This window comes from Dicentrarchus labrax, unplaced genomic scaffold (assembly GCF_905237075.1).
Source record: "Dicentrarchus labrax unplaced genomic scaffold, dlabrax2021, whole genome shotgun sequence".
NCBI lineage: Eukaryota > Metazoa > Chordata > Actinopteri > Moronidae > Dicentrarchus > Dicentrarchus labrax.
The window spans coordinates 10,855,073-11,141,170 of NW_026136710.1; the positions used below are offsets into that span (position 1 = coordinate 10,855,073).

Sequence of the window (286,098 nt, forward strand, 5' to 3'; positions counted from 1 at the left end):
ACTTCCATGTCTAATTGCTCCCTAAACAATCCATAGAACATTCCCATCATGTCCCTCCTTGCACATGTTAACTGTCCACAAACAGCCCGTCCGCCCTCCGGCTCCCGTCCAGAGATGGTCCTCTCCACCCCCTCCAGAGCCCCTCCAGCTTTGTCACTGCACATCTTTGCACTCAGCAGGGACTCCTGCCACAGTGGACCCTGCCTGGCCCCATACCAGCTCCTGCATTGATGCAGTGCAGCTGTTTCCAAATCCAGCCCTTGATTTTGATCCTCTTCCTTTTTTTTAACATGCCGTCCCCGAGGACACTTCTGACCTGGTGGTCCTTTGTGGCTGTCTAATAATTTAGTTGTTCCCGGATCATCTGCAGACGGAGGTTCAGAGGCACAATTATTATTAATAAAGGCCATTTTTGGACACCTTTTGTCCTTCAGGGTTTATTTTATGCTGCAGCAGAATTTGAACCCTCATCCTCATAAACAGGCATTTAGAGTAGAATATAGTACTAATTAATTTAAATGTACAGGAGGAAGAGAGAAAATATGAAGCTCAGTGTTGTACAGATTGTAAAGCTCTATGAGCAACAACTCTGCTCTCAACAAAATAATACACAATAGATTTTCCACTTCTTTGTTCATTTGCACACATGATATTCAAACTCAGATTCTTTTAAATGGTTATACTGCAGTTTCTGTAGTGGCGGAAAGTACATTTACTCAACTACTGTACTTGTAATTTACGTGAGTATATTTCCTCCTACTTAATACTTTCAGACTATTACAAATCTGAAGCAAATGTACTTTTTGCTCTACTACATTTTTTCTTGATTTTCATTCATCTTATACTTACAAAATATATAATCACCTTATAAAATATGATGCATTGTTATAGATTAAACCGCAGGAAGCAGATAAAATGAGTTAAATTCTTAACTACACTAAATTACTACCAGTAACAATAAACCAATAATATAACATAATGGAATCCACAATAAGTACTTTTACTTGTGACACTTTTTATTTGATAATACCATAAATAAAATTTTAAATGGAGAACTTCTACTTGTAATGGAGTATATTGTATATTATCCTTCTTTTACTTCAGAAACATCTGTTCTTGCACCAATGAGGTCCATTCACTCCTGAATAACTCTTTATAGCAGTGAATGTTTCCTTGGTTGATCCTTATTGATCTGTTGTTATTGTCTGTCCACAAAAGTACTGTTTTTGTTTCAGTAGCAATACCACAGTGTAGAAGAGACATTCATTCACATATTTACTTAAATTTACATATATATTTATATATATGTAAACATAAAAGTACAAAAGTATTAGCATCAAAATATACTTACTAAGTATTGGATTATACTTTATAATTATTGTTGCATTAATATGTACATCACTTTAATGTTGCTGCTGGTAAAGCTGGAGCTCTTTCCGTAATCTCTAACATCACATCATAATTTAGTAGTTTATTATATTTTATATGAATAATTTGGAATTGACAAAGTAACTAAAGCTGTCAGATAAATACAGTGAAGTAAACATAGAATTACTCAAGTATAAGTAACCCAAAAGGCACAAGTAATTGAATAAAATCAATTGATATTATTGAATAATGAAGTACTTAGTTATTCAACTATAATCTATCCAAACTATAATGACTCTAAAGCATACAGAGTGTGTCGTTTTTGTATCAAATTGGGTCATAATGTTTTAATTATTGCTGCATTGTCAGAGGACTTGAAATAGAGGATGAATCCACTTTTCCAAAATTGGGGCTGAACCATTTAAAAACAGTTTTTCTTGCTGTGTAAATCCAACACACCCTTCCAGCTCCTCCACAGCAAGCAGGTGTCCTGACTCACCCCCTGTCCTGTCCAACAGGGGCGGGAGGGGGAGGGTGGGGGTAAGAGCTCTTTTACGGGGGGGGAGACTGCACCTCTCTCACCTTTGCAACTCATGAGCCGATCTTCAGTATCCTCCACACTGTGGCAGCTACCTTAATCTGTTTTTAATGACCCTGCGGAGGATCCCCGGAGACTCTCCAGTCCTTTTCTCCCAGCTGGTTGGACGGCAGTATGCGCGCGCGCGCGCGCGCGTGTGGGTGTGTGTGTGTGGGTGAGTGTGGGTGTGTGTGTGCAGCAGGCCTGAAATCTGAGACATTCAGCGTGTGTTTTAAAGGGAATTATTTTTTTTAGCAAGGTAACTCTTTTATTGGGATAAATTCTTATTTCTAAGGCCCAAACTACCCTCGGCCTACATCAAGAAAAACTTTTAATATTCTTATTCTGTTTTATAACTTTCTGTTATTTTACTATTAAAGTTTAAATGTTCACATGTATTATTTTAAGTCTATTTTCTCCGCTTTTTTCCTTCAGGCTATTGGTTTCTCTTTTGATAAGCGTAAACTCTGCTATTTATCCCCAAACAAACGCTTTTCTTTGATAGGTTTCCCACCAGCTCTTTGAAATAAAACAATTACCGCATTCTTTGTGCAATAATTGTCAATCATCCACATTAAATTGATAAGCTTTAAATGGACAGAATAATAGCTTAAATTGTTTTACAATGGAACAGCTAAGCAGGATGATTTGCTATTGCTGACATGCCCGCGGCTTTACCAGCTCCACATAATGCCATAGGTTAATGCATAAATAAGCAAATCAAATCCATGCGTTACCCCAATTCAATTCATTTAATTCCTCTTTAATAAAGAAGCGGCCCCACCCCCCTGTCCCCGCCATTTACCTCGGATTTGTGCGATGAATGCTATAAATGTAAATCAATCTAGATGAGAAAGAATCCCATTGAAAGAGCAGAGAAATTTCATCTGGGAAAAGGAGACAAATGTAGGAGGGGCCCGCTCATAAAAAGCAGCTGTTTCACAGTAATCTTTTTTCGTGCCCTGTCACTCACCTTGCCTTTTCACTATCTCTGCAGCTCAAAAAAAAAAAAAAAAAAACTCTGCATCTATTGTATTTAGTTGCCATATCTTCTTTTCCCATTACATTGCCATATTCGTCCAAGGAGAGAGAGAGAGAGAGAGAGAGAGAGAGAGAGAGAGAGAGAGAGAGAGAGAGAGAGCACAACTTGCCCATTTTTTTCGGACAATCCCCTTGTAGTTGTTGGAGTGAAAAGAGGAGTGCATGGATGTCAAATTGCCCTCAAAACACCATGAAAGATTGATTTGCAGCACTTTTCAGGGCCCTGACATTACTTGGAGGGGAGCTGAATAGGAAACCTGTGAGCCGGGGATGGAATAAAGATGTCCTCTCTGCTGGAAAAGAAGGAAAACTGCCCATTTAGCCCCAGTCCATCAAGCCCGAAAAATAGGCAAGAGAGGAAAAAACACAGAGGACTGTGACTATAGAGAAGAAAAGGCTCGTATATACTCATCTAAACGTTGTCACAATACCGAGGGGGCTCCAGAACAGCCATGAATATTAAACCGCTTACCTCAACAAGGGCTTGAAAAAGTGAACCACGTCAAAGCAGCTTTGCATTTTTTGCATGCGAACAATGCTGTAAAAAAAGAAAAAAAAGAAAAAGCCACGTCGAGCTTGTTTCCATTCTTGTTATTCCCGCGCTAAACTGCGCACAAAAAAATTAATATTACCACCGCATGAATACGAAATGCCTGAGAAAAAAATCAGCGAGCAACTCCCAGACTCAATGACCCAATTCTGTGAAAAGTCCATTAAAACTGCACAAATGTTCTTTTTAATTCCCCCTTTTTTCATCTTGTTGCGTTATTTTTATTTACGCATAATTTCAAAGAGTAGGCTATTGTTTTTAAGTATTTTTCTATTCATAGGAGTGCAGCTTATAAATTATTTGCGCTACAATCAATTTTTTTTGCGCCCCTTCAGACTTTTTACGCACTTTGAACACTCCATTCTGCAGCTTTTCGATCTTAAAAAAAAACATTTTAGAAATGCATTCAGCCCTGGTCAAAATGCGTGTGCAGCTTTGCGCATAAATGTTGCATGATTTTTAATGTTCAACTTTGAGTGCAGATAATTACTAAAATAAAGTTTAAGCCACTCTTCTCTCTTCTCTCTCTCTCTCTCTCTCTCTCTCTCTCTCTCTCTCTGTGTGTGTGTGTGTTTTTAATGGCTCTGCTGGCCGGTGGCGGTGCAGCAGGCAAGTCCACGCGGTGAGGGGTGTGTCATTAATAAGTAATTAGACAGGGGGTCACACCAGCCACTTATATAAAGAGACCCTCGCAGCCGGGCAGGGGCAGCTTTTACCCACAGACACTCCGGAGCAGAAGGACGCAGGACTGAGGAGCAGCTCTCGGTGTCCACTTGTTCTCCGCTTGCTCTTATCAATTCAAGGTTTCCTCTCCTATTTTTTGTGTGTGTGTGTGTGTGTGTGTGTTGGAGTCTTGCAAACATGGGCTCTGTGCTACCCGCCGACACTCTGGCTCTCAAGTCTGGATTTAAGTGTCCGAGCCGCTCGCTGTCGGACGTGATCACCTCGGACATCCTGCACAGCTTCTTGTACGGCAGGTGGAGGAACGTGCTGGGCGAACACCTGGCGGAGGAGCGGCAGAGCGGCAGCAGCCCCAAGACCGCCTTCACCGCCGAAGTGCTGGCTCAGTCTTTCGCTGGAGGTAGGCTGACATGCTGCTTTACCACGGGACTATTTTGTTGCATTATTAGTCCTGTTTTTTTTTTTTTATCATATCGGTGTGCATGTTTGCACCTTATAAATTGCAGGTTTTGTAGGATTTTTTTGTGATTTAAGGCGTTTTTTGGGGGGTGGATTTATGGAAATAAAAATAATTATTCGATTAGTTTTGATAAAATATATTTTTTTTCCTATATGGGATGTTCTTATTAGATTGTATGCAGTTTCCTACAAATGTGTATCACAGAAATCCAAGATGCAAATGCAAATTTGCCACTGACAGCTAACTTTGGGCATTTTTTCCCAATAATATCATCACATAATTTCCACAAGATCTTGCCACCCCTTCAAAAAAACCAAAAATAACTTTTACTGTCCCACTCAAACATTTTCCACAAAGTTTCTCTGCCTAACTTGTTGCTGTTTTCTGCATTTTCCCTCATTTTGCTGCTTTTATTTCGACCCATTTAACGCATTAACCCTTTCAGAGCTTTGAGACCTCGCGTTTAGAGGCTTGTTAGGCGTGTAACTGCCGCTGATTGAAAGACGCAGGGCATTAAATTCATTTGGTTAACTTTGTGCTTGACCTGGGAAAGTTTCCACTTAAACCTCGAGGAGAGAAAGGTTTCCTTTCTTTGAGATGTCCCGGGTTTTTATCCCGCATTCATCAATCTCCGGACAGTCTCTTTTCCTCTCTTGGCAGCTATGGGGCTCCGGAGCTTTTCTCTTTCTCTCTCCTTAAAAGATTTGCTGTTCCTCGCATAATGCACCGTGAAGGCTAAATCTAATGCTATTCATTGCATGTCAACCATCTAATCGCCTTTCCATTTTTTTGTTGCAGAAATTCCTGAGTCTTTTAAACAAGTCCTCGTCTCATTCAGCGCAAATTTATTGCTACAAAGTTCTTAAAAGGATAATGAATTTGGAATTAGCCGTTTCTTTTCCAGTAAACTTTAATGAATATCACATCTGAAGCATGACCAATTGCTGGACCCCGGGCAATAGAGGACCATTTAACCCCTATTCGGCCGGGCTTTTTTAGCAGCCTCAAATAAGAAAAAAAAAAAATCTTTGATTTTGACATTAAAGAAGCGCAAGAGGTTTTTTTTTTCTTCTTCTTCTTTTTTTTTCTCCTTTTTGATGCGGATGAAAATGCTTTCCGAAGGGGTTTCTCTGCACAACAAAAACTTTCAATTCAACCAGATAATCGAATTAAACGGAGGATAAGGTGTAGCTTAATATTTCGTGACTAAAATAAGATCCAGTCCATTTGCTGCTTTCAGGACTTTTCCAGCAATCCGGTTTCATGAGGCGCGCTGGCAACAACTCTTTGACCACAACATTTCTGCTTTATCAGCATTTCTTTGTGCATAGTTTTGCTCCTGGACATTGTTAGAAAAATCTATTTTAAGACACTGACACTCATCTATATGTTGCGCAGGCTGTTTTAACCCTATAAAGCCATCTATAGCCTATATTGTTTTAATTCCCACTTTGCATGCTCACGTTTTTTCCTTTATATTTGCAGAGGTGCAGAAGCTGTCCAGCCTGGTGCTGCCCAGTGAAGTGATCATCGCCCAAAGCTCAATCCCTGGAGAAGGTCTGGGCATCTTCTCAAAGACTTGGATCAAAGCAGGAACCGAGATGGGCCCTTTCACAGGGAGAGTCCTGTCCCCTGAACACGTGGACCTGCTCAAGAATAACAACCTCATGTGGGAGGTGAGCTGAGACTTCATTCATTCATTCATTCAGTCAGTCAGCAGGGAAGGCCAGTGAGATCCTGCTCAGACTTTACCCCTGAGTCGGTGTTTTATAACTTCATTCCTGTGTTCTAATATTGGCTGTTTTGTGCGCTCAGGTTTTCAATGAAGACGGCACTGTGCGCTACTTCATCGATGCCAGCCAGGAGGATCAGCGCAGCTGGATGACTTACATAAAGTGCGCCCGGAACGAACAGGAGCAAAACCTGGAGGTGGTGCAGATCGGCAGCAGCATCTTCTACAAGGCGGTGGAGGTGAGAATTTACTGAAGCAGCTAGTAAAAACAGTACTTTAGGCCAGAATACATCCACTGGACATTCAGTGGCTTTATGGGATTTTATTGACGACCATCAAGAATGTAAATCTCCTTTAGAACAGCGCCACCTGCTGGACGAAGGGGATCATAAATATGTGATTTCTAATTTATCTAACCTGATGGTCAGGTTGCGCCTGACAAAGAAAACTGAAATCACATATCGATTGGCTGACCTTTACCCTTTTTCCTTCCTTCCTTCCTCAGACCATCCCGCCGGACCAGGAGCTTCTAGTCTGGTATGGAAACACTCACAACACATTCCTGGGAATCCCTGGAGTTCCAGGAATAGATGAAGAACAGCAGAAGAAAAGCAGGAGTGGTGAGTCATTTTACGGATCAATATCAGGGCTGTTAATACAAAAATAAACCTCTGAGACCCATCTGAGACTGAAACTTCAACTGTCAAGGCTTTAAACTAATCTCCCTCCTCTTTGTTTCAGATGACACCCACCCCTGTGAAGGCCCTCCCTCTTGCTCCCCCCCTTCCTCCATCTCAGCCGGTCGCATGCGGTGCGTAATCTGCCACCGCGGCTTCAACTCCCGCAGCAACCTGCGCTCCCACATGCGCATCCACACTCTGGACAAGCCCTTCGTCTGCCGCTTCTGCAACCGCCGCTTCAGCCAGTCGTCCACGCTCCGGAACCACGTCCGCCTGCACACCGGCGAGCGGCCCTACAAGTGTCACGTCTGTCAGAGCGCCTACTCGCAGCTGGCGGGCCTAAGGGCGCACCAGAAGAGCGCACGGCACAAACCGGTGGTGCACGCCTCTGACGTGCCATCCCAAGTGTCCCCTCCCCCACCACAGATGACGGCCATCCCTCACCAGCACCAGATGCCCATGGTGCACCACATCCCCACCATGGTGTTATGATGGCAGAAACACTGAGGGACAGTAAGGCATGGACAACGTTGCACTTTAGATTATAGCTCTATAGAAGGGAGATCCTGATGAGACAGGCCCTCATTAAGGAAATAAATGAGTTGATGTGATTGTAAAACATCGAACAAAGACATTTAAATGTGTTGCCTTATTTGTATCGCGTGTTTTCCTTGGTCATCATGTGATCAGAATTCCAGCAGAAATATGTTTTAATGATTGTCTGTGTTTTGGAAAGTTGAAACATCCTGAAAAACAACTCAAGACTTTACAAATAATTTGTCATTAACGCTTCTCTGTGTAAACAGGTGTCACACATCACTGCAAATGTGAGCCTTTTTTTAATACATTTCTTTAACTTTTGCATCACATCCTCACCAGCTCAGGTGAACAAGTTCTTTCAAACAGCAGTTTATACAGTTAGTAGAAGCTAAGGGATGTGGCCCCCGGTGTACATTGTTTGAGCTGCATCGTTCCACACTGTAAACTGAAATTGTCACTTTAACCTTGCACAGACTGTATACTACTACACTATTGTGTAATTGTAAAATTGTATTGTATGCTACTGTACATGTGAATGTAAATACATTTGTGCTTTCTTCTATTCTAAATAAATATGATATGATATTACGTATGATGGTAATTATTGTAAGAACACCTGTTGCTCCTTTAAAGGCTCCCAGATGGTGCACTTTAAAACACTGAGCATACACAGTATTTTCCTGTTCTTATGTGGTTGAGTGACTGGTCGTTTCTATATATGAGTTGACCGATCATTGTCAATTTCAGAGGTCTGCCTTTGTTTAGAGTGCATGCATTATAACCTTCTCTTAAAAGAGAGTGAAATCCAGAGAACAGACTGAGATTGACAGCCTCTCTGACTCCAAGCTGATTCAATCTGATCATCTAGTACTCCAAACAAAGACAGAGACCTGAGGATTTTCTCTTAAATAAATGTTGGTAACCTGCTTAAGAGTCCATCACTCAAACACTTTACTGAGAAACACACAATTTGCTAAACAGTTGAAGGCTTGTTTTTTATTGGTCATATCCGATCATCACCTCTTTTAGTGAAATCCAGAAAGAAAGCTATATTGATGACATTTTAACTCCATACATAAAACTTGCATCCACTATCCCAGTACACATTAAGCAAGTGGCAGACAGAGTAAAACCATTGGATAAAACACAGGTAAGTGGGGTCTAGTCTAAGTATTTTCACAGATCAACAATAATGATGAAATGAATGAAGATTTTGTGCATGTTTTCAACCAAACATTTTGAAAATCATTCAAGATTCATTGTTTTTATTGGTCATATCAGTAAAGTGTCAGTTTTGAGAAATAGAGAGAACGTATTATTGATAATGCTTTACCACAATCCAAATTTCTAGACTGCCTATCCACTTATCATACAGGCTGGAGACCCAGTATACAATTACACGTTTGGCAAGTGGTGGGGTAAAGGGACGGGGCAGGTAAGCAGCACATCAGTGGTCTGGTGCCTCACAACAGGTACGGTTTGAACCTGCCAGTCTTAAATTTGTTCGCCCTTGTATCTGTGATTTCCTCTGGTTGCTCTGGTTTCCTCTCACCGACTGAATGTGTTTTGGAAAGGTGCAGTAAATGTATTGAAAACTTTAAAATATTGTAGGTGTGAATGTGTTTTTCTGTCTATAGCTCTGCGATAGGCAGGAAATAATATAAGAAGTAATTAGTCCTACAGGAAGTTGGCTTGCTCAGTTCTTAAAGACTCAATTTTATGTATTAAGACATAGAAATAGTCAGCTTGGAACAATAATGTGTGTCAGATATGTTTTTATCAGCAAAAGATTTTCACATTAAAATTCTTTAAAAAAGGCATGTACTGTACTTCTACCTAATTAAAAAGTCCAGAATCTATGAATATACATTTATTTATTTATAAAGTTTTCCTGCCGAACACGAGTTGTCTCCTACTTCACTGTAAAGTTCTCAGTGTATGTGCACTGGTGGCTTCAAGTTTCTACATCACACTTGTATCAGATCATGCTCTTAGGCCCCACCCCTTAAAATCCGATTTTAATGAGCACAGAGAAACTTTCCACATTCAGTAGATGAATGTAAAAACATCCTTCCAGTGTCAAACTCTGCACATACATCATTCTGCACAGTGAAGCTCAAACATCCAACTGTAGGAACAAGAAAAACTGATTTTTAAGAAGAGGGGACTTTAGTCTTTTTGCTTTTCTTCAATGTTGTTATTTGCCGTATTAAAACTTGTTGTCATTATGTGGTGTTTTTGTTAGTTTATGTTTTAACTGCCGGATAGACCAAAGTTTTCCACTTTTGTGGACAATAAAGTTGTATTGATTTGCATTCTGTTCCATCTAACTGTTTAATGCACATAAAAATAGCTATTAATAGTTAATACATTTCACATAAAACCTGACAAGCACTTTATTTGCATTATGCTGTGACTGGCTGACCATAATGTGTACTCTGCTTATGACAAGTTCCTAATGATGAAATTATTAATTTAAATATCTTACAACTACTTTATCTCATCTCAGTGATAAATAAACATAAAAGTTTTCTGTCTTTCTTCAGTCACAGTAATTATCTCCTGCAGTTGTGTTTCCTTCCACATGGTGACGCCACACACTCAGGAAAAGAGAGTCTCACAAGAGAAACGCAAGCGGGAGAAACAGTGCAAGGACACATTACTGACACAGACAGTGACATGATTAACAACCATTTATTTAATTCATTGGATTAATTTGCAGTGCTGACCACATTGCATGTCTACCATATAAATAGTAGATGTAAGCCACCCCAGCACTTGTCAGCTGTCAGACATTATCCAACTCCCCAAGGAGTTTTCAGACAAGTCATCATTATAACAAGTACAGAGCAACTACAGATCAACATGCTGCAAGTGAATAAGCTTCAGAGATAAACAAGGTGGTGGGGGAAATGTGGGCATCTCTTCTGTTCACTTAGAGAGGGTTTTGATTAGGTGTTGTTTCATCATTAGAGATGGTCCACACCTTCTGCCCTGCACAGCGAGGAAGAAAAAGACAGTTTACCCATCAGAACTACAACATCATAATTTACCATTTCACCTAAATCAATCAGCACCTTTACACTGGTAGGGTCATCCTGTTACTGTCTTGTCCCTGTTTGAGGAGCCACAGCAGGAAACTATCCACACAGCAGCATTGCGCAGAGCTGAAGGAAAATAAGGTGAAACACAGAAGTATTTGTCTTTTATCTGTTTGTAGTATCAGCCGAGTGTTTCCCATTGAGATAATGTTGAGGCAGGTAACCTGATCCCACCCCTATCAGGTTTAACACGCTCCACTCCACACACAGTCCTACTGTACTTTGCATCTTCATGGCTTAATTCTTTACTTCTTTCAAATTTGTTTCTCAACACAGTGAAAAGAATAAGGCTCTATATGGGAACGTCATTAGTCACAATATCATCACTTTAGTGACTAGGAAATTTGCTTTGAAATTGTCTTTGTGTGTTGTAATAAATTTGCCTCAGAAAGTTTTAATACTTACCAGAGAATAGTAGTCACAGCATGGTTCCACTTCAATGTTTTCTTTACAGGTTTACCTGGAAGTCCAGCTCATGTGTTCCCATGGGGTCAGTGTAATGATGTCCACATGAGCCAATGACACAGCGCTTCTCAGTTATAGCTGACTCCACTGACTGACGCTCACTCTGATGTCACTGAGCTGAGAGCCACCACACACATACAGGAAGGTATTATATTACTGTTAGATGTGTTTTTCATTCATTTTTGTATTGCATATTTACCTCAAACTGTGAACAGAATGAGATATTGCCATTGTTAAGATGAGAACAAATTTTTTCATTCAGTGTATACAGACTTAAAAAAGTACATAAAAAAATGAATCATCATATATCCATCATGAGCAATCAAGGTGGAAAGGTGTATATTTATCACAAAATTTTAGACATATAGTAATACAATGATTTCATTATTTTTTTTAATAAACATATTAAAATCTGCTATTTTAACCAGCTCAACATAAAGCTGAGAGCTGAAATGTGGGTGTGACAACTAACTGAAACAATAGTCTTAACATTGTTTTTGATAATTTAACAAATAAGTAAAGATTTTGAAGCTTTTGGTTACCAAAAATGTCTTTTCAATTATCAGCATCATCATTAAAACTGAAATTGAAACATAGCACATGTACAGTTATACATAATTTAAAATACTTTGCTTACCATATTTCACTTTATTGCATATACTGTATATATTTTTTTACCTATACAATTTGTTCTATTGTATTTATTTATTGTTTCTCTACATTTGCACCACATTCCCCTGTGCTGCTGTGCCAAATCTTATAGTGTGTATAAAAAAGAAATAAAGAAAAACAACTTAACAAACCATGTCAGTAAATCAAGCTTCCCTTCAATTATATGAAACTAAACACTGAATTATGTTTTATATGTGGGCATAAATGAGTGGCGTCTCTCAGTGCTTCAATAAAACATGATATAACTTTGACAATGTTGTTTTTAAATATAAAAAACATCTAAAATAAAAAAAGATAATTATATAAATACACAAAATAATCTCCAAAAAAAAAAAAAAAAAAAAAGCAATTTAGAAACTAACTTGCTTTCAAACAATGAGAAAGGATCTTCCGGATCGATTGGTTTGGTCTTGCCGGAGCGATGACGCTGTTATCTGTTAGTTAGCCTTTGGAGGATTGTTGTCATTTTTCTGTGGCTAGCCGTCAGCGCTAGCTAGCCGCTTGGTTTTCTCTCCAACACACTTTGATCCAGCAGGTGGGTCACAGTTTATGTCACCGACTTTGTACTGAGCCAAGCTGATTAACTCGAAAGCGTTAGTTTTACCGTTGTCAGAAATAAAATGTTGTGTCGGATGGAGCTTAGAGTTGAAAACAAATGTCAGCTAGCAGCTAGCTGGTTTGTTAACAAATGAGCTAGCTTAAGATTAGCTTGAGAGACATAACGTTATGGGGCTGGCGTAGCTTTAAAGCAAGCTCCCAGCGGGTTTCTGTTGAAGTGCCGTAGTTCAGTGTGAGGGCTGGACAGGCTGCTATCACTGTAAACAAAGTAACTCGAGAGTTTTACCCACAGCGACATACATTTCCATGTTAGGTCATCTTCACACGACGCGTTGGTTCTGCGAATAAAAGCCACATACCTTTACTCTGGAGTCAGATCCGGGTCCGGGTTAATGTTTGTAAGGTTTAGTTCACATGAAACCTTTAATGCTGTACGTTTGTGTTTGCCCTGTTATTGAGAAAGTGCCACGCTAACATGGCTCTGTTCCAGCAGCGACTGTGTTTATGTACAAATATTATAAATCCCTGCTGCACTCTGCTCTGGTCTTTGACAGGGACATGATTATTCATTAAGTCCAGTGTCCATAATGATAGCCCAGTGCTGTCTGTGCATTATAACACACACACACACACACACACACACACACACACACACCAGGGTAACAGCTCTCAGCTGTCAGGCTCAAATTAGTCCCAGTAATGGTTGGGCCTCCAGTTATTTATGGGTGCACAATAGTAGGACTGATTTCAGGGACTTTTCTTCTCAGTTATAGTGCATCTTCTTAGCTTGAATGTGACCTCTATGTGCTGGAGATGAAACAAGTTGTGGATTAATCAATTAGTTGTGATGATCTGCTGCTTTTTTTTTTTTTTTGTCATATATGAGAGTAAACATATATGAGAGTAAACTGTAAACAGTATGTTAGGGGTTTGGACTACTGGTTGCACAATAAAAGACTTTTGAAGGGAAATTGTGTATTTTTCAATATTCTTTGACAGTTTATAGGGAAAAAAAACAGCTTATCAATTAACAGAGACAATAATCTGCAAATAATAAAAATAGATAATGAAAATAATTGTTTGCTGCAGCCCTAGTATGTACCCTAGCATCTTAAAATTGGTTTGTCATCCTCATCATCCGTTGCCTGAAATACTTATTAAATATTTAATTTGTGTATTTTATTAGTATAAAAAAATACTCAATTTCAGTTTAAACCAGTTTATTTCAAGCTACTTTTTGCAAAATCAGTATCAAAGTCAAGTTATAAGCAAAGTATTAATGTGGTCTCTATGTCCACCTCTGTATTTGACTAGAGCTGAAACAATTAGTTCTCACATTACCTAGTTACAGCTGTGTACTTAAGGATTTACTGCTTTCTATGTCTAATCTTAGCAGTAAAGTAAATATATTTGGACTGTTAGTTGGACAAAACAAGACACATCTGAAAACAGCAACTTGGGCTGTAGGAAAACATAATCACAATTGTCTTACATTTTATAGACCAACAGATGAATTGAGAAACTAATTATGAGAGTAATTGATATTGAAAATAATCATACATAATATCTTTAATGCAGTGGTAAAAAATGTCTTGATCCATTACTAAATGGCTGCATGTCCATTTGTCAGTCTCTACAAACTCTGTGTGTGTATGTGTGTGTTTGTTCGATACACAGGATGTTATGGAGTGTGGCGCATTTCTGCCAGACAGCCTGGTGTTGGAGATCTTCCTGCGTCTGCCCCATGATGCCGTGCTGAGTGCTGGTCTGACCTGCAGGCAATGGCTGGCTGTCTCCAGAGATGAGTTCCTTTGGAGGGAGCTGTTCTACAGCTACTACCGCATACCACGCTCTGTACCCCGACACCCAGGTAAAAAAACATATAATCGTGTGTTCAACAGAAGAATTCAGTATCCTGTTAAACACACTGATAGCTTTGGGTATAGACATTTAGACCAGTTGGAGCTTTAAATAACCCGTGTTTACCTTTGTGCAGTGGCTGTGTCGTGGTACAGGGAGTTCAAGCGTCTGTTTGACTGTATCCCCTGTGTGGAGGTTCAGACGCTGAAAGAGCACAGTGACCAAGTCCTCCACCTGGCCTTCTCTCACAGGGGTCACCGGTTCTCCTCCTGCTCCAAAGACTGCACTGTTAAGGTAGGGATTAAAAGATTATCGCGGTTACTTTCATCCTGGATCTTATTTTCTTACTTTCTGCCAACATAACTGTGGGGCTTTTCTTTTCTCTGGTTTACTGGTAGCTCTAAACACTGCAGGGCCAAAGAAAGCTCCTATAATAATAATAATAAAAAACAGATTAAAACATCTCCTCTCAACACAGTGCAACTCATGCTGTATTCACATGTTGTGTTAAGTGATTTATTTGGAAACTCTCACATGGTATGATATGAGATAGACTAGATGATAAGTACTTTTAGGGTTTTCATTACAATGTTAAATCTTATTTCAGTCATATTTTTGGTTTTAAATGTTGGCACTTGGTTTGATTCTACACTGTGAACAACACGTGAAGCAGGTGATAAAATGTTAACCCTAATCAATAATTGGCCAAAAGTATTGCTGGATTTAAAGTAACCATATTTTCTATCTAGTCACATCCTTTACATCTGTTCTTCTTACGTGGATAACCAGATTAGAACTCTCATGATTTTTTTGGTTCCTCAAAGTTGATTAAAAACCCGTAACTGCTATCAGAGCATCAAGTCCCTAAGCCCAACTTGTCAAATGTGCAGGCTTATTGACAGCTGGATCATAATCAGTACATTTTATGATGAACCCTACATTTTCAGAACTAATATTCAGATGCAAATGGCTGCTTTGTTAGATTTATAATGAAATAATGTTGATATAATTATGTGATCTTTAGATGAGATTATGATCTATTGGTGTAATTTTTATATTGAAGACTTAATGTATACATGATAAAATATACAACAAAAAAAGGAATGAACGGCTGGAAATTGATTGAAATGACCAAATATCTTGTCCTGGTATTGTATTTTAGCCCTTCACTTGGATTACATAAACCTGGGTGTGTATTTGGTATGATACACTTCAAAGCTGGTTTACCAGATGCAAAGCAGAACGGAAACATGCTCCCTTTTCATTTCTGCTCATGTCAGTTAAGAGCTGTTCACAACACTTCCATTTTCTATTTTTGGAAATGCTGAAGATGATCACATCTACAAGCATACAGCCTATTAATGATCAAATTACATTTGTTGTTGTGGTTGATAATTGTTAATTTTATGTGCAACAAACCCTTGTACTTTCTACCTCTAATGAATTTTCTGTAAAATAAATGAATGCTACTTCATTTGAACTGTTATTTATGCTCTGCTGAGGCAGCAGTGGAAAAATCGACTGTAGTGAGAACAGCCACAAAAGCGAACTAACAAGTAAATGTCCCACAAACGCTGACCACCATTGTGAGCAAGTCCTCTTCTATGATGTCAAGAAAAAGTCCTGGAAAAGGATTTCTTAAAAAGAGTGGGGACCCTGACAATTAATGTGGCCTTTTTAAGAGAATTTATTGATGTTTCATTTTCATGGCAGGCTTATGATTATCACTAAAAAGTATTTTGCACTTTCGTCGGGGAGAACAAAGTGGGTCAAAATAACACCAGTAACACACATAAAATTAGACTTCTATAATTTGTTGCACCAGTGCATTTTATTGTTCAGCAGTCATCCTTCTTATTAGACACTCACTTCTTTACAAACCTGTGTTGTGGTTTGTTGTGTGCAGCTATGGGACACGGAACGGCAAGATGGTAATATCTCGCTGGTGCACAGCACCAGCATGCGGCAGTTTAACTGGGGCTACACCCAGTTCTCCCAGTTCAACGCCGACGACACCCTGCTGCTCGTGTCTGGTGTCTACCTGGGCCCACACCACTCATCGTCTGGGGAAATCGCTGTCATCAGTATGGGTAGGAAACAAACAACAACAAAAAAGTGCAGTTGTGCATCATCATTTCCTGTTGTTTCTTGAAGATTAGTTGTTTTTAGTTTTCACAATTATTTCTTGTGGACATCTTTCCTCCCACAAACTAAGGTGTGTGTGAGCGACAAATAACAGTTAATATGCATGACATGTATAAGAAATAACATGTACAGATAGCATCTGTGATTATGCAATAAATTACAGTCATCATCTATGTTAAAGGTCCAGTGTGTAACATTTGGCAGAAATGGAATATAATATTCAAAAGTATGTTTTCATGATTTTAAAATCACATGAAAGTAAAAATCATTATGTTTTCGTTACCTTAGAATGAGACGTTTTTATCTACAGATATCTCCTAGGAATGTCCCGATACGATCTCAATGATCGGTATCTGCACCGATCAAGGCATTTTTTAACCGATCTAACTGCTCTATATCGAGCTTTATTGACCTTATCGGATCTTTTGTTTTACGACAGCTGTCACACAGATGTTAACTCGTCAACTCTCTCTGCCGTGTCCACTCTGAGCTCTGTGTCAGTGTGAGACCACAGGTAGCCCCGCCTGCTGTGGAGTTTCACGGTGGGCAGGGCTACGTCTGCTCGGAGCACAGACAGCAGTAAAGATTATTTAATGTAATCTGCGCAGAAGATGTACAGACGATGTAAATAAACACTCAACAGAATACAGAGAGTTCATTCAGGTAAGATTAAAGAGTGGGTTTGTTATTTTTTACTTTCTTGTTTAAAAAAAACAACAACTAAGGAACAGCTTTTATGCAGGCATTTTTTTCTTAAGGCAATGCAGAGCAATTCAGTTGTCAAGCATATATATTGGATTGATTTTAATAACTTTACTGTACTTGAAGTGTGCACCGAGCAGTGTATTATCTGATAGATATGGTTTGAGCTTTTGCATTTTTCTTGCATTTTGTAGCCTCGCACTTGGAAAGGGGTGGGTGGAACGAGTGAGTTGCATTCTGCAACTTCACCGCTAGTCGCCACTGAATCCTACACACTGCACCTTAAAATCCACATCTCTGTGTCACATAAAATGAGGAAAACAAACTCATTGTCAGTTGCCAGTTTATTACGTTCTATACACCTACATATTAAAATGAATGCAGTCTAATACAACAGTTCTGCAGTACATCCTAAAGTTTGTGTGTGTTTCTTCATTAATGTGTGTTTCCAACTCTCCCATTCTCCCCATGTCTTAACACACAAAAAAGAAAATTACTCGCTGTTGTCACGTGTGAGGAATAAGCCATATGATGTGTTTGGCTGCTGGCTGAACGAGACCCACTTGATCTCTGGGAACCTGCACTGGATAGGCAACTTGACGTCCTGCTCTGTGCTGTGGCTCAATAAAGCCTTCCAGGTGAGACCAAGGGCATGGCAGTCAATATCTTTCTTTTCCAAATGCAGTTGTGCCATGGGATTATAGTAACTGTACATCATCTGGAACATCTTTAAAATATTTTCATATTAAAATACTTTAAATACTATTTTTTTTAAAATACATATGCTCCAAAATATCTTCCCTCCTCACCCTTGTCATTTCTCCGACAGGATGTTGAATCAGAGAACGTCAACGTAGTCAAGCGCCTTTTCAAGATCCAGAACATCAATGCCAGCACCATCCGCACAGTGATGGTGGCCCACTGCCGTCGTCATGACAACCCGGACCTGCTGCTGGACTACGAGGCTCAGTCTCAGGCTCGAAGGCAGAAAGGGCAGCAGCAACAGCAGCACCAGCCCCTCCTCTTTGACCTGGGAAGCTCCGACAGTGAGGAAGAAGATGAGGCAGAGGAGGATGAGGAGAGTCAGAGGGAAGCGAGGTGTCACGGCCTCCCCACTGGCCGCCTTCCTCAGCCCACCATCTCAGGGCTGGAGCAAGTTATACAGGTGAGCTAGGTGTAAAGCTCAGGTATTTTTAACATTTAAAAAAAATAATGTTCTTCATCATTCTTTTTGCTTTTCTTCCTTCCTGTTAGAGTTGTAAAAACGTAGGGTCCCGGGAGCTGGAGATTGAGACCCAGGTGGCTCAGATGATGGGCAGAACCTACACAAAGGCCCCTGACTCCAGCCTAATTGAGCCCTCTGACCCTGGTGAGGGAGAGGACAAAACTTACTTACTCTTCACCACCGGCAGCCTTACATACTCCCCTCACCAGATAGGTAGGATTGCTTGCAAAACATGCAAACATCTCCGAGAAATATAAGAAAAGATTACACACAGTGCTGTCAGACATCTCCTCTCATGTAGTAGATTTTGTCTCCTTACAGGTATTAAGCGGATCAAACCCGACCAGATGACTACTTGTGGTCCAGTTCTCGGGGAAGAGCGGAGTTCAGAGGAATTTTTCGATTCCCTGGACCATGTCATTGATATACATGGGCACATCATTGGTATGGGCCTTTCTCCAGACCACAGGTAAGTAAATGTAGAAAATAAGCTCAAATATACAAATATATATATGCCCTATCCACATACTATTGTGCACTTGTGATCACTTTCTATTTTCATTGTCATTTCAGGACCCAAAATAGATCTTGACACACTACCTTAGTAAAAAAAACTGCATATATCTGTCAGTGTGCCAGTGTAACACATGTATTGACTTTTCATGACTCCTTTCCATTGATTGATCAGGTACCTTTATGTGAATAGCCGGGCTTGGCCCGCCGGGTGTGTGATCTCCGACCCCATGTCCCCTCCTCCCATTGCCGAGGAGATAGACCTGCATGTGATCGACCTGAAGAGTTTGAGGGAAGAGAGAAGGAGCCTGCGCGCTCACCGAGCCTTCACGCCTAACGACGAGTGCTTCTTTATCTTCCTTGATGTCAGCAGGGACTTTGTTGCCAGGTGGGTGACCGGAGACCGTCTGCTTTTCCAAGAATAGATGCAGCTTTCACACTTGCAGCCTTTACCTTCACCTATAATTTGCATGCATTTTGTCATTAAGTGGTCGTGTTGGAATAGGGAAGTGATACTACAATGGTGTGAAATTTGTGGTCACATAGTTTTAAAATAATGTTAACCTGTAGCTTGTGTGAATGACAGAAGCTGCTATTCTTACCGGAGCAGCTTGGGTAATTTATTTACTCAGTGTTACTGAAAGCACCTACACTTACTAGAATCACACTTACAAGATGTAGGGGATACACTTGGAGATTTGAGGTTTCATTTAGGAGCAAAACAATAACAAGATGATAGAAATGACATGTTCGTTTCAGAAAGAGAGAGTAATGATGCACCTCGCAAAGAGAAAAACAATGGTTCAGGATAGGAACTTTTTACTAACTGAGACATACATTTCTGAATAATTTCCACCACCGCCTGGATTGCTTTTATTTTAGAGTATTTGCCTTGTGGGTGTTATTGATTACCCCGTGAGATAGCGGTTAATAGTCTTGGGGGATTTCCAAAGCCGTTAGTGACAATAACACAAATAACTGCTTCTTGACAGCATAATAATAAGTCATTTATTGAGTAAGAATTTAGAGAAACTGTAACCTTTGTAAGGACTTTGTAAGGGAAATGATCATTCGTATTAAAGTGCATTTTTGTTTGAAAGAGTGCAATACATAAAAGGGAAATGCGTTTTTCTAGAGATTATTAAAGTCGGAATAAACCAAAAGTTATATGGAAATAAGGCAACGTTTTGAAGAATGTTTTACCTCTGTTTTGAGTTATTTATGGTGCATTTTCTGCTGCCAGTTTTGTCATAATTTTATTTTATAATGTCAGTTTCAATACCATGTAATCATGGTAAGCAATAATGTTTCCATATCTGAATATGGAAAAAACATTATCTTTATCAGCACTTATGTGCAGCTTAGCAATCACATTGTTAAGCTTTCATTCAAGTACTATATTGCTTTTGTGTTACAGGATAGGGTCACAGTTTTTTTAAACGATACTCCATGTGTACATTTAAAGGGTTATGGTTGCAGTAATCTTTCCTCCTGTCCATACTGAGATCCATATCCTGTGTGATTTAAATGTAAGTGATGGTAGACTAAATCCAAAGTCCTCGTTCTGTGCACCTTTGTTTTTCAAAGTTCAGTCAAAGCAAGGGAGGTTTTATCAGTCTGACTTTGTCAAATCAAATATACACAGAAAGTCTCTTACATTGATTGTCAGTATGGAAGACTACAGCGACCAGTAACTCTATAAATGTGAGTGTTGTTTTAAGACAGACTCGACCTATCCTTTAATATTTAAATACCACCGATTGTAAAGGAAGTTTTGCACATTGGTGTTGTCTATTAGTCTCTTATTATGAAACCACTTCAAAGCAGGTAAAGTTGAGAGCTGAAAGGAAAGAGTCTATTAATCAGTTAGTCAATTGAAAGGCAGAGAAGATTAATTGGCAACAATGTGATAACTTATTATTTTTCAAAATGTTTCTTTTCTGGAGAGATGCTTTTTCTGCACTTCCAGGATCACAAACTTGAAGATTTGCAGTTTTTCTGACTTATTATCTTGATATCTTTGGGTTTGGGAATGTTGGTCAGTAGAAATTAGCGATTTGAAAACGTCAGCTTCTGGGAACCTGTGATGGGCATTTGTCACTGTTTCTATTACTGGATTATTATAAATGTGTTATTAATGTAGAAAATAGCAGATTGATCGATGATTCTTTTGTTGCAGTCGTAGAAATAACAGACCAGAGCGAATGCTTTGACAACAGTGTAGGAATATTTTGACTGACCTATCTCTCCACTCCACTCCCATAGTGGAGCAGAAGACAAACACGGCTACATCTGGGACCGTCATTATAACATCTGTCTGGCACGTCTGGCACACGAAGACGTGGTGAACTCGGTAGCGTTTAGCCCCGCTGACCAGGAGCTGCTGCTGTCTGCCAGCGATGACTCTACCATTAAGGTGTGGCGCTCGCCGCGCATGGTCCGCCTGGCGCAGACCCCCACCCGGCCGCCGAGGCCCCGCAGCCTCCTGTCGTCCTGGCTGAGCCGCAGCAAGAACTCAACATCTCCTAGCAGCATCAATGGAAAACCATGAGTCAGGTTGGGAAACACTAGCAGTGGGAGGGAGCGGGGGAGAGGAAGTTTGATCTTTTTCCTCTGTGGTGTGAATATATATATACACTCCATGTATATGTACAGTGTGGTTACAGTCAGTGGTTTTGCTTGAGCTCACGGTGTTGTGACACACAGCAGCGCTTGGCGTCTTACAGTGTAATTGGGGACGGGTCATGATGTGACTCAGGGTTAGACACAAGAGGGCGATGTTGCACCAGCAAAAGTACAGAAATCACCACTGACTCTGTTGAGAGGAGTGATATGAAGTGTTCTCACAGATAGAGATAGTGTAGACCTGACACCTAAATGCACAAGACAGGCATCCAAACATGTCCACCAAGAAGATGGTTTTTGTCTGTTTTTTCTCTGTAACGTTTGAGTCTGAATGGGTCAGACACAGGACTCCTGGACCTGAGGTGTAAATCTGTGTAAATGTTCTGCAGAGATGGGACCCATGATCGCAGTGCTCATGTCCTGGTCTTCGGAGGCAAAGTGCTGTAACTGAAGAATTATTTCAGAAAATGTCTTACTAATGGATATGTCCAATTGATGTCTTGAGTGTAAACACATCATAAACCCTGTTTTCGGAGATTTATAAAACCATTCAAAACCAAAAGGGAAGATGACCTTTAGCTGCATTTACTGCAGTCTGCCTTGGTTTTTAATTACCCGTCCATCCCCCATCCCATTGCTTTTGTGCCCCGGAAATGATCGATTTCCTATCGAACGTAGCATTATTGAGTAATTTAATATAGAAGAGTTGTTGAAGAACAGTTGGCGTGAAGCATGACTGTGAGCAAAAAAAATATTGTTGTTTGTGTTAGTTAATTGTTATTTGGACCTATATTATGTAGACATGTATTTAAACACCTTTATTCATTTGTAGCACAAAGCTGCTCCCTTTCATTTTGTCAAAAGACTCGCGTCAGGATGAATCTCAGAAATGTATTTCTTCTGGAGTCTTTTTTAAAATAAAAAAAAATATATACATTATTTTCTCATCATTAAATGTGACAGAAGGTTTGTTTAGTCTTCAAGCAGAACTTTTGATGTCTAAAATTACTGCATATGAACAACATAGAGCCGTCTGGAATACAACTATAACTGTACACAGCTACCCTTTGGCCATTTTAATTCACAGTTAGCAAATTGTTCCTGTCTGTCAAAACAGAATCACCATCCTCCAAAATGTGTCCTGAGACGCAATCTTTCTTATTAAACTGTGCACATTAGATGCACTGTTGAACAACCAATGTTACATTACATATTTATATCCGTTATATCCACTTCAAGACAAATATTGCAGGTTTTGGTTAATGTAAGGAGGTTGAGGAGGTAATCATTTTTTAATATGGCCCAAGTTGTTGAGTTCACTAACTTAAAAATGAAATAAAAATAATATTCATTAAATACATTTGGTAAATTGTTTTTTATTAAATTTGTAATTCTGTTGAAAGAACAGATTGTCTTAGAATAGAACAGCCAACAATGCAACAATACAGTACAAAGTGCACAATGAGCTCGGAAGTGCAGCAAACTTCCTGCCGCCTATATTCAAATGCCCAATAAACACACGTGTGTTTTTGCATCCACAGTCTTTAAGTGTTTGTGTGTGCAGTGGTTAGCCCCTTACTTTCTTTACTAGTTTTATCGTTCAAGAGCCGGTCTAAAAAAAACAAAACAAAACAAAACAAAAAGTAACACATAACAAATGAACCCTGACACTACATTTCAGTTGCAGTTTAACGAGTGAGGTTTAGGTACTTTACCTGGTAGATGTTTGTGTTTCCCTGCTGTAGATGAGACGGATTCTACACATTAATCAGGATTATGGGGTTTTCGTGTTACCTGAACTGTCTGGTTGCGTTTGTCATATTTTCTTGAAACGTGTGTCAATTAGTCAGTTCGCCAGCTGAGTCTTGCCACCAGTTGAACAGTATTTTCCCTGTTTTGGAATATGTGTAATAAGTCATGAACTTTCTCCGTGGTTCCCTTTGACAGTCTTCTTAACTGTAGCTCCCTGTTCCCTGTCCTCTAATGTTATTTTCATACTTCCCTGAAATAAAAAGCATGCCCTGAAAGGCCAGAAGTCTGCAAAAGTGTCAAGATTAATATTCTGTTCTACTAACAAGTGTCGTCCACAACCTTTGCCCAAAAACAAGAGCACTGGGCAGAGCTTTCTAACCATGCTAACGGCTCTGTGAGGCTGCAATGAGACAAGGCGGTACTTAAGAAGCTAAATGCTAACACCAGCATGTTAACATGCTTAAAATGACGATGCTAACATGTTGATGTTTAACAGGCAGAGTTCACCATGTTCATTAACTTAGTTTAGCATTTGGTAATTGGCACAGAGGTATACAGTGGAGGATCATGGGAATAGTATTACTGTAGTTTTGCATTATGATTCAATCCCTTCAGGAAGTTGTAATGTTGCAACAATTTATATTCACATATTCAACCTGTCCCTGTGAATTCTGCATGAACCTACAACTTTGTCCAGTCAGCGCAACTTTTTGCGAATTTGACCAAATCGTAGTTTCCCACGCAAAACAGTGAGCCGCTGTACTGACTGCCTTGTTTCTGGTTGAGAATATGCAGACGTGTGCGGTGTGAATGTCTCATGTTTTCCCTCAGAAACCTGAGCGTTATTTTTGTAAAGTTACTTGGAACACTCATAACACTTTTAGCTAGTTTAGCAATTTTCGCTTTCTCTCACAATTTTATTGCAAAGAAGAAATTTCAGCATGCATCGTAATTTTCAGAAAAAGGTGCCGTGGAAATCAGGCGAAATCCAGGACGGACTAATTATTTTCATTATCACTATCATCTGCGAGTGATTAGTCCTTGATGAATGATTTCTTGATAAATTGTTTGGATTATAAAGTATCCGAAGATAGTGAGAAATACTCATTTCCAGACATTTCCAGTTTACTGTCACACAAAACAGACAACGTATTCCTCACAAATGAGAAGCTCTAACGAGGGAACGAGGGCATTATTGCTTTAAAAAAAAAAATTACTCAACTGATTTCCAAATAGCTGCTCATGAGTTTTCTGTCTATAGACTGATTGACTAGTTGTTGGACAAGTATTGAACAAATTGAAAGTTTGACCTGATGATGGCGCTAGAGCGAATAGAAAATAAAAAGCTTTAAAAGAACTAGTAAGTGGACCTGGAAGTTTTTTGGGATGTTTTTTCATCAGACCTCACACACACTCATTGTTAATTTGATCAAAACCCACAGGCCACATAAGAGAATGGGCTTTTATGATAAATTTTGCCCTTAAAAAAAAAATAACCTCAGTGTTCAGACAGAAACTAACAGGGTTTTTCCATCTGTCTGCTTGAGGCGTGCTGTGCAAAACTGAGCCGTGAAGACATTTCCCATATGCAGGATGGTTGTGGGTAGCACAAAGAATAATGCGGCAACACATCTTAACGGCCACACTTCCATGCTGAGTCATCAAAAAAGTGGAGGGTTTTATTTACTTGAAAATATTGTGTCTGCGGTGATAATGCGGTGATTAAAGTCAACAATGTTACTCCTGTTCATTTAAAGGCCCGGTGAGTCTATCGGCAGAAATGGAATGTAATATTCATAGCTAAGTTTTCTTTAATGTGTCATCTGAAAATACACCTCATTTCTGTTCCCTTATGATGAGCCATGTTGACCCGCCTTGTTTCTACAATAGCCCAGAACAGACCAACTAAACACTGGCTCTAAATAGGGCTCTTTGTGGCCACCGTAGTTTTGCATTTGGTTGAGTCATTTCACGAGAAAACAAATAAAAATGTCAACCTCATGGTGGTGCTAGAGGAGGTCACTTAGGCTTCATCATCTTGGGACCATGAATGTCAACATCAATGGCGCCCAGTAGTTGTGAAATAAATCAGTCTGGACTAAAGTGGTGGACAGACAGACTGATACATCAGCTGGGGACCAATACTTTAGTTTATGATGATATCTGAACAACTAATGACAGTTTTGTGCTAATTAACAAATGTTACCATGATGACACGTTAAACTAAGATGATGATCGTGGTAAATATTATACCTGCTAAACATGGTAGCAGGTTGATGTTAGCATTTAGCTGAAAGCATAGCTCCTAACATGCCTGTAGACTCTTATTAGTCTTGTTTTGACTTTGACCTGACACTGTAGTGACATCTTAACACCCATCATGCATTTCAAAGGTCCTTTGTATCGGTCCTGAAAAGGTTATTTTTGAGTTCGACTGAGCTATGATCATGTAATTTGATCTTAACTCTTGGCATGTAGTCGAGGGAAATACAAGCGATCGTTAGTTGGATCTGGATGTTTGAACCTGATATACGATATATTGCGTCACTCAGTCCCACGGGGTCTGTGTGTGAGGGGGTTATAAAGCAACTAAGAAGGAAACTGACATGCACTCTCGTTTCAGTCTCAGTAATGTGCACCTTCCCTGACACTCTTAGAAAAGCCAGAGACAACTGTGTCCACTGGATGAGTCAAATACCAAAAGCACTGCATTAAACATTTCCCATAATGCAACCGACAGCGTCTTTTTATTAGATGCACCCTGCCTGGTAACTGCCCCCATACTTAAACTTAATAAAACTCCAGAACAACACGTAATTGTTTTCATAGGCTGAGTAGTTGCCCTTCGTAACAAAACTGACCTACGTGGAGTTCCCCTTTTATAGATTTTTAAATATAATGTTTTGGGAAATGACTCCAGCCAACACAGGCGGTAGAAACATAAAACAGAGGAAAAGTACATCATGTCCACCACAACCTGTCAACAGAAAACAGAACACACCAGTAACCAGGTTAGCCAACAGCCTGATAGGCAGCTTCGTGGCAATGGTTTAGCATGTGGTTGTTATTTTTGTCTGCAGATTGCAGATGGTGTAAACAGTCCCAGTTGCTACAGGTGGTTGATAAACTGATACGTCCCACTGTACCAGAAAGCACCAGAGAACCACATAAGATCGCCTACAGTGGCCCACAGGGGAAAGTTGTCTCATTCACATGCAACTTTTTGAGAACATCACAAGATAAATATCAGCACGGTGAACTCCAATAGATACTGCAACTCTCTGTAATTTATGACGTAAGCACAATTGTTATTGCTGATCCTCACTTGATGATGTCAACATATAGGGTAGATATGGTAATGGTTGTTTATAATAAAGCCCATCTATACTAAGGGTGCATCTTTAATCAAATTATTATCGAGGTACGGCTAAGTACAATATCCAAATCACAGAACCTGCAATTATTTCATAAAGGTAAAATGTGTGACAAAACAGCATCATAATAAAGTACTGTAGTGCTGCAGAGACAACAAGCAAATCTTGTTCTCTGAATGTATGCATTTGGTCCAGAACCCAATAAATGTCAGATCAGGATTTTAATCATTTTCTTTCAGTGAAACTGGAAATTGTGACGCTAAAACGCTCATTCCCACTACTCGTAAATCCTATTGCAATGTCTATCAAATTAAACAATAATATTTAAATGTTTTGTCGCCGTATTGTGCAGCCCTAGTGTGTACTATGACCGTAATCTAAGTTTTGCTTCATCTACAGGTAGAGTAGTGGATATAGTTTCTCTGTGTAGGGCTGAATCTAAGGATTATTGTCATTATTCCGATATTTTCTTGTTTAATCAATTGTTTGGCCCAAGGTGAAGTATGCAATTCTTTATTATAATGACAATGCACAAAAGTTACTCCAGAATACTTTTCATCAAAAACTCAAAGTTGGCTTTTACATTTTAATGTTGTACCTCATTCAGGTATATATATTTACTATAAACAAAGTAAACAAAGATTGTACAAACAATGTCACAATTGTCTCAATAGTTTTTTTATTTCTACATTTCAAAGATAATAAATCTTCAACGAAGGGTGATTATGATAGAAGTACTTCATACATGTATAATCAAAAACTACACCAAAGTATTATTAGTATAAAGGATATAACTATTACTGGTAATAATGTATACTGAAAGATGGATATAATAAATAGGGAATATTAGTTATGAAGATTATATGTTAAGTGGGAGGTATAAATGTATAAGTTTTTGTTTTGCAATATTAAACTGCTATACTTTCTATTAATTAAACTCCAGTCTTGTATTGGTGGTCAATGTAAGGCCTTTTTTTTTTAAGCGCATTCCCTAGGTTACTCAGTAAGTTCGAGCTAATAGGTCAACACTCATTTAGCAAACAAATACTCATATAGACAAACGTACGTGCTGGGTTACACTACGACACTAGAGGTGACGATTGATGATAAAAGGTTGCATGCTATATCTACTTTTAACATTAAAGTACTGTTGTTAATTCATCTTTAATTAGAGTGAACATATTTGTACTATACTGAGACTGATGTGAAGAACCACACAATGCAAAGCTGACTATGGAGTATTATTATTATTATTATAGTATATATACACAGTATATATATATATATCTATATTTGATATAAATATTAGTTATTTATAAGATTTAATTTGAATGCCAGGAGTGCCACATTATGATAATTGAGACCCGCTTTTATCATTAAAGAGATATTTCATTGTTGTAACTAAAACTCTCTTATTGTTTTAAGCACGTCTCCCTAACGCCTGCTGTATATATTTTTGTATATGTGGTTGAAGTACTGCTTAAAGTCTTTAATATACAAGACATTAACAAAATAACAGAAATGGCTAAACTTATATGAAGCATACGACATGGCAGTGTCTCCTTCCATTGGCTCTTATAAGTCACATTGATTTATTCACTAAAGATGGATGTCCATAACCATTATAGATCCACCGCCATGATTGTTATTTTACACGCCCTTGTATATCCGTCATAATGTGACACTCCCAAGAAAATCTTGTTGACATTCTTAACGTATAGTGTAGATATATTATAATATATTTAACAATATAGTTGTATATATATATATATATATAATTATTAATTCTTATTATTCCTATTATTGTTGTGTATATTCTTTGCTATTGTTGTAGTTTGTTGATGCTTTGGTGTAACTTCCACAGTCCACACCCTATAAGCCTGTGAGATCTACAATGGCTTTGATGAAAATTGTATCATCTCTGAGATAAGGGCTCTTGCCGGCCAGTTTAGCCAGCGGACAGAAGAGCGGGCAGCCACTGGCGATGTTCATCTCACTGATCGGCCGCTGAAAGGAGGTGGAGGTGACATCAGGGCGGAAAGCATCGATAATGTGCTCCCTGTTGTTCTGATCCAAGAGCATTAGAGTCACCTGGAGAAAGAGGTGGAGAAGAGGAGAGTTGGTTTTGTGCCATTTATTGTGGTGACGGTGGATTAAAATGGGTGGAAAAGATGGTTTATGAGTCTTCCTACCTTCTGACTGAATGGCCATTTGAGCAGTGCGTCGCACTTGCCCCTCATGACAACAAAGAAGAGCGACAGGTGTGTTCCTCGCCCCGTCCCATCGCCGTTCAAATAGAGCCTCAGACACATTTTGTATCCGTATTTGCTGGAGTAAAATGCTGCGAGGGAGAAACAGAAGAACCCAGAATGTAAAACAAGAGCCAAAAAAACAATGTCATGTGAGAATGGGAGTGACAAAAAGACTCCCTGAAGGAAAACAAGGGTGTATTGAAGTGGAATTTCCCTTGACTACACGCCAAATAACCTTTCAGGACAGACACAAAGCAGCTTTGAAATGCATGATGGGTGGTGAATATGTCTTTCATCTCACCTGGAGAGAACATTGCAGGTGTTCGACCAGCCACGGCATCCTGCCTGCGGCGTGAGAAGTCGGAGATTTTCCAGACAAATATCCCGTCGTAGGTGCACAATTGCAGTTCTCGCACCAGCTGTTCGGTTTCAGACAGCTGCAAGTCTCTCATCGTGACTGTTCGCTCTAGCTGACGCACTTTGTTGGAGAGGTTTTCGATTTTTTCCTGGTCTAAACGATGTTGATGCGAGAAAGCCTCCATCGTGACTGAACTGCGCTCCACCTCTCGGTTCAGGACGCACACAATGTTTTCTAAAGCATTTACCTGTCAAAGAAAATAAGAAGCAATGAACAGATTTAGATTCTCATTCAAAACCTATGAATGTTAGTGGTTAACAAAGAGAATATAATCCATTTGAGACTCACCTTTTTTTCCAAGTCCACAGACTGCACGGAGGCTGCAGCTCCGGCGCCCACAGGGACTCCCTCCTCAGGAGCCCTGTACAGGCCCAGACCAGAGTCCTCCTGCCACTCTCCGGGACCAGAAGCGTCAGCGCGTGTCTGAACCATGGACAGCACCATGGGCAGCAGCAGACGCAAGTGCTCCATGGTGCTGCTGTGCTCATGGTCGCTGAGCTTCCCGTTCTCTATCTGAGAAACACAATAGAACTTATTTAGCTGCTATTGTAAGTCGGACCAAACTGAAAACCTTCAAGTGATGAACTGAGCTGTAGTGCTTGGTGGATTAAGTTTTGAGGGTTGTAAAGTTGGGTCTTTCTGTTTCGGTGAGGATACGTTTATAATAATAATCATAAATTTTTTTGTAGTCTGAAAGAGCCAAAACAATAGAATATTTTTCATTTATTCACAAAAAAATCTACCAATTGTTGGATTTTTATGTTAACAGATAACATAAACAATCTGGTTTGGAATCTTAACAACTGCATTAATATTAACAAATAGAACATTAATTATTCAAAACTATAAAAGCAACAATTTAAAAATTAATTACTAATCTAAACTGCTTCATCGGGACCTTGTGGAAACACTGTATTTATACTGTCAATGGTGGAAACATATGAAAACAACCACTCAACTCAACTGTCATCAGATTTTGATTTGAATGTTGCTCAACCCTGATTGGTACTGGGACGTATGTGACATCACTGTTTTTAAATGAGCCCCGCCCATTTTATACCAATCAGAAGAGCTCAGACAAAAACAGCCCAGAGAGAAATCTCTAATGTGAAGAAAGTAATGTGTTCATGTACGACCCCAGTGATCATGGTAAGAAGCTAATTGATCAAATACGTTTTCAGTGCCTATAAATTATTTTGACCAAGATATGGACGGAGTGGGACATTTAACAGTTAAAAAAAATAACCTTGTCATTGCTCTCTGGTGAAATTATTATGTAATGGCAACCCAGTGTTAAATTATTAATTTAAATATCTAAATTACTACTACTATTATTTCTGCACAGCTAATTCTTAATATTTCATACATTACCTGTACGCTGATAGGATCAATCTGTGATAAGCTAAAACTGTCTGATAATATCAGCCACGCTGATGTACTGGTCGGCTTTGACTGTGAAGACATTTTTCTTTCTTATCGAGAGTTAAAAGAAAAGATTGACATCATTCACATGCCGGTAGGCTAAATATAAAGCTAACAGCAGCATGGCATTTAACTTAACTTAGTATAAAGGCTGAAACAGCTAGCCTAGCTCTCTCCAAAGGTAAAAAAAATATAAAGCTCACTAGATAACGTATTATATCTTGCTTGGGAGGTGTTACATGCCACACTATTTTTAGTTCTATTTTCACAGGTTGTAGTATAAAGATTTTGTTACCTACTACAGCCAGTTGTTTATCCTTGACTCCTGTCTCTATGCCAAGCTAACTGTCTCCTGACTGCATATTTGAAATACACTGAAAACAACACATCTTCCAACATAGTTTCAACAAGTTCGATTTCGGTACATACCACCGATTTACAGCCCACTTCACTGAATGGACAGGCACTCTTTGACTTGGCACAGGACCTGCTGTGGTCATTGAACTGAAAGTAGAAAGGACAAAAAAAGAAAATAAAGAATTAGTGGACCAGCTCCAAAAGATTGTATCAACTTAAACAGAAAAGTGAAGTACTGGAAAGTTTTCTAACAGTGGTCAGAACTCAGACTTCTAGTTTAATGATACATTTATAGTAACTTGTATGTTCTGTGGTTTGTGTTTTGTATGATCTTCTGCATGCATTCCGGGGAATTCAGGGTAAGGTGTTGCATATTTGCTTAGGCTGTAAATGCTATATTCAGTGAATATTCTATGCTTAGGTAGAACTTAAGATAGTCCCTTTTATAGTTTTATTTTAAGTCACAGTAAAACACCTAAGAGCCTTTATTCGGAGAGGAAAAGCAAAAAATCACAGAGATTAATATGGAAAATTTAAAGGGTAAATTGAGGAACAGCTCAAACCTTTTCTCTTGGGATCTTCTTCTTCCCACAGTCCTTGCATTGTAAGGGAAACTTCAGACAGATCTCATCATGGGCCTAAAATACACCACAAAAGGAGTATGAGAATAAGGGCCCATTTATGCAGACACAACCAGCAACTGCTTTACACTGCTTCTATATCTCACCTTGATGTCTTTAAAGTTGAAGGTCATTTTGCAGTATTTACAGTTCAGGGTTCTTGCTTCACATTCTCTCTCATTATGTCTGTCCTTCTCCGTGCGAAGGATCGAGGTATGGCAGGCCTCGCACTGTATCCTTTCGAACTCACAGCGACCTTCATGCTGAGCCTAAAAAAAAAAAAAAAAGGGAGGACAGATGTTTTATGATTGCTGCATTCATCCATTTAGAGCAGGTGTGTCTGGTATTCATTGTTAGGATATAAGCAAAGAAAGACAGTTGCGTTTTATGGCATTAGAGCCTATTTGCATGCATAGGATGTCATTTAAATGGTAGATGATAAAAAAGGGGTCATATAAAATCTTATGACTTTTATAGAAATGTCACACCCTTGTTAATTATTTCTCAAAACAAAAGTTGTAACTGCCAGACACACCTGTGAATGTCTGCGGGCTGTACTGACAACGTGGAAAAACAAGCTGTTCTTTTACACAACCATTCATCTGCTTTATCTCCGTTGCATAAAAAAAGCAGGTGACAACAAAGTTATTTAATTACAAAAGTGACATTAAGTAGTTTTGATTATGTAACTATATAATTATTGATGCAATTTTTCCCCCAGTAACAAGTTAGGGTAAATTACACAAAAACACAAATAGCAGACTATAGAAGTGAGATAAAAAAAATAGGAAGTTAGTGGTCGCAGAGAAAAAAAAACAACAGAAGTAAAATAAATACAGAAATAAATAAAGTGGAAGTACAAAAATACATTACTGAAAAAAAAAAGTATAGCAGCTGTAAAGATAAAGTAACACCCCACCTTCCCCCCATAATAAAAATACTAATATCTTTTTAAAAAAGAACCGGGAAACAATTTGGGCGGAGTCAATTGCGAGGTGGAGTTTTTCAACCTGGAAGTTATTTACTTTCACAATGACTACCAACAGCACGCATGGATCCACAGAACAGGATTAGCAGGTAGGTTAGCCTGTTTTTCGCTTTGACTGCTCACTCTTACACGCTACGCCAGCAGATCACAAACCGAATAACCAAGCTAAATATGAATCATTTTTCCAGACAAATCCCTGCCCTTACCACACCGTCCAAGACCTATTCGTAAGACCTATTTTTGGGTGTGAATGGCTAGCTAACGACTAGCGCGGATCTTCCTACACAACAATGACTAAGCCGGCAACCCACAGAACGGGTGGGATGTCGCACAGCATAGTAATCATTTCTCGAATGCTGAAATAAAACTATAGCAAAGTTTGAGCCCAAAAGCAAGCATGTGATTCTTCTTCAGAAGAAGTTTTATGAGCAAGCTAACCAGACGGAACCACATTTGCAAAACATGCAAAATAATCTCCAGCATCAGCCTTGTGTGCTCATTTTCCTGCCATCACGTCAGTTTCACATATCCTGGTATGAGGTGACGGTTAAGTAAAACCACAAACAGACAAGAAACACAACAAACATCCTTTGCACAGACTTATAATCAGGAAATCTCTTTACTAAACAACCTTGCCCCAACACGTAGATATTTACAGTAGAAACAGAACTAGTAGACAGACAACGCTCAGGCAAACATAAGAACAGCTTTTGTGATTCTGATGGGGCTTTAATGTTACTATAAAAATCACAGTTTGTCTGAAGAGCTTGGTTCATTGTCTAAATCCATTCCTGTTTCTGCATGTCTGCATGAAAATTCACCAGTTCCCTTGTGAACTAGTAAAAGTAAATCTAGAAAAAAAGTCAGTTTCATTACCGTGTAATGGTCAACTAACCATAATCAGCAGTCATGCTAATCTCAAGTTAAAAGCCCTTTTATATCCCGGTACTTTCCCACTGAGTTGTTGTTGCTAACACAGGGACTTTCCAAGGCAGCATGTTAGGTTTCACTTCCTGTTCCCCACTGCGCATGCAACAACCACATTCATAATGTGAGCACTAAGGCCTGAAGAGAAAAACAAGTATGGATTGTAGAATATGTACACTATGTACTGATGGTTTAGAAAGATTGAAAAAAAATACCATACTTACAGTACTGTTTTAGGTGTGGTAAACTGACATGTGGTTAATATATGGCAGAATGGGACACACACACACTCAAGTACAAAAGCAGTGAACACACACACACATACACACCCACGAACTGAACTTTATACTTTACCTCATACTCTTTTATGGATCCTGTCCAATTACAGCCCTGGTTCAAACACCTGGCAGGCAGACTCGCTATTTCTCGACCTGCAGCATTGTCTGGAAATGCCTGGTCAAAGAGCAAAGAACACAGTTCAGTGAGCTCATAAAGCCACAAATTATAATAGCAAACAGACATAAAAGGGTTGTAGTGTATGTCTGTAGTGGAGGAAACCAGTCAGACTGTAGTCATATATTACTCTTTGAAACAGAGTGGGGGTGAAGAATGGTATACAGATAGGGAGGATGTGTCATAAAATAACAATGTTGGCTGGAAACAAAATACTTCATAACTTACCTCATTACTATTTAGAATGGAAATGGGTTCCTCATATATCTCTTCTTGGCGGCAGGCTTCACATGGTTTTGGGCCAGAACTAACAAACAAAACAGGTTTGTGAAAAAAAAAAACAAAAAACAAAAAACAAAACCCTGCTGGTTGGCAGTAAAAGTCAGCAACAATTTCCTGCTGATCCATTACTACCAACAACTGCTGACCAGTATGGACTGCAGCTCAGGTAGATGAATCAGTAATCAATACAACAGCAGCAGAAAAAAAAAAGCTTGTAGCTCTATGTGAATGCTGAAATGTGTAACCTCGATAAGGTGTGTGAAATTCACGAGGAAATGTATTAGCTTTTGCAAAGGTTGAGGGCAAATATATGAATAACACACATGCACACAAACAAAGAGAACATGTGAATCTATCACTATGACATGATGAAATTGTATAGACAGCAGGGTTTTTTTTAAAACAGGTCACATGTAATGACCTTTTCAAAACACTAATTTCACTTGTGGATTGTGTAAAGGTTAAAGTTTACTACATGTGAAACTGCATTTCACATGTAACGAAATCCACATGACACAGGCACTTGGTGGTTTTCAGACCAGGTGAAAGTGAAATGTGAAAAATACACACAAGTGCTCTTTGGTGTTTGTTGGTGGAAGATTAGCAAAATGAGACTCCATTACATACATGTTATATAGAGTTAGTTTAATATATTTTGAAGTATAATTCCCTCTACTGTGCCCTTATGATTAATGATACTGCCAAAGTATCACTAGACATAAGGTGACACACCAATGTATTCGTAATGCATTCACACTGCATTCATGAACAACCAGTGAGTCAGTGAAAAAGAAGTGGAAAAGAAAACAATGGACACCTTTAGAATGAGTCAGCATGGTCAGATCCTTGTCAGTCACTGACCCCATTAGATTCCAGTCATGTGAGGGATGAGTTTGCATAAAGTAATTGATCTTGAGTGCATAAAAAAATTCCCAGAGGCGAGCAAGAGATAAGAACACAGGATGTGCTGAAGCATGTCCGACAAGAGGGTAAGCATTAGGGGGTGAAGGGGTTTGCATTTCACACGGTTGTTGGTGGTCTGAGGACCTCCAGTCTACCTGGTGAGCTGCTTGAAGCAGTGTACACAGAAGCGGTGGCCGCACTGAGCCTGGACAGGCTTCCTCAGGACCAGGAGACACTGCTGACATTTGTATTTATTCTCCATGGGCACTGACAGTACACTGAGGGGGATCCCTGGTAAAGAGTTTGCACAGTCCAACGAAATTCGGGCCATTCTTCTCCATCAATCTGGTGCTATATCCTGTGAATGAACACCAAAGAAAACAGCTCTCAACCAAACAAGAAGTTTGAACAAACTTTCACAATACTTGTGCAACAGGAAAAAGCCAGTATACCAGTGCCAAGGTTTTGTTTTTCCCATGTCATATATAATAACAAATAATTAGGTACTGAACATTTCTGACATACCGGTACATCAGAGTGTAACTCTACTGTCAATGTCAGCACATGTGTTCTGTACTTAAGCCTTTGAGCAAATAATTGTACAGTGAGTATAAGGCTGATTCATCATTATGAAACTGTGAGTCTGCCAGTTTAACCATGTTAAGTTTGACTGTAAAATATAAAATGTGTTTTATATTTTATAGCCAAATGTTGCAGGCATCTTCCAGTAAAATACAATGGTTGGTCGTAATACCTAGTTTGTATGATATTCAAAAATATGTAAATTCGTCAAGGCTACATTGGAACCTGTGAACGACTTGCTTTCCCAAAACCTTGCCTTAGATATGAAACTGATATGAGATACATGTGAAGTGTTTCTAGCTGTTATCGGCAATATCTTGTACCAAGGAAAAAAGAAATATCTATGAGAAAGATACTCATCTGTCAGGTAACTGACAAACTGGTGACAGAATTATTATTACTTGCTCAGATAAACATGGTTAGTTCTAACCGGTTAGAGCAGAAGTTCTGCAGAGAAAAAATTGCTCATGTTAAGACAGCTTTCGCAATATCTGTTATTTCACAGAAAACTGAAGATGGTTTTAAGTCTCATCTACACTTCCAAAATACTGGGGGTCCAGAAAAGGTTTAATTTTAACACAATGCACAATGGATCAAATTTGGTTGTGGTCACAATATCTTTAATAAAATCCTTTCTGTGGCATCCGAAAAGCAACTTTAAGCAACTGTGTTTACGAGAATATTCCTTCCTTTGTTGCCATCTAGTGGAAGTATCACGAAGGGTACTGAAGACGGTGAGCTGTCACTGATCATTTCACACATTCAGTGCAGTCAGTACAGGTATATGGAGTGGCTGTTGTCTTTATCATGCAATTAAAAGGGTTGGGAGAGCAAATCTATCAATAATGCAATGAAAAGGGTTTTCTTTTGCAAACCCAAAGCTTTTGAGTGCTATTGAGCTGAATCTTGTGGGCACCTGAGCGGGAACAACACAGAAAGATGCCAAACACATCTCTATTGGTTTTCTCTTCTATTTAGGTTTTCCTTTCAGTTAGACAATGTTACCTAAGTACACTTAATGCTAAGTTCTAGGAGGAACTCCTGCATCTTTTACGGTAGAAAAGCAGTGTTGCACTGACCCCTACAGGTCTGCAATGGTAGCAGTAAATGCAATAGTGGATTTAATCTGTAATGAGCACATGATTTATCGTTGAAAAGTCCCTTATGGGAAAATAAGTGGGATTGTTTTTGCTATATGAGATGTCATGCTGTCATCTTATACTAACATATTCCAACACGCCCAGAGCAAATACTTCTTTAGTGAATGTGCACACTCCTGGCTGGGTTTAGTTTTACACACAGCTGCAGAAAGTTGTATAATATGTATGTGCATGCAAGTATAGTATGTCAACACATAGTTCATGCATCAGAGGGAATTCTGCAAAGAATATGAGCAGATTGCAACTTTGCATGTCGTGACATGAGTATATCACATATGAAATCTTCCCTGCTTGTCTGCAATAGGCTTACGGTTTCATAATAATATGAGGTTTATCTGGTTTAAACTCTACACAGTACACAAGCCCAATAGCTTTGAGCAGTTTCTCCACCTATTCATTTGCTTGAGACAAAGCAGATCTTTGATCAGTGTCAATCAAAATGCCACTGGCAAAAACACACACGTTTCATCTCAGCCTTTTCCTAAAAATGGGGAAAACCTAACAAAGCTACCCCTGTTTACACTACGTGGAGATGCAGTAAATATTTTCTACCCACATTGCAGGGTTTAGTTACAAAACACTATTTATCCTGTACAAGCTGACTGGGGGAAATTTATGGAAATCTTCTATGTAAAAAAAGCCAGCTATGCAAATGTTAGCAGCCTTTGTGATAAGGCTGAGATGGGCTTACTCATTGTGCTTTTACTGGTCATGAGAGTCAACTTTTTGTTGACATGGCTTAAAAATCTAAATCGTCTTTTTGATGAACTCAGGTTAAGCTACGTCTCAGACGCAGGAAATCTTTTGTAAGATCTCTGTAGAGAAGTGAGATTAAAAGTGGCAGATACATGAAACTAGCAAACTGTTACTGTGCCTTGCAAGCTCATCTCAGTAACCATATGAACACTGAAACCCACTAAACAGGACACACTCTAACCTCTAGTATTCATTATGATCTATACAAAATGACTTATATAAATCTCATGATCAGAAGATTAATATCTAGAGCACCTGAGCACTAGTTCTCATGCTCATCATGAGACTTCTACTGTCACAAGTGACAACATATGACCAGCAATGCATTGGCAAGCTACAAACAATATCATCTTCCAAGTAACATTAATACTTCAAGGAATTTTTTCAATTTGATTCAATAAACATTTAAAAGCTGTTGTGCTAACATAAGGTTGTTAGCTAGATCTATGACATTAGAATTTTAACTCTGTGTAAAACATAATATTTTAACAAATTCTTATCCATTACTGACATTTTGTTAGCCTTTCTAAGAAGACAAAGTAATGTTAATTTTTGTATGAGTTTGTCAAAAGATATTGCTTAATCTTCCCTACCACATGGAGAGTGGAACAGCACGTTCTACATAAATGATTAGTAATCACTCAGTTGTCTTGTTTCACCAGAGATTACTTCATATCAACTTCAGAAGAAACCCCATTTAAGGCAAGAAATATTTCACATTACATTTCTTAGAAAAACCTCACTGCTGCTTATCAGCGGGACGTCACAGCATCACTCCCTGTCATAATTCTCAGAAAGTCTGCAACACATTTAAACTGCACACTTAAATGTGTTCACTGTTACGAAAGGTGCAGTGGTATACCCATTATGATCTTTCACAATCACTGAGTAATAAAACAGGTATAATATGATTCAATAAGCTGGGACAGGTAAGCACTGGTAAAACACTGTTGAATGACATGAAAGACACCCTTTCAGCGAACAACGAACCAAGCCTTAACTAAGTGCAAGCACACACCGAGGCTGGTGTTTAGCTTGTGTGTCCATAGAAACCTTCAGAGGGTGGCAAATAAAAATCCAGTGAAAACAATCATTAAAGCAGACAATCTCATGTAGAAACCATATGCTGGTTTCACTTTGTGAGACACTATACTCCACCACCATCCTGAAAAGACCAATAAGCAGACCTAAATCTTTGTACAGTGTGGCTGAAAATGTCAGAAACATGAGCACAAAGAACATGCAAGCAGCCATGCACTAACTACACTTTAACTAAGCTGTGATAAAACATTTACTTCTTGAATTGTGTCCAGTTACAGCTGTCTAAAGTTAGTGTAAACAATCGTGTCTGTGGAAGAACTATCACCAACACCAATAGCTGCTCTCTGAATTAAAACTTAACAACTAAAGCACAAACAAACCCCTTTAGTATCCCCTTTTTTTTTGTCTCAAACAACTGTCCCTGACTGCCTTTTTTAAAGCTGACAGGGCGCCCAATAGCTCGCCCTATCCGTTCGCCATGTTCTTGGTCCGTGTATCTCTTTTTTGCTCCAAACAAGCGGTTTCTAGACTCTGAACCCACCCTGCGACCTGTACTGAAACTACAACATAATCTTCACTCACCTACCTTGAAAACCCTCCTGCTCGAGTTATAAGGCGTACGTATTTCATACCAGAGTATTTCATACCCCGGTATAGTTATATCCCGGTAGTTACACCCACTCACACACACACTCACACACACACACGTCAGCAAGTGAGGCTATATTACACACCACAGGCAACTCCATGACTCAGAGGCAGTGTGGCTATCTTATGGTCAATTAGTCTGTGAATAACTTCTGTAGTTTTTAATAACTAACTTTGCAGTTTGAGTTATAGGCTAAAACATGATTTAATGGCGTAACCAAACACTTTACTTCTTGATAAGATACACAACTTTAGGCAAGCTAACTAAAAAAAAGGCTAAAGTAAAGGCAGTGTTTGACTAACTGACAACTACGTTTTGTTTTTATTTTTAAACTAACGTTAAGTCGGTTAGCTAACTATCAAGCTGGTCACTTGACAAGCAGAAGCACCAGCTCAGCTAACTAACCTTGGCGTCTGGAGTGTGTCTCTGTCGGACAGAAAACGAAACCGTTTTGTTGTCCGCACTAGCCTGAGAAGGACAGCTCAACCTTTAGCTGTTTACAATCTGCACTACCACACTACATTCGTTCATTCGTTATAGGGCAGCTGGCGAGAACGGAGCCATCTCTCTACTACACAGTGCATTCGGCTTGACCAAACACCGCCCGTCCGCCGGGGTAGAAAGGTAGCGAAGCTGGTCCGCGCATGCGTGTACGCGTCCACAATGTCGCTGTGTGCGGTTAAAGGTTTCCAACGGTTAAGACAGCGTCAGTGCGTATTGATCTCCAAAGGTATGAGTTTCCATAGGTGTCTTCTACTGCGTTATCTGGAAAAGCGAGAATACACCCACTGCTTTTTCTTTTTGGGGGGATATCTTTTTTAATGTCAAAGTCTCATTTAGTTAGCGTACACACACTGCCTCTGCTGTGGCTAACGTTAGCTGACTGAGCTACAATCAGATACACACCGCTAACGTCAATCTAACAATGGTTGTCTTGTCTGGTGGAAGATTTACCGGTATGTCAGGATATTAATGTCAAGTGTGTCAACTGAACGAGTAGGTGGATGTCATTGTGAATGTCCTTTTTAAAAGAAGTTGTTGACATAATATGAATGACTAAATTGAGCTTTAGTCATTTTTTAAGAGAGGCAATTGCAGGTTTCACCAATAAACTCCTGATCTTATTAATATAGAAAATAACAGCAGACATATTTCCTTTTTTTTTGTTTGTTTGTTTGTTTTCCAGAAAGCTGAAACTGCCATGACTTCATAAAGTGATTAATGCTCTGTGGGCTTTATGCAAATGATGTGATCGACAGCCACAATCTACCCACAGCAGGTTATTGCTCTGCTCATATGGTAGAATAACTTTCCCCAACTGACAGACAGATAACCTTTACACAAAAAGTTTGGGGAAGTGTGTGCTGTTCTTTATCAGTGAATTGCAGCTCATAATCACTTCCCTGAAAGAGAAAAAGCAAATGCTAGGGGGGGGGGGGGGGTTTATTAGGGGCTACTAATTATTGACAAGTTGCAACATAGTGTATAGTGAAAGTGAAACAATTCTGTAGTATGATCCCCAGGAGTAAATGCTTTCCTAATAACATCACTGACTAGTTGTTATTGTCGTGTGAGAGCAATTAAACAGCTGCATTATTAGACCATCTTGGTACAGTTATATAAGAAGTTCCCAATGTTGCTCCACCTTTGTCTCAGCAGTGTGTGTCCACCAGCTGCACAGTAGCCCCGGGTTTACAGACAGCTGCTATGATGGGCTGTATCCTGGACATATCCAAACCACCCCCATCCAGAAAGCCCTGTTGGCCGTCGGGTCAGGTGTGGCTGCACTACAAAATCCCTACAGACATGGTGAGACTCACACGTCAGCATGGAGCTCAGGCTGCATCACTGTTATTGTTTGTGCTGCTCTTTCTTTCCCTTTTCATTTCTTTCTTTTTCTTTTTGTTAAATAAATTAAATATGTCTTCTTATGGGGCGTCTGCTAGCTGCATACCATACAACTGCACCGCCCTTGTTTGACTCCAGGAAGTCAGACTACATTTCCTGCCTGTAATTAAATACGGCAAAATGCCAAAAAAGTCAAATGTGAGGACAGCTCTCCTGACAGGGTTGCAGGAGAAACCCCCTAATGTTCCAAACTTTGGAAATTCATTAAAATTTAATCGTAATTGTTTAACTGCTTCAAGGAGAATCTTTCATACATTGCAGCCCAGTGGAAATTGAACCATCACCCAAAAAAATACCAATCTAAAGGTTTACTTAGTAGTTTCTTTCTGAGCTTTTAGCCTTATTTGCAGATGGAGTTAGCTGATGAAGGCCATAAAATGTGGTTTAAATCTAAAAAGAAATGTAAGTAAGTAAGTCAATCTTGTGGGCGGCAGTTCCTCAGTCCACAGGGACTTGGCTTGGGAACCAGAGGGTGGCCGGCTCCCAAGTCCAGCACGGACATGGAGTGTGGACGGGTAGCTGGAGTGGTGCCAGTTCTCGTCCTGGGCACAGCACTGCAAAGCACTGAACCCCTAACTGCTCCCATCATGTCTATAAGCCCTGTGTGTGTGTGTGTGTGTGTGTGTGTGTGTGTGTGTGTGTGTGTGTGTGTGTGTGTGTGTGTGTGTGTGTGTGTGTGTGTGTATATATTTCAGGTCTGTGTGTAAAAAAAAAAAAAAAGATTGTGGATTAATAAAGTAAATCCTTTTTCTTCTTGATAAGAATATTTGGTCAAACTGATATTCCCATGGTGAGGAATGAACCTTCAGGCTCGATACAATGAAATTGCTTTACAACTGTTTCAGACCTGGATAGGTTACTCTGTTATTTGGTTTGTACATTGATTTGCTGTGGGATTTAATTATGTCAGACCTCTCTAGCAATGAATTCCAACTGAATAATAAAACATTTCCTTTATGACTACATTACGAGACAGAAACTTTGTGGTCTTATTGCAGTTTTTAGCAATAATCCATCTTTTATATGTATTTTTATTACATTGTATTTTGTTTTTATGAATAAACCAGCACAAGATGTGTTTTGTCTGTATCAACACGACAAGAACATGTCATCCTGTTTATCATTTTTCAGTCGAATGATACTGTGGGGGACTGTACCTGTGGTTCTTTTCTCTAGTACTATTAAAGTGCAGTTTCAGTACTAGTTTTAGTAGTAGATAAAGCTTGTATTCTCTGGAGACCTTTGTTACCGTATACGCTTAAAAAGTCTTAGAAACAGAAAATGAGAACAAATACGATGAAACTTTCAGGGAGGAAGAGAGCCCCAGCATCTGTCATGTGACTTTTAGTTTAGGGACAGCAGGTGTCTTTAAATGATGGCTCCTAATAACACAATGACAATACAGTGACGTCATTGAATTGAACTTTGTAATTTCTCCACATGCTGCTAATGCAGGTTTTCTGTTAAGGAATTCTTGTTTCCAAACCCAAACCGAGATAACTGATGAGATCACCAAACCATGACATTTTCAGACATTTTCTCAGACTTGAAAAATTTCCCTCAGAGCCACATAAGAGATTGAACAGCTGTTTTCCCAGGCCGAGAAGAATTCCCTGTGATGATTAAATCAGTGGTTTCCAACCTTTTTTCTTAAGGGAGCCCTTTTTATATCATTGCGTAAACTGACGACCCCTGATTGTCATATTTTATGGATATTTAATATTATATCTTATTCATAACAGTACAGAACAACTGATAAACTATACTTCTAACCCAAATAGAGAACCCAGTAACTGCAGGAAGTTTGTGTAAAACAAGCAATTTTGTTTCAGAGATCCATCAGAGATAAGTTTTCCTGATACTTTTAGGGAACTTATTATCCAATTCTCTGTCTGTATTGTGTATTTTGAATTTATACACACTTAACAGGCATATTTTTTGACAAATTTAGTGCCTTCTTCTCCCTGACATTTGGCCATTGTTGAATTAGCTCTTTGGATGTTTTAACTGTGTACTTTTCTAATGCAGAACAAGGTTGTATAGCTGAGAGTGAAGGCTCTGTGAATATATCTTGAGTTCATCTTCAAAGTTTAGATCCAAATTAATAATCTAAACTTTAAAACTAACAACAAGTAAAATGTTGATGATTTAGGTATACCGTGTATATTTTTTTAAGTTTTCTTGCATCCATTAACATCAAGAAGGCCTTGTGACCCCTTGTGAAGTTTTAGCGACCCCTAGTGGTGGTCCTGGCCCCCAGGTTGGGAACCAGAGAACTAAACTGACCCTTATGAGTTCCCCTTTAAATCGAGTATCTAAGTACATTTAAGCTACATTACACATAAGACGACCTGCACAAAGTCATAAAATATATAAGTATGAGAATCTTAAAGTTGAAATGTACGTTATTTTGAGGCAATTAATAATTAGTTTGTAGGTTTATCAGCATCAGATTGGAAAATATCTTTATTGTGTGCACATTTAATTACATTAAACTCTACCTACAGACATGGTTGCGGTGCTCGGCGAGACGACAGGACACCTAGCGTTGATAAATCTTAGGGACAGGATGAAAAATGATCCTGAAGGCTACACTATCCTAACGTGAGTCACAGTGACACGATTCAGTAACTTGTATTCGAATGTAGGCGCTTTTAAATAGCACTTTCTCAACTGTGGAAGAAGATTTGGTCTTACTTGTTATTTACTGGTTATTGCAGAGAAAGGCCCAGAATCCGTCTGTCTACGCTTGATCTGAGCAGGATGGCGTCACTGCCCGATGGCTCTTTTGGGAGAGAATACCTCCGTTTTCTGGAGGACAATGTGAGTGATCACTGATGTGTTGTAAATCTCCTTTCAAAGAAACATACTTACAGGCTTGGTTTCCAGATTTCATCAGACACAAATACCCAGAGTGCTCTCCTTTTTACGTTTTCTCTTTCATCTTGAGTCATGCTTTCCCTTTCCTTATCTGTCAGCATGTGACCCCTGACTCAAGGGCAGACGTGAAGTTTGTCGACAATGAGGAGCTAGCTTACGTCATGCAGAGATACAGAGAGGTCCACGATTTGCTGCACACGTTGCTGGGCATGCCGACCAACATGCTGGGTGAGTCATGGTCAGTCATTGTCAGTCATTACCCTTCAGACCAATGTCTTGCACAAATCTGGAATCTACAAAGTCAAATAATTTATTGCAGCTCGATAGCCAAGCAGCCATTCCTGTGAACCCAATAACTCAGGAACACCTCAATGGAATTTCTGCAAATATGGCACAAACGTCCATTTGGACTCAAAAATTATTTAGATTTTGGTGGTCAAACGTCAAGGTCACTGTCACTTCACAAAACACCTTTTTGGCTATCACACCATATTTCCCATTGGGTTGGACAATGAATTGGTGACTCAAAGGTGACCACAAAATGTCCTTGACAAACACTATTTAGTCAAAGCTCAAGAATATATAAATCAATCAATAATGACCATTTATATTCACTGGAATCATACATATGTATCAGCAATATAATGATTACTTCCATTAAGCCAAACAAATACACTTTATACTTTTTTTTATTCAATTCCTTCCAAGTATTCACCACTTGTGGATGTCAACTGCAACTTGATTGGTTGGTGGAGGCATACAACTATGGGGCGGTGATTCTGGCTTATAGTACAATCAGTAGTTCATGATGTGGCTAAGCAAGAATTACTGTGTGCATGGCAGACAAATGAAGCTGAAGGGAACACCTGCAGCAGAAACGTTTGACTGCTGACCGAACAATGAAATTCTCACCAGAACTTAATTGTGTCGCTTCCATGTTTTCCTTTCCGGTCGTCTTTACACATTTCCTACTTTTCAGAGCCTTTTCCACCACATTGTTGAGCTACGCTATCTGTTTTGCTGACAACATAACCAGTGCAGTGATTAATAAAAACTCGACAAAACCTTTTGAGACTGAAACCTTGTGAGAAAGAGGAAAGAATCGTGTTTTGCAATGAGGATTTCACAACAGACGTTTGTCTCGACACACGACTGTTGAGAGACTTCTGGTTTTCCCTCTTTTTTTCATCTTGTCCCTTGAGTTTTCCCACCTTCAGTAATGCCTCTGTCCCTTCCTGCTGCTTTCAGGTGAGGTGGCAGTGAAGTGGTTTGAAGCTGCTCAGACTGGGCTCCCCATGTGTGCTCTTGGAGCTGTGTTGGGACCACTTCGGCTGAATTCGAGGTACAACACCACAAGTGTTTTTACCACAGTAACCTACTGGACCACCAAGACACTTAGCATTATCTATAGTTTATCATAGTATAATCGGAAGTAGTAAAAAAAGTATTTGCTTAATCGCCTAATCATTTCAGTTCTACCTTGTGGTCTTTAAAGTCCTGAATTTCACCTTTTTGGCTACAAGTTTCCACATTAAATCTGTACGTAACAAATTAACATTAAAAAGCATTAGCCCTGCAAACAAACCAACCAAATTTTGTATCAGGAAGAAATTATTAACGGACTGCACATTGCACATTCATTAGGCTTTTATCCAGCTCTATTGTGTGGTACCACAGCGAGATAAGAGGAAACAGTTCAACAACTATATATCATTGTTACGGTCATAATGCCTGTAGCCCATTTCTGTAAATTATTAATCCTTCCTTATTCAGTAACTTGACAAAACTTCCCTGTGATTGTTTGAGGAAGTGGGCTGTGGCACGTTCATAAGAAATAAAAATAGTTGTTGTTCATTGTTGTATCACGCTCAAATGTTTCCTTCCTTCTGTCACCTTCTCCTAGCCGTTTACAGTCACTGTTCACTTCCTTGGGTCCTTGGGCTCTGCAGAATGGTCGGCGGTCCCGCTGCATCCTCAGCATCTTCTACGAGAGACGATGGGAGCAGAACCTCGAAGACCTCCGACAAGAGCTCAACATAGAGCCGCCTCCTGTCATACTCAGTGCTGCCAACAAGAGGAGCACCTGAGAAAGACGGAAGAAAGAGATGAATGATTCAGGAATCACAGGACAAAAGACTTTTAATAGCAGACCACCCAGAAATATAGTGTCATACTGTGGAGTTTCTGTATGAGAAGGATGTTATTGATGACTAGGGAATGGGGAATTTTCACACTTGGCAAACTCTGACTTGTCCATTCTTACATCCTGAATGTATTGTTCTTCATGTTTAGTCAGCCTTTCCTCTGAAATGTGAAATTAAGTCATTTCAACAGATGAAGTGTTCAAGAAACGATGCTAAGAGACAGCAGGTAGCCAGTTCAAGAGGTAATGTCACGGACATCATGGACAAAAATAAATTTAAAAAACGGAAATTATATCCGTTATTAAATACTTGCCTATACACCAACGCGACATTTATTCAGTTGTTCAATTGGTATTCTTGTGACTCATTTTCTTCTTTAATACATCTGTGAAATTATTGAGAAATGATACAGCTGCAGGTGCACGATACTAACACCTATGGGTGGGAAAGGAGCAGGTGTTAAAAAAAAAAAAAACAGTGCAGCTGCTGCAGTTATTTTTGACTCACTGTTTTATCACCTACTATATGAATGGATAAATATATGGCTCCTTTATAGAGTAATAACGACGTCAACAGGAAGTCAAACTGTGTGCACTGCTCGGCAGGTGTACGAGATTAACACATCCGGTATCAGAGGAACATGTGCAGGTCACTCCACACTTCTAAGTATGGGCTTTCAGTGTTAGTTCCTTAATACTACTCTGAAAATTAAACATAAGCGTCTGTGTCTCCCACTGATTTTTAAAGCTGAAATGTTCAATTCACATCCATTCATTCAGCAAGAAGCATAAATGTGCTCAGCTTTAAGTTTTGGTCTGATTGTAGTCAGTACCTGTAGCTGTCCGAGGTCCTGGAGTAAAATGTTGCCTTTCATACTTTACTGATCTGACATGAATCATCAAAACCGCAGTTTCATGACTCATGATGTTTGTAAAGCTGGCTGTGTAAAGTCTTCATTTGACTTTGCTGCCATCTAGTGGTCATTAGAATTAGAGGCGTTCACATACACACAAGTTTTAAAGGGGGCAGATTACTCGATAATAGAGACACAAGTCCTTTGAGAGATATAAATTACAGAACTAGTGGTTTTGTAGACTCAGACATCAAATTTAAAAGTTAAACTAACATTTATGCCCTTTCCAAAAGGTTCTTTCCAATGAAAATAGGAAGCAGCAATTAACTTGCAGAGTCACAAAACTGAGCAAGATTGATTATTGTTAGTCCCTACAGGACAACTGGTATTAAAGTGAGTTGACTTGAATTGCCAAGTGCACACAAAACGAAACCTTGCTGTGGCGTAAAAAGGACAAACTCTATCGCTTGTCCTTGGTCTTCCTAGTATGCACATAAATCATAGGAAACTGTTTACCGTCGGTGCAAGGAAATGGTGCAGCGCATTTCCTGTAAGGCCCCCCACGATCTCTGGTTGGTATAGAGGATAATCATGAAGCATATTCTGCTAGACTTGTCTGATACACCAATACAGATCATTTTACCCAAATATGGAAACCCTGTCTTGAATAATTAAATGTGAATATATCTGCCATTTAGACTAGAGCTTTTATATGGAGTAGGCTCTGTGAGATGCTCAGGCCCAACTACAGTATGTTAGTGGTTGTGATACTGTGATAACTGACTCAAATGTGCCTGCAGATAGCAATGTGTTTTGAGGTTTTCTATGCCTTTTTTTCCCCCTCTTTTTCGTCATTGACTATGTTGAGCTGTTCAGTGTTGTGTTTTAAATTATTGTTATCCTTTTCTGTTCCTCCTTTGTTATATGGAAAAAAAATAAAACAAATTTGGGACAAAAGGGACAAACTCAGGGCTTTTCAGCTCTGACAACATATTATAACAAAGGAAATTACAAAATGAAACCTTGTGTATTCATGGAAATATCTATTGTGGAGACAGAGAATACAATAAGTGGTTTACTGAGCAAAATTATTTGTAGTGAGTTTGTTTGCCACACATTTAAAACAGTCCTGGATCAACCACTATAATTAACATTGTCTATGAAGACTCTTGCAGAGGCCTCATTACAGGGATGAAACTGATGATTAAAACAATCATATTAAAAACAGACAACAGCAAATTTCATTTTTTTAAACAATCGTCAGTCAGGAAATACTGTGTAATATGATCAACAGATGAAGAAATATCAGACAGATCTATTAAATTATTAAAAACAGTAAAAAAAAGAATCAGCAGCTACTAATAGACAAGCAAATAGAATAAATACAAAGTGAGGCCTGTCATAATTGCACAGATGGAGGATCTTTAGCTGCTGATTTATATTTACATTAGAGAAAGTCGTCTCCTTCTGGCATTTCTTCACATGTTTAAGGTAATTTAGTTTTTTGGGCAGTGTGGGTGTTGTGTCAGTGCAGTATGGTGATACTGCGGTCAGTCACAGCACAGGCCAGCAACAGCGGGACGCTGAAGGGATGTGTGAAAGAGTACAGCAAGGCACTGGAGTCTGGCTCGTAAAACAGCAGCGTCTGAGTCGGCCAGTCCAGCAGCAGGCCGATCCTCTGGGGTCTTCTCACGACCTGCAGGGGAACCTTCTTCCCAGCGTGGAAGAAGGAGTAGTCCCCGTCGTAGTGAGACAGCACCCAAGACTGACTGTTGTAGCCCAGCCGGGCCTCGTTCCCAGAGCCTTTGCGCTCCAGAGAGGTGTAGCAGACCCCGACCTTGAAGGCAGCACTCTGGCCGACATCCACCATCCAGCTGTGGGTGCCGGAGGACACAGACACTGAACCCAGCGCGTTGGGCCAACAGTCGAATCGTGCTGGGTCGTAGCGTGGGGATTGGCGAGCTTTTTTGTTTACGAAGGTCAAAGTGCAGAAGTCGTCAGACAGGGAGAGGAGAGGGCTCACTGTGCGCTCGTCAAACTTTAAATAAGATGATCTATGAGCTGTGGGAAGAGGACAAAGATGGGTTGAATGTCACAAACTGATGCATTTCTAGAAACATGTTACATTTAATTACTGTAATTCAACCCTTTGTTTACTGTAATGTCACAGTTTTTGCAACACACAATATCCAAGTGAGGATTGGCCACTGAGCTGGTCCCTTCCTGCCACCCTAATTACATTATGACATTTGTCCACCTTAAAACACATTTACGCTGGTACAATTTTGAGATATTTATACTTCTTTTGATGTGTGCAGTGTAGTTTTGTTTCAGTTACTTTTTACTCCACTATAATCATGCAACAGCTATGTAGTAGTTAATTTTCTGATCACTATTTTCCATAAAAAAAGCTTAAAAATACAGTCTTAGCTTATAATTATCATATATATTCACTTGAAATAGCTCAAATTAGATCCAGCTCAACCAGCTAAAATATTACGACTCTGCTTATATGAATCAGTACAATACTGTAAGACTGAAAGGAACCATTCTGCATAATGAGGACTTTAACTTTTAATAGTTAAATACTTAAATTTTATTTATATATTAAATGTATTTTACTTCAGTAATGAACTGGATGGAGGCCACAAAAAGACAGATTCAGTTTTCTCGTTGAAATGTTCACTTGAAAAGTTTCTCAAGGTGTTTCTGTTTAGGAGAGCTAGCAAAGATACACACATTCTTTCAAGTAGTAGTATAGATAATTCAACTTACTCAAGTTAAAGTGAAAGTTCAGCCTTTGAAATGTACTCAACATATAAAAGTATTCTGTTGGTTTCTCTTAAGGAAATTTCTACCTGCATGTTCTGTGCAAAGCAAATTAAAACTTCAAATAGGGCTGAGTCTCCCTGTCTGGTCCGTTTCATCATGTTACATCTGTCATGTGTGATACACATTTGATGTTGGGAAGATGCAAAAAATGGGGGGGGGGAATCAATAATTCCCCTCAAATGCATTAAAGCTAAAGTGATCGGCCTGTTTTGAACGTTTATGTAGTAAAAAGTACAGATATTTGTGTAGAAATGTAGGGTTTAAAAGCAAAAAGTTAAGATACCTGAAAAAAGGACTTAAGTAAAGTACTAAGTAAGGTGTACTTTGTTCCTTCCCACATCTGCTGTTGGGAGCATATATTAGCTATTGTTATCACATACACAACAAGTATTCATCCCGTACAAAATAAGCTCTCCTTCAGACTCCCCCTGTCTATCCAAGTAAAAGGCTTACAACTGCTAATCACCATCATCAGTGTATGTAAGATTGAATTAAAACATCTACTAACCGTTCGGACCCAGCAGTACTGCAGTGGCCCACAGACCTCTGAGCAGCTTGCTGTCACTGCAACCTGGGTTCAGGTTGAGCTGGTCTGTGTCACAGGGCTCCCCGACCCCCTCTGCTTCCTCAATCCTGACACAAACACACACACACGAACCGCAAGAGGAGAAGAGATATTACACATCTGGTACTTCCTGAGCGAGAAAGAATATATTCACAAGCATGTCATGTGATAGACGATTACCTTTCAGCTATCTCCTGGACACTAGTCTGAAAGACGAGAGAGGAAGAAAGTGTATTTTAGTCATTTATGACCGTTATCTCGATACTATTATTTGAGTTCCTCTATTCTTTATAGCTCTTCCCACAACGTTCTCAGTCATCCCTAAACTCTCCCTTCCTGACAAATATCTCCCAGTCTCTCACCGCCAGCTGTGTGTCTGGAGTGTGCGTCAGTGTGTGCACTAGGCCGGAGCGTGTTTGCGACAGACTCGCCAAAGCCTGGCTCCAGTGGGCTCTCTGGGTGAGGAGACACTGCTCCACCCGCTCCTCCTCTCTCTGCACCCCCTCCAAGAGACGCTGCTCCTCCTCCTCCAGGGCTTCACGCACTGCGCTGACCTGAGCCAGGACCTGCTCCCTCGCCCTGCTCGCCGCTGTCTGCACCAAGAAAAGAGGAGAGACGGGTGGTGTTTGGAAGAGAAACTACATGGTTTTGAATCCAGTTGCCTAATCAATGTGTATCATTCATCACATTTCGAAAGCCGATACACTTATGTTATGTTTCCAAATTTATAAAAGTCAGTTTATGATCAGATATGCTTAATATTGTTCACTAGAAGCTCTAGAGAAATATTCACAGGCTGGCAAAAGAGTGGCACGGAGACTTTAAGTGGTAGTGGAGACATTTGCCATTAGAAATATTTAAATGTGTCATTACAAATCAATAAATAGTTTTATTTCCAACTCTTCGGACATTTTTCATTGAATTTAGTCTAAAATGTGGACATAACAGGCCAATAAATGATATGTATTAATTTCCATTTTTGAACACGTTATTTTTTTAATTAATCTAAATTAATGTGTTAAATCTGACAGCATGGCAGCTGGGTAACAGCAACGTTTAAAAAAGGCACTATTTTAATCTCTAGAAAGCTTCTCCAACAGGCAACTCTTTTGTTGGACTACAGATTAAATACTTCACTAATTTTGATATAAAAAGTAGGGATTATTTTCAATTTTTCAAAGAACCGCTGAGTCTGCAAAATGTCAGAACATGTAAACAAAATTACCATTACAAGTTGCCAGAGCTCATGCTGACATCTTCAGATTAGAAGTAGTCAATATATGACTGGTAATACAGCGGTAGCTATCTCATTTATACGTCTGGGTGTGGGCAAATCTTCGAGCTTCATGTCAATTCAGGACTTTAAAGGTTTGCATCAGTGTGTTTATTTTTTCTGGATTTGACAAAACCTTCCATCTTCCTTGTTTGACTGTGTTATCAATTTATCCCAACATACCGTACTGCACATACTGTGATAAGGACTGTATCCATATTACCCATTCCTTCTTAAAATTGCTTGTTTTGTCAGCCAATGGATGTTCAATTTACGATCAGAAAAACAGGTAAATCATCATATTTGAGAAGCCTATACCAGTGAATGATTAGCATTTCTGTTTTAAAATTTACTTATGCAATCGTCAGGATTGTAGACTATTAACTAATTGATTAATTGACTATTGTCCTTTTTAACATATACATTTTGACAGTAATAACGGCAATAAAAGCACAGGTGTAAATAATAAAATGGCTGAAATAGCTGCTTGTTTCAGGGTCCTGGTATTGTTCACGCTGTCTCACTGCCACAGCTTACTGGGACAAGAACAAAGCTTTTGTTAATGTTATTAGTAGTTAGTTTTAGCACTAATAAAAAAAACAAAAGCTGATTTCTGAATGGTGGCGAAGTCACAGCAAGGCATTTGACCACATCTCACATAAGTTTTATCCTCAATCAACTCCTGCACTTCATTTATTTCCATTAGAACCTGTGATTTCCTTCTACCCTCTAGAAAATAAGACACAATGACTCTTAAAGCAGCCATGACCAATATTTTTATAATAAAATAAAATATAAAAACATCAAATGGGTTGCTGATAGTGTTGAGAATTATCACTCCTAGCAAGTTTAAACTCATTGTTTAACAGTCTGACTCGCACTTACTCTTTTGGTTCACTCTCATGACTCTTATAATGTCATTTTTGGCCACAGAAGACAGCTGTTTTCAATGTAACACTACCTGCTCAGCACAAAATTGCAGACAAACCAGTTAGAGAGCAGCTCGTAATAGATGAGCATTTAGCAGCTAAAGAGCCAGAAATTTCCCAAAGGAGTTGGTAGAGACCATTTTACAATGATGATTGATTTTAAAAATTCATCAAGTGTTCAAATGAATGCTAATGTTGTTCTGTAACTGCTGGACGTGTAAATAAGCAACTGTTTACCAACAACTTCATTATATAAATTTAAAAGCTGATGATCAGTATCAATGTTGCATTCACAACTTCTGCCTCAAAGTGGTGAATAAAAATTGCATTTTCTTAAAGGTTGAGTGCGTAGAATCTACTGGTATCTAGCGGTGTGGTTGCAGATTACAACTCCCTCACCTCACCCTCCCACTCCAAGCCTGTAGGAGAAACTACAGTGCGCTGCGAAACTCTTCTTTCAAAATAAATCTAACATTAGGGAACATGTCTGTCAAATAGCGCCACTGCCCAAGTTTCTGTTTCTCATAAACTACAAAACAAACACTTGATGGTGAGTCCCCGTAAAAACAGAGAGGATGTTAATCACATTTTAAACAATTAACTTCCCACACCTGATCGTAAACAAACAAATACATTGGTAGAGAAACACATATTGGTTTAGTGATGTGATTCTTGATTAGATAAGGTATCTACAGTTTGTCTTTCCTGTATCTGTTGTTTACTTGAGGTTTGATTTGCTCGTAGTAACCTGTTACCTAGAAAACTACACATGCATGACCATAACTCTGACCACTTTAGACACCCACTGTGTTCAGGGAGGTTAATAGATACGGGTCCACTGAAAGAGACAACCTTTGCTTTGTCGCATGGTGGTGATAAATGCACTGAATCAGCAAAAACGAACTCTATTTCATGGTGTACTTTACTAGTTTCTTTCTTATTCATGCATTTTCAACAGCAAAATACTGCATTAAAGTTTTGTTTTGAATAAAAAGATCTTAAATCACTTAGCTGTCATTAATTGATAGAGGTGAAGTGAACGTAAAGACGCAATCAGCTAAGAAAGCAAAAATTTACTGATATTCCATGCATTTTAAGTATGTTAGCATGTAAGTGTGTAAGTATCTGTATGAATTAACATAATAAATTGGGCAATATGAATTGTTTTTTTAACCATACACCATTTCTTTTCCTCTCCTTGTTTATGTAACATTAACTGTTTCAAAGAATTGCTGAGGCGATTAGTCCATAATTAGTCAATTAAGTTATCTATCAGGCAAAAAATGCCAAACATTCACTGGTTCCAGCTTCTCAAATGTACAGATTTTCCGCTTTTCTCCATTTTATATCATTGAGTAAGGCGTCTCTTCGGGATCTAGTGAATTGTGACGACCTTTTTCCTTCTATGTTCTGAATATAATTGAAGAAACAGTTGATAGATTAATTGTTTAATCAATGAGAATAAAACATATTATTTGGGCTGCACAATATGGTAAAAACATATTGCAATATGATTCACTAAATCATGACAATGTGAAATTTGTTATGGTCTGTATCAAACCAACATGTTTTCTTAAATCTGGAGAACAGATTTGTTGTCCAGGGCTTTATATAATGCTGTTTTATCACACATTTTACCCTTGTATATTGCCCTTATTATACTTATTATTTACTACTTATTATAGGGGTCAGTATCCACATACAAGTGTTTGCAAAGCACATGTGACTCTTTCAAGCCAATATCAGATCGTACTTGTAGGCTCCACTGAGTGTATTAGTATTAAAGCTGGTCCTGCCTCTGTGTCATTATTAGAGTGTGGTTGAGTGGGTGGGGATCAGTGGCATTTCTCACCTGAAGCTTGTGTTCTTTGGCTGTCAGTGTCTGGTCGATAAACCTCTCAATCCTCAGTGCCTGCAGCTGTATTTTCTCACACACATCCACCAGTTGGTTCTGGTGACAAGACACAGACACACAGACACACAGAAAACACACACACACACACACACACACACACACACACTGCGGTTTTTAGAATAAGCCCATCAAAACACCTGAACATCATCAGCTGGAGACGTAACAAGAAAATCCTGTCTTTTCAAATACCATGCAGAGGAATCAGCGAGAAAAAAAAAAACACTTGCAAAATGTGACACACCCAAGAAAGAATGATGAAGTACACATATTACACTGTCAAATACATTACCACATTTTTCACACATTATCAGCTCAACAAAGTAACCAGTTGAAATAGGAAAAAATCTAAATTTATTAAACTAAACTTTCTTAAAATAAACTTTTCAAGTAGTCCAATAGTGAAATATAGAAAATAAAGAAGTTTGAAGGCAATCTCTTTCACATAAAGTGAAACCTACCTACCCTGCATGAATCCTCAGAAAAGAAAACATTATATCTATCTTAAAAACAATCACTAACATACCACAGCTCAGTCAACACATTAACAAAAACAAAAAAGTAGTAAACAGCTGTTGCATATGAATACAGCTGTATGAACACCTCCACACACTCACCCGGACTGCGGTTACTCTGGTGGCCAGAGGGGTCACAGTGTGTCCGTGGCAGGGGCCAACGGTGGCGCAGTGGGAGCAGATGAGCTTCTGCTCGGTGCCACAGAACCAGTCCAGCTTCGACTCATGCTCCACGCAGAGCTCACACTCTCCAGAGAAGATCCCGGACTCTGTGTCGGTGGTCGCAGCGGGGGAGGTCGACGGCTGCTGCTGCTGCTTCCCCCCGCCGCTCAGCGCGGTGAAAATAGGCTGCTCACAATCCATCGGCCCGGTTTCCACCGCGTTTAAAGCGTCCTCCGGGTCAGCCGATGGAGACGAACATGTTAACTCACACGTTATGAAGTCCTCGCTCATGGCACAGTGAGGCAACAGGTGCACCCGGCAGAGCAGGAGTCGCACTTACGGTACAGTGCTGTAATACAGGTGTAACAGGTGAGCGGAACACGGAAGTAACACGGACATCAGAGGTCAGAGCTGAGAGGGGAAAAAAAAAAGGTTTCTGCTCTGCTAGTTTTCAGTTGTTTGATTTGGGCGTCAGCTGATAACCACCTTTCAAGTTTTAAATCACGTTGTAATCAAATTTGTAACAGTATAAAGTAAAAAGTTGCTTATTATAAAGCCTAATGTATAAGCTTGCTTTAATTTCCTCTTTTAGGTCGCTTAAAACTTCTCAAATTTCCAGCTGTGAGCTACAGAGAAACCTAACCACAGGTAGAAAGTAACTTCAGATAGACTAAGGTAGCCTATAAATGTGGTGATTTGCTTTTCTTTAAACTACCAAACCAGGCAGCGGCTGTAACTTCATGGTTAGGTATAACAATAACATGTTGCATACACGTGAATGCGTCAAGAACTTAAAGGTACAATCCGACTTTAAATTAAAGGACAACAAATAAAATAAAAAAATCACAGGATTTTAACCTGCTTTCCAATATGATGTATTTCAGGACAAATACAAAATCAATTGTTTGTATTGTTTAAGGTTTGCTTACATCTATGGTGTTTGTAAATAAAGTGATACATCACTATTTTGATTAATAATCAAATAAATGCAGGTTTTTTTTTTCATCTATAACTCCTCAGTTACAAATGTAGAGTCTAATTTATATGGTCAAAGAAGACTGACTGGGCTTTTACTGTGACATAAGGCGATGTGGTTTAAGACATTAATAAGAATGTTTTTCCAATATCACCTGTATGCAAAACCAGATTAAAAATAATCAAATTGATCTTATTGCGATTAAATGTGCTCCTTTGTTATACTTCACATCAGACAAAACTCTTCACCTGTCAACTACAACTTTAATTCCTAATTTTGTTAGTTCATGAGTACATTTTTCTGAATGAGAACTTCGCCTGCAGACTTCTTATTTTCTCATTTAGTATTTTTATTATAGCAGTCAAAAACATTATCTGTAGGTATTTTAATTGCGCATGTTACCTATGTTTACCAGACACAACTGTTAGGAAACTGTGGAAGAGTAATCATATTTTCCAGGGTGGATAGGTGTGATAGACACACAGTTTCATCATATGAGTGTACCCAGGGATCAGCAGCCACACCTCAAAAACAGATCGGTTTAGCAACTGAGCAACACCCACAGTCTGGAAAAGCTTTTTATTCCAGAAAGAATAACTTCCAGGAAGACCAAATATACATAATGAAAGATGGTCAGCCCTTATAAATGGCCAGGTCCATTCATATAAAATGTCTGTGCAGTGAGATTTCTCCTCTTTCACAGTCTGTCATGTGATTGGTGAGAAACTTGAAAAAGAAAATAATTTGCTAATATGTTCTTTAATCCTTCTGCTGACTTAATATATGTTATTGGAAGATACTTTCCATTTATGTGCCAGTGTGACACATTGTTTTAACTGTGAATTTTTGTATTTTTTAGTATACTTGTGCCCTTTTCTACTCATCTGTTTAACTTTCACCATGTAGATTCCAATATTACGAGTTCCCTGTTAACTTGGTGAAGTATCCTGAAGAGGAAATTTGGGCAAACTTTTTAAAACAAAGACAAATGAAAAGGCTTCACTTAAGTTCAAATAAAATACTTTTCTTTAAAACTATAGGTACATTTGGGAGGAAACAGATGAAATTTCAAGCAATTCAATCTAGCACAATGCAGCTCCAGCTCCTCCCACCTCCGTGTCTGTGAGTAACTGGATAGGAGTGATTGACAGAAGAGAGTCATGCCGGCTGAGAAAAGGTTGGTTTCCACACATTTCACTTTGAAATGAGAACAGCAGAGGCACAGGGCTGCCATTGTTTTCAACATAAGAAGCTTTTTTGTCATGGGTAAAAGTCGTAAAACAAAAGACATACAGAATGGAAGAAGGGATTTCAGTATGTTTGTTGTGGAAGAAAGAGCCGGATACATAAATACATGGTGTAAAGCGTGGAAAACAACAATAAACACAAATATTAAATAATAATTAATAATTAAGCTTTATTAAAACAATGATGACACTCCTCTTTCTCTCTTTATGAGTTTTCAAAAAATTAATTCCATAAAGTCTGATGTCACTTTAAGAATAGTTTTTTTTTTTTACCCGACAACAACACATTCATAATCTTATAGTAATCTTAAAAACTCATCAAAAACATAATGGAAACTCTGTAACTGTCTTACATTAACTCACTATTTTTAAATTGAAGATTTCTCAAGTATATACCTTTTTTCTAAAATTAAAATGAATAAAAAAAAAACTAAATTTCCCCATTTGTTTCTGTAATACAAGTCCTGTTCTCCAGAGGGTGCTCACTCACTGGACTGATGAGTTGGGATTGGAGAGTGAAGGTGCTGGTGAACACTTAACAGCACAGTGTCAGGTGGTTCAAGCTGAAACTGTATTATGCCCTTCAGATTATTTAGGTTGGTGAATGCACATGATATGCTTCATTCTTAATGAATCATCCTTAATGACTCCATATTCCAAAATTTTACTCCCACTCTGCATTTCACCCACTGCTCCAGTTGGGATGCAACAGTTGTGTTTCTTCCTTCTGGGGATGTATTTACCCATCAATATTTACAAGTTTCCTTTCATCAAAAAGTGTGTTACTTTTACAAATTATAGGCCTTGTAGTAAGCTAAGTAGAACAATAACTCACCTTTTAGCCCCAGTTTTCTACCATATGAGAACCACAGTGTGTGGGGAAGAAATCTGTTCAACAAAATAATTATTACTGTCTTTACAAAAGTCAAAGTGATAAAAAATAAAGTTTTGTTGATTTTTTTAAATGATTATTGCTTTCTTTGAATTTCTGCAGTAGCCGAACTGCAGCATCATCATGCTGATGTACAGTTTATACTTAACATACTCAATGGTCCTGTATCAAGCAAATGTTGTACACTATGATGTCAAACACCACTTAAATAGTTATCTGGATATAACTCCAGTTCCATGAGTATGTGCGCACCCCTCTGATGGGCTTAATCATTGGGCCTCTGCACCTGTAGGGGGCAGTATCCTCCTCCCCCTATAAAACCCCAGTGCATGTGTTGCTCATCTCCCTTTGAAACTCAGCAACAACTGGACCAGCTGGGCTTGTGGTTAGAGGGTTATTCATCCAGGTAGTAGTTACCTGGATGTATCTTTCTGTTTCATACATGCTCCATCCTCTTAACAGGCTGCGCTATTGGTTAAAACCTAGGTGAACGCCGTACGAATGAGATGTACTCTCTGTTGGGCCCGACTGAAAAGGGCCTAGCCCTGCCAAAAGAAACAGAACAAAAGAAAAGAAAAGAAACATCAGCAGTCTGCCAGCTGAGTACTGGCCACCTGAACATCTACAAGACTCTAGTCTGCTCAAGACGAGCACCAAGCATTGAAGGGGAAACAAAGTCAGCAGTCTTGTCCCTGAGATATGACAGCACAAAGGTGGAGATGGAGGATGAGGTGGCTGCCACACATATGTCCTCCACTGAGACACCTCTGAAAAGTGCATTGCCTCATAGCCCCTGCTGACTGCCTTACAGATCCAGTGAGCAAGCCGCTGCATAGACAGAGGTTCTCCTGGGGACCGACCACCAGATGAAGAACCAGGACTTCCTGAGAACCACCAAGTGCTACACATATCAGGGAAGTGCACGCAGGGGACACAAGGTGTGCACACGCTGTTGGTGTAGAGAGGAGGGAGGAAAGCCTTCATCTGAACAACCGTTGTCTTGAAGGAAGAGGTGGTTAACGACTGAAAAGACAGATTTAAACGCAGTTCCACCCTGTTGTCACTGATAACCGTTAACCGTAACCATTCTGAAACAGGTCCTGCAGGAAATCCAGGATGCACCAGTGCCTGCCAAAGAGATGAGTAGGCCGTGGAGGTGGATGGGGCATTTCAATTGTTAAACAACAACTGCATCTGGGAGGCTGAGTCTGTTCAGTCTCACCTCCATGACCATGAAGCGGTGTCCCAGGATAGGACGGAAGATCGAGTGTCGGCCACAGACCTCAGTCCTGCCACCACTAGTCGGACCAGGTCCGGGTACCACCTGGCACCATGACTCTCCGATGCCATAGCTATTACAAACAGGTGCTGCAAGGTCTTCCAGCTAACTAAGTTAAGGTTCTTTGCAGAGCGATGGTCATCCTCCTTGTCAACATCGACCAACGTCTTGGGCCCAGTCCTTCCTTCCAAAGCAGGCTAACTTGGAGGGAGCTAAATGACTTGGTGAAGCGCAGCCTGCTACCGCGGGAGTTTAAGGCACACGAGTCAAACTGATGCCTCTGACCCAGAGCAAACAGGAATCGTTGTAGTCCACCAGCAGCTTGGGAGAGGGTCAGGAGGAACACAGCTTTGAGGAAGATACGCCAGCCAAAACTTTTTCTGCAACACCCACTGGTGAATTTTACCGTAGGATCTGTTCTTAAAGGGACTGAGTGACAAAGGGCGACAAGCAACATGCACTGAGGTTTTAATATGGAGAGCATGCTACTCACCCATTGGGCGATGAGTGCATAACCTCCAGAGGGTAAACCAACTGAGGAGCCTGATAGAGGGCGGAGCATGTACGAAATAGACGAATAAAAGGCATGGATGTGAAGGGAACTGATTATTGGACTCATAAATGGCACCCGCTCACATGGCGCATAGTGCATGTGCATATGTGTATACATAACACAAAAGAGTTTCCTGGCTTCAGGGGTTTGCTTCCGTGTTGTGCACACAGGTGCTTTAGTGTTTCCCCTGCTGGTCCCGCAATGATGCCACACACATAAAAATAACTTCAGGGCTTTGGAAAAGTTTTAAAAATATAAAAATCCTAATTATTAGAAAGAGTAACTATTGACATAGTTTGCAGTTCTAGGTGTCTTGGTGTCTCTGTTATGATGCTGGTCTATAATAACAGACAATAAATAAAAAAAATAAAATAAAACCTTTTATATATATACAGCACTTTTCAGAACAAAGTTACACAATGCTTTACATTGTGAGAATGCCAGGGGAGGAATTCGTTGCTATAGGGACAAATTAGAAGATCCAGCTCTTAATACATCCACGGTAAAAGGTGATCCCACCCAGCCATCAAACATTTCGCGCGAAAATGGCTGGAAGTGGTCACGAGAGTGTAATGACGTAATAATTTAAACAGGCGGCCCTTAGAAATACTCGCTTCCTATTGGACAGCGTGATCGAACGCCCGGCATTAAAAAAAGTAACGTCGCGTTTGATTGGACGGTTCTGTTCGGTGGCTCGTCCTGCCCCGCCCCCTAGCAGCTCGCTCGGCTTTCCTGCGCCAGCAGCGGTGTGTCACCGAGGTTGGGCTGCTGCCGGAGAGACCCGGAGTCAGGGCAAACACCCAACCAGTGAACCCAAACTGGCATCGCGGCGGGGCTGAGGGGCTGCCCCTGCGAGTTTTAAACCTGAAACACCGCTTAGGTTGGACCCTACGCCTCTCTCTGTCACCGCCGCCCGCCCTCCTGATGTCGGATTTCAAGCTGGGGATCGTGCGGCTCGGCCGTGTGGCCGGGAAGGTGAGCTGGATCCCAGGGCTGCCATGTGCGGCCGGGGAAGGGCCCGCGGGGACCACAAAAAGGCGATGGAAAAATAGGTTTCGCGGTGATGAGTCGGTGCTAGTCAGCCGCTTTAATGGTTATCAAGCCTCCGTGAGTAGCTCAGCTTTGCCGATTTTAGCCGCATTTGAACGGATTAGAGAAGCCGGCCGTGCCGAGCCAGACGGGTTTTCTGTGCCTCCGCCGCCACCACACAGTCTCGCTGTGAAGCTAAAGCTAACTAGCATGTAGCAGGTTACATTAGCTGTTGGCTAACGTCAAACGATGGAATAGCGCCAGAAAGGTAAACACAGGGGCGGGGGGGGGCTTTATTTTGACCTTACCGGTATCGGGTAGTGTAGAAACGGAGAAGACGGCTGTGTTTTTTTAGCCTTTTCGACCCCGGTTGATGGGATTTTATTTTTTTAACAGTCGGTGTTAACGGTTAGCAGTGCCACGCTAGCGTTAGCTGTGTTATTTGGATTACACGGTGAAGTGTCTGCTAATGAGGAAGCCATTGCCATGCTCCATCAACTCATTCTTTTGTGCAACGTGACAAAGCACCGACAGCTGTGGGCAAAATAAATAAATAAACTTGCATCGTTTTAGTTTGTTTGTTTGTTTTAAGTTACATAAGTAACGTTACCTCTCCACATAGATGTGACGGTAAAAAAAAACAACCTCTGGCTCAAGAAATGCCCCTGGCTGCTCTCCTCACAAGACACTCTGCTGCCCACCTGCTGAGTGACAGCCATATCACTAATTTACATGATGTCACTCCTGTTAAGAGCCACACAATAGTCTGCTGGCAGTCAGTGTCACATTGCATGTTTAGACCTTTTGGTATGTGGACTCACCACCCATGCTGTGTTGTACCATGCTCAGTGTAGCGTGGGGACTGTGTTGGTATCTTATCACGTGGATTTTTAAAAGTCCCATCTACTAACAGAGAGAGAGAGAGAGAGAGAGAGCTCAGGTGGCTCATAAATGTCTGTTGCACATGTCAGAAATAAATTTGAGGTGAAGTAATGCTGGTGCTCGGTTGTAAATGTTGGTGTTGAGCTCATTTTCCTTTGGATCTTTGGATGGTGGGAATAGTGTTGCCCTAAATGTGACATCCCTCTGTTTATGTCCGTGTTGTAGCTGTCATGTGCATAAATTCAAATGCCCAAATACAGGTTTAAACACTCCTTCAGCCACTTATTATTTACGACTGTTGTCCTCCCCTTTTTAATAAACCAGAACACATACACTAAAGCCACATTTGAATCTGGTTAGGGGGATGGGGGTTAGTACATTGATAAACAACAGGAGGTTGTCCAGCATTAGACAAACTTCCTCTGCTGGGAAAAAATGCCATTTTCCAACCACTGGGATTATCACATTATTTTATAAGTTCTCACTGATTTGATCATCTACTTGTAATATCTAAATATTTGAGTAGAACGTTTCAAACTACTAAAACAACTTGTGAATTCCCTGAATGTGGTACTTTTAAATACATGTAATCACTTATGAGCTTATAGGTCCCCGCTCTCACACAGTTTTCCCCCCCTTTGGATTCCTTGTAAATGTTCCTAAGATTGTTTGTTTTAGTGAGCAGGCCATGAAATGCTGCTGCTCCTGTACGAGTTACTTTGTTAACAATCTTCCTCCATTTTGTCATTTTAGACAAAATACACACTGATCGATGAGCAGGACATACCACTTGTGGAAAACTATGCGTTTGAGGTATGCTACGAGGACCCAACTACAGACAAATTATGTTTATGACGAGTGTTCCTGTTACTACTTTTCTCATAGTGCCAGTGTTAAACGGTGACATTATCCATTTTCAGGCGCGCATGGAGGTAGACGCAGATGGCAATGGAGCTAAGATCTTTGCCTACGCTTTCGACATTGGCAAAGGCCGCTGGGCGGGAAGGCCGTTACACGAGCTGCTCTGGTAAGTAATTTGTTTGTTGTATTAGCCGTAGAATAAAGACTTTATTACTGTCAGAGCATCTGGGGTCAAGACCCTGTGTTGGCGAGTGTTCATATTGAGACAGCGTCCTTGATGAGGTCCGCTGATCGCAATCAACCTAAAGTTCTGAATAGGACCCCTGGATACAAATGAGTATGGTTTCAACTGTCTGATCAATAAAATGTTTAAGCTGCGAGATGAATGCTGTAGAGGCCACTTTGCAGTAGTCGGGAATCTAGGGAAATGCATCAGATCTATCTTTCTTGGTACTTCTGTAGCTCAAGAAACAAGATTTTGTATTATCACCAGTGCAGGCTGGTCTGTAGTGAAGACTTCACAGCAGTTTGGTGTCATAAAGAGCTGTGTCAGGTTAGTCGACCAGTAGTGTATCACAAGTTTTAGGATTGCTTGTTGTTGATCTTTCACATAATAATATAGCATCCTATGTTTATCAGCGTGTATGTTGAGCCTGTATATCTATACAGGCAGAATTCTTTGTGTAAATATTTTATTTGTACTGGAGAAAGTATAAAGACGTGCTTGCAGCCTATAGATCTCAAGACTGAAATAAACAAGGAAGTAGTCAACAGAGGCCCTTCAGTCTTGTTTGCACATCTACAACAGTAAATATGACCCTCATCTTGATGAGCTGTTTTGGATTTTTCTTTTTAACCGGTACCTGATTTATAATCTGGATACATGTCTTGACCCAGGGAGAAGCACAGAGGAGGCATTGCCCCCAGTTTTCAAGTCATCCACATCAACTCTGTGACCGTGGACAACCGGCTAGACAACCTGCGACTGGTGCCAGTGGGCTGGAGCCCCAAGCCAGAGGAGATTTCCAGCAAACAGAGGTAGGACTACAGCTGTACTGGTGTTAAAGGCTGAATTATAATCCCGTTGCTTTGTAGAAACAGCAACGCAACAGCTGGATTTTCTGTCTGTATGCAAAGCCAGTCTGATTCATTGAGGCCCTAGTTTGATTTTCGGGTTTCGGATTTAGGGTTTTGTATCACATTGTGCTCGGCTTAGTTAGCTGACCCTTTAACACTATTGAGAGATAAAAGTTAAGAACTGCCTTCTTGTTTCTTAAAGAAGTAGTTGTTCAATATGTAATGTTTCTTAGAGCTTATATTTAAGTATTTGTTGTTTAACACGTCTCACATTTCTTCCCATCTTCTCCTACTTGTCTAGAGAGCAGTCTCTGTACTGGTTGGCCATCCAGCAGGTCCCAGCCGACCCTGTGGAGGAGCAGTATCTGGAGCTGAGCCGCACACGCTACTACAACGCTAACGGGGAGCTGGTAGAGGAAGAGGAGTGCTCCTGCACCTACTACGAGTGTCATTATCCTCCCTGTTCACTCATTGAGAGGAGGGTATGTATTCTAACTGGCATTCTTATTAAATTTGCATGATTTTGAATGATTTTCATCAGTTCAATGTGTAGTGAAATCAGTCCTTTCATTTATTTAATAAGTGGGAAAACTTGTAAGCCCTTTTCCCCTCTCCATGAACTCATTCACATGCGTCCAGCAAAATTGCCACCAAGGATCGCAGCAGCACAGCATTAGCCAGACCAGGCCCAGAGCCAAAGGTGATCTTGTTCCTCGTCTTTCCACAGCTCCGGGAGTTCAACATCTGCGGTCGCTGCCAGGTGGCGCGCTACTGTGGCTCCCAGTGCCAGCAGAGGGACTGGCCTGCCCACAAGAAGCAGTGTCGCGAGCGCAAGCGGGTGCTGGCCCTCGAGTCGGAGCCTGAACGATGATCTGCCCTCATCCTCGCCTGGGAGAGGAGGAGGGAGAACGGGGGGAGGGGACAGGGTTATTAGACTTGTGGGAAGGGGAGCGGGGCTGAAGTGCAAAATGGGGGTGGGGTGGGGGGGGATTTCTGACAGGAGACTAACGACAGAGGACAATGTTGGTTGCTTGATTAGCTGATGGATTCAGGGGGGTCAGACGATGTAGGGGAAGGAGAATAAAGCAAAAAGACATCTGCCACTTCCCAGAACTGGTAATTCTCCATAGCTTGCTTTTCATGTGGATGACGGGGAAAGGTATTATTTGTTTTTTGTTTTTTTTTCTTTTCATTTTCTCGAGGAGGGAGACCCTCGAGCTCTACCTGCTGCTATGGTTTTGTATGTGAGGGGGGAAAAAGTTGTCTTGTTGATGAACTGGACAAGCTTCTTTGGACCACAATACGGACAGTTGTCGTCATCCACTTTTGTTCCTCCACCCAGCCGCTGGGTGTGGTGACGTCTGTGCAAAACGGGGGACCCAGGGGCTGCAGTACCCGTCGTTTCAGCTGGTACAATGGGACATGGACCTTTTCACTGTATCGCTCCCTTTCTGACCTCTCTGGTGCACCTGGCTGCTGTCTTCATGGTCATCGACACCTTAAGCCGCCACCTCCCTGTCTGTCGTAGCCCCCGCCCCCCACGCAGCCAACCACGACACACATCAGATAGATTTCACTGATTGACACACACTACCAGTATTGTGTGTGTGTGTGTGGTGTATGTATGTATGTATGTATGTATGTATGTATGTATGTATGTATGTATGTATGTATGTATGTATGTATGTATGTATGTATGTATGTATGTATGTATGTATGTATGTATGTATGTATGTATGTATGTATGTTTATGTGTTGCCAATATGTACTGAAGGACATTGACATGGGTTATGGGCAGGGTTAATGTATGTCTTCTCTTCTTAAAGGGGCCATATTACACAGTTTTAAATTTCATATTTAATCATAAATTGGTGGGTTAAAATATTTTCACTGTTCAATAATAAAGTAGCTGCCAAATAAAGGCTTTAATTTTTTTTTTTCTTGACCCATGGGTTATTTTATATTGCTATTCATTTCATCAGACTTGTTTTTGTTGTTTAAGAAAAGGTACAACGTTTTCATCACCTGAAATAACTGGATATAATCTTTTCTTTTTTTTTTTTTTTTTTTTTTTTTTTAACTAAACCTGTTCAATATTCTCCAGTCCTTTTTTTTTTTTTTGTAAAGCCGGTTCTTTTGACGATCCCCACAAAAACAAAGGTTGTTACATTGATCACAGAATAAAGAATCTGCTTTCTTGTGATCACATAATCTTTATTTCATGTTCTCAAGACACACAAGTATCTGTCAGACCTTTCTGATGATGACAAGGAAACAAAAATGTGAGAAATGAACCAAAGTCTGTGGCCTGTAGTTTGGCACTCCTGTATCAACTGGTTTGAATCCCTCCAGTCAGTTGTAGTTTGCTGGTTTTTAACAGACACCTGTCGTTTCAACTGTATTTTTGCATCTGCAGGGTTATGGTATGTGTGTGTGTGTTTAGGCTCGGGGAGGGGAGGGTGGGTCGGGGTTAGTGCTCAGTTTCTTGTGTGAGAGTTTGCTCTAAGGGTTATTTTTTTGAAGAAATTCTATCAATGGAGCTATATTTATTTAAAACATTTGATTGTGAAACATGTTTTTGTCCTGGTGATATTTGAAGGCAAACGTTATAAAAAAAAAAAAAAGTGGACGATATGGGACCTTTGTATGTCGCATCTTTCTGGGGCAGTGAGGGGGACTGAACATTTCAACCACGTTACTTGCTTCTTTTTTTTTTTTCTCCTTTTCCCCATCCTGAACGAATGAGTCCTCCTCGGTGTTGCTGCCCTTCCAGATTTTCCACGAAACACTGCACACCATCATTGTCACTAAAATCTTCCATGTGAGAGATGTCTGGGAGTGTAAAACTTGAATTCCCTCCCCCCTCCCCCCCTTTTACACACCTTTTGGTAAATTTTATTATGGAGATCGGTTTTATGAACTGAACCATTTCCTGTTTTTTTGTTTTCGAAGACACGACAGTCCAAGTGAAATTGTTCCGTGTCAACTTTATCCTTAATCGCCTGCCTTCCTCGTATTACCTACAATGCACACCTGCTTATTGTGTCCTCTTGTGTCTTAGGTGAGGAGTCCAGACACTTAGTATGCATGTAATTCACAGACAGTACATGCGACTTGTTGATTGTTTATTTTGTATGTGTGTGTGAACAGGTTTTCAACACTGCACTAAAATTTGGCTCCCATGTTAGCGTATATGTCACAGACAGGTTGAAGGGAGGGGTGTGATTTGGATTTGGAGTGTACAGATTGTCTGAAATCTTTTTGTTTTGTAAGAATATAAACATTAATCACCTAGAAATAAAGAGCTACAATATGTGAATGGAAGTACAGTTGGGGATAACTGACAGTTGCTTTTCCAATGTAAAATGATAATAAATAAAATGAACCTCATTTGTTGGAGTTGGTTTGTGCAGTATGTGTTATCAAAAAACTTCAAGCTATGTTGGTTTCAATTCATGGATGCTTTTGTGTGTGAATGGGTGAATGAAAGCCAGTGTGGCCGCTGCACATTTATTTATTTGGTAACACTTAACTTTATCCTGTCTGTGTAGTATCTGTATCACTATATAAACATTTAATACATGCTTTATAACAGTATAATCTAGTTGTAAGCAGCTATAAGGACGTTTTAAGTGTACAGTGTCAAAGATTATAGCTTCTCTTATGTAGACATTTTATACTACAACTGTATTTTTTTTTTTTTTAATTATATGTTTATACACCATCCTCCACTTCTGGGTGACCACAAGAGGAGTTATATTTGTTAACAAATACTCTGACAAACTTATATCTACATTATAGTGTGTTATAAACCATTTATTACATTTTTACATACCATATAAGCTTAATAGGGGAGGTTAAAGTAAAGTGTTACCAGTTATTCCCCTGGCCCCAGACCTTTCAAATACATGTATGTTATAAAAATAGAAATAAAGATTTACCCAGTGAGTCCAAACCTTGCCCCTGAATGTAAAGTCTATTGCTGAAATGATTAGTAAATAATTTAGTCGATCAGTAGAGAATCAGTGAACAATTTTCATTCATCAGTTAAATCATTTATCAAGGAAACATTTGCTGGGGCAAGCTTCTCCAATCTGAAGATATTAAGTTTTATATAATTGTGAATTAAACATCTGAATTTTGGTTGCCATTTTGCACAATTATCTGCCATTTTATCAAGTAAACAATTGTTTAAAAACAAAAAGATAAATACACAACAAAAATAATCCCTAATAGCCCTCGTTATGTCCCCCTATTTGTGTGTGTGGAGTGGTTTTACACCCCTTGTTTCCTTGCATAGAGTAGGTTTGGACTGAGAGACGCAGTCAAAGAGGTCCATCATGTGATATCTGCTGTAGGAACATTGATATTTGATCTCCCACTTAGACACACATTCAACAGACTGCTCAGCCACATCATTTCCTCCATCACTGCCCCCGTCTGATTTGATGGTGAGCTGCATGTCATTCCCAAAGATGTGAATCTTCGCTGCTCTCAAAGCTGGTCTCAATGGCCAGTCCCCCATCGTGGTTCCTGGTGGAAATCTTACCAAAGTCAGGAGGGCTGGAATATTAGTGTAAACAATTTATGCTGGAAAAAAAGTTTGGACTCTTCTACGAAACATATTTTTGACCAATGAGGTTAAAGAAGTCTCATTGATGTTACCTAGTTAGGTCTTTATTGATTTCAGCAGTGTGAGGAAATGTGTACATACCTGTTAACTGAACTGATTTATCTTGGATGATATTATCTGTTTCTATGAGATCCTTTTTAAGCATCAACATTATATATGAAAAACAAAATGTTCTAATCAATCTCATTATACTTTTTGCAAAGTAAAACCTCACTTTAATGTATTCAAGAAAGAAATGGACCTATATATTAAGACAATAACCCTAAACTTAATAATTATAAAATGTGTCAACATGGTCATCATTTTAAAACATACTAAGCCTTTCTTTAACTTCTGTCTCTGTTCTTTCTTCTTTCTCCCATGTAACAAACAGATGTCCAGCTGCTCTGCCGTAGCTGTCTGGTAACTTAAGCCTCTGTGTTGTTACTTGTGTCTCAGCAGTAGTTGGATTCTCTCCATCTGCCCTCGTCTTCTTCTCCTTCCCGCTCTTCTCCAGCCTTCAGCAGAACCCCTCGCCTCATTGAGCTTTCTCTGGTGTCAAAGTTCAGCAGAGGGGTTGACCGAGGTCGGAGGTCAGCAGGCTGTGCTGTTGAGGCAGGCCTGAGGTCACACATGGCATGTAACAGACACAAAGACAGGTTAATGTGATGGCTTAATTTAAAGCTGCAGTATGTAAGGTTTATAAAAATAACTTATATTATAGTCATATTTCCTGAAACCTTTACTATATCCTGACAGTAGTACATGAGACAGATCATCTGTGGAAAAATCAGGTTCCTCTGGCTCGTCCTGGTGCTCATAATGGCAACAAGAATCTAATGTGGCTGAGTGAAAACAACCAATCAGAGCAAAGAAAGATAGTTGATTGTTGAGTTTCATTCCCAGGCTGTCAAATACCAAGGCGATGTGGCTTGAAGCTTAGTTGATTGTTCAATCGCCTATCTTTCTTCAAAACTGTCCACACACTATTAAATCTTCTACTTTCGTCTGAGACTTGGATTTGAAGTCCATAGTTAGCCTAACTAGTTGTATTTTAGTTGACCAAATATTGAAACACTTTTTTATTCGGTTGTATTTTAGTTGACGAAATATTGAAACACTTTTTTATTCGGTTGTATTTTAGTTGACGAAATATTGAAACACTTATTTATTTGGTGTGTTATGTGTACACATCTTTACAACTGGAGAATTTTTTTTTCCACAGATTATCTGTCTCATGTACAACTGTCAGGACATGCAAAGCATTTCACATGACATAATTAGCCAATACATTTTTAGATAGCAGAATGTACTGGTTTGTCATATGCTGTGGACACAGAGTATGGAGTAAATATATATATGGTTACCATAGACTGTATAATTAAAAAAGCAGCTATCGAATAATTTTAGTTTTTGCATGTTTGATGTTCAAAAGTTGACTTGTGTCCAGATATAGTGAAAGTTTCTGCAAATATGACAAAAAATTATTTTTATAAAAGTAGTAGCGGTATAAAATCTGTCTTTTTATCCTTTAATGTATGATGTTTTGTGTTATGCGCCGGTGCGAGAAGCTGCAGTACCACCTCCTCTCCAACAGGTGTCGCCAGTATTTTAAACAAACAGCTGTTCCTCTCTTCTTCTATGTGTCTGGGTTTGCCGTGCGGAAGTTGTATAACAGCAGCCTTATGTATACACTCTCAGCATGAGCTAATGGTATATTCAATCTAAGACTTTACTCTTACAGCTTCACAACAGCCAACAAAATGGTGAATATCGGTCTCACCAAAGTGGACGATGCGCTGGCAGCAAAACATCCGGTTAGCTTTTGTTTATTTGTTTGTTTCTTCTCATCTGTGCACTGATCTCTGTGGAGGACACTGACAGTCAAATGAACTATCTGCTGCACACACTGAAAACCTCTGGGATGTCCTGGGAAATTGCATATAAATGTTTTAGAAGGGTGAATCGTGAAGTGAAAGCTGTTCTCTCTTTCAGGGTTTAGGGAGTTATGCTGCCTGTCAGTCTCACGCCTTCATGAAGGGAACTGGGACCTTTATTCTTGGTAAGTGATGTGTGAGTCACTACAAACCACAGTGTGTTGTCATCTTTGTTGACAACATATAGGATTGGACTATTGAGTTAAATTCCTACTTGTCTATAGAAAAACACTAAGAAGTAAGAGGGCCAACATAAATACAGATACAACATTACTTTGACTGTTGTACTCCACAGGAGGGAGCTATATTCTGCAAATGTTTCTTGTATCAGTACAGCAGGATGTTCTGCACACTGATCTGAGCACACACAGAGTGAGGACGGTTGTATAATCGGTTCCTGTAATAATATAAACTTAATATACATTCATTGTAAATTATTTCAGAAAGTACTGCCACTGAAAATGACAGTGACAATAAAGTCAGACCAAGACGGATAAAGACAGTTGACAGATTGATGTATTGCATGATCTTAACAGGTATTTATATATATATATATATATATATATTCAGTATACTGACATTTGAAGAAGAAGATTAAGAAATAGAAATGTTTACTTTTCTCTATGTTGTTCTTAACACAGTAATTGTTGGTGCACACTGTCAGTGCTGTTATAATCCTCATTTTCACTGCAGGATTTTTTTTTTTTAAACTGAAAACTGAAACTTATGCAGGCTCTGAATCGATTCAAAACCATTTCTCCCAGAAAAAAACTCAAAATTAGTTTCCTTTGATATAGTTATACCTTAGAAGAAGTGTATACATCACATGCAGGTGCAAGGTTATTGAAAATCAGCAGATGAAAAGAGAATTGAAACTCTCTGAAAGATCAAACCTGAACATCTCTGCCCAGCCTCTCTTTTTATAAATGGCAACAAGAAAACCAGTTGCTCAAAAAAGTGTAGGCGAAAGAGGACAATTGTATATTTGAATGTTTGAATGTTCATCATGACTGCAAGATGTGTCATTGAGATGTTGATTTTACAGGCGCTGCCGGTTTATTTGCCCTTCAGATGGGTCTCCAGAGGAAGCTTCCTTATCCTCTCCAGTGGAACCTATTAATTTCAATAGGTGAGAAATGAAACGTGAGCTTTAAATGAGCAATAAAACACAAAACATCAGCAATTATTTTGCTCTGTAGCCACCCATATTTCCTCTAACATTGCCTCTCTCTTCTCTCTCAGTGGCGTCATCAATGGGAAGTTATGCAGTGACTCGCTGGGAAACACAGAAATGCTCAGACCTTTGGTTGCTGCTAGAAACAGGCAAAGTCCCGGACAGATCGCCACCGCAAGGTCAGTGCAGCGTGTGCGTGAAGACCTGCTCACGATCCCTCACTTTCTCACAAATTATGAAACGTAGATGTGTTTGTCCGGTTAGATCAGTAGGAGAAGACACAGTGTTTTATGGAAGTAAATACATATTTGTCAGTCATGATGAACCAAATGAAGACAGTTTGCAGACTTTTATGCTGTATGTTTACCTGTCTCTGTGTTTGTCTTTCAGTGCCTAAACTAGAGGAATCAAAAGGACCTGAGAAGACAAAATATGGAGACGTGATGGAATGAACATAGTAACAAATGTGTGTATCTACTGTATATAAATACACATTTTCTGAAAAAAATACCATGGTGGAGATATTCAGAAGTGTACTGGGTGTGAGATTGTACATACTGTATTCATTTTTACATCCCAGTGTCTTTTTTTTCTCAGAATTTGTGGAGCTTTTGAATTTCATAACAGCATTACCGTGTGGATAAACAGATGAGTTTCCCGAATCAGAGGTCAGGAATTAGTTTTGGTTCTTTAGGAGGAATCCCATGTTAAGCTTGTGATCCGGTATTATTATTTGGATGCATTTGTTTGACATGCAACAGAATTAACACTGCATTGCAACAACCAGCCACTAGTTGTCACCTTATACCTCCTGGGATTTGTAGAGCTGTATCTTGTAGTCACTGGTGGCTCAACCAAACCAGTAAATTACCAGTTTTACTGTTTTCAAGCGTATGATCTAAAATACACATTGGTGATTTTAATCATATATGCCTTGGACTACAGAAGACAACTCATGGTGGAACGATTCATCCTTTTCTATTAATAAATACTCAACTACTTAATAAAATGCCCAGGGCAGCAGTATAATCCACATGAAATCGTTCACGGTTGCTGGCTGCTTTAAGCCACTGCATGTTCATTCATCCGTCCTCAGTTCAGTGATGCTGTAATTAACCCTGCCACATATCTGGATGACTAACTATTAATCCGGATTGGATTTATATCAATTTGGCATCTGTGCTTAAAAAAATCAATTCCATGAGGTTAGGTGAAATTAGGAAGATGAAAATAAATACAGAAGTCATTGCAAATTCAGTGTTTGCCACTTGATTTAGGCAAACATGAATAAGAACTGAGAAACTGGAGAGAGAAAAGATTTAATATCTTCCTCCATCCTGCTTATAGATGAAGGATTTTACTGATTATCTTGCTCTATTGAGCTGTAAAATCATTCTCAAACCCACTCTTTGTTGTATATTTTTTATTATTAAAAGTAAACAATTGTTAAGAAGTATATAATACAATAAATACTTTTTAAAAAGGCCATCGTACAGTACTGTATATGTAGCTCTTCTTCCTAACAAGTTTGAGTGCAGTTATTGTTGCTTTGGACAAAAGTGTGTAATTATGCTGATATATAGAGTAGAAAAACATAACGCTGATCCCTCCACCCATCATCCACAGACACAAAGACGCCCACATGTTTGTGTTTTTAAAATACGGAGAGGGGGATATAGGACAATGTACCATGAAAGAGAAGTGGCACTGTGCAGCTGTCAGAGTGGATCTGATGCCCACCTCAAACAAAAAAACATACTAAATTCAGATATTTAAAAAAAAGTAAAAATTGCAGAAATATCTCAAAATCATTGTTATATCATCACCATTTCCCAGATTAAAATGAGGTTCGTCACTGTTTTAAAGGACCAGTGTGTGGGATTTAGTGGCATGTAGTGCAGACTCCAACTTCCTCGCTTCACCCTCCCCCTTATTATATTCCGTTTCTGTCAATAGATCCTCCTAAATGTTACACACTGGACCTTTAAAAGGACATAACATACATGACATGTCCAATAATACACTGGATGCCTTCTCTGGCTACATTGTTTTTTTACTAAGCAAGGATAAACACACAATTGAAAATACAATGATAGATTGTATTGTTCTGGTAACTAAATCACACAAAAAAAGAAACATAAAGACTCTGAGGTGGAAAAGTAATGATAAAAAAAAAAAAAGTCTGAACTGCTAAAAACTGAAACACTAGGTCCATACTCTACACTTCTATATACAGTATAATGATGAAGCCTAGTTACATTATGGTAAATCCTCAATTGTATACACAAACCGTAGATAAATAATACTATAAACCGATTTAATACTAATATGTGGCACATAGGGGAATTCTGCTGATCCTGGTTAGGCAAGTACCCAGATTCCAAGGTACTAGCCTGTTGAATTGAAACCTGCCATTCCCACATCATGTCGCCTCCACACAGACAGATGTTATCAACTGTATGTGATTTAATTTTGTTAAGTAGAAGCCAAGTTCCTTTAAAATCCCTGTGCAGACCCTGAAGAACTGAAGACACTCAAATCTGCCGGTGGTGCCCATGCAAAAGTGCTGAAAACGGCTCTAAATGGATGTAAATGTTTCAATTTAAAGGTTGGAATAAATGTAAATCTCTAATACCATTTAGGCTCAGTTGATGCAGAATCATTTGTGTTGGTAAACAAGTCCACTTAAGAAAAATGTGATAATGTTCAACAATTCACACTGTGACTATTTGCATAGCTGAACAAGTTTGTACAATAAGGTGTTAGCAACATAAATTCTGCACCACACAGTGCAGGCCATTGAAACAATAGAGTCTTTCAAGCAGGCTTTAACACCTCGAGTGAATGAAGCGACCAAAGTCCAGGCTCCTTAATTCATGGAGAACAAACCGAAAGAAAGTCCATAAGTAATTCTGAGAGCTGAAAACAGAAGCTCACACAAGCGCAGTGGGAAACATTTTTACAGTGTTTGTAAAAAAGAAAAAAATGTCAGGATCTTAGCGATCCTCATAGTAAAAGCAATCTGAACAAGGGAAGATTTTGGCTTTGGATTAATCTGAATCCACCCCCACTCTTGTTTCCCTCTCGCTCTTGTCCTCCCACTGTAATTCAAATCGGATTTAACACCTCCAAGATTTGTCTTGAATTCTCTTTCACTGTCTCTCTCCATCTCAAAAATAAAGGCTTCGTGAATTGAATAAGCTCTCAAATCCTTTTGTCACATGCACACTGATGCTGCTGAAGGAAAATGACTTAGAGAAAGAGAGCAAATAGGAGATAATGAGGGAATAGACCGTGTGTGTGTGTCTGTGTGTGCGTGTGTGTGCGCGTGTGTGCGCGTGCGTGTGCGTGTGTGTAAGTGTGTCACATGAGAGGACTGACTGGCTAGGGGAGTTGAGGATCAGTATATGACCAATAACTAAAACAAACAGCGTTGTGGATTGGCCTTTTGGCATGCTTGGCAACCACTGGCATGGGTTGTAACGTGTTTGTGTGAGTGTGTGAGCTGTTTTTTGTGGCAGCAGTGGCAGCAGTGGCATGTGCGTGACAACATGAGAAAGGAGAGACGAGGAGAGCAGGAGTGAGGGCTCATTTGTCTGACCCTGTGAGTCGAGTGATCTCAGTGAGCTGAGCTGCGACTGGACAGTGTGTGTGTGTCTTCCTCCTCTTTCCTTCACTTTCTGTATTTCTTTGGTTATATAACAATCTAGCCTGAAATGCAAGTCCAAAAAACAAACACAGTTTACATGATTTCTTATCAGCCCTTACAGTGGAAAAAAGCAAACCACTCCTGATCTAAATCTCCGAAACACTATTATTGGGTAATTGGACATTGATCTAGGGGGCCCTTCTCTCTGGCCTAAAGCTATAATCAATTCCCACAAATGAATGTGTTAACAAGAACAACTGGTGTGTCACTGACTGTCACGTTTGTTTTTAGGGGATCTATTGATTGTGTGTCCTCTCTTTCGGCCTCTGTTCTCATAAAGAAAAATGTGCAGTGCATTTGGAAAACATAATGGGGAAAATATGTGAGTCAATATCTGGTCTGACAGGAAAAATAACTGCATGCATCAGGCTGTCAGTAAATTACAGGGAGTGCTTTGTGTGACAGTGTGACAGTATCTTCAACATTAATCGCTAAGCTTTTGTACGAGTCCGAGCAGGTCGGAGATAAACATTGGGTCTGTGCAGGGACTGAGAGTCTCTGACTCATCGCTAAAGAATAAGTGTCTCTGAAAGTGCCAGAAATTGTGAAAGTTGGATTCAAGTTGTGTGCAGGGATTCAAGCCTGACTGAGAGAAAACCTTGACATACATCACATTACGTAATATCAAGGCTGATGAATGATGAAAGGGGTCTTTTGAGGGAGGAAGAAACTCAGTTAACACCCTGTTGTGATAGGATTATTTGCTGTGATTGTTGTTACTTGATAGTAGCCTTGGGTGTTAGGGCTGTTGTGTAAAGTGTAAATACAACAATAATTGTTTTAATCTTTAATTTTAATTCGGTACAAATCAGCATAAAATCAAGATTATTCATCTTAAATTTGAAGAGATTGGGCTATAAGATGTTCAAAGAAGAGCATAAAATATTGCACAGGATGCACAATTGTCCAATAAATGTAATTGTGTGTCCATAAAAACTGTATAGGCTACTCATTGTACCTGACGTAGCAATGAATAGCTAAATCAAGCAGATACACAATACAAGAAGTGGAAACAATAACATAATAACTCTTCAACAAATTCTACATTTATGGACCATCTTGTTCTATCTTTTTTTGCCAGTACTATGTACTATATTGTAATAAACATGGTTTATAAGAGTCTAAATAATAAAGCTTTTACTACAGACACATTATAGACGGTGTTACTTTATGTGTGTCTTTTATTACCCCTGTGTATGGGTTAAGTTGAATCATTAATTCAGTTTTATTCAGACAAAGGGGTTAAATTTGCATTTTGAGTTGCATAAACAAACATAAATGGATGAATGTTTACTCATTATAATCACATATAGACTAAAAAGGTTATTTATTAAATTATATGTCAAACAAAAGTATTCTGTGTGTGTGTGTGTGTGTGTGTGTGTGTGTGTGTGTGTGTGTGTGTGGCTGTAAAGTGATAGTTTACTCAGCTCTTTCTGATTATGTGGAGGGGAGGTGGGTGTAATATCCAGGCTTTATGAATAACGTCTCAGCATTAGTAATAACAAAAGCACAACTCAAACTGGAGCCCACCTCAGGCTCGCACCAATGAGCGCCGAGCTCGTGCACACCGCGGCCAATGGCTGGTCCCGGGACGCTCGCGCACAGCCGTTTGAAGGGCGGTCCTCGCCAAAAATAAAAAAAAGGAAAGTATGGGACCAGAGCGGCGGAGTTTCGGTGGGAAGGTAGACACTGAAAACGGTCAAATATCGGGAATATTTCAGGATAAAAAGCTTTATAAGGACGTGTGTTTTGCTGTTCAGTAAGCGGTTGTTGCTGGGTATTATTCTGTATGCTCCGCTGTGTGTTTATTCAAAGTTTTAGCCAACTTTTGTGTTGGTGTGTTTTTTTGATTGATTAGTCGGTGGAGATTATCGGTAACATTCATGGCTTTGATAGCGACCGACCAGAGCTGCAAACTGAACGGGACGTCGGCGATTTACGGCAGAGTTGGGCCGAGGAAAGACGTGTTTCAGGGCAAAGCGGAGGGCTTTAAAACGCCCAGAATGCAGCCGAAAGAGACGGAGTATTCAACAGATGGCCTCCCGAAAGCCTTCCTCCACAGCCTGAGGACCCTGTTTGACATTTTGGATGATGGTGGACGGGGTTATGTCCACATCTCGGAGATAGAGAGCCGCTGGCAGGGCGCAGACACCCGGGACCTTCCCGGCGGAGTGCTGAGCTGCCTCAGGAGGGTCACCCCACCGCATGGCTGCCTCACCTTTGAGCGGTTCGTTGCGGGGCTCCGGTACTCCATGCTCAACCCGGAGAACAGCTCCCACTTCAGGGCCCAGGCTGCCGTTCACCCGCAGCAGGCAGCGAAGCAGCCCCACAAACCCGCCCCGCTGTCCACATGCAGCGTGGGGACACGGGTTGAGAACAAGGTGCGTCCGCTGGGGCCGAGCAACGTGACCAACACCCAGCAGCACCGGGCTACCTCTCTGCAGAGCCGGGCCAGGCCGGAGGATGGGACCGGGTACCCCGTGTGTGGACCGGCTCCGTACGGCGCGGGCTTCGAGAGGTCCGGGCGGAGTTTGGAGCGGAACGCCGCTGCACCGGGAGGCGGGTGTTACCGGGCCGAGCAGAGCCATGCCACCAAACCAACACAGCCCCAGCAGAGCCGGGTCAGGTCCATTGAGTCGCTTGCTCTGGAGTCCCCGCAGCTCCACGGACCAAGTAAGTGGTGCCATGAAAAGCCACATGTGAATTACATCTGTGCGTGCGAGTGTGGGATGGGGACATTGAGTTCATGGTGGATTATCAATTAAAACCCTCTCTGTTCAAAATCCAGATTTAACAGCAACACAAACAAAAACCAGATATTAGCTCTGATCTGATCTGAGGTCAGCTGTCAAACAGTTCATGCTTGTCATTGTTGTATCTGAACCTCACTGCTTCCAGCACATTTATTGATCTGTAATTAAACTAGGGCTGTATTTTTCCTATTAATGTTTCAATAGAAAATATCACTGCAGGACACAAATGAGAAAGGTCTGCACTCTGAGAATTAAACTATGTATTGTAGACCTTTCTCTATTGTGCTCTGTAAAATGTCAGGAAATAGTGAAAGAAACACCCATCATGTTTTCCCATAGCCCAAGAAAATTGCGCGTTTTGTCTGACCAACAGTCCGAAAGTCAAATATATTAAATTTACAGTGATATGAAACATAAAACAGCCCATCTGAGAAGCTTGAACCAGTGATTGTTTTATCATTTTAAAGAATTAAGATTAATTATTTGCTGTTGCATCTGCATTTCGATGCATGCCACATTAAGAATTTATAATTCAGTCTCTCTTTTTGTTTGTGCCTTAGTTTCAATTTGCTGCTCTTGCTGCTGACTTAAAACAAAGACAAAGAAAAGATTATCTAGACACTAAAAAGATGTGCACGAGGAAGAATAAGAAGTGGAGCTTCTGCATCCCTGAAAACTACCAGAACACTTGAGACTGAATTCTCTTGAGCCAGCCATTTGATTGCATGCATAACTGAGTTGATATGTCCACTCATATTCTAATTAAATTGGATGCAGTGATCCATGTAGTACACACACACAAGTGCAAAAATGTCTGCAGAGTGCAGGTTGTCATCCAGAGAGATCCTTACAAAGGTAACTTTACAAAGTGACTTTTTGCCCGAATCTCAATGGGGGTTAACAACAGTTATCATTGGGTTTTGATAACACTCTTCTCAGGTGTCCGTAATATGTCACAGCTTAAACAGGCCCTGTTCAAGAGCCTCTGCTACAATGGTGGGTGTCTGGCTGAATAATTGCCGCTATTAACCCCAGGTCAGTTCAGAGGTCGTGTCAGAAATTCCTGCAGAAATGTATCTATCTTGAGAGGTTTGCCTCGTGGAGGGAACACTCTCGTAGCCCCTCTGACAGGGCAGTGGTATGCATGTTCACTTCTTCAGTTTTTTTTTCCTGCTGAGCTGCATGTAGGCTGCCTGCTCATTATCTTGTTCATACATACAGGCTCTCACTCCCATACAAAATCATTCTTGTTCGTCTTCCTCTCACAATCATGCGAGAGTTCGCTCACATGCTCTCTTGCTCACTCTCACTCTCACTCTCACACACATTCAACTAATAGTCTGTCCGAGTTTGCCTGATCTCTGGACAGCCAGGCCTGTCTGGAGCTATAAGAGTGACACTCTCTTTGTCGAGCCCTCAGGGCTTTCGCTGCTTGCACCACTCAGCACTTAGTGCAGAATTTTATTTATTCTTTATTCTTATTTATTATTCTGATTGATAGATAGATAGATAGATAGATAGATAGATAGATGGATGCACTATATGGCCAAATGTTCACATAGTTCTGTGTACTTTCGTCAGTTTTTTGTTAGCTCAAATGAAAGGAGATCATAATGCAACAATAAAACCACATCACTAAATACCCACACAATGCCCTTGTGCACATAGTGAAGTGGTTTTCTGGGTTTGGTGTGGAAGAACTTGACTGGCTTGCACCTCAACCCATCTAACACCTCAGATGCCCTTCCCTAGAGGAAGCATGTTAATGGTGATAGTTTTTGAATGAGACATGTGTAACTTACTTTGTTCAGGCGTCCACATACTTTTGGCCACATAACATAGACAGCCCGCCAGTGACTATGCTGTAATCTCTCACATGCAGCCAAACCTTGTTGGATTAGGCCAGATTACAGTGAACAGGCCAGGGCTCACTGAATCACGGCAGTGGTGAAATCCTCCCCGTCACCCTGGACATCACCACAAAGTCCAACCACTCACTCTCTCTCTCTCTCTCTCTCTCTCTCTCTCTCTCTCTCTCTCTCTCTCTCTCTCTCCCTCTCTCTCTCTCTCACTGTTACTTTCTCTTGGTTTTGTGAACGCAGTAGTGATGTGCAATTAAGTCTAAACAAATCTGATACTTGTAAAATGCCTCATCTCAAAGGGAGATACCTCAGATAAATACCACTGAGATGCTTCGCCAAGCCTCCACTTGATCAGACCTGCATGTCTTTCAGCTGTTAAAGAAAAGAAACTAAACTCCAAAGGAGAGTAGAGACTTACATCTTTATATTTGTTATCTTTGGAATAATTGTCAACTGTTAAAATTGAGTTTCAATGTTTGTTCTTGAGCTCAGACAGTGCAGCTGACATAACAATCTTACTGTAAGGGCTATTTAGTAGCTACTTTGGAGCTTTCAATCATATCACATTTTCTTTATTGACCCACTTTCTCTGCAGTGTTTACAACCCACTGTGTTTTTGTCTTATATCACACATTTCCTATTACACTGTTATTCACTGTTCATCCACATATAAAAATCCACACAGTGATTGAAAGTGATTCAAGGAGGTTGTCCTGTGTTAAGATTTCTAGAGACTATATCTGTACAGTCAGTGTGTTTTCACTCAGATGCTTCACTGAACTCATCTTCAGTCAAGTGATCAAACAAGCGACTACGATTGGTTGCACAAAGTGTTTTATAAAACATTTTTGTTTCGCAGATTTATAATCCAAATGTTTCAGCTACATTATCACTCTGTGTTGAGGTCAGTGTGCACCACGTAGTAGAAGTCATTCTGCCTTGTTGATACATTTGCAGCGTGCAGCTCCCTCCTGTGGTATACACTGGCAACCCAAATTCATTATCGGGTCAAATTAATGTTTCTCTGTAGTCTTCTTCATTACTGCCTGTCTACAGATGTGGGTTTTTTTTTTGCACAGTGAAATTTAATCTCACATTTTCAAGATCAGAATTAGAATTCATGTCGACCATGAATGCAAATTTGGCACGTGGCCTTTTTAAGATAATCAGAATAAGAATCAGAATAGGTTTATTGCCAAGTACATTTTTACACATACGAGGAAATATCTTGGTGCATTGGTGCATAAAATATACAAATCACACAAAAATCACACAAGAATGGAGTACTTTTAAAATATAGATAAATAAAGATAAGAAAGATAAGAAAACGGGAGTGCATTAATGTAATGCATATATACAGGGTGGGTATAACAGTCAGTGTCAATGGGGGTTCCGGGCCTTGTTAATGAGACCAGCTGCAGACAGAAAGAAACTGTTATTGTGGTGTGAGGTTTTGGTCCTGATGGGCCGCAGCCTCCTGAAGGAAGTTTTTCAAAGAGTTTGTGCAATGCAACTGTCTGACTGTTTCCCTCTGAATAAGAGAAAATACATAATTCTTTGCACATTTGTGATATAATTATTGTGAAAAAATACTCTTTAAGACTTTATTTTCCACTACTGCTGCTTAGCTATTAGTTGTACATAGTGGTCAGAAATATGTTTTATTCCACAACAAATATTTGAGCATTTCTAATTGCCTAATATTTTCAATAAAGGATTACAAAGTGTTTTTTTCCCCTTATAGTACAACAACCAGCAAAACTGCAGTAATAACAGAGTGCATTCCAGACTACAGTGTTGTGTTGAAATTGATTCAATCTGTCTGTTTCACATTTGTCTAGGTGTTGTGAAATCAGGTTTACCAAGATCTCAGAGCGAATCAGCAACAGGATTTACTGGCGGCTCCAGGCGACACGGGCGAAGTCGGGATGAGCAGAGGCGGCACACCATATCCAACGGTGTGGATTATGGAATGGTTGGTGCACACACGCACACACACACACGCACACGCACACGCACACGCACACACACACACACACACACACACACACACACACACACACAATCTCTACAAAGTGTCTTAAAGGTTTTTTTATGAAGGGGCCACAGTCTTGAGTCAAGTTTCAGTGAGAAACACTTCTGGATATCCGTGATGATACAGTTTTTCATCAATAACCGGTTAATCCACAAACCAGGTTATGGGTCAACATTAGTGACGCATCGGCCTGCTGACAGCTGTACCCTCCATTTCAATCCCGCTTCTTTTTAAAATATCACTTCATTTGAGAACCTCTGATCTTAACAGGTGAAACCACAGTCCCTGCAAACTTATTTGTTTACTTAATATCACCAGTTGACATATAAATAAATATATAAACCTTATATGTTGGAATAACCCAGTAAAGCTCAGAGTCATGTGTGGCTTATTTTAATATAAAATACATTACAGTCATATTTCAACAGTATGGCAGCAATCAATGTACTGTAGTAATCATTTCTTTTCCTCTGTATTAGAATGAACTCTTCAGTCAAACAAGGCTGGTGGTGGTTGTTCTGATGTTTTTTGAGTGATTGTTTGAGTTGAAAGAATATTCTGGATTTTGTTTTTAATTCTAGTAGTTAAAACCCTCAACCAACCAACCGAACTGTTCAGGACCATGTGACACAGTCAGGTTAAAAGTATGCAGAGATCGATAGAAAATTAATCAGAAACAATTTTGATATTCGATTAATAGTTGAATCATTCATCAAAAGTGCCTGGTTCCAGCTTCTCAAATGAAGTGTCACCTTTGGCTTTGTGAAATTATTGTTATTACAGCCTTAAAGAAGTGTTTTCGGTAAACTTTTCACACAATATCAAAACTGACAAAATGTGACAACCACTGAATGATGGTGTAATAACCACATATGCAAGTAATTAAGGAAGCTGGTGGAGGGGAGATTTTGAATAGTCTAATGACATTCCCCAGTGTCTGGAAAGTAATACATTTTAAATAATTCGGTTTAATTTTAGTTGTGTGTGAGTTGGGTAAAAGAGGATCAGTAGTGAAAAACCTTCAGAACTCAAACTTTGATGATCTCCTGGTTATAACAAAGATTGATACATGTCAAAAAATATTTTATTTACATGGAAAAGTAAATAGTTGAGGCATGAAAATTCCAGAAAATGTAAACAGAAAAAGGTTTTGTAGTACAGGCTCTTCTCCATTTTGCTTTCCATTGGCCCCCACATTCTCCTCCCATCCCTCTGCCCACTGCCTCCCCCTCACTCTGCCCCTCCCACCCTCCAGTCCAGAGCTCATGCCTCCCTTCACTGTCCGTCTCTCCCCCTGCCTCAACATTCCTCTCTCTAGCTCGCCTCCTCTCCCTCTTTCTCTCCCTGTTTGTGTCGCCGTCTTCGTCTCTTTTTCCCCTTTGGCCTCTGTGTCTGGAGACGCTTACTGACCGACTCCCCTCCTTCTCCCTCCCTCCCTCCCTGCCCCTCTCCTCCTCCCCCTCCCCTGCAACCCACCCACCCACCCAGGCCGACTTGGCCCGCTGTTGCCCTGATGGTAGTGAGCCGGGTCGGGCCCAGGGGCCTGGTAGAAATAGAGGACTCGTTCGGCCGACCCGGCCCAGCCTGGACGGCTGTGTGGGCTGCCTACACTACCGTCTTCATCCCCCTCAGCAGTAGCCTCTACAGCAGCAAGGCCCTGCACTTTTTCCTCTGGGTGAGTAGGACTAGAGGGAGAGAAGGAAAGGGAGAGATGGTTGCAGAGGAAATGAAAGCTTGTCTTTGAGATGGTTTTTTTATGAGTGGATTTCAGGATTTGAAGATTTGCGTCACGTTGTTTGGATATTTCAGTGTGACAGCTGAGACAAATATAGGAGATTAAAAGTTGTGATCAAGTTCAGCAAGTTTATTTGCGCTAGTTTTGGGGACTTTGGGGCGTCTTTGTTGGCACTAACCTGCGGTCGTATTGTCGAACTTTAGGGGTTTTAACTAATGAGATGAGTCGATTAATTGTTCTGTAGATTACCAGAATTTAACGACAGCAATGTTTCAAGTCGTTTATAAAGTAAAATTGATGAATATTTGCTGGTTACAGTTTCTAAAATTTGATGATTTACTACTTTTTCCTATTTTATATCATTGTACTTTGAATATCTTTGGGTTTGTTTGACAAAAACAGCCATTTAAAGACATTTTTCAGTGTTTTGTAACATTTGATTAACTAAATGATTGATTGATTAATTGAAAACATAACTGACAGATCAATAATTAAAATAAACCCTTTCTTCTTTTAGGTAATGTTGGTTAGTTCTAAGCTGTTGTAGAGTTTAAGGCTATGGGTAGTGCTGAAAGGAGTCCATTAGTTGATTGACATTTCACTGATCAAGCAGTGACTTGAAATGTTAATCTAGTTCTTTTAAATGTGTTGATTTGTTGCTTTTTGCTTTTCTTCAGTATAAAGCTAAATTAAATATATGTGGTTTGACACTGTTGGTTGGACAAAACGAGCCATTTAAAGACCTTGGACATTTTGGCATTTCTCATCGTTTTCAGACATTTTATTAATCAGCTAATCAGAAAAAGAGTTGACAAATAAATCTATAAATAGATTGGTATACTGCCTCTGAGCTGCTGTTGTATTGTAGAGCTTCAAGGTTCAGACCACACTGTATCACGGTGCTTTGTAGACACAGTTTGAAAGGCCGTTATGTTGTTCTTTGTGTTTTTAGCTCAACAGCTTGTGCAACGGGTGTCATGTTATTGTATGTGCGTTGTTGTGTGTATTGATGCCTGCTCATTCAGCCAGCGCACAAACATACATGCACAGACTTTTCCATAACCTTTCAGCCATTTGCTGCTCTGCTCCCCCTCTGTGTGTATTTCCTCTTTTTTGCTCCCTTTTTTTTCTTTTTTAAACAGTGGGTCTTCCTGCCTGTGGACCACCACACATTCATGACACTGGGTCATGCTTCATTCTAGACACGGATCCTCTGACCCCCTCCTATTCCCCTAAACCCCCCTTCCTGTGTTCCTCTGTGTGTACTCTCCCTTCAGCCTCTTTGGGAAAGAGCCCAAATATGTTAAACAGGGTTTGATATTAGACACTTAAATCCTTTTATAGTTTATTTTTCCAACATGTATCCCTGCATTCGAGCTGTGGCTGTGTTTTAAACAGCGCTGATGAGCGATGATCACAGGAATGTACTGAGCTACACAGGGGATGGAGGGATGGAGCGATGTGTGGATAGAAAGATGACACACCAGGTGGCTGAATGCCAGCAATGAGGCCTGGACTGTGGCTGTGTGCCGCATGGACAGCCTGGTCAGCACAACTCAATGCAGCCTTACTGGGGTGCACGCACACACACACATTCACACACACACACACACACACACACACACACACACATATACATCTCTCCCTCTTTCTCTTTCACTCACACTCGCACCCACCGGGGCAGCCATAGTTGAAGTGGGTCTGCTGTTTACCCCATTCTTAGGTTGCTGTGCGGTTGCCATGGCGCTGGTCTGGTTGCTCCTCTAAACATTGTTCAGGATGGGAGAGAGAGTCCGGCACAATTGGTATGGCGCCATTGTCTCCGCCAGCACAAAAGAGTTTGCTGCAGATGCCCTTGTGAAAAGATGGGAGTTTGTCTACCATGCAGGCTGCCGGTATCCTGAAATCAATCATTAGATTTAATCTTGGCAGCGATCTGAATGCTCTCTTAGTGATGGCATGGGACATATGAAAATTAAATGTTTTTTTTTCAATGGTGTCTCTATATGTGAGATCTGTGCAGAAAGTGGCTTCAGGCGGAGTTTGTTTTTGTCTGTTTTTAATCACATTTTCCTTTTCACCCCTTTCCTGTCCCAACTTTTCACTCTCCAACAACACACTCTCCTTATATAACTTTCTCTTACACAGTTGAAGCAAATGAAAGAGCTGGAGCAGGAGAAGGACTCGCTGCTGGCGGGTCTGGAGGTGGTGGAGCGGGCCCGCGACTGGTACCAGGGCCAAATCCATAATGTCACAGAAAGACAGCGGCAGGTCGGCCAGAGCTCCCACTGCACGGTCGGTTCAAACACTGGTCTTTTCAAAAGCACACATAAAAAGTATTGGCGATGCAACCTCTTGTATTTGACTGATACAACATCTATGAACTATACATCTGTTGGGAGAGATTTTACAGTTTTATCTAAACATAAACCATAAGTATCAGATTTTGTTGTCAGTCTGTCATTTGTTCATGTTCAGCAGACCAACAGGGTAAAATGCTTTGTGGTATAGGAAGAGACGGACACAGTACAGTCAGTAATCTATCATTGTTTTGTTTCCACTATGAACTGGCAGCTGAAGAATATTTTCTCAAGTGTTGAAAAAATAATCAGATAGTGTTGTTCCTCAGAGTATTCGTCAATGTTTTAGCTTGATTTGAACTAAAACTTGCCTTGTTTGACTTGTCCTTGAAATATTATTTTAACAAGTATGGAGTTGCTTGAGTTCCCCTCTTCCCAATGCCTGTCCAACTCTTTCATTGCTTTTTATTATAAAAGAGAATTAGTTCTTAAGCTGGGAAATTAACTTAACAAAAACTAATTAACAAATCTACCAGGTACTGAGATAAAAATGTGCATTACAGCCACTCAGTAGTAAATCATTGTTTTGTGTGTACTAATTTCCCACCCTGAGTTCTCAATTGACTAATCTGGTCAAATAAAGATCAAATAAATAAATAAAATGCCTTCAGAGCAGCGTGTCATTCTGAGAAAGGCATTCTGGGAAAGTTAGTAAACTGCCAACTTGAGAACCAGATGAGGCAGATTAATGGGAACTTGACAGTCCGTCCAGGAAGCTGTGACGTTGCAGTCGCAACACCTAATGTAAATTCAACCAATCTCCTTGAACTCTCCGTGACCTTGCGATTATGTCTAATCACAAATTTCACCTTCACCAATCGTAGCAGTCCCCTGTGCAAAACGTATAGCCATATGTCACCAGACTACCTCTTTATTCTGTCTGGAACAAGTTGCCCTAAACGTTTTATTGATTATCAGAAAAAAACAGAACAATTTTTGCAGTTTTCACTTTCACTTTTGCAACATGCATTACAACCTTTTTTTAGAAAAGTCCTCGAGGGACTGACTTGGGTACTCCCGACAAAGTAAAGTACCAGTCAGTGTTTTATCTTCCTAACCTTTTCTCTTATTTATTAGGTTATGTTAACCTCCTCGGACTACAGCTTGTCCTTTGTTAGGTTCCACCTTGTCATGACATTTCTCAGACTACTACTTTTTTCACTACTATCTTGAATTTTGTACTAATTGTCTTTTATGTTCTCTCCTCTCAGGATTTCTTCACAGAAGCCAGTCAGAGTCGCATGAATGTTCTAATACCCAAATTGCAAGAAGTCAACCGCTGCCTTAATGATCTTATATCCTCCAGTGGGATGGTGAGTTTGTAAAGGCAATCTAAATATAATGTAAATATAAATGAGTGGCTAGCATTCAACTAGTCTGGTCTTGCTGTTAAGACCACATTGAGCATATGGATGGATATATGCATAAAGTTTTATAGATGTTTGGTGCACTACACTATTAGGATCTATCGTGGTTGTTGTGATTCACTGAAGCACAAAACTAGAACTGCACAGTGTTTATGTGATTGTTTTAAGTGATTCTCATGATTGCCACTTTTATCAGATGACCTATTTATAATTTTATTTTAGCTAATTAAGGAAAATTTGGTTATATGTGATGATTTCTAGGCATCATAGCGGCATTGACACTTGGCCACTCACTTTGGTCCAGACTGAAATACTGCACCAGTTATTGGATGCAATGCCATTTTATGGTCCCCAGAGAATGAATCCTAATGACTTTGGGGATTTCCTGACTTTTTCCCTGGAGCCAACATGAGTTCCACATATGTGGTCTTGACTGAAATAGATCAACAACTAGAAGATTAATTGCCATGAAATTCTGTGCGCACATTCATGTCCCCCTCAGGATGAATTATAAAAACGTTTTTAATGTAGCGCCATTATCAGGTCAAAAATGTAATTTGTCCAAACCTTTGGTTTATAAAATACAGTGTCTTCATTCTCATTAGCCTCAGCTGTATGTTGTGTTTAGTGCAAGTGTGAATCTATCCTGAAGTCACCCATTGGTTTGTGGAGTATCGCTTTGTAGCCACAGGTTCGTAATAATGGCTCCCATGCCATCAGCAATGACCTGCTGCAAGTTGAGCTGCACTTATTGGATGTGCTTAGTTTTGACATGTCCGTAACAGGAAACAATGCTGGCTTGCCTTGTCACAGACATTGTCGTATTACAGATAAACAGTACACTAAAACATGTTTTTGAAATTATTTTAGACGAGAAATAGGCAACGCAGTGACAGAATATTGAGCTTCTAAATTGAGCTGGACAAACTCACTGAGAATGACTTGGTAGCCACACCTTTAAGTATACCCTGCTTTATCATCTATTTGACTATAAATGGCAAATTAAATAATTTACTATATGCTGGATGGAAAAAGACTTGAACTTGACCATAAACTCATTAGACAACTGTTCACTGAGCTAATAAATCAAGTGAGAAGAAGGATCATTTCTCCATAACACTCAATACCATTAGACTTCTTTTTTGCAACCCATGGAGCTGCCCCCTGCTGGCCATTGGAGAGATTGCAGGTTTAAGACATTTACGCTTTGGCTTCGCTTCACAGACCCGGATTCTCTGTCCACGATATATACTGTCAATGGTTACGTGCTAATTAGCAAATGCTATTATACTAACGTGGTAAACTAAGATGTAGAACATAGTAAACATTCATGCTCAACATCAGCGTTATTCTTATTTGCATTTAGCTCAAGGCACAGCTGTGCCAAAGTATAGCCTCAGAGCTGCTAACATGGCTGTAGACTGAGATTACTCAGCCATAAACAAAACAGTTGTTGTTGGGAAATATTTGCGACCCAAAGCTGAAAATAGCAAATATGAAATCCCTGTCTGAACCTGAAAAATATAGGCTGGGTATGTTAGACATGTAAATTATGACATGTAACGACAAAGCAGCTCTATTCATATTATGTCACAGTTTAACACTGGTTCCTCTTTGTTTCCCAGCAGTCGTTTCCTTCCAGCTCTGCTCAGACAGCAGCGCTCGCAGCTAACCCCCAGCCTCCGGGTCCAGCTCCTCCACAAGCCATCCAGAGACTGAAGGACCAGAACCGACTTCTCACACAGGTTAACATAGTCTACATACTGCCAATAGATACAAGTCATTAATACAAGTCATCAGTACTGATGTTCTCTTTTCCCTTTTTCTCCCTCATTAAGGAGGTGACAGAGAGGAGCGAGCGGATCGCCCAGCTGGAGCAAGAAAAGTCGGCCTTGATAAAACAGCTTTTTGAGGCTCGAGCCCGCAGTGCCCAAGACACCAGCACCATGGATTCCACCTTCATCTGAGAACAATTACACTCCACGCAACACCGTAACATCACCATGTTTCAGCTAGGAATCATCATGCCGCTGGTCTGGAGCAAAACTTTTATAAGACTGAACCCGACTGTTGTTTACCCGCACCTGTAGCAGTGACGCACCTTTAGTTATGGCACGCCAACTCCCTCGACTGCAGCGGCACGTGACCCCTCCACTCCAAACCAATTCATGCACTACCTAGATGTGAACACTCCGAGGAATACCTGACCCAAATGACTTAACCTGAGAGTCCAAAGACTCTTTTACTTTATGCCTTCACATTTCCAGAGTGAACACTCAAACTGGATAAGACTGGAACACTTTCAAGAAACCAGTCGGGTCTCATGAGATCCCATCACTCCATTGCTCGCATGATTACAGCATATGCAAGATCTCCCACTCCCACTCCCAAAAGACTTCTGTTTTTTACTTCTGCTGCTCGACTGCACAGGCAATGGAAAAAAACATAAACTTAATGGTCCTAAAAGGTATTGGACAATAGGGGGGATGGTTTCTGTTGGAATAAAATGCCATATTCTCACAATTTAATACGAAAACAAAAATCATCAGCTGCATCTGCTTGCTGTGACCTATCAGTTACATTTTTTGTTTAAATCTTTTAAGTTTGGTACTTTTATCTAAATAATAATAAGATACACTTTGCCCATGTCTTTCCTTCCTTTTAATGTAAATTGATAATGTTTACCTGACATTTGGCTTTCTGGGTTTTAGAGTGTTTAATATCAAACACAGAGGGAAAGGAATTACTGCAAAGAGCTGTTTTTATAGTATGTTTAATGTTAAGACCTGTCATGAATTTTGAGATGTTTTTTGTTTTTTGGTAAAGATTAAAAAAAGAGATGGGAGGAAAGCCTAACAAGCCATCGAGATGCAGAGGCAGAGATGGGTGAGAGAAGTTTGGAAGTTTGCACGTAGAAGAGAGCTGAGGAGGATAAACACGGTAGAGGGCGAATGGGTCGGAGACTGAGCTCCTCGATTGGGAGATCTGATGTCATGTCAGAAACAAAAAGGAAAAAAAAAATCACTTTGGCTATCTAGTGCTACATCCCCTGTATGTCTTTACAGTGGATTATTTGCATGGGTCATGTTTTCAATTTAAAAGTATTTATCTTCTGAAGAGATTTCTGTTTGAAACTTGGAGATTAAACGTTAGCGCAGATGTAAAAAAAACAAACAAAATGTTTTCCTTGTATGAGTCTTTACCAGGTTGGCTTTAGACTAAAACTGTAAAAACATTCAGCCATCCACAAGTTTACAAGATAAATATTTAGTTAGTGGGTGGCGGTAGAAGAAAAAAAAAACGTAGTTTTATAATGGATCTGTATGGTACTGCTGGGAAGACTGCACTTAACATATTGTTGATGTCTGTTTCCCATTTGTTTGATTGTATTGTTTCTTGCTGCTCGAACTGCATTATGTGTGAGTGAAACTCTTTTCCTTCTGCTTCCTATCAAGAGTTCTCAAACTTCTGATAAAATGTAAAATATTAAATACCACCAAACAAACGCTAGATGAGGTTCTGTGGTTCTTTTCAGTGTGTTTTTCTCATTACTTTAAGTCTCTATCAAACCGATGTGGTTGATGATATGTCTGTTCTGAAAATGGAAGAAGATCATAACCTTATCTAAGAAACTCATGCTTCTCTGTGGTTTAACTTCTCCTTTTCTGCTTCCACATTTTAATGTGAATAAATGAAGTAGTGTTCCTTTGGCTGTTTAACAGGAAACAAACTCAACTTTTAGACGAAGAATCAGTGGCTTTTTTCCGGATGGTCTGACTAGGAAATGTCCCTAGATAGTGAAAATGATCTGATGTAATTCATGCACCACATTTGCACTTCACCCTCAGATGTGATTAGCTCTGCTTTGTTTTTAATGAGGAGTATAACTGGAAAATTGGACAGTTGGTGCAGTGAATCATGGATGGATGCAGCTGATAATTCCAGCTCTACTGCATGTTGGTCACCAGTTTTTTCATTGCATACGCAATATATTTGCAAATTGACATTTTTAAAGCCCCCCTTTCACTCATAAATGTGGTTCACTCGGATGTTTGAGCTTCACCGTGCAGGATAGTAGAAGTATGTACAGAGTTTAACACACCAAGGCTGTTGTCACGTTCAGCTGCTGAAGGGGGAAAGTTCCTCTGTGCTCACCTAAAATCTGAGTTTAACATGTGAATGTACGAGCAGGAAGCCAATCACGGTTCAATATGCAACTTAACACGTGTGATGTGGGTACTTGAAACCTCCAGGTCACATTCACTGAGAGTGGACAGGAGACAACCTGCTACTTTGACAGAATGTGTTCATGTAGGACTGCAAAGATCACAGTATTCAAAACAGTATTTTTATACAATGTAAAATGTTTCTGGTGGGGATCTTAACTGCAGCTGGTTTCGCTGTAACCTCATAATCAAAATTAGATTTGCAAACATCTCTTTCAAATCCTTCCTGCTATGAAAATATATGGTTATTATTTACACACAAACAGTGCTTAAACTCAAATTTGTGTACCTCTTATTTGAAACTGTGCATAGTAGACTGGTGCTTTATGCAGGAACAAGAACTAAACTAAACAAACAGAATAACTATTTGAGTCTCTTCTACTGTTTGTGGCAGGGAAATACAAGCAAATACATATACGGTATGTGCACGATATTGGCTCATGAAATGAACACGATATTGGCTCATGGGTATATCCCATGAGCCAATATCGTGTTCATTTCATACAATCAGTGATGTGAAGTCACAACTTCAAGAAGCTCCAATGATCTCTGAAATGAGTCCTGTGCGGACAAAAGCAGCTGTGTGCTGTCATGTGTGTGTTTCTGCTCCAATGCAGAATTTAGCAAAAACCTGTGAGAATCTTCTACCTTACAGGAGGGAGACACATCTCCTGTAAACCTGACACCAATACAAACAAGTTCAGAGACCGACAGACGAGATAAACAAACCTGGGTCGAGTTTCAACAGAGCTGTTCAAACAGGCACAGACACAGAACAACACAATGTAACACCACTGTATCGCCTGCACATTAATGAAGAAGTGATGGATGGTAAAACAGTCAACAGGCCTTTATTGTAACATGTTTATAGAGTATGATATATTGACTATGTTAGCATTGCAATTAGCATCTAATAAAATTGGAGTAAAAGGCCAAAGACCCTGTAATGGTGAATTGTGGTGTGATCTGTCGTTAGTTGAGATACAGGTCCCTGTTTAGCATGTTGGGTGCAGTACAGACCCACCAACGGACTTCACACCTTGAACCATGTCAGCCTCACGTAACATATTACACATCGTTACACTGAATTGAATCAGAAGTGATTTTCTGGACTGTTGCATCAGTTGTTTACTGCCGATTTTCCGTCAGGCACCATTGGTTTGTTGCATCATTGCCGATCGGTGTGAATGGATGATGGCTTGCCACAACACGTCCTTTACACAAATCTGTACTATATTTCAGTGCTTTTCCCCCCAACGCCAGCTCTCTTTCACACTTTTTCATGTCATTCAAATTATCTTTCTCATCTTCGTTTTATGATTATTTGTTAACTTTAGGTGTGATGGATGTACGGGAGGCCAAACAAGACATTGTGGCATCCAGAGGGAGATCCTCAGCTTCCACACCCTCATCTCGACACTGTGATTGGACGATCAGACAGGAGCAGGATCCCTGTAGTGTTGGGTCATCTTCCAAAAGATGTTTTCCATTCATTTTGAGGTGAGGGCTCAGCATTTGCTCACAGTGGGACAGACGTACACAGGAGTCACAAGGATTAGGTGGAGACTGGGGGGACACCAGTCACTCTTAAGAAGGTGCTGCAGAATCCTATTAAGCAGGTGAGTGTCATTTTGGCATGAAATTAAACTTTAAACAGAAACACTGCAGTTTTTACATAAATGTCTTTTGTCTTAGGTCTTCAATCTTGCAGGCATGTCTTTTATAGTGGCAATTATCCGCCACTGCAGACCTTATTAGATAATATGTTCTGCAGGAGGCGAGAGTCAGTTAGAATATTTACATGTTACCCTTAGATACGGAGCTAGTGGGACATTCCTCTTGTTGACATGGTGAAAATATATAGGAACACATGCAAACAAGTCTGCCCTTTCATGAAGCTACTTTCAATATACTGCCATATCACTGTGTGACCCATGTGGCTCTGCATGAGACTGAGAAAAGGAACTGGGTTGCGGCCTCATCAGTGTCAGTGTGACAGTGATGCAGAGACAGAGGGGATCAGTTCATTAGATGATTAAGTATCAATTTAAGGTAAGAAGTTTCAGTTACTATATAAAACTGCATAGAAAAAATTTGCATCCTGTATTACATAATGATTTATACTGTAATATGTGGTAGTCAAGCACTGTGTAAGTGAAATGGTTTTTTTCTTAATATTAAAACCCACAAAAAATAAGGCTGTTGATGCAGACTGTAATATAGGATAATTACACAATATGATTGCCTTTTCTCTTTTTGATTCAGTGATTTATCTGTTAAAATACGCATTTCTTTACTTTATTACTTTTTGCAAGTGAGCATGCCTCAGACGTTTTACTGTTTGGTGGTCTACAGTATCATTAAAAACGTTTTACATTGGGTATTTAGGAGTTAGTTAGAGTTTAGTAAGTCACAGTTGACACTTAAATGTCCACTGCTTAACTGTGAATCATCTAAAAAGGTCCAGAGATTTTATATGTAACACTTCCTGAGCAATGTTGCATGTGACAGAATTGAGCGACAGGTGCTTTTTAGGAAGTATTTCATCTGAATTTGGGATGGGTAATATGAACAGTGATATGTAAATATTTAGTGATCGACAGCAGACAGGCAAATTTTATCATGAACATGATCGTTCCACTCAGGTTGAATGGTCAAGTTTAGAAACTGTGTTACTGTTTTGTTTTATTTAATTAAATGTCAATATTATATCAATACACTGATAGAAATACATCTCTTAGACATGTTTTAAACATATATCCTGCTAAAAATTTATTTTTAGGCTCTGATCGTATCACAACTTGAGTCAGCTCAAGATATAGATAGAACATAAGTCATACCTCATTTCCTCCAATTTCCTGGCACTTTATCAACTCTCTAATGAAGGCAAAAGATCCCCCCCAAAATGTCAAACTTGTGCTTTTTACATGTCGTTTCTTGCAAGCATTTTTCCACCGAGCAAACTAATTCCTGATCATGTTTTGTATATTATGAATACATCAAAGGTTTAAATACATCAGCCTGAAATCTCTTTACCTGTGGACAATGTCACAACAAGTGCATCAGTAAACCCTCCACAACGCAACCATCATTTTTTCAAAGTTAACACTGCTTATTAACTTTTATATCTATTTATTTTAATCTTCGTCTCACAGCTTTATTTTAATCTTTGTCTCATAGCTTCTTCTTCAGTTTCACTTCTGTTTTATTCTGTCTATTGCCTCTAATAACTGATCCTGATCTTTCCTGTTTGTCTGACAGATCTTCGTTCCTCGCCTTCCTCGCATCCTCTGACGACCTCCTTCTCTGATACGGCCGTCATGGAGGTTTTATACATGAACTCCTCCGTGCTCTCTGTCTCTCACAGACCCCTCAACGACACCAGTGGCCTGAAGACGGTGTACGAGGATTGCAAAGACATGCCTGCAGTTCTCATTTGGTACCTGGGCCTGCAGTTCATTAACATGTTCCTGGGCATCCCAGCCAACTTCATGGTGCTGTGGCTCATCCATACCAACAAGGGTGACTCTTCCACCTCAGATATCTTCATCCTTCATCTGGCGATTTTAGACATACTCTTCTGTCTCATCCCTCCCCTTGAGCTGGCCAACATAGTCTTCCTCAACAACAGCAGCATCTGGTATGTCCTCCGCTTTTTCTACGGCATGAAAGACTCCTCGCCTCTCCTCCTCTCCTGCATCTGCTTAGACCGCTACATGGCCGTGGTCCACCCCATCACCTTCACCAAGTTCAAGGACCGTCAACACCGAGCGGTCCTGGCCTTCGTAGTCTGGCTGATCACTCTGGCCTACGCTGCTGCTAAATGCGTAGGCAACATTGTCAACTTTGAGAAGGTCTTCACAGGGATGATCCTCGCAGCTTTCGCCTTCATGGTGTTCTGCAACATTGCGATCCTGTGGGTGCTGAGGCAGTCCGGGCCCGGCAGAGACGAGATGCATCCTGTGAAGAAGAGAGCCTTCAAGATGGTCCTCATTATCCTGGCCATCATAGTGTTCAACTACTTCCCACCTGTCGCACTGTTCCCCTTCCAGGACTACTTCTCTTCTAACGTGTTTAAATGCTATATTCACTATGTCGCATTTGGCCTGATGGACTTCAGCAGCAGCATTCAACCGATGCTCTATCTGTCCAAAGAAAAGATGGCATGCAACCTCAACTGCTGCCAGAGCGGCGCGACCCGGATCCAATAGGGATACGTGTGTTCCAAAGGTTTTCACATGAATGTACTGTTGTTGTGAAATATAGGAGAATATATTATGTTCTTGCTTGATCTGATGTTCAAATCGATTATTAAAACGATTTATTGTGCACTGGTTCCCAACCTGGGGTTAGGGTCCCCCAAGGATGACTCTGAAGATGAACTTTCTTGCCTGTTCTGAGGCAGACCTGAAAGAATGAATAGCTTATTGTTTAGATTTATAGATTTTTTTTAAAATCCCTATGCAGAAAGAATTTCTTTTAAGGCGTTTGACATTTTGGGAAATTGGGTTATTTATTTCTGGCAGTTAGATAGAAAACTGATATTTGCCTTTTAAAGGTCCAGATTTAGTGGCATCAAGCAGTGTAGTTGCAGATCGCAACTTCCTTCCTTCATCCTCCGAAGAAAGGAGAAACTTTGCAAAATGTGTGAAAAATGCATAATAAATAATAATATAAAACGCTACAAAACATATAAAAGATATAAAAGGTAACAAAAAAACAATCATTCTTATTTTCAGGTGATTATACAAACATACCTATGAATATTATATTCTAATTCTGCCAATAAATCCTCCTAAATGTTACACACTGGACCTTTAAATATAAACATACTGCATGCAGGAAGTTAGCTTAGCTTAGCACAAAGACTGGAAACAGCTACTCTGGATCTGTTAAATGGAAACAAAATCTGTCTGCCAGCGTCTCTAAAGCTCGCTGAGAGTGGTATTGGTATTGTCATCCAACTCAATGCCAGAAAACAAACAAGCCAATTTCCCCAAACTATTCCTTTAAAGGGTCGGTTCACCAATATTACAAAAACAAACCCACATACCTCCAGTGGTATGCCGCCATGCAAATAGCTTGGGTTGTATACGTTTGTCATGGTATAGAGATACAAGAGATGACATGATTAATCAATTAAACATTAGCTGACCCATGAAAAAATGTATTATTAACATTGTTTATTCTGATTCTGATTAAGCATTAAATAAATTTACCAGGTTCCAGCCTTTTAAGTGTGAGGATACTTTTGTTTTTCAATCATAACAACATCAGCATCATAACTTGAAGAAGACACGTTGGGCTCTGGGTATATGATCATGAAAATAATTATTTGGTATCTAAGAGATAACAAATTCAGAGTGACAAGGACGTTTTAATTTGTTACATGTAATTGTTCAGTGTTTTGAACACCACAAAATTTCCATTCACCTCCATTGTATTATGGAAATCTCAGTTATTTCTATACCGTTTTGTATTTGCTTTTCTGGTTGCACTAAATATATATAAAAAAAGAACTCACAGAACGTATTTGCACTTTGTACTTTAGTGAACATAAACCATAAAGTTTTTCATTTGAAATAAAATATACACATTGTGACGCTCCCCTCATCATTGCTGGTATTCCGAGTAGTTGTGTTTTAACATACAACATTTACTTTTCATTATACATCACAACATGAAGCGTGAATGAGACCTTTCAGTTAACTTTTCTCTTTAATTTAGACACAGATCACACAAAAGTAAGTCACAATAAATTTCTACAAGCAAACACTTTACATACATAGATTGCTGTGCAGGCATATCAACCATTTGCCACAACAAACAGTAGCCCTATCATCATTAACATGACATTTTACCCCTCTGAGTTTCCTGGTAGAACAGTGAACAACCTAAAACAAATCCTCTAGAAACTCGACATTCTTTGAGATCAGCAAAACGAGTATTAGTTTGCTATTGAAAGCTGGTCAAGTGATACTGAGTATTTGCAGTAATATTATTTTCGGTAACATTATTACATAAATACATTCTTGTCAGTTCAATAGCTCAGACTGCTGACTGTATAGTTAAAGCTATATACAGCAATATATTAAGGAGCTTCACCTTAAATCAGCACACTTTTCTAAACCTCCAGCTACTACAAAGTGTATAAATGTGTGTAGAAGCGTTTTAATTCTAAAACAATTATATTATTTTCTACTGACCCCCGTGGGGAACTTACAGTGTTTCTCTTCTCTGACACACACCGCATTCAATATTTCTTCTTTTCCTTTAAAGCATTTCAAAAAACATACCACAGACACTGTGGTAACATACAGCAAGGTCAAAAGAACGGTGGTTCTTTTTTTATTTTCTGACTGTAACTCTTTACACTTTGTCGTGAGAGAGGCGTCTTTAGGAGGAATATTAAGAGTTTATCAGCCAAAATTAAATTTCCCACCATATGGTTTTGTTAAATATTTGGACCTACTAAAAATCACAGCAAAGATCAGACAACAGTGTATTGCACTGTACCACAAACATCACATACAGTTTTGAGTGTGAAACTTCATTCGGGATCTTGGGAACAATAATTTGACAAAATAATCTGAACTCGCGGTCCACCTGCTGGCCACAGCACGCAGGCCAAAAACAGTCCTGCGTGAAACTAATTAAAGGCTCATCTGAGCTAAAAACACTGCTCAACACTTTTATAATACTCTCTGACATGTGTTTCAAAGTGCTGAAAAGGCTAGTAAGCTGACCTTGATTAAAGATTATTGTGTAAAAATCACACACAGCATAATTCTCAGTTTTTATATTAATAATCTCCAATAATTTGTTATTTTCTAATTTCTCTCAGTGTCTGAAAGTGACTCAGGAGCTGAAGGCTGGGCTGGGTTGGTCTCAGCCTCGCTGGTGCTTCCCTCGCTCTGAGCCTTCTGCTCCTTGGCTGCGTGCATCTTCAGATGCTTTTTAAGGGAGGACTGGTCAGTGTAGGTCTTTCCACACTGGCTGCAGAGGAAGACCTTCTCTTTGGTGTGGACCAGTTCGTGTCTCTTTAGGTGACCTGACCTGCTGAAGCTCTTGCTGCAGTACGAGCAGCTGTATTCCTTCTCCCCCGTGTGAGTCCTCTGGTGCAGTTTAAGGCTGCTGGCCACCGTGAACTTCTTGCCACACTCATTGCAGCTGTAAGGTCTCTCTCCTGTGTGCATCCGCATGTGTATGGTGAGGTGGCCCGCCTGGCTGAAGGTCTTCTTACACAGTTCACAGCTGTAGGGCCTCTCTCCAGTGTGAATCCTGTAATGTGTTTTGAGGTCGCCCAAGCCGTTGAACCTTTTCCCACACTGCGCGCAGCAGTACGGCTTCTCACCAGTGTGGATCCTCTCGTGTATACGCAGGTTGCCCGCGTTGCTGAAAGTCTTGCCGCACTCCTGGCAGCTGTAAGGCCGCTCCCCGGTGTGAGTCCGCAAGTGGACTTTGAGTTGGTTGTGCTCGTTGAAGCGCTTTCCGCAGTGCGAGCAGGAATACGGCTTTTCACCAGTGTGGACGCGTTTGTGTATCCTGAGCTGACTGGGATGGGCGTACGTTTTGCTGCAGATGTTGCAGCTGTAGGGTCTCTCTCCCGTATGGGTGCGCTTGTGAGATTTGAGGAGATCGGCCCGGCCAAAGCGCTTACCGCAGTAGCTGCAGCTGTGGGCCTTCTCGCCGCTGTGAGTCTTGATGTGGACGTTGAGCGAGGTCGCTCGACTAAATGTTTTGGGGCAGGAGGGACAGCGCAAAAAGTTGTCGCGAACCTCCAAAAACTCTTGTGCGGGAACAGCAGGCGTATCGTTTTCCTCGTGCGTCACTACTTCAACCGGTCTGTTCGCTCCCTCGGGATCTATTTCAGATTCGGGGTAATACCTCAACGCCTGCTTCAACTCGTCCCCGTACTGCAACACGCCATTCTGCTCCTCCTCCTCTGTCTTAATGAACTGTCCATCCTGCATATAACTGTCGGAAACAATGGTGACTTTAACTTCACTGTTGCTGCCTCTGGAGTCGTGTTCGAGGCCTGCAGATGGCGGCAGAGGTTCATATGCATCGTGACTGTCTAAACTGACCTCGGCGCCCTCGCTTTTTATTGGCCTCATTGTCAGATTGAGAAGGGATGAAGGCTGGGAGAGGTCAATAGCACCGCTTTCATCCAGGCCGGGCTCTGTTTTCACAGATATCAAGCTCTGGGTGGAGACACCTGCCTCTGCTGTGTTCACACATGGTCTTTCTACCATGTGATCAGTCTGCAGTAAAAAGGTGGCGGAGGATAGGCTCTCCCTCATCTTGTCTTTCTGCTTCCTCCTGAAGCTCTTCTTGTCACTGCTGCATATGGACATCTTGAACGTGCCCTGGGTGGTGGTGATGGGACGATTGTTCCATTCTGCAGTCGAACACTTTTCAGTGGCGTCTTGTTCACGAATATCTGTAAAAGTTATTTATATGTTATTTAGAGTCATACACATCTAACTTGCTGCTGAAATGTTTGATTAGCTGACAGTAATACTGCCAACAACTGGATGACAATGTGGGAGCAACAAAACAGCCTGAACAAACTCAACCGAGTGTCGGCACATTACAATTTAAAGCTGCATAAGTCAGATTTTTGGGCACTTCTTATTCTTATTATTCTCATTACACATCCAGCCGACACGGAGCAACATAAGCTTTCATTTGGAGCTGTGTTTCTGGTTACCTGAGAAATCCAAGCCCAATATTCACTCTCCATCTAGTAGCTAAATGCTCCATTATGTTCAGCAGCTTGTTGCTCACTTTGTCTGTTTGGTGTGTGACAGGATGTGGGTTTATCAGGGCTTTTATTTTCCAGAAATAGCTGCCTGTTAACAGCTGGAAATGAGGTGGAACTGAGAGGAATTGCGGGCCAGAAAAACAAAAAACAAAACAATGAACTGAAAGCAGGGTTGGGTGAAAATGTGTGATAATTCTTTGCCGCTACAACCGCACCTTTGTCATTTGGTGCATTTTAAACAAGAGAGCTTCACAGATTATTTATGGAAATATGTAAAAAAAATAAAAAATGTAAATAAAATAGTGTAAGTGATGATCATGATATATGTTAATGGGTTACATATTTACACCCTCATGTACCCAGAGGTTTACTGTGTGTTGTCATTAGTGTGGGGAGGATGTTGTGATAGTAACAGTGTTATTACTGCTGCATTACACACTGATCCCTTATTCTCCACCTCATAAACCTTTTGCACAGCCCCGTTCTGAAAGTACTGAACGTCTGCTTCTCATGCTACCTTTGTTATTTGTGTTGAGGTGAATACACACTAAACACAGCACAGGCACAATCTGCTGACAGTGCAGGCAATGCATGAACAAAAGGTCAGTAGCTGCATGAAGCTGCACGGAGACAAGCACAGACAGACATTATTAACCGAGCGCAGACAACCATACCTCTGGGACCAGACTCTGTGCTCTTCTGTGCAAACAGCAGCCGCTTCAGGCCCTCGTTTTCAGACTCGATCCTCTGTATTGTGCCCTGGTACTCGGACAGGGTCCGGTCCACTGAGTCCAGGATGTCGCTCACTGTCGCTTTAAAGATCTCGTTCAGAGACGACTCCAGGAAGATTTTCAGATCACTCGACTTGGCCATGTTTGACCCGGGGGCGACTGCAGGCTGCAGGCGACTCTCCAGATGGTTTGTACACGGTTGAAAAGTAACTGGAGGAGAGAGAGAGAGAAAAGTGGGTGTGTGTGCGGCTCTGCTGCCGTGTGCGGAACAAACAAAGCAGAGACAGTCGCAGGAGAGTGACGGTGAGGAGACGCTGGGCTGGGGGTCAGTAGCGCCCCCTGCTGGTCCGGAGCGGAACCGTCGGATTTAACCGGGGCCCGAGCAGACGTTACTGTGATAAACACATAATAACCACGGTGATAAATGTTGTGTTTAAATAACAACAAGAAACAGTTGTACTATAGTTGGCACTTCCAGGTCACTACTACTAATACTACTACTAAAACCAGCCTGTACAGACACTAGCAACTAACGTTAACTCACTACAGCTGCAAGGATGCTCTCATAAATGCTAGGTAATGCTACAGTTTTAATACCAGCGGTAATCACAATGCTAATCATGCTAATGGGGTTTGTTTATACTGTTTATACTAATTACTGAGGGGGGAAGCTAATGAGCCTTATATGTTAATAATGCTAATCATGTAAAAACAGTACATAATATTATTAACGTTAATTTAACTTTAGGTTAGTTAACTAGTTAAACTAGCTGGGCTTCACTATGCTATAACCTAGCTCATGTTTTCTGCAGCAAAGCTAACAAAAGTGGTAATTATAATTTTAATGAAATATTAAGTGGCGAAAAATAATAATGTTGATCTTGCTAAATGCTACTGCATCTAATGTGTGTAAATAGTGATGCTACTCGTGTCAATGAAGATTGCAAACGCTATCAGTAATGCTAAAACTATTTTTTATTTTTTTTTAAAAAAGTGGGTAAAGTTAAAGAAAAACAATAATGCACAATTTAAAAATAGAAGGGAGTCTATAAAAAGATACATGCAGTCGGTTTACTCCTGTTCTTATAGGTAAGCCTTTAAAAAAAAAAGGCTGTCATGTCTGTGTTAAACAGGCTTTTCTACCCACATCCAGACACCAAGCCAGTAAACCAATAGCAAGAGACACAGCTAATTCCAGTGTGGGTAATGACTTGTGCATATTGAATCTGGATACCAGCTGGTTTTACCACATCATTCCTGTGTTAGTTACAGGAACGAGCTGAGCCACTCCCCTCACCTGACCTAGTATGTGTTTGCCTGCGTGCCTTCAGGCCAGTGGGCGTGGGTTGAGGCCTCTCAGGTGTCTATGCGCTCTTGAGTCATCTGCCAATCACAATGTGCGTTTTCTTCCTCTTTGTTGCCACTTAGCAGCTTTCTCCTTCCATCCGTCCTCTAAATTCTTCCCTTTTTTTCTCCCCGCAGCCATATCTGCTGGGAGACGAAAACAGGACGGAGGGATATGGAGGTCTCATCTTGAGCTATCTAAGAATGGACAGGAAGCACAAAGAAGAAGGAGGACCCAGTCCAGACTAGAATTTGTGACTTGCATGCATCTTTATGCAACACCACAGACTAAAACTCAGCTCGGCTTAAAGAGAGCGGATGTGAGGCTTGTTTGTTGTGCGCGGTAGGTTCAGACCTAATCAACTGAGGGTTATTTGTATGCTTGTGTGCATGTGTGTGGGTGAATATGCCTGTGAAGACCCAGCTCTCTGACAGCGGTATAACCCCAGTATAACACAGTGGTGTGTCTTTCCCTCACACAAGACTTGACTTAAACCCTCACAAGCTGCCTGATCATATGATGTTGCTTTAAAGAGCCTGGAGGTGGTAAGTCATGCTTCACAGTAGAAATGATTCTTCTTAATGAGATTTTTTTTATTTTTATTTATTTTTTAATAGCTCTTTGAGGTTGGTTTAAATTTATATCTGTGCCATGTTCACTGGTGGTAATGAATGACATACTAGCCATTGTTTTTTCTATTTATATAGATTCTAGTATTATACACACACATATTCATGAGTCGCAACTTTCAATTTCCCCAGTATGGCTGTGTTCCTCTTTTTATTTTACCTTCTCTATTGTTTTTTACTTTTTTAATATTTGTACTTCTCCTTTGGTATTGTGTTAACCATCCTCTCAAGCCTCCATGCACTGTAAGCAACCCTACTTGTTAGAAACACCAGCAGACTGGAGTTGCTCTACGTTTGGCTGAAAGTATCCTGCTTTATTCTTTTTCTCTCTTTGGTGAGGGTGAGAACGTGTTTCTTTCTGTCGTCTGAGAAGTTCTCTTACAGTTTTTATTGTCAACAATGCTGTCAAAAATAACAAAACACACACATAAGATTAACTGTGTTATCATGTTGAACACACAATAGAGTAGAGCAGCGAGAGATTGTAATCAGTACTGTCAGTTTATTAAACTGTCAGATTCTCACTGACAGTATGAACTTCAAGAGACTCAGTGCTGCTTTTAAAATATTTAGGTTTTGTTATTTTCACATTTTGTTGTTTTGAACACAGAGTGATTCATTTACAGACGATCCTCCTTGATTCTCGTACATTACTGTAGCACTTGTTGCACCCTGACAGGAACTAGAAGTGAGCACCCACACAGGAAATGTGTTCAAGGTCTGTCCCGGATGTTGGTTGCATGACGTGAATAGAATAATGAAGATATACAGTGAAGTATAGTTTTAAAAAAAGGGTGGCAGAGAGGGAGAAATAAATAAAAGTGAAGGGAAGGAAATAGGAAGGAAAGAATAAGATATATTGTGTTAAAATTATTCATCCCCAGTAAAACCACAACATGCAACTCAAATTTGGACTCTGACGGTTTTATCCTTTGCCCAGCGTCACAGTGCAACGTGGTGATAAATGATAAATGCAGAAACACAGTTAGACTGTTAAATAAAGTGCCCACCAGAAAGACCCCTGAACCCCACCCTCTGCTTCTCTCTTAATCTGCACTGTACACTTCTGTCTCTCTCTCGCTCTCTTGCTGAGTTGCTCGGCTGATTTTTTGTGTCTGTGGTCAGGAAGTAGAAGCATGCTTTTGTGACATTTCACTAAAAGTCTAGTGCACTGCACATTTGCAATGCCACACCGAGAAGTCAAAAAAATTCATAAATGAACAGCACAGGCTAAAAGAAACTGGTAAATATCTTCTTTAAACTGGATTATGTTGACACAAGTGGTGAGTGTGGAGTATTTTTGTGCTTTCAGGGGGTGTAAATGATTTTATTTCAGCTTTGCTTTTGCTTGCAGTGTCGTCTGAAATTTAAAGTGCTGCCCGCAGTAGTTTATAATGGACTCTTTCTCACAGATGAATAGAAAACAATACAGAGGCTCTGTAAAGACATCACTTTTACACTACAACCAAATATAGCTTTGTTTTATGAATGGCTTTTTTGTGTAACAGCTAATCAGATGCTCCTCCTGAAGGTTCCCCAAAATGCTTTTTTAAATGTGGCATTCAAATACAGAACCCTTTTGCATTTGTTGTCACACCATATCAGGCGTGTCCAGATGGGTGTGCGGTAAAATAGTTTTCAACATTGACAGGGTGATTTTTTTTCTCTTGTCGCAGATCTGTGAATGGCGCCGTTGGAAGTTGTAACCTGCTTCAGGATTTTACATTTATGTGATCTTTCAATATGATCGTCCTTCAGACAGCAGAGGAGGACATTTTGTAACAAGCTGCATTACCTTTCACCATAACCCACAAACACCCCGACAACGGAACTGACTGAGATACATGCTAATGGAGGAGGAAGACGTGTGCTCCTCACTGCCAGATATTACAGAGTCAGTCCCTCAGCAGCCTCAACAAGACTCATGGAGCCCGATAGACCACCTGCACATCAATGGAGAACAGCAGGCCATTGTATGGGGCGAGACAGAGGTACAGATGAACCAGGCAGACGGGACAGATCAGCTCAGTCTCTCCCCGAAGGCAGGACGAGACACTTCTGAGGAGGCAGAACAGTGGGAGCAAATAATATGGCCGGTGCACCCCATGACCTGCACCAGTCCCCTGCTTTCCTTTGCCACAGTGCAGTGGGACATGCCTGATCCCACATCTCCACTCATGACTGACAGCAGCTTGGCCAATGAGCTGGACTCTGGCAGCGTGACGAGGGTAGGCACCACTTCCCCATCACTTCACCAATCGCAAGACGTTAATGCTGAGCTTTTCACACCGGAGGCCATAGAGCAAGAAGATGGGTTTGATTTACAACTTCTGAACTCAAATTTAGAGTGGACAGGAAGCGGCTCTGAGGTATGTATTGATGGGAGCAGATAAAAAGTGAGATGTGATGTTGTAATGCTGCCATTATTTAGAATTTTGTCTATTTCTATTTTCTTTTTCCGTGTTCAGATACAGTTTCCTGTGTCATTAATCCTTCCCTCACTGAGTATGACTTGACTTCCCTCACCACCACAGCCTTTATCTCTTTAGAGACACGTGTTTGGGTTACTGTAGCAGGTTGAGCAGAGGTGGGGGGAATAGAGTGGACTTAATGTTGGTCAGATGAGGCTCAGAATATACCCTACGCATGAACCCACTGGCAATCACAAGCTTTCTCGCACAACTCATGTTCACGATCGATGGCCTGTGTTGCAATTTCCAGGCATGTGATGCTGCAGATGTGCAAGAGCCGACGGCACAGGAAAAGCAAGATTCAGCGCATGAGCTGTTAGACGGTAATAACAGTACGTGTTACTCTGTCATCTTCATTAGGTGTTCCATAGCAAATGTTTTTTCCATTTGTTGCTCAGTTTCAGAATACAAATTCATGATTGTTGATTTCTGTAATGCTTATGGCCTGCTCATTTTTTGTTTCTGGTTTAAATGCAAAACTGTGATGTTCACTGTCTTCTAAAAAATCAGAAATCCCACTGACGACAGAATCAGAAGAAGAGGAGGAACACTCAGCAGCCTCAGATCCCGTTGAAACTGTGGACTTAATTGATGCTCTTGAAGAGACTGAAGACTCAGAAGATGAGGCAGACAGTTTTGAATATTTAAAACTTGAAGAGGAACAGGAGGAGCCCAGTGTTCTGCTGACTGGACAGGGCGACTCAGAGGAAGAGCAAACTTCAACGACTGGTGTTGAGACTGAAGAAGAGAACGAGGAGGAAGGTGCTGTAGAGGAACAGAGTGAGACAAACGTATCCTGTACTGAAGAAAGTGAAGAGGCAAAAACTGTCAATTATCCGAGTGATGTGTGAGTATCATGAACTTGAGAAAGGGGGACAGGAAGTGTTTATTATTTGTAAATTATTTCATTATGTAAACCATGTCACAGTATTATGTAGCATTTTTAACAGTGACATTGCATATTTGATTCACACTTTGCAGGGAGGTTCCTGCCGAGCCACTACAAACTGACGATACTGAACCAAGTGTAAACCCAGATAAGCTAATTCACCTGCAGCAGTCAGAGCTTTTGGAGGAAAGACAACACTCAGGGAGTGAAGAGGACATAGAGCTACTTGAACGGTTACATGAAGATCCCACAGGACAAACTGAAGAGCCAGAAATGTACAAAGATGTAGATCAGAACGTGGACGCTGAACAGTCAGAGGCTGTGCACGACAACGAAGAAACATCGATACAGGTGGCAGATAATGCAGAGAGGATAGATAACTCACAAGAGATACTAGAGCTGACTGAAAAACTGGAGGAGGTAAGTTGCTCACAGCATCAAGTTTGTGACCAAACTACTTCGCGGGAGCTGTCACCACAACCTGAACACTCTGAGTCCGAGCAGCTTGAAATGACTGAAGAGCCAGCACAAATCCAAGCAGAGGTGTCACATCGAGCAGAAGACCGACACTTTGAAGACCAGTTAGGACAGTCGCAACATCTGGAACAGTCACCGCAGATGGAACTGACAGAAGAGTCGACCCAACCTGAAAATGCCGACCTGCCAGAGGAACCTACCCCGTCACAGCAGACAGTTTATGTTGAAGCTGAAGACCCCGGACTGGCAGAGCAGCAAGAACAGACGGAGCCCTCAAAGCAGAATGAGCCAACGGCTGACTTGTCTCAGCCGGCGCTCTGTGAGCAGCTCGTGCGACCAGAGAAGACGGATGAGTCCGAAATAACAGAGCAGCTGTCGGCTGAGACTGTGGTCACGCAGGAGACAGCAGAGGCCGAGTTCAATCAGGTGGACGAACAGGCTGAGACGTCACATGAGGCTGAAGAAGTCGAAGGTAATGAGGATGGATCTGTACAAACTGTTGGAGCCAATGGAGAGCAACCTAAACCCCCCGAGACAGCAGTGCCTCTTATGAATGGAGTTGAGGTAGACAGAGAGATGGCCTGCCGCCTCGCTGAACGGCTGTACAAGTTGGATGGGATCCAGCGTATGGACGTGGTGAAGCACTTGGACAAAGAGTAAGCACATGTTATATGTATATAATTTTATCTTCTCTTTTTTATAACTGAAGGCTGATGGGGTTTTTGAGCAGTGCAGATAAACTGGTCAGTGAAGCTGCGGGTTTTCAATGTGGCATCACTCCGACTAACTTGCAGTTATAGAGGTGGTTATGGACAGAGATGGAAAAATTACTTAAATACTTACTGTGTTACATTTTTGGAAATTATGAGGGGGGCGGGGCTTATCTGGTGATGCTGCTGTTAAATAAAAACCCACATTACAATTTCATTAAATGTCAATCCAACAACACTAGTGGAAAAACATCAGCTACCAACCCCTGATGTCCAAACCAACAATAAATTCTGTTTCTACAGATGGATTTTGCAGCCTGTGCGTGCCACTGATTATGAATTATAAATATACAAAGGCTGAACATCCTCTCTAGAGTTAACTAGGGAATAATTAAATAACTGCCTCTTTAACAGCAAAATAAAACGGCACCAAAGCCGCCAACACAGAGAAGTATAGACAATATGAACTCCACAGCTACAGGTAGAAACCAACATATTAAAGTAGAGTAGAGTTTTTGCACACAAGCCCAGTTTTTACACTCAGCTATGTTGCTAGGCAACACTGTTTGTTGATGTCCATCTCTGTGGTTGTACGCACTTGTCGTCTTTGAGCCTTGTGCACTGCGCAATCGTCAACAGTCTACTCATGGTTCAACTTCTTTGCCTAACCGTGCTCAGTTCACTTATAACCAGTCCAACTCTCTGTCCCACTGTGCTCCTCAAAGTTTTCAAACATTTTGAGCTGAAAGAGGCTCAGCAGGCACAACTGTCTGTGGCAGAAAGGAGGGAAGTTCATAAGCAATGTAGCAAATCCAAATCCACCATGGGCATTTTAACATTTTGCCTGACCCAGCATGCTCCTGTTGGGTCACTCAACATCTTGTGTGTGTTTGATTTGGGTCAGTATTTGCTAGGGCCGGCCCGGGTGAGACTGCACCCCTCTCAACCCCTGTTAGCTGAGTGCAGTGTCACCTCTCCGGATATGGAGGTCTGCTCTCCTGCAGCTGCATCCACACCAGCAGCTTCTTGTCTGCTGCAGCTGCTGATTTAACACCACAGCTATACATGGTTTTTTAATGTGACTTTTACCCTATAATTGATGGGCCTTGAAGGGTAGTGACGTACATTACTTATTATAAAAAGACAGTATGAAGAGTTTCATAGGGAGAGCTGCTCAGCTGGTGTAAACGGTTGTGTAAATGTCTTCTGTGGCTTCAAAGGAGCTTTCGAAAGTTTGAGAAAATAATCTTGCTGATGTCATCAGGGGTATCTTGGCAACCAATTAATAACAGAAAGTCTGTTGAGGTTAAAAGACGTTGGCATTTACCAGACATGGAGAGCTTAACGAAAGATAGAGTTGAGTTGCTTTATGGGAGAGTGTAGGATTCAGAGTTTGACCCAACCTGGGAATACCCAGGATACCTCAACTTCTGCTGACTGATTGTTTTTTTCCTAATCTGTCTGTTACAAATCCGCCAACTGTATAGAAGTGCAATACCAAATTACTGGAAGAAATTTTTAAGGAATAATTGGGAATTTTTCCATAATATAGAGATTTAGCTCAAATAAAACCTTTTCCTGGTCACATTACAGTTGGTTCAAGTTGCTACAATTTCCTGGGCTTTTTTGACACTTTCAGTCTGAGTGAAATGAGCAATGAGTTCCTCTATATGCTTGGCCATCATATTAAAGTCACATTATTATTTATTTTTTTCTGAAGACCACATCATCCTCCTTTGCTTCCAGTTTAGATCAAATACTGCATTGAAGCACCAGTAATCATCCCCAAAATATTGTCCTAAGTTAAAGTTATTGTTATACTTGTGTTGCTGATTACACTGACTCTGAATGTATTGTGTCTCTGTTTAGTAATGACTTTAGTCATGCTGTCGGGGAGGAATACCTCAAGTTTTTTGACTTCACCGGGCAAACACTTGATCATGCCATCAGGTGAGAATTAAATAGGCGGAACTTGGACTGCTTCCACTGATATCTCTCACAAAACGCTAAAAAAAAATCATGTAATTTTTTGTATTTTCCTTTCGGTTTCTGTCTCTCAGATCTTTCCTGAAAGTGGTGATACTGATAGGGGAGACCCAGGAGAGAGAGCGTGTGCTGCAGCATTTCGCCTGCCGCTTTCATCAGTGCAACCCCGACTCCTACTCCTCTTCAGGTGAGCCTCAGTCATGTCTTTGTGTTTTCTGCTCAATGATATGGCCGCGAGCACTCACCTGACAGATGCATGTTTAATTTTCCCTCTTTTTTTGTATCCTCAGGGGCTGTGTTGGCTCTTACATGTGCTCTGATGCTTCTAAACACTGACTTGCACGGACAGGTGGGAAACATTTTATGAATGTAGAAAAAATAATGACATCTTAAATTTTGTTTCGACATGGCACCTTGTCACCAGATAATCATCAAATAAAGACATTTTTGTGTATATCAACAGAATGTAGGAAAATCCATGTCCTCCTCTCAGTTTGTGGCCAACCTGGACTGCATGAATGAAGGAGAAAACTTCAGCAAGGACCTCTTGAAGGTAATACTGTCACTGATTTGTTTTCAGAAAGAAATGCTGTTGTTGAAAATTGTTAAACCTTTTCCTCTCCATCTTAATTTCAGAGTCTTTATAATTCCATAAAAAGTGAACCGCTGGAGTGGGCCGTGTAAGTGGACTCTATATATATATATAGTATAAACACCGTCATTAAACATTATCGTATTCTTCACATATGTAATCTCACACCTAAGTGTCTCTGCGTGTTTCAGTGATGACGAGGAGTTGACGAGCTCCGTGTTGCTGGACGAAGATGCAGGAGATAATGCGCCGCTGCGTTCAAAAGCCAACCCCTTCCAGGACGTTCCTCATGATGAAAAAGCCTCCGTGGTCAAAGAAGGATTCCTCCAGAGGAAGCTCCACGCTGACATTGACGGCAAACGCAGTGAGCGACACACAAACATAAACCGAAGAACTGAGTGTCACCTACATCTAGGTTATTTAGGCTTTTGAGAAGAGTGAGGATTTAAAGGCACAATCAGTGATTTAGTTTATTTGAAATTTAAACACCACCATTAGATCCTGTGTCAGATAGGGTTTGATGTGGGGTGTTGAGCATTTTATGTAGAGGAACGTAATATTGGGTGACTGAAAATTTCTGGTGTTTGGGTTTGCTTTGGTGTCTGAAATGGAAGATTTGTGTGTCAACAGTGCTGTAAAAATAAGGGCAGCTGCCAGTAGAAAATATCAAGAATGTATCATCTTAAAACGTTTCACCTTAAAGGCAAGCACTGGCCTTTTATAACTCCAAGACAAAACTCTGACCTCCTACACTGAATCTGGGCACCACATTATCTTTTAAAGTGTTTTTTTGTAACATATTAAACTGAGCTCATTCTCATAAGAACTAATGAATGGGTTAAAGCTTTTATCAGTTAAGAAACAATGAGATTGTATAAGACTTACAACTGTATTCGAGATACTTCTTGGACATGTTGATAATGCAGCAGGCAGCTGAATGAATGAATGAATGTTTCTGTGTGGCAGCTCCTTGGGGGAAGAGAGGCTGGAAGACCTTCTACGGAGTGCTGAGGGGAATGGTCCTTTACTTACAGAAGGTAAGAGTACTCAGCGTCATTACTTGTGAATTTCCCTACAGTACATATTTAAATAGAATTAATGTCTTTCATGATTTTAAATACTTTTCTGTACTTTCCCCTCGTTGTGTGTTTGACAGGATGATTATAGGAGGGATCAGCTGACTAATGAGGAGGTGGTGAGCGTGCACCACTCTCTGGCCGAGCAGGCAGCCGACTACACCAAGAAGCCGCATGTCTTCCGTTTGCAGACGGCTGACTGGAGGGTTTTCCTCTTCCAGGTCTCGTAAGTGACAGCATCTTGGAGTGTGTGTGTGTGTGTGTGTGTGTGTGTGTGTGTGTGTGTGTGTGTGTGTGTGTGTGTGTGTGTGTGTGTGTGTGTGTGTGTGTGTGTGCCAAAGAGTCCAGCAGTCACTTTCAGAGCTCTGTTTGGTTTCCTCTCAGATCCAAAGTGGAGATGAATTCATGGATCAGCCGCATCAACCTGGTTTCAGCGCTTCACTCCTCGCCTCCGTTCCCCGCTGCCGTCGGTTCTCAGAGAAGGTTCTTCAGGCCGATCCTACCCGCCTCGCAGTCCGTTCAGACTCTGGTACACACTCCTACTTCTCTCTGTCTGTGACATTCCTTTCCTACATTTTCTTACAGTTACAAGTCATTTTGAATTAATGTCTTTTTAAATGTTTCAACTCAGTGTTAAAATGCATGTTAGTGAGCTCAAAATAGCACAATTCAATGTATGACAAACTACCACTTTATACGAACTTCTCCCACAATGCTTGTTGTTTGTGATACAAAACTCTCACTCAGCCTGTGTTGTGACCTTGAATCTATCGCATGTTTTAACTAGAAACAAAATACCAATTACTAGATCCAACTTAAACTGCAAAGTCTTTACCATTACAAGCAATTACCATAATATACACAGCAGCTGTTTCCATGAAAGGACCAGTGTGTAGGATTTAGTAGCATCTAGCGGTGACATTGCAGATTGCAACCCCTGACTCAGTCAAGTGCGAAGGACAAACTGAAGCTGTGAAACCTGATTTAGAGCCCGTGTTTGGTTTGTCCCGGCTTTGGTCCGTTCATATAAGACCAAATAAGGCTGTAGCAGCAGTGACCTGAGTGTACTGAGTTAAGCATAGGTGCATTTAATTAATTTCACTTTTCATTTGAAGAAGAAAGAATATGTTATTAAACCTTCTGTCACTCCATGTTTGGATGATCCTTTCCTATATAACTGATGAAATTAAGGAAGAAAATTTTTGAAAATGCAATTTTATTGCAACTAATACACTGTAAACCTCCCTCATGCACCTCTGCAGCTGGAGTAAGTTCTCTCTGGGTTTTTTTCTGTTCTGTTTCTGCTTTTTTCCCCCCAGCGGGATTTGCATTAAGTGGATTTACATGAAATCTGTTCCTTTGTCCTGTGCAGGAACGTCAGCTGCAGTCTCATGCAGGAATGCTCGAGTCCTTCAAGGCAGACCTGTCGTACCTGCAGCAAAACCTGCCAGAAGGCAAAAAAGCCAAAGCCAAGGAGCTGGAGGAGCATCGCGTCAGAGCAGAGTATCTGCAGCACGAGGTAATCAAAGTGTTGTGAGTGAAAGTGTGTGTACACGAGTGTAAAAAGACCCTTAAGTGACCCTGTGTCTCTTGGTCAAACCCTGCAGATGTGCCGCTATGAGATCTACATTCAGGGCCTGGAGGCCTGGAACAGCGTGAAGAAGACGAGCGACGGCGTGTTGAGCGTCGCAGACCTCAACTTGTTTGATAAAGCCATGTCTGCTGACTCTGTGGGGGAGGAACAGGATGAGGAAGACGGGCTGAAAAAGTCCTACTCCAGCCCGTCTCTGGAGCTTGAGCTTCCTCCTCCGACGGTGGTCAAAGTCAGACGCAACATCTCAGAAAGACGGACTTATCGCAGGACCATCATTCCCCGATGGAATAAAGAGGCCTGAAAGGGGATAACACGACCAGTTAACTCCCGCTGTGAGCTGACGGGGCTTCAGGTTCTTAGTTTGTGAAGCCCTGAGCAGAGAAACTAACACCAAAGTCATATCTGAAATCTGCCTCAGCCAGTTATTGTTCTGTTTTTTTGCATTTTTTATCTTTTTGCACTTTTTGAAAAATAAAAAGAACCTCAGGAAACCCCTAACCCTCAGTCTCTCCAAGAATAAAGGGGGGGCCTGACTCAAAGTGTCTGGACCTAATTTATTTAGTTTTTTTTGTGTTAACTTTGGTCTACAGTAGTACCCAAAATAGTACACATTTGCTTTGATTTGTTGTTTTCCTTTAGGCAAAAAATGTGCCTTTAAAACATCAACCACTAGAGGATGCTGTAGTACAGCACATCTTACAGGGAATGGAGGCGGGCAGGATGTGATGTCAGTTAGTTTTAAACTTGTTTTTTTAAAGAATCCCAATTGCACTTTTATTGTTTTTAGTATTGTGTATACAATGTATTCATGACCTTTGTGTCACCGTTACATGTTTTCTGTCCAAATGAAGGGTTCATTTCCAAAATGTTATGTACTGTTTCTCACTTTAGGGAAAAAAATAAAATTGTTATTGTGCAGTATAGGTGAGACTATTTATGGATGTTAACGCGTTTGGTTTGAGGTTGTTGTCTTTAGGTACAACAGATACTAGTAGTTCAAACATTTTGTGAGCTACAATATCAGATGAAAATGTTTTCTCCTGCTACAACAAAGTGAGTTGCAACACTAAAAGATGAAGCAAAGGGGCTCCCCGGTGGCTCTCCTGGTGGAGCGTCTCATCATCCAGCAAAGGCTAAAAATCGCCCCAAAAAAATCATCTTTAAAAGAAACATTTACATTGTGAAGAAGGATGCTGTGCAGAAGCTTAATCTTTTAACAAAGACAGAGAAAGAACATAACATTTTTTTTTAGAAAATGCTCCCTTTGTGACATTTTCAACTTTTTAGTGAAGTGTTTTTGTTTTTTGTCACATTTTTCACAAAAACTGCTTAATTATTAACATCACAATACAGTAAAAACATTACAGAACTGACCGTCTAATCTCAAAATATATCTTTTTTTATATATATAAATGTATACATTTCTCAGCATTTACTACATAACTGAGCTTAAGGAGGAAGAGGGCTTTGGGAAAATTAGTTAAAGGCCCCACTGAGTGTTTAAGACTGATCAAACTGATAGATTAACTCAGAGTTAAATGATCTGAAGATCCAGTTGTCTTATTATTATTCTTTCAAATAATTAGATTACTTAACAAACCCCTTTTTCAAATAGTGCATATTTAAAAATGGCGTCTACGTGTCACCTCAACTACAAAAAATACAAGGTGGAGCAGACGTGTGTGTGTGTGTGTGTGTGTGTCAGTGTCTCAGTGGCACGGGGCCCATTTTGTTCTCTTTCAGCCTGACATGTTGAGCAGCAGTCAACCTGGGGCGTTCAACAATAAGAGCAGGATGTCTGGAATCAAACCCCCCCCCACCACCACCACCACCCCAAACACACACACGCACACACACACATTCCTCACACAGGAATGTGATGTGACAATAGGAAACGCAATGAAGAGCACAGACAATACAGACAGGGACACACCGTCCTGTTTGGGTGTCGGTTTTGGATCAGCGCGCTGGAGTATTTTCATTATTTGTGGATTTCTTTAAGAGTTTTCCCTCCTGAACGGACATCAGGTGAAACTCAGGAGCCTCCGACAGATCATCTGTGATGCTTAATTAACGTGATAATGCTCAGCTTGTCTTGTGAATGGAAGCAGTCTCCATTCATTTGCAGGAGTAACAACAACTCATTAAGATAAAGTCAGATTCTGCAGATGAGGGTGACTGATGGGCCACATGAGTGACAGAGGGGCCCCCGGGGGCCATCACAGCACCTTGAGGAGGGTGGGAGCCCGGCACGCTGAAAGGCGACGCCATCTAGACTAACCTAAATGCTCTCGGGGCTGTGACGAAATATTACAGCGAGGAGCAGCCATTAGCGGGCCTCTTGTTTTTCGGATCAAATTGAAATGTTTAATCTGTGCTAAAGGTGCTGCTTGTGCGCTGGCGTCACAGAGGAGCTCTCCACCAAAAGCTCTTCTCACATGGCCTGTGGACCATGACTTCAGCGGTGGCGGTGGCCTTGTTTTGGAGTGCCATCTCTCTCCTCCTCTCCAACAACAATAATGACCGGCTGGAGCAGCAGGGGCTGCATTAGCTGCTGGGTTCAGAGGGCATCCTTCCCAAGGAGTTGGCCTGTTTTTGTTCCATCTGCGCCACTCCATTCTCGAGCTTTGTGCGACTCAGTCAGGCCTGGGTGGGTAATTAAAAAGGCAAGAGCTCAAGTTGTGATCATTAGGGGCTTGTCCAGCACGGACTCCAAAAAAGACCCCAACACGTAAGGTCACTTCTACCCCTTTTTTCTCCTCGCTTTCCTCCTCCCCCCTCACACACACACAATGTTGCTTTGAACATTGCTCAACATCCACAATGGCTCTGAAATGCTCAGTAAATATAAGCCAAAAACACCTGCAAACACTGCCAGCAAACATAAACTGTACTGTAAACACTCACATTCATCTCTGGGATTTTTTTTCTGCCCTCAATGCTCCTCCTGACGCGCATTCTCCATCTGCTGCTGACGCCTCGCACGCTCTACTTGTTACTTTTTATCTCTCATCCACACTAACAGTTGATTTTTCCCACTCGGGCTATTGGAAAAAAACACATTTTTTTTGTCTGTCTCTTGGTGTCCTCCCCCCTCCTGTGCTCTGTCTCCATCCTTTGCTCTTGACTGCTGCTGTTGTGATTTTGGCTTTTTCCATCCAGGACCCTCGAAGTCTCTCCGTGGTCCTTTCAGGGGTTTTTGTTTTTCCACTCAGACTCCATTTGCCTCTTTCTCTGAGACATTAAGTAAAATCCCTCTCTTATCCAGCTTCCACTTCCACCAGACATAATCTCTTGTACTTTCCAGTGCTGACTGCACAAAACCCAGTCATATATTCAGCTTCTGTATGAGTGTACATTTCAGTAGGAAGTGATATTCTTTTATTGCTGTAACTTGATTTGAAAGAAATGGGAGGCACTGAAGAAAAACATCTTCCCTGCCTTTATTTCTCCCAGACTGCACTCATTAGTGTTGCTTTTCTCATGGCCAGACATTTTCATTTTATTTGCCAATCAGACCCAGTCCAAACATGAATCACTTTAGATTTCACCGGAGCCCTTCATACTCATTCTTTTACAAAGGCTGGCTTTTTGAAGCCAAGGAGCCTCTCATTGAGAGAGTTAAAGCAAGTGCCTTGCTCAAGGGCATTGCAACGCATGACCTCCTTTCGCCCTCTCCTCTTCCACACACACACACACACTCCTTCCTCTGACAACACTCCTCGGGCACACACTCGATGGCTTTTAAGATGCAGGGCAAACATGATCTTAAGGTCGGCACTCCGTGGCTCAACGCGACGTATAGAGGGGAGCAAGAATGTTTGTGGACTAATCTCCTCCATCTTATCTCAGTTCATCTTTTAACTCGTGCGGTTTAAGCTATAGTTCAGTCCAAATCTGTTAATATCTGCATTTGTTCTTTCTCTGATTGATAATGGTTAATCTACGGTGCAAGGACGCGAGGATAAAACAGCATTATCGAGAGGTGTATGCAATGTTGAATGAGCTATTTGTCAGCTGTGTGTTTGACTCCTCGGGCCTCCACAGGTCAACCCTCTCCCTCAGGGCAGTACCTGATACCTGGCAGATTTTATCCACCTCGGTGTGTGTGTGTGTGTGTGTGCTTTGAAAGGTGCGTTTTTCTTGATGTCTTCCAGTCAATAGTGGCTTCCTGCCTTCAGGCTCTGTGTGTTGTTTAATAGGCTGGTCGGACACAGAGCACCTGTGTTTCCTCCCTCCGTCTGTTCCTACACAGGAACACCCTCTGTTTGACCACTTTGCTCTGTTTGACTGGCACATTTGTTCCAGGTGCATTATGGTTTAAAGGTGGAGGAGATTAGATAGCTTCTTGAAATTCGAGAAAGCTGTTGTCATTTGAAGTCCACTCAGGTGTTCTAGAGGCCATTTTCTGCCCAAAATGTCTTTTGTACCAACATTTAGATAGCAATCCATCGGTCTGTCGGTTGGCTCTGCCGGACTGAAACACTTTAACAGCTATCTGATGGGTTGCCATGAAATTCTGTACAGACATTTATTGTGCCCAGGAGATAAATCCTAATGAAATTCTTGATCCTATGACATTTAATTTAGCACCACTAACAGGTCAAATGTTTCTGCTACCAAGTAAAATATTTCAACATTTGCAGACTCTACTGGACAGTATTTGGTTTGGTCATTCGTGCTTCCCAGAGGATGAATCCCGCTGACTTTAGCTCTAACACCACCATGAGGTTGACACTTTTTTGAGGTTGTTACAAAAGTTAACAACCTTATCTGGTGGCTTTCCAACATTGTCCGCTGAGGAAGGTCACAAGATATCGGTTGAAAGCTGGAGAGTTGTACCATTGAGATGATTTTGGATTGCCATCACAGTTGGTGGAGATATTAACGTCCCCTTGAGGATGAATTGTAGCAACTTTGGTGATGTTGTTGCTTGTTTTATGACCAAATGCCTGCAGAACTAATGACTTCAGCTGTACTCTGTGTTCATGGCTTTTCATGTGGATGGAGGTAGTTCTGTGAAGAAATTTAGCCCACTTTTCCATGTCTGCACACCTGGCCAATGTGATTGTTGTACTAGCAGTTTCAGAAAGTTCACAAAGATGATGGGATGCAGCTCCGACAATTCCAACACCAGAAAGATTTGTGGGGTCTCAAGCCTACTTTGACTAAAGCACAAATATATGAAGCCAAAGAAGAATGAGAAATTGGTGAAAACATTGCATTGACACAGCAGACTAAGAATCTCACACTGTCAAAGGCCTGCAAAGAAAAGGACAATGTTCAGTGTAAAAAAAACAAAAAAGGGTTCAGAATAATCACTGTCCAAAACAATTAATAAACAAGGTGATGGGTTCACTCGCACAATCTGGGTTTTCTCGAGGGCCACAAAAAGAACTGAGCCGGGCGGGGCCCACACAGCAGCGCCGCCATTCACAGTTTAAAACAACAGCGTGTTCTGCAGCTCATTTGGACGGGCAAATTCTGTCAGCCTACATAATACTTATTTGCTAGGCTGAATTGGTTGGCCAGTGTCTCAGGCTCAGAGATAAGTGGAGAACTTTCCAGATGACTGGCGCAGGACAACCCCGACCCGTCATCCCACTGATTGCCACACACTCCTCTGCTGCCTTTTTGGCAGCAATTTCTCCAGGGGCCCCCCATTCTGTCTTTGAGTTTGTCCCCATAATGGTAATGGGACACATGCCTTTTCCTCCACACACACACACACACACACACACACACACACACACACACACACACACACACACACACACACACACACTGTTATATCACATAAACACACACATAGACACACATTCTTTCTCTGTCTCTCCAACCCACACACACGGACACAGTGTTAGTATGGCTCTGTGTTAAATGTAGTAAGTCCCAGTCGCCCCGTCCTGCCAGCTTTGTCTGCCCTCAGCTGTTCCGGCCCGGTGCCTGTATTGTGCTGCCGGGCTCATTACCAGACCAGAAGCACTGTGGCCCGAAACCTCCTCACTAATAGGCCCAGAGAGAGACAGAGAGGAGTTATTTCTGCTGTGGCTTGTGTGTTGCAGCGTAATGTTTTTGGCAGTGAGACTGTTAATGTTTAACGTTTGCTGCTGTTATTTCTCTGGCCGGCCATCAGCTGGCTGAGGAATTTGAAGTTGGGTTGAGTGAAGAGGTTTGCCTAGTCCCTGTGAAGCATGTTGACTTGAAAGCTCCTCCGTATGTATAAGTGTTGTATATGGATTTGTGTTTCTGCATGCCTGAGCAATGGACTGGAAAGAATGAGGGTCCAGTAAGTTGATGGGCTGTCTGGAGTGGGCCAGGCCACTTGGACAACAATGGGATGAAGTGCAGCTATTGTTTAAAGTTTACAGGGCAGTACGCGGCGTGTACAGTAGTGCGGCTGCAGGAGAGGGATACAAAGAGAGGGGTGTAAAGAGGTGAGTCAGGAAAATGGAGAAATGTGTGGAGAGTGAAGGCTCAGAGAGGCAGAGAGAAAGAGAAGTGCATACTGTAAACAGAAAGACGTCAGGGCTGATCTTCATCAGCAGACAGATAGCGCTCTGACTGAACTGATATTGAGGACTTTAAGTGATTGTCTCAGAAGTCAGACAAAAGCCTTCATACAGTCTGATTCAAGAGTTATGTAATTAGGTTTGAGGGTTTCTTTAATGGTGAATTAGGCCACGAACCACACAGAAGTTTGTGAACTGGAAATTACAGCAGAGGTTGCAGTGGTCTAATGAGACTAAACAGCCGCCTCCACAAAAGATGATAAAACCTCAGCTCTGAAACCAAAGCAGGTTCAAGCGCACGTTTGTGTCTCTCTAGACATCCTGAAGTAGATGTAGATATAGCTTAATTAAAGAAAAAGAACAAAAAAAAACATATATAGGCTACTGTGTGTTTTTAGCTAGTCAAAAATGTAAACCCAGGGAGTAAATAAGAAGGCCCAAGTTAACCAGAACAAAAGTAAAAGTAAATAAATAAAACTAAATAAACAAAAATTTAATTACTGGTGTAAAACTTTTTTTTTTTTTTTAAATATTGGTATATTTTTACTTAAATTTACCATATTATAAATAGATATTATATAATTTACTGTTAATCTATATACATTTATTATTAATACATTACATTTATACAATTTCAAGTGTGCTATGGGTAAAAGCTCCAGAACAGTCACACAATGGACTTATATATGGCCTATATATATTGAACTATTAGCCTATATTCATATTAAGAAACCACGTACGTACTGGTAAACTAATATATAGTAAAATGTTTAATATGTGTATCTTTTACCGTGTGAATACTGTTTTATATGATTTAGGTGGAGATAATGACCCGCTTTGGGCTTTTTGTCAACGTTATTTTCATGTAATTTGTTCGTTTTCTAACTTTAAAACCAATAAAAGTCTAAACTGGCACTGCCTCGCGCCCGCAGCGCACGCAGGTAACACCGCGGCAGCTGCAAATTACGTGCAACGTGTCTGAGCGCGCGCCTCAACTCCCCAGTTTCCCGTGGAGCGCGCGCGCGGCCTCCCTCTCCTCCATCATCCTCGCGCCATCCCACGCGGCGGCACCAGGTGGGCCGCGGCACCGCCGAACCGTGGCATCGTTAACGCGCCGCAATTATGAGGCCGCAAAGAGGGACGAAATAATTGCAAATAAAACTACATGATGCAGAAAATAAAAAAAGAAATTAAACAGATGCGCGTGTTTGCAGGATCATTGCTTTTGTCCTTTTAAAATGCTGAGAGTTACAAAAAAAAAGAATATATGCAGCATTTCAGGATATGCAGGTGAGTTTTAGCGTGTAAGTACTCAACTATTACTATAAATAATAATAATAATAATGATAATAATATAAGTAGATATTTAAAATCAAATGGTTATTCTTGAATAACACAACTATAATACTTTAAATACGCATTAACTTATCAAAATATTACTTCTGTGAGCTTTACAAAGAATAAATCAGAAAACACATAATTTGTTCAACATAAAACCAGAAGCATCTTTTAAAAAGACAACAGTAACAACAGGGTAAATTTGTCATGCTTTAATTAAAATAATTCTTTAGAAATTCATTATTTACATCTGCAATAATATTAATAACAGTATAAGAAAAAATAGTCACAGTTCTTACCAAACATCAGAACATCAGCATGACAACAAACTAAATTTATTTGACGCAAAACAAATGTATTTCAAGCCTTGTTGGTTTTAGTAGCCAAATCACCGTCATCCCCCTCCCTCATCAGTCATTCTCTGAGTAAAATTGCATCACTTCCCCATAAGTAATCCATCATTTACAATATGTACATATTGCTAGACAAATACATTAATTGTCTTCGAGGGGCATATGTGGGCATTTTGTTGTAATTGTGATTGAATGTGTCACCTTTTTAGTCTATTTTCACTACAGAAAAAGCTCTTAAAATCAGAATTTACAGTGAAAACAAAGTCACGGGATGAATTTGCAAGCAGACACAGGGTTCAGGAAAAAGGAATTAATTTGTGACATGACAGGACAAAAAAGCATTTTTTGTAAACAAAAGCAGGCATAGTTCAGTATAAAGGAGTTGCATATCTGTAAGTCACTGGGTCAGTGCGGTCAAGTTGCAGATGTGCGAGAAAGAAAGTCTTTGGCCAAAAACAGCGTTGAAGAGCTTCGGATACTGAAGATATGCACCTCGATGTGAGATGTCCGGCCGGGGCCTCTGGAAACAGGCCTCTGGGAGGAGCAAGGTGTTAATGTGCATGAGTTACCCTGGGCGATGGTATCAGTAATGACAAAATAAATAACATATGAGTGGGTGCGGTAGGATGTATAAACAAATGTGTTGCTGGTTCATCAGCAGAGTCTCAAGTTCACATCCAGGTTTTTGACTTTTGTGCCTTGGTCCGTGATCAGATGTGTCAGCTGATGTGAAGTTCTCATGCAGCAGGGACTAGAGGTGGTCGTAGGCTGCAGACGGTGGAGCGGTGCGGGAGGCCGAGCTGTAGTAATAGGGTGAGCCTGCGGGGGGAGACACAGATGGAGGGGCCTTTAGAAGTGCAAGGTGGTGGATCAGACTTTTCTTTATCCATCTTATCCAAGGTTTTACAGCAGATGGTTGAGCTGAAAGTCTGAGCAGCTTGGACTGTTTGTCCTGCCACTGGATCAGGTCTTAACCCCCCCCCCATGACTTTTAAGGAATACAAAGATAAAGGAAATGCAGGACTTTCCTTCTCTAACCAGGTTGACTGGTGATGCAGTGGAGGTGATATCCCCTAATGCCTCTGTACTTCTGACAAAGACCTTCTAGGCTGATACACGCCAATGTTTTAGTCGACATTACCGGAGCAAAAACATGGTTGTATACATTCTCTTTAAAGTTTTTATTTTACGTTTCTTGCATTTTTGTTTGTATAATTTTGAACCCCAGATTTTAATTGTATCTCTATATCTACATAAAGTGGTGATCTTACAATTATTATCTCAGACTACAAGACACACGTGTACATGTGACGTTGAACTGACACCTGAGGGCTTCTCCTTGATCTGTTGTGACTTGGATTGTAACTCATTAGTATGTTGCTTTGGACAAAAGTGCCTGCCACATGAATAAATGTACATTTAAAAGTAGTTATGTATGAACAGAGATGTCTTCATATTTCCTTTAAAAATCTGTAAAAGGAATTTAAATTTGATTGTAAATTTAGTTATCATCTCCCTGCTTTGTTTGCCTTTTAGTATTGTTTTATCTTGGACCAAACAAATGTGAAATATGGGGGGGATGTTACAATTATTAACTCAAATCTAAATATATTCAGAGGTAATTTGCTGAGTGCAGAAACATGAGTACATCTAGTACCTCTGTCCGTGTGTCCTTACTCACCCAGTATGCTGGAGTTGGTGAACCTCCAGGCTTCACTGTAGGAGGTGTAGGGCGAATGGCTGTAGGTCTGACCCGAGTAGTCTGCACCTGCTACAAGAAAAACTTCATCAGACACTCACATCCACATAAAAACACATCGATACAACAAAGGAAACATTCATTATGAAAAGGCAAAAACTGAGACGTTGCCAAGAGCTCCATAGAGCCGGGTTGTTTGTGTGTGTGGGTTTGTGCCAGCATCTGCACAGCCTTAGCTCATAATTCACCAACAGTTAGTGCAGCCTGTAAACCATTAATCTGTGGTGCAGGTGGATGGCTGAGGGTAAAATCCCTTGGCCCAGTGGTGCGTGCATGCAGCTAGCCTCTACGCCCTCTTCTCCTCAGCGCTCGGCCCCTTGCATCGTTCAGCCTCTGCCCTCTGAAATGCCCTCCTCCTCCTCCTCCTGCTTCCCTCTCCGTCCTACACTTCCTGCTTTAGCCTCTCTGGCACTCCTCTTTCTTTCTTTTCTCTTTTTTTAACATTCCAATATCTAATTGGTAATTATGTTGGCTGGAATGAATCCCTGAGCTCCCCACCTCCTCCTCCTGTCCTAACCCCCCCTTTCACTCAGTAATTGTGTAGCAACGCTTCCTCACAGCGAGCCCACCAGAAAAATAATAAATCAGACCCTCTCATTTCGCGCTTCGGAGGGCAGACTTCAAATAAAAAAAGGCACATCACACACACACACACACTCTCACACACTCTTTCTGTGGTTGTATGCAGGCATCCTGACGTAGACACACACACACACACACACACGCACCGAGACCCACACAAAGATGCACATACACACACCCACACACATACACCACAAAGACCTACTCCTCTTCGCTCATACCCAGACTTTACACCCCCTCCGCCCACCCTGCATCTCCCTCCTGGGCCCCCTGGTTCCCATGGCGATGTGTGGTCAGAGGTGTCTGGGTGGGGGGTGTGGGCAGCAGGGCGGAACCCCCAGCCTGCTCCCTGTACCCCCTGGGCCCATGTGCACCCGCACACACACACACACACACACACACACACACACACACACACACACACACACACACACACACACACACAGTTCACCACCCTGGCAAGTCTACTCATTGACTCAGCCGGTCTTCCTGTTAATCTACAAGCCTCCATCTCTTCCTCTCTTTCTCTTCCCGCCGTCATCGCCCTCCCTCCACTTTCTTTTTACCTGCCGGGCTCATTTGGCGCCATTTGCTTTTTATGTTCTACCTAATTCTTCATTCAAATTGTAGGTAGAAAAACAAAACAAAGGTAAAACCTTACCTGCTACCATGCCTGTGATGGCAGAAGAGGAGTATCCTGACTGGGCAGGGGAGGGGATGTGAGGTGGGTAGCCTGGCAGGGTGGAGCTTACCATGTCACGCCCTAAAAACACACACCAAAGCACACACCTTTAACATCAAGATGGAAGTTTTAACTATTTTATGTTTGTTACAGCTATAAAGATGTTCTGGTTTAAGGTGTGTTTTTGCTGTAGAGAAAATACACTGAATCATCAGAACATGCATATAAAACTATTTTAAAAAACATTTTTTTAAAGAAGAAATGGCAGCAATGCACTGGTTTCAGCTAATTGGACGGAAGTATTTTCCTTGTATGATGGTAAACTGAGTTCAAGGAAGGATTTACTGAAATGTTTTTCACAATTTTCTGACAATTTATAAACCAAACTATGAATCAAATACTCAGCAGTTTAATAAATAAATAATAAACTAATGATAAACTTGTTAGTTGCAGCCTTACACATATTTCCCCCTACCAGAAGTTGCAGAGCACAAATGTGAGCGTGAACATGAATGAGATGGGTGCCTGCATTACCTGAGATGATAGACTGACTGCTGAACTGCCCGTACACTGGTGCATGATGGGAGAATGAGTTGAAGGCGTTTGGGAAATGGTTGGAGTTGCTGCAGCTGCTGCTGACTGAAATGGGCTTCTGCAGCGCCTGCAGCTCCACAAATGCCAGGTTGGACGCTGCCATGTTTGGGGAGGGGCTTGTGCTGGTCACTTCTGGGGACATTTCCTGTTTTAGACAGAGCGGCAGGGACTGTAGGGGCTCTGAGGTGGAAACAGCCAGTGGGGAAGGCGGGCGGGTGGGAAAATCAAAACAAATGGTGAACATGACGAGTGGAACTACAAACTCAGAATGAGTGAAATGTCAAAAACAAACAGAGAATGAGTGGCTTCAGCACACGGTGCACCGCGGTGTGTGGTAACAGTCAGCAAGCGGGTCAAAGGGCAACATCTAACATTAAGAGCCTCACCAGTCACCATGGTGTAGCTCTGGTGCGCTGCCAGGTTGCGTCCAATGGCGGAGCTGGATGTTGAGAGGCTGGTCTTGGCCTCGTCTAGGCTGCCATTGATGAGGGACAGCGGGTACAAAGTCTGGTGATGATGAACAGGGATTAGCTATTGGTGTAAAGTGTGTATGAGAAGGAGCAAATATGCATGTGTTAAAGTAAAAAAACAAAGGCAGAATTGTATTTTTTTTTTATTGTGGAGAAAGAAATCTAATAACACTAAAAAAGAAAGTATATCTACAAATGCCTGTGTTCACTTTGGAACTGTTTAAGCTCCTTACAAGTACTTTCTGAGTGCATATTGAACATAAGACTTGTTTTTACCTGCTCTGTCTTGCTGCTGGAGGCCGAGCCGAATGAGTCCGGGGGATAGTGGTGACGGTCGAACCCACAGTCCAGATGTTGCGTGGCTGCGGAGAAGTGATCCAGTCTCATCTGTTTCCTCGGGACCCCTCCACTGCCCTGAGAGTCCACACTGTGCCGACAACTCTCCTGATCACCTGAGAAACACAGATGATAGTTTAACTCTCATTCCGACATTATGACCAAACATAATGTGGTTCACTTTCATGCAAGAGGACAATATAGGAAACAGGGTGTTGGGACACCAGCATGCCTCAATTTGCCCTTTAAGGGACGAATTAAGTATTTTGAATTCAACTGTACAGAGTTTTTATTAAACACTTCATTGCACTTTGTTTGATGCCTCTTGGCTTATTCTCCCTTGTGACAGAAAAGCTTGTTCTTAATTAATATCAGGTAAAATAAAGGTCAAATGAGTTATTAAATAAAGAAATTTTAAGTGTTTTTCAGCTTTTCAAGACATGATATTTGCGAGTGGATGACTTCAGGCAGGATACCGACTCTGCTTTATGCGACAAATCTAGTCAGAAACTAAACATTAACCTGAGAAAAGTGGCTGAATGTAAGTGCTTGTATTTGGAAATTCCTTCAGTAAGTTGCTCCAAAACTAACAGAAAATTACACGTCTGATGGGCTTCCTTCCATGCGACAATAAAACGAAATGATGCCAGTGTGTGGTTTCTCAGTCATTTGATCTAATTCTTACTGTCATCGTGGCTCCTCTTGCCCTCGGCGCTGGGTTGGGGGATACCCAACAAACCACTGATGGAGTAGGTGGAGCCCAGAGAGTCTGACTGTGGAGACTCAGGAGGAGTGACTGCCGAACTGGGGACTGAAAGAGAGACAAAGACAGACAGACAGATTTGAGACACAGGGCGGAAATTATACTGTACATCTCACTGGTCCTGTCACCCCCAAGGTCAGGAGCTTAATCCTAAACAACAATAAGCACACTCTTTAATCTTTAACCTTAATCCTTAACCATCACATGATAATGCTTGGTGATATGGATGGAGATATAGCCATAATAGTGCCTGTGTGCAAGACTCACTTAAGGTCTGTCCTGGACTCAGGCCTTTTCCATCCAGAGGCAGATTGAACGGCTGCTGGACCTTCGTTCTTATTATTCTGAAACAAAAAAAATAATAATTTAACATTAAACACTCTGATGATTAGCATATCAATTTTAAGAGATGTAGAGAAGGAAAGTTCAGGTATATGCAGTCAGATATCTAAACCCGAGCAACAGGGGGCAAATTTGTACCTCTAACACGATTTCATTCATAATTCAGTTTGTCACCTATTAATGGAGCTCACGCTGGGCACCGTGTCGCTGTCACACACTCCCTCAGCCAGCAGCCTGTCCCTGATCTCCCAGGCGAACATGGTGGGATTTTGCCTTTTGTACTCTGCGATTTTATCCACAACCTTCGGGGTGGCCACCTTGGGCTTGGAGCCACCGATCACGCCTGGCTTGATGCTGCCTGTCTCGTAGTAACTGGACGAAAGGATTGAAAAGGAGGAAGGTGTTATGGATGACTGTGTGTACTGGAGTAAAGCCAGTAAAGGTTCACAAACACATCACCAAAGTGTCCCCGGATAAGTAAACAGGCTTTCAGAGGTCAAAGAACAGGCTGATTAACAGTAACAGGAAGTTGAGTAAGGCGCTTGCTGATGTGCTCACCGTCCCAGGATCTTGCTGACGCAGCCGTGGCTGACTCGGAGCTGCCGGGAGATGTCACAGGGCCGAACCCCCTGGTGGGCCATGTCCACAATGCGTTGCCGGATCACCTCCGGAAGCGGGCGTCCATTAACAAACATTCCACCTAGTTGGTTAAGACCCCCATGACCTGGGGGAGGAGGGGGGATGAACACTCATAAATGTCATGGAACTTGAGACGTGTGAACATCACAGCACTACTTTTAAAGTCATACTCACCTGGACACAGACACTTTTGGGGACACTGCAAACCCAAAACTGACCTCAATGTAGACAGTATTTTAAGCAGTGAAACTAAACCAAGAAGTAGATCTCTAAAAGCTGCACCCATGGTCAAAATGATCTCCAAATTCATTGATAATGGATAAATTACGCACACACACACACACACACACACACACACACACACACACACACACACACACACACACACACACACACACACACATATTCTACTCCTGCACTGCTCAGACATAGACACTCTCTGACAAAAGTTTCTGTCTATTTGAAATGAAATGCATGTTTAAGTCATTAACTCATTTAATGTTGCAAGTCATAATGAAAAAGTAGCTGTCAAAAAAAAAAAGCATATAAGAGAAAGAAGCTTAAGGAAATATTACAGTACAGTAAAGTAACTAAAGATATTATGTTGTCCCTGGAAACTGACAAGACATATTGATAAACTGTGGCGGCGCCGGTGTTGTCAGGAGTGTAATGAAGTTTTACATTAAACAAGTCGAGGACAGAGGAGACGACGTGAGCAGCGAGAAGAAACAAATACGACGGCTGTGAGTAATGGAGAATATTGTGACTTTCATGTTTCAGAGTTGATGTATTTACATGTATTTGAGAAGGAGAGATTTAAGGAGAATTGGTAATAAAGTCTGTTTTCGTCACACTGTCATTTCCACATGACACTTACTGATCGAGTGTAAACTTAAACATTCAGAATGAAACTGAAATCATAGTAAAAAGATATAATATTTAATGAGATTGTTGAATTACAGCCCAGAGTTAATTTAACCCAACAGCAAAGCTCATACTTTTAAATGGATGATTGTTTGATTACTTACAGGCTATAATCACCTCCTTATGAATAATACCTGCTGGCTTATTCTCACTATTCTCATTTATAAGCCTCTGATTTGTTTTGATTGCTGTAGCTGGAGTCTCAGTGGGCTTCAGTGAAGGTGACTGTTGTTATTTTATGCTTGGAAATGTAATTTAGTAGAAAACACTCCTCATTTGAACACACTATATATAGAAAACTAAATTTAAAGTCCATAAAAATGTAAATGATGAATGAAAAATACTATTTTATATTGTCTGTCTTGTGTCTTTCCTGTGTATTTTTTCATTTTTAGTGAAACAAGCTGTGCATCTTTTTGTTTGAAATATATAAATAATGTTTATTATTATTATTATTATTATTATTATTATTATTATTATTATTCACATTAAACACTATATTTCCTCAGGAATATATTTATTTTTTGTATTTATGTATACATACAGTAAACATGCAACAAGATAATAAGTTACTCCAGTATCCTGCAATATTATTCCTTTTTAGACAAACTTATTATTATACTTTCTATTATATATTATTAATAACATTTTAATGCATATGAAGCTGTTAATTCATTCGTGCTAATGCCATGTTGATTTGAGTGAATTCATACACACTGAAAATAATGTGAGTAATAAAAACCGACACTGTCAATATATTTGATTTTCATAAATATAAACTATATTACAGTTGTAACATAACATAGTGCACGCACATTGATCTAATAGTGAAAAGCTGCAAAATAAGCTTTAAACCCCATAAAGAAAACATGTTTTTCCCGGTAAACACCAACAGACAAAGCACTCACTGCGGTTGAACCAGCAGCCTCCGCTATCTTCTCTATAGACTGCACGGTGGTGACTCTGCAAGAACACCATTGCTTTTAATTTAACCCATTGAGACACTTCTCTTTCTTAGCCTTTTCCCAGCTTTCATTTCCACATCAAACAGCCGGACGAGGCCGGGGGAGGCAGGGAGGGGAGGGGGAGGAGGGGGAGGGAGGGGAGCCTCTATTAACGCTGCCAGCGGAGTGTGGAAAAAAATCTCCCCGCCAAGCTTCATCAACCTGCAGGATATTAAAGCGGAGCAGACCCGGGGGGCGGTGAGCACGCACACATGTGCGCGCAGGGTGCACAGACACCGCGTGCACACCCCAAAAAACAAAGCGTGAATTCATTACGAAAAAACACTTCAGATAGATAGATAGATAGATAGATAGATAGACAGACAGACCACGCCGTTAGCCTCCTGCTGCTCTGTGATTGACCCAGCTGAAGTGGCTCTGACCAGGGGAGGATTGTTCTAAATTTATATTTGACAGCTTTAACTGCCATCCAATTAACTTCCTTAATATCCCGCACAACAAGCAGAGGAAAATAACAATTCCCTCCTTCAGGAATCGCGATGAGCAGACACAGCAAGACACCTCTCTACATCCCAATCTAGGCCCTCAAATGATGTTTTTTTTTAAATATTTAATATTTGGCTGAATGTGACTGACCTCTGTTCAATCCCACAGAACTTTAAATTTAAATTCTAGTGTGGAAAGTTTCCAAAGATATGAAATATGCCAAATTTTAGATTAGTGTGTGTAAAAGGATGATGGTGGAGCTGGAACAAGCTGATAGCCAACACTTAACTTTAAGTAACCCCTATTTAGCATTTATAAACAGTATGTAAACATTTAATAAATGGTTTATAACACACTATAAAGCAGTTGTGAACACATATAAGGAGATTGTGTGCAAGTGTTTATTAGTCAATAATCATAACTTATCCTGTGAATATTTATATTATTGCAACTGTATTTTACTATATTGCTATTTATTATATATTTATTCTGCCTTAACTTAAGGAGGTAGCGATGCTGACAAATACATTGATAAACATGTGTGTTATAAAACATGAAATAAATGTTTATGACTACTGCTTATGAATAATAAATTATCAGGGGATTCTTTTTTTTCCCAGAGAGGGGACATAAAGATGGAGAAGTGGATGTTAAGAATCGTCTTAATAAAGACTTATAATGACAGGAAATGCCAGATGTGTTCAGCTAACCTGTTCAGTCGCTGTGAAGCTTCAGCTTGTGTTGTGTATTTACCTCTTCCAGTGTGGCTGGACATATCCCTGAGTTTTTGGTCCTTGCTCCACCAGCTGAACGTGACACTCGCCTCCTCCACGCTGTCCCAGTTAAAGTGTTTTTACTCCCCGTCCTGCCTCGTCTGGCATGAGTGTGCTCCTGAGCACAGTGTGGACCGCTTGCTGCAGGAGAACAGGGGTTTATGAAACTGGCTGTTTGTCATATGTGACGCCTCTGAGCTCGTACAGAACAAATACTCAGCTGGTGTTCACAGTTGCTCACTGTGTGTCTCTACAGCTTAAAATACTGTCTTCAGATCACCTGCACAGGTCTGTTTATCAGTGAGACAGGCTGTGGACGGCAGAAGAGATCATTTAACTGTATACAGAACAGGCCTGTGTGTCTGTATTTGAGTAGAAATACTATGATTTAATAATCAGTATTTGTAAAACATGAGAGAACTTCTTCCCCTTCGGCCAACACAGATGGCTGCTTTGGTTATACATAAAATTTGCCTTCATTAACCGCTTTGTAATTAGGATTGACTGGGTTCATTAATCACTTTATAATCATTATAACCTGAAAGTACATATTTTATTTTGGGTCTTGAACAGAAGATTTGAGGAGTAAAATGTAAAGTAGATTTTGTGTGAGTGGAAAAAGTTTGAGGAGATAAAATCAATATTCAGGACTGTGGTAAAAAATACAGACTATTTTACCATAAATAACTAATAAATGAAAACAAACAAAAGTAACCGTAATTAGATATCATGAGTGCAATCATGATGTATCAGGTGAAACATAAAATAAAGCACTTTTTTTGTAAGAACAGGAATGAAATTAAAAAGACCTGAGAAGCAACACAGATTGAGTTTTAGAGATGAGACAAATATAATTAGGATCTCAGCTCTTAAGTAAAAGACACCAAATGTGTTGTAAATGTGGTCGCTGGCAGTTGTCCATATGTAAGCCTTGTTTACAGGCTCCATCTGCTCAGCTGCTGCTACTTCTCCACTCTGCTGGATGAACTTGAGCTCCATGAAGTTCACAGCAATAAGAGTGAGACGTGTGATACATTGTGTAAAATAAGACAGTGGCAGCAGCTTCAGACTCAGAGACAGGACTGCAATTAGTGGGATAATGTGATGTTTGGTTTTTAGAAAAAGTAACACTGTGGGGAAAAACTGTGGGAAAATTACACAAAAATGATTCATTTCACTGTGTTTAACTGTCATTGAAGCTGTCAGGTGTTGTCGTGTCCTGCTGGGTGGACACGTTAAAATTAACCAAATAATTAGCAGCCTGTCACACACTGTTAGATACCTGTAAGATGTGATGATTGACAACATAAGTTCAGACCCGTTTGACCCAAACTTATGCTGGTTTAATAACATTTTACACTGTTGCTACTAGAAATGAATCCTATCACCAGGTTTAGTTACATTTTGAATGTTTGTATGTGGATTAATTGAATTGGCACTAATACAGGGAGTTGAAAACGTAGTGTAAGGTACAATTTAATTTCAACTTTTTGTTGAATGTGTGTGTTTTATTTTTATTCTTATTGTAACACGACCGTTTCCAAGTTGTCTCCTAAACCTATGTATAATAATGTATAACATTTTAAACCATATCAATGTATGATATCAATATTGATAGAAACATAAAAGCACATGGTTAGAATAATATTTAAAAAGTACAAATTTCTAAATGCCAGGTCAAATAATTTGACTTCTTGAAATATTTTTTTTTTTTTGCAAAATTATGTATTTATTAAAACAAAACAATTCTCAGTCATTTTTTAAATAACTATTGATTGACTGCGTTGAGGTTTATTTTTTGGGACATGAAAAACAAGGCAGGAGAGGAAACAAAGTAACTTTTTTACATTTCCATTACTTTAATATATAATTGTATGGCTCTTGATGAGTATATTGTAACTATATAGACTTTAAAATGTTAATTTTTAGTTTACAACAACAGTTTTAATTATTAATATTCTTTTTGAACAATGCATTCGTGCAGGACTTTAGTTCTTATCCTCGGTGTTTACAGGCATGTGTAGTTTATTTTCCAACAATCAACAACTCATGTTCACAGTCTCTCATTTTATCTTGTGAAGTAAAATTATTATATATATATCGTTTATGTCCAGAGCTTTAATTCTAAAGATGAATTATTTATTTCGGCTCTCCATTAATTATGTTGGTATACACCATTAATGACTTATTAATTAGTTACAGCATTTTCTGATTCTCACATGTTTTTTCACTTCTTTTTGTAATTTCACAGTGTTTAATTTTCCTACATAATATTTTAGTAAATCAAAACTACAGCTTATATATAGCCTGTAATTCGGACCCAAGCACAAAGGTTCATTTTTGGGACCACACGTGAAGCTGCATCGGTGAAAATGAAAACACAACCTGCGATTCATCTCAACTGTCCAGCTCTTTTTGCGCAATGACGACTCTTTGATGATCATTATTACTGCTCCTCCACAAACTTTACGCTTACCTGAACCTGGTGGTCACATCCTTTACACCCTCATCTCAATAACCAGCTCTCATTATTCTGCCTCATATGTCTGTGTCACCAAATCAGAGCGACATTAAGCCTCCAGTAGTGTCTCCACCGTCTTTTTTCTGTGGATGATTTAAGTCTCCTCTGTTTCGTTTTCCACCTCGCAGGACTGCGTATTATTAGGCTAATTGTTCCCGATATGCACACATCAAATAATAACACAACCTCAGGGGTCGGAATGAAGAGGGCTTACCTTTCAACGACGCAGCTGTAAATACAAAAACGTCCCCCGAGCAGAGATTCTGATATTATCCAAATGACGGGACTCTGATAGTGTAACACGGTGTGTGTCCGGGGCTGCTGTGGTGTTGTGTTGTGTTGTGCGCTGCCAACACTCGGCCAGGTTTTATCCAACCGGGGCTGCGCAGAGGACGGAGCCCTGCAGCCATTGGAGGAGGAGGAGGGAAGAGGAAGGAGGAGGTGTGGTTTTATGGAAAAGAGAAGAGAAAGCACCCCCCCTTCAAACTAGAAAAAAAAAAAAAAGAAAAAAAAGACAGGATAACTGACCCTGTGTTTTGATGGCATGTCACTGAGTGACTGTACGGAAACACTTGTCAAGGAGACGGCTTGTTTCCATTCACCTCCAGCGACAGCGCCGCTTTAATTAGACTGCGTGCGTAAAGGCATGCGGGTCCGATCCCGACGGTCTGTGCGCCGCGTTCACACACAATTTAGTGGCTGATTTGCTGCAATCAGTCACAGTTTCTCTCTGACAGGTAGACTACACACCTGACTGAGGAACAGACCGGAAATCTAGCGCGAAAGGTGAATCACTGACCCTCAAACACGCTGCTAAACTTTTTGCTAAACACTCTGGTGGGAAATAGAAAGGAGATTGAAGTAGATCACTGAAGGTGTGAGAGCAGATTTGACCTACACAGTGTGATCTTTATCGCCGAGTTATTATTGTTTCCCAGATTATACATGTCCGTTATAAATCTCTATGTTTCATTTATTATCCGTGAATTTATTTGTCCTGTAAAAAAAGTAAATATATTTACTCCTCCTCTGTCTTTTGCTCAAATAAGCCAAAACACCTGGAATAAGGAAATAACTAAATCTCAAGTCAGGTGACTGGTTTTCTTCTGGCCCAGCTACACCTCTGGGTGCTTTGTTTGGTAAAATTAGACTGGTTTGGAGTCTAATGGCACTGTAGCTTCATGTTGTAGCCTAAAAAATAATAATATAGCCTAAAAAATTCGATGGATCACATTTTTTTGGAGCTATTATAGTTAAACCACTATAGCTCATATTGCTCTTTTCTTCTTGAAATTCATCTGGGAAGTTAAATGAGATTAAAGCACGACAGAGGATGAGCTTCTCTGCCTCGATCCGCCAGATAACGTAAAATAAAGGGGTAAAAAAACAGCTATCTCACCTCATATTTTGTCCTTGAGTTGTATACATTTCTATGTCTGCCTGAGAAGATGTGAATGTGTCACTATTGGAGTAGATTTCTGTGCTTTTTTTTTTGCAGCGGCTCTTGCGCGCATACAAACGACTTGAAGCCTCTTGGTTTTACTTTCTGCGCCCTGCGTGAAACAGGGCTCCTTTACGCGTGATGTCACACCAGGGTGTCAGGATCCCCCTGAGTTAAAACGTTGTTAATGTTGTTCTCACGAGCCTGTAAAACAAACACAACACCTCTAATGACAGAGATCCATGGCACCGTGTCGTCTGTCTCATATAAAAGCAGGTTTATTCAGCCATATGGAGCCTTTTTTTTTCCTTCTAGGGGAATTTATCTACTTCTCATGAGAAATTAGAATTTTAATATACAATTTAACAGTGGTAACAGTTGATCTGCAAAAAATAGTAATTATAGTTTTATATATATAGCATGTATTGTATATATATTTCAGTTTCACGACAGGTTTACTACAAGAAAGGAGGACCACAATTCGGGTTTAATCCTTATCTCGTCAGTTTGTGATTGAAGTCCTTCATTCCACTACATCAGTGCCGCTGCAGGACAATGGGGCGACTGTTTTTAAATAAATAAAACAGCCAAAGAGACTAAAGGGAATCATAACATTAGCTGGAAACAGAGACAGTCCTCTGTAAAGTGACCAGAGCGCAGAGAAAATGACAAGTGCCTGGAGGGAGAAGTGGCAGAAGGTTAAAGAGAGTTTAACAAGGGATTAAAACTCATAGATTGGTATCTATCACGATGATACTGTGAATTAAAATAGCGCTTAATTATATAGGTCCTCCTTGCCAAAGGGCAGGAGTCTTACACGCCCTAAATCCGGACTCTCATAACGCATAAATGTTTAGAAAATATCCCAGAAGCATCTCCGTGTTTTTCCTCAAGCTTCATATCAAGCCGTTTTCATATGGGGGCTGCACTGACATGATGCTGTCAAATATCATTTAGGATTATTTAGACCGCAGAAAAACGTCTTAAATGTCACCAATTCGCTCCTGAGACATCCAGTGAGAGGAATAAAGAGTTGATCATTAAGCAGATTCTCTGTTTGGACTGCAGTGACACACTCAGAAATCCAAGAAGACAAAAGGAATACATTTTCGTTCAAATTATTAGTATTCTTGGCTTCACAGGTATTAAAATCTTTCTTTTTAAACTAAACAAAAACACTACAGGCCTGACAGCCTCCCGTGTCCTGATTCAACACTGATATAGTATTAAAAGTTTCATAAAAAAACAATCCCACTGTAAATATGAACTTCCCAATGAGGCTGTTTGTCTTTATAAACTCCTGATTTTGTCCATTTCTTCTTGTATGTTTTAATAGACTTTCTGCTGGGAGAAAGGAACAAATGCTCGAAATATATATATATTTTAAAATTTCAAAGTAGAAAACTGCTTTGCTAAAATATGTTTTATTTTACATTTAATATGTTGATAATAGGGTACAATCCACAATAAACGTTTTTCATAAATATTCCAATGTATTTAAATTATGAGAGAAAGTTTCATAAAAGACACTTCATAAATTCTTTTAATATTTTTCCTCTTAAATGTGCTGCTGACTTTGTGTCAAACTGTTAATAAACTGTATTTGTAAGAGATTTGCAATTTTTCAGCTTGGGATCAATAAAGTATGTCTATCTATCTATCTATCTATCTATCTATTATCTATCTATCTATCTATCTATCTATCTATCTATCTATCTATTAAAAAAAGGTGAAAACTGCCGAGAACAACTGAGATTGCTCCCTCTTGGATGTTACAGTAATAACAAGCTCTATAACTAAACGCTCAAAGTGAGGCCTCATTATTAAACGATTGTTTCCTTTCTTTCTTTCTGTGTCCGGGTGTGTCTTGTTGACGGGTGTATCTCCGGATTTACTTCCTCGAGCAAAGTTTGTGTCTCCGCAAAAAGAAAAAGAAAAGCAGAGTAACCTGCGGCGACAGGTGGCAACAAGAGGTGGGGGTAAAAGGTCAGGGCAAACACTTCCGACTGCACAGATAAGGAAACATGCACAGCTATTTTAATGTAGCCTATATAGGAATATTTCTACACTTTAAACTGAGCTGCCTCAAAGTTAAACTAGTGCCATTCAGCAAAAAAAATAATCTGGAAACCACCAAATTTTCCAAATAAAATCCAGTGGTTTCATCTGACATATCATTATTTATCAGTATTTTGACAAAAAGACAAAATAACGTTATTAACAGGCTAATTCTGCACGTCTAATATCTTCTATCAGGGATATTATAATCCCACTAAACGTTATAGGTCAAAATAAAACACCAGAGACAGTCCAACAAGTGGGATAATAGGCTGAAAACATAAGGAATAAAGTCTAAATAAAGTCTAAATAAATATTATATTCATCTTTCATCCCTCACTCAAACTCACTCAGAGGTGTGACTGTCTGACTCGCGGTGCGCGCCCCCGCGGACAGAGACACGTCGCCTCTCGCCTCCTCTGCGCGCTCCCAGTGAAGATGAACGCTTCCCGGGGAAAAAAAAGCAAAAAAAAAAAAAAAAAAACCACCCGCTTAATGACAACTTTTATAAATGTAGTCGAGTGAGCGCACGTCTCTTTGTGGTCAGCGAGTCGAGATGAGCCACATAATTAGGTCATAATAGCTGGAGAAACACCTCACTATTGATGATCCCATTAGGGCGATGATTTCCTCAGCTCACAACTGCTGAAACCTATTTTTTCCGCCCCGTTCTTGCTTAAGAGGGTTTCCCACACTGACACTCACACGGGGAATAATTACATGTTTTTGCAGTACACGAGGAGAAGGCCAGTTATAGTTATAGTTTTTTTTTTTTTTTTTTTTTTTCCTGTGTTTAGATTTTAAATGTGGGTTAAATAAAATATGGTGCTCTCTGTTAAAAGGGTTTCTGAGAACCACAGAAGACAACCAGGGGCGGAACTGGAGGAATATTGGCAAGAGGGTGGCATGGAGACTGTAAGGGGTCGCAGAAATATGCTGATTTAATTGCAAACAATCACATTTATCAAGATTTGCTTGGAAAAGCTCCCAAATGAACATATTTTAACTCAAAACCTCACATTATTGTTGCACATTAGTTAAGCATTTAATAGAAATATCTAAAAGTGGCTTTAGAGATCAATAAATTGTTCAACTGATTGTTTTATAAACATTTTTTAAGCCATAACTTTGCCTAAAACGTGACCATAACCGATCATTAAAGGGCCAGTGTGTAAAATTTGGGAATATCTATGGTCAGAAATGGAACACAATACTCATAGGTATGTTTTCATTAGTGTATAATCACCTGACAATAAGAATCAAACAGAAAGAAACATTATAATGAGCCATTTTTATTTACAGACGCCACAGGTCACCTTCTGTGGAGGCCGCCACGTTGGACCGCCATGTTTCTACAGTAGCCCAGAAAAGACAAACTGGCTCTAGATAGGGCTAGTTTCTCCTCTGTAAGGGGAGGGTGAAGCGAGGAAGGTGCAATCTGCAACTACGATTCCACTAAATCTTACACACTAGACCTTTAAATTAATTTATAATTTATATATGTTATTTTCATTAATTAATCTAAATTAAAGTGTTTAATTTGACAGCATTTGACACCAAGCTGGGGTGGCGGTTGGGACAACCAGGACTTTTTTAGATGGTGGCACACCTCTCTAGAACCGCCCGTGGACACAACATATCATCTTTAAAAAAGAGTTTAATCCACATAGTACAGATGCCGTGGATATGAGGAGTTTTGTATGGCTGCAAACATCCGTATATAAGTGGTCTATGGTGCTGTCTGTTTGTTTCCATATGGGATTCAGTCATGTTTTAGGTGTTCTTCCTCGCTGTTACTGTCATGATGCATGTGTCGCCAATAGCTTTCCAGCCCCCACCTCTTCATCCTTTCAGTGCCGCCCCTTTCTCTCCGACCAGCCTTTACCATCTGTTTTGGCTCCCCTCCATTCTGTCCCCTCATCTTTTTCTCCTCATCTTCCTGTGTTTTGTGCACTGTCCACCCTCCCTCCAGCTTTGTCTGTCTTAGTCCAGCCCCGTCCATTGTTCCCCCTGTGCCTCCCATTTCCGCTTTGGTGTTGCCCTCTGACCCCACACCCTGTCCTCCCCCCGTCCCTCCTGCTGACGGGGACCCCAAATCTTCTTGTTCTTCTCTTGACTGCTCCCCCTTTAAGTTTTTTTTTGGGGGGCTAATAACTGTTGCCAGCAAGCTCCACACAAAATCCCAGCGTGATTGCTATTGTGAGGCCCACAATGGCATACAGGCAGTAATGGCCATTAGTAACAGAGGGGCTTGGCCTGTGAGCAGTGTTTAGTTGTGTTTAGCCCACATGTAATTTGGACTGGTGGTCAGATAATCTTCAATCGGACACATTTTTAATCTGTTCCTGTTGCTCTCCCTCACTTCATTTTGCATTTAACTCCTCCTAAAATAGTGTTAAAGTGTAAGAATTTTGCCAAATGTGCCCTCAGTAGCTGAATGATTTATATGAATGAATTCAATGTGGGTGATACAGGCCACAACACATGCACCCCCACCGACACACACTAGTAATTGCAGTAGACTTTGAAGATCAGAGAGGTCCATCAGAGTGGACCTTGTCTTCATGCCTGTCGGTCAGTGTCGGTCTCCACGGAGACGGGCATCACAAAGTTGGCAATTGGCTGTAATGTTTTGAGGGGTGTGGGTCCTCATGGGAAGTCAGGTGCTCCTCTTGCAAGTGGAGACACGCCGGCCACAGAGTTAATCAAATGGATAGTGAAAGAGCCTCATTATCCAGAGAGCAGTATGCGGCTGTAATGCAGAAAATATCAAAGCACAACTCTGTTAGCAGGCTGAGTGAATGTCAGCGAGAAAAACCAAAACACTTTGTGTCGTCTTCTGGATTAGTTGTCTTGTTGCTCTCAGCTACCAATTAACTTACTAAAGAGACTCGGAAGAAGACATGTTAGGGCCACTTTACACAAGAGCAAGATATTGCCATGCATAATTGTCTTTGAGAAAAAAACGAAATTTTAGAATAGACTGAATTTAAAGGGTCACACAAACATATTTCCTCACTTACCCTGAGTGGCCTTGCTGTCAACAGTTTCTTCAGTAGAATGTAGATCCAGTCGGCCGGTCAGTCGGTTGATCCACCATTTTTGTCCAGACTGAAATAAACTAAAATATTTGTTAATTGACATAACATGTTTTTACTCAGACAATGAACCCAATATGACTTTGGAGATCCTCTGAGGTTCATATTTGATTTTAAGTGAAATGTCTTAATAAAGAAGGGACTGCTATTACATTTGCTACAAACCAGGATGAATGTCCCCCTCAGGATGACTTGTAATCACATTGGTGATCACCTGATTTTTCATCGAGCAGCATCATCAAGTCAAAATTAAAATTTGTCCAATACTTTGCTTTATGACCAAATACCTGCAAAACTAAAGGCATTCCCATCGGCCTCAGCTGTACTTTGTGTTTAGAGCTTATTAGCAAATGTAATCCATCCAAACTAAGATAGTTGACAACTATCTGCTACACATCAGCATGTTAACACTGCTATTGGGAGAATGTTAGCATGCTGATGTTAGCAATGAGCTCAAAGCGTATCTGTGCAGCCTCATGTATAGTCGCTACGGTGGCTGTTGTAACTGTTTCCAGCTTAAGTTTGGCCTGTGACAACTGAAGGGCAGCTTTCATTCATTTGTAATAAATCCCAGATAGAGTCGGTTACAGGGTTATTTATTGTAATCTATTGCTGAAATTTCACATGGAAATATCTGACAAGCAAAAACAAAGCTAAAGCTATAACACAGAAAACCCATGGACAGCCAAAATAATAGGATTTAGCATTGTAGTGGCAGTATGGTTGTATTCTCTGTCTTGTTTTAATGGACACTTTTTCCTGTCATGATACACATAGGGATAAAATAATAAAAGAATGCATGCGGCTACCCCTGCAAACCATATATTTCAATACAGTCAATTTCATATTTATTAGACTGATATAATGCAAGTGTGACTGACTCCAGTATATTTGGCTGTCTCTGCTGTCAGCAGACGATAAAGTGGAAAGAAATGTTAACACTGTAATGGTAACAGGCATTAAGAGAGACAGAGAGAGCGCCTGCAGATTTACTGCTGTGATGTCCCACTGATGCGTCGTGTTTGACGATTATGGACAGCCCAGGGTAATAGCAATGTAATTAGGCCTTTACTGTCGTGTAATTCTCCGTCAAGCACATTGTCAATAGCCTGGCTGATGAGGTTGAAAGTGAGATTGGGATCCAGTGACCCGGGCCAGCCGCCGTAATAACGGCACACACGCATTCACACACACGCACACACAGGCAGCAGAGTGCTTGTAATGCAGTGTTGATGCTGTGATATTTGCTTTTGTCCCGGTGTTGATCTAAGCTGACATTATGCTGTATGGCCCTGATCGCTGTTTGTCTGAGTGTTACATTTGTCATCTGTGGGAGGGCAAACGAGGGATCAGGAGGACTGGAGAGCAAAGTGAGAGAGGGAGGGATGGCCTGGCAGGTGAAGGAGGGAGGAATAGAGAGAGTGAATGGGGGAGTGTGTGTGTGTGTGTGTGTGGGGAGGGGGTGGTGGTGGTGGTGGTGGTGGTGTATATGTGCTCATCTCTTGTGTGTGTCAGTTGCAGATCTGCTGGTGCGGAAGCAGATCTTTTCCCTCAGTGACTCTATTAATTTACCTCATTTATCTTAACCACCTCCCCCTCCCCCCAATAAATACTGAAGACCTCAATCTATGTGTGTGCGTCAGTGTGTGAGTGCTTGTGCATGCAAGTCAACAACCATATATCTGTATGTGTGTGTGTGTGTGTGTGTGTGTGTGTGTGTGTTTGTGTGTGTGCGTGATGGAATAAAAACACAGCAGCTCCCCTTTCTATTCCCAGAGGACAAATCCGTGGCGGAAAAACTCATTTTCCTGCAAATAGTTTGTCAGCCAAGCTAGGAGGAGTGATAAATTATCACAGACGTTAGGTGAAGGAGGGTGACTGGAGGAAGAGGGAAGCCCTCTCTCTCTCTCTCTCTCTCTCTCTCTCTCTCTCTCTCACACACACACACACACACACACTGCTTTCTCCCATCTCACTTTCCTAAACTACTCTACTTCCTCCTATCATTTCTATTTACGTCTGATTTCTTTCATCGTGCATTTCACATTTACAGGAAGCTCTGATCAAAACAGCATGCATGCATTTCACGTGCACAGATAAACACTCACACATACAGTATTCACAAAAACGCAGGCATGTATTCACAAACACACACACACACACACACACACACACACACACACACACACACACACACACACACACACACACACACACACAGTGCAAGTTGGGAAAATGTGGTTGCCCCTACAACTCAAGTGTGACTCCCCATTCCAAATGATAAATTGATGGCCAGAAAAATGGATTTGTTTTCAACTAGTAACACATCAAAGAAATAATAATTCTGTGCGGGGGAGAGTGGCGGGATGATGAATGGGGTGGACAGCTGGATCACAATGGAGCAATGGAGTGAGTGAGTGAGAGAGAGAGTGAGAGAGAGAGAGATGAAGGAGTAGGATGTTAGAGAGACACTGTAAAATCAACAGGCAAACAAAAACACTGTCAGGCAGCTGAGATGGTTTTGTATGTTTTGTAACAGGCTAACTCTGGGCGGACGAGTCTGATCCCCATCTCAATTGGCCAAATCAAAATTTGGACACCTGAACGTTACACACATATGTGATAGGTTGGACATCTCATTCCAAAAACATGGGCATTTATGTCCTGCTGTAAACATCCTTTTTTCTGCTGGGAGGACTGGAAAGATTTTTACATTGAGGGGCAAGAGCATCTAATATTCATCCAGGAAGTGTTGGATGAGGCTGAGGTTTGGGTTCTGTAAAAGGGAAGGATAAAAGGGAAAGTTGGAAGCACACTGTTGTCCAAAATATCATTGTATGATGTACCATTAAGTCCATGAAAATGTATTTAAATCCAGTAAATGCATATATAAAAAGCAAATACATATTACAATATGTTTTTCACTCTATTTCTATGTTAAATTTGTTTTTATTTAGGCTTTTTAAAACTTAAGCCACACTGATTAAAGATAACAGAAAATGTTTGATGCAATTCTTTGACAGCCAAGTGAAGAAAACGTTCAGGTAAAGTTCAGAATATACTTCTTTGAAACTTTTTGAATGTTAATTTTAGCTGAAATGACCAACTATTGCTTCTCCCCAAGTATTTCACATTTATGTATATGTGTAAAATGATGCAGTTAAACTTAATGCAACATCATTATAGCATGCATTCCAGATGGATCTGATTTTAAGGAACCCCTCGATATAATTTAGCGCTCTTTATACCGAAGAAGCTCTTTAAATTACTCTGCACTTAGTTTGCAAAAGTTTGTCAAATGAGCTTGTCCACTGAGAGCTTCAGACCTCACTTGCCTTTTTCTGTCCCCCCTGTCCACTACTAGTTGAGCACCCAAATGAAGGCAACTAAAGAAATCCAGATTTTAAAGACACATTTTAAAAAATAACCTCAAAGCACAACCAATAATGTAAATGCTGAGTGAGCTCCACATGTCTGTTGGCCAAATTTATGCCATGTGAAAGTGATCATGAGACTACTCAGTGCTTCAGTTGGATTGACTAATAATAATCTGTATATTGGACTGGAAATCAATCAAAAAGGAAAATAAAATATGATCATTAAAACCGAGCAAAAATACTCCCAGTCCTGCTCCCAATGTCCAATACACTCGTCTGCAGGATCATAATAACTGTCTGGTTTTTAATGCTTGTTAAACAGAAGGGTGAACACAGGATCAACCAAATCTCTTTCCAATAAAGCAATATAAGTTTTCTTAAAGCATACACATCAGTAATTTGAATTTACATCACTCCCAGTTGTATGAATTAAGGAATACATTTCAATAGTAAACTAATGCAGCCTAGTTCTTTTCTCTTGCAACTCATAATCCTCCCACTCTGCTCTCATCCCACTCAGGTAGTCATCTCGCTCAGGTAATAACCGTTAGCATAAGCACTAAAATCACATCATCATAATCATCATCATTATCATCATCGTTCCTGGTCCCAACACGTTTACAATCATAGCTAGAGCCATAGCCATAACACGATTGCATCTGTATATTCACACAGTATTGAGGGAATTATTTGGACTGCCATTGTGCACAGCGGATCATTAAATGTAAGAGGTGTTCTTCCCTCCAGGTTTCTAAAACCGACCCCGTGCGATGTCTATACTCAATGTGTGTTTTCATCCTGCTCATTTTTTCCCAACCATATCTTATTTCTATTCTTTTTTATCGCCCTCCCCTCCCCTCCCTTCTCTCCCTCCCTCCCTCCCTCCCTCCACACTCTTCTTTCCCTTCGTAGTGATTGATGGAGTTAGGCAACAGAGCACAGAGCAACGTGTGGCCAACAGTCCAAGACAGCCTGCATATCTGAGGGAGAAAGAGAGAGGCTGGTGTGGTGGTGGAGAGGAGGAGGAGGAGGTGGAGGAGGGTGGGGATTAAACGAAAGAGAGAGGTAAAAAGGGAGGGAAGGAAAGAGGAAGGGAATGGGGAGTCAGAGTGAGAGTGTGTGTGAAAGAGGAGAAGGGGAGGGAGGGAGGAAGAGGAGAGAGTGTGTGTGTGTTTGAGAGAGAGAGAGAGAGAGAGAGAGAGAGAGAGAGAGAGAGAGAGAGAGAGAGAGGGGAGCTCAGCTGAAAGCCACAGACTTAATTCTATGCATCATTAAGCAGTCTCACTCAATGCAACATCCCCTATACATCATCCACGCTCAGTAAACACAACGGTGACATTACATTAGCAACTGCAAATGAATTTTCTTTTTAGAAGGAAATTGAGAATACTCTCTTTCTCTCCCTCTCTTTTACCCTCTCTGGCGCTGGCAAAGCTCGAGCGCGGGCCATAAAAGGCAGGGAGATATAAACAAAATAAAAACACAAACAATATTTCCCTTTGCCTCTCTGGCGCACACACTCTGTGTTTGTCAGACAGAGCAGGGCAGAGATTTGTGCACAAATACACACCGCTGTTATGCCTTCTGCTGTAATTTATTTACAATATGAAAGCAACATCATAAACATGAACATTTTATTTATATTTCTGCTGCAAGGAAATATAGATTTTTATTTAAAGACAAGGCACCTTTGCTACTTGGAAACACCAAAGCTGTTTGTGTTGTGTTTTCCCTCAATTAGTTTTCAGTTTGTTAAACTTCATCTAGTCCTTGAGCTGGTTGCACATAAAGTGTAGTTATAATGTTAGCGTTTATATTTAAACATTACTAAATCCAGTTCTCACATATATACTGGTTGTTACTAATATATCACTGCTAGGTGCGAGCTAACTGAATCAACTGACAAAACGTAGCTTGTTAGCTTGCCGGCGTAAACTTGTGACGTAAACTTACAAAATAATGATAATAATAAAGAAATACCTCAAAGAAGACTAAGTCAGCTTAAATTACCCAAAAATGTATATTATTTCCCTCTCACTCTGATCTAAGTATGAATACGACTAGCTACATTAGCTAATTACAAGTAGTTTAGAGGCACCTTTTCACTGGTTTTCACATTTCTCATTTATTCATAAACTCTCCGATCTAATGGAGAACGTCTACCGCAATTGGAGAAAATATTAAGTCTGTTAAAAAAACTAAAGACATTCACAACACAAAGTAAAATGCAATTGTTCACACACAGTAGGCACCAGGACCTAGGCTAGTAAAAGGAAATGACAAATACAAAACGTAAAACACATAAAGTCTGTGGAAGTACTAAAAATATACTAAAAATTATGTGAATTTACAAATAGACTACTTAAAATTAAGAAAATGTTTTACCAAAGTTAGCTTAAATGATGCTAACCTAATCGTCTTTTGGCTAACTTTAGCTTAATTGAATATTTCCCTTATCAATCTAAAATACTACACACATATTTATCTATAAACAAGATTCATACCTACATTTACAAAAGGTTATCTGGTAAATTTAAAATATAATTTGGCCCCTTTAAAAGTGTTATTTTTGGACGTTACTATCCCATTTACACCATTCATTTGTATTTGGATTATATTTATAATCACTTAACTAGTAGTTAGAATTGAGCAACAAACAAACTTCCCCAGTCCTGAGGTTTACACCCACACAGATGGGCAGGCAGAGACACACAAAATTCACAAATTTTAGCTGTAATGCGGAGGAACACGTGAGCAACATAAATTATCAAGCAAGTCAAATGAATAATTATGTTTTTATTACACAAATTATGCCCTTTCCCCTAAACTAGTCAGGCTCTGAGGCCTGGGAAATCTATTAAGGCTGTGCTATAGATCATCCCATCCACTGTGGCGTGTATATAGATCGGTCGGCTCATTTGAGGAATATTGAATCGGTTACAGTAAAGTAAGCCCCTGGATTGAGTCAAATGTAAAAATCCATGCATGTGTGAGGAGCTGTCAGCGTGTGCTGTAATGACGGATGGCGCTGGGTCTCTGTTTCAGCGAGAGGTGATAAAAAGTCAAATTATGAGTGCTGGGGAGGGACAAGAAAGTGTGGGGGAGCAAAGACAGAGAAAAGAGAATTGGACCAGATCCGTCAAATGATAAGGGCAATCAGTCAATCTGGGAATGGTTTGGACGATGGAAAGTGTTATTTCCTCCCAGTGGGATTTGGAGTCAAGGGTCGGTGAGGGGTCAAGAGTACGACCCCTGACCTTGGGCTAGTGAAGAGTTATTGATTCATGGCCTCCACAGTTTACCCATGTTATTATCTGCTGGAAATGATTGGTTTCCAATTGCAGTGATCTGCAGTGAAAGTACTTTAACACAAAGGAGTGATAAGCATTTGATTAGCCGGTACAAATCTTCCTTTCTATAAAAAAAATAGCCTATACTCTTACATTTGAAATCTTCCTCCACTGTACAGACATGTATTCAACATTTGTTTGTTTTGAGAAAACATGCATTTTCTTTTTTTTTTTTTTTTTTTTTTACAAAATGAGAATGGAAGAGAAAGAAAACTCTTCTTTAAACAGTGATAAACTTCCAATAAACCACTATTAGAGAATTATTCACACAACCTCTTACACTTAATAGAACATAGTGTGATTTTAGTGCTTATATGACACCAAAATCTTCACTTTGTGGTCTTTGCATGAGGCTCAGCTGTGTTCTGCATTTAGGTTTGTACCATACATCAACAGATCATCTTTCTATTTTGAAAAATAACTTAATATAACTTCACTAATGCAGGCGTGTGCATGCAAAATGTTCCACAGTCAAAAAGTTAAGAAGTTCCCATCACCACGATGGTGTAAAACTATGAATGAATGAAGAATTATTCTAAATGTTCTGTAACAAACTGTATTACAATTTACATGTATATGAAACCCTGTAGGCCAGAAGCATAATCTGAACACACACATAAGATTTATAGTTTGACTTTGCTCTACCTGCTGAATAAGCTGGATTACCAAAAACACATAGACAAAAGTCTCTGGTAGCATCTGGGCTCATCCTGACATCTTCTCTACTGTTCTGCTTTCTGTCTCAGGAGCATCAAACAGACCCACGGACCCCCTACCAGGCCGACCCCCACGCCGACCCTCCCCTCCACGCTCTGAGACTGACCCGCTCCGAGGTGTGAACTTCTGTCCCCCAGCTGATAGAGCCTCCTGATCATTTTTATAGGCCCCATCCCTCGCTGTTTATGACTCTGCAGTTTGATTATAGCAAAGGGGGCTTGGAGCGGTAAGAGCCCCGGAGAGGCGCACACACACACACACACACACACACACACACACACACACACACACACACACACACACACACACACACACATCAAAGAAACTATGGGAGGAATGTGGTCATTTGTTGTTTGTTTTATCATCCAGTACCAGCACTTATCTGCGTAATCATAAAGGATTGGCCTGGGAATAAGGCAGTAGGGACGCTGTGCTGGCCAAACAAACTATCCCCAACGCTGTAATTGTTACTGGAGGGATGAGCCCGGTTCGTTTTGGTTATAGCAGCTTACAAGGTACATGGGAGTTTTATTTGAAGAGAGAGCAGAAGGAACAGTTTACTTTAACATTACAAGTCCCTGCAAAGGACAAACTGTTGCCGTTACGATAAAGATGCACCAGAGTGCAGCTAGTCCACTATTTATGCTCCTTAACATTACAGTTTTTTTTTTTTTTATTGGGTTGAACATATAATTGGTAAGAGTAACAATAATGCATAATGTGCAAAAAATGATTGATACACTGATATATAATAATACAGTTGCACTAAGTATCATGGCTTCCATAGGGCAGCAACTACAGATTATTCTCATCATTGATTGATTGATCAATTAATCGAGTGGTTCAAAAGTAATGGAAAAATGCCCCTCACAATTTCTCAGAGCCTGCAGGTGATGTCTTCACATTGCTTGTATGGTTGAACAAACAATCTAAAACCCAAAGATATTTAATGTACAATAAATTACAAGAGAGAAAGGCAGCAAATCCTCATGTTTGAAAACCAGATACCTGAAACCTGAAACCAGATATTTTCCACTTTTTACAGACACATGACTTCTGGAACTGTGTTTTTTTCTGGCACTTTTATTTTACTGTTTTTACTATGACTAATTAAATCGTGGTACAAACACGCTCCTGTTAAAGGACCTAATGCACTCAAGGTAGTGTTAACACATAATGTACCGATTCCAGTTTTTGAACCATTTCATGTTTAATATGTTTGTCCTAATGGCACCAAGGCTATTTCTAGGTCTCACATATGCATCCCACACCTCTGCTGGCGCACCAAAGTGACTGAGCTGTAGTTACAGTGTGTGAGATACACAACACTTTAATTAAGTCACAGGATTCTCCCCGCCCCCCCTTTTTTTTTTCTTTCTCTAGACCTGTGAGTCAATCAGACTTTCTGCCCTTCGTTTCCCCCTGTGTGGGAGGCCAGTGTGCTGGCCTGAGTAGCTGGGAAAGTCCCATGATTTATGGCCCTTTGCAGGCCTGACTGCCTCTCACCTCCTGATGATAGAGCCAGAGGTAACGAGGACTGGTTGCTCCAATCCACTCTCCTATTTGGTAAATCCAATTTTATTCATTTGGGATTTAAAGGGACGTCCCTGCCTTTGCCATCTGATGCTGTTGGAAGTTTCAATTGGAAAGATTTATCAGAGTACTTCTATGTGTAATTGGGTATATTTTTTACAGGTTGGGTGATAATCACATGGATTAGATGTTAATGATTAAGCACTCCAAAGGGTGAGAAGGAGGCATTTTATTTTCAGTCTCACATGGTAGACTTTCATTTCCTTATTCATTACTTTTTTTCTCTTTTGATGTATGCTCCATAGAGCCTTGTAAAAGTGTTGGATGCGTTTGCGGGAACCAATTGAGAGCAGCTTTAACTGAATAATGGTAGATCTTCCTTTTTTCAGTTTGGATTAATATTTACCTTGTGACTCTTTGCCCCGGTCAAGTGTCCCACACTGCTGTATCAACAATATTCAAATGTACTGTAGCAGAAAACACACTACCACATAAGACGAAAGCACATAGTGAAGGCTAGATCATTATGAGGTTCATTTTGAGGCTTTTTGCACTTGTTTCAGTCTCGATCGGAGGATCAAGCAGCTCTGACATATTAAAATCAACCAACCTTACATACATAGAGGGACACACACGAACACACACACCAGCAGCAGCAGGGCAGTAACTCAAGGCCAAAGGAGGAGGTTTATTTTTATCATGGGCAAAGGCGCCAAATCATGTTGGTATGAAGGGGGCTATATAAATGCAAATTGTATTGGAGAGCTATTAGTCCTGGAAAAGGTTTGTATGTAAATGCCCTATAGGACCACAGCGGAGCACTCGGCCAGTTCAGATTAGTGGGGTTTGTGGCAAATGTGCTGCAAAAGACAAAATAGAAAAATAGACAGAAAATGCAATTGCCTTGTGGTAAATCATGGTGAACAAGGTGAGAAGCTGAGTAATTGAATGGCCAAGGTGTTTCTGTATGGTTTATTGTGTATGCAAGAGACACGTATTAAGGTCGGTTCACTCTGTGCATGTGCAAGTGTTCATGTTTTATGGTCATTTTGTTCACGATACAGATTTTTTCTGTACCTCAGCAGAACATAACGTGGCCGTAAGCAGCTCTGCGAACATGTGAATGAGCGAAATTTTGAAGCTTCACTAAATGAATTACTTCTGATTAATGGCTGCCTTGTTTATGGCCTTCAATCTGTTTGGCAATAGAGCATACTATGTTGACTGAAGGGGGAAAAATGGTGATTATGAAATGAACAAATCAAATATGGCACATGATGCCACATCATTCATGGAAAGTAGAGGATTTAATCATCGAGCATTAGGCTGTGAGAGACAACACTAGCGCAAGGCCGCCCTCTAGCTTTAACTAGAGAGACTCACAGGCATAAAACACATCAGTAAAGAATCCACCACACAAAATACAGAATTTTTATTCAGACAGTCAATGCCTACATACGCTCACATTAAAAGGACCACATTACAAAACAAGTTGTGTGCAGAACCAGCATTTTGAACAAAACAGCCTTATATGTACAGTATATACATTTCAAGACATGTACTGACAGGGTAAAGAGGTTAACATACAATCTATTGACAACTTCTACTTATAAAATGTTTTTATACTGCCAAGTAAAGACAGAATGGAAAAGTGATAGTTTCCTAAAAAAAAATAATGACACATTCTGTCACCTCTTTGTCCTGGACTTAAAGTGACTGGGTGGGTCGAGTGTAACGTGCAACTGCAGTTCTTCACAGATTTTTCGCCTTCTGAATTATTTCTTCCGTAATGTTATATTCCTACAAACCCAGGTCATGCCATCCTGGAAAAAAAGCAGACAATGTGGTTGTGCCGTGAAAATTAGTGAGGTGAAATTGATGTGAGCAGCAGCTTAAAAGTACGTTTACGAGCCACAAACCATAGTTTATAGACATCCCCTGTTTGACAACTACTTTAAATTAACCAATACAATTAGTCAGGACATGTGAAATCCTACTTAAAGTGAACGGTTATCCCTAAAGCTGTTATAAATTCAATGATGTATAATATGTTGACTGGCAAACAACAATAATGTTTTAATAACATTGTCTTACTGTGGCTGGTGATGACATAGTTATAGGCCGAATCATTTGAATACATTTGGTGGAGACACAACAGCAAAGCTTATTTGGTCTTTAGAAAGATGATGATAACTTCATAACCTCTAATCTGGTAAATTTTACAAATAGTTTATAGTCTGAGCATTGAGAATTATAATTAGGTTATAATTCTGTTGGTACGACAAACAAACAAAGGGCTGTTTTACTGTTAGTTTAATTTCAGGTGATTTCCCAATGTAAATTAAAATAGTAAGTTCTCAAATGCAAAGGCAGTTGGTGCCACTCTGCAGCCCACCCTGTCTCAACCCTCGTTGTGTATTCATGCTGTGTTTGCAGGCTGTGCGTACTGTATTTACCTGCACTCCCTCAGCAGTGACTGCCGAGCAGGCCTGGACCTGCCACATGCGATCCCGGATAGTGTGCAGATTGAGACTTTCTGCCAGCTCCGACGCTGGTGTGGCTGTCATCAGATCCTGCTTGTTGGCAAAGATTAGCAGTGGCACAGCAGCAAGCTTTTCCTCCTCCAGCAACTCAGCCAGCTCCTGGAGGAACAGACACACGAGGGTAGTCAGTGACGTGTACTGGCTAAGTGAAGTAAAAATGTACTGACATGCTGAGATCATCATCTGTAATTATCTATGATCAACTCAGAATGTTATCTAGTAACTGTATATGACCACAATAAAAATATTGTATCAGAATATTATTTAAAGGACCAGTGTGTAGGATTTAGTGGCATCTAGGGGTGAACTTTTCTGAATACAGCTCAGCCTTCCAAGCTTGTAGGAGAAGCTACAGTTGCTGTGAAACTTGTGAAAAACGCAGTGTTTGGCTTGTCCGTTCTGGGTTACTGTAGAAACATGGCGGTTCAACATGGTGGCCTCCATGGGGGAGGACTCACTTCCTCTGTAGATTAAAACAGCTCATTCTAAGGTAAGAAAAACACAATGATCCTCATTTTCAGCTGATTATACACTAATGAAAACCTATGAATATTATAATACATTTCTCCCAATAGATCATCCTAAATATTACACACTGGACCTTTAAAGAAAATAAATTGCATCTCACCAGACCTGTCTCTTCAAACCTTTTCCTGTCTGAGCTGTCAATCACATAGATCTGCAAAGAACACAGTCATAGATATAGATAGAGATAGTTCATAACATGCATTAAATACTATATCATCAGGACTATCTGTGGATGTTGTTGACTTTATTTCATTGTGGATGTTGTAAGTACATAAAAGAGAGCCTACCAGTACATCTGTGTTCTCAAAATAATTCCTCCAGTAGGGACGGATCTTGCGCTGGCCTCCAATGTCCCAAACATTCAACTTGAAGCCAGACGATTGAACACTCTTTATATTGAAGCCCTGTTGAAAGATAACATAGATTATTGTTTATTTAAAATCTGTTTTACATGGATCCGTTGTTGTAGCAAAACTATATACAAATGTGAGTGAAGAGTTGTGTAACCGTATTTCAATCTGTGTGTGCGTAATCAGATTTGTAAATGTGTAAAAAAAATCCACAGATCTGTATTCAGATTTGCAAATGTATTAAGATTTGTAAATATGTAGACAAATTTGTAAATGCGTATCTGAAAATATGTTGACAAATCTATAAGTGCAAACATACATATTAATGACGTAACCCTAACCCCTAACCCCCTGAGCAGGGTTACAGCAGGGTCAGCTCTGGGGTACCAGGAGCCAAACCCAGCCAGAAAACTAGCTTGGCTTCTCTGTCATCAGACTGGCCTCTATCTGACTTGGAGGCTGTCACAGAGAGTTTAGGCAGAGAGCAGCTGGAGGACATCAGAGGGAAAAAACAGATATTAATATTTAATATTTTCTCCATAAAATATGATCCACTTACACCAAAATCAGTGAATAAAGCTTAAAGTTGTGTTTTTGTACAGTAATCAGTGAGGCCTGTCCATCCATTTAATCTATTTTCCATACCTAATTCTTGACTCATTTGTGGTCTGATAAACTCATTAAGGAATTAATAAATTCATTAACTTCAGTTCCCCATATTGCCATTTTCCAACAATAAATCTCTCCTCACACACACAAATGGCCACACGCATTTGCAGATCTCTACAGAAGTGTAGCAAAAGTCACGTGTAAAAAAGCCAACTGAGAGTCCTGTCTGAGTTGTAACCGATGAATTGTCTGTATTTCCAGCTCTTGGAGCAAATACTTTGGTGTACACATTTTAAGATCTATATACGCATTTACAGATTTGTATACATTTACAGATTTCTCCACATTTTCAGATCTATATATACATTTACAAATCTCTGTACATTTGCAAATCTGAACACAGATTTGACAAATTTACAAATCTGATTGGATTGAGATACAGTTGCACAACTCTATGCTGCAATAATGGCTCCACAGTTTTACTGGAAAGTGAAGAAATGTATTTCCACAGTGTGTGACTGAGCTACTGGATGTGTGTGAGTGTGTCCATATCTGTACTTGTGTGGGGGTGATTTGGCTGATATCTTCGGCTGCCAGCTGTTTCAACAGAGTAGTCTTGCCAGCATTGTCCAAGCCAAGCAACAGTAAGCGCACCTCCTGTTCCGGAGACTGCTTCAGCCTCCGAAGAATGGACAACAAGCCCTGCAGGTGGATCAGTCAGAGGTGATAAACTTTAGTGAGACAGCAGGTTCAAAGACAACATGTCATAGAGAAACCTGCAGGAATTTTCTCACAATATTGTTACAGAAGCATGGCCTAAGCTGTATTAGGTAAAGCAGTCAGTCGTCAGATACCAGCATGATGTCAGGGGTTGGTAGAGGAACGCGGCACAGCTTGAACAGGTTTAACACTCACCCCACAGCAGGAATCAGAGCGTGGGGATTAGTCACTTGCAGTTACCTGCACATGCAGCAGGCTGAGAGCTCTTATTGGCCAAGATTAGGCATGTGCACACTGTGTGTCCTGAAACTGGTAAGCTATTTACCTTGCAGCATGTTCTGTTAAGATGAAAATGTTGTCACTGTTCTTTGCGACCTGCAATATGTGCGGTGTGGAATAAAGAAACAACTGATTTTCTCGGTCAAATATATGACGAAGAAGATAAAATAATAATTTCAGCACATTTCAGTGCACACATTTAAAGATGGTCTTAAAACTCACTTGATTTCTTGATAATGTAAGTTTATTATTTGTCCACTTTGTCTTCATAAACCTGTATTTTGTCCTCTGTCTCTCTTCTCTTTTCTTTGTCCTGTAAAACTAATGTTTAGTGCTATATAAATAAAATGTGCTTGCACTAAAAGGAAGCCTGAATATCTGAGAATGAATGATCCCCAATTGAGAATAAAATATTGTTTAAATATAAACTTGTCAACTTGTTGAACATCGATGAAATGCTGAAATACAAATGCTATTTTCAGTGACAACCCACAATGTCATCATCAGTATTACCAATTGTTGACATTGTTTTGACGGTGGCAACTTTCTAAAAACTCTTATATATAGCTATCTTATCTAGCTGTTAGCTAACAGTTTCCAGTATCACACACGCCATTAAACAGCAAACTATAAAAACACAATTTAAATGTTCTGATTTATCTATGAATTGTGATAACTCACCATGTTTTTCCTCAGGTGTTAGTGTTGTGGTCCCCTGCTCAGACTGAGTGGATTAACATCTCTCTCCCTGTGCCTCTTGGGAGAACAGCTGTCAAGTTCTGTTGCTAGGGAAACAGTGACGTCAGCTTAAACAACGTGACAGCTGGGTGTATCTGGAGCGAGAAAATATGAGCCCAAAAATATTTGTATGACTTCTTCAGAAATACAGAAAAACTTACTTTTATAATCGATTATATATATTTTTAACAGCTGAATTTATTGTTGTTGCTCTTTAAATCACTTTAATCACAGTGCTGTAAGTAAACTGCATTGCTAGCTATAATAGGTAGGGTGAAAACATGTGACAATACATTTTATAATTACTGTATATTCTGGGAAAGTTGTTACAAGTTTAGTTGCCTTAATTTGTTAAAAACTTTTTACAATTACAATTTTATGTGTTAAAGTACTACTTTTTCCGGTGTCATTCAAGCAAAGGGTGGATTTAGGAAAGCCTTGATTATGAAAGAGATCTTACAATTTTGAGTGTTGACAATTGCTGATCCAAGCTAGTTATGAGTTTCCATTTTGAACTTGAACTATATTCAGATTTGCAGCCTGTCTTTACTAATCTCTAAGACACAGGACACAAATATATAATAATTCTGAACACTACAGTTCGGTGTAATGATGTTCTGCCAGGTTACAATTGGCCATAAAAAGAAGAAGAGGAAGAGGAAGAACACTGAACTTGAACTTGCATGTTTTTTTCCACACAGGATGCTCCAGTTGAATGGCCTGTTGAGCAGACACATCCTTTAGAGCTCCACCAACTCATTCCTGATGCAATACTTGTTGAAGACAAATAAAATCCACTTTTAGTTTTCACTACTGTACTCGACCTGAAATATGAACAAAAACGACAACGTTCTGCTAGACCGCTATAGCTCCGACAAATGGGACAGAGGAGACACAAAAGCCCTCATGGAAAAGAAGCCTACAAACTCCTAAATGGAGACTATAAAGGCTGTAGATGCTCTGGGAGAATGTGTGGAAGACTGCATGGAAGCTGCAATAGCTAAGTCCAACTCAGAAGAGCTAAAAGAGTGTGATGTGAAAGTTAAAAAATGCTCAGAAAAGAAGAATGAATAATGAAAATGAAGGGATGCATACTGAACAAAGTGGGACACAAACAAACATGGTGTCTTCATCAAAGGGAAGAAAGTTCGCATAGGACCTGAGGACTGGCTGTCTAGGCGATGTAGCCGAGAATCGAACAGGCAACAAAAGAAGACAAGAACCATACGGCTTCATATGTCAGCAGGCTGAGCCTTAAACTTGAACTGAATAGTGGTAAACTTCTGATTATAGGGCTTCTGTTTCACGGTTTTCAATTCCACCTCCTTAAAACTTTTATCCAAAAAAGTTTCTGATATTTCTCTCTATTTATTTATAATAAATATTAAATATCAGAATTCCTCAGAGGACGATCTATCCATAATAACATCTGCTTTGTTCTGGACCTTATTGATTATGGTCATATAGTTGTTGATGATGATGGTTTTATGTTTTTCTTGGATTCCCAGAAAGCCTTTGACTCAGTTGAACATGTGTTTATCTTTGATACAATCACACACTTTGGATTTGGCAACCAGTTTTTAGACATGATTATTATGTTACACACAGACATGAACAGCTGTGTTTCCATCCCAGAAGACACCAGCCTCAAACTTAACGTAGGGAGAGGCATAAGACAGAACAAAAGTTGAATTTCTTTTGAACCATAAGCATAATTATACATTAAAAAAGCAGACGGTGGGCTTAAAGCAATAGATTTTGAAATTATGAATGGAATATTAGAAATTAAATGGCTTCAATCTTTTCTTAGGAATGCTGAAAAGATATGGTAAATACTATGTATTAATCTCAGAAACTGTGGAAAAACAAGAACAAAATTCCTTAAATGCCCCCCAAAGAAATACATTTTAAATCTTTAAATGAAATATATTCTTCAAATGAATCCTTAAGAACACAATTTCAATTTGATGTAGATAACTGTAACCTATGCAACACAACAAATGTAGAAACAACAGAGCGCCTGTTTTATACTTGTGATTCGATCCAAAGCCAATGGAAAGCCATGCATGATCTATCTCCAAATACATAAATATTGATTTATTTTATGAATCTGTTCAATTTTGAAAAGTAAATAGATTGAATGTCTTGTTGATAATATTATAATTCTAACAAAATATTACATACATACACAAATGTCAATTTGCCAAATCATTCCAGTGTGGCAGACACCTAGAAAGGAGTCTGTGATATTAAATACATTTATAAGGAAAGTCAAATCTTTGTGCACTTATGTCTGAATATGATTTATTCTCTTTTTTCCCCCATTGTTGTACTCTTTTATGTCATTGAGTTGACTAATATTAACATTACAGTGGGAGGTGCAATCCATGATGGAAAAATAAAACATGTTTATAATGATACAAAGTGAGTTTGCCATTCTATTTGTTATCAATAAAGACAAGAACAATGTATATACCAGTATATATATATATATGTTTTCACGCATTCACAGTGCCCTCTAGAGTTCAATAGCCGACTCCGTTTCAGATTACTATTGGTGCTGTTTCTGAGTCAAGGAAACAAAAACATGTCCGTTAACTAGCAACAGCCACCGGCAGTCACCTCAACAAGTCGTCGATTCGACCGACTGCTATATGATTCCCATCGTGTTAACGGCCGACAACCCAGAAAGATGCCGCAGAAAGCACTGGGATCCATTGTAGGTCTTCTTTGTACCGGGACCTGTCTGGTGCAGGTAAGCCGCTACTAGCGTTCTCTGGGTCGGCTGACTCTTCCAGCCGAGGCCGCGGCTCCTGGGGTGGGTGAAGGCCTTCTGCTGATCCTTTTTGTCTCCTCCACAAAGGAAACTGGGCACGGTTCGTTACCGTTACTGCGGATGACGTCAGTTAGTCAAAGTTTTCCTTTTATTATTTCGACATTTAACTCTGTAGAAGATTTTAAAGTGTAACTCGAAGCCACACGGGTTTGTTTTATTACTTCAGTTTCACAGTTTGAGTCAAGGGTATCAAGATTAACGTTAGCCGTTGCTAACTGGTACCCGGCAAATTGGCGTGTTTATTCACAGTTGTTGATATTCGCTATCCTAGCTGGACCGGGCAATCAGCCCCAGTTTGTTTAGTTTGCTTCCCGGATAGAAAGGCTACTTTAACTTTCGTCAAAATAAGTTGATAATGATATAAAAACCTCGTATTGGTACTTGAGCAATTCAGCATTTGTTCCGCATATTTATTGATTTACTGACATCGTTCGGCAGTGTACAGCAACCTTACCCTTATTGTTTTATTACCACAGATTACTCTTATTTAAATGCACATTTTACATGTATTTTTTATGCTCGTAATTAATACGTGTACTGTACCATTGAGAACAATTACGTATCAATGGCTGCTGGCCTTCCCGTCGCTAACAATTTAAAATTTAATCTCAGCTGTATTTTGCCTGCGTAAACAGAGTTTGAATTAGTTAGCTAACGTTTGTTGTTGCAGAAAATGTGCAAACACAATAAGTGACACTAAAGTGACAAATGACAAAGGCTAAACAGATCCTAGAAATAGGTCATCCTACCAAGAGCTTGCTATGCAACTTGTGTGATTGAGTATTGACTCAAGACATTCACTTTGTGTACCTCTTGTGTGTATTTAAGGGGAAGGAGTTCTGTTTTGGGGTAAACAATGAGCAGTACCGCTGTGAGATGGGGTACTGCTGTGGAGAGACAGAGTGCTGCACCTACTACTACGAGCTCTGGTGTAAGTTACAATTTATTTATTTTTTGTCTTCTCAAGTCCTTTGTCACATATATCATGTAGTGCCATCCTCTACAACCTTGAGAGTAAGGGCTACTATGTCTACTTACTTGTATGCCAACATCCGTGTTTAAATAGATGCTTTGATAAACAGGGTTGAACCAGTTTGAATTGGAATTGTAGGTGTGGGAGTTGTTTCTTCTCTGGTTGTAGTATTAATACTGGCAGATTTATTTATGAGAGATCCACTGATATGAACAATGAAAATCTAAAAGTGCAATTCACTTGAAGTTGACGAGGATTTATGCCACCCTTTAGGACACTGTGAATGAATGCCAAATGCACAATGTCAGAATAGGGAAGCATGCTATCTATCTTTAGTCTCAGTAGTTTTCTTTTTTACTAATAAAAACATAATTTTTTAAATGCTTGGATACAATAGAAACCCAAGTACACTTCCTTAGAAGTGTTGAGAAAAAAAAACATGTTGAAGACCCCTGAGTGTTTCTTTGTATCCCATTCCTATTGTCCAGTTTATTCTCTGTTTTGTAGATTTAATTGTCAAGATTTGTTTAATGTCTGTTCTTTTTCTCCATCACTTTTACAAAAAAATGCCCATGGACTTGATGATGATAAGATTACATTGAGTCTGTTCCCCCCTCATAGGGTTCTGGTTGGTATGGACCTTGATCATAATGCTTAGCTGCTGCTGTGCCTACCGACACCGGAGGGTTAAGATGCGTCTTCAGCAGGAGCAACGTCAACGAGAGATCAGCCTCATGGCCTACCAGGGAGCCTCCAGCTCCTTCATTTCCCCTCCACCGCTCAATCTAAGTGAGTGGTCTTTGTATTTGCTATGTGGATGATAAATATTTAGAGAATTTAACAGCCACCCTACTTGCTTAATGTTTTGTTGTCATGCGTATCATTCTTTTGGACACTACTGAAACCTCATGTCCAAGTAAAGGGCAAGACTTTGAACTGTGCACAACATCCAAATTATAGCAGTGAATCTCGCAATATTTGTCACTCAGATCCACAGGATACCCGAACTGTCCTTGGAACAGCTATTCTCCCCTCTTCCTGAATGAAACGGCCACCTTTCACAGAGAGAGAGAGTCATAACCTTAGAATTGGGAGGTGTTGATCCTCATCCTGATCTTGTCATAGTCAGCTGCAAATTGCCCGAGTGTGTATTGGAGATGATGGTCCGATGTTGCCAGAGGGACAGCGGTCAGCAGAGATGCCACCCTGATGTCAGTGGTCAGTCTGGACCTTGGCTGAAACTTGATATTGTGTCCATTAATATCACAAACAGGAAGTGGGACAAGGTGCACACTGATGAGAGTCCGGGGGGCCACAGTGAACACGCTTGACTTAATGTCGAGAATGTGAACACAACTCTTAACTGTGAGCGTGCACAGACGGTGACTCACACACGGGTAACATGTACTCTTCTAGCTCTTCCCGCCGGATATCATGCTGAACGTAGCATTAAGCCATTTCCAATAACTCGGGGTATGTTTCGCTTACTTAGGCAAGCCCTACAAACACCTAACCCTTAACTTTTTCTTCATTTTAAATCTGTATTCATGTTTATTCTGAGAAAACATATTTCCTAGTTTTCCACTCATGTCTATGAATGATATGAGTATGAAGTGCTTATTGTGTGAAGTAGACAAGAGAGGAATGTACACTATGTGCTGAAATTGAATAACAAATCATCTGAGGGACCAGCATTATCTTAAGGTGCCATCATTCTAGAAATGTTACCAGACTTGAATCCCAGCGAGTGCTATAAGGAGTGCTTAAATTAGACATATGGGAAAGTTCATCCTTAGTAGGCACACAAAAATGTTGCCCATGGTATTTTACATCAGTCATTATTGAAGCAGTTGCACAACCTCCATTAAGACATTTAATCAGAAACACTTTACTGCAAAACAGAATGATTAGTTGTTGCATGTGGACTACAGACATGGTCTCATAAACTGCAGGGACTTTGTTGTTTGAATACAGATGTGCCTGAATCAGAGCTTTTTTTTATGTTTACTGACCTGTAAAGATATTTTATTTTTATTGTTTCTATGGAGAAATAGCAAATCAGTGTTTCGCAGATTGAATCGGAACTTACCAGAGGTCTTTACATGATGAGATAAAACACATGTTTCATAATTAGCATTGGGTATAAGAGTAGTGAGCATGGATGTAGTGCTACAACTAACCATTATTATCATTATCCATTCTGTTGATTATTTTCTCAGTTAATTAATTCATTGTGTGGTCTGTAAAATATTGGTAAAAAAAAATAAATTGCCATCACAATTTCACAGAGCCCAAGCTGACACATTCTTGTTTAGTCCAACCAGGAGGTAAAATAGAAATACATTTCTAATGGTATCATAGAGGACTAAGCAGCCTGAGAAGCTGAAACCAGTAAATGTTTGGCATTTAAGCTTAAAAAATTACTTCTCATGACAGGAAAATAGCTTTTCGAGTAATCATTTTCAGTGGATTGACTAATCGATTAAACGACTAATTGTTGCAGCTCTACATGCATGTACTGCCTTTATGAGGATTATGGTTTAAAAGCTAAAGCTTTTGTATTTGCTGACTTTCAGGGTTCTGGAACGACTGTAAGCTTCCTGACTATGAAGAGGTGGTAGGTCACCCCCCGACACCACCCCCTCCTTACTCTGAAAACCCTCCCGAGACTACTCCTGCACTCCCTCCACAAGTGAACCAGCCAGATGCAGCCGCGGTCCCACAACCGCTGGCTGAGGCAGACCCGAGGGTGGACAGTCAGGCCTCAGCCTCACCATCAGACCAGGAAGCTGTGTCGGTGCTGATCCAAGCTCTGTGTCTGCCAGAGGAGAACGTGCAGGCTCCGTTGATGGCGGCGGCGGAGGCAGAGGAGGACGAGGAGCTCATCACGCGGCGTCGCCACGTGACTGGTGACTCTGGGATCGAGGTGTGCGTTTGCCAGCTGGACGTAGACGACGGCTCAGGGCTTGAGGAGGAAAGCGACGAGGAGCACCGGATGTGCAAGGTTACGGGTCGGGACTGCTGCTCCGGGCACCAGCAGCAGACCTTCAGACAGAAGGAGCACACCTCTGAGCTGCCCAGCCAGACCGCCAGCACCAGCACTGGGGACCACATGGTGTGATCCACAGCCCAACTAACCAGCCAACCAGTGTGGCTTTCTGCTTCACACAGGGTGATACAAGATAGCCGTTGCCATCATCACCACCACCAGGGACTGCCTGTGTTTTAATTCTTTGAACTAACACGTAGGCATGACGTTAAGATGATGATGTTAATAGCTAATTCTTAATGGCTCCTGATTAAGAAAGACGAATAACACATTATGTGGACAAAACTCCTGGCTTATTATTATTTTTTGGCTTTGTTTTTCCTTAGCGGGGAAACCAGCAAACACATGTTGATGCTCCATTTGGTATGTTTTTTTTTTTTTTTCTTAGCATGTGAGAGAGCGTCATCGGGTAGTGAGAAGGCAGCAATTGATTGTGAATGAAACCAGACTGTTTCCCTTGCTCCTACCCTTTCCTTGAGCACTGCTGTCATGTTTCTGTTTCTGTCTCAACACCCTCCTTTGGTCAGAACATTTCCGGCCATCCTTCATCTGACATTTTAGCTCCGGTGGGATGGTTTGCTTGGAGCATACCAGCACGGTCAACAGCATTTCTCTCCGTATCCCCGCTACGAATAAGCAGAGGAGTCAAAAACAAACCGCTTGAAAACTTAGGATGATCCTGGATGAATTGACAAGAGCACACATTTAGTTTTTTCCCCCCAAATCTGCATATGTGTGTGAGAATTTGTGTGTGTGCTGTGAAATATAGGGCACAGCTGCATGATGATGTCAGCTCTGAGGTCATGGCAACCAGCGTCTGGTGTCCTCTGGTGTAAAGTCAGTGGGACTTGTCACATCTAGAGTAGGGGGAGACTATATAGAAATAGCAGAGGAGAGAGAAAGGGAAGAGTTTGTTATTTTTTTTCTCTGGGTTTTAAATGTCATACACCCCCCCCTCTCCTCCTAAAGGCCCTTTTTTTTCCTTTTTGATATCCATATTGTGGTCTCCACAGCTCTGTGGTCACCAATTCAACATGACTGTAGGTAATGAGCGACCGGCTTTTAATGATTTATTGATGGTGTGCACATGATCTCTCCACTTCGGTTTCTAACTGCATTACATTCATAGTGATGGCCAAGAGGGCTTTGCCACCATTTTTCTTTTTAATCAATAAAAAGCCTTGTGGTGGCTCTGCATTAGCATGTTTTATTTACCGTGTTATGTCAGAGTTGTGGCAAGTGGTAAGCATATAGTTTTGGATGTTCATAACGAAGGATGTACTTGCTTTTGTTGTTTTTCATTTCATAACCAGCTAATGCTTCAGTAAATGCCACAGGTGTCACTATTAATTGCAACAAAGCTCCTGACGGGGGCTGCTAGGGTGTGTACTAGTGAGTGGATGTTGTAGTGCAGTAGGGAAGGGTTGAGTCTTGTGTGTGTGTGTGTGTGTGTGTGTGTGTGTATATATATCTAGTGCTGTTGCTTCTGGTTGAAAAAACTTATTCAGCACTAAGATGGATTAACTATTAAAAGCACTGGTATTTTGCATGAGGCATGAATTTCTGTGACTATTTTTGGGTTATTAGCATTTTCTTGTTGTGCTATTTGCTTTGCTAATCTGTTGATGTTGAATGATAGTGGGCTACAGTGGCTAAACAACTGGGTACCCAGATGTTGGGATAAAGAAATTGGTTTAGGTTTAGATGCCCTGGATGTCATTTCTTAGTTTGTTATGACTGTGTGAGTCATGCTATGCTGTTATGCATTGCTGGTAGCTAGTTAGCTGGCGTTGTCTTGGCTCTCCGTGGTCCCCATAGTTCTTTGCAGTGTGAGGGATTTGCAGTGGTATTTTCCATTGGCAGCAGAGAGTGGGTGCATTAGCAACTTGTGGTAGATACAGGGCCTGCTCTACGGTCTAGTCAGTGTTGGCACAGCTGCAGAATCTATTGTGATTAACTGCATGCTTCTCTGCGTGCTGTGTCGCTTGCCCTATATACTGTACAATATGTATTCGAAGCGTAGCAGTCTGGGTGTTGTCAGATGGTAAAACCACCGCAAAACAAAGTTGTTATGTGTTGCAAGACAGTAACTGATAAGTCAGTAAATGTTTAATTGAGTATTTTGTTTGGAACAATGTTCAACAACTTTATATTCGTCTGCTCTGATACTGTGTGTCTAAATGGGCACAGTGTAAAGACTCAGGTCGGTCATTCCGCTTCGCACGTACGTAAAGTGCTGCTCCTGATTGGGCTGTATTATTATTATTATTATTATTATTATTATAATGATGTGACACTCAATGGTGCAATATTCGGTTCAAGATCAATCCAAGCAAGGTAACGGTGTCCTAAATACAGTGTTTTGGCTGAATTGGCAGTTCAAACTTCCGCTTATCACTGAACAGACTCCAAACATGTGTCGTAACATTTTTAGATACGGCTATTGAGCTTAATTAGTACAGTTTTTTTTTTAGCACTGATTCTGACAAGGACGCAATTAGGAAATTCTTAAAGTCTTAAAAAGACATGACACTGGGTTCTGCACACTTCTGTGTATAATTCTAGGACCCACGCAACTCAGTGGTCCGTTAAATTGTTTCCTTTTTCCTCCCAGCTACTGTAGCAGCAGCCCAGAGCTCTGCAATGGCTGCGGTTGCCTTGCTTGAATTCTGTGCTCTACCATTCAAGCCGAACTACCACAAAGCAGTTTTTTTTTTTTGCCCTGTTCTTTAAATAGGCCTAATCTCGCTGTTTTGCAGCAGTAGTGAAAGCTTTGTGGTCCTTGTGTTGCGTAGTTGAGCAGTTGCTAAAACGTGAAGCTAACATGACAATGACCTTTTAAGAGAGGCTGTTACACTGCGAGCATGACGGCACACCCATTAGCAGAAGTAATATAATTAGTTTTTTTTGACCAACACACCTCAAGCTGCCTTGCTGCATCTCTAGAGAGCAAATGTCTTGATTATGGAGCTGCACAATAAAATATCGCCTCTATGCCGGAAAAATATGTGCTACTGCCTTACTAGAGTAGATTTAGTGAAGTGGTTTTGTTCAGAAAATTCTTTTGAATTAAAATATTTTCATTGCATGATTGCTTCAGAGCAGAGGAGCGCTTGTGTATCAATAGACAATGGCACCTGAGCTTGTTCCACTTGCTTTGTTCGAAGAGGATGTGGTTTTAAAAACATTTAAAAGCCACAAGATTTAAACGGTCACGTGTTCTGTAGAGTCGTACTTGCATTAGTTTTGTATCTGAGGAGAGGTTGAGTTGAGTTTAAAATAATGTGTGTCTAGTTAGTTGTGGCACTGATGGAATTTGTCAAGACCAGCATTTGAGTTTGTGCTTGGGACCTGGTCGCAATTAGTTTGTAGTATGGTCTGACTCATGAGGAAAAGTATGAAGAAAATTAGTTAAAAAAAAAAAGTCTATTCTCATTTTTTGTTTTCTATGGTTTTGTTGTGATGAATTCTGTTTGTGTGTTTGGAGGACAAAGCTTAACTCCAACAAGAGACTGCTTTGTAATCTTGCATTTTTTGCTTATTTGTATACATATGTAGATAAAGTAATAGGGGAGGGGGCGAGGAATGAGGGAATAATAAGGGGTTCTTTTGTGCATGAGTGAACAGGAGGTCCATAGTTTTCCCATTGCCAAACAACTACTATGCCTCCCAAGTTTTCACATGTTTACTGAGATTAAGGGCTATATCAGTCATCAATCGTGTGTTGTACTGACAAACATCCATCCATCCATTTTATCGAGTGACTCGTCTCCTCTGTGCTGTATAGTTAAAGCCACAGTTGCCGAGGTCCACTATCTGAACATGGTCAGACATCTGCAATGTGAACATGGTCAGTGTTTTGGATTTGGATGTCCTTTTTTTTTTTTTTTTTTTTTTTAATGTTGTGGTGGAGCTCATATTTAACAACAGCTGATTGTATATGACTGTGTACGGTTTGTTTTATAGGCTTTAACTTTGCCTTTTTGTTTTGTCAACCTCAGAGGTGCGTGATGCGACATCATCTCCACCCCCCACCCCCCACCCCCCACTCCACCAGGCTCCGTCTTGCTAACAAACTGTAGCCAGCGTTGTAGCTGTTGTATTTGTTGTTGTTTTTTTACCCAGCTGCACTGCTCTGCACGTGGACCCTTGGAAACAGGCGGGCATATCCACTCACGGAGAAGTGTCGACAGAATAATCATCCAAAGTTGCTGCCATCTCCATGCTACACAGATCATCACTGTTTTCCCCAGTGTGTGTGTGTGTGTGTGTGTGTGTGTGTGTGTGTGTGTGTGATACTGTATGTATACTGTATATGTGTGTGGTTGTCTTGGCGATGGTCTGTTTGCTTTCCCACTCTCAGGGTTATCTTTAATGAGCAGTGCTAGAGTTTTGAATTAACACATCTTTGACCCACCAGTCTCATAAAGCCAAAGCAGTTTTATGGTAATTGTCTCCCCCATTGTTGTCTGATGTTAATTCTGCATCACGCACCTCTGTTAGCGTATTGTACTTTACTCAACTAGGCTATGCAAAAACATAAACCTACTGTTATATGCTGCGACCGTTTCTCACGTTCTCTGTGTTTTTTGTCTGTGGGCACCAGTACAAGCAATATAACTCGGTACATGTGGCACTGCACTGTACTGTAATCTACTTTTGTTGGTGTGTGTGTATACATGTATTTCTTTAAGAAAACTTGGAAAAAAAAATACTTGTAATGCTACTATAATAATGTATGCGTCAGTGTAAACTGAGGGGGCTTGAGTTAAAAAGCCATTCTAGTTTATATACTTTTTTTCTTCATTTAGTGATTTTCTGCTTGCTTCCTCAACCACTAACACTTTCTACTTCTGGATAAACCACATTATTAAGTTGTGTAAGCCGAAGAAAGAAGTTGAATATATTGTTTTTGTTGGATGAATTCATGTTTGGTCATATTTGGTCCGTTTGACACTTTCCCATCCCTCGTTTTCGTTGCACTAATTCAATGTGTTGGTTTTCTCAGTTTAAGCAGCAACTTTCTTCTTTATTCATCTTGATGAATTTTCACTTAATGAATATTTAACGGTTGCCTTTTAATCCTCAGTTATTACACCATCAATTTCAAATGTTTTATATATTATACACATGAAAGACCTCAACATGGAACACAGTCAGCGTACATTAGACCAGGACACATTTGTGTACTTCAGAATACTTCATGGACACTCTGAACTTGTGAAAGGAACAGCATTATCAGTATGATTCCTTCTGTTAAACAACTTTTTTATTTTTTTTCTCAACCATAGATAATACCAAACAGATAGAGGTCTCATGTTTTTTTTTTGCCAAAATGAGAAACATCCTAGTTTGAGAAGTAGGAAGGCAACTACAGTGCAAAAACACACCAGACTCTTTCTACATTTTTTTTCCTAATAACTTTAAACAAGCCAAAATGAGTAAAGTGGAAAAAGAGAAAAAAAATTAAAGCACTGAATGATAGATAAAATGCTTTGTTTTTAGTAAGAAGTCTGCTGTGTACTCGTTGGGTCATCATTTGTATTTTATTTTTTTAATAAAACAAACATTGGCACTCAACCAACTCAGACTCTTGGCGTTTCTTGACTTAAACCCTTTAGAAGTATCTGTTCAACCTCAAGTAGCCTTTTGAAGGATTCTGGTATGTTGTCTTACACATTTGTAAAGCCGGGGAGGGGTGGGCGGTGGAAGTTCTCTTGAGTCCTTAAAAGAGAAATTAACCTTGAGCACTCTAGAGTAAAAATAGTGCTGGAGGATTATCACATGGCCGTAAGAGAGACACCTGAGGCAGTCAACATACATTACTGATGGGACGTCATGTCTCCTAAAAATTAGGCTAACACACAACCAGTTGTTGCTCACTATAGTGTACCGTTTATGATGTAAGCCTCGGGTAGACACAGGATTTCACTTTTAAATGTCGAACTAGGGTCAATATGTAGTACTATCTGAATGTTGTTGCTTTAAATATAACCCAACTTCCCACACAGAGGTCATAAACAATATCAGCGTAGGTCTTGTTTGGGCTTTAATGGCGCAGTGTTAATACTTCAGGACAGAAACCGGATAAAAATGGTTACAAAATGTCATGTATGGGTCACTGAATGGATACATGAGGCACACGGTTGTCATACAAAAGGCAACAAACAGAGGACGAATAAGGTAGGGTGGTTGTCACAGTTTCTACAGGAAATGAGGAAGATCCCACACATTGCACGATTGAAAACAAAGCACTACATAAAAGATATATGATGTTGACATGAGGCCTGGGACTTTTTCCAGAACATATAGAAGATTGTGCAGATTCAAAAGCGGCGGCCTGAGGCCAAACCAGCATTTTTGTTCAGTCCATACAATGCATGACACAGTCAGTGGTGTTTTTAAAAGAAACACAAACAAAAAGGTCATAAATATTCAGTGTGCAAAGAAAAAGTGTCAGTGAAAATTTACTAATCATTTAAATTCTCTTTAGTCGCTCCCTTCAGTGCAAAGTCCATTTCTGACATTTAAATATCTACTTTAAATATATTTGGAAGAATTTGCTTTAAGTTGATCATAAAACTTTGATCCATTTTTTCAAATACATGCATACAATCTGGGGAAGGGATATGGGGATGAATAAACATTTTATGTTATGATTGTTAAAAATAAGAAATATTTCCCTGAAACACCAAAATCTTTGCCACATGCACCAATGAGACAGAGCTCAGTTTTCCATGTGCTTCACATAACCGCGTAAAACGATGTGGTTCAGAGAATTAACCTCAACAAATGTCATGCATACTACAACTACAGGATGGGAATACATTATATAATACATACACAGATTCAAAATGATAGTATAGAGTATAAAGCACTCAGCTGTTTTTTTCTAATGCAAATAGGAGTAGAGATCCATCTTTAGTTCGCTCGGAGCTACAGTAAAGATGACATTGTTGGTTTTTTAGTGGTATTTGGTTAGTGCTTCAAATCATACTGCGGGTGGATCACCAGTAGCAACACATTGGAGACTTATATATTTCTCAAAGCCAGAAAATCAACATCAGAGAACTGAAGATTAAATAAAAAAGAAATCTCAGAGAATTTCATAGTTGTCAAATGCAGCAAACTGTAACAGAAAATAATATGTAGCTGCTCGTAAGAAGTCATGTGACATACTGCACGTCTGCAGAGGTGGAGATGGTAAGGCCGAGTCGGTGTGTGTCAGGCAGGGGGGGGCTGAGGGCAGACTGTGATTTAAGTCCTCTTACTGCTTCATGACTACCAATGGCAGAGTTAGAGAATGGCTTTGTCTACTCCGTCTCCCATCAGACTACTGTTGTCCTCAGGATGAAACAATCTGCTGCGCCCTACTGGACGACAGCAAGCATCTCACTTTTCTTCCTCTTGGGTCCACAGACCGCAGTACTTGTCGCCGTCTTTCCCCTTCTGTTTTCAGTAGAACCGCTTGCGCCGGCTCTCGTTCCAGTGGCTGTAGACCACCAGGCCGATGACGATGAGGAAGATAAAACCCAGCATGGAGAAGAGCACAGTGAAGAAAAGAGCTATTCCGCTCATCCCTTCTTCAGTCTGACCCACTGGAAGAGAGGACGACAGTCAGAGGGTTAAAGAGCGAATAGAAGACAGGGTTTGGAGGGAAAATAAAAATACAATTGTTAATTATCTGTCAAAACTGTAGTCAGCAACCTAAGCTAAGTATCACAATATCAAAGTAACCTAACTTTATTACTTCATGTTACTTTTGGATTATCTCAATGTCAAATATGCAAATAAAGACAAGAAAAGAAATATCAGTAAGATGACTTTTACTCGAGAGTATTCAATAAGACAACAGAACAATGTACCCTTAAAAGAGAAAAGGCTTTTGTACCCCGATTACATAACTCTATTACACGTAATCCATTACTCCCCAAGCCTGGTAGAAGGTGGGTATGTATCTGATGGAGGGATGACAGTGAAGGTGATAAAAGAGGAAAGTAAGACCTGACATTAGAGGATTCATGTAATTCCACAATAACATGCGTGTGTGTGTGTGTCTCTTACTTCTGAGTAGTTCAAAGTTATCTACGCTGGGTATGGTTATCTCCTCTTCCGCCTCTTCCTCTTCCTTTTGACTCCGCAACACCGTCAGTTGGTAGAGTTTCAGGGAAATAATATCATGGTTATCTATAAATGGAGAATCAGAAAATGGGAGAACGTTTAAAGAAAGGGCCTCAAACTTTCACTGCAAACATAAAAGCAGTAGTGTTTAAAGTTTCAACATTTTTTCAATTTCGATTCAAGTAAGTCAAGTTTTTTTATATCTTAACTCACTATAAAAAGCAAAAACAGCATGTATTCTGTTCTGTTTTACTAACAGTGCTACTTGGATTCTCACTCATGCGATAAACCTCACATTTTCAGTTAACTAACAAAGAAATATAAAGAATTATTTGACAGAATATTAAGAACATAAATGTTTTAAACTCAAGAAAACAGTTAAAATTGTATTTGAGATCTACAAAGGCTGGGATAGTGCTTTGATGTAGCCTGCAATCTTTCAGTTATGGTGACATTGACCTTGTGGTTAGTGTAGTTCATATGCTGAAAGTAACAGCTGTGTTCTGCCTTTAGCAACGAGTCTACAGTCTGATAACTTAAAGGATCAATTCAATATATCTATTACAAGGCCCTGTTTGTCACAGCCAAGCAGCAGCAGAAAGTGATCTTTAAGGAGGTATTTAAGCTCCAAGAGCTCTAATGATTTTTACAGTATACAATGGACAGACTTTGGAACTATTACAGAAAAAAAGTAAAGTGAAACTGTAGTTTTTCTTATGTATGGAATTCATAGGAAGAAATATACAATATACACAAATCATATCACAAAACCTGTTAATGTAAAAAGAAGATTTTGGCTTTTCACAGCTGCACAACAAGGACAAACACTAATACAATACACAAACACAGGCACTAGTATTGTATGTAAGGATATAAGTTAAAGATATTGTTTGGGATGGTGAAAGCTGTTTTACCTGAGAGGTCTCCAGTGATGGCTGTAGCTCCAAAATAATAGCCTTGGGGAAGCCGCACCCCAGGTATGTCTAGGCAGTCCCTCCACTCATGTTGCCCATCGATGTCTATCATCACCTGGAGAACGGAGGACAACAGGGAACCTCAGGGACTTTTAGAGGGTTGCATAATGTCAATAATTTCTATTCTTAATAATTGCCCAATACCTTCCTGTAACTGCTTTACTGGAGCCTTCAACAGTTTATTATTCTGCTCTGTTTGTGTCTGTACTTGTCACATTATTTAGTGAAACTGTAAACAGGGCGTTTCTGTAAAAGAGTGCTCAGCCAACTTACACTTTATTATTATATATTAAATAAATACTAGCAAGTCAAACTGAGTTCAGCCAGCGTACGCTAATAACAGGTTGGACAGCTGAAGACACGAGGAAGTGTCTGCGTGCGCCAAATCAGAGTTATTATGGTGGATTACTGAAGACAGAGATCTCAGTTTGTGGCGTGCGTCTCTCACCGTGAGCCTGCGGCGGATGTATCGGATAAAGAGGAAGGTGTCGTGTTTGAGGTTGCGCACCATGGCGTTGCAACCACCGAGCTCTGTGGGCCGACCGTCCCGCTCATGGTCGTAGCTGATGCTGCCATTTCCAACCATGGCCAGAACGAAGGGGAAGATCCTCTTGTGGTCACAGGAGGAAAAGAGAGAGATGGGGAAATAGCCATGATTTTAACTTAATCACACGCTGTTATAGCTCTGACAGTTGATTCTATGTGACTCATGAACCATGAATAACTTCATATTTACAAACTTAATTGTTCCACTTGAATGTCACATTTAGTTACATTTCTAAATTGGTCTATATTAATTACTTACTCCCTTTTTTTGTTTTATAACCATTTAAACATGTATGCTACGTATTGGTTCAAAGATGAGGGTGTTTGTAGGCAGAGAAGCACGCTTAAGGAGCAATGGAGTCTGTATAATGAGGTTAGACATTGGGTTGGGATCAAATGTTCAGAAAGCCATTTACCTGTGTGCGAGGAGTATATCTTTTCTTCTGTGCCTGTCTCCAAATGGTTGTACAAAAGAACACAAAGACACAAACTTTACACAAATTTGCAAGAGCACTTGCCCTTAATCCAGATTTACTTTCACAGATGTGAGATCTGAGCAGCGCTGCTGCAGCATACCTCTAGGTGTTTCTCCTCATTGGGATATGTGTCCACAAACACCCCCAAGCCAGTAAAGTTGTCCATATTTCCAAATACAGGACCTGTAAAAGAATGAAAATACAGAGTTAATAATACAGAGAAAATAGTTTCTTATGAGATAAGAAGAAAGGTGAGGTGGATGATACGTGTTTACCTTTCTGCATACGTTCCTTAGTGTACCAAATGGCCAACCCATCGCCATTCAGGTTTTTCTTTCCTTGCCCGTGAATCTTAAAGTGCACCTGCATCTCCCAGTCATTCAGATGGCAAGGCTAGAAACACACACAGAAGTTATATAAAACCACTGAAATACATAATATTTACTGCCAGGAAATAAACAAATGAGAGGAAAATGAGAGATTCCTATTTTTTGGCTTTTGGGGGACGCAACCCCATTAAAAACCTGTGGACCCGACCAAACCTGGTCTTATATTGAAGTCTGGTTTTGCTTTCAGTAGTGTTTTCTGTCTTGCAGCCCGTCATTGTTGGAGTTTTTGGAGATTAGTTTAATTTATGGTTAGGTAAGCATAGGTTAAAACTGACTGCGTATGACTGAAGTGCTCAGCAGCCATGTTAGCGATTATAGCTGCTTAGAGCTACGGCTGTTGAGAGGTAGCACAAATCAACCCAACTACAGAGCTCAGGTCCATTTTAGTATTCCCAATTAAAGCTCAAAGGTATGCAGATGATCCACTTTGGCCCTCAGTGGCCAAATATATAAGTATAAGTATAAGCATTCACCACAGTTTAGTGGCATTTGGGTTGCCATGTCAGATAAGATCAGGGTTATGGTAAAGAAGACGAGTCGGTAAAACATTGTCCCACTGACCCTAACCACACCAAAACCCATATTCTATTTTTGCATTGCAATAAACATGTAACTTTATGAGGCAACATAAACATATCAACCACATTTCCACAGAATACAATAATTAGGCTACCTACCTAAAATCATTAATTATAGTCAGTGCAACCCGCCATATCTTTAATAACTTGCTTGGTGCACACTAAGTTGCCAGTTTGTCAGAAGCATTGAGCCTCGACTAAATATTGAAAACCTCTCAGTGTAACACGATGCAATTCAGCAGCATCGCAAAGTCGCTATGAAGTTGAATCAACACCTTTTTTTAACAAAAAAAGAACATTATAGCCTTCATGAAGTTATTGTAGGGCTGTTTTATCAGACTAGTCTAATGAACTAGTATTACTCACTGGCCCTAACCCTCCCTCTCATATGCATCCAGTGCCTCCTGGCTGTTACTGTGAATACAATCTAAAACACCTGTTTTTATAATACCACCCTGGCATACAGGATGAAATGCTGCAGGTTTACCACTATTGTATTGTGTATACTCACAATGCGGCTCCATACCGCCCCCTGCCTGCTCTGCATGTCAGGTGTGAGGCGCACCTGGTCGGTGGTTACCATGGCATCCCCCATCAGCTCCCAGTGGGAGGAGCCTAAAGATCCCACACCTGAGCACACACATAGTATACCATCACCGTGAGAACAGCTGACACAGCACAATAGAGATAAACGAGCCTGACGCCAGAGCGGCTCCGCTTTGTTACTAAACCAAACATCAGACAAAGCACCCAGGCGAAGGTCTATAATAAAGCACAATGTGGGGTATTAAATATAATAATACAAGGGGGTTGTTATAGCAGCGAGGTTCACCTGAACAATTAAACTGTTCACTGACTCCATCAAACAAAATATTTTAGTTAGAAAGGAGCTCCAACATAGATGTAAGTGAATTATTCTAGAAACATCTGTCGCCTGCCCCTCTGAATCCGTCCCACTGTAACACCCAGTGGGGTATATAACGGGAAGCGTTACCTTGGTAGGGCTTGGAAAGGGAAAACTCCCGCTTCAGAAACTCTTCCATCTCGTGATCATCGTCGGCAAAACACCGGCTTGCAGTTAATATCAGAAAAGCGAAAGTCCAGAGGGATTTAAAAGGCATTTTTTTCCGTCTGAATGGTATTTTAGACTCCCTGTGATGATGGTTCCTGCTGACGGTAGCCATCGTAGGTCAAAACTCATCCCAGCGAATCGTCAGCTCGCTTCCCATTGGTTCGCCGCGTTCCATGGCTCGTCGCCATTGGTCCGTTTGCGTGTCAATCAGAATACGCGGTTTTAATTGGATGCCTGTTATATTGTTATAATAATCCTGATAGGAAAACATATATATTAAATTCCATACATAATTATTTATCTACATCATTTATGTCATTCTTAAGTTAAAGCTAGATCTACTTTACATTTTTAAACTGTATGTTTGTTGCTACATTGTCAACATGTCTTAATTTATACTACATGATTTCTAAGATAAGAGAAGATAACTTTATTGATCCCAGACTGGGGAAATGCACTTGTTACAGCAGCTCCAGATAGGAACAAAATAAATACACATTAAATAACAAAATAAAATAGAAAAACAAAAGATATAAAGGAAAAAAAATAGAATTAGAGTTGTATGTAGACTATATCCAGTTTATTTTATACAGGTGTGATTTAAGTTAAAATAGAATATTGCACAGGTTATAACAACAAAGACAAACAACTGTTTGCCTTTGGAGATCTTTTTCCTTGTTCAAATATTGAAACTTTTTCTCTGCGTGCTCCCAACAACTGATTGGTGTGTACAGTATGTACAACAAAATTGTAGGAAGCAGAGGGAATGGAAGGCTAATAATAATGTTAAATGTGCAAGATAGTGTGTTGCCAAATAAGAAAACTAGGCTGTGTGTAGTTACAAAACCCCCAGTTTTTGTAATTCTGTCTCCCCAGATGAGTGAGTTCTTTAAAATAAAATATTTCCCCACTCCCAACCTCTTTCATTTATACTCTTTCTGTGTGTGACCTGTCCTACTACAGCACGGCTTCTACATCTACGCCACCTAGAATGGAGTCAACAGGTTAATTGCAGCCATATTTTAATATGTAGTTATTCTGTGTTCTGCTTTGAGAAATCTTGTTTACTAACTTAAGGTTAGTAAAGGTTATGGCAACTAAAACATGTAATACTAATATATATCGCAGCACATTGAGGCATCCCTGTGAAACAAGAGAGCAGTCAAAAAGGGAACTGGTAAAAATGTCAAATGGTCAAAATCACAGGGCATAGTGTGGAGTAAATCAACAGTGGCAACAACATCGGGATAACACAATAAAAGGGAGACATTTACACTAACAGAGCAGGCTAGATTTAAATAGATAGATATATCTAGAACAGAGAAAGTTATTCTTCTTCTAACACCTCAAGGTGGCAGTAAAGCAACACCGCTGCTGCCAACTGCCGTAAACCCCAACAAAGAAGAAGAAGTACGCGCCGCGGAGTTGAACAAAAGAAAGTCCGCGTGAGTTAACTTAAGTTACAGAGTTTGGTTTCTTCATTTAATAACAATGTCTTCAGTTGACTGTTTGAGAGAGTTTGTCAACGAGCGACTCGCTGCTGCTGTTGAAGAAATATTCGGAGTCTTTAGAAAAACTATCGTCGAGTACGAGGAAGAGATAAAGCGGCAGCGCATAATGCTGGATATCGTCTGGAAACCTCAAATTAAGCTACAGAGGATAGGTGAGTCGTCATTTTAATAACACGAAACAGAGGGATAACATTTATATATGTAATTATTTGTAATATCTACTGGTAGTAATGTTTCTGTACCACCACTGTAGTATATTCATATTATTTCTGTTGCCTATACCTACAGAGCTCCCACAGCAACATGCCTGTAAGGAGGAGGAGGAGGAGGAGGAGACTGTTGACCAGCAGCTCTGTAACCAGGAGGGGAACTCCAGTCTGGACAAAGAGAGACCACAACGTCCACAGATTACAGAGAAGCAGGAGGGAGGGCAGCTTGTACTGAAGCAGGAGAGTGACACCTTCATGCTTTATGAGGAAAACAACCACAGTAAACCAGAACCAACATGGGAACACCAGTTCTTCTCTAACAACCCGCATGCAGCTGAGAGTCAAGATCAGAAAGGAGGCAAGCATCGAGATTCAGGATCGACTAGAAATTCAGAGCCAGAGCCAAAGAAAATACATCACGCAAGAAGAAGTCACAGCAACGATGTAAAGAGCTGTACCGTATCCGTATCAAACATTCTCTGTGTTCGCACGGGAAGTGGCACAAAGTATTTCAAATGTGACATGTGTGGGAAAGATTTTAAATATAAGTCTCAATTTTATTTACACCAGAAAGTCCACACAGGTGAGAAGCCATATTGTTGCAACACATGTGGGAAAAGATTCAGTCGTAAAGGGTATTTGAAATGTCACATGACAATCCACACTGGCGAGAAGCCGTATACTTGCCAAATATGTTGTAGAGCTTTCAGGTGTAAGACTGTTTTGAATACACATATGAGAACACACACAGGTGAGAAGCCGTACAGTTGCAAGACCTGCGGGAAAAGATTCTCCAGCCAAACAGCATTGAAAAGACATATGACAATCCACACGGGGGAGAGGCCGTATACTTGCCAAACATGTTGTAGAGCTTTCAGGTGTAAGGCTATTTTGAATACACATATGAGAACACACACAGGTGAGAAGCCGTACATTTGCAAGACCTGCGGGAAAAGAGTCTCCAACCAAACAGCATTGAAAAGACATATGGCACTCCACACGGGGGAGAGGCCGTACCTTTGCAAGATCTGTGGGAAAGGCTTCCTTGAAATTCTACGACTGAAAAGACATTTGGGAAAACACACAACCATTGACTAGAAAAACGTAATGACTATACAGTCAACATGAGGAGAAAGGCGGGAAAAGATACTTTGATGTATCTCATTTTGCAAGGCATAAGAGAGCGCGTGTGGGCAAGTAGCCTCGTACTTGCGAAATATGTGGGAGACAGTTCAGTTGTAGTTGTTGTGGTTCATGGTCAAAACACAGAAGAACTCACTGAGGCGAGGAGCCACTTCATTGCAGCAGTTGTGGGAAATGTTTTTCTCAGTTTCTCACGGATCAGTGTACACAGGTGTACACAGGAGAAACCATGCAGACATGTTCACCGCCTGAATAAAGTACACTTTGCACTCTATGTAATTGAATGTAAAATGTTTTCCATAAAGATGCAATGTCAGTATCTTCATATAAAGATAAATAATAAAGATGATTCATTGCAAAATGATTTATTAAATCTTGATAATAAATCTGAATGAATCTGAAAACTTCCAGTGACCCCCGGAAAGACTACCATGGACCCCACTTTGAGAATCACTACACTGACATCACTATTTGATAATATATAAGAAGTCCTATTAATTAAGGTACGCACCAAGAAAAAAGCAAAGGAAAAATAATTTCTTTGCATTTTTTATTCAATTATGATAATAACAATCAAGTTTTTTTAAATAAGACCCTACAGTATTTCAGATACAGTCCTCTACCAAACGGTAGAGACGTCTGTTCATAATAAAAACAACATTCAGAACAGGTCACATTAAGTGCAATTTCTTGACCAATATTACTCACAAATATTTTTTGGTGGTCATGCAACTGCACAAATGGTTTTTGGTCAGGGGTGCAACAGCACTTATTTTGCCTTTGGCCACTCATTTCTGATGGTATGCTGCAAAGCATTCCTGGTTTGCATTCATACACAGGAATACATGACATTTCTGGTATTTCCATTTCGACACTCCCTTTGGACAGAGGTTGCATTGCCCCCGCTTGTTAGAGTGAAGTGGCAAATGTCTGAAGTTGTCATATTGTACATCTGGTTGTGGGTGTGAGGGTCTTGGGGTATTGGATTTTTTGTTTTACAACATCTGTGGTGGAGAGGATGATGATGGCCAGCCATCTTTGGATGCTGGCTTGTTGACTTGAGCCAACGTTTGTGCTACTGCTAGACGGAACCTTTGAGAGGCAGAGGTGTTTCTTTCAGGAGGCTGCAGTCCCGCTTGTAGACAAGCCAGGCATTTGAGATGCAGAGGTCAAGGATGTATCCAAACAGGGGAAGGTACCATCGCCTGGATTTCGCTGAGGTCTTATACATGTGTACCAGCATGTCAGAGAGATCAGTGCCTACCATATGCTGATTGTAGGCAGGGATGAGTGATGGGCACGGGACAGCGACCTTTGCTATGGCCTCTTTGCTCCACCGTTTGACAGAGGAAAGAGGTGTGATCCCACAGGCACTGCTAAGAAGGCTCACACATTTATTGTCAAACCATTTCACTGCGAGCAGCCCTTCAGCAGACATGTAGTCAAAAGCTCCACGTCCTTCCTTCATCAGCTCTTTGTCCGCCTTTAAGGTTGCTCCACCCATGCGGTTTGGTCGGATAGTGCCAATGCACCTGATGCCCAGGTTCTCTTGCAGGTTCTGGACCAAGTCGAAACTGGTGAACTAGTTGTCACAGAAGACGACTGAAAGTCTTGGCAGTGTTATGGTTTTGCAGAGTGTTGTCACAAGTTTGGCCTCTAGAAGCAGTGCCTCCTCCTGCTCAGTTAGGGCAACATTGAAGAATGTGGACGCCCCCTGATCGAGCAGAAGGTCATGAATGATGCCAGATGAGCTGGCCCAGCAGAACAATTTAGAGCCCCACTTGTCTGGCTTGTTGGCAATATACTGGTGGAGAGAGCCAGCCCTTGTGCCTTTATACGCCACCATGACCTCATCCACACTGTGCTGGTAAGTGGATGAGATCAGAAGACACTGCTGACGAAGCATGTCAAAAAGGGGGTGGATTTTGTAGAACCGGTCTGGACTGCCATCGCACTGCTGATTATCATTAAAATGAATGTACCGGCGTAACAGCTTGAATCTTCTCCTTGGCATAATATCGGCTATCACACTGAACCGTGACTCAATGCACCAGTAGTCATCGATGGCTGGTAAGCTGAAAACGCCCATGAAGAGAAGCATTGCCAGGAATTTTTCAATCTCTTCAGGACTGGTGCTGATTGGATCTCCCAGCTCCTGGGCAACGCAGACATTGGTTTGCTCAGAGATATGTGTAATCATCTCATCTGTGAAGAGCATTTTAAAATACTGAAAGGGTGTCTTTACAACATCAGGGAGGTTAAAACTTGAGTCTGGAACCTGGAATGTCTCAATGTCTTCATGCCGCCACAATCTTCTTCTGCCTTCCTTTCCACCTGGGGGTGATGGTTCAGGTGTGTCCTGTAGCTCTGCCAAAGAAACTGTTTTCAGGGAGTTTTTTCCCCATTCTCCTCTTCTTTTTGGACAGTGGTTTAGAGGATGAACTCGTTGAGGGGAACCTCCTCCTCAACCATAGAATCAAAAGAATTGTCCCCACTCTCTTCTGCTGGTGTGGGCAGATAATCTGGGTTATCTACGGGGTCATCATCACTCAGATCTGCATCTGAGTCCTCAGGATTTTCTGGCACAAGGGCCAGAAAAGTTTGTGTTCTTGCACTGTAAAATGAGTGTGCGTCCATCTATCATGTCTAAAACATAAAGAAAACTATTTGTATTACAAACCATGTACTCTTACAATGCTAGTCATATGGTAATACACAAACATAGTCAATTTTAAATTATGAAATTAATAGTACCACCAGAATTGGTATTAATTCTTCAAATGTATTCTTGATATTTACCATATACAGTACAGAAATGGTGAAAAAATTGTATTGATAAAATATTTTTTATCAAATGTAATTGAATAACATTAAATTAATCATTTTAACAACACTAACCCTTTTGTTCATTGTAAATAGCTCATTTTACCAACAATAGCTAGCTTCTCTACCTTTACCGTAAAATGACAACTTGGTAGAGCACGTTTTGAAAAAATGATTTGACCCTTATAAGACTTATTTTTATTGAATTAAGTTACATAATTCTGTTTAACAACTCCTCTGAAACGATAACATGTCAACAAAATAGTCTTACCTTTAAAAGTCCCGCCGATATGCGTCATCAAAGGACGAGTGAATTTTCGCTGTCACTTCCTGTTTGAAGGAGCGCTGAAAAGGCATACTGCTCACAGACACAGTGCCATCTAGTGGATTTTATTAGCACTGCACAACTACACCAAACGGTAGAGAAAGGGTCATGCAGGTTGAGTTAAGCTTGATGCATTTTTCAATGAAATATAGTGACTTAAAGTGTGATCTACCAAATGGTTGAGTAGTACCTTCAAGGGTTAAATGTGAACCTGCCTCTTTTTGCTATTTTAACATTTTATTTTATTTATTTCAGTCCAAATACTAATATACACACATACATATATAGCTATGTATCAACGACATTTCTACAGTGTCATGGGTCCAGAAAGGTTGGATTAGCAGGTCTAAAGATAAAGATAAATGCAGCTGAATTATAGGAAGAGAAAGCCCATACACACGAGTCAAACTATAATTACAGATATATTGAATTAGAGTTTTGACAATGCACCAGCAGTGATATGTAGTCCAGCTGATAAATGTACAGCTTTCCCCATTGCCATCGGTGTCGGTATGTTTCTGCAGCCAGTCGGATGCTGTAGTGAGCTGTGATCACGCCCCCTTCACTGCCCCTGCTGCCTGTCGGATTTCCTACACTCCTCACACCGACTTCACGTTAAGTACAGCATATAGGGGGATGGAGTAAAGGAAGGAAGGCATGGATCCCATGGAAGACAAACCAAGCCAATCGGTCGACATTTATCGCGATACGTGGGTCCGCTTCCTCGGTATGTACTGCTATATTTCCCACTCGTGATGGCTCTGAGTCGTGAACGGACCGTTTGAATTGAACAGTAACTGTAACGTTACACTGGAGACGTCATGACCCTGGAGCTGTGCGCTAGCTAGCTAAAGGTTAGCATAGGTGGCTAACTACACTGTTAAAATTCTATTTATAGCAAAGTTGGGCTGTTGAAGGACATTTTGTTAGCACAGGACGTAATGGACGATGTCCAAATCCGCAAAACAATACCATAAACAATTGAACTGTATGTGTTTTGATAAGAGTTGTCTCCGTAGCTCAGTCCTGTATCATTAAAGTTGTTTAGCAAGTTGAGGCAGTGACTCACACAACCAGAGAGAGAGAGACGCCCGTCGGCATGTCCCAACCCAACAACTAAACACCACCGTGGCAGATACAGCTTGCTATCAGTGATTGGTTTCCATGCCGTCCTTCTCTAATCGAAACATCAGTGTTGTTCCTAACATCGGTCACACTTGCTGAGAAGGGCATGTACTGTAAAACAATCTGTGAAGGGCATTCACACTGCAGCAGTGCCCCCTGTCCCCCTGGTGAACATGCCTCAAGCTCCTGCTCTGTCACCAGCAGGTTATCCCCCTCATAAAATCTTTAATCTGTTTGCTCCCATCTTTAATCCCGCCTGTGCAGTTAAATATATGTGTCTAAATTTAAAAGTGTTCCTGCATCACTTTCTAATATTTGGGTGATTTTGCTCTGAATGTGTAATATACTTTTTAAACAGAAGAATAGTGCAATTGGATATTTAAGGTGTCTTCAACTCATTAATATTTCATATTAATACAATACTGTGTATTTTATATTTTCTTCCTTAAATGGTTCCTTTCACATCATACATTAGTAATTTTTATTTGCTAAGAATTCATTTCTTCCTATTATTGGATTGCCCAGAACGGTCTGGAAAAGATTATTATGCAATAAAGACTGGATTTAACCTGAAATATAGCTGTTTTAAATAATTGTATAGCGCCAAATCATAATAGAAGTTATCTAAGGACACTTTAGAGCAGGTCTAGACCGTACTCCTTATAAAATAATTTACAGAGACCCAACAATTCCCACTGTGACCAAGCACTTGGTGTTAGCGGGAGGGAAAAACTTCCTTTAAACAGGCAGAAACCTCGAGCAGACCCACAGCGTCCATCTGCCTCGAGGGGTGGGAGGAGTAGAGACAGAAAGACAGAGAGACTTTCCAGCTGAATGAGCAGGAAAATCAGGAAATTACCCATTGTAAAATGTTGACGTCTTTGTAGCCATCAGCTGTCTGCCCCGAGGAGTCACTACACCTTATGCTTGGGTACAGATCACATAGTCACAGACATGTTGAACAAACTAACATAATGTATTAGTGGGCCCACCAGCCTGATGGGTCTATAAGTCACTTTTATATTAGTGTTTTGGAGCCATTATACAGCAGGCTAATTGTAGGTGGATAACATTTGAGCAGCGATAGGATTGCCTGCTGTACTTGTAGATGTATCTGTTAGTCGTCATTTTTAAAATCCACTAATGGTACCATCCAAGCCCTCACACTATGTCCACATCCTGTTTTCGCTTCTCATTCCTTATCTCTTCAGTTTCTCCTATCTTCAACATCTTGTGAACACACGTACTGACTCTTTAACACACCTCCATGCTTTGCTGGGCTCAGGGCAAATAGTGAATCACAAAGGGTAATCTGAAGCCTTTGCTCACGGGTCACAAGTGGGCCCCTGGTTATTATGCCAGGGCATGGCATTTTTTTATTATTAACTAAGTGCCTTGCTGGAAGATAATCTTATCTGGGCTCTCCTTGTTATCATGTTTTATTATACTAGTACAGTGTCTTATCACCTTGTGCCTCTGGAGATCCAGTAGTTACTTTGCTGTCATTTTCATTGCTACAGCCTGGAGCTCAGACAGAAGTCCATAAAGTCGTCTTGTTCTTTAGCCCCTTTAACCCAATAGCAGACATTTTGACTTGTCATAGTAGAAAAGTTTTCATTATTTAAGGTTCAAAAGAGTGCGTCATATCTAAATGGATATTTTTATTGTACGTCTTAACAGTTTTTAGGACTTTGCACATTGTAAGCTAGATAAAAACGTCTCATTCTAAGGTAACAAAATACAACAATTCTTATTTTCAGGTGATTAGTATACACTAATGAAAACATAGTTATGCATATTCGACTCTATGCCAATAGATCCTCCTAAATGTTACACACTGGACCTTTAACTCAACTTGTTCTTTGAAAAATTGCAAGAATATATTTCTTATATTGCCTCCAGCTGAGATGCACACATGTTCTGGATCGGGTTATTTGCTGCAAGCAGAAACTAAATGTTACGCTGACTCAAACTCAAACTTGACCCAAAATTATAAGCACTTATTGCACCTGTGATTTTTGTTTTGATGAGCAGTATGTTTTATCTGAGACATAAAGTGCCCTGAATATGTCTTTGTGGTTCTAGGCAGTGCTGGAGTTCACAATCCTTGTTGGTCCTAAACACGGCTGAAAGCGATTGGTTTTTGAATTTAAAGGGTTTGGATGTGCTCTTTGGCTGCTGCTTAGAGATAAATTGGGAACAAAAACGAAGCAGTCATGTGATCTGCTCTCTTAAGGAAGTTGTGAAACAAGCATGAGTCACTCCACCAAGTACATGTACTTCAGTGTTTGTATGAAAATTCCTCTTTCCTGTAAGTGCCACAGTTCTGTGAAAATGAGTCCATAGCAGCCTATACTGCATTAAATGTTTTGGACAGTATTTTAATCATTGTAAACATATTAAATACTGGTATGCATCTTTTTCTCCCGCAACACCGATACCTCAACTCAGGGCATCTGCAGATACCCATGCTCTCTTGCCCCCAAATATAAAATCTGTATACCACATAGCATTAAACTCATTGGGATCATTTTTATGTAAGGTAACATCAAGCCAGGGATTGTGGTGGGCCGTTGTGACTGAATTAATATAACTGATAGATACTGAATACAAGATTTATTTGAAAGCAGGACTGCATTAGGACAGTAATTCTGACCAAGACTAACTCCAGCATAGGTCACCCTACACAAGAGCAGTAATGCGTATTATGTGACTATTATATGACTCCTTCTTCCATTTGTATTGTAATATATTATGTGTACTCAAACTCTAAAAGCACCATTCATTTATTCCAGGCACTTAATCACGTTGTTGTAGGAGATTTTGTCAAAGTAATGAATAGAGTCATTATTTTAGTTGATGCATAAGATAAAAATCTGTGGTGTTTTGATAATCCACTAAGCAGTTATGAGGATTAATTACGTTTAAATAGAAATCTATAATCTAGATCTGAATCTTATCAGTTTCCTCACTAAATCCTGATTTGATTGCCTTAAGTGGAGAATAAAGAATAAGTGTGTGCTACACTGACAAGCAATGATTGTTCCTTATTTATTCAGTCAAAGGCCATTTTTGGGGAGGAAATAAAGCGGTGTTTCATTGGCTGTGACATGCTTGCTTGTAAAGTGAGTTCTTTCTTTAGCACAAGTGTAGTCTTTGTACAATAGCCTCAGTCTTTCCAGCAGTACCAGAGATAGAGACAAGCAGCAGAATTGGACTTCACCGCACTCTGATACTTCTGTCATCATTGAACCAAAGAAAGAGACACTTCCTGTTTTACAAGTTGATTTTATCAGTGATTCACATGTATTTTGGCAAATGGCACAGGTGACTTCTTATTAAGAGATCAATGATGTTGAGTCAGTCGACCCTTGTGGATTTTATTATTAGTATTTTCTCTAAGACAATGTCGGAGATAGAGCTGAGGTTTAATAGCCTCTTGGATGTTTCAGGACATACTGGAAAGTGGAGAACATGAGCTTTTGAATATTTAATGCACAAGTGCACAATGGCACTAAGCATCAGTTATTTTTTAATATATGTTTAGGACTAATTCTTTTTTTATAGATCTGAGGCTTAGCACCTGTTAGCAGGGTGGGAAACTAAGGTCATGACACATTTAGAGGAGACTAAGAAGGTTAACGTTTTGTGTGCATTTATGTATTTTTGCCCACAGGCTATGCCAATGAAGTTGGGGAGGCTTTTCGTGCTCTGGTACCAGTGAGCCTAGTATGGGGCAGCTATGCTGTGGCCACTGTGTACGTTACTGCTGATGCTGTGGACAAAGGGAAGAAAGCAGCTGTGGTAAGATTTTACCATTTGTATGTGTTCATTAATCAATTTCCATTACATCTATAATGATAACTATTATTATTATTCATTTTAGCCGCTGCCAGCATGGGGATCAGGGCCTCTATAAGGGATTACAAGAAAAATCTAAGGGGAACAGAAAAGAGTACTTTCTGCTTTAGTGCTTCAGAAATCTAGAAATAATTCAAATTAAGTGATAAAAATCCCTCTTTGGTTGAACTGGTTACAACTGGTGAAACAGTTACAAGAAGACATTGTTTAGTTTTAAGGGGTCAAAGTAAAAAAAAGTTGGGAACCGGTGTCTATAATAACTGAATGAAGAATTGAGAACAGAGAAGAGAAATTGGTCCAAATTATGAATAAATTATTAGATTATTTTGTGTACCCACTGTGTATGAAAACCTATCTACCCTCATTTTCTGATCCTCCATCTGTTTATCAAGGCCCACGGGGACAACCCAGGGAAGACAACACGGGTAGCGGTGGCAGTGGTGGACACGTTTGTGTGGCAGGCCCTCGCCTCTGTGATTATACCTGGCTTCACCATTAACCGTGTGTGTGCTGCTTCTCTGTATCTACTGGGCAGAACCACCAAATGGCCCCTGCCCGTCCGCAAGTGGACCACCACAGCTATAGGCCTCTCTACAATACCCTTCATCATTACTCCTATAGACAGGTTGGCACACATGTATTTGTGTATTTGTGTATTTGTATGCATGTTGATTATGTACCTTGCCCATTATGTAAGATTTGATTTTACGAGTTAGGCGGCTCACAGGTGAGTAGCAGTTTTAGCTGCTCTCATTGCCGCATTGGGCGCAAATTCAGTCTTTATCAAAATTATGTCAAATAGTTTTTAGAGGTTAAGCATTTGCCTGTGTACATTGTGCCCCACATGTGCAGTTTTTGTAACACATGTCCCTGGATAACAAACCAATGCCACATGTCTAGGGTAGCCACAAACATGGACAACAACATAGTAGCTATATACTTTTAGCTACCTTTGCCTTTATTGCAAGAGCTGCTCTTATTAAGCAACAAAACAGCCACTATTGCGGACCAATGGAGAACTGCACAAACAGCTGCCCTCTAAAATTTGTATAGATTAGAATCGATTCAGAAATGCTGTATTATGTGTCTGTTGTCACAGTGTTTCTACTTTCTGTACCCTGTAGGTCAGTGGATTATCTGCTGGACTCGAGTCTTCGGAAGGTCTACAATGAGGAAGAGAAGCACAAATAAGGAGGGATCATGCAGGACACACCATCCCCTCCTGGACAGAGACCAGTCCAGCCTATGTAGACCTGTGCTGATTATCTACTGCTGTGAAGCACTAAAGAAGTGTGAAGAAGAATTTCATGGAGCACAACTCCACAGTTAGTCAAATATACATATAATAAAATAGATTTTATTCCAGAATTATACAATTTATATAACTGAGTTAAGTAGTTAAAAGTGAAATCCTGCTGAAATACCCCCTTAGGGATCATTAACTTTAACCTCTCAGGACAATCTGGGTAGCGGCACCAAAAAAGGTTTAAACAGAAATCTAGCAATATGAAAAATGAATAAATATTTCACTAGACAGTGAAATCCTGCTTCTTAAAGTAATCTTTGGCAGTGATACATGATGCTGTTATATTCCTGTGATCTTCCTTACAGAGAGAGCCTCCAAGGTTGCCCTCCTGGTTTAGAGCTATGAGCTGTGGTGTCCAGATGTCAAGGAGATTAAATACAAACCACCACACTTTCTCTTTTTATTAGCCATATACAGTGGTACTGTAATGACAGGCCAAAAAGCCAGTTTGCCATGATGTCCCTCTTATTCAGTACTATTTGTCTTTAACTGTTTTATCTTGTTTCTTTCCGAAAACAAAGGTTTCTGTTACTTGGAATAGATTTTTCAACAGTGTCTTGTTTAATTGTACCTTACTGTCATGGGAGCCAAGGTTTGCACAGGGAGCATTTTTTACACCATGGTTACAATCAATGTTACTCTATATGGTCCTAAACTTGTAGAATACTTGTAGTAGCAACACCTTGTACTTGTGCAATAAACCTCACAAATATTTGAATTAATTCTCACCAATAGCTCAGTTATCTGTTGGTTAACAGGTTTGTAGTCAGATACTCTTAATGTACAATACTGTAATTTCTTTAGTCTAAAAATGTTAGACATTCAAGTTTCAAACATCTGTAACTCACTTAAAACTGTATTTCCAGCATCTGGAGTCAAGCTGTTTTGACTCCAGCTGGCTGCAGATTAATCTGCGACAGAATGGTATGATCAGACTGAGAAATATTATACTCCTCCAAACAAGCTTTAAGCTTTGGGTGTACAATTTTGACAGATTTTCCTCTTTGGTGTAGAATAATAGAGATTTCCATCTAATAATTATATTACATTTAGTGTTGAATTTCTCAAATACTTGTGGAGGTTAGTGTCATGCCTATGCAGACAGGTTTTAAGGGATTATTTCAGAAATATACATATACTGTACAATAATATACAGACGTCTGTATATTATTTCCAGTGCTTTCTTTGAGAATAATTTATCTCATGTTGAACTATGCAAGGGAGACCCGTTGTGTACATACGTGAGCATTGCAAAACTACAGGGATTGCTCTCCCACTTTAAAAGTAAAGTCTGAGGTTACATAATGTTAAAATGTTGTGGAAAAAAAGAAGGGAAATGCAATACAAAATGTAACTTGAAATTTGGATGAGCTGTCACTAAGACAAAGGAACATACTGTATTGAGAACGGTTATCAGTGCCAGTTATCATGTCAGTCTACACCCTTGTACCATTTTGGCAATAACCTTTGTTTAATGTGTTTGTATCACACCATGTTCTTGTTGCTATGAAGGATGTGGTTCACTTTGTCATACTGAAAGAAAAGATTGTGAAAACTTTGGGTGCACCAACTTTCATGTTTTTACTTGCTGCTACAGAGTAGTGATGTAACCTTTTTAAAAGTATTTAAATCTGGTTTTATTGGCTTTCTAAATGGTTGAGACACACACGGCTCCATTGTGTGCCTCAGTGGATGTTTTCATTCACTAAAAGGACATAGCTTACATTCACTTTGTGTGAGTGAAAGGTTTGAGACCTTTTCCACACAGACAGTCTGTCTTGTCATAGCACAAAAAAAAAGCACAGGTGTAAATAACAAAGGTGTCAAAGTCGAACGTCAGCACATAGTTTCTTTAAGTGTCCCAGTGAGCCATGCCAGTGATTAATGCTTTATAGTAACATGGCCCTTAACTGGGACACTTAAATGTATCGCACACATAATTAATGTTATTAATTATACCTGTGCTTTTCTTGCTGTGACATACCACATTGTCTGCGCTTTTAAAAAAGCATGTTGGTGCATCCCTAGTGAAAATCTATATATTCATATTCAATTTTAACATTTCAGATTGTACACAGATCTTCATTGTATTTTTATTGTTGCAAATGAAACGGAACGGTTTACTTTTTTGAACATTTTTGATGTTGTTCTTATGTGGCAGTGTGTTCGGAAGTGGGTTTTATGAGTCACATTTTCAGCCTTAACTGAAAAAAAAAAAAAGTGGTCAAACCTCAAGCTTTGTTCCATGTGCTGTAGTTAACAGGGGTGGAGATTGTTTCTCAAATGTGAAAGTAACTGTTGTGTGTAACAACTTCTGGAACACTGGAGAATAAAAACAACTTGTAAAGTGAAATAAATTATGTATTGACAAGGATGTCTGATGTTTTCTTTCAAACCTCACCAGTCACAGCATATCATATCATTCTGTTTTATTAATGAATGGTAATACATTAAATTAAAGTTTGTTTTTCCCCCATAATTCCTGCAACAACAACAACACTGACTACAAATAAAGCAGAACCACTTTGTAGCATTTGGAAATAATGATTTACAGCTCAGATTTGTGAAAAATACTTCAAGCAGTCCTTCCTATAAAACACCTTTCTACAGTGTGATTCTAAGTAGCAACAATTTGCTCTTTGTGCAGGCACAGTTTCCACTTCCTGAGTAACCTACCATCACTTTCAGTTGAAAGAGGTGTAATTCATGGGACGGTTTAACCAATGAAATGGAAGCACTCAGGCACATCAGAGCAGGCGATTTGAGAGTCCAGTTGCAGTAATTTATCTTGATGGGAACACAGCTGATGCCACTTCTACAGATGAAGTGTCCACATAAAAGGCAAAGGAAATCCAAGCATTGGTAGGCACAGTCATGCTTGTTCTTAATCTTGTGTGTGCGGCTCTTTTGGCCGCATCAACTGCTCAGTCAGGTAAGAAAAATGTGTTCATTTTGTGCAGGTTGAAGGTTTGTTTCCATTTTATTTGTAAAAGATCCTGCTGAAAATGCTGCACCTGTTCAGGTAATTCAGTGACATTAATATTTACAGGCATTCCTCGATACAGCCATGGCCAGTGGATACTCACTGATGAGAACACACAATATGAAGATGTTGATGGACTAGCAGTAGAGGAGAACTTATGGCCCGAGAGCCCACCAGAAGTTCTTGAACTGGTGACACCAGTTGACCAGAACTTGCGGACTACTCCAGAGCCGTATGTTATGAAGGAACAAGGTGGGCTGTTAACAGTACTGAGTTTATAATCCACATCATTACGCCTGCAATAAGATTGTCAGTAGCGTTCATCATAGTCTGTTAAATCTACCCATTCCAGACCACATTTGCTAAGGGTTTTTTGTTTCTTGTTAGACTCCGATGAAGGAGAAGAATCGGCATCGGAATCGGCATCGGCATCGGCATCGGCAGTCTGGAAAATCGTCCTGATAGCAGCCATCCTGCTGGTGTCTATAGTGGGATCTCTCAGTATGGCCTATTACATGTGTGTCTGGAGAGGAGGCAGGATTCACTATCAGCCACAGAAGGAGGGTTATCCTTAAAATAAAACTTATTTTTGCAGAAACTATTCTGGAAATTGGGCTCTAACTCTTTGTTCCTTGTTTTACAACAAATTGTTCTCTTCACCACCGGCATCTGAAAAGGAAATGAGCTACATCAGAAAGTGGTGAAAAGGTATAAAACGGAAAGAGGACTGACAGTTCGCTTATGTTGGTTGTTTTGGTTGCAAAAACAGACTATTTATATGAAACTCCCAATATCCGAAATGCTTTTTGCAATGTATTGATGCTTGACAAAAGGACTGACTACAGTTAATGTAATGGCCACTAGAGGTCCTCACTAACATGTTTGTTCCATGCTCCACACATCCGCTTGACCTAAACAGCAGCTATGTACACTTGTAAACCCTGTATTTCACTATGCATTAGGTGTATGTGAAACCATGTGTTGTCTCAGTGATCTGAGATTACCAGCATCTTTTTCATGACCCCAACACTCAGGTTTTAAGTAATTTGTATGTATTTAAAAGCATAACTTTAAAAATGTTATGTAATTTGGGATTTTTATATCTATTTTTTTTTATCACTGAATCTCTGGCCAATTACTTTTACTAATATTTATGCTATATATTGAGATATTTAAACATGTTTTGTTGGCTAACAGAGAAAAAAATACCCAAACTTGTTGAATAATGTTTGATCATTGTGCGAATAGCCGTTGACAGCGTCGCGCTAATAGGCTTAATGGTATCTATCTTCTGTGCCTCGCAGGAAAATTTGAATAAAAGTTGAATCCCTACAGTGATGAGTCAGCTTTTTCATTAAAAGCTTTTTCTGTGAAACATTTACAGGACCTCTATTTTCCTCTAACCACCAGCCCTCTTTTCACTTTGTAAACTCCAGTTTATGTTATTTGCTGCCCTGGGCAAACGTTTCCTCCTTTATAAGAATTCATCTTGATCAGACTTATGGCAGAATTGGCAGGCAGGCTGTTGGCAAAACCAGTGTACTGAGAGTAAAGAGTAATGTTTTAATTCAGTGTCAAGCAAGCGGCTTCAGATCAAATCCACCAACATTTATAAGCCCCCCTTGAGCAAAATCAGGTGGCATTAGGGGGCCCAAGGAGACAAAAAGCTGATGAATTGAATTAATCTCCCCTCCCGTGATGGATGGGTCTGTTCACAGGGGGTTAGAAAATGGGAGCATTGTTCATCTGTCACTCAGATTGCCATGTCCCTCTATGATTTGTGCCTGGGTTGTGAAGGCCACAAGTGGCCAAAAGACCTCCCTCTCTCCTTCTCACTTGTCTCACTGCTTGTTTTTTTCAGGAATTCCCAGGCTTTCAATTGCCTCCACCCCCACATCACCACCATCAGCCACACTGATATCCATAAAGCCAGATGCAGAAAAACAAGCCTTCAGCCAGGACAAGTGAGCATAAATATCTGTCACTCTTTCCTCATTTTATTTACAGTTTGTGGGTACATTGTAGTTTGTATGTGTGCATTTCAGATAGAGTCCAGGTACAAAACCAAACTTCCTGCACACACTGGGCCAAGTCATAATTTGCATAAGGTGTGTAATTACATTACGGAGCATAATGTAATTTAAAAAAATAAATATTGTGGGAAATTATTAATTTTCCACTATATAATAAAATGTAATCAGATTTTCCTTCTATAAAGTAAAAACACTGGATTATGGCTTTCATTGAAAATAAACTGAACATGAAGAGTCCAATAAAAGGAAAAAAAGTCTGCCAAAGACATTATGTCCAATATAGAGCATGTCCATATGCAATTGGTTCTGCTACAAAGTTATGTTGAAATAATTTGTTGTCTGAGCTTATATAAATTATTATGCTTCATTAAAATATGTCTTGAACACAGAGAAAGTCATGTCATGCCTTCATTTCTTTTCATAATGTCGCTTATTATCCTCTTCTCTTACTTCAACTGTAAAGTCTATATAAGTACAGTGTGGAGGAGCTTGGCTTTTAACTGGAGCTCTCATTTGAGTTGCCTTATTTGTGTTCACAGAAAATATTATGGTTTATTTAACCCTGTGAAGCCTTTTATGCTCTAACAAACAAGATGTAATCCAGTATTGGCAATGAAGGCTGCTGGGTGTGGGGGTGGGAGTGGGTGGGAGTGGGTGGGGGGCAGCTTCTTGGCTCCGAGTCTTCAGTCTCCATTGTTTCTGTTGAACACCTGCCCCTTCAAAGGCACCTGACCCTCTAAAGGCACAGGTGCTAGAAGGTGATTCAATAGAGATACAGAGCTCTGATTTCTTCACTGCTTTTGTGCTATGTGTGGATTACAAATTGCAATCAGATAATATCTGCTGCCTGAGAGCACAGGATACTGGAGAGGACTATGCAGAAACTCCAGCGGTAGAATAGGAGGTAAAGCAGTAGCTGTTGTAAATGAACACCTTAGGTTAATGGTGCCAATAGGCCTATGTGGCACTGGGTGCAGAGGTTCTTGGAAAAGAGAGAACCTGGCAATGGCAAACGTTACAATGGGATATTGAGGAATGCAGAAGCCTCTTGCCCAGTCTATCACTTCAGGACCTATCCTATCATAGTTGCAGGGGCTGAACTGAACCAACCCTGAACCGGACAGGATAACCAAGTATAAAACAAAATGCATGCATGTTTGGAAAAACAACAATAGATTATCCCTCTTTTCGTTTGCAGCTTTGATCCGTGAGGTTGTACTCAACCTTGTTTAAATGCTAAAGCGTTAAAGCATGATGATATGCACGTTGGCATGATGCTGATGTTTATTAGGTACAATGTTACCACGTTCACCAACTCAGTTGAGTGTGTTAGCATGCTAACATTCTCAAATTACTAATAAACACAAAGTACAGATGAGGCTGATGGGAATGTTATTAGTTTTGCAGGTATTTGGCCATAAACCAGCGTATTTCGACCACCTGACAGTAGTGCTACATGAAAAATGTTACGGAGCGCCAAAGTTCAATTCATGTTGAAGATTGTTGTCACAATATCTCACATGGTGGCGCAACAATAAAAATGAAGGGCTCACCAAAGTCAGTAGGATTTATCCTCTGGGAACCTGACATTTGGTGCCAATCCACCCTGTGTGTGTTGAGATACTTCACAGGATACTTGAATTCGTGGTAGAGCAAGAGGAAAATTTACATGATCGCCAACATTGTCATCTTCTTTGCACATGTATATCCGTATGAAATTTCAGAGCAATCTATCCAATAGCTGCTGACTGTGTTGTTATTTCAGTCTGGACCAAAGTGGTGAACTGACCGACAGACCGACATTGCCATCCCTAGAGTGATGGCTAAAAATCATTACTCATAGCTCACAAACGTAGAAGTATCAGTAACTGGATATCATTTCATTCGACTTCCTGACTTTGCTCTTTCATTTGACACCCAGATAAAGGGCAGACCGAACAGGAGCTCTCCCCTAAAAATAACGTAAACTAAAATGATCAGACACAATCATTAGTATTGGGCAATGGGCCATAATTTTATTATGCTACAATGATGGTTACTACTATGCTCTTTCTCCTCTCTTTCTCTCTCTCCCCCACCCCCCCTCCCCAAACACACACAGCTCTCAGTGCCCCCTTTAGTGAAGGACTATGTTTGTGGAAAGGCCACTTTAAGGGCACTAACTGAAATGTTTGACGCTCACTGGTCGATTTATTGAGGTCAGCAGAAGGCTAAGTTTTGAAAAACAGAAGAGCGAGCTATGTTTGGATTGATTTTCATGAATGATTTTATGCTGTGAGCAACAGAGAAACAAAAGACAATCAAGGCACATCAAATCAAGCCACAAAAGAAATAAGGGAAAGCAACATAAAAAATGAAGGGCAAGGCCAGAGCCGTGTCACTGAGCATTAAACTAATAAATATCAGTTTCTGTCTCTGAAACGTGAAGACAAAGAGCATGGAGAATTCTGCTGGATTATACTGTTATGCTGATTTGATCAAGTTCTTTACTCTGGAAGAGGGTAGAATTAGCATATTATTGCTATTGTGATTTATTTTCAAACAGTATCTTTTAGAAAATAAAGGCAAGCATCATTCACGTACAATCAAGAAATGAGAAATGTCAAAAGACGAAAATTACATTATTTAAGTGCAGGTTCAGACAATATAATAATCAGCACAAAAGACACAAGTAAGTTAAATAAAATAAATGTTATTATAACAAAACTATTTGTACTCATTACTACTGTCTTTATGATCGTTTTGGTAACTGCTAAATACCTTATACATTAGGAAATCAGGACCTTTATACTGACTATACTGTCTGATACCAGTAATAATTCTGATTCATGTAGAATAATATGTATTGGCTTAAAGATTTAAACAAAAAGCAACACCACAGTGCTTGTTTCAACATAGAAACTGTCCCTGGTGAAGTAGTGATTCTTGATTTGACAGACTGTGTGCTCTGTATGGTGGCAGAGCTCTCTCTCTCTCTTTGTGAAATGAATTAGGAGAACATGAAAACTGAGCAGACCTTCAGCAATACATTATGTATGAGGAGGCTTGAAGGCTCCTACTGAATTCTGTTCAGGTGGCATCAGAGGGTGCAGCCAAGTGGAAATGCTGGCTGGTCACTTAAAGCACACTATCTGTGGTAATATTTCTACATGAAAGCACAGCACACGGTTTGGGCTATATTCATCTACTTGCAGGTTGAAATATGCAATACAACTAGGTTTCTATAGTGGCCACAGAGGAGGTTTACTGGGGCAACAGGGGATTAAAAGCCTTGCTCTAACCTTCAGGCTATCTCCCACCCTGCATAACTTTAAGCTATTTGCAATTTAAATTAAAATCTATATATTGTTTCCCATCTTGCACTTGATTTACTAGTTGCAGTATATCTGAGGAAATCATCCTTGACTGCGACATAAAAAGGAGGTTTGCAGCACACGTGTCATCTGTGTATCAGTGAGTTTGACAGCTTGACGTAATTTAAAAATCAGATAACCTACCATATGATTCCTCATCTTCTGTTATGAGATAACATCTAATTTCCCATCTCTCGAGTAATCTCACAAAGACATCGTCTGCTCATCGTGAAATCAATATGCTGCGGAAACACCATTACAACAGTCTTCACATGCTGCTTGAGTGAATCACTCGAGATCAGAGATGAACATGCACAGAGACGCAGACACGCACACACACATACAGCGACAGGCAAACAAACACACTGTCACCTCCACTGTGTCCTTTGTTATAAAAAGACTAATTAAAAAGCACAAAAAGCACAAGAATGCTCAGTGAAATTTAATTGTGTGACATTGCCCACAAACAAGTCTGGCACGCTGAGGAAGTGCATAAAATCACAAAAGAGCTGAACCAGTATCAGGATGAATTATACTGGGTTTAGTGGGCTCACAGGGGATAGAGGATCATGGTCAGTGGAGTGCATCCTTTGCCAGCAGCTAGACAGTAGACTACAGTCATTAGTAGCAAAGTGCAAAGGCAGGGGACTGGCATCATAAGCCAGAACAGCAAAGAGAAAACAGAATGTTAAAATGTGTTATATTAGATTGTAGAGTTGTACGTGGGCAAACCTTTAGTCTATAGCCATGCTAGTGTCTCTGTGAGACTGCAGCAAGTGACAACGTGGCTGGCAAATGAAGCTAACATGGAAGAGACAAAAACTGCAGTCCTTCGAAAGTCAACCTGATGATGGCTGCTGAAGTGAATCCGTCTCCATATTAAAACGCCCAATTTACAGTAGAGATACATGTTTACCACCTGGTATCAAAAACTGTTTCTATAGCTAAATTAAACAGTACAGTTGTCATGAATGGGGGTGAATTTGTATATAACTCACCTGTTCATATTATATCAAGGTTTAAGGTTATGCAACTAAGGGCTTCATACAGATCGCATTAGCTCCTCTTTTCCCATTTTTGGATTAGCCGGGAGACGGTGGAGTCAGGACTGTCAAGATGGCACACAGCCTAGCATATGGGGTGCAGGAATAGCACTGCTTTGGGCTAAATGCTAACATACTTATACCTGCTGATACCTGCTGAGCAGGTAGGCTATGTAATATGCTATATATTAGTTGTAGTTATATTAGTTAGAATGTTAACATTAGCTAATTAGCTAAGGCTGATTTTCATTAGTTTTATTAAGTTTTTGGTCATAAACCAGTGTAGCCTATTGGTGATTGCGCTAAATGATAGTTCAGGGGATTAAATTGTTCCAGTTGATCCTCTCGAGACCATGAGTGCCAAATTTTATCTTAATAAATAAAAAATGTAAACAGTGAGGGGATGATCAAAGTCAGTAGGATTCATCCTCTGGGGAAAACAAATGTCTACACAAAATGATATGGCAGTCCATCCAATAGTTGTCAAGATATCAGGATTTGCTGTTTTGTTCTGTTTTGTATTGCTGTAAATTGAATACCTTTGAGTTTTGGACTGATTAAAGAAGATGCTACCTTAAGCTCTGAGAACTTGCAAAGACCATTTTTCACCATCTCCTGCCATTTTATAGGCTGATTAATTGTAAAATCAATGATGAAAATAATGAAAAATAAATAATAGTAGCTGCTGCCCCCGACTCAGTAAAAACAGACAAAAGCATATTCAAGGTAACATACAATAGGAGAGTTACAGTGGGTCTACAGTAACCTGACAAGGCAACAAACAGACAGTTTCCTCCTGAGAGCAAACTCAGAAGTGGACTGGGCAGTTAAAAAACAACAACAATGAGCTGATGACAGTCTTAGAAGAGTTAGACCTGTAGACGCTCTGTGATTTAAAGTCTCGCTCTCTCCCTCTCTCTCTGGCACTGCTATAATTTTCCTGGGTGGAATGATGGATGAGGCGGTGTCAGCCCATGTTCATTATAATGCACACCATCTATTCTTCTCAGCCAGACTCTCCCCGCTCCAGGAAATGCCAGAGAGGTGTTGGAGCCGCGAAGAGAGGAGAAACTCTCATCTGATTTTATGGAGAGAATTTGCTGCTAGGTGTGTGTTAACTTAGTGCACGGTGATCCATCAATCACTAATGAAGATACTGCGAGGCTACTGCTTGTTCTTAAAAGGAACACATTCCTCTCTGGGTATAAATCAGAAACACCCTTTGGTATCCATGCAAGCAGAATCCCTCGCAATATGCTCATCCTAAATTAATAATGAGCATGCGAACTGTTAGCTGTACGCAAAACATTTAGAAAAACATGTATAAGCAGTGTTTGTCATCATGACCTATTTGTAATGTTTTAAAGGCCCTGATAACCTATTTTCTAAATCTGCTTCTTACCAGGAGTGATGGGACCCTACAAGATTTTCTGCCAAATTATCCAAAGTATGGAATGTCTTAGCTATTAAAGACTTTGGTTGTGTGTAAATTGGTGGCAAGGAGACTTCTGTAGCCCTGTCCATTAGACATTCATGAGTTGGCCGGGCGTATGGATGGGACCTTGATATTGTGGTGCCAACCCCGATCACTACTGCGCAGACTCTGGCTCCAAATGACGTCGCCAGTGCAAGATAGCAGGGCCATGTATAAAAAAACAGTTCTTGACTTTGTATGTCACTTCTATTAGGTCCCAGTTAAAATTCTTACATATCGGTTTATTACATAATAGACGAAGGCGTTTTAAAGAACAAAGGGACAAACCAAAATTTTTACAATGTGAAACATTTACAGGAGAACTATTAAAACAGTAAATCACATATTTTATGTGGTGCAAAAAGACTTGTGCCACCAGAATATACGTCTGCAAATATTCATGCGAGTATATATTCATAGTTTACTGCACCTTGTCAGTTTATATGACAGTAGACTAAATGAAAGATCCCTACATTAAACACACACAAATGCCTTTCCACTCCATCCCAAAGAAGTCTAAACACATTGTCTAGACAAACACATTATCTTTAATCAGAGCAGTAATGCATCTTTTCTCCTCGCACACAGATCGAGTCAGTGGGGGCCTGATGAGGGGAAATACATGGCATATTGAAATAGATTTATTCAAACTGATAGCATCTCATCCCATCAGCTCCACACCAAGTGTGCCAAACTGTGTGCAAGAGTCTTTTGAAAGCCTTTAAAGATGTATTGAACAAAAAGGAGAAAAAATCTCCAAATGAGTTCTGGATCATTCCTGGAGCAAAGGGATCAATAACCGCCAGGCTAAGCCCTTGCTCATCCATCTGATTCATATCTTTCCCCCCTCCTGCTTTTCAGATATAAGGAGAATCACTGGACTAAAGGCTTCCTTTCTGTGGCAATACGTACCAGCTGCAAGTTGTTTTCTCAAATACATAAGACTGTATGGATTGATTAATGTCAGAAGTGTACTTATATCATCATTGATTGGACATGTCGGTATATGCTGATCTTTTCTAGTGATGTATTGCAGCAAAAGGAATACACAGTTGTCTATAAATAGCTCAGTTAGATTTACACTTAGGCCTAGAGGTAACATCTCTTACATGAAGAAAGTCAGCCTGGAACAGTCTATAAATTATAAAACTACTGCCACTGTTCATCCGTTTATACACTTCACGTGATGTTGGGTTAATGGTTTAAATGTCTATCTGAGAAAATGTAAAACTCCCAGTGCTGCAACATAAAAATAAAAATCCTGTGTCATGTATTTACCTGACTATGATGGTTTTTTACTTAAGTGATATGAGATTATTATACAAAGATAAATATCTCATTGTCTTTGTTGTCAGAAATTACCTAAACAACTACTTGGATATTACAAATAGTGTTTTTACATGATCCATTTCCTTTAGGCTGCATCCTCAGATCAGATCAGAGCTCAGACACATTGATCACACACTCACCCCCACTGCTGATGCTCTAAAGACCACACCTTACTTCAAGAGAGTACTGTTACTGTTTGTACAAACCCTATATATATATACATATATATATATATATATGCTGTCAATGGCACAAACCCAAAGGAAGAACTGGCAGGGAGAAGTAACTTATCTTGTCGCTGTCTGTAACAATCTGTCTTAGTCTCAGCTGAATCGTCATGAAGTCACGCTGACCTGCAAAATAATCCATCCATCCCTGGAAAGAGAACCTGATAATAGGATAAAGAGTTCAGGTGATTTTTACAGTGTGGGCATTTAAACAAATCATTGCACATTTATGACTGCAAATAAAAAAGCCACTCAATTCAATGTGATGCATTTTATTTTTCTGTGAGGGACAGTGTGATTGAGGGATAAAAAGGTTATTGACCGAATAAACTGACATTTGAAGGCTTTTAAAGACCTCAAGGGGGATCCATGTGCAAAGGTCTATAGCTATTGACTATTAATCTTCCTGTTTATTCACAGCTAAAATGATGTTTGAGATAAACCAGTCCACAGTGTAGTATTATAGTCACTGTAGTTTGGTTTACAATAAACATTTCCTTAATGGTCAAAAGAGAATCAAGTTAACAAATGTAAGGAAATGTACCTTTGTGACTGAAACATATAGGAAATCCAAGCATGTGTAGTGCATATATATATATATAGCATAATACCCTATTCATTATTTACAATAACACAAATATTTGATGTACTGACTCCTGGATGGCCTCTTCCATCTACCTCAGGAAACTGTGGCTATATTAATAATCTTTTGTTCTTCAGCCTCAAAAGGCACCACCTGCAGTCTTAGAGAACAGAAAGAACAACCGAAGCACTCTTTTATAGACTGTGTAAACAAAACCTCCAACAATGTGTCTAAAAAACAGTGCATCTCACATTACTGTATAGGAGGATGGATAAAATAATTTGTCACGTATAATTAAAATTTTTTATTGAAATCAGTGTAAAGTTAGTTTATCACAGGCACCAATACTGAGGACACTATTGTCACATCTCCTGTGTTTTTTCCAGAGAATTTAAGGGGTTTAGCAACAACAGGGAGGAGTTTCAATTCTACACTTAAGACCTCACATGCAATTTCTAAAAGCTGATTCCAGTATTTGTTAGACTCACTACTTTTAAATTGAATTACTTGTATGCCAACAAAATAAATAAAGTATTTAGTAAAGTATTATGTATTTCTCCACCATAATTTTATGTTGCTTTAATGGTTTAGTGTATTAACAATGAGGGACTTTTTACACAATGTTTTGGTCTATACGACTTTCATCAGGTATACAGGCAGCATTATTTTCATGTTGCACCTTACTTTGATGCACCTGCACACATTCAGGTGTACATTTTCTATTTGGGATATTTTATAATCCGCAGTTAATAATTTCCTGGTAAAGAACTCTTTAATCTGGTGATATAGTTATCATGCAAAATAGAAACAAATTGTTGATTTCGAGAGGAGTTTCCTTGAAAGAACTGCTCCATTTAAACCTGCATACCATTATTTTCTGTCCACTTGCGGGCAGCACAAAAAGCTCTAAACACAACATTGAAATCTTTTTACCTATTGATATGTTAAGTGAAACAGTTGCGTATTTACACACCCAATACATAATATTAACATTCATTTGGAGTTGTACTTTTTGTTTTGTTTTTGGTCTCTACCATATCCTGAGAAAAATATACCTGGCATCTAAATGCCCCCTTATGTTCACCAGCTAGTCGCTAACTTTGTTTGTGTTCTGTTTGGTGCTGAGCAGGTGGGGTACAGTATGTTTTTAGAGCTTTAATGTACTAAAGCTGCGAGCTGTAAAACAAAAACAGTGAGCTGAAAAATGCTGCAGTGCTCCATAGAGCTGAGAGGAAGTAATTCTTTGTGGGGCCGTCGTAAGTGATGCCTTTCACATTACACATGTACATTTTTTTCCTATGTTAAAAAAAATTAGTACAGCAACAAATAATAAAAAAAAAACTCCTTGGTATCTTAGGGGGACCTCACCTCATCATGAGCTCAGTATCTCTCAAATCTTGGCTACGGCCCTGGATACAACCTGCAAACAATGCATGATTTAAACATGATTCCTATTAATTAATCATCAACAGGGATTACTTTCAAATAATAAAGACCACCAAGTGCTCCAAATATTATGATGTAATAAATTTGTTGAGTGCAAAACTAACCTACATAGATACCGCTTATGAAACACAGTATGAGCTCAGTAAGTCACTCTGACCTCTATTCTGTCACATCCCCTGTTGAGAGAACAGTTGCATTATGTAACAAAATGCATCACAGAAAGACACCACACATCTATGATAAAAAAAAACAAAAAAACACATCATGTAAAATAATTAGGCACTTTAATATACACATGACCAGAAAACCTTATAGATTCATTGAACAACAAAGAGTGTGACAATAAAGGAATCCCTGAGACTGCTGGCTGCCGAGCGCGCACGACAGGCACGGCGTGTGCGGGGTCGCATCCAGTCTCTTATCAAAGATACCAAACAGTACTGTAATCCCAGACTTTGATCACGTGAGCACAAACTTGGCCAAATGGGAAGGCGAGTCTCGGTAGTACGCTTCCGACCGCCATTACATTACAATGCGTGGGGGGCTGGACATACCGTGCGCGGAAAGAAAAAAAAAAAGAAAAGAGAAACGCTACAGCGGCGCTTCGCGTAAAGCCAACAGACACAGAGGGCTGAGAATGACACAGTCGGGCTACACGCACACTTATTTACCAATATTATAACAAGCTCCGGGAGATAAACAACGGAGCGAAAGGAGGTCGCTGCTGAGGAAACCGTGCGCGTATTTTTTGAGGATTTTAATTCAATAACCAAACCATCATTTCTCGAGAAAAGAAAGGAGGAAGATACGCGTTTAAATGTCGCTGTGGTTTTTATAAAGAAAGATCCTGCAGCATGCAACATATTCTTTATGTCAGCGATCGGACGAGGACTGTCACTTCTGCTTGAACTGTGTATTTAAAACAAAAAACAAAAAAAATCCCATCAGATATGTTTTGTGCAAGATTGAGGCTGCTGTGGCCGTGAGAGGACGTTTCGTAATGATATAAAACTGAAAGGAAGGAAGGATTTTTTCAAACCTCCTTCTACAGAAGCCTGCTTGTCGTTTTCCTGGTGGCGGAGTGTAAGAATAGTTTTTTTTTTCTTGTCTGAACGCTTTTGACTCATGATTCTGGAGGGGGGAACCCGCTCGACTTTTTGTCCGCCCTGCCACGGAGGAGCACCGGGGGCTTTTTTCTCTTCCCCAGCGACCCCTCGTCCCCTCGTCCGTTTAATTCAAGAGCAACAGAGGGATTAAACATTCCTGCTCGCAGCGCCTGTTTGCGCGAAGCAGGCTGGGTTACATTGTGAGAGGAACGGTTGTGGTAAGAAAAGGGAGGCTATAAATAGCTCATGCAATTCTCGAAAACTATCACAAGTGGTGCATCAGCTTGTGGAGCAGACGGAATCAGATATCCTGCGCCGTGTAATGTCTCGGCTCTGAGTTCATTGTTTTGCAGAGCGCCGAACGCTAATATTTACATTTTTTTAAAAGAAGTTTTGACTCTTTAATTTCGCTATTTTTTTTAGGGGGGCTGTTCCTCGGCGCGGAAGAAAGAAGCAGTTTCTCACCCCCCCCCCTTCTCTCATGGATTATGCTTTAATGATGAAACTATCAGCGGAAAGACTGATATGGAATCAGGCTGATCTTCCTCCGTGCATGGGTTGAAATGGATACATTTCTCCGCGCTGCGCTTTTGACAATGATCACATTCGGAATCGCCTGACCTGGATTGTAACAGTGTTTTGATCCCCCCCTCTCCCACCCCCAACCCCCCCTCTCTCCCCTCACCTCCCTCCCCACCTCCCCAGCACACGCTTGGATTTACATTACAACATTATATCCGCTGGGGCTTCATGGATGCATTCTGCACTTCTTTTTGAATACGCCCATTCCTCCTCTGCCCGACCATCCCGAGTCTCATTATCTGGACCTCTTGTGAGGTTATAAAGCCTGCTGTTTTTTTTTTTTTTTTTTTTTTTTTTTTGGCAGGCTCGCGAAAAGGGAACCGATTTGTCAGCCCTGCTCGGTGTTTTGATACCGATGTAGGATTTCGACATGCCCAGCGCTGACGACCCCAACGGCGGACGATTATGACTACAACAGCGAATTGGGTGGCTAACGGGGCAAGCCTTGAGGACTGCCACTCCAACATCTTCTCTCTGGTACGGTATCAATAAATCATGCTCGGTACAGACACGCGAGCCAGTTGCGATCGACAAGTCATAAGACCGTGAGGGGAGGCACGCTTAAATGTGTGCCTGCCGTACAAAGGTGAACCAATTGCTGATGTTGTTATTAGGTAATCATTACCACGGGTTAGTGGTGCGAGGAAGAAAAAAAAAAAAAGCCACAATAGTTCACGAGTAAGCCTGTTATAATAAGAGATATCAGCCTGTAGGGTTAAATCAGCATGGTTTAAGAAGAATAGCTCCAGTTTATTATCTGATTGCAACCCAGGACTCTTAAAATACAATTTTCTAATGCTGTCAAAACAAACTGACCGCTTATTTCGGCATGTCTTTGCAGTTTTGGCACGGGTTTAGCAGATAAACAATACATAAACACCCCCCCCATCAAGAGCACAGTGTGCTCTGGCCATTATCCTCCTCCCCTTTTTAAATAATCATTTCACTGGAAATCTAGCTGGAACTCTGTTGCATTGCCAAGCAACTAACTTGGAAAGAAGGCGTACTGCTGCTTCTGTTAAATATTTCTAAAGCCAGAGGTCTTCAGTGAATAATAGTTGAATGTCTTGTTGTACCAAAAATGGCTCGCCAGGTTGTAAATTGGAAGATGAGGGAACATTTTGCGCGCATGTGAGGAAGGTTAATAAGATTTTTTGACACAGCATGAATCAAGCACACGGCGGAAACAGCACTTTCACACTCAGTTTATCTGAAAAAAAAGGGGTTTTTGACTCCACAGGCAGTGTGATTTCTGCAGAACTCACTAGTTTTGAGGGTGGATGAGATCGAGCAGTGTGTTTTCACAGTTTTCGTCCTGCAATCAGTGAGTTAACTGTCCTACTACAACAGGCAGCCAAGTGGAAAGGCATGCGGGAGCCTGAGCTCAGGCATAGACTAGTGAGAACCACAACAACATAGGGGTCCTGAGGGCTTTTTTAGGTGATCATGCCGGTTGTCCACCAGTAAGAGCAGCCGGCCCTTGTTACACTACACATCCCACACCAAAGCTAAAGAAACACATGTCACACGCTATGGATTTTGATGGGTATTTTTTGGGTGGCTAGAGAAGAGAAACAAACTTTGTAGTTGTCACACAGCTTGCAGAAATCTCTAAAACTTCAAACAAAGCTCTGGCAGTTCTTCCCTCTCATCTATTTTTGTGGTTTTTGTGACTGTAAAGGGAGCGAGCAGAAAGGGATTCAAAATAATATCTTACGTTGTTCAGAAGCATCTCGTTTGAATTTGTGCGCACTGACGCTGAAATAAATACACCTTTGCTCTGGGATCAGACGTATTAAATTCACTCAGTCTGACACCTAACAGTCGAAAACAGTGATTACGTCCCTGTCAGCTTCTCAGTAGAGGTTATTCCCTCGTGGAAAAAGCTTTCATTCACTTGCCGTGGCATTGTTGGTCATCGTGAGGGCCCTATGAACATCCCTTTCAAACTGAGGGAGAAAGAGACCATCCATCAGCTGGCTTGTTGAGAATATTTATGACTGGCTAGTGCCACAGCGGTTGCTCACTGGCAGTGCTCCTACAGGGAAGACCAAGACATAACAAAACACTAATGACACACCGAGTGTCCTGGTTAGAGGGTATGACTGAGACAAAGAGACAGACAGAGGGATGCAGATTGCATCCTGATGCTGAGAGTGAGACGTGGGCATGATAGCTTAAGAAGTGGAGGCTGAGGAGGTGTTATTGCTACCACTGGAAGTGAGCGAATCACGTCAGGTGCGAGCATTGATCGAGCAAAAGAATACCTGGATTAAATATATATGTATATGTATTTGATATGAACATCTCAGTTATGATTTCCTGCTTGCATTTTAGCACTTATTACAGACATTTAATTGAGAAAATTTTGATATTATATTAATATCTTACTGGTCCCAGCTTGTTAAATGTGAGGATTTCCTGCTTTTGTCTGGGTTGTCTTTTGGGGGTTTTGATTGTTGTATTTTGACTTTTGAAGATGTCAGCTTTGTGTCCAGTAAACATTTACAATATTCACTGCCATTTAATAGACTGAATGAATCAATCAGTCAAACAAATATGCTTATGATAATATGCATGAGTCGCAAGCCTAACGTGGTTATTTAGAGTTCCAAAAAGGGCAAGGATACAACGTTCACTTCTTAACCTTTTCCTCCAGGTCACATTGGCTTACATAAAGGTCTTGTGGCTAACCGGTGAGAGCTCTGGTCTGACAGCCTGTTGAACAGCATTCCAACATGCACCAACCTCGTCCGTCACACTGATTTACTGTGTGTTATTGCAACCTGCATCAATTAAAAGTACCTTAGAAAGCATAAGTGCCCAATACTGTGGGACTTTATGGAGGCGCAGCAGACTACTGTCATGTGGTGTCACATACTTGAGATCGCTGCGATCACACAACCCACAAAACAACTGTCTTGGCTGCTGGTGATCACCCATCTGTGACAGAAAGCAAACGAGACCCTTGTAAGTGGGAGAAAAAGATCCGAGCTGGTGAGCTGAAGTTGAAGTGGCGACGGAGGAGGGAAGGGTGGAGGACGAGAGGAGAAACAGAGGAATGTTTTAAGCTGAAGGAGTGAGTGTGAGAGAGAGAGCCACTGAAGGACTGCAGCTGAATCTGTTTTCATTTTAGGAAAGTATTATGACTGATGTGCATTTCCTGACTGCTAGCCTCAGCCTATTTGAGAGAGAAACTGAGAGTGAAAGAGTGAGACAGAGCAAGGGAGAAAATTAAAGAGGGAGGAACGTAATGAGAGAGAGGGAGCGAGAGAAAGCAGTCATCTTTCTGTGGACTGGGCAGGTTTCTTCTGACACTGACTTGAGCCAGAGTCCCTGAGCCTGAATATGAAATGCAAGGAGAGAGAGACAGTTAAGAGCCTCACGACACAGGAAGCCTCAGTGTGTGTTTGTGTGTGTGTGTGTGTATTGTAAACACTGTAAACCATCCCAGACTCAGGAGACAAACTTCAAACACCCATCATATTATACACACGCAGACAAATACACACACAGATGCATTCGCAAACACAAGCACCAACACGGAGAGAGGGGAAAAAAATAATAAACACCCACATGCTCACACAAACATATGTATCACAAATGCAACACACATGCACACACTAAATCTTCCACCCACTCTCGTGTGCACGTACACACCTTGTTTTATCGCCTTTATTTGGGCCGTGAGTGCTTCCTATATCCCAAGGACGCACGCTTGTACAAACACAGGTAGAATGCAGAGACCTTAATTAAAGGACTTCCTCTGTCCCCTTGACAGAGAGTGCAACACTGGTAATTAAGTGTCCTCAAGTGCAGGTCTAATGTGATCAACTAAGAGGTGCTCATTAGCCAAACTGTATTCCAATAGAGATCTTGCATGTATAATAATGATGCTACTGTCTGGCATGGTATTAAAGTGCTAAGAGATGAGGCTGAGGGAATACTATTAACAGCAGTGTCTTGATTTATGGCAGGTGAGTGGCCGTGCCTTGTAAGAAGAAGCAGGTAATCAGGGATGGTGCCTTTTTAATATAGGCTGTTTGCATTTCCTCGTTATTAATGGTGGTGGATATTGCAGCGATGCTTAGGGATGAGAAAGAGGCAGTAGTTGGATGAAGTGTGTGTCACGATCTGCTGAGCCAGAGAATCGGTCAAGTTGGAGTTTGTACAGGGTTGGGTATCGTTTGGTACCAAAACAATATTATTTCCCATATCTCCCTTTTGTATTCAAGAAAAGAGGCCAGAGGCATTCTCAGTTGAAATGATCGGATCCTTTGTTGTCTAAACTAGAGCCTGATCAATAAATCTATGTGAAGCTAATTCTGGTCGATATATTGCAGATATGTTTATTTTTCAGCTGTACAATGTATTTAATTATATTTAAGGGAATTCTTGTTTGCTGTTTGATGTTTGCTTATGTTATGGCTATGCTGTGGCTAAATGTATGTATTTTTAAAAAAAGGGGTACTTTATTTCCAGATATACCTGGGCACTGTAGTTTTTAGCAAACATTATGCAAAGAGGCATAATATATGTTGTATGTGGGATTGATTCAGGACTGTGTTCATTGATGTGTTTTCAATAGTTTTTGGACCACAATGGAGTTCTAAGGCACAGAGGAATAAAAACTGCACATGCAACTATTGTTAGCAGAATCATATTATTGCTGCTTCTGGACTTTTCATAGGATTTATTGAGCATAAGAAGAATATAGATTATTACCAGACTTTTAAAGCAGCAATATCTGATGAACTGTACATCACTATGAATCACTATGACTCGATGCCAGCTGTTGGTACGTGCTGTAAGAGCTATAAAACTATAAAAGTGTTTATATTGAGCTATCTAAGGATCATTTTGAAGACATGGCAGCGTCCTCTTACACGAGGAGAGGATCAGTCCAGGTTTCCGAGGCTTCACCCACAGTCTTCTGCTGCGTGCCCTATGGAGCAGCTCCATCTGGTTGCTTCACACTTAACAGTCCACCCCCTATGCCCAACCTGCACTTTTGGCTCTGCACGCTTGCAATTTTTGACAGCTAGCACTGGCTTCACCTTGAGTCTGTGTGTGGCACCTCCCACTAATCTGCCCCTGTCACTGCTGTGGGAATCCCTTGTCATCGCAATAGGACTCATCCCAACAGTGGCCCACCTCGGTGAACGTGGCATTCTGTATGTCAGACACAGACATACAGGTTCCCTCAAATAGTTTGCTGCCATAAGAAAATGGTTTGTGAACAAGCGTTGTTATGGTTTAGCCACTGACAGAAAAAGGGCAGGGTATGGGTTGAGAACAGGAAGACAGTGTTTCACTCGTGCCTCTGTTTTTACTACACATCTCTTTTCTATTAAATTCTCCCGGGTGTAGTCATGGATCTTATCTGAGCAGTAGGCTTGTCAGGGCCCTGCCACAGAGGTGAAGAACGGTTCAAAGACGGGGGGGGGGGGGGGGGGGAGGGAACCACCGCTGGTCCCGGAGCTGGAAATGGGACGGGATGGGCAGGAGTATTTTGGAGCACGGTGGCTTGAGTGTGAAATATGTAAGCCCTGCAGTGCCAGCTGTGTTCTATTCTCGGCGCCCACTGGTTGTTCCTGCATGTGTGCAGGGCGACAGAAGGCTGAGTGGGAAAGAAGGATTGGTAGGAATGGGCAGTAGCTGGTGCCATCAAGTGCTTGTAATAGCTGGAAAGTTAGCCAGTTAGCTGGCACACGAACTGATAAACTGCTAGATAGATAAATGGATATTAACCACATGATTGTCACGGTGTTGCTACTGCTGTGTTTTTTTTATACTGAATTTCTGTGGGAGACAAAGAATTCAATACAGCACCTTGCAAACACGCCATTAGAGGTAATTCAAAACCTTACTTTAGTAAATAAGTATTATCATCAAAATTTACTTTCTATTCAGAATGGTCCTTTTCAGTGTGTTTAATTATAATATAGATAGATACTTGTGAATTACCTGTAAAATAGAATTTTAATGTTGTAGCTGTTTAAGATGAAGCTAATGGTATATTGTATGTACTGTGTGTAGTGTGGGTGATCATTTATATCTTTTGTGCTGCAAAGAAAATCCGCCTTTAAAAGCGATATATTTATTAGTTATTGACTCTTTAGTCATTTGAACCTGGTTTCAAGATTTTTCTTGAAATCATAATAAGAAAGATGACTGTTAAATAAATGTAATGGAGCAAACAGTACAAAATTGCCCTCTGAAATGTGGTGGAGTTGTATTAAGCACCAAGTATTTAAATACCGTATTTAAGTGAATGTACATATTTATTTTCCACCACTGCTGATTTTAGTTTTCTGTCTCTTGTAGCAATATGCTTATCTTCAGCAGAGACATTCCACCTGGCTCAGGCACGTTTCCCCTGAACACTTGTGTTTCCCCCTGCGGATTAACACCACTTTCCTGCAATCAGTTATATTTTGGATGTGTGTTGCCGCTGGTCTGAACCCAAATTCTGAAGCCTGTTGCCTAATTGGTAGATTAAACTTGTGTTCGATGATGGTCTTGGTCTCTGTGCCATCACACAAGAGTCACTGGCTTTGTCTGTTTGCAATCTCTTCATCTGACTGCAGACACCTTGACAAAGAGAATTTCTTTAAAGGGAGACGCTGCCCTGCTTGTAACTGGGCAAATATTTTCTGCAAGCCAGACAGCTTTGCCAATATCATGGTTGGCTGGGATTCAATTGCAGTTAGAGCACACTTAGGTTAAAGGGTGTGCAAAACAAGGGGAGAGAGAAAACATTAATGTTGTCTGCTGTGCTGTTGCAAATTCTAATTATCATGTGTTCATGTTCCATTGAGAGATTATCTGCAACCAATCAGACGGATACTTGATGAGAACAAACACATTATGTGCAGACTGTTGATTCACAGCCGTTTGTGGTGCATTGATTCTCCCTGCGCTGCCAAACGGCACTCTCTCTCATCTTGAATTAGGCAGACACCCATGATTTTTCAGATGCTAATGAAAATGTGTACAGCTCAATTTCAGTCCTGGCTTGTCTCATAGAATAAATGGACTTTGCAGTATAAAAGTGAGACACAAAAGGTTTGATAGAGTATTTACCAGGCATGACTGAGTCAGCATGGAGCCATAGGGATAAGTGTTTAGGCAGGGTGGTGTTAGCAAAGATATAAACATGCCATGGTACCATTGTGTCTGCTGCAACGAGTGAATGGACAGGAGAGGAATATTTGAGTGGGATTACATAAGATTGTGTGTATGTGTCGAGCGTGTTAGCAGAATTGCAGAGGACTTTTAGTGTTAAAGCTTTGATTGGCTGCCACTCCCACTCAGTAAGCAAACTACAGATTACTGACAGCAGCCAGGTGAGTTGCGGGTTGAAACTTGTTCAGGTGTGACCTACGGTGAATTTAATGCCCCGGCCCTGCCCACGTCCTTCACACACACAGGCATTGTTGCTTTCCAGTTTTTCTCCTTTATATTTTCTTAATCTGGTGTGTAATGAAACAAAGAAAAGTCATGCTGACTTATGCAGGGCTGTCATTTTATCTGAAATAGCATCCCTGTGGAAAAAAATCAATGCAGGAAATTACAAGCCAAATGAGATATTTTTCATACAGCTTATGCTCCATTTACCCAATTTCAGGAACAATCAGACTATTAACTACTTGTAGGCATTTCAGAAGCCTCCATGCAGTGCTAATTGTACAATTACTGCGCTGAATTCTCTCATTCTCTCATTCTCTCACTAAAGAAACTCAGTAAGTGATCCTATACTGCAATGTTAATGTATTGCTTCTGGTAATCCCAGGACTTTCCTGGCACATGTATGACGTGCTTGATAATATCTCCAGCCAAATTTGAGTTTATTAATTCCAGCTGTAAGGGAGCAAATGGAGGTGTAGTTCTGCTCAGGAGAGACATACAGACATACAGTACACTCCTTTGTGATTTTACGAGTAAAGTAAGGGACCACAGAAGTGCTTGAATTGGTATATTACCACTGTAACCCTGGAGACAGAAATCTCAAAAACGGAATACCTTGCTGAATTCCTATAGATGTTGTATGTTGCCTAGCAACTGTTTTTACTTTTCTCTCTGTCCTCTGTTTTTCCTTCTTTGTGGTTGTCAGTTTTTCGGTCTTTGTCTGTGTCATTCGCTCATTTCTTCCTCCCCGTGGCTTGTCACGGTTAATTAAGTTACACCAGAGACACTAGTAAAGCAGAGACTGGTTTATTTATTTGCACGTTAATAATTTAGGCTAAGCAGGGCCACTGCTTTAGCCTGTCCCTTAATGCTTTAAAAGCAGCCTGACGCTGCAGCTCTGTGTTGTTTTATTTGCCAAATGGCTGGGGATCTTGTCAGCCCTTTTAGATGCGGCAGAGTGACTGTACACAATGTCTTGCTGTCCTTATTGGTCTTGTACTGCTGTCGCCTCCTGCCTCCCGCCTCTCTTTGTGTCAGGTGAGAAGTCATGGCTTGATGGAGGCTTTCTGCCGCGTGATTGGCAGGTCTATCCGTCACTCAGCCCTGGGGACTCTCGCTGCTCTAATTAGGGCGCTTGGCTTGCTCACCTCCCAGGGCTGGATGCTACAGCAGAACACAGATCAAATGACGGTCCCTTGTTTTGTAGGGACTTGCAAAGGTGGCGGCAGAAGGCAGAGGAAAAGCATCTGTTTAGTGTCTGCAGCCCCAGAGGCCTTCTTTCTACACCTGTTTGGTGCTTTTGTGTCGCTCTCGCTCCCTCACAAGTGCAGTAATGTGCATTGCTCTTCATTTGTGGTGTAAAATGCCAGAGGGGAGCGCTACTCCTTGTGGGTTAATTTGATTTCAGTGGGTTAATTGATGAAGGGGGAGTCATTGTCTGTTCTGATTTCTGCCACTTGCTCTTCTAACTAGTGACTTCTCACCGCCGACTTAGCGGCACAGCCACCCAACATTCATTGTCTTTGTCCATGCTTGTTTTTGCACCTGCTTTGACGTGCCAGCTCTGATGCATTCAAGAAAAATTGTGTCATTAAAGTTTTAACTCTCAGTCCTGGTTGATGTGGTGACTCTGTGGTTACTGGTGGTAACAGCAAGTGTGGTTTAATACTACATCAAGCACTCTTTGAGCGTCTACTTCGTCAGGAATACAACAACAGAGCCATGGGTGTATCCGTTTACAGTGCAGCCAAACAAACTCTCATTGTTTTAATAAAGAAATCAGTCAATATTTTGCCTTTTTTCATTATACCATCTGCAACCACCATCTGATTTCTTGCTGTGAATGATGCACGTTGTTTTCCATGCAACAAAAGAAAGTTTGTTGGTTATTTAAAACTCATCTGCTGTTAAAAATACCCCCCAAAATACCAGTTGTATGCTTTTAATGTGAACTAGCAGTAGTAGGAACAATTTTGTTAACATTAGAAGTAACTTAATGATAACATAATAATGATAATGATAATATAATGGTATTGGACGAATGGCAGACTCCACCACTGACAATGAAAATTACAATATAGAAAGGTAAATACAGATTGTGACTTTGGTAAAAAGATAAATGCACACCATAAATAGTATCAAAAACATGGTTTGATTTAATGAAAATCTTAAGCATTATAACTAAAGAATCTTTCTGCTGAAACTTCAAATAAGTTGTATTGGGTCAGTTCTCTCAGTGTCTGTTAAACAAAATTAACTTTTTTCTGTTCTTTAACATTGAATAAAAGAGATATAGATAGTGTTGCATGTGTCTGATAAAGACATCCAGTCTTATCTAAAGTCACACAGGCATCACAAACGATCTGAACACACCCCAAATATTGGCAGCTTGTCAAGTGTCTAAACAGATTTGACGTTGATGAGAAAGCTATGCCACTCTGACAGAACAAGTGTATCACTTGTGCCAGAGTAGGTAAAACTGCTGATACAAGCTGTCTTTCAATTGCCTAAAGTGCCTCCTTTGTCAGACTATCAGACTGTGAGGCTCTTACACTGTTGTGAGATTCCTTAAGAAGCGGCATCTCTCGTAGACGAGGTTCTCATACGCTTTCTGTCAGCTTTGATAGAGCACTAGGCACCTCTCAACTTAGATGTAAATATTCACACCAGCTGCTGATAGAGAAGTGTCTGCATATAACCAGTTTGAATATTGCTTTTTTCTTTACTTCTTTGTGCACACATACGTTTTTCATGATTCCTCTTTTAGTTGGCTTCATTTACGTTGAGTTATGATTAAAGGTCACTTGTCATGAACGTGAAGGGAAGTTGCAAGTACAGGGTCATGTTTAGATATGCTGTCACTACACGCCTTTCTTTCTGTCCCAGGCAGCTGCAAAGCCTTGTGGAGTGAGGAAAAAGTATGAAAAAGTCTGTATGTCTGTCTGTGTGTGCTTTCCTACAACACAAACATACATTCAGCTGCATGTTGGGGAGTTCAAGAGGTCCATTCAAAAGGTCCCTCAAGTTTTTGAGAAAGAACAGCAGGAGCAAAATATTTTGAGTCTGCAGAGACATTCCTGCAAAGTGTATGTCAAGTGTGTTTTCCTCTCAGCTCTGCTATCTAAGTAACTGGGGTTTCCTCTGCATTGTAACGCTCCTGGGTTTCAAACAATATGCAGTATATATTATATTGTAAGCATGTGTCAGTCTTTTAGACCTGCAGTATGAAAAACCTTTTGATTCGCTGGAAATGGAATCCCCTTTTTTTGTTTAAGTCACATGACTTAGACTTTATCCAGTACTTTCTGTTTGAGCAATGTGTGCTAAAGATTCAAGTTTGGACTTCCATATTTTCTTTTGATTACAAGCACATGTCTGGTGCACTGAGGTTGACCTCTGGTGGGGATACAGATTATGTTTTCCAAGCCTGGGCTCAGTTCACCCTATATTCGGGAAATTATTTTGAACTCTCTGGTTATAAGTTTAGGTTCCTATTTAAAACCAATTTTAAAAAGTACACAAGTATGTAAAATAAAACAGAACCAATCTCCCTGCAAGAAACTGAAAAGGGGGAATCTTAATACTACAAATGGAGCGCAATCTTCCACCTCATCTGTGGTAACACAAAAATATTCTGGTTAGCTGTTATCTTTTCTCTGTTTACTAGACAAAAAGACGTAAAGAGAGGAATAACAAAAAAGATGAGAGGGAACGTGTGAGATACTCCTGGATGCATTCAATAAGCGTCCGTGACCGTGAGTGAGAGAGTGCTGAGAGATGAGAGAGAGAGACAGAGAGAGAGTGAAGACAAGAAAGATAATAGAGGTGAGAGAAAGGTCAAAGCTTTGGTCCGTCTTAGCAATGGAAGGAAAAAGCTCTTGTTTTTGGTCCTGCACTCAATAGGAAATTGAACCAGCTAACCTACAGAACAAGGGGCTCGGAGGAGTGCTGGCTTTATTGACAGCAAAACTAAATCCACTGTCTCTTCCATTGACCTCTTTGCCTTTTTACCCCTGTGGTGGTTTTTAAAAGAGACGGAGACTGCCGCCTAGAATAATCGTTGATTTGCTCTTTCGTACTCTAAAGGAATGGCGAGGAATTTTCTGCTTTGGATGCACATTTGCTCTGCTCTTTGCCCGCTATCTTGACAGACATACATGCCGCTGAAAAGGATTCCGATTCTTCTCAGATTAATGAGAGTAAAATCCCAGTTGGCTAACCTTCTCTATTATAACAGGTTTTTGCAATTTGCTTCATTTACCAGCTAAAATAGTAATTATAAGGCCAGCGCATGGTATAATTTATCCTCTGGTGAACAGTTGCACACTAAATCAATTCTATCTATGTAATCTAAGTTCAGCAACTTTCATCCTCAAGCTTTTAATGACTAACAATGATAAAATGATTAAAGGTTGTTTTTATTTGCGTGACAGGATTTTACTCACAACACTGATTTGACACCAAAGTTGCCGAGATAATAGCTCGACACGCTTGACAGGTTTTCTCTGCTTTCTCTTATGTGGTACAAGTGATAATTTATTCATACAAATATCAGAATTTGCTGTTAGTTACCTCTGATTTTACTGCAGCTTCAGAGGGCTGACTTACTAATAGTGAAGTGTGCTGAGAAATTGAAACCCTGCACACACACAGACACACAAACATACATGTGGGAATGTGCGCATACAGGACAAAAACACCCACTGTACACACAGATGGGCAGATCTTAACTGTCACCACTGAAAAATAACTGGACATCAGCCGGAAAATATGGCTGCCTCCTGATGCATGTCAGTGTTTTTGAGCACTTCTGGTCTGCACATCATCACAGCTGCTGTGTGTGTGTGTGTGTGTGTGTGTGTGTGTGTGTGTGTGTGTGTGTGTGTGTGTGTGTGTGTGTGTGTGTGTGTGTGTGTGTGTGTGTGTGTGTTAGTGTGTGTTAGTGTGTGTTAGTGTGTGTTAGTGTTTGTGTGCAGGCATGTGTTTGGATCTGCCTAGGAGCATGTGACTGTAGCCCTGTTCCTCTTCCTGCAACTGTGCCACAGCTAATCCTCCACAGGAGTTCAGCAGGGTGTTAGCTTAGTGCTTTACACACAGCCAACAAATACACAGCACCTGTGTTTTGGGCTTGTGGAAGACATAGTGCAGCCTCTGGCTATTTAGCGCAATATTTCACCTGAAAATACGATATGCTATTGGAGAAATATTATACCCCATGCCATATTTCTGTACTAAAATGTGTCTTGGTTATTGTTACTGCAGTTGAATGTGGGAACACACACTGAGATCAGACTTTTCATTGAAGTAGGAGACATTACAGTATTTTAAGCAGAACATATTTCCAAACAGTATTCATAGACTGTGGATTTTTCAACGAAATGTAATTTTAAGAATCTGAGTCTATGGTCAGGACTGAAATATCTCAACAACTATAGGTTGGGTTGCTGTGAGATTTTGTGCAGACATTCATTGTGCTTTATCTTTCTAGCTCATTTGTGACTTTTGAAATGTCTCGACAATTATTAGATGGATTGGCATGAAATGTAATGCACACATACATCACCCTCAGGATGAATTGTAATAACTCTGGCGGTATCCTTAACCTTTTATCTGGTGCCATCATTGGGTCAAAATTTATTTTAATTTTGATTTAAATTAGTCATAAAAATTGGTTTATGACTAAATACACGCAAGATTTATGACATTCCCATTAGCCTCAGCTATACTTGCTAATTAGCGAATTCTAACACGTTAAACTGCGATGGTGAACAGCATGCTCATGTTTGCTCAAAGCATCCCAGTGCCTGAATACAGCTTCACAGAGCCGCTAGCATGGTTATATATTTGTTATAAAAGTTTTTTATGGAAAAAACCTTATCAGACTCAAATTATTATACCAAGGATAGTATGTTATATGTCTTAAAACTTGTCTGGAGAGGATCAGTCAATCAGGAACAGTCAATTCACCAGAGAACAACAAAACAAACAACTAGTCTGTCTATATTTGAAATGTGAATATATTTTCTGACATTTTACTCCTCCTCCTCTCCGCTCCTGGTTCAGTAGCAGCAGACAGCTGTGTCAAGCAGTGGAAGAACTTTTGACATTGACTGGGAGTGACGAGGCAGTGCAAGCAGATGTCTTCCTCTTTGCTTTGGGAGAAACAGCATCCTTGACCTTGTCATGGCTAATTTTAGGGCTTGGCTTATCACAGTGCCAGTGTTTATATCTCCCATTACACACACTGTCATTACAGGAGGGACATGCTTATAATTATGGGTGCATTCTGCAGTCAGGATGTTTCTGGGGGTCATGTGCATACCTCAGTGTACACACACTTAAAAGATGATGCAGTGAGTGCTGCGAACAAATCTGTGTGTAGAAGATAATGTGTATATTTTTGTCATAGCGCGCGCTTTTAGTGCATACACAGACGTCTTTAAAAGCATGGCTGGGTTTTAGTTTTGATTTGGACACATTCCAACACACAGTGAAAACACACACAAGCTTCCTTGGCCTTTCTCTCTATAGTCATCAAAGCTGTGGAGCCTCCTTTTCTTCATCCACTCAAAGACACTGCAGGCTTTAATTTTCTTTGAGCTGCTCCTTTCTACCTGTCTCTGTGTTAAAATGGGTCAGTGTTTTTTTTTTCTTCTTCTCTCAGCTGGTCTTGGATGTCTCGGTGCCTGAGCGAGTGTGCCAAACATGATCCTCACAGCTGGGTGAACACAGGATAGGAGGGCATAGTGATTCCCCCCCACCCCCACCACCTGCCAAATCTCTGTCCTGTTCAACAATGCCTTTTGTGCACTCCACTCATTCATGCACAAATACAAACACACGGACACAAACAAACATAAAAACAAGTTTCCAAAGCACACACACAAACCTCACGGGGTCACTGATGTGTTTATGGCTGTGCTATTTGCATATGTATGTTCATTTAGAGAAGATTTTAAATAATGTGCGTGTTTACTGTCTCTCTGGCTGTGGTGGAAGTCTAAGTTCGTCTTTTACTGGCTCATCAGTAAATGTATCATGGCCGAGAGCCCCAGAGTCTGCAACAGACAACATAAACACCTATCATCCCATTAGATTAAATGGAGAAGATGCCAGCTGCTGGGCCAGGCTCCAACCATTGACCCCAACACTATTTCCTCCCCTCATGTCTCTCTCACTCTTTGTAGCTCCCTATATTTCAATGCTGTCTCTCCTGTAGTAGTTCATTCCGTGTATTTCACTCAAGGCCATCCTTTATGCCTCGCTGTCATTCTCTACCTCCTCTCACCGCAGTAGTTACACACACTTTTATTGTATCTTTACAGCATCAACCGCAGCGAGGGAAAGTATCGGTTGAATAAGGTTACAATGACACAACAGGGAGATGCTAAATGTACTTAAACATTTACACAAGGATCATAGCTGTGCAAACAGCAAGTCAGTGAAAATATGACATAATTGGTCTGTGCAGTTATTGATCAAACCAGCATTGTCTGATGCTCTTTGTCAAAAGAAATCTATGCACACTGAAGTACAGCACAGAACGGTTAACAACATTGATAAGGCTGCTATCAGATTATTGATTTTATTATTATTATTTTATATGTTTATTTATTTAATGGTTGTGTTATTCTGTCTACTGCACATGACAAAGGATACAACAAACTAAACAAAAATACAGTTCCAAATAATTTTTGAATAACAACAATTATCTAATTATCTATCATGTATGACATCTATAGCTGCAACTAATGCTTATTTTTAGTATTGATTTATTAGCTAATATCTTCTTGATTAATCAATTTATTTTGATCAATTGAATGTCACAAAATATAGAATCACTATTTCCATGAGCCCTAAATGATGAATTAAAACAGAAAAAAAACCACAAATGCTGACTGAAGCTCGATCGAAGGAAAATTTGTTTGTTTTTTATGCATGAAAAAACGATTAATGGATTATCAAATTTGATTGTGGATTAATTTTCTGTCAATTAAATTAACCAATGAGTCAACTAATTGTTATTGTTGTTATTACATTTAACCCTGTTCGGACTGAAGACTGAAGATTAAAATTACTTTATTAGTCATTTTGCATAATAGCAATGCTGTATTACTAATTTTAAGGTTGCTTAATGGACTGTTGCGGTAATCATTATTCTCTCTTCTCTCCCAGGCGGAGTTGACGGGCATTAAATGGCGTTGCTACGGCTTCCGTAATGGCGGGGAGTACGGGCCAGTGATCTCAGCCCCGGCCCAGGATGACCCGGTTCTGCGCAGCTTCATGCGCTGCGTGCAGGCCAACCTGCTGTGTGTGTGGCGACGCAAGATCAAGCCTGATGCCAAGGATCTGTGGATCTTCTGGTGGGGTGAAGAGCCTAACCTCTCCGACGTCATTCATCAAGAGCTTGAAGGTGAGAAAGAGATGAAGGATCAGGCTTCTCTGGTCGATCCATCTCAATTATTTTTCCATCCCATCGGTCTTCTCTTCTGTTGATGCTCTGAAAGTTTAGGTTAGAGGCTTGTACAGACTGTATTGTTTTATGATTGCTTTTCATCATGTTGCATTGGATTTTATAGCCCGAAGAATGATTACATGGAGTATAGCCGCCTTGTGGTTTTAGCAGATTTGTATTTAAAACTGACTGAGACGTATTGAAATATATGTTGTGTGTTACAACTAGATGTACGACATGAATCTGAGTTTTATGGTGTGGCGTAATGCCTGTATGTTATACATAAGCTGTATTGTCTAATGTAGAGCAGGGTTCAGTATTATGTAGATTCAAGCTGTTTAGTATGCTGCAGATTCAAGCTGTGCACCGTTTGTTTAAGATGTGTAGGGCACATTGATCTGTTTTGCGTGGCGTCGTCCTATATTTGAGCCTCATATAGCACATATCTGAAATGTGTTTGCTTTGCAGCTCAAGTGTTTATATGCTGCTTCAGGACTATCACTATATGATGAAGCACACAGCAATAGAGCAGATTTTTCTTGCCAGTATTTACAGTGTGTGTGTGTGTGATTGCGTGTGGTTGGGAGTGAAAATTACACTGAGATATCTCACTTGAGAGAGTGCTACTGTCAGCACTATTGTCCCTATTTATAGAAACATTTTCATTATCTCACTGTGCACGTGTGTGTAGAAGTCTAACATATCGACTAAGCCTCGGGAAGACAGGGAGAGGAGGAAACAGGAGAGGGATTATATTGGGTTTGGTTTAGCAGAACAACAGTCAGGACGAAAACAGCAGGAATATTGGATGGAGAGGTTGAAGCGATAGTGAGAATTTCAGTCTTCAGTTACCTATTAAAGTTCACTTGATGTGAAAAGGCCTTTCAGGCACTGCAGTAGATATTTGACAGATGTTCTTAGTGCGGTTGGGGAGAGCCGTTTACTCAGCCTGCACAAGCATGTGTAATAGAGAAAGATACACTGTACATTTCAATTGAGTTTTGTTTGCATCACTGACAGATGCTGAGTTACTTAGTTCTTATTTCATTGCTTCCCTGAAAACACCTAAACTAGATCCCCAATCATCTAATAGCACATTTTCTAGTTTCTAAATTCCTTGTACTGTGTGTATCCTGATGGTAATTTCCTGGTTTGTAGTTGCAGGAATGTAGCATTCAGAGCAAAAATGTATTACCTGAAGCCATATAACAAGTATGTAGCAGTGTGAAATTTTAGCGTTTTTTCACCAATTTGCAAGCTGTTAATCGCAGCCGTCACCCTCAATTATGACTCCCTTTGAGTAGCATGTTAAGGTCCAATAAAATTAATAATAATTTTAGCCTATTTAATTACATTTTACAGATATTATTAATATATTGCAATTACTTAGGTTTGAAGATTTGTCACTAGTCTTAAGGATTTGTCGCTCTTTGTTTATATATCTGTGCAGAACATGGAGATGTACTCTGCTAATGAGTGTTAATTAGATATATGTCTCCAAGTCTCAATTTAATACATTTACACAGAAAAATAATTAGTTAATCAAAGTCATGTCTGCAAAAAAAAAAGGAGAAACAGTTAAATGTGACTGCTCTGACTTTAGGCAAGTACATTGTGACACTTTGTCTTTGTCTCTTCTGCCTTTGGGATTTCTAATGTGTCCCATTTACCGCTACAGTGAATGATAATTTTGATAATAATGTAATTTGCAGATTAATTTACCGATTAATCTGTGAAGGTTTCTAAAATATAAGAAATCTTTGAAAAATGCCCATCCCAATCTCCTTGAGTATAAGGTGATGTCATTAAGTGTCTTATTTTGTCAGACCAACAGTGCAAATAGCAAAAACTACAAATTTACTATAATGTTGAGACAGAGAAAATTCTCATATTGAGACTCTCTGTCCGTCAAATGTTTGACAATTTTGTTTGAAGAATGACTTAAATAATTAATCAATTCTCAAAAAATGACTAATGGACAGCTCAGTCTTTGAATTTAAAGGCTGTTACTTGTTGTATGTCTTTTGGCATCAGTGTTAGCACTAATTTAACATCATTCTGTCCAGTTATGGAGAGTCTGTGTTAGTGTGCACACATGCTGCATACAATTATTATAATAGGACTTATTTACCTCTCCTGTAAAATCTCACAGGTCTCCCTGTATAATTCCCATTAAGCATTGAATATAGCACTTGGGGTGTGAGAAGTTAATAATATTTAATTAATGTGAAGCTGGATTTTCTCCAAATTAGAATCGGTCGTAACACTGGGACTATCAGTGCTTTACCAAGTCTTAAGAGAGCTCCCCTCCTGAATTTCTACACACTGTGGGAATGTTTTATGTGTTAGATTTCTCTCTCCTGCCGTTCTCTCACTTTCTCTCCCTCATGTCGTCTTGACTTCTTCCTCTCTTCTCTCTCAACGGTGTCAGTCTGTTCCTCGTGTGATTTCTTCCAGTTTATTCCTCTCTGTCGGCTCTACTTGTTCTCGGGCTGACCCAGTCATTACATGAAAAAATAATCTATTGAAGTGATGCATGATGTGCTGAAATGTTTTCTGAAAGTGTTGCAACACATCAAGGGCTAACCTTGGATAGTGTATACACAAGCAGCCATGCGGCATTGGAGATAAAACCTTCAGGTTGGATGTGCAGGGTTTGTATAATGTTGAAAATTGTTTATAGTGTTTGTATCAGTTTATATTTTTTCTACTGTTGTTCATTTCAAGTGCTATTATAAGATTCAAATTCACTATCTGTGGTACTACAGACGGCAGAGAGAACAAAATTTAAGTACATTTTACATTAAATGTTTTACGTTGTACTTTTACTTCCCTACATTTCAGAGGGAAATATTGTACCTTTTGCTCCACTACCTTTATTTAACAGTTATAGTTACTAGTTACACTTACTAATTTTACAAAGACACATGATAATCAAAAACCTATGAACTTCTCACAGTTTCACTTAAATAACAGTTTGAGGCTTAAAGTAGGTCAAAAAAATTCATGAAAATACAAAATAGAAAAAGATTGCATGTCACAGCATATATTTTTTCTTATTATGTCTATTTATACACAGTGGTAATGGTACTTTTATTTAAGTACAGGATCTGAATACTTCTTCCACCATTGGTTGTTCTTTGGTTTTTGCCTAAAAATGGTTTAGAATTTACTAAAAGTCAGTTAAATACAGCAGTACTCAGTGTAACATATTAAGTTTCACTTTGGCCACTTTGAAACAAAAGTACTCTTTGTCCCAGTCTTCTGCAATATATAGGTTTAAGCAATCCACATCAGTTGCATGTGACAAACTACTACTGTTATTGCTAATACATGCCACATCAATATAAGAAACTGTTGTTTTTATTCTTACACTGGAGACGCCATTCAGAAATGCAGATTTACACACATTTGACTGAACAGCTAAAGCTGTCAGCTTCTCTGGCACATTTATTATGAATAATCAGAAGGTTAATTATGTTTCCAGTCGTATAGAAAATATCAAAGCAGTGTGGATTGGCACGTTTTTAAATTAGCTGGCTAGACAGTTCTGTGTTGTCCTCCAGCAGAACAGTGAATGGCTGAATTTTCTGAAGGTATGTTTGCCATGTAATGGCTAAGAAGAGGATGTTGCCTAACACAACAATGAGAAAAAGACCGATTGTACAATTTTACAGTCGAACCACTTTAACTGCAATTTCTGATAACACATATTAAAAGAGGCAAAATACACTGTGAAGGGAGCCTGGATGGGAAGTAAACCATTTTACCTCGGCCCAGAAAAGTCAAACTGTTGTTTTTTAAGTAAATTACTATAGAATACTATACTATATTATAGATATACAACCTCATTATATTCATATTACTTCATTATTTTTTCAGTATACCTGCCTAAAACTATAAGTAAGATATGAACAATATAAACTGTGTTGTGACCTGTGACACTGAGATACATTGACACACACAGCCTGCTGCACTCCAACAGGTGGGATTAGTGGTACACTCAGTTGAGCTGGCCAAGGAGGGTGCAGAGGGATATGTGCAGGGAGCTGAGAGGACAAATGGACCTGCTGACACTTACTGGCAGGTAACAGGAACACATTGAGCTAGCCCGTCACAGTGGGAGTGTCCAAAAAAGTCGATACCAATGGTATGAATATATGTATTGGGTCAATATTTAGAAATTATACATTTGAAATTGTAGTGTTGGATGTTACTCTGCATACTTAAAGCTTTAAACAGTTGACAGGAGTTGATCTTGCTCTGAAATTGAGAACTCTGTTGTCGTTGCGGTATTTTTTTTTCAAGAATGATAATGAATTGCACTAGCAGATGTTCTCTTGGTACACACATAGTGCAGGTCTATGAGTTTTTTTGTTTTTTGAGCCAGTCAACCAAAGTGTTGGGCAACCACCTTCAACAACTTTCCCATCAGAGTGCTGTGAGTGAAAAGTGTCGTTGAAATTTTCACATATTATTTAAATGAGCTGCAAATAGTCAGTAGATGCTCCACTAGCTGTCAGTGCTACAAAATGAAAACATGACATGGTTGGTTATTATTATTAATGCAAACAGAGTAATATGTTTTCACAGTTAGAAAGGAAGATAAGTGTTTCATCCGTTTATACTTTATAGAATTCGGATTCTGCTGGCTGCTACTACAAGCTCATTTTTATAGAGGAAAATACCTCTCTCCCTCTGGCTGTCGTGCTAATTACTCACTTTTCAGGGGCATCAAGTGGCCCACCTGATCTGAGGTGACAGAGAAGAATTGGTTTACTTCCCTGAGTTAATTTGTGGTTGTTATTTGCTTATTAGCATCTCAAATCTTGCTGCAAGTAGAGGAAATAAAAAACCAAACAAATCTAGTACGAAAATATTATGATTATAGTGGCTATCATGATGAAGAAGTCATGAATCCTACAGTGTGTCTGGAGTGTAGAACTGTTCAATAACAAAGCAAATGCTGAAAGACTTGATATTGTATGAAGGTGATGAATCTTTTCACTAGAGGTTAAGTCTAAATAAATCATGCCTTTGAGATAGTGCCAGCAGTATGAGCAGCTATGATCTAGTGTTACTCTCTGCTCCTCTCTCACTTTACTCCTGCACTCCCTCGGATATTGTCTTGGGTTCAGTGTTTAAGCATCACGTTCAACACATCGTGGCTGACTTTCTTAAAGTCAAATTGCATAGTCCTGTGCGTGTGTGTGTATGTGTGCGTGTGTGTGTGTGTGTGTGTGTGTGTGTGTGTGTGTGTGTGTGTGTGTGTGTACAGTTTGCAAGGAAACAGAATTAATGTGTTGAATCGACTGAGTTGTCAGCATTTCACCAGCACAGGGAAATGACATATTTTGGACATGACTCATAAATATGAATGCACACGCACACACACACAAGCACATACTGTATGCAGGCTGTCATGCATCACACAGACACACACACACAGACACACACACACACACACACACACACACACACACACACACACACCTCTTTCTCTGTGTTTGTGTGACTGGGTGATGATAAGATAATTAATCACGAGGATGAATAAGTCTATACATCTGCAATTATTGCATAAGACGAAAGATAGAATCAATTATTATATTTGATTAACAACTATGATGCCATATGACACCCCAATTATAGTACAAAGAACTTTATAAAAAGCACGAGAACTTTTACATTTTAGAATAAACCATTTAGCAAGGAAATCAGCAGTAATTGCATTTTGTAAGTCTAAACAGGAATACACAGTATCAGTGATGATGCTCTACTCTCTGTTTGTTGGTCTACTAACATGACACATGTATAGTAGAATCACGCATTTATGTAATTATTATCAGTATCTGATATACTGAAACTGCAATATTTTACCAGTTGTTAGTTAAACCTGAGCTTCTCCTGCTGTGGCATGTCGAAATATCTGCCATGAAAATGGAATGAAATGGTTTAAAGGGCCAGTCAGTAGGTTTTAAGTGACACATTTAAACAAGACAACCGAAGTGTTAACAGATGCTTTATGTCACTGTGGCGTGTGTATCAGGCTGATGGAGCATGAACCTGTAAAGGGATATTGTAGACGGCAGCGTTGGTGAAAATTAAGGTGTTTCTGATCTGAGGCTGAGCAACGAATTACTGAAAAATGTGTCTGAGTCGTGTCCGGTATAAACAAGCTTTAGTCACAGCTGGCTGCATACAGACACACAGTCAGCAGCCACATCACACCAACCAGGCACAATAAGAACAAATGATAGCCCACCTAGTCTTCAAAGTACAAATATAATTTATCGCTTCTGAAACACAAGAGTGGGATGTACACATATGGCTGACATTTAGGTTTGTTCATAATTTGTAGTTATGTACCAAATGGAAATTTGATGACACAGTAACATTTTTAGCACCAGATCACATAGCACAATGTGCCATCTGAAGGGAGTGGAGTTGCTAACAAATCCTTTAGCCTCAATGTTGATCTGAAAATAGTTGGAAAGTCCCAAAAAAGCAGACCAGGATGTGCTGGTATGCAGTGTATCATCTGGGATCCAGATTTAGATTACTTTATTGTCCATTAAATTTACATAAAATGGAAATTCATCTTTGGCACTGGCATGTGTCAACACACGCTATACACATCAATACATAACATAATAACACACAAAAATTCTATGTTATGGTAGAAAGATAAAGTGACTAAGTGGCAAGTGATATTAATGAAAGTTATAGACATATAAGCATACATAGCCATCACAACAATACATAATACACAGTAGTAATAAGTAGTACACAGCAGTAAAACATATATTTAAGATATTCATGATGCATGTAAAGGTGTCATATGGGATTTATTAAATTAAAAAATGTGTTTTCAGTTTGGAATAATACATAAACATTGGGTATGTGAGTAAAGGAAACTGCTATGTTTTCAGTAAAAACTTGAGGGAGTTGAGTTAGTATCTTGTTACATCACAAAGAAGATGAAACCTTATGATGCAAGGGCACATAAGAGTATTTTTCAGTGAAAAAGATTAGCCTTAAGTATTAATTCATCAGCTGGCCTTATAATACGAGTCTCCAGTGATGAAATCAATGACTTGTAAGATAATTTTATAGGGAATTTCAGAATTTCATTTTTATAACTGCCTTGATTTTCTCGTGACTCACCTTCCAGTGAATGAGGTCCTGTGAATGTTAATATTTTATCTCTAATTGACATGTAAGTGTAATGTGTTGTATAAGAGGTTCTAGAGGATTGCCATTTAATAGAACTTCATAGTCATTTTTGTATATGTAAAAGAGATTACTTTAAAAAATCAATATGAATCAAGAATTAAATTTGAATAAAAAATCACAGATCGATAAAGCTTTAGGAAAACATTCTTCATAACCTCCTGTTTTTCTCTGTTATGCTTCGTCTGTTTATTTTTTCCAAATCATTGATGAGAACTTGATAGACTGCAGAAAGGAGTTCCCCTGGGTTCACTTCTGGGCCTCCCCCTCTTCTCTTTCTAGACCCTAGTCTTTGGCACTCACTTCACCTCACATAGCTTTTCCTGCTGCTCTGAGACCAGCAACACTCTACCTTTATTTTCTATTCTATGACAGCTGGGAATATGACACGTGGGGACTGATAAAGTTTCATCTCAGCCAAGCATCGTTCATCTGTTCTTGCCTCCCTGACATCTCCAGTCGGAGGCTTGTCCACCACCTCAAACTCAACCTTGACAAGACTGTGCTGCTGTTTTTCTTTTTTTTCCAAAACCTGTGCAAGACCTCCCTATCAATACTGACAACACTGCAGGGACTTAGATAACAAACTGCTGTGTGAGCCCTACATCACAGCCATGATCTGAACCTACCACATATCTCAAATCAGAGTATCCACAACCACATTACTGATACTCTTCTTCTACTCATCCATGAAGCTGCAGCTCGAATTGTCCGCAGTGTCCCTTAATTTCCCCTGTCACATTGCTTCTATACTGTGCGCATGGCGGTACATACTGAAAACAAAACTCATACTTTCAGGTCATGACCTAGACTCCTGTCCATGCTCTCTGTTCTGGTACAATTGTCCAATTATTTATCCCTCTCCCTGCAGTGGCCTTGCTGTCTCCTTTCTCCCCCGTGGAGGAATGACTTTCCCACCTGAGTTAGATGAGCATGAGTCATTACCTCTTCTCCATCATAACTTCAAAACCTATATTTGAGTCATATCTCAGTCTCTTATCTACTTGCTTACAAAATGGTTCTGGTTCTTTAATAAACCTCTTACTTTGTTTGCTTTGTCTAGTCCTTAGGATGTTTGGAAATTCATCTTTTTTTATTTATTTTTTATTTATCAAAATTGAAGGCCTTTTCCGTTTTGAAGAGAGTGAAATATGCTGCTGTAATATTGAGCATCTAATTTCAGTGTTTTTCAGTGAGTTCTATTTTGTCATAGAAGTAATTTTTTTCAGTTCAGTGCTTATCTAATATGCACTTTTTATTGTTTTCCAATCTGCAGGTGCCCTTTAAGGACTCAGTAATAAGTGTTACATGTGATGTGCAGGAACTGAACTCAACAGCCCTTACCGTGGGTTGGTGACTTATGCATTTCAAATTATTCCTCTGTTGCACTCATCACACATTACTTTAAATAAAAGAATCAGCTAGGTGACAAAAATGGAAATGTCAGTTTGGTTTGTCAGCCCACAGATATTCTCAATTCACAATGAGACAAAATAACTATAAAAGGATTTATTATGGACTTGCTGAGGAGTGTGTGGGTGCAGTGTTATTAGGCGTTTCTACATCAGAAAACTAAGGGCTGATGACTTTGATAACACCATAGGCGGTGCTCCTGTGTGCCACCAGAACAGCATGTGGTCAAGGTGATTGCAGGAGCAGGAGGAAGAGTTAGAGCGCAATTCACTTAACACTGCGTAGCAGGTGTTAGCATATTTATCTATGCTGTATAATCAGAATAATTTTAACTTGTGCATCCCAATCAGATCCATGTCACATTAAATGTGTGTTATTTTTCAAGGTATATATATGTGTGTGTGTGTGTGTGTGTGTGTTTGTGTGTGTGTATACCTCCCCCATAGACAAAATATCCATAGGTTTTTTTCACCAAGAGCCAGCCTTCCACCACCCCGAGTTTTCCTTTTATTTCTTGAAACTGTAGTAAAGCTGAGAGGAATACAAAGTAGGGGAAATCCAGCAGAAAAAAATTCAGACTGGAATCAATCCTAGCTGGGGGTGAATGTTGTTCCAGAGACAGGAGTCTTAACCACACTGTCTCAGAGAAATTATGTGCATACTTAATTCAAAAATGATCTTAAAAAAACAACTAACTCAACAGCACTGGGATACAAGGCAGTAGAGAGATAATTAAACACCACGTCTTTGAAAGTGGGATTTTACATTTGCAGAATAGACAGAACATTCACCTGTAAAGACCTTTTTGTCATTATCTTTCTTTAAAATGACTTTCAGCATCATTCAGCGTATTTATGCCGCCATAACAGTTACCAGTCAAAATGAGAGCGAGTGAGATAGGACCGAATTAAAACCTGAGTCGCGTACATCCATTATCAGCTCAGTGGTTGGCTGGTGCAACAAAGATATGTGACCAACAAGTGGATTAGACCAGCAATGCTTATGAGAAAATAATCAGAGATAATGGAATTAACAGAACAGAGAGAGGGTGTGAATTGGACATGACTTCAGGCGCTGGGTTTAAACCAAAAGAAAATCTTTGCCAAATATGTAGGAGAGAGTCTCAGTCAGTCTGTCTTCTGTGTTCGAAAGCTGCAGCTGGGTGCTGTGCCCTTCATAAACAGAGCTGGTTGCCATATTTTCTGGAAGCTAGAGGGGTTGTGGGGTGCGTATGTACACACCATGACAGGTTTCTATGTGTGTGTGTGGCTCGTCGGTGGCTGTTATCATTCCTTGTGTGTGTCCGTAATTGGCCAAGAGTGTAGGTGTTTGTGTGTGTGTGAGTGAGGGCTGGCAGAGGTCGCAAGGTAATTGTCCTGTGAAAAAATGGTTGCCAAATGTGTGTGTGTGTAGCAGAGCACAGGAGGGAGGGCTAACCTCTGCCTCCATCTGTCCACGTCTGGCTGTGAACTCATAATCTGGCCTGTGGAGACAAACCCTCTTCACCACTTGCCACCTGCTTCAGAAATACAGGTTAGATTGAGGTTATTACTGTTATGGATCTGCTGGTGAGGATGCTCAGTTCTTTGCTGTACATAATTTCCTGTTTATTTTAGGGATCAAAACCAGATTTGCATTTTACACTTAGAGTTTCATTGAAGGAACGCAAGAGCAGAATGAATTCCTGACGAGAGGAGCATTTCTTGCATCTTATTGAGAAAGTATTAAGTCTACACCAGATAAGTGTTTGATTTGTTCTATTTATGTGCACCTGACACTGCTCACCTGTTTAAAAGAAGTTGGACTGTGACAGTCACTGAGGAAGGCGTCTGCCAAAATGTTTGTGGTTGTTTTTCTTCTCTATTACGAAAGGATAAAGATGCAGCAAATATGAACTTCAAAAGGTTTTTTGTATGTGAAGTGTGAAGTTTACCTTCAGTTGGAAATACACCAGAGAAGATAAATTATTTCATTCAGAACAGATACTTAAACAGTTACATCCTCTTCAATTAAAGCATTAAAAAGTCTGTCTCATTAGAGGAGCAGTTTGACATTTTGGAAAATACACTTACTGAAGTGTAAACATGACAAGTTTTGACAGAGGGTTAAGTGTTGAACTATTTCTTGTCTCAGCTGGTTTCATGGCAACCTCATGGTGATGACAAAACTCCAGGAAGTCACCACACCCTGCCAAGAAATTGTCTGGCACATAACCCCCTGTGAAACAGTTTTTTTTTTCATAGGTTTTTGAGCAGATTAAGTTGTTGACAAATAATTAGAGCGAGACCAATAAATCGACCAGACCGATATATCAGCCGATATTAACTCATTGTAGATATATCTGTATTGGCTGATAAGTAACAAGAAATTGCACCACAGAAATGCCAAACTATCTTTGGGGTAATTTAGAAACCGTGTCACCATTAAATAGTTTGGCTACCAGAGAGCTCTGGCAACTTTAAAATGTCCCTCTTAGTATGTATCTTCACATTTCATAAAAATATCTAAGGGATCCATATCAAGATATTTCATCAATGTTATATCTTTATGTAAAAATTAAATACAAATGGCCAGTATATATTTTTAATATACTTTTTTTTTTAAATTAACTCTAAAATATAAATTACATCAGAATCCGATTTAGTGAGCTTTATAGATGCTTTTGATCCCTTGCAAGGCTAGCTGTTTCCCCTGTCTTTATGCTAAGCTAAGCTAAAACTATTCCTATAATGTTTTTTTATTTTTGTTTTTCTACTGCAGATCTTCAGAGCAGGTGTGCAGTTTATAGCGACCTCTTCATATAATGACAGATATTTACACCTATCCTCCTAATAGCACTATCATATCCTGTGCACTACTGCCACAATCTTCTACTTATGGCCCTCCTTGAATTGGTGACGGATTAAGTGTTTTGCTGAAGTGCATCTCAACAGCAGTTGATAAGTGAATAGAGTCCGGTGTCCATTTCATCTTCCTGATTATCTTAGCCAGGATTCCAACCGGTGATCCTTAAGTTCCGGCTCTTCTTGTACTCGTCTACTATGACCTATAACCGACTGATCTTTGTGATGATGACAGTGAGCAGCTTAATATACTGTAAAATCTAACCTTTAACGTTATACCGGGGGTTGACACTTTCTTAGGTCCATCATAATGTAAACCCTTTAAGATCCTTGTCTCTCCCCTTTACTTCTTTTTATTTTTTCCCTTCATACTTCTTCTTTTTCCACCCCGCCTACTCAGCCATAGTTACTGATATCATCATAATGGTACCATATAATGGCAAATTAACATGTGAAGAAGAGAATCAAGTGAGATTGTCACAGGCGATGTTACAAGAGCTTTACAGCATTACTCTCCCTGCTCAGCATTATACCAATGTGATCCCTGCATGCACAGCAGAAATGATGAGGGGTTACACAAACACGGTGAACCAATCCTCCCAGGATGCATGTTGAATACTGTCTGAGAGAACAGGTGCCACTGAGCAGACAGGAAAGTGTGTTTCTGACCTGATAATGTGGGTGAAAGTGGTAGTTTCTTTACACACAGTTTTGTTAGGAATCCTTTTTACGGTTATGACTTGTAGTCATAAACCGGTGAATAGGAATTGGATGAAAGGCGTTAAAGATTAACAAGAAGAGGGCCGCATAGGTTAATTAGGGTAAAATAAAGGAGGCAGGAAGTGAATAACAGAGAGTCAATGAAAGTGAGACACCTCTGTGAATTTGGAAAGGTATTTTTCATTGGGTCATCTCACAGAGAAATATTCATTGTTAAGAACAGCAACCAGCTAGTAAATTTCTATGTAGTGCAGAGCACATATTCATCCCCACTGGTCTTTCCCATAGATGCATTAATATGATTATACTGTGCGTTGCACTGAAATGTATCCCTTTACTGATGAAAGTGAAATAAAAAGTGAAAAATCAAAGTCGCACAACTCAGGTTTGAACCTTTTATTGAACCAGCTCAATCTCGATGAAACTTTTTAACGGAGAAAGGTTGGAAGAGCTTCTTCTCATAATCTGATTTTGAGAAAAAAAAATAGAAGAAATTCAGCCCTGATTTAAAATGACTCTCAAGCCCCCTTTTCTGTGTCAACAAGTTTTACTTGGCATTGATTCTTTCCTCTGACGCTCGCCTCTTGCAGTCCTCTCTCCATCCTCCCCCCTCCTCTTGCTACTCCTCCTCTTTTCAGGCTTTGTTGTGCTTTAGTTTTTTCTCTCCTCCCTTGTTTTTGGGGTTGCTCTCTGTGATGTTAGGGTGGCGCATGTCTGTGAGCACGCTCGGCTCCTTGGCAAATAAAAGGAGGGGGTGTACGGTTGCCAATCAAGGCCTACTCCTTCTCTTTATCCCTTCAGGGTTTGTCTTAGGAACAGCTCTCAGAAGTGCAACTCAGACAGAGGGAATGAATAATTAGCCTCCCAATTTTTCCTTGAATCGGGAACTAGGTCGCCGGCTGACACATGTCTCAATAGGGAACAACCTCGAGGAAAGAGAGAGGGAGACCTATAGAGGTTATAAGAGCCCCCTGAAGGAATGCTGCTTCACCTACTGAGAGGGACACAGAGTCAGAGAGAAGACACAAGCGTTTTGACTTTTTTTTTCCTGTCTGGCCTTGGCTGGTGAAAATTGAGTCACATGTGGAAAGCGGTGATTCCATGATAGCAAAAAAAAGAAAACATGAGCAAGAAAAAAGAGGGGAGGAGGGGCGGGAAGAGTGGGAAGAAGAAGAGGGAGGGGTAGGACAAGGGAGAGATACATGTAGTGAGAGAGAGGCAGAAAGGGAGGGGAGAGTGTGTGTGTGTCTGTGTGTGTCTATGACGGGAATTCATGCTTCAAAAAGAAGAAAAGAAGTGGTTTGTTTGGAGGGAGTGAAGAACATCTGCGATTTCTCTTTGGGCAGTTAGATATGCAGTTGGTTTGTTCTGCACATGTTTCATTTTTTATTGTTTTTTCTTGTTCTTTATTTGCAATCCTGCCAGCAAAAACACCATACACTTATTTTGAAAATGGTCACTTCACACCTCCTGTTCACATCTTTCTCATCTCAAATCTGTGAGAAAGGACCAGTCTGTTCTTTAGCTGTGACTGTCTCTGACAGGATGGACAGATGTACGAGTATGCACAATCACAGATTTACTTGCAAGAAGGAAAATGTGCTTGGGGGGGGTTAAAAAGTTTTTCCTTGACAGACGGGGGCAGATATACACAGAGAGAGGAGGGAAAGTGAGTTAGGAAACATGGAATGAAAAGAAGCAGACTGAGAACCGAGGAAAAAATTGCCTCAGTCATGTTTACTTGTCTGCAAATTCGTGGAGAAGGACGGAGAATCTCTGATTTCCTTCCCGCCTCCTCTTCTTCTTCTCCCCACCCCTTGTGGGTTGTCAGGGCGTGGCCTGTGACCTCCTGACCCTGCACCGTGTTTGTGTTTGTGTGTGTGTGTGTGTGTGTGTGTGTATATGTGTGTGTGTGTGTGTGTGTGTGTGTGTGAGTGTGTGTGTGAGAGAGAGAGAGAGAGAGAGATGAGATGGTAGGGGTGAAGTTTCCCAGCTGCACGAAGAAGGGGGTGGGGGTGTACGTTTTTTTCCTTCGCAAGCTTTCAGTTTTGAAAGAAAAGCCACAAACTGAAAGAATGAGAGCTTTGTGCGTATTTGTGTGTGTCTTAGGAGCGAAAGAGTGAGACAGAAAGAGATGGAGAGACTAAAAAAAGGGGAGAAGAGAGTGTAGAAGGACTAGACAGAGAAAGAAGAGAGGCCGTGAGGGAATTAGGGAGTTAAGGGAATCTGTGTAAGTGGGAAAAAGTGGGAAACAGAGTTGATGGGTGGGGCAAACAGATGGAGGGTGGAGGGAAGTACGAGGGAGGGAGGGGAAATGAGAGAGAGAGAGTTTGACATTTCAATTTTGTGTTCAAGATCTACAATCTAGTGCTAATATAGAATAAAAACAAATAGGCTCTCTTTGTGTTTTTCTCCTGTAGTCTGCCTCTGCAGCTCAGCCCTGTCTTTGATATGTCTGCATGCATTAATGGTTGAGATACTGTATAGATTGTGATCTGATATTAATGTTGCCTCAGGCCTTGCATTTCACATTTACATTCCAAGTGCAAGTACATTGTATTTAATTATCAGACACTACTGCCCACAATAATTTATGTGTAATAAAAAAAAAACGTAGTTAAAGCAGTAGTAAGGAGCTCAGAGTGGGTCAGATCAAAGCACTCCAGCAGTCTTCTGTGATAAAATGTACATAAATGCATTTTACATCACTTGACAATATATCATAGTGTGATACTCTGCCTAACTAGTGAAGTTAAGTTAGTCTTTTTTTTTTAAATTCTTTTTTATAATTTAGCTTTCAGCAGTTGGAGTTCATGGTAAAAAAAGAACAAACACAAATATGTTTTTGTTCACTTAAATAAATAAGAATAGCGCTCCTCCACGTATCCTCCTTATTTCAGTCTGACTTTAGGATTGGGTCTATTTTGCTTCAGGACATCAGTATTATGCAGACTAAAGCCAAACAACAAAAATGACTCAAAAATGAAGCTATATACACATATATTTTTAAATAAATAATTGGAGGATTAAATGGAATGAATACTGTTGTTGTTTCTCTCCATCCTCCTTTCTGAAGACAAGCCAGCTGCCTTTGATATCTGCAGTTTGTGTGAGGGCTCTCAGCCTGCATCAAGTGACTACAACAGCCAAATTGATTTTTCCCCTGGCGTTTTTTATCACCAGCATAGAAATGCTGATTTTGTTGCAGTACCCACACAATCAATGTCTCAACAATGGACAGCTATTCTCCTATAGGGACTTCAGCTGTTTGTTTTGTTTAAACAATTAGCAATCATGAAAATTTAATTTAATGCCTACACATGTAGATTGCTTTTGCAATTTTTGTTTGTTCAGTCACATCCTTCAGTGTATACTATACAATATAGTCACAATAGACTGTACTTAAAAACAGGCCAGAATATTAAATAAACTTGTAGTTTATTCTGTTCTATTTTAAATATTTTACTAAATATTTTTTAGTATTAGTTACTGTTTGTTCTTTTTCATTTGTAGAAGTCCACTGGTACAACCAGTCAAAATCACTGCTTGGTGATGCCAGTGAAATGAATTCCCACATCCTGTTTTATGACCACATTTCTTGCTCAAATGACAGAGTTCTGAAGAATTTTCATATAAAAACCCAGATAATGAGACCATGTGGATCCAAAAGCAAAAAAGTTCCTTTCTGAGTTTGACGCAAGATTCCCACACAATCCTTTGGAAACTACTTTTGGTTTGTTTTTGTCCCCCCCCTTTGGATAAGACACATTTTCAGCTACAGTGCTACAAACAAAATCACATTACGCACAATATTATATAAAAAGACTCAAGTGTGGTTAAGTAAAATCAAAATCTAATTCTACCTCATGTGATGTGCTAATGCCTTTAGATTGTGTTTTGCCATTTGAACGTTTTGTTCCTCCTGCAGCTTACAATTAACTTCCCTCTGGTAAGATGTCTTTGAATTTGAATTATGCAATATGACTACTTTGTATAGTCCCCTGGTTAAATGATTGTCTTTAAATGTCTGCAGCTTCCTTGTCAATTAAGCTTATATGTGGCCACAATGAGAAATTAAATTAGTATCTTCATACTATAAGTGCTCTAAGGACCAGACTGGAGACCAATGCAGACCCTGCCGTGAATGAACTGCAGCTTGGCCTGCCTGGAGAATGAGGAGAGCTCTCTATGGCTCATCCTTGAGAGAGAGAGAGCTTTTTCAATTGCTCTCTCTCACTCTCTCTTCTCCTCTCCCCTCTAGTGGCAGTTAGGAAGCCCTGTGGAGTCCCGCTAAGCCTCTCAATAGCTGCCCGGCCTCCCACCTCGAGGCCCATTCACTTCTAATGAGGTGCTCAAGTGTCTGTGGCTTAACATGAGGGTCAACACCACAGAAATGGGCCCTTTTACACCGCTAGCTCCACCGCTCTGGCAAACGCTAAAGTGATTAATGATACCATGCTCTTATATTTTAATTTGTTAGTATTTCATTTTAATGTCCGTCAGTTAAAATGCTTGTCAAACTTTATTTTCTGTTTGTGCAACATTTTCTTTATTTATATTTTCTTTCTCTGTAGCTTGCCTACACAATGTTACAATATTCTGAATATTTACGTATATTAAATCCTCAGGCGGCACTTAAAAATCAAACTATTGGCTTGTGCATGTCCCAGCGCTTCTAGCTGCTTGACTCTTGACACATTATTTTAACAGCTGCAGGTACACTCTGAATGAATGGGCGTCAAAGGAAACATCACTCCACTCTACCTGAACAACACTCAAAATATCAAGGTCCCGAACAGACCTCATGCACTTGAGATGGCGTTGCAGACAACAAACAGAAGCTACTTTAGTTGCAGTCACTCTCCAGTCTCCCACTTCACTAACGCTTCCTCTGTCAAACACATTGTTTTTGAATGTTTATCAATTGCCTCCCCGGATGTGGTGCTGTGGTGTGACCTAAGTACAAGCAGTGTGGTTATACTGCCAGTGAATATAATGTGGGTCCAAAGTGAGTCCACCTTCCTTTAATTACATGGATTGCTTCCCAGTGTGAATGCGGCAGAGTTACTTGCTGTCATGGTTGGCTAAAAGGAGATGAAACTACTTATAAAAGGTGAAAGTGAGAAGAAGAGAGGAGGAGGTGTCGGTTTTTGGAGAGGTGAAGGTTTCAGATCTGTTTCCTCTTGTTGGTATTTAATATTTTCTAGCAGCTTAGTGTTTTAGATTACTGTCACTGGCTGGAATATTTGTATGTGTATTTGTCCCTATATTTAACTCTATGTCTATCTCTGACACTTGTTGTCTTCAGTCAACATCTGAAGGAAGAAGGATGTTGATGTCTGAGCGCTGCTATATGACTCAATCCTGTGGTTAACTGGTTGTCTGGTTGATGTTCTCTCATCAAAGTTTCCATCCAAACTACAGCAAATTTAAAAACAATTTCCAGAAAATCAGCTGAATAAAATATGAATTATTGCATGTTTCCATCCACTACTGTTAAGTAAATATTGAGAGTTGGGTGCATTGAGTTGGGTAATTCTCCATTTCCGAAGAAGAGGGCACAATGAGATGACATTAGTGGCATTCAAAACGACCAAAATGGAAATATGTCTGAGGAACATGTTCTCAGTGGTGTCACTTATCTCGTCAGTAATGAGTGACATGTAAGTCACGTGCTTAGTACATCATAGTTGATTCATGATTCATTGTTTTTCCATTACATTGCCAATTTTTTTTTTATGGATACTTTTCCACCTCAGCCAGCTGTAAAAAAAACCCAAAAAACTTTTTGTGATATTTTGGCTTTTTTCACCACATTTTTTTAAATGCTAAAATTAAAAATGTACATGAAACAATAGATAGAAAAGCACTTATTGCAGTTCCCAGTGATCCTCTCGTCTCCTCTTCTCCAATCAATTTATGTAATCCCTTTATGGCCCATTCACACTATAACTGACAATAACATCCATCCAGGGTAGAATGATTTTATGCAGATGAAGCACAAAAGCATAAAATCCAGGTGTAAATGGACCCAGGACACATTGATATTGCCGTCGTACAGACCACCACTGCAGTTGCTCAGAAACATGTGCTTACATTAATGGCAAAATGTAAATACAAGTCGTCCTCACCACATTCAGCTATGTAAGCAGAAATAAACAGTTCCTGTTACTTCCTGTGATTTCAGACAAACAGTATTAATTCTAAGAGAAAATGGTAGACAGTGAGAAAATTCTGGAGAAAATACAAGTTTCATGCTGCAGTTTGAGAGCCATAAAACTCAAAATGTGAAGAGAATACACATTATTATGAGAATAACGTTGGCTACTAATTATCATATTGGTTAAAGGTCAGAGGCAGGAATACAATATAATATTCATAGGTATGTTTTCATTAGTGTATAATCACTTAAAATAACAATTGTTGTGTTTTTGTTATCTAAGAGTCATTTTTATCTACAGAGGGAGCAGTCTTTCATGAAGGTGAACCAGCACATTTCTACAGTAGCTTAGAATGGACAAACCAAACACTGGCTAGTTGGGGCCTTTGCGCTTGTATTGCAGCCACTGTAGTTGTATTCAAGTGGTTGCAGTCTGCTGGAGTGTACGATTCACCGACTGAGTCCTACACACTGGTCCTTTGAAGGTCACATGGTCAGCAAATAGACCCATAATAACTGAGGCCGGTTGCACAAAACACTTGGCAAACTTGCTCTTTGTGGAGGGGAGAGCTAAATTAAAACAAAGGACATAATAGGAAATGTGCTGAAACACACATATTATGATAGTACACATTTGAATGATAACCACTCAGGGACTATAAATTACGAATACAAGGTCACAAGGCTGAAACCAGTTAAAACATTATAACAAGAGTTTCCTCCTCTCTCCCTTTTGTATTATTTAATTTTATTGTTAATTCTGTGCTAAAATCTAAGAGGCCAGTTGTGATTTTGTGACACGACAGACAAAATGTGATTTCATGACAATGTGTGCAAAACAGTTCAGACACCACGTCCCATTAATTTATTCATTTCCCAGTGACTTAAGGGAAAACACTTGGCACTTAGCACTTAGCATCCCTCCATCCACAGCATCCCAAACATCAAAAGATTTGTGTGTGGCGTTGCCTTGTGTCTGTGTCTGTGTCTGTGTCTGTGTGTGTGTGTGTGTGTGTGTGTGTGTGTGTGTGTGTGTGTGTGTGTGTGTGTGTGTGTGTGTGCTGGGTTGAATGAGCTAAGTGACTGTCAAATTATGTAAGGGTGTGGGATAATTCTGTTGGCTTTTCTCTGCACAGTTGTCTCTTTTCTGATTGTCGGGGTTGGCGAGAGGCCAATGCACAACGCACACGCGCACACTCACACCAAAAAACACGCACTTTTTTTCACTTTCAGCGTCACACAAAGCCCATTTTTAATTCCATACCTTTTCTGTCTGTATTTCCTCTACACCGCCATTCTCTTCAAATCTCTAAACGCACATTCACATACACACATGCCGTTTTATAGCAGGTTATATTAGAGAGTAATCTCATTTTGTTCATGATGTTGGTATAATAGCCCTAGCTAGATCCTCTCCAGTCACTCTAATTACACCATTGACTCTACATTAATACAGTAAATATCCTGTAAATTATAAATTGCTCTGTCAACATGCTGTTACAGTAATGACAGGCCCTGGAATTGCACACAGTATCACTCGATATCAGCACTGGGGTGACTGGTGAGATACTAAATACATTGAAGAGCTTATGTGTCATTTCTGTTTACCATATTAAAAATAAATGAAAGATTCTCAAGCAAGCTGACGTAGAGAAGAAAGTTTCTAATGTCTAAAAAATGTAACACCGCAAATTGAATTTGAACACATGCCTATAGTGATATGTGCGGCCTGTCTTGTTGGCTTGATGAGAAAATTCGAGCTGTAAGCAGCAGCTGTTTGCTAGCGTTAACATGGTGGTGCAGCATTGTGTGTTCAGTGATTCTTCGTTGTTGTTTTCAATTATTTAGTTTCCTCTTTATTTCATGCATGCCCATGATGTTCCCCCCCACCCTTTTTGAATGTGTAAAATGTGAAGCTTTGTTTGTGAAATAGATCCCTGTTTGCACATGAAGGGGCTGACTCCTCAGAGAATTACACCTAGTCACTGTCTACCTCTATCTTTCTGCTGCTTTCTGTACAAATTTGTTTCAATCTCCGGTTAATCTTCACACAAGCAGACACACATACAGTAACACTGTATGTTTTCACCTCTTATTTACTTCTCTGTCTTTTCCCATCAGTATGCCTTATGCATGCCAGCAGTAGAGGTGCTTTAGGCTAGTATTCACACCAGGCCATGCTGTGTAGCAATAATAGCATGTGAATAAACCACAATCTGTGTTACTTAATGCTGCGACATGATATACTCTGTGCATATTCTGCAGATTCAGATTTGTTCTGCAAACCTCAGCTGCACGCACAGCGAGATGGAAGCCAGTTTTCTACAACATGTGCTCACAAAGTTCCTGTTTGTGCTTCATTCTTTTTTCTTTTTTTCAATTTCAAGTTAAATCCCATCGTCAGAGCCAGCGGTAGAAGATAAAGTGCTGTGAATTTGGTGTACAAAGAACTAATGAGGGGAAGTTGTGTAAGGGAGTATTGAGAGCTGCTGTGTTGACATGGCCTGGGATGGTGCCAGCCACCCGTTCTTACCCTCCACTTTGACCTCAGCTCAGGAGAGGTGGGGCTTTTTCTGGCTGCAACTTGACTCCTCTGCTCCAAGTGGTTCCATTTAGATTGACAGAACACTTACTTGGACAATTAGATATGTCACCAAATACTCAGTGAGCAGGCTTATACTGCAGTTACTTTTGTGTGCGTGTGTTTATATGAATACATACACTCATGGCACTACACTCACACCCCGGTCCCTTCTCTTGCCTCTCTGCCTGACTCACTCCCACAACTATGCAAGCAACTCCAGCTCAGTCACCTAATTGATTCCAGACTTTTCCCTCATCCCTTCACTCTCTCTGAGCCTCCTCCTCCTCCTCTTAGCTGTCACTGCTGCCCCTCATTCTGTCCATCTTTCTGGGCTTTCTGGGTCTCAGTGCCTGCCGTATGTGCATTCAGCTTGTTTGGTAATACATATACATGAATGTTTATATGTGTGATGGTCTTTATTTGAGTGATCTTTACTGAAATATGATCGCCATAATTAGGTGAGATGACTTGATAAGAGAGCCAGTTAAAGTTCACATTTGATTTGATCTGATAAGCAGACTTCCAGCATTCAAGACTTTAAGCAGAAGTTGTAAATCTTACGGGTGTCTGAGCTGAAATAAAGGCAATGTGAGTCATTGTGCTTCATGTTTAAAGCTTGTAAGAAATGTGTAATCTGTTTAATTCAAAAGCCTGCAGAGTTTCCTCTTGGTGGTGGTGTGTTTAGAGGCAAGGTAGAGACTCTGTTGTGTTGAGCTGACAGGTGTTGCTGAAAAGTTCAGGAAATGGTGTCACTAGAGCGTAAGACTAGAGTGGGTGACACATGGACAGGAGTGGAGGATGCACAGTGTTTGCTGTTTAATGATCTGAAGAGCAGGTAGAAATGAGGTGAGAAAGTCTGAAGAGATGGTGTTTTATAACCTTCCACCTCAGAGCCTATTAGATTTCAGGCTTTACGTTCCAACAAGCATATTACATACTGTCTTTATTGAGGACATATTTACAACCGTATGTGTAAAGCAAACAGGGGAGACTCTGAATACAGAGCATACAAGCATCAGTATGTACAAAATTAAACACTGTGTACAAATACACAGTATTTACATACCACTGGATAAAAGGCACAATCAGATGCCATGTCCCTATGCTTATCCCTATCCTTGTTCTTGTGTGTTCAAGAATCTTTGCCTTCAGCCAGCTTGATGCTTGTGTCACTGAAACAGCACGAATAACAAACCACAGAGGCCTGTAGAGCTTTGGTTCACACACAATGGTTTGCTGTTAACGTTCTACCTAAACTCCACAGCTACTGATTTCACAGCTATAACCAGAAGAGTGGGCTCAAGCAAAGCGCTTAAAACTCAGTGCTGTTACAACTTACATAACACAGTCATACAGACAGACAGATGCTAAAGAGAAATTGTTGAACAAATGGGATAGCTGTACATTAAGCCACTTTGATCTTATAATCGTTGAAGAATTAGTGTGGCTAATTGATGGAGACTGTACTAAATTCCATGGAATTGTATGTCTTGATGACGAACAAACTTTTTTTCTTTCAACACAGATGCTGGAGCATTCATACTGAGTTATGTTAGCAATTATTGAGTAATGGGGCCTTGTTTCACCCCAGAAGATAATAAACAGAGTTGTTACAGTTTGGATTTAATCAGCAATGGAAGTTGAGACAAATCCCTTTATTTAACCATGGTATGATGTAACTGATGAGCTATATGGAGCTGTTTTTTTTTCATACCAGGATGAGGGTGATGCTTAAGGTGTCTTTTGGTGTTTCAGTTTATTAGCTGAAAATCTGTCCACATTGTGTTTTACCACGAGGAAATGTGTCTCTTAAGCTTCATTAATACTATCCAATGATGCCAATCCAATTTGATTTTAGCAACAGAGCTCAGTTTTAGGAGAGGAGAAATATGAACAGTATTCTTTTGCAACAGAGACATACATTTTCATTAAATACAGGCCCCTGAAGATACGAGAACTTTCACCAAAGCCTCATCCAGGCAAAAACAGGAATCAGGAACTGATGAGCTTAAAAGTTTGTGATCTATAGGATCTACAAAGATTCAACACGTTAATGTTTGCCTGCCACACCTCAAACTAGAACTACGGCCAAAGAACCCAAATTGAAAGCAGATTTGTCAAGTGAGAAATGTAGGTTCCTGAATAATAAGAGAATCTCTATGAAGGAACTTAACATCCTGTGGAAAATGGGCTGCAATATCAACGTGTGTTTTCGTTCCCTTTCTTTAAATGAACGAATTTATCAGTTTTCTGTTTTGTATTGTGAGCTTTGCAGCTCGGCTGGTCTAGCAGCATTAACTCTGGCTCAGTGCCAGGGTAATACAACATATTATTGCCATATTAACAGCAAGCACAAAGTCCGTGGACTGCTGTTAGTATATGGGTAAAGGCTATAAGTCATCCCCTCTGGGCTTCTTGTGTCTCCCTGCACACTATTCTTTTTCTTCCTCTGATGTCCATGTGAGTGTTAATGGGAAATTGGCCCTGTTAGATGTTGGCTGTTTTGCTAATGCAACACAAATACATGTCCTTGGTGGAAATTTCCCTTTTATGTGCAGAATGCAACTGAGAAAAAAATTGTCACCCAGCTTTCAAATGTCACAAAATGCTGTCTGCACGTGCCAATCAATAAGTCAATTCAAACAAAAATGAAAGGTGTGTTTGGTAGCATTTTAATCAGTATTGATGACTTAACGATTACTTTTCTTTGTGCTGATCTGAAGCTCGCTGTCCGGGCCTGTTCTTGTTTTTGAAACTCTCAGCTTTTATGGCCTTTTACATTTTTTGCGGGGACGTCTTTGGACTTCACCCAGCATCTCAGGGTGTTGATAAACCACTTACACTCATGTTGGTTTCACTGTCAGGTGGTGTCATAAAAATGGAGCGTGAGCTTTACAAGATACTAACACATTTGCAGATATGTGTCAAGTTTCTCTTGCAGCATTTACATTACAGTATAAACTGGGTTGTTTATGATGATGGTTCATGCTCAAGTGCATAGGACTTTTGATTTAACACAGGCAGCTTTAAGTTGATATTACAATTGGGATGTTGTTCTGATAATTGTTGCAATATTAATTTGCCCAGAAACAAACATGCATACATGTGTTCCATTAGTCCCATGTAATCTGTTGTTAGGGTTTGTTGTCATCTCATTTGTGAGTATGTCCACTTGGGAGACCTATTACCATTGTTATCATTTTCCTCTTTAATTGTGTGTCCCTCTGTCTCTCTGTTTCCCTTTCTCTCCGTCTGTGCAACCTTGTAATCTCTCTCTCTCTTATTAGTTAAAACACATCAGCATACTAAGGCGTGTTGCCATGCACAGGCACTACATATCGACACACACACACACACACACACACACACACACACACACACACACACACACACACACACACACACACAGCAAACAGAGACCAGGCTCTGCTCAGATATGCAGCAGCAGGGCAGCTAATTAGTAAAGTGGCAGTGGGGTTACACACAATGTTACATACACACACACTGCACACTGCAGAGACACCACTGGACGCCAAGACTGCTGGTGCTATTGATCCGAGACAAATGAATGAATGAGAGAGAGAGAGAGAGGGAGAGAGCCAGAGAGAGGAGGAAGGAAACGTGTGGAGAGGGGTCATCGTGTGCGAGACGGAGTGTTGTCACACCTCAACTCCCGCCGTCTCTCTTCCTCAGATCAATACCATGTTTATGGTGTGTTAGCACAGTATTGTAGTGGTGAGAGGTCACTCCCTCTAGTGGCGTGAGACCAACACAGTCAGGGGATGTGAAAGAGAAGGGAGGAGAGTTGAATGACTGATGTAAAAAATGAGAGAGAGAGAGGGTTGAACACACTGGGGAAAAGAGAGAAGGACAGACAGAGAGAGATGGAAAGACAAGGTTAGATACAAAGGATGAGATAGAGAGAGAGAGAGAGAGAAAGAGAGGTGGAAATATAGAGAGTGGTAGTGGCGACCCAGTTCCATCACTGCTTGTTTGTGTTTGGGGTGGCGCAGCAGTTAAGAGCATGGAGGCTGGGGATGGGGGAAGGAGGGTTGTGTGAAATGAACACGCATCTGTGAGGATGTTACCTCAGTGTACGCACATGTAGCACTCACACAGGCAAAGTCAGGCCCAGAGCTCTCACACGCACTGCTTGCATGAAGATCAGCACACGTGCACATGTTCATAATGGTTCTGACTATTTGTGATGTTTCCTCTCACACTGATTTGTTCATATTTCTGAGACTAACATTCATGTGACCATCCATATCTGTAAACATGCTGTTTTTAGACTGTTTGATATATAAACTACAACAAATATATATTTTCTGCCACGTTAGCCCCAGACATTTTTTATCTGTGGCATTTTATTTTAGGATTTTTCCGCTTTCAGTGTGTACCAAAAAAAAGGTCAAATAATTGCATATTGGTAATTTTACAATTAAATTAGAAAATTTGCTTGTTGCTAAACTATTATTATTTATAAAATCTATGTTTTTTGAAATTATTCAACAGGAGTTTGGTGCATAATCAGTCATTTTGTGTTTTCTCCCAATTGGTCTTTACTTTCTATTATTGGAAACAAACATGACTTTTGGCTCAATCTGGTTGAAAATATGTTTTTTGATGTATCTGCTTCTTTAAAAAATAATAATAATCAGTGAAATTCAGTAAAAAGCAAAAAATGATAAGCTTTCAGTTTATTCTAATTTGGGTTGATTACATCCAGTTCCTTTAAGATCTTTCAGGCATAATGCAGTTCCCTGTAGCTCAGGCTGTGATCAATGATGGATCATGATGCTTAAAAGCCCTATTGCACTTAGCTCTGCATTTAGTGTCTACCGCGCACTTCTCCCTCAGGCCATTTGTGTCCCTCCTCTGATTAACAGGCAGTAAAAACTCAAAACATGGTGGTTACTAACTGGCTGTTGGTGAAATGACAGTTTCATGGTGTTTTCTCCGAGTATGCGCATTACACACCCTTATAGGACATCATTGCTTTAATGCATCGGCTCATTCTTTTATTTCAGGCTCCATTTTCTATATTTATAATGTTTGTGTGGGGTTGTGTGTGCATGCTTGTGTGTCGACGCCTGACCTTGTATGCTTGCAAGAGTGATTTGTCACGCCATGTGTTGATATGGTGCAGTGAGCTGGCTCTTTGACAGCTTCAATATAAACAGGAGCGTCTTATGTGGATTGCATGTTTCCAGGCATCTAAGTATGTACTGCTACTGCTATTGGGAATTGTGAAATGTATTGTACCTGTTCTTTTTAGGAACTACAAAAGGACTTTATTAGAGGAGCAAATGTGGGAAAAGTTTCTTTGCAGTGTATGCTGTTGACTTTTGGGTGGGAGTATCAGGAGGAGGTTGCAAGGTTGAGGAGTCAGTGACACAGTTTTGGAGTAATAGGGGTCAAGAGGGTGCGGTAGAGCTGGTCATGACGAGAGTAAATGAAGATGGGTTGTCGAGGATTGGCAGAGTGGGGGAAGAAGTTAGAAGGTGGAAGATTTTTAAGAGAGGGAGAGAGGGAGATATGGAGACAGTGAGAGCTAATGAGCTGGATTTGCTGGAGACTTGGCATTCTGCTCGTGGTGCTCGCTCTATCTCTCTACTCTGTAGAGGAGCTGGCTGGAGCGAGCTTCCTGTCTGAGCCCTGAAGCAGGAGTAAATGAGGGGTGGGAGGGGGGGTGTGGGGGAGGAAGCGGAGGGGAGGTGGTGGGGTGTTGGAAGCAATAGAACAGAGGAAGGAGGAGAAGGAGGAGGGTGAGGGGCGGGAGGGACTAGTGTTGAAATTGAATGCCAGGGCGCCATGTTCTCACCGCCAGCGTTTCCATGGTTACAGGGTAATTCTGGCGAGTAAGGAAATTTCATTCACTCTGGTATGAAGAAGAAGAAGAAGAAGAAAAAGAAGAAGAAGAAAAAATCAGGAGGGAAATATCAACAAAGCAACAGAGAAGGAGAAAGGAGAACAAATCAGGGAGGAGAAAAGGGAGGAGAAAAAAGAGGAAGAAGAGGAGGAAAGAGAAAACCACTACTGGGGTTTATGCCACCCATCCCCCAGGCGATCTGCCTCAGCCTCTGTCTCTCATTCCTTTTTTCTTGTGTATTTCTGTGATGCTTGGTTTGTTTGCCACCACCCTATAAGCAAACACAACACCCACCCACAAGCCTCCACTTCTTCCAGGAGCCCTGCAGGTATATGGCATAGAACAAAGAGAAACACTGTTAACTGGCCCCTGTGTGTGTGTGTGTGTGTGTGTGTGTGTGTGTGTGTGTGTGTGTGTGTGTGTGTGTGTGTGTGTGTGTGTGTGTGTGTGTGTGTGTGTGTTCCTTTTGGGAGAACGGCAATGGGGGTTGGTGCCGGTGGTTGGGTCGTGGGGGTTAAAGAAATCACATTTGATTTCATGTGAACTGGCTGGTGACATGTCAGAGGCTTGGGCAAGGTGATTTGACCACATTTGTTTTCAGCCTCTTGAATTTCACAGGAAAAAAACTGGTTGAGTTAAAACTCTGTATGCATGTACAAACCTGAGCACGCAAGCATGTGTGTCAGCCTGCACAGATACCGCCACACTCACTCCACAGCTAACTGGGGTTGACAACTGCATGGGGTTTGACTGGGCTGTCGCTGCAGCCAACCCGACAGCTGTACAGCCAAGCACACTCGGTACACACATACGTATGCGTACACACAACCTCATCTTCAGTGTAATTTCTGATATGATGTGCAGGTTTTCTCATCAGCACATGCAGCATGTTTTGACAGAGTGAGCCATAAACGCATGTAGTTAAACGTCAAATCGCGCGTTGTTTATTATCCGCAAGCTGGTGTGTGCAGATTTTTCGCTGTCACAGAAAATATCATAACTGTATTTTATTATTGAGATAATAAAATTTTGAGATGTAATAACTATTTTCTCCTCTTATTTCAGTGGCTGAGGAGGGGTTTTGGGAGTGCGGGCTGTCCTACGAGTGCAGGACCCTCCTGTTCAAGGCCATACACAACCTGCTGGAAAGGTAAAACCATTGTCATTATCCAGAACTTCATTAGCTGCTGCTGAATGGTAGGCTATACATAGATTATGAAAACATAATTTATAGTATTAATAGTTGTTTTTGAATTTTTACACTATTTGTCTTACTACAAACTGATCTTCAATTAAATAAAATTTACTTTTTAAATTTTTTCATTCACAATGTACAATGTTTTAACTCTATACTTTACTTTAAACCCCCTTAAATAAGCAGCATATAAACATATAATAAAACACAAATATAACACACTATCATCTATTTGTAAGCAGTAACTATGTGTTTATTAATGTATTTCTCAAAAACTATAACTTCTTTCGTGGGTACCCATACATGAAGGCTATTAACAGATAATGAATGACAATATAGTAAAATGCAATTGTAGTATTAAAATTTTTACTCTTTTTTTGTTTCCGGTCTAGCTAGATCCGGTGGGGTGTTGTAGTTTTTCTAATGTTACTAGTTGTTGCAACAGCATGGGAAAAAAACTACAAAGTGAGCTAGGCCAAAAAGAACGTTAATCTCAACATTAAAAAATTGACGCCGTTAAAATGGGTTTGCGCTAACGCCGTTAATAACGCGTTTAACTGACAGCACTAGTCTTAAATAAACAATAATGACATTTGAAAATACAAAAATCACCAAACAAAAGAACTTTGTCATATTAAGAGACGGCTTGAGTTTTCTTCTAGCAGCTTCACCTTAATGAAATTATAATCTGAGTGCTGAATCACTTGTTCAAGTACCCAAAGCTCTCCTTTCTGAGTCAGAGCCATCTGTTAAATGAAGCAGCACATATTTGCTCTCTATTAAGTTAAGCATCAGTGATCATCATAGGGGGCAGGCTGAATTAACCTTCCTATTACCTTGAAGCTAACTCCTTTTATAGCTGACTATTTCAACACAGGGGGATCACTTCCACTTTCTCTTTCATATCATACAGATGAAATTGGCCTCTCTCACTGTCTCTTGTTATTATTGTTATTATCGCCAGCATTTAGAATTAAATTTGACATTGAACAAACATTGAAATATGAATATTTCAATAAGACAAGCACAGAAAAATAATACAAAAGACAAATGTTAAGAGCTACATTTACAGTACAATGTGTAATACTTTATGTACAAACTGTGAGGATTTTGTTGGACATCGCTGAATTTGTCTGTCAAATCTCTAGACAAGAGTTCCTTGTATTTACCAATTTAGGCTTGTAAGCTATAGCATCTCTGTCGCATGGCTAATTGTCTTTTGCAGCTAAACTGGAATAACAGCACAGAGATGAGGGGTTTTGTGGTTGGTTGACATCTTGTGATTAACAGTTTATGTTTTGTAGAGTTAAGGAAATGGGACATCTGACACTGGGGATAAGGCTACATTTATAGGAGCCCACGGCAGCAGTGTTTTTGATCGACATAAATTATCCTCAAAGCTTTAGTCATCCTATAGCATATGAAATCATAATGTAAAATGAAGGCAGTTTCTCAAACTCACAGAGAATTATCACCAAACTATTTCCCTATGCTGTGCAAAGTACATCAGTGACGTTTAGCTCCTTGTTTTGGTTTTATAGGCCACAACTTTACTGTTTTAGTTCAGCGAAATTGGTCTTATCAGCTTAATTTCCACATTTACAAACGCAGATAAACCCACCATACATTACAGACGTTATCAAAGCCCAGATGGTGAAAACCAAAACGGAGCCAAAAGGAGAGGAAACCCAGATTGGATGCAAATGTTTGTTGCAATTGTTTGTTAACATATTCATATCAACTTCATAAGGTGATAAGTTGTGTTTCCAGCTCGTTGTGCTGCCCATCATGTGGCTTAAAAAAACCCCAACAAATACAAGTTTAAGCCACAATATTTACTTGATAGATGAGTACACACATTTTCAAAATTTCCAACTAGATTTTCAGTAGAATTAGTTAAATTGGCTTTTAAACTTGTTACGGAGGAATATTGGGTTCATAATGAACAGAGAAGTTGTTTCTATCTTATATGCGTCAGTATCATTAAGAGTATTTTTTGAGACAGCATTTAGTAGTTATTTAAGGAACTGCATCTGGAGGCTTTTCAGCCTTTAGCATTTATCACAGTAGTTGCTCCGTGGATATCATTCTCTGTGAACTCCTTTTTAAAATGTATTCTTTGTAAGGACTCCAACATAGTAATTGTGCTTAGAGATGCACTGATCAGAGACAGAATTGGTATTGGGACCAGTACTGATCTTATTAAAGAGTTTGGGTATCTGTCACAATCCTTCATTAAATGTAGTTTCTTAATGTTATTATAAAATTATTTTTCCCAAGTGAGAGAGAGATCTTATGTGCAATGAGCAGCCATGGACAGATATCAAAAAGCATTGATAAGAATTAACCAAAGATCTACAACTGGATCTAAAGCTGAAAGCTTTGGATAGCTCAACCTGCCTGAGTGGAGAGTGGTCTATAAAATTATTTAGCAATTCCTTGACCCAGGTCAGAGGATCCAGCAGGGAATTCACTGGCACCTGCTCACAAAGACCAGTCAAAGTTCTGAGAGCGCTGAGTTTTGTCTGTGAAAGGAGGCTGAAATGAGGTGAAGCGCAGATGGTGGGATCGCCAAATAGGGAGCATGATGACTGAACTGTTTGATGTGATCAAATTTTGGTCTGATGAAAGAAAAGGTTTTGGAAAGCTATGTGTAAAGGTGCACAACACTCTGGGGAAAGCAGATTAGCAAGAAGATTACCTTCCCTTTTCCTGTGACCTTTTCATAAACTCCAGATGTGAGAAGAATGGGCCAGAGGGACAGTCCGTGTTGCAGTTTACGAAAAGTAAAATCCTAAAACAATTGTTTCTTCAGTGATTTAACTTATAGAAGGTCAACTAAATATAAAAATATATTAAGCAATTTCTATTCATATAAGCTATTAAATCTTTAACAAGGCCAGAACATCACCAGAAGCTACAGCATCAAAAAAACACTATTTAGTTGCATCAAAATCTCTCCAACTCCAAAGAGTACAATTTATTGCATGATTGTTATATTGAAGTGTGTTATACGTATTGTTCAGGTGATACTATTATCACAGGAATCAATAATTTCCTGTGATAATACGTAAGAGAGAGAATACTTTTTTGTAATGAATAACTTTCTTTCTCTCCTCTGTTGGCTTCTCTTTCTTCTCTTCTTTACTGCTGCAGATGTTTAATGGACAAGGGGTTTGTGAGGATTGGGAAGTGGTTCTTCAAGCCACATGAACTGGAAGAAAAGTCTTTGGGCAACAGGTATGTAGAACTTCCAACACACACACACACACGTCATTGGACTTCTACTGTTTCATGTACTGTACTGTATGTTAGGCTGTGGGAGATATACACCACAGGAGCCCGTGTGTGATCATGTGTGTGCAAGTGTGACACAGCCAGGCAGTGTGAATGGCTTTCATGTGATTCAGTATTTGTCGAGTCCCCTCTCCTTGATGTTCCAGCGGTTGGCTCGTGGTGTGAGACTATTAAAAACCAGGACAGTGAATGGTGGTGAGAGGTGAGAGCAGAGCTGAGTTGAGCTCTTGCAGCTCTCTCTGGGTGAGGGGAGGGTGGTTGTGTGTGTGTGTGTGTGTGTGTGTGTGTGTGTGTGTGTGTGTGTGTGTGTGTGTGTGTGTGTGTGTGTGTGTGTGTGTGTGTGTGTGTGTGTGTGTGTGTGTGTGTGTGTGTGTGTGTGTGTGTGTGTGTGTCAGTGTCACGCTGTGTAACTGTGTAGGCAATGTGGGAGACAGACTGAAACAGAGTAAAAAGAGGGGTGGGTGTGATGACAGTAGCTCAACTTGTTGCTTCAGCCATTACAGTTCCCTCTCACAGCGCAGTCTGCCCACTTCAGCTTCTCCTGCTGATGAGGATGCAGCATTCCTTACATCTTTAACATAGCTGTGCTTAAATGTTAAGTATCCAAATAAATGGCTCCTAGGAAACCACTTAGCTGTCAAATAGCTCATTTTAGAAAATCTTGCTTAGAGGCAGCACACACAGAAAACATCCTTCTTTTTATATTTACTTTGTAGTTTTTGAACTGAGAAGCTGTAAATTGCATTGCCATTCATATTGTGGTGGAAATTAAGAGATGAACAGGAAACTCTTGCTCTGGTAAGTTGCTGACACAAGTGCAGTCTGCTGTGACGTGCTGTAGCAAACTCCGGTTTAGCTGTTCAGAGCAGCATGTGGAAGTCCCTCCGTGAGGCACACTGCGTGACATCTTCTGAGAGTGTGTGTCACTTGTGTTGCATATGTATAGTGTTTTGAAGAAGCCTGACAAGACTGTGAACTTTTTTCACCTTAAAGCACTCTTATGTTAAAATATACAGTACACACAGGTGGTAAATTAAAGGAAAAAAGTCCTGAATAAATGCAGATGCTGCCAAACAGGGAGTCACAGAGTGGTTTGATAAGAGTGGAAAGGATGTGAATCATATGTTATGATTGAAGATCATAAGATGTTATGTTGTTTTTTTTTTTTTTACTTTCATTTCTCTTTTTGTACATTAACTTAGGTACATTTGAGTGTGTACATGGTTATGCTGTTCGTATCACGTGCTTTATACTCCCACAGTTTATCTCATATCCTCACTGGCCACACAAGGTGAACCCAAATTTAATTACCAGGGACATCATTGTCTTTTCTTTTCTTTTCGGAGGTTGTGACATCTTTTACAGATTCTCTTCATATCTCTGTGTGCATTTATTGGGTGTATTATCCTGTTTGACACGTGGAACATGCTCATTAATCATCCCATTGAAAGACTTTGCTTTGAAAAGAAAATGTACCAAAAAAAAATATTGCGACCAACATTACAAGTTAACAAATGGGAGTGCAGCAGAGACGTCACTGAAAGATCAGTAAATAACATTTGTGTGGGAAGTAGGAAGGTGTGAAGACACTGAGTCCTTAGTGTGTGTGTGTGTGTGTGTGTGTGTGTGTGTGTGTGTGTGTGTGTGTGTGTGTGTGTGTGTGCATACTCTGTATGCGTACAAACACATGTTGAGTTTAGATGTTGTGATATCATACTCAGTGTTTGAGTGAGTGCAGAGATTTACGCGTGTCTTTTTTGTACATCATGTAATTTCTCTTCCTTTTGACAGCTCTGTATGAATATGTTGTCAGCTGGTACGCCCCCTGCTGAGCCAATTCTGACTTGTTCTGTCCGTGAATTATTGAACATCCTGGAAGGAGAGTGAGAGGGAGAGGAACATTCTTAGACACAAAACAAATACAAATCTTATTTAGACAGTACTTTTTCATGCCTGCACTCTGCAGCTGTTGCATGTATCACATTGTTTCTTTCTTCCCACATGTCTCAACTGCTTGCTCCAAGCACACATGCAGACACACACACACACACACACACACACACACACACACACACACAAAAAAAAATGTCCTAAATGCCCACACACACACCCATCCCTTGTTCCCAGAATAGCAGTGTTGCCCCACACTTGACAGTGTGAACCATAAGAACCCCTGCAGATCCCTTGCCATCAGTGCTTTCATGCCATGAGGGAACATTGCTCAGTTAGGCATACACTGACCTCCTGCCTCAGCTGTAACCAGCTCCTTTGTCTCTTCTTCACTCCCACACTGTGCCGTTTATCCCCAACAGGGGGCGCTTCAGTGCTAATATCCATGCCATGCCCCCTTACCCGTGCCAACTCCTGTGCCTTGGCGCTGCTTCCTTTGTCAGGCTTATCTGGTGTTTATCTCGTATGTGTCCCCGGGGGCACGGCGAGGATTGGCACATCCAGGACACATCCAAACCACCCTCCTCTTCTGCCACGCTCCCACCCACCCCCCAACTCCTCTCTCAGCACAACACTCATGCTCTCTTTGTGTCTGAATGGGAGGAAAGCACTCTGGGTTGGTAACGGATTGCATCAGACGCTGAGGGGAGCGAAAGAGAGAGAGAGAGAGAGAGTTACAGGGATACAGAGAGAGTGTGAGAGAGATAGAGGAAGAGCAGGGAGGAGGCTCTGTGTGTGTGTGGTGGGGAGGTGGGCATCAGAGAAGGTAGGGGGTCGTAAATTAATCATGCTATAGATGGCTCAATGGATGTATTAGAGTCTGTCTCTCTCATTAGTTCAGTCAATTCTATGCATGCCAAGTACGGTACACACTATATTTGTTAATCTAGGTGCTTTCATTCGCAATAATGGCCATATACTCATGCATAAGTAATGTTCATATTTTACAGAACTGTCTGGTACTTGACCATGAAACACAAACAAATTAAGCTCTCCTCTCCTCTCTCCTCTTTCCTCTGCCCTCCTCTCCTCTCCTCTCCTCTCCTCTCCTTTCTTCTCTTCTCCTATGCTCTCCTCTCCTCTCCTCTGCTCTCCTCTCCTCTCCTCTCTCCTCTCCTCTCCTCTCCTCTCCTCTCCTCTGCTCTGCTCTCCTCTCCTCTCCTCTCCTCTCCTCTCCTCTCCTCTCCTCTCCTCTCCTCTCCTCTGGGACACCAATGACATTGAGATATTAGCCATCACCTAGGCAACAAACATTTGGTGTTAGTCTACATCACAAGGTCACAGAATCTCCAGAAATACAGTAAAAAACAAAAAAATATGAAAAATATTTCCTCTTTTCCTCACCCCTGTTGTAAAGTTTAATTATAAAAATAATTTTAAAAATTGCCAACTGACCTAATTTTGCTCATATTGGTAATTGGTTAAATCTAACCAAGGGCTTAAAAAACCTGAACTCCCAGTTGGAATTAGTGAAAGACATTTATTTTATATAATTGACAATGATATGTGAAATAATTGATGGGTGAATGGTGTATGCGCTGAATATTTTCTTATTGGTTGGATTAGTGGCCAGGTGATTATTTGACCAGTTACAAATATGACTGTAACTGCCCCCATGAGTAGCTGATTGATAGATGGAAACTTGTGGCCGGACTGGCAGACAGATGGATAAGGTTAAATGAGTTACTGAATGAATGAATGAGTGATGGACAGACCAAAATACTCTGTTACTGGCTTATAAAGACCAGTTGGAAAAGAGGGTCTAATAAAAATTAAAGGGGTTTGGAATTAGAGCTTTAGGATTAGTGAGAAATGTAGTTATTTATTAGTTTATGTAGTGTTTTCACTGTGTTTTTCAATTCTTCAGTCAGTAAATACTTGTTAGTAACGGCATTAAGGAGAAGACATCGCATTCATTGCAATCAGCTACTTCTGCAAACTTAAAGCTAGAAACTCCATTCAAACTTTAAGATGTTGTACTATTTCATGGAAATCTCTAATGGAAGCCAATAAACGTCCTAGTGCTTCAGATTTCCATTACTACTTCATTTACTGAAACAAGCTGGCTCTTACAATAAAATTCAGCATAATTTCACTTTCAGTTTCACAGAATTAGATTTGTGGTTTCTGCACAGCAATAGAAAGGTAAGGTGTGTTCAGGTGGAGGTTCACTTCAGATAAAAAGGATCGGACTCAAAGCCACAACTTTGGAAATGACAAAGAAATTTATAAAAAATAAAATAACAATAAAAACACCACTTTTATAGACACTGATGAATCATATAATTGTATGAGCGTCAGTTAGTAGTAAAAATAATTTTATTGAGAAGACACTGGAAAATCAACTGCATTTAAATATAGCAGCTTTGGTCAATGCATTGTCTCTCTGATTGACTACACACACTGTGAGCCTTAAAAATATTAAGTGTGCAACAGGGGAATAAAATCTGATGTGTTGTCATGTTTGTTTGTTTTTTACAGTGTTATTAAGGTATGTTTTTTGTGCTTTTAAGACATTTTTCTTAATTATTGTATTACTGAAATATTAGAATTTTCTACTTTGAAACATTGTTCTACAAGTGTCTTGAGCCTCCCTAGAGACAAAAAGCAGACAACACGTGATGCACTATCCCCCAGATTTCTAATATTACCGGGTTAGACCACTGAGAGAGAGAGAGAGAGAGAGAAGGAAGAGGAAAACACGTAGATCAATAGAGAGGACGGTGATACATCACAGCAACAGCCTACCAACATCCTTTTCCTCTTTTTTAATTAGGACCACAGATATGAAGGTAAAAGCCTGTTGTAGCCCATACCGATGTTTTTAGTGAGATTTGGGAGTATATGTGTGGGAATAGCCCACTGAAGTATTCACAGTCATTCTCTGCTGTTCGTCAGGACTAACAAGATATCTAATTTCAATTGCAGCAGACTGATATTTTTCTGCGCTTCTTGTGCTCCTAAAAAGGGCACTGAGTGGTGTCCTTGAACATGGCACCTTTTCATTGTGGATCCATATAAATAGTTGGAGCAGTGTTTTAGCACAAACATTGTGATAGCAACACTGGCTAAAGCCACCCACTTGGGGCCTCTGAATAATACATCAAGCTGACTACATCCCCCTTATGTTCGTGTTAATAGTTGTGTGTCATGTGTCACACCTGCATAAGCCTGAGAGTATTATGCATGTTTGGTGGTTTGGTAGGATTTGTTTGTATGGAATAAACTCATTGTGCCTGTGCAGTCGAAGGACTTTGAGAGCATGTGTATACATGCTGCTCACAAGAGCTTACAAGAGAGTAAACATCCTCCTCAGTGTCGGGCCTCATACACCAATGCACTGTCTGCACTCCTGTGTTTCCAAGAGATGTATTCATAGGAAGGGAGGTAGCCAGGAGAAGAAGATGGCTCAGAATAGTGCTGCTGTGGTTGCAGACAGAGAATTTAAGGTACACATTAAGGAGATTAATCCCCCAGATTTGAGGGAATCTAAGAAAATGTTATCATGCCTGCTTAGTGCATATGACTGTAGCTAATGATATCTAAACACAGTTATCACATCATGGACTTTAGATCCCTCTCAGAGTGGAAATAGAAGCTTTGTGTGTTTTGCACATGGTAGTTTTACTGTTTATTGCTTTCTATCTCCTTTAATCTTGTTTTATTTCCCCCCCCACTGTGTTAGACATGAGAGCATCCCGACAACTAGGATAACTGTTGTTATTTTGTGTGCGTATGATTGTTCACACAGATGTGTGTATGTCAAGTCCATGATGCATGTCGGACATTAACCAGCTCCCCTGCTGGCTGGCTGGCTGGCTGGCTGGCTGGCTGGCTGGCTGGCAGCGTCATGATGTGAGGTGAAAAGACGCATGTTGTCACAAGAACCCATCATGCTCTCTTTACCTTTATTGCGGTGGAATTCAAACATGCAAGTGATGTATATACGTATGTTCACATGTTATTAGGATAACTGTGGATTTATGTGCTTGCATTTGAGTCTCCCTCTATATTGTGCACAGCATTTATACACATTTGCACATATATGGTAGCCTGAATTAAGGCTATTCATGCTGTCATGTAAGCTTGGGCACATAGCATACATAGGAAGCCAAATGAAACAGACACACAAACATGGACAGTGACGTGTCTGTGTGTTCTCAGGCTCCACATTCCCTGATTGATTTCACCATAAAATTGTGCTCAGTAGCCACCCATTAAAACTCTGATCTCATCGATATGTGTGCAGCAATTGCAGTGCGTGGCACTGAATTATTCACCTCCTCCTCTCTCCCTTGCACTCGTTTTGCTCTCACTCCTCATTTTACACTGTATCTTTTCTTTCCTTGTCCTCCTAATTTGCTCTCTATCCTTCTATTTTCCCTTTCGTCTCAGTCTGATTCATGCATTTCCTTCATTTTTCCACCTCCTTGTGCTCACTCTGTCTCCATCTTCTATTGCTGTCTTTCTTTCTTTCTACTCTGCTCTTCCTCCTCTCTTCCTCTTCTTCTTCTTCTTTTCCTCAACCCCCTCAACCCCCCTCCACCTTCTCTCCATCTCCTCTCTCTATCTCTCTCCAGTACTGTCAGCCCTGAGGCGAGCCTCAGCCATCACTCCTCTTCATTTATTAATACCTGTACTCATACAGCCCAGTACACACAGCTGTCTCACATCTCTGTCCATTGCTCTCTCACGCACACGCACACGCACACGCACACACATGCGCTTGCCGACTGCACAAATGTCCCAGAGGATGCAAGGAGCCCTGTGTGTCCACACACTCACACCCGCTTACTGTGCAGAAAAATGCCCTTTGTAAAAGGACAGGGAGCATCAATCTCCCAGCTGCGTCAGCCTACAGTTTGATGCTCTTTTTGTAGTTCTGCTTTTCCCTGACTCACATTTAATTGCCCTTTATTGCTGTTATAATAGCTCTTAGGTCATAATTGTTGCACATTAGTTATTGGTTAGACTGATGGCTTGTACAGTTTATCAATTGTTATTGTTACTGAACTTTCCCTCTCTACACATTATTAAATGACGGAAATAATTTTCATCAGTAGCCTTTTTCAACTTGGTTTTATAAGAAATGTAAAGATTTAACTGAGAGCCTCAATGTAATCATTTTTTTTATCAGCACACAGTAATTCCAGCTGAAATATCAAAAGTATCCAGCTACTAATTCAGTTGGAAAGAGAGACAACGATACAAAGAGAGAGAAGATGATTTCCAAGAGCGATTCACTGCTATTTGGCCAGAGCTGCAGTTTTTACGAGGGGTCTTAAGGGAGTCATGTTTTTCTACACACATCAGTCCCAATCAGTACACTCACATCTCGTAAAAATATACAATAACGATATAAACAGAATTATCAACACAAGAGGGAAATAAATTCTAATGACTGCTTCATTTCACAGCCTTATTTAATCTGTGCAGGGCTGTCAACAGAAAGTATAACACAGAGAAATACATACAATATATCTTAAATGCCCTTAGTCGGATCTATCTAAAGGTGAATTACTGTACAAAGAATTGGTGCAAACACAGAACATAATCGGAGCATTTATGCTTTTCAATAGACTGGTTAAATATCCTAAATGTACATTTGTGCATATGTGCATGGCAGTTAGCTGGACTGATACAGACTTGCAGCTGTTCCGCTGATCTTCCCCATGCAGCTATATATAGCTCTTCATATGGTGTAATGATGCACTGAGGACAAGGTTGGAGGGCAGTGACATTGAAAGCATTTTGACTCATGGGTTGTAGAGATGTGAATTGTGGAGATGATAGACTAGTGCTGTGTATATATGTGCATGTGTGTGTGTGTGTGTGTGTGTGTGTGTGTGTGTGTGTTCGTGGGAGAGTGTTTGTCACATGCATATGAATGTGCTTTAGCTCTGCTCTTCTTCCGGTGATTGTGCAGACCTTTGTTCAAACCACCTGTTATGAGGGTATGTTTTTTTTTCTCCGGGAGCATCGGGAATGTTTATGAAGCAGAGAAATTGGCCTCTTTTCTCTTTGGGTGCATTCAGCGCCATCTGGAGGCCGCCATGGTCGATGCCACAAGATATTTGGCTCCCTCAAGATTGTGTTTTGTTCTGAGTGACTGTGGAACTGGCCATTTTATTGAATTTGATGATCCATTACAACTCAAATGGAGGTCCAGCTCCCTCAGGGAAATGGAGATATTGCATAGGCAGCAGGGTAATCACAAGGAGATTACAGTACCTGCTGACTTTATTGTCAGTCTGATATATATAAACCAAGGTGGTAAGGAGCTTTATAGATTAAAAATATACATCAGTGAAGCCATCTTAGTAGTTGATGATGTCCAGCCCGCCCACTGGTATATAGATTGCAATAAGGCCCCAACAATTCCTCCCCTGTGATTAAAAAAAAAAGAGCAATGCATGATGAACTATGCCTGCGCTGTGTAATAAAGAGAGCCCTGCATATGTAAACATGTAGTCACCACAATCAGTCATAAGCAAATGAGGATTTATACCTGCAATAAGGAGCCCATGTAGGAAGCGATGAAGATGATCAATGTAGGTAGAAGTTAGCAAGGCTTTTACAAAGACACATTCTGAGGGTGTTCTGTAAATTGCTGTTTGGAGAAAAGCACTTGTCATCTGTCATGGCGCTGCCTGAAAGACCGGCATATTCATGTTGTACATTTGTTTTTCAATAAATGTGATTTGTGGCTTTATTTAATCTCAAGTTTAACACCATTATCTGTAATTTCAATTCAGTTTAAATCTAAGTTTAATTAGGTTAACAGTTGTGAAGGTAAATGTATATATAATTAAATTGGACAGAGAGAGCTGTTACTGTTTTACAGTACAAACTCATATTGCATTCCTGCACTGTTTCCGCTTATCTGTGGTCTCATCCTCTAAAAAAGTACTGTCTTCTGTCCCCAGTGAACACCTATCATGCTCCTTCTCCTTCTTCCTCCATGGGGAGAGCAATGTCTGCACAAGTGTGGAGATCGCCCAGCACCAGCCTGCTTACCACATCACAGAAAACCACATCCGCCTCGCACAGACCTCCATCACACCAGTACAAGGTAATACCACAAACCTATTGTTTTTTCTATTTCTTATGTACACAGAACAAAAATTGTGTTCAATAAGCACTGTACTGCAATGACGTACAACCAGAAATGCATTACACTACTGATGAACATGCACAATACAATGTGCATTAGACGGGCCAGCACGTATTCATATCCTTTCGTTAAGTAAACAGAGAACCTTCTGCAAACTCATTGTATTTACTGTTCAGCTCCACAGTGTGTATTTCTGCTGTGCAATATAATAAATATGCCTGTATCATCCATCTGCAGTGATCCTGAGTCCATACGGTCTGAGCGGCACTCTAACAGGTCAGGCCTACAAGATGAGTGACCCAGCGGTACGGAAGCTGATGGAAGAGTGGAGCTACTTCTACCCCATGGTACTTCAGCAGAAAGAGGGAAGTGGAGAAAAAGAAGAAGCAAGCCAGGCCTATGATCGCAACTGTCACGTGGCAGTGGAGGTCATCGTAGGTATGAAAAAAGTTAACATGTTTGTTGTATTTAAGAGGGTGTACAGCGGGAATAATGCATCTCTAGTCACAGAATTTACTGCTTTATCGAAAAACAATGTAGCCTATCCAGTATTTAGACATTTGCTAGTTCAGTCCAGACTGGTAACCATGTTCTGCATATTATATAAAAGCAGTACATAGAAAGGAACACTGGAGATCTTCTCAGCATGAGAACAGAAATAAAACCACATTAGACCACAGTGATGTTATTCTACTAAATCAAACTGATTTTATTGTATCAGGATAACCCCCTTGAGCTTTATCATCTTGTTTTCAAGGGGGTCCCAGAACAGTCACAGGAATAAACAAAACTAAATAATTCAAAGCACAAGGCACAACCTGTAACACAACAATGCGAAGGAAAAGAAAAAAAAAAACAGAAAAGAGTTACAACTTTAGGATAGACACAAAAAAAATTATCAAACTATACAGTAACAGTAAGTGATAACATTACTGAAAGCATGCAATTTGAGAGAATAAAACACTATCTAAGCTAAATGAAAACAGAGTATGAATATGTACAGGTAAATTACTCCAATCAGATGTAGCCCTAAACATAAAATCATAAAAAGAGACCATAAAGAGGAGCTCATGCAGTAAGTGAAGGATCATGCAATATTATTGCAGCAACTCTAAATTGATGTCAAATTAATGTATCAAATATGTGTAGAAGAAATGCTCCCAAAATATTAAGAGTTGCTAGTTCTCTGAAGAATTACAGACCCGGTGTCATGAATCATGTCACTTTACTTCATGCAGCATGGACAGAAGTCACCAAATCATCACATTGATTATACAATCTGTATGTTTTTTATTTCCCTATTTCCCCTTTTAAAAAAAAAAAAACACTGATTCCTCTTTCCTATACTGTTTTATTTTGATTAGTAAACTACTGAATGGTCGCTGAAGCAGTCTGACAACACCAGCTTTTAAAATCCTATTTGGGAGTATTCAGTTACACATTTATCTATTATATTTTAAAAAGACACTCAAAGTGTTTTGGACCTGGATAAGGTGTAAGTAACTCAGACGCCAAATTTGATAAAACATATGTAGCCACATCGGCGCCTCTAGTGCGTCTATCAGCTCTATATAGCACATCATTTTGTAGTCTGAGGTATTAGTGGATGGGGTGCTACTGAAGTGTACTTTGGCTGCAATGATCCTCGCAGTCTTTTAGCAGAGTGGAAAGAAAGGAAAAAATGACTGGAAGGGAAGAGATAGCAGAAAAAGACAGAAAGGAAAAATAGAGAAGTCGAGGTAAAGCCCCAGGGAGTTATTCTAATAGCTTTGTCTAATCAGTCTGATCCCACAGCGTTGGTTTGACCTGATTATAATCAAAACTCCTATGGATACCAGTGGCTTTTACATCTAAAAAAGAAATTCTATACTCTGCTGCCTGGAATTATAGTGAAATGTGAAGGGATTTAAGATTATATGTTGTATGTAAGCAGTAAGTGAGAAAGTGTGTGATTACATTAATAGATAGGGAGTGCATTGCACACACTATATAGCCAATGTACTTGTGGCCTATTATCATAAATCTCTGGGACACATATCATTTTTTTTCTGACTCCCACAAATGGTGTTCATCTTCGGCAGTTTCAACAAACCTTGCCGTTAAAAATGAGCAGCGGCCCATGCTGTTTCATAACAGTGAATTATGTCCGTCTTTTTGTCTTCTTAGGCGGAGTAAGGATGACCTACCCAGCTGCTTTGGTGCTGATTGCCCAGGGGGACCTGCCGGTGGAGCAGCCTCCACCTGTTCCTGCAGCTCAAGGCCTCAACAGGGAACAAAACCACTGCAGCGTGCCGCTCACACCACCAACGTCACCGCAGCAGCCCTGCTCAGGTAACAAAAACACACACAGACACACTACCCTGCAGGACATTACATACAACCTTATAAATACACGTTGACACATTACAGAAACTGTACTGCATTCATTTATACCACTTAACAGACCACTGAAGACACTAAATCTGCAAAGAAATACATCATGAAGAGTCAGGTTTATCCCTCCTCTCTGCCAGCAACCACTAATCTGATATAAACAAATATAAAATGCCATAAAATTTGTCATGTACAACAAATAATGTAGCTGCAGGCAGTTAATGAATTTCAGCATTTTACACTGATTAGTCTATGTAAGTCTCAAATTTAAATCTTTTTCTTTGGCTCTTTAAAATTGCAAGTTTGTGCCCATAATTTATGTGTCCATAAAGATGGTACTTAGTGTTGGGAGATGGAGGCTAAACTACGCCAAATCTAAATGTTCTTTAAAAATCCTTGCTGAGTCGTTGCATTTGACATCTGTTCCAACCATCATCTTTTCAGCGGACAGTGGCTTTGTGACCTCCGTCTCCAGTGTCCCCACACCAGACAGCAGCATGGGGGTCACCAGCATCAGCCCAAAGCATTCTGGGAAAAAGCTAACCTGTCAGGTAGTCCATCAGGCCTGGAGGGAGTGCTATCTCAGCCAGCCTCAGTACGTGTAAGTTTTCTCTGTTTGGCGTGATTATTTATTTTTGAAGTGCAGTGAATGCAGTAGAGCTGTGGCCCTCATGGATCTGTTTGTTCCCTGCAGAGCGAATCAGCCAGCTGACGTGACGCCTAAGAAGGAAGTGCCAAACGGAGGAACCTTGTGGGACTTTAACGATCTGGGAGTGAGGGCGTCCTGCAGCTGCTCCAGGTACCACAGAGCTGCATGCAAGCTGTTCAATATCAGCATTATACTTATACCTACAGTCTCTATGTTCATGTTTATCACATATATATTGAAATGATTTTGCATGCTCCAATTAAGACTTTGTTCAGTGAATATTTAAACTAAAGTCAACATACTATTCAGTCTAAATTACATATATGCCATCAAAGTAAAATAAAACCAAAGTCTATGCTGCTCAACACAAAATAGACACTGATGTGTAGCTAACCAGATTTATTGTCTCAAAAACAATGTTACAGCTGTCTGAAAGGGCTTTGCCGGCTCACTTGGGATGAGAACATTGAACGGGACCTGGTAGTTTAATAGTGATTCTCAAAAAGATGGGAAATACGAAAAAAAAAAAAAAAAATGGAGATTCTCATTATTGTGACATTAAAGGAACATAACTGTAATGATTACACTAAAACAGTTTCTTTAGATGTTTTTTTCTATTCTTTCTTTTAACCTACTTGACTTTATTGCAGGTTGAAGCAGCAGAAGCTGAATCTGTCCACTGCATCCACTGCCAACCCACAGACTAGCGCAAACCCCTCTCAGTCCTCTGGCACATCATTATACCCTCCCTCCCTGCCCAAACACAAGACCAGTGACAAGACAGAAAAGGCTGACAAACAGTCCAAGAGGCCAGCCACAATCCCCTTCCACCACCGCCTGTCTGTCACACAGGAGGCCCCTCTGGAACAGGACTCACCTGGAGGGCCCCAGCTCGGGGGTCTTGTGGCGCTGGAGCCACCCTTGGAGCCTCTAGCTGCTCTGCCGAGCTGCAAGTATCCCAAACCCCTTTCCAATGGCAGAAAAGCCCCAGAGTCCCTTCTTCACTCACCAATGTCTCCACTTCCCCCCACACTCAGCCCACACCCCCGAGTGCAGGACCCAGAGGTCCTGGATGGGCCTGTGGATATGCCGGTCTGTCCTGATGGGGCTTCAGGGCTCGGGGTGATTGCCAGTGAGACAGTTGTGTACACAGCTCTGCTGAGGCAGAGGGAGAACGGGGCTGGCTGGTGGAGAGGCTTCAGGACTCCCAGGACTGATAAGACTGACTTCAGACCCCCTGAACTCCCCTCTGATAAATTAGAGGAAGTGAAGACAGAGACAGCCGCAGAGGGAGCTCCGCTAAAGAGGTAGGAAAGAGATACAACAGCAGAAAAATGTTAGATGCAGTTGGAAGAGGAAGAGCTAGGAGTAGCTAAGAATATACTAGATATAATACCTGAATAATAAAAATCTGGGGTAGCACTGGAGCTACTGTGTGTGACACATCCAATGTAAGCATGTGATTAATTATTTTGGGGATTAGATATGAGATATGAGGACACAAAGGAAACTACTACACATTATTTGATGGCATTTGTCTCTTTGTCTCCTCCAGACTGTACACACAAAGTCTCAAGAGATTTAAAATCTCAGAGGAGAGGGTCAGGGACCACATCCACACTTTGGGCCTGTTGCAGCAGCCAGGTGTGGAGGCACTGCGCGAGCCTGGGGATGATCCCTACGATTTTAAGGAAGGAGACATTGAGTACACTTTCTCCACTTCCAAGAGGTTAAAGGGTCATGGGCGAGAACCCAGCAAGAAGGTCAAGGTAAGACAACACAGACAATGTGGTTACAATTCAGAAAAACTATTTAATATTTTTATGAACCTTGGATCACATAATTACTTGTATGTGAAGAGGTGTGATGTTTGAGTGTTTTTGATTTCTCCAAATGGCCAAAAAAAAATTAATCAAACTGAATCATTCAGTCAGTCCAGCAGGTGTCATTGTGTTAGTGTTAAAATCCAGTACATCTCTCATCTCTCTGAGAGAGTAGTTTTGGTAGGTTGCCCCCTCTGGCAGGAGGAGTTAGATGCTCAAGTCCAATGAAGTGCAGAGTAGCTGGAGACCCATGGTTGGCTTCATGATAGTCCGTGGTTATAGCATAGTCCATCTTCCCTGTGTGAATGGCTGTTTTATGTTATAAGATCCATTGTTTGAGTGCTCTCTTTGTTTGCCTACATATGCTTGTCCACAGGGACATGTAAGCATTTGGATTACTGATGTTGTATTGTGGTTTATGAACTGTTTAATAGGAAACTTCTTTTCAGTGTGTGGATGGGTGAAACATTTGACATTATAGGTGTTGTTGCATTGGCTGCATTTTCTGAAGTTCATTTTTAAATGAAGCCAAGTATGATTAACTTTGGTAAGTTGAAAAGTTTGTACAAAGTTATCTCTTGATTGTTGGTTCTTGTCGAAACGATAGGAGAGGTGACTGCTGATCTCACATAGTGATGGTTCTGCACTTAGGATTGCACAAAAAGTGACACTTCCTCAAGAAACATTTATGTATGTTTTATGTCACAAAGCACTGTGGAACAAAATAGTCTTATCCACATTGTTGAATGCGCTTACTGCAAGTTGCTTTGGATAAAAGCATCAGCTAAATAAATGTATACAAAATGCAAAATGTCACTCATCTTATTCATATAATCAAAAATAAAAAAGGTGTTTTTTTATTTTGTTGAAATTAAACTGGAATTGAACTGAGAATATTCATTTTTTCTTCTAATTCATTCAGCAGGGAGAAGAAATCACCAGCAATGGAGCACTGCCTGATGGGAAAGACGCTATGTCCATTTTTAACTCAGCTCCAAAATCAGGTGGGACACCACCATCAACATCATATGAATATTTTACAGCATATTGAATTTAATCCATATTTAAGAGTACAATTATCAATGGGTAATTTGGAGCAGTTGTCCTAAAGTTGTTTTTGTGTTGTTTTAGATGAATCAAGTCAGGATGACGGAGCTGCCAAAGCCAATCCATCTCTGACCAGAGAAAAAGATCTGGCGGTCAACATCTCTGATCTAGACAACATATTTGATGAAGATGAGGAAGAGTTGGGGGTGAGGCATCATGGTTGATGTGAACTTATTTATTTTTTTAACAAACAGCATGTAAGATATTATGTCTGACTCTTCTACAGTTGCATTTCAAATGATCCATTATGTTTTAGAAAATATTGTTTTTATATAAAACTTATTCTCTAATCTTATGTGTAATAATTTGTAGACTGTTTACCCCAACCAGCACTCAACCAAGCTACCAGTGTCAACAGAAGATCGCCCCCTGGGGAAAGAAGGGAGAGTTGCTGTACCTTATCCATCAAGTGAGTATTTAGTTCTATAATCTTGATAAAATACATCTCCAATACCCATATAACCACAATATTCATGTTTAGTTGCTGCACTGCTTTGTGTGGCGACATTTTTTAGGTGTTGCAACGATTTGCTTTATCCCATTACACCTGTGCAAACTACATTTTCCCTCTCCTCATTTCTCCGCTCTTTCTCCATTTCTGTCTCCTTTCAGCAGTAGCAGACCTCCAGCGCATGTTTCCCACCCCACCTTCTTTAGAGCAGCACCCGGCCTTCTCTCCCATCATGACGTATCGGGACACTCCGAGCCAAGAGCCCGCCGCGCCCAGCGGAGCAGCTGACCACCTGCCGCCTTTAGCCTCCACCCAGTTTACTGAATACAGGATGGAGACTGAGGAAGGCATGGCCAGTCCCCGGCAGGAAGACATCAAGGTGAGGAGAGGTGGTAGTTAACAATCATCAATTGAAATCCTGAATCGATCTCCAATTAACAGCGCATGTAGCAGCATATTTAGCTTTGTGCATCACACATGAAAGCCTGAAGTGAGAAAATTACACTCAAGTATGGTAATAGAGACTTGTACTGGTTAATTACTTTTATAAATTACTTCAATTCATTTAAAACTTGTATCAAGGGGAAGTCAATACAAGGACTTGTTGACTGGCTCCTGAGCAGCTGGTCAGGCTCACATATCATGTTGGAATTGTTTCACTAATACCTGTAGCTCGCTAATTAACTACCTCTTTGCTGTGAGTCAGACATCTGTACTGACTGCAGGCTCTGTAAGTTAGGAAGTGCTAATTATAGTAGAATGCACTTAGTGGCCACTATTGGGTGCATCTGCTCATTAACACAAACAACAGGCTCCTTCAAACAACAAGTATTGTTAATGCAACTCAATACGTAAAACATGCGCACAGGATTAAAATGATCAATTTAGCTCAGGAATTGATCGGATCTAAGCACATTAATGACAACTGCGTGTTAGCCGCAGAGGTAATAGATCTATTGTTTATAAAGTGTGATGTGGTGTATAATCAACATGTATTCAGCTGACGTGGGGACACCAGAGGGTCATCAGAGGAGGTTATCCAGGCATCCTCAAGCTAAAAAGAATGAAAAAGTTCATCATTATGTGGCAATAAAAAGGGAGGCTAGAGTGAACTGATTTTGCTTTCTTTTTATAGATAATGTGTGTTGACTGTGGAACATTTTAGGTTCCTTAACTTCAAACATACAGTACATCATTTGAACACAATGACAGCCCTCTGTGCTTACATACTAAATTTGCTTCAAAAGCAGGAAAAAACTAAACCAACAAGGACTTTATACTACTGGCAAGTATTAACTTTGTAGCCAAAGCCTGATTTACTTATTTCTCTGTGCCATAGACCTGCAAATACACCAGTGAGCCACACTGTTGCACTGTTGACTTTTTCTTTACAGTGCACATGGGTGCACTGAATGTGTATTACTCTGCAGCTGAAAGTAGTCAACAACAAGTTCACTATTTACTTCTGTTTGAGAAATTAACACTACTGCTGTAGGCTCTGAATGAATGATCCATTTTCATGCTCTGCTTGGAGTATGATCTGATCTTGTCTTGATATTGACGTTTTTTTTGTTTTTTTGTTTTTTGTCTGTATGTATTGTAATATTTGGTTTAATTGTATGCTGTCAATTGCTTTTTCAATTTTCTTTTGTTGTGTACTTTCTGTTGCTGAGGACTCCCTTGAAAACGATCTCATGGGGTTATTCCTAATAAAGAATTGCCAACAATGATATTTACTAAAAACTACAGTGCCCAACATTTTTAAGGAAATTACCTTATCATGACATTGACCTTACTATTCAAAGGGTTGTTGCATTCTATCTACCCAACAAAGCGCTTGCAGTTTTAGAAGCAAAGAGGGCTGTTAACTGTACTTTGAGGTGCATCTAATAATATGGCTACTCAGTATATATTAAATGCAGTGAAATTGCATCTCTATAGACACAGTCAGGCACACTTACTAGATAGATATGTCAAACACATATTGTAATTTCAGAGAAATCTATCACCAAATTGTAGACTCCCCCTGATAAACTAAGAGCAATGAAATGTGTCCCTGTAATAATAAATTATAAACTTATATTTTTCCATTATGTCTTCTCTATCCAGCCACAAATAGGCTCCTCCATGTTTGCTCTGCTATCCTGCCTACCCAGCCAGAGTCTACCACCACTCAAGATTCCTGAGCAATGCTACTATCGTCCATCCTGGGCCCTCCTGCCAAAAATGGAGCATTTCCCAACGGTCATGCATCCTCAGAATAACACTTTGATCAGAGATGGATATACGTAAGTAATCGGCTATGACAAGCAATGACAAGAGATCTTTGACGCTGATAAAATTTGATCATGCTGTTATTTTTAAAGCTTAAAGCTTTAAATAAAACACTGTGTTGGAGTATGTGGTTTCTGAAGGATGAATATGTGAGGTTGACTTTTTAGCCTCACAAGAAATAGTGCCATGCTCAAAGGATGGTAATGTCAGGTAGTTCATAGGATTTTACTTTGTTTGGGTGTAAGGGGCAGCATGGCCTTCAAGAGCTATTGCCCAGACAGTTAGAGTAATCTTGTTTGTCTATCTGACTATTAGTTTTTGTTTCCTTCACCGTGTGTGTTTGCAGAAACATCCCCAGTGTCAACAACCTCACAGATCAGGAGTATGCCCAGATGAGCGGCACCACTGCTTCTGTGGGCACCACTGTTGGCATCCTCCCATCTCCTGCCACTCCCCGCTTCTCTGTGCCCACTCCAAGAACCCCTCGTACACCACGTGGTATTAACGCTGCAAGCTCTGGGCAGGGTTCAGTGAAGCAGGATGGTACTGAGCTCAGCTCACCGGTCTCCACGCCCTCTACTAGCCTGCCTCTTAGCTCCGTAGAGCCACTAGCTCGGCCAGGACCCTCCCTGCCTGAGGCCCACAGCCTGTATGCTGTCCTCCTGCTCTCAGACTCCGTCCTCAACGTCTTTAAGGATCGCAACTTTGACAGCTGCTGTATCTGTGCTTGCAATATGAATGTCAAAGGCGCAGATGTGGGGGTGTATATCCCTGATTCTACTTGTGAAGATCAGTACCGCTGTATGTGTGGCTTCAGTGCCATTGTGAACAGGCTGCTAGCCCATGGCACAGGTCTCTTCCTGGAGGACGAGCTGGATATTTATGGTCGAACTTCTGAGGTAGGCCGGGCGGCCGAGAGGAGGCTGGCTCTTTGCCGGCGGGACCCAACTATGAGAGACCCCAGGGCCAAACGGCCACAGGATGCAGCACCTGCCTCTCCATTAGTCATGGTCCTCCTGCAGGAACAGTGTTCCCAGCCTATTTCTTCCCTGGCATCACTGCATGTCCCCCTCAGCTGTTCTTGCCATGGCCGCAAGGGGGCGCTGCTCCAAAGCTGGATGTCTGAAAAGCAGTGGGCAGACGGGAGTGATGCCTGTGTGGAGTGTTACAATGCCTTGGAACAGGGGCTGCAGTATGTGGATAACCCCACAGGAGGGAAAGTAGATCCAGCTGTTGTCAGAAGTACCGTTCTACACTCCTGGCCTCACATGAATGGTAAGAGGCATAATTTGGCTGCAAAAGAAAGAATTTGAAAAATATATGCTCTATTGATGCATCCTTGGATAACAGTGTGTGATAAACTCCCTTAAATAAAGTCTTACTTTACAGTTTAGAAAGATTTGTGGTTTTAAGTGTTCCTAGCTCCCGGTGTTATCTAAACTATATATTGTTTATGTGTGTTTATATGTTTTGTGTATAGAATCATGTTAACATGTGTGCATCCGTTCATTTATCCTGTGTGTGTGTGTGTGTGTGTGTGTGTGTGTGTGTGTGTGTGTGTGTGTGTGTGTGTGTCTGTCCATCTCCACAGTGGTGGACATGAGCATGTTGTCGTCCCAGGATATGGTTCGTATGCTGCTGTCTCTGCAGCCTTTCCTGCAGGATGCCATTCAGAAAAAGAGAACAGGACGGACCTGGGAAAACATCCAGCACGTACAGGGTCCACTCACGTGGCAGCAGTTCCATAAAATGGCTGGGAGAGGCTCCTATGGTGAGTCAATACATTTTTTATTTTTATGCAGAAAACCCTGCTTTTACTGTGTGACAGACTGGAAAGCACAGAGGAGTTATCATCACACTGTAACCAACTAAAACATTTCCTATTTCTCTATGTTAAAGGTTCGGAGGAGTCCCCAGAGCCCCTGCCCATCCCTACAGTGTTACTGGGCTATGACCGGGAGAGGGACTTCTTGGCATTGTCCCCTTTGGCATTACCTTTCTGGGAGAAGTTACTGCTGGAGCCTTATGGTGGGCAGCGGGATGTGGCATATTTGGTGCTGTGTCCCAATAGCCCCTCTCTGCTGGCTGCAGCCCGGGCCTTCTTCCAGGAGCTTAGCGCTGTTTACGAGGTAGGAGATTGTATTGCAAATCAGAGGCATTGTAGTATTTAAACAGATATTGTAATATATTGTGAGGAGTGTTTCTAATGAGAGATTGAACAGTAGCCCTGACTAATTTTCCAGACGTGCCGCCTTGGGAAGCACCGTCCTTTGGCCAAGGTGTCCAGGGATGGCCTTGTGCGTGTAGGGGAAGAAGTAGAACCAGAAAAGCTGGAGGAGCTGGATGTGGACCAGTGGTTGACTGGACCCTGGGCTGGACAGCAGCACACCGACAACCTCAGCAAACTTAAACTCTACGCTTATGCCTGCAAGCAGCAGCTTGGTGAGAACATTTAAACAATCTAATCTAATCTAATCTAATCTAATAAAATATCATCCAGGCACTTCTATTGCACTCTATTCTATATTGAAATTCTTTTAAATGCAGGTCCCCAGCTGTCAGCCCTGCCTTTGGACAGCAGTCTTCTGTTGCCTCCAAAAGTCCAGCCTCCCTTAAACCCGACATCCTCAGCCCAGCCTGCCTCTTCTGGGCAGCCTCAAGCTTGGGGCCCTGATGGTGAACAGGCTTCAGGGGCTGCCACTTCAGGAAATGCTCCAACCCCATGTGGAGCAACCTCAAACCAGACAGGGGAGACAACCCAAGGAGCAACCAGCGATTCTAAAGGGCCATCCAGTGCCACACCACCAGCCAACACACCAGCAGAAAACCCTGAACTGTAAGACCCAAACTACTTGGGAAATGATCTCAAATTTTGTTCTACACATTTGAACTAGTACAATTATGGTACAACTTATTTACTCTTTTGCTCTCTTTTAGTACTGCTGAGCAGTCCAGAATCGGCATCCCCACAGTGGCTGACTCAGTGGACAGCCACGCCAATCCACCAGCTATTGTTATTTACATAGTGGATGCTTTTATTAGCTCAAGTGGAGCAAGAAATGAAGGAGGAGAGGAAGAAGAGAGTGACGAGGTGGAAGCAGATAGCATTTGGCTACTCGGGCTTCTTCGTTGCTACACAGAGATGCTACAGGCTTTGCCTGAGACGATAAGACCTGCACTGGTGCTACAGGTAGGAGGATACTCAGGTTTACACTGGACACTCACTCTCGCTCTCATCATCTTTTTCACTTCCATCTTGATGTATCTCATTTAGGTGGTGCCGTGCCAGTATCTTCTCCAGCCAGCCAGTGGGGAGAGCCATTTGTACCTGCAACATCTGCGCTCCCTGGCCTTCTCCTGTTACTCCCAATGCAGACGTCTCCTGCCCCAGCATACACACATCAAGTCCCTGACAGGCTTTGGACCAGTGTCCACTGTCAATTCTGTACTTAAGAGTCCAGAGGTAGGCATGCAAATTCAGAGACTGATATACTTATATTGAAAATTATTGGAAAATACAGTACTTGCTCATGCCTATATTAATTCTCTTTTCCTTCTGCCTCCAGCATCCCAGCCCAGTGCAGCTGTACTCTCCCCCCTTCATCCTTGGTCCGACTCGACCCAAGCAGCCAGAACAAGGGGAAATATGGGCAGAGGTCCCTCCTAAATACAATGTGCTGTTTGTTGGATACTGCTTGTCACATGACCAGCGCTGGATCCTGGTGTCCTGCACCGACCAGCAGGGGGAGCTCCTGGAGACCTGCATTATCAACATTGATGTACCCAACAGGTGTGGAGAAGATGTTTATGGTCCTAACTCTGCGCACATGTGGAAAGTATGTGTTTATCGTGAGATATTCGTATTTCGTTGTTTTTTATACTTCAGATCGCGACGGCCCAAGGTTTCAGCCAGGAAGATGGGACTACAGAAGCTGTGGGAATGGTGTATTGGCATCATCCAGATGACCTCACTGCCATGGAGGATCGTGATTGGTCGATTAGGCAGACTGGGGCACGGGGAACTAAAAGGTGAGTGTGGTCAGTTTAGAATGAACCAGGCATGTGTTTATGAATAAAACTCACTGATGAGTTATGTTCAGAGGAAATATAGAGTACCTGTTTGTTGTTTATTCTAATGTAATCACTTTGTTTTCCCAAGTGCATGTACTGAAAAATGAGTGAGTGTTCATCTGGAAACATCTGTATATAGTACTATGTGTGCTTCTTGTTCTTTATATGTCCTTACTCACCTACTCAACTGTGACCTTTGGTTATCTCTTCTCTTCTTTGACGTCTATGGCACTGACCAGCTTCCTGTTATCCATTTATAGTATACACCCTTGGGCTTACACAGGTGCATACACATACTTGTAGTCAAACATCTTTAAGCATGTTTTATCACTTACATTCTATCCTGTTTCTATAAATCTTATTTTATTTGCTTTGGTCTCCTTTATTTCCCCTCAAGAATTGAGATATGAGAATGAGATAAAATGAATTGCAGAATGATTCACTAAAGGACTTTTTATATCTCTGCTTTTATCTTTCTCTCGCACATTTTCCCTCTCTCACCACTAGACTGGAGCTCACTCCTTGGGGAGCATTCACTCCATTCAATAGGGCGCCAGCTGAGGGAGGCTTGTCGTATGTGTGGGATCTCAGCCGCTGACTCCCCCACTATCCTCAGCGCCTGCCTGGTAGCCATGGAGCCACAGGGCTCCCTTGTGGTCATGCCTGGTTAGTAGCTTGTCCATTTTGTGAAAGGATGGCAGTGACATAATGATGGTTATCACAGTGGTGATGCTTATGGTTATGGTAATAATATCAGATATTGCAGTAAATTATATTGTTTAGTTTAGTTTCCCATTGACAAATTTTAGACTAATAAACATATATAAATGAAAACACATATTAGATACAAAAACAAGCTACACTAGATAAAAAAACTATAAATGAGCTTCAGCATAAAAAGTAGTACATTAATTTGATATTATGCTATTATATATTTGTGAACCATTTCTATTTTATAGCTAATATTTTTGCAAGACCTAGTATAAATAGACATATCACCTTTGCTGTGTTTCTCTATGTGTGTCCAGATGCAGTGACCATGGGCTCAGTGTTTGGTCGTAGCACTGCTCTGAACTTGCAGACCTCGCAGCTGAACACGCCTCAGGATGCTTCCTGCACACACATCCTAGTCTTCCCCACTTCTGCCACTACCCAGCTGGCACCCAGCTCCTACCCCACTGAGGACAACAATGGTAACGACCAGCAATCATAAACAGACATGGCTAAAACTAAAGCCTTGTTTAAAATGGTTCATACAGTATATATTATTTTGTACCAACAGGTGGCATCTTTGTGCAAAAGCATCTCTCCCCACATCATTATAGTCACAATTTGTGAAGTTGCAGACTATATTGTGCCTTGTATTCAAGAAATTTCCCTTTGTTGAAACCAAAGTTTCAATTCTTTGGGGCTGTGTTGACATTGTTTTCATCTTTGTTTCTTGCCTCAGATGACATGTTCGATCTGCCCTTTCCTGATGAACTGGAGAATGACATTGGCCATGACATGATGCTGATCACAGGGAACCTCCACCCTTCCCCTAACACCTCTCCTGTGCCCTCGCCTGGCTCTCCGTCTGGAATGGGAATGGGATCGCATTTCCAGCACACCAAGGTGAGTCAGGGACCAGTGGAAACAAATGATCCTACAGTGAACTCTAGCAAGTGACACCCTCTTACAAAGGAAAACAATGGCATGACCTACATGTGAAAAAAGCATGCTGCTGTATTTACACTTTACTACTTAATGATTGTTTCTGAAAAAGGAAAGAAGGCTGTCTCAATGGACTGCAGGAAGAGAGAAGGAAGAGACATACAGGGTCGTGTTACTTTAAAAATATAGTGACTTCACTGGGAACTGTCTACTTGATCTAGCTAAGCAACATTGAAACAACTTAACAGCACAGAAAAAACTCAAAAAACTTTTGTTATATATGATAATTTTCATTGCTACGGACAACCGTTATTACAGAGGTGTTTTATTGGAACTAAAATGCATACCTTTCAGGTTCAGATTTGATTTTCTACAGTATTTGCTGACACTCAGCACTTGATTTTATCAAACAACAGTCAGAATTAGAGTTTTGCCAAGTATAATAGACGCATAGGAATTTGTCTTGGAGGCAAAGGAGAAAAGACGTGTTGACAACCTATATTACAGCATATATCATTCTGTACTTCCAAACTGTGGGAACAGCCAAAGCAAAGTTTAGCTATACAACAGCAAGTTATAGAATAAAATAACTGTTTTGCATACTTACGTTAGCTCCATGTGCTGTGTATATTATTACTGCAATGACCTGCAGGGGAAAAATATGTATGTTGTTCTTTTGCAATTTGTCATTCCATGAAAAAATACAGCTTATCATGCAATAAGAAATTGAGCAATCAGTATCAGAAAGAGTATTTTTCCTCTTCAGATGGTGTTGCTGGAGCTGTATGTATAACTTTACTATACTGTACACATACTCATGTCACATACTATAACTAGAAATATTTGACTTGCCATGTCAAGTAATTCTGGGTTCAAGCACAGCTCAAAACATGGGACATCAAATATGCCAATCTCCTATGGCAATTGCTGGACTATAGTACATCTGCAGGAGATATATTTCAATATTACATAAATATGCAATATTCATGTCAGTTCAAAGGCTCAGAGTTGTAAGATGTAGATGGATGAATAAATGGTATAGACCACAACCCAGGATTTATTAGGATCACAGTGAAGGTTTGTAATTAATTGCTGGCCTTCTTCTGTGTGTATAGAGCCAGGGAGAACGCTTGCTGTCCAGGGACAGTCCACCAGAAGAGCTCAAGCAGCAGCCGCTGGCTCTGGGCTACTATGTCTCCACTGCACAGGCAAATGGACTTCCTCACTGGTTCTGGGCCTCCTGCCCGCAGGCTGAGAGCCAGTGTCCACTCTTCCTTAAGGTACTGAAACCACTATGTGTGTGTATGTGTGTGTGTGTGTGTGTGTGTGTGTGTGTGTGTGTGTGTGTGTGTGGGTGAGAGACTGAGATCATGCCAGTAAAGCTTATTTTATTTGAGAGAGAAACATGTAGAGATGAGAAGTGAGACTGATAAACTGATTTTACTGAATTTGTGCAAAAATGCTTCAAAATAATTAAGCATTAAAGAGGCATACATATGTTCTTTATAACCAAGCATGCTTCAACATGTGACACTGTGCCCTCTGTTTCTTTACTCCAGGCCTCCCTCCACCACCACATCTCCATAGCCCAGTCAGATGAGCTGGTGTCAGACAAGACTAAGAGGACCCCTCACCCCTTAGACTCAAAGACCACCTCTGATGTGCTCAGGTAAATACAAAACACATGTTTTCCCTTTAGATTTCTTTATCATCTGCTGTGTAGAGCTGCTAGTGAAAGCAGATACTGTAGGGTGAAGCCTTCAGTGTCTGTGGTCAATGGTCAAGTAGCTGATATAGAACTATGTATTTAAAATATCTGTTCTTTATAAGTAAGTGTTACATTTTCACTAAGTACCATCAATTGTCTCATTGTTAAAAAAACAAATACTTCAAAGGGCAGATTCATGTGTTTTAAGTTATTTATCAGCAAAAATTAAGCTTATTTACATACGAGATGGTAGTATCACATACAATTTTAAAAATATGTATTTATTGTTATGGCTTTTTTAAATTAAGGTAAATATCTCATTAGCAATTGATTAATGATTTTAAAAAATCCAATATTTTCATGTGCCATTATATGCACTTGAAATGCACTTACAACATTGTGATCGATCAGTTTTTAACAAATACTTCTTAAATATCAATATTGAAAGTGAACAACTGATTTTAGTGCATACTATTATGATTCAGCAAATCAAGGTGGATTATTCGGCTAAACCTTTAGAATATAAATATTTTAAAAAGTCAGGATTTCTTACAAATTCTTATTGATAAAATTGTATATTTTTCAAACACAGGTTTGTATTGGAACAGTATAACGCCCTCTCCTGGCTGACGTGCACCCCTGCCACCCAAGACCGCCAGTCCTGCCTGCCTGTCCACTTGGCCGTACTGATCCAAATGTACAATGCCATCCTGAACATGCTTTAGCAGAGAGAGACTTCAAGGACAACTCTAAGGGGACTGATGGGTTACCTTCATTTCCTCTGTGCCTACGCTTCCTCCTTCTGGGCACCAGAGAGCACCAGAGCTCTACTGTTGTTTCTGGTAGACATGGATTTGATGGCCAGATAAAGGATTGGGCAAGTCAGACTCTCCCATGCCTGGAATGTAATGAAAAGGAAGAGGGAAATGCTTTGAACAATTGTACTTTTCCCTGTTAAGACCCTGCAAAACCAGTACAGTTTGTACCTTCAAAACTGTCTCTGTGCCAGTTATGGTGCTTTATGAGGGGGGAAACAGATGGATCTGTCCAACTATGCCCATTTTACTGACATATCACAATGTTAACTTTCTCCTGATCTTAAAAGCATTATGTCCCACTTGGGCTACACCTCTTGGTGGCATTTGAAGCATCTGTGGATGACATTTCCAGATTCTCTTTACACCCTCACCTGTGAGAAGGGACTTCTGTGCAGGGCCACATAACTCCATATTGTACAACCAGCAAAATGGCATGATAACACAAACACATGGCTTTGTTACATCAATGATGCTTTTACATTTTTGTATAGAACTGCACTGTTGAGCTTCTTGGGACTTGCAGCCGGGGGTTGATGAAACTTTTACCTTTACTCTGAAAAGGGGCAAACATCCTCATTTACTCCAAAGGGGGAGGATTGATAATGGCACTTTTTTTTCACCTTCCAAAGTGTTGTAGATATTAACACAATGGAAAATATTTGACCAGTTAAGACAGAAATGTTGTTTATAATGTAAGACATACATTTGCAAAGAATTGAGACTTATTTTTAATATTTAAAACAGACAAGAAAATGAGAAACTTAACAAGGCCTTTTTCCCAATTGACTGTTAATTGTCTTGGGATCTGAAATAAAAATTGTCATTTTAATGCAATTGTAAAGATGCCATATTTATACAAATTATATCATGTCATAGAATTTGATATATAAATATATATATATATGTATATACATAAATATATATTACCTCTTCCAAGCAGGCACTTAATGATAAGCGTGATGGACACAACCATCTATTTAGAAGTGGACACAGAATGAACATTTATCAAAGAAAATGGATTTGTTTGTTTTTATTTTCTACAGATACTGAACATTTTACCTTTTTATTTAATGAGTTTAAATTAAACTAATTGATGCAGGAGATACAGCATACTCTATATTTATAAAGTGTTCCTCTTCTGCTAAAAACTTGAAATAGGCAATAGAAGATGATGGTATTTGAACATTGCAAGGTTATTAAATATTTAAGAATGATGCTTTATTTCATTGGCTCTCCTAAATGATGTCAAGCAAACCATTAGAAAGGCCTGTCTCTTCAGCTTCACTCAGTCTGTTCTTTGTTAGATTCCTTGCATGTTTGTATATACACTTTTCAGCTGTGTTTTTTTTGGAATTTCTTAAAGCTGTACATTTCATGCTGGTTGGTTTACTTTCAAGTGATTCATATCAAAGTATTTTTTTGCCGTGAGCTTTTTTGATATACAGTATACAGTACAAAACTCATTTAATTACAGCCAAGAGGTGAAATTGCCAAGTAAGTGTACACAAATGTACAGACAAGGGCAAGTTTGCAAAAATTTGTTACATCTGTCATCACTTTGAATATTGAACAGATCCACTTTGGAGGGAGAGATCTGTTACTTTTACACTCTTTTTTAGTAAATTATTAAAACTCTTGAAAATGATGTTGTGTTCAGTGTACTCTTTTAAGCCGAAGACTGTAAAACACAGACTGTGCTATATTCTTATTTTGTTTTGGTGACTGATAATCAGTGGAATGTAACAAAATAGATTTACTAAAGTACAATTTTGAAGTAATTGCCACAGATTTTTATTTTAAGCTAATTTACACTTCTACATTTTAAATGCAAATATACTTTTTTAATGCGCTACATTTATCTAGATAATGTTCAGGTAAAAGGTCATCCGAAACATATGATGATCTTATAAAATATGATGCATTCCTATAGATGAAACTACCGTGAAAAATATAGTAATTAACTTTTATTCTTTTACATTTAGAAGTCAGGGGCTCTGTGTCATGACAATTCAGATAACAGTTGAATATTTATTTTGTTATCTGAGTTTTGAGCAATTATATCTTTATTTTTCATTAAGTACGTCAGTTCAAACATGAAATGGCGTGAATACAGTGTGCAGTCCGAACAATCATAATTTAACAGAGCCATATAACAAGTTGTGTGAAAAGGAAGATAAGCCGTTTATTACATTGTGTGAATCATTGTTCCAACATCTGTCCTCAACATTACAACATCCAAAGAGATTACATCTGAGACTTTGCCATAACAATAAGCACTACTTCTGTTATTGTGAATGAGGCTGAATGTGGAGATGAGATGATATCCTGACCTTCGAAGAAAAGCAATGCTTACTAACTAGTTCATTGAAGCAATTGAAAATAATGAATGATACTGTCGATCACCCAACTGTTGCCCTTCCTGTTCAACAAGATAGTCTTGTTTTATAACCTGTGTTCAGCTCACTCATGTAAACATACAGTATGAGCTGATTTAATTCTCTTAGAAAGCACAGAGACAAACTGGAATAAAGTCAATAAACTTTTGTCAAATTAAGAAAAGTGCTTCCCTGCACACACCTGTGTAAGCTGACAAAAAAAAATGAAATGGCTAAAGAAGTGGCGCTGAGCCACAAAACAAGGAGTGCCATATTCATCTATTACTGTACTCACAATGAAGCCAACATCAGTGCTGTAGGCTGCTGGAAGCTCCTGGTCACAGCAGCATGTTTGATGTCTGATTTTATAAGCTCTTTGGCATGGTGTCTGTCTCAGCTGTTGCACCATTTTGAAATTAGTCCAAAATGAGGGGCAGTACCAAATATAGGACAGTCAACTGCCTGTTCAGGTGTGTGTGTGTGTGTGTGTGTGTGTGTGTGTGTGTGTGTGTGTGTGTGTGTGTGTGTGTGTGTGTGTGTGTGTGTGTGTGTGTGTGTGTGTGTGTGTGTGTGTGTGTGTGTGTGCGCGCGCGCGTTAGAGGGCTGAGCATTGTGAAGGACTAGATATGAAAAATAGTAAACGCATGCATTTGTCAAACAAATGTTATGGACTTTTAAGTTAGCTTATTGTGTGTATGTAATGATTCTAAATGATGTCCTCTTAAGGGGAGGTAAGAGCTATGCTTCTTTTTTCTAAGATGTGGGGAGACAAGAGAGAAAAAAGAGGCAGTGAAGGAGGTTCTTTTTGACCATCAGGGTGACATAGAATCCTTGAGTGGAAAACTGCATTTTAATAGAACCTAGAAAAGCCTAGTGGACAACAAAACTTGTCTTTAGGGGACTGGGCAGCTCGAGGACACCGTGAATGAAAAGGAGCGAGAAGCTGAAGAGTAAAAGCCACTGAAGAGTCACTTGTCGTGGTGGTGCTGTCTAATGGCCATCACAACTGGAGGCAGTGGACTCTTAATTGACCGCAATGTGTTTTCCACAGATGGCCTATTAGAGCATGGCCATTCACCTGTTATCTTGCTTTCCAAGTACATTGCTGGAGCCAAATGGCCTAGAGACTGGACAAAGGAGGCCAGGCTTTGGCTTGACATACCATTAGCGGAAACACAATTAGAAGTCATTGACATTTTATGTCGCTTTTCTGCCAACAGCGCACCACATGCGACAACAAGGTTGTTCAAAAAAGCACTCTTACATGAGCAAAAAGGTCAACTTAACACGAAATTTCCGGCTTATTGTTGTCATGAAAAAGAATGTAAAAGATTGCATCGTTTAACTGAATAGTGACATGTAATGGAAATGTATTTTAGATTCACAATATCAACAGATTCTACAGTATATTCACAACATGATTACCACAACTTTAACTTACAGTATCAAAGTCACAGAACATTGCTTTAGCAGATCAGGGTGAATAATTATTTTATCCCCCAGAGCACCAGGGTGATAAATACTGTTGTTTCCTTTATAACTAGGGCTGATGGTGTTTTTTGATAAATTGAATGGCGATGGCTACACATACTTTATGTTTCTTGTTGTCACTTGATGTATTCACGTTTCATACCTTTTATCGTGTATGATCTGTTTTACCTGGCTACTATACAAATTTCCCCTCTGGGACAATAAAATTGAAGCTGAAGTTGAAGATATATTATAAGAGAAGATGTAATAGATTCACCAAAAGGCAACTGCAACTTGCACTAGTAGGAAATACTGTTAAATAATTTGATTTGACTAGAGGAACACTTCAAAGCTTACTAAAATGGCTGATCATCGTAGGTATACTTCAGTTACTTCCCAAAACACAGTAACATGTTTTTGGTGTAATTTAAATGCTGTGAATGCAGATCTGCACAGATTTAACCATAAAGCCTCTGCAAACAGCCAGAAGAGAGCCGTAGCTCGTGAGGGATCAGGGCTGCAGCCATTCTGTCCCTCCAGATGACCTGTGAGAACGCTCCACTCGCAGGCGTGATTTTGGCAGGGCAGAGCCATGTGCTGTTTTGACATGCCCTCTCCCTCTGAAGTGGAGGCAGCTGGGGGCTGTAGCTTCACACTGCTTTGTAGATGGTGGTAACACTGCTGATTTTTCTGAACTTTAAAAAAAGAGAGGGACATCGAACATACACACACACACACACAAAAAACACACACACACACACACACACACACACACACACACACACACACACACACACACACTCCTACCTTGCTGTCTGTCTGTTGTCTGTCATGGCAGCCTTTAGCTACTGATCAAATGGGGGGGGGTGGGGGTGACAACGTGGTAGGTCTGTCTGACCCCTGCTATGCCAGCCAGGTCAGCAAGGGTTCAGGGCTCTGCGAGAGCTGTGGGTGGTATAGGTTAGGGTCATCACCAGCCAGTGTGAGAGCCTGGGGCTTGGGAAGATGCAGCTCCTGCTTTAATTTGATGTGACCTTTACCTGATTAGTTAATAATGACTTTGTGATAAGGTTTGGCACACTAAATGGGTCATTGGGGCAAGTACATAAATATAGACTCTCAGCTGGAGCGTCACCCAGTCTGAGAACAATGAGAAAACAAGTTTGGGAGGTGTGGACTGCATTTTTACTGCTCAACTTGAAGTCATAATTTTATGTTAAATAGACAGATCGGCCTACACTGTGTGCATCACTCATTTTCAATTATTTTGTTTTCTTTTACATTTATATCTGTACACACATATTTTAAAGTATTCGTGATCTATTTTAATTTAAAATGTCATTGTATATTTAAGTTTCCATCTGCAGAAAATATCGGTATACCTGTGTAACTGAAGTGTGCTGGTTTTAGAAAGGCTGAGCAATCCTAATGTATTTACTTGTATTCTTATCTCTGTGTAAAATGAGTTATTTCACCTGTGCTCCTCATGAAGCAGCTTAGGTTGACATCCTTTTTGACATTAGGAATAGACTCCCATGCACTTACATTTTACAGCTCACTCCTTCTGATTTCAGTCACATACAATAGATTATTATTTTATTAATGTCTATTATTATTTCTCTTTAAGGGGTCAATCCATGTAACTCTAAATCTACAAGTGATACATTTTATTTCATTTGGTTTTATTTGAGATCTTAATCACCAGCCCAAAATAGTGAAGGTGAAAGGTAACAGCACCACTATCTGTCTTTATTTTAACAATGGGAGAAAATGCAAGTGCAAATATCAACATATCTTCCCCTTAAGTCAATAGAGCAGGTCAGTTGCTATTATTGGGCCATTAATATTCATTTCAATTAGTGCCCTCACTGTCCCGATGCTCCAGTGCAAGGCCAGCTCCAGCCAAGCAAATCCTCAGCCATCTTCCAGATGGCTCCAAGGAAATGCAGCTCTTGGCGCAGCTTACACTCAACGCAGAGAGCCATCAACAGCTTTTGTTTAAAGGGTCCCTGCTGAAGCGACAGAACATCTGCCAACTCAGCACGGCAGCCTGTTTGAAAACATCTGATTTTGTCTGGGAGTGCTTTCCATCTACAGACTCTGCATTTGCATAAATAGTTTTTGTTAGAAGGGGCCCCCAAAAGGAGCACAGAGAGTTTTGCAATTCCCCTTCCTGTAAATCTCTCATTGCAGGGTATTACATCCTTCAAGCCAAACGAGAACTCCACTTAACACTTTAGCCAATGTAAATAGAGGGAGATAAAAGCTCTGCGGACTTCAAAGCAGTCCCTGCGCTCCCCGCTCTTGCACACATCAAAAAGCAAGAGAGAAAACAATCTGTCATTTATGTCGGATATAAAAGTTTGAAGGACATTAATCCCCTTGATGACTGTATGCCACAAGCAATCCAGGAAGGCTGAGTGGCAAACGTAAACCTAGAAGAAAAACCAAGGATGAGGAGTGGAATTTTGCACTGATTTTGTGAATCAGATTCATGTTTCTCAATGTACCTAAACATGTGCTTTGTGTACTCATTGTTTATGAGCTGAAATGACTGAACAGTAACCAGTAACACAGCTAGGCAATTAGAAATCCACTCTCTGAGACGCACCAATTTAACTCTGTATAAAAATATATCTGTCACATATTAGTTGGACACATTTGAATGATTAATTAATTAAATTAATATTGGTTACTTTGCTTTCAGTTTTAGTTCATCCACTACTGCCTGCAAGCAAAGAAAGATTCTTCATTGTCTCATTTTTGTATTTAATAAATAGTTATTTCTAGTAATTAAAGCTCCAATTATTACTTTAATTTGTTAAGTTTAAAAATCGAATGGGACTTGAAAATAGTCCTTGTTAGGAAAACTACTGAACACATTGCATATTGTATAATTAGTTTAAAGGTATTCTGGATTTTTAAAATCATAAACATAATACCATTACGCTAAATAACTGGATAAAAACGTAGTCAGGGAAGATGGCAAGAAGTGGAATTGATCAATTGTAAATGATAAAGGATGCCTGATATGAAGGCTTTCCACTGCATATACAAGATCATTTGTTTGATATCTCTGTCAGCTGGAGATGTTTATACTCAGTACTTAAAGATTTTGTCATGATTACTTTACTAATTAGGGCACAGAAACCATGCAGGTCTTTACTGTAAAGCCTTTGAAACAATTCCCCAAGAATGTGTGTGTTAAAACTAGCTGAGCAGTAGGCTAAGCCTGTTCTTATGTGAGGAAACAATTAACAACCTGATGTGTGTGGGTGTAGCTTTAACATATTTAACCATATTATATTGCTTAGTCACAGTTTGCACATAAGTCTGTTAGAAAGCTGTGAGTCGTAATCACTTAACTGTAAGCTTGTAACAGCTGTTTATCATTGATCATCACATTACTGACATATCAAAGCACTGCCGTTATTGATAAGAGATAAATATTAATACAGGCTTACTATTTAAGAAATAAGGGATATTGCTATTATGAAATAGCTTCTTGTTTTCAGAATAAAGTAGAATTATTGAGTGTTGCTGCTGATTCTTAAAACCAATAAGCCATCGGACACTTCAACCCGCGCTTGGCATCATGATGAGGCCTATCAACGCCTCTGAGATGTAAAACATGGCCTCTCCAGGCTCATTGTTTCATTATTTCATTAATTATTTGACCTAATTATTAAGAGGAGGTTCCAGTCTGCAACTGTGATTGGCTGAGCCATGTTTGAAGCAGCTGTAAAACACCCAACAACGGCACACCTGTGACTGAATCACAGTGAATTTCAATGTTACTTACGCTGATGGAAAACTGCCACTCACACTGGTAATTATACACTCCTGTTTGTGTCGCATAGCAACTGCAGTGTTTTGTTAAGCAACAGCTTATCATTCAACTGTATTGCTTGTGGCCATAGCTTATTACTGAACTGTACTTAATAATTAATTAATAAAAATACAAAAGTCGGTCACAATGACATGATTTTATCAGCAGTGTTTTACAGATATTCACACTATTTTTGAACTCAGCTTTATATTTTGTATTTGGAAATGATAAAAAATAAATATAATAATTAAAATTATTATATTTATTTTGTAATGTTTTGATCCAGCTTACTTTGTAACAAGATACTTCTGAGGGCGGCCATACTGTTCGTGCCTAAAGTATCTGTCAGTATCTATCTGTCCACTATACACACTGGAGAATATATGGAAATAATCAGAAAATGTAACAGTTTTATGAGGCAGTGAAAACTATGAAAACGGTGATGTTTAAAAAAGGGAGAAGCTGTGACGGAACAAAGAGAGAGGCAACATGCTTTGAAGCAGCAACAAAAGGTAAAGGTGATTTTCAAACTTTTCTTTTCCAAACTCGTGCAATGTCCTCCACGCCCACAAGGGAGAGTTGTTAGTCAACAGATGAACCATATTAGAATAGCATATTAGAATAGTTTAAACATATTCTTCACTTATGACTGTAGATTCAATATAACATTTAATTTACTTTTTCATTTTATTTAACATTTACTTTACCATTTTTTATTCAACTAGTGACCAATCAAATGAATAAATAACCTATGAATGCACTCTGTCACAAGGAGGACACACACAGGTGACACACACTGACACAAACAAGCATGCACAAAGAAAAATAAATAGTTATAAGGGTTATGCGAGTAATATTTATAAACTATAATAATGGACACAATAATTCAAACTGAAGTGTTTGTTGAAAATGTGTTTTTTGGATATATACACTCAAACAAACAGCAATGCAATTTAACCAGACAGTGTCCTCGTGGAAACAAAGCTATACTGAACCAAAATCCATCAAATATCTATAAGCTTTCCAGATAGAAGGCTGTTCAAGACACATGTTTTTGTTCTTTTTTCCTTTTGAAATGTTTAATTTTATTTGCATGAATGATTTCTGGGAAAACTGGAGGAAATCTAAGTCTCTGTGTGCTGTGACAATTTATTATTATTCCCTCCCTCTGCTATAAAATCATATTTCAACCAACTGACCATTATTAAAAACACTGAGATGTGAGAGGGAAAGAAAGACATAATCGGAAGTCACCAGACTATAAAACACGCTAAATATAAACTTCCTTCTTTTCGAGGATCATTAAAGAAATTATTGCGAACTGCTTTTACTATCAATATTTCTTTTGACCTGCATTTTCATCCTTTAAAACCCAATCAATAACAGTTAGAAAAACTCTCTTTCTCCTCTTCTTGCTCCCTTTCTCCCAAACAGGAGAGAGAGATAGAGAAAGTCAAGTGCCATATAAATAAAAAGGTCTTGCCAGAGGCACTTACTCTGCAATCTCCTGAAAATTGTGTCTTAGCTCAGCTAGTCCACTCAAGTCACATTGGAGAATGGAGTCCAAATCAAAGCCAGAATCGCAAAGCCCTGCAGTCATTAGAAAGATAGGGGAGTGAGGAACACATAATAATGATCCATTAGCTTTTTCTCCCTGCATATTCCCAAGATCTGCCTCTTATGGTAAGATAAATCAGCTTACTGGCATGACTGAAACCGAGAACATAAGCACACATTGCCTGCTTTTCAGCTTCCTTTTGTTATTCACATGGAGGATTCACAATTGCATGTAAAGCAACACTATTATGATGGAGAAATTTAACTAAACATTATTAGACCCAATGTTGTGCCTGTCTGCCTTGATGATCATAACATCTGACATGCTATCCAGGAACAGTGTGCTTCCTCGTGCCATGAGCCCTGTTTATGGTGATTATCATTACAATAACAATGACAACATTCATCTTTTTGAAACCAGGGTTTATTGGCTCTGTGTATCAATAGTAGAAAAGGTAGCAGGCAGAAGTGATCATCGCTTGGCTGCTTTTTCTCTTTCTTTCTGTCTTTCTCCTGCTTTGCTTTCTCTGGTTCTAATTTAGTCGTCCTAATCATAAAAGCATCAGCGAGCTGCTGTTGCAGAGTAAACCAAGAGGCGAAACGTGCCCCTAAAAATTCCATTTTCACTCAAGTGGACCAACACAACAAGGAACATGCAGTAGACAGAGACAGACTTTTCAGCAGCCAGATCAAATGGCAGAGAGGCTAATTGTTAGAGACAGACAATAAACAACCCTGTTGATATGTGTTTTGTTGTGGTTGTCCCAGTGAGCACGCAAGGTGAGGTACACTTTGACATGTGTGGATCCACTTGGGCCGAACAGCTTATCTTTTCAACTTTCATCTTCACACACACAAACACCCTGGTGTGCCAGATCAGTTTTTACCAACGCATGAACGAGGAGAGGTTACATTTTGTGTGTTTTTAGCCCGTACCTTTTTGGGGCACAAGGTCGAACGGATGCTGTCTATCCATATTCTCTGCCATTACATTCCCCATCTACGCTGGCAGGCCCTCTGACTGCATATAATTTGAGTCATCAGTCTCTATTTCTACACAGCAGATGTTTCCCCATGTCAGCAGGCCCCCTGACAAAGCAAGATGGAGAACCCTCCTCTTTTAAAGTGTTGCACATGAGTCTCCCTTCTCTCCTTTCCTTCCCTCTGCCCACACCAACATTTGGGATCCCATGGGACACTGTCCTGTGTCCAGTCCTGATGGTGGGAAAACATATTTCAATCGATGCCCGTGTCCGTGTTCTGAACCCAAATGAAAAAGTACGCTGGAGTGACACACATCAACAAAAGGCAGTTAGTTATTGTATTTTTTGCGGTTGGCTTGATGACTCATTTATCCTCAAACATGGACTGGGATCCTGGAACCCCTCTGAAAGCCCGGTAAAAGACGCTAATGGAAGGTGATTAATAGGCAACTGGGGTAAATGATTGCTATAGATACTGGTATCATCACTGATGTAATGTGATTGAAATGGCCATGACGCATAATCATATTCCTTCTTCTTATATCATTTTCTGTGAGGGTGAGTGCAAAATAGAACATAAATCATGATTTTATTTATTTAGGCAGAGACAGATCTATT

General features: G+C 40.3%; 18 protein-coding genes and 3 long non-coding RNA genes across 49 annotated transcripts; 13 read left to right on the forward strand and 8 right to left on the reverse strand.

The window, feature by feature from the left end:
* Positions 1-4,235: 4,235 nt before the first annotated feature.
* LOC127370846 (PR domain zinc finger protein 12-like) lies at positions 4,236-8,217 on the forward strand. Its single transcript, XM_051413280.1, has 5 exons — positions 4,236-4,617; positions 6,163-6,353; positions 6,493-6,648; positions 6,915-7,029; positions 7,151-8,217. Exons 1-5 carry the CDS (start codon positions 4,398-4,400, stop codon positions 7,579-7,581), a joined length of 1,113 nt encoding a protein of 370 aa, XP_051269240.1. The 5' UTR covers positions 4,236-4,397; the 3' UTR covers positions 7,582-8,217.
* Positions 8,218-10,309: 2,092 nt separating this feature from the next.
* On the reverse strand, positions 10,310-13,087 carry LOC127370927 (uncharacterized). 4 transcript variants are annotated; one of them, XR_007886310.1, is made up of 4 exons: positions 12,785-13,087; positions 11,136-11,312; positions 10,707-10,796; positions 10,310-10,623 (listed from the first exon to the last, which is right to left on the reverse strand). It is a non-coding gene; the product is annotated as an uncharacterized LOC127370927 (long non-coding RNA). The 4 variants fall into 4 exon arrangements; XR_007886311.1 differs by lacking the exon at positions 12,785-13,087 and adding an exon at positions 12,726-12,766; XR_007886313.1 differs by lacking the exon at positions 12,785-13,087 and adding an exon at positions 12,716-12,739.
* A 541-nt stretch (positions 13,088-13,628) lies between these two features.
* LOC127370928 (uncharacterized) lies at positions 13,629-16,310 on the reverse strand. Of its 2 annotated transcripts, none has more exons than XR_007886314.1 (3): positions 16,167-16,310; positions 14,412-14,571; positions 13,629-14,277 (listed from the first exon to the last, which is right to left on the reverse strand). It is a non-coding gene; the product is annotated as an uncharacterized LOC127370928 (long non-coding RNA). The 2 variants fall into 2 exon arrangements; XR_007886315.1 differs by having other exon boundaries at positions 16,155-16,265.
* fbxw5 (F-box and WD repeat domain containing 5) lies at positions 14,109-23,540 on the forward strand. The gene is made up of 9 exons (XM_051413420.1): positions 14,109-14,295; positions 14,422-14,579; positions 16,192-16,375; positions 17,622-17,770; positions 17,962-18,297; positions 18,387-18,570; positions 18,679-18,826; positions 19,046-19,258; positions 21,136-23,540. Exons 1-9 carry the CDS (start codon positions 14,109-14,111, stop codon positions 21,419-21,421), a joined length of 1,845 nt encoding a protein of 614 aa, XP_051269380.1. The 3' UTR covers positions 21,422-23,540.
* coq4 (coenzyme Q4 homolog (S. cerevisiae)) lies at positions 19,123-46,698 on the forward strand. Of its 9 annotated transcripts, none has more exons than XM_051413425.1 (8): positions 40,026-40,161; positions 40,618-40,710; positions 41,088-41,240; positions 43,847-43,943; positions 44,060-44,162; positions 44,318-44,447; positions 45,468-45,561; positions 46,123-46,698. In XM_051413425.1, exons 2-8 carry the CDS (start codon positions 40,653-40,655, stop codon positions 46,304-46,306), a joined length of 819 nt encoding a protein of 272 aa, XP_051269385.1. In that variant the 5' UTR covers positions 40,026-40,161; positions 40,618-40,652; the 3' UTR covers positions 46,307-46,698. The 9 variants fall into 9 exon arrangements, with proteins under 9 accessions (XP_051269392.1, XP_051269384.1, XP_051269385.1 ...); XM_051413427.1 differs by having other exon boundaries at positions 41,091-41,240; XM_051413426.1 differs by lacking the exon at positions 40,026-40,161 and adding an exon at positions 40,173-40,387.
* On the reverse strand, positions 27,119-39,501 carry traf2b (Tnf receptor-associated factor 2b). The gene is made up of 11 exons (XM_051413421.1): positions 39,369-39,501; positions 35,399-35,601; positions 34,287-34,365; positions 33,960-34,058; positions 31,798-31,959; positions 31,634-31,708; positions 31,143-31,217; positions 29,580-29,804; positions 29,175-29,478; positions 28,814-28,962; positions 27,119-28,712 (listed from the first exon to the last, which is right to left on the reverse strand). Exons 2-11 carry the CDS (start codon positions 35,572-35,574, stop codon positions 28,494-28,496), a joined length of 1,563 nt encoding a protein of 520 aa, XP_051269381.1. The 5' UTR covers positions 35,575-35,601; positions 39,369-39,501; the 3' UTR covers positions 27,119-28,493.
* A 1,526-nt stretch (positions 46,699-48,224) lies between the features above and the next one.
* On the reverse strand, positions 48,225-56,202 carry bspry (B-box and SPRY domain containing). The gene is made up of 6 exons (XM_051413422.1): positions 55,345-56,202; positions 54,668-54,766; positions 50,976-51,206; positions 50,794-50,819; positions 50,557-50,681; positions 48,225-49,277 (listed from the first exon to the last, which is right to left on the reverse strand). The coding sequence occupies exons 1-6, from the start codon at positions 55,693-55,695 to the stop codon at positions 48,742-48,744; spliced, it is 1,368 nt and encodes a 455-aa protein (XP_051269382.1). The 5' UTR covers positions 55,696-56,202; the 3' UTR covers positions 48,225-48,741.
* On the forward strand, positions 55,684-57,557 carry LOC127370929 (uncharacterized). The gene is made up of 2 exons (XR_007886316.1): positions 55,684-55,773; positions 57,421-57,557. It is a non-coding gene; the product is annotated as an uncharacterized LOC127370929 (long non-coding RNA).
* A 3,513-nt stretch (positions 57,558-61,070) lies between these two features.
* On the forward strand, positions 61,071-65,147 carry zmynd19 (zinc finger, MYND-type containing 19). The gene is made up of 6 exons (XM_051413433.1): positions 61,071-61,326; positions 63,016-63,075; positions 63,183-63,289; positions 64,021-64,161; positions 64,502-64,682; positions 64,928-65,147. The coding sequence occupies exons 1-6, from the start codon at positions 61,276-61,278 to the stop codon at positions 65,069-65,071; spliced, it is 684 nt and encodes a 227-aa protein (XP_051269393.1). The 5' UTR covers positions 61,071-61,275; the 3' UTR covers positions 65,072-65,147.
* A 5,311-nt stretch (positions 65,148-70,458) lies between these two features.
* Positions 70,459-75,123, forward strand: tmem141 (transmembrane protein 141). Its single transcript, XM_051412988.1, has 5 exons — positions 70,459-70,629; positions 70,808-70,874; positions 71,795-71,878; positions 71,992-72,102; positions 72,314-75,123. The coding sequence occupies exons 1-5, from the start codon at positions 70,576-70,578 to the stop codon at positions 72,373-72,375; spliced, it is 378 nt and encodes a 125-aa protein (XP_051268948.1). The 5' UTR covers positions 70,459-70,575; the 3' UTR covers positions 72,376-75,123.
* Positions 75,124-77,266: 2,143 nt separating this feature from the next.
* Positions 77,267-91,257, forward strand: sapcd2 (suppressor APC domain containing 2). 2 transcript variants are annotated; one of them, XM_051412816.1, is made up of 6 exons: positions 77,267-78,308; positions 82,092-82,225; positions 86,169-86,315; positions 87,592-87,693; positions 89,373-89,492; positions 89,586-91,257. In XM_051412816.1, the coding sequence occupies exons 1-6, from the start codon at positions 77,519-77,521 to the stop codon at positions 89,712-89,714; spliced, it is 1,422 nt and encodes a 473-aa protein (XP_051268776.1). In that variant the 5' UTR covers positions 77,267-77,518; the 3' UTR covers positions 89,715-91,257. The 2 variants fall into 2 exon arrangements, with proteins under 2 accessions (XP_051268776.1, XP_051268777.1); XM_051412817.1 differs by having other exon boundaries at positions 89,376-89,492.
* Positions 91,258-93,501: 2,244 nt separating this feature from the next.
* Positions 93,502-97,589, forward strand: LOC127370440 (proteinase-activated receptor 3). Of its 2 annotated transcripts, none has more exons than XM_051412483.1 (2): positions 93,502-93,592; positions 95,235-97,589. In XM_051412483.1, the coding sequence occupies exon 2, from the start codon at positions 95,294-95,296 to the stop codon at positions 96,182-96,184; it is 891 nt and encodes a 296-aa protein (XP_051268443.1). In that variant the 5' UTR covers positions 93,502-93,592; positions 95,235-95,293; the 3' UTR covers positions 96,185-97,589. The 2 variants fall into 2 exon arrangements, with proteins under 2 accessions (XP_051268443.1, XP_051268444.1); XM_051412484.1 differs by lacking the exon at positions 93,502-93,592 and adding an exon at positions 93,608-94,025.
* Positions 97,590-97,672: 83 nt separating this feature from the next.
* Positions 97,673-101,767, reverse strand: LOC127370439 (zinc finger protein 436). The gene is made up of 2 exons (XM_051412481.1): positions 101,415-101,767; positions 97,673-100,416 (listed from the first exon to the last, which is right to left on the reverse strand). Exons 1-2 carry the CDS (start codon positions 101,611-101,613, stop codon positions 98,804-98,806), a joined length of 1,812 nt encoding a protein of 603 aa, XP_051268441.1. The 5' UTR covers positions 101,614-101,767; the 3' UTR covers positions 97,673-98,803.
* Positions 101,768-101,862: 95 nt separating this feature from the next.
* On the forward strand, positions 101,863-114,161 carry LOC127370437 (PH and SEC7 domain-containing protein 3). Of its 5 annotated transcripts, XM_051412479.1 has the most exons (17): positions 101,863-102,047; positions 102,954-103,158; positions 105,122-105,814; positions 106,167-106,248; positions 106,427-106,763; positions 106,898-107,938; positions 109,862-109,942; positions 110,053-110,165; positions 110,269-110,327; positions 110,442-110,531; positions 110,615-110,658; positions 110,762-110,934; positions 111,537-111,607; positions 111,727-111,872; positions 112,031-112,175; positions 113,019-113,165; positions 113,254-114,161. In XM_051412479.1, exons 3-17 carry the CDS (start codon positions 105,290-105,292, stop codon positions 113,539-113,541), a joined length of 3,342 nt encoding a protein of 1,113 aa, XP_051268439.1. In that variant the 5' UTR covers positions 101,863-102,047; positions 102,954-103,158; positions 105,122-105,289; the 3' UTR covers positions 113,542-114,161. The 5 variants fall into 5 exon arrangements, with proteins under 5 accessions (XP_051268439.1, XP_051268437.1, XP_051268436.1 ...); XM_051412477.1 differs by lacking the exons at positions 101,863-102,047; positions 102,954-103,158 and adding an exon at positions 103,171-103,361; XM_051412476.1 differs by lacking the exons at positions 101,863-102,047; positions 102,954-103,158 and adding an exon at positions 104,528-104,688.
* Positions 114,162-121,287: 7,126 nt separating this feature from the next.
* Positions 121,288-133,616, reverse strand: pax8 (paired box 8). Of its 5 annotated transcripts, none has more exons than XM_051413236.1 (12): positions 133,494-133,616; positions 130,739-130,899; positions 127,530-127,671; positions 127,146-127,343; positions 126,897-126,973; positions 126,552-126,677; positions 125,807-125,982; positions 125,447-125,567; positions 125,001-125,240; positions 124,446-124,547; positions 123,125-123,214; positions 121,288-122,262 (listed from the first exon to the last, which is right to left on the reverse strand). In XM_051413236.1, the coding sequence occupies exons 2-12, from the start codon at positions 130,758-130,760 to the stop codon at positions 122,195-122,197; spliced, it is 1,362 nt and encodes a 453-aa protein (XP_051269196.1). In that variant the 5' UTR covers positions 130,761-130,899; positions 133,494-133,616; the 3' UTR covers positions 121,288-122,194. The 5 variants fall into 5 exon arrangements, with proteins under 5 accessions (XP_051269196.1, XP_051269195.1, XP_051269198.1 ...); XM_051413235.1 differs by having other exon boundaries at positions 127,530-127,695; XM_051413238.1 differs by lacking the exon at positions 130,739-130,899.
* Positions 133,617-150,270: 16,654 nt separating this feature from the next.
* On the reverse strand, positions 150,271-155,102 carry LOC127370878 (ADP-ribosylation factor-like protein 3). Of its 3 annotated transcripts, none has more exons than XM_051413343.1 (7): positions 155,081-155,102; positions 154,564-154,715; positions 153,442-153,585; positions 152,212-152,328; positions 152,025-152,075; positions 151,310-151,495; positions 150,271-150,676 (listed from the first exon to the last, which is right to left on the reverse strand). In XM_051413343.1, the coding sequence occupies exons 2-7, from the start codon at positions 154,564-154,566 to the stop codon at positions 150,629-150,631; spliced, it is 549 nt and encodes a 182-aa protein (XP_051269303.1). In that variant the 5' UTR covers positions 154,567-154,715; positions 155,081-155,102; the 3' UTR covers positions 150,271-150,628. The 3 variants fall into 3 exon arrangements, with proteins under 3 accessions (XP_051269303.1, XP_051269304.1, XP_051269302.1); XM_051413344.1 differs by having other exon boundaries at positions 154,564-154,667; positions 155,081-155,099; XM_051413342.1 differs by lacking the exons at positions 154,564-154,715; positions 155,081-155,102 and adding an exon at positions 153,738-153,781.
* A 2,040-nt stretch (positions 155,103-157,142) lies between these two features.
* wbp1 (WW domain binding protein 1) lies at positions 157,143-167,058 on the forward strand. Its single transcript, XM_051413341.1, has 4 exons — positions 157,143-157,375; positions 158,285-158,387; positions 159,051-159,218; positions 161,006-167,058. The coding sequence occupies exons 1-4, from the start codon at positions 157,313-157,315 to the stop codon at positions 161,548-161,550; spliced, it is 879 nt and encodes a 292-aa protein (XP_051269301.1). The 5' UTR covers positions 157,143-157,312; the 3' UTR covers positions 161,551-167,058.
* A 452-nt stretch (positions 167,059-167,510) lies between these two features.
* On the reverse strand, positions 167,511-173,771 carry lman2la (lectin, mannose-binding 2-like a). Its single transcript, XM_051413340.1, has 9 exons — positions 173,557-173,771; positions 173,074-173,192; positions 171,871-171,988; positions 171,696-171,778; positions 171,536-171,568; positions 171,022-171,183; positions 170,514-170,628; positions 169,543-169,665; positions 167,511-169,076 (listed from the first exon to the last, which is right to left on the reverse strand). Exons 1-9 carry the CDS (start codon positions 173,744-173,746, stop codon positions 168,934-168,936), a joined length of 1,086 nt encoding a protein of 361 aa, XP_051269300.1. The 5' UTR covers positions 173,747-173,771; the 3' UTR covers positions 167,511-168,933.
* A 1,257-nt stretch (positions 173,772-175,028) lies between these two features.
* On the forward strand, positions 175,029-176,861 carry LOC127370875 (zinc finger protein 582). Its single transcript, XM_051413339.1, has 2 exons — positions 175,029-175,297; positions 175,434-176,861. Exons 1-2 carry the CDS (start codon positions 175,126-175,128, stop codon positions 176,450-176,452), a joined length of 1,191 nt encoding a protein of 396 aa, XP_051269299.1. The 5' UTR covers positions 175,029-175,125; the 3' UTR covers positions 176,453-176,861.
* Positions 176,862-180,206: 3,345 nt separating this feature from the next.
* On the forward strand, positions 180,207-188,311 carry mtfp1 (mitochondrial fission process 1). Its single transcript, XM_051413346.1, has 4 exons — positions 180,207-180,372; positions 184,447-184,574; positions 185,024-185,256; positions 185,756-188,311. The coding sequence occupies exons 1-4, from the start codon at positions 180,303-180,305 to the stop codon at positions 185,820-185,822; spliced, it is 498 nt and encodes a 165-aa protein (XP_051269306.1). The 5' UTR covers positions 180,207-180,302; the 3' UTR covers positions 185,823-188,311.
* A 12,649-nt stretch (positions 188,312-200,960) lies between these two features.
* Positions 200,961-276,911, forward strand: LOC127370874 (mediator of RNA polymerase II transcription subunit 13-like). Of its 5 annotated transcripts, none has more exons than XM_051413333.1 (31): positions 200,961-202,573; positions 217,682-217,919; positions 245,849-245,933; positions 249,135-249,218; positions 258,152-258,297; positions 258,577-258,777; positions 260,506-260,670; positions 261,157-261,313; positions 261,407-261,511; positions 262,012-262,668; positions 262,917-263,130; positions 264,107-264,188; positions 264,316-264,437; positions 264,604-264,700; positions 264,904-265,121; positions 266,852-267,030; positions 267,363-268,291; positions 268,608-268,787; positions 268,916-269,145; positions 269,260-269,458; positions 269,564-269,852; positions 269,954-270,206; positions 270,291-270,479; positions 270,583-270,806; positions 270,903-271,045; positions 271,595-271,753; positions 272,116-272,280; positions 272,538-272,701; positions 273,856-274,020; positions 274,300-274,409; positions 275,041-276,911. In XM_051413333.1, the coding sequence occupies exons 1-31, from the start codon at positions 202,502-202,504 to the stop codon at positions 275,171-275,173; spliced, it is 6,354 nt and encodes a 2,117-aa protein (XP_051269293.1). In that variant the 5' UTR covers positions 200,961-202,501; the 3' UTR covers positions 275,174-276,911. The 5 variants fall into 5 exon arrangements, with proteins under 5 accessions (XP_051269293.1, XP_051269294.1, XP_051269297.1 ...); XM_051413334.1 differs by having other exon boundaries at positions 264,907-265,121; XM_051413337.1 differs by having other exon boundaries at positions 264,622-264,700.
* Positions 276,912-286,098: the final 9,187 nt, after the last annotated feature.

Excerpts from the sequence above, each read along its gene's own strand:
- sapcd2 (XM_051412816.1), top strand. The coding sequence starts at position 77,519 with ATGGCTTTGATAGCGACCGACCAGAGCTGCAAACTGAACGGGACGTCG. Across the intron at positions 87,694-89,372 it reads TTATATCCTCCAGTGGGATG|CAGTCGTTTCCTTCCAGCTC; the intron begins GTGAGTTTGTAA and ends TTTGTTTCCCAG. Across the intron at positions 89,493-89,585 it reads AGAACCGACTTCTCACACAG|GAGGTGACAGAGAGGAGCGA; the intron begins GTTAACATAGTC and ends TCCCTCATTAAG.
- tmem141 (XM_051412988.1), top strand. The coding sequence starts at position 70,576 with ATGGTGAATATCGGTCTCACCAAAGTGGACGATGCGCTGGCAGCAAAA. Across the intron at positions 70,630-70,807 it reads CGCTGGCAGCAAAACATCCG|GGTTTAGGGAGTTATGCTGC; the intron begins GTTAGCTTTTGT and ends TCTCTCTTTCAG. Across the intron at positions 71,879-71,991 it reads GAACCTATTAATTTCAATAG|TGGCGTCATCAATGGGAAGT; the intron begins GTGAGAAATGAA and ends CTTCTCTCTCAG.
- pax8 (XM_051413235.1), bottom strand. The coding sequence starts at position 130,760 with ATGTCCAGCCACACTGGAAGAG. Across the intron at positions 125,983-126,551 it reads CAAGAGGAGCCACGATGACA|GTGATCAGGAGAGTTGTCGG; the intron begins GTAAGAATTAGA and ends TGTGTTTCTCAG. Across the intron at positions 122,263-123,124 it reads CACCAACTCCAGCATACTGG|GCTCACCCTATTACTACAGC; the intron begins GTGAGTAAGGAC and ends CTCCCCCCGCAG.
- LOC127370875 (XM_051413339.1), top strand. The coding sequence starts at position 175,126 with ATGTCTTCAGTTGACTGTTTGAGAGAGTTTGTCAACGAGCGACTCGCT. Across the intron at positions 175,298-175,433 it reads AATTAAGCTACAGAGGATAG|AGCTCCCACAGCAACATGCC; the intron begins GTGAGTCGTCAT and ends CTATACCTACAG.
- coq4 (XM_051413423.1), top strand. The coding sequence starts at position 40,095 with ATGTCGCTGTGTGCGGTTAAAGGTTTCCAACGGTTAAGACAGCGTCAG. Across the intron at positions 41,241-43,846 it reads ACAAAATCCCTACAGACATG|ACATGGTTGCGGTGCTCGGC; the intron begins GTGAGACTCACA and ends CTCTACCTACAG. Across the intron at positions 43,944-44,059 it reads GAAGGCTACACTATCCTAAC|AGAAAGGCCCAGAATCCGTC; the intron begins GTGAGTCACAGT and ends TGGTTATTGCAG.
- LOC127370874 (XM_051413333.1), top strand. The coding sequence starts at position 202,502 with ATGACTACAACAGCGAATTGGGTGGCTAACGGGGCAAGCCTTGAGGAC. Across the intron at positions 261,314-261,406 it reads CTCAGCCAGCCTCAGTACGT|AGCGAATCAGCCAGCTGACG; the intron begins GTAAGTTTTCTC and ends TGTTCCCTGCAG. Across the intron at positions 269,146-269,259 it reads AGCTTAGCGCTGTTTACGAG|ACGTGCCGCCTTGGGAAGCA; the intron begins GTAGGAGATTGT and ends CTAATTTTCCAG.
- zmynd19 (XM_051413433.1), top strand. The coding sequence starts at position 61,276 with ATGTCGGATTTCAAGCTGGGGATCGTGCGGCTCGGCCGTGTGGCCGGG. Across the intron at positions 63,290-64,020 it reads CCGTTACACGAGCTGCTCTG|GGAGAAGCACAGAGGAGGCA; the intron begins GTAAGTAATTTG and ends GTCTTGACCCAG. Across the intron at positions 64,683-64,927 it reads GTTCACTCATTGAGAGGAGG|CTCCGGGAGTTCAACATCTG; the intron begins GTATGTATTCTA and ends GTCTTTCCACAG.
- LOC127370846 (XM_051413280.1), top strand. The coding sequence starts at position 4,398 with ATGGGCTCTGTGCTACCCGCCGACACTCTGGCTCTCAAGTCTGGATTT. Across the intron at positions 4,618-6,162 it reads GGCTCAGTCTTTCGCTGGAG|AGGTGCAGAAGCTGTCCAGC; the intron begins GTAGGCTGACAT and ends TTATATTTGCAG. Across the intron at positions 7,030-7,150 it reads GCAGAAGAAAAGCAGGAGTG|ATGACACCCACCCCTGTGAA; the intron begins GTGAGTCATTTT and ends TCTTTGTTTCAG.
- mtfp1 (XM_051413346.1), top strand. The coding sequence starts at position 180,303 with ATGGATCCCATGGAAGACAAACCAAGCCAATCGGTCGACATTTATCGC. Across the intron at positions 180,373-184,446 it reads TACGTGGGTCCGCTTCCTCG|GCTATGCCAATGAAGTTGGG; the intron begins GTATGTACTGCT and ends TTTTGCCCACAG. Across the intron at positions 184,575-185,023 it reads AAGGGAAGAAAGCAGCTGTG|GCCCACGGGGACAACCCAGG; the intron begins GTAAGATTTTAC and ends CTGTTTATCAAG.
- LOC127370878 (XM_051413342.1), bottom strand. Across the intron at positions 152,329-153,441 it reads GCCAAATCACCCCCACACAA|GGCTTCAATATAAAGAGTGT; the intron begins GTACAGATATGG and ends ATCTTTCAACAG. Across the intron at positions 151,496-152,024 it reads GGTTTGAAGAGACAGGTCTG|GAGCTGGCTGAGTTGCTGGA; the intron begins GTGAGATGCAAT and ends CTGTTCCTCCAG.
- LOC127370439 (XM_051412481.1), bottom strand. The coding sequence starts at position 101,613 with ATGGCCAAGTCGAGTGATCTGAAAATCTTCCTGGAGTCGTCTCTGAAC. Across the intron at positions 100,417-101,414 it reads CACAGAGTCTGGTCCCAGAG|ATATTCGTGAACAAGACGCC; the intron begins GTATGGTTGTCT and ends TAACTTTTACAG.
- LOC127370437 (XM_051412479.1), top strand. The coding sequence starts at position 105,290 with ATGCTAATGGAGGAGGAAGACGTGTGCTCCTCACTGCCAGATATTACA. Across the intron at positions 110,328-110,441 it reads ACACTGACTTGCACGGACAG|AATGTAGGAAAATCCATGTC; the intron begins GTGGGAAACATT and ends GTATATCAACAG. Across the intron at positions 111,608-111,726 it reads TGGTCCTTTACTTACAGAAG|GATGATTATAGGAGGGATCA; the intron begins GTAAGAGTACTC and ends TGTGTTTGACAG.
- traf2b (XM_051413421.1), bottom strand. The coding sequence starts at position 35,574 with ATGGCCCGAATTTCGTTGGACTGTGCAAACTCTTTACCAGGGATCCCC. Across the intron at positions 31,709-31,797 it reads TCAACTTTAAAGACATCAAG|GCCCATGATGAGATCTGTCT; the intron begins GTGAGATATAGA and ends GGTGTATTTTAG. Across the intron at positions 29,479-29,579 it reads CTGTGGACTTGGAAAAAAAG|GTAAATGCTTTAGAAAACAT; the intron begins GTGAGTCTCAAA and ends TTTCTTTGACAG.
- fbxw5 (XM_051413420.1), top strand. The coding sequence starts at position 14,109 with ATGGAGTGTGGCGCATTTCTGCCAGACAGCCTGGTGTTGGAGATCTTC. Across the intron at positions 14,580-16,191 it reads CCAAAGACTGCACTGTTAAG|CTATGGGACACGGAACGGCA; the intron begins GTAGGGATTAAA and ends TGTTGTGTGCAG. Across the intron at positions 17,771-17,961 it reads GGCTCAATAAAGCCTTCCAG|GATGTTGAATCAGAGAACGT; the intron begins GTGAGACCAAGG and ends TTTCTCCGACAG.
- lman2la (XM_051413340.1), bottom strand. The coding sequence starts at position 173,746 with ATGGCTACCGTCAGCAGGAACCATCATCACAGGGAGTCTAAAATACCA. Across the intron at positions 173,193-173,556 it reads CCTTTCCAAGCCCTACCAAG|GTGTGGGATCTTTAGGCTCC; the intron begins GTAACGCTTCCC and ends GTGTGTGCTCAG. Across the intron at positions 170,629-171,021 it reads ACATCCGCCGCAGGCTCACG|GTGATGATAGACATCGATGG; the intron begins GTGAGAGACGCA and ends TCCGTTCTCCAG.
- wbp1 (XM_051413341.1), top strand. The coding sequence starts at position 157,313 with ATGCCGCAGAAAGCACTGGGATCCATTGTAGGTCTTCTTTGTACCGGG. Across the intron at positions 157,376-158,284 it reads CCGGGACCTGTCTGGTGCAG|GGGAAGGAGTTCTGTTTTGG; the intron begins GTAAGCCGCTAC and ends TGTGTATTTAAG. Across the intron at positions 159,219-161,005 it reads CCCTCCACCGCTCAATCTAA|GGTTCTGGAACGACTGTAAG; the intron begins GTGAGTGGTCTT and ends GCTGACTTTCAG.
- LOC127370440 (XM_051412483.1), top strand. The coding sequence starts at position 95,294 with ATGGAGGTTTTATACATGAACTCCTCCGTGCTCTCTGTCTCTCACAGA.
- bspry (XM_051413422.1), bottom strand. The coding sequence starts at position 55,695 with ATGAGCGAGGACTTCATAACGTGTGAGTTAACATGTTCGTCTCCATCG. Across the intron at positions 51,207-54,667 it reads CCAAAGAACACAAGCTTCAG|ACAGCGGCGAGCAGGGCGAG; the intron begins GTGAGAAATGCC and ends TTCTTGGTGCAG. Across the intron at positions 50,682-50,793 it reads GTCCAGGAGATAGCTGAAAG|GATTGAGGAAGCAGAGGGGG; the intron begins GTAATCGTCTAT and ends TGTTTGTGTCAG.